The sequence below is a fragment of the Sceloporus occidentalis genome, unplaced genomic scaffold (assembly GCF_023333645.1).
Source record: "Sceloporus occidentalis isolate IW3139 unplaced genomic scaffold, rSceOcc1.0.p SCAF_17, whole genome shotgun sequence".
Classification (NCBI taxonomy): domain Eukaryota; kingdom Metazoa; phylum Chordata; class Lepidosauria; order Squamata; family Phrynosomatidae; genus Sceloporus; species Sceloporus occidentalis.
Genome location: NW_028316997.1, coordinates 8220180 through 8508537, shown reverse-complemented (window position 1 = coordinate 8508537; position 288358 = coordinate 8220180). Strand labels below are relative to the sequence as shown.

The 288358-nt window shown below is 38.4% G+C and overlaps 2 protein-coding genes and 2 pseudogenes across 2 annotated transcripts; 2 read left to right on the top strand and 2 right to left on the bottom strand.

Moving 5' to 3' along the window:
- The first annotated feature begins 82346 nt into the window (after positions 1-82346).
- On the top strand, positions 82347-125519 carry LOC149302807 (uncharacterized; annotated as a pseudogene).
- Positions 125520-129855: 4336 nt separating this feature from the next.
- Positions 129856-132125, bottom strand: LOC149302806 (U6 snRNA-associated Sm-like protein LSm8). Its single transcript, XM_089482177.1, has 4 exons — positions 132095-132125; positions 131521-131561; positions 130848-130975; positions 129856-129946 (listed from the first exon to the last, which is right to left on the bottom strand). The coding sequence occupies exons 1-4, from the start codon at positions 132123-132125 to the stop codon at positions 129856-129858; spliced, it is 291 nt and encodes a 96-aa protein (XP_089338303.1).
- A 2273-nt stretch (positions 132126-134398) lies between these two features.
- On the top strand, positions 134399-224567 carry LOC149302805 (cortactin-binding protein 2-like; annotated as a pseudogene).
- Positions 224568-234018: 9451 nt separating this feature from the next.
- Positions 234019-282985, bottom strand: LOC149302804 (cystic fibrosis transmembrane conductance regulator). Its single transcript, XM_089481991.1, has 27 exons — positions 282948-282985; positions 281290-281400; positions 279732-279843; positions 277952-278167; positions 277770-277859; positions 275863-276026; positions 274550-274675; positions 267989-268235; positions 267423-267515; positions 267112-267294; positions 265518-265709; positions 253137-253231; positions 252748-252834; positions 249339-250071; positions 248898-249026; positions 248773-248810; positions 248433-248683; positions 247859-247938; positions 246971-247121; positions 246187-246414; positions 244773-244873; positions 244140-244382; positions 243173-243328; positions 237088-237177; positions 235920-236092; positions 235403-235508; positions 234019-234225 (listed from the first exon to the last, which is right to left on the bottom strand). The coding sequence occupies exons 1-27, from the start codon at positions 282983-282985 to the stop codon at positions 234019-234021; spliced, it is 4440 nt and encodes a 1479-aa protein (XP_089338117.1).
- Between the last annotated feature and the right edge of the window lie 5373 nt (positions 282986-288358).

The following is a 288358-nucleotide window of genomic DNA, read 5'->3' as shown; positions in this document are numbered from 1 at the left end:
GGATGGGTTCCAAAAGAGATGCCACGGACATTTCATTTTTTTTTTACAGAAGAAATTGTCACCTGCACACAATCTGCATTTAATCCAATGACACCAAACACAATGTGTGCCTAAACTATAAATTAAAATATTAGTGTTGATGGTGTCTGAAAGCAGTTTTAATTGCACTGATCTATGAAAGACAACATTTACTATATAATGACAATTTGTCTGCCACTGTCAAGCTTTTGAAAGAAGACCATATATTACAGAGCTGTACTGGTAAGAAATAACAGTTCTAAAACATATCATTTAAAATTGTGAATTTAAAATTAGGGAAATTCTATATCCAAAGACTATTGATTTTGTATGATTTTGTATGACTTTAATACTAATTTGTAAGTTTGAATGTACTGCTATAAAACACTTGTGAATACTTTATCAAATAGTTTTTTTAACATTGTAGTTTTTCTAACTTTAAAGTATTTCAACTTAAAACATGTATAGACTTGTTTGCTTTAAAATGAAATGAAGCATTTTCAAACCACTACTTGGCATGCTATCACATCTGTTTCTTCCTACTGAAGTGCTGAACAGAGTAACACTTTTTTCTACAGTTTAGAAGACCACCACTGTCTTTGCCACAAAAACATTTTGAATAATTTAGTGGAAAATGTTGTTAGGTTTCATAATACTAAGTCTAACTACACCTATCAGAGGGGCTGTAGACACCTCCTCTTGGAGATTTGAACCTCTTCTAGCACAGGTCCCTATTATTTAATTCCCTACAGTAATCACGCAACTTACAGTGCAGATCCCCAGGATGTGAGTAGTTACCCCAGTCAGGAATGGAAGTGGATAGGTAATAGAGATCTGAGGTGGTAGAGGCATTAATGTCTGGTGTGTTTATGCTAACAGATGGGGTGGGAAATGGTGTTGCTCTTGGCAAGGCCCAAGACAGCAATGTTTCCAAATATATCACTGATATATAGCACAATTTTAAAGCATGTCTATAATAAATGTTTTTGTATTTATTTCTTAATTTCTTTATTACAGTTGTAATTTTTGCACCGCCCATTGGAGATAGACATATCCACACAGACCCGACTCTAGATCGCATCAGCATGACCAAGAGAAACAAAGAATATATAATGTTTCCTGTTGTAAAGATATTAAACCCTATTCGGACCTTGGTCTTGTCTTTATATTAAGGATATACATGTATAAATTCTGCTAGGAGGCTGTTACATTTTTCTTCCACCATCTGAGAAAAAATACAATAGGCTACATCTTATAGATTTTTTTTACATTAAACTATTTAATTCTAAGGGAAAATTAAATAAGTTAATTTGGATAATACAGAGAACATGCCTTCTTTATGAAGGTAACAGCTTCTGAGTTTAGTTTACGTGTGCTACAGAACATCCAGTGCAAGGCTTGTATCCAGAAATGGGGGAGAGGATGTCACCGGAAGCGCCGCCATATTGTCCCGAGTTCAAGTAAGGGCAAAATAACAGCATTTAGGGTGACGTCCTCTCTCCCTATTGGAAGACCGGGGAAAGGACGTCACCGGGCGCCAAGCCATATTGCCCCCAGTTGAAGTGAGGGCGAAAGTTCCCGCCGAGTTATGTCTGCAGGGATGCATAGGAAGATAGCAGATTAAAGAGAGGACAGAAGAAATGAAGAAAAAGATGCCAAAGTGGCAGTGGTCAGAAGAGAAGGTAGGGAAACATTTAGAGAGCGTGAAAGAGTGAACAAGAATGAGAGAGTGGCTGAATGTGGGCACCAGACAACGAACATTATTCCTGAATTAAAAATGCCCCCAAAATGTTGGCCGAACTGAATGGGCAGGGAACAAAATTTGTTTCCAAAAACAAATATACCAAAAACGAACCGAAACAATTTGTCTGAATCAATTTTGGCCCATTTGTACATGTCTACTTTTTATAGTCATATTAGACTTTTAACAGAATTAAAACCTTCATACCACCAAATAAAAAAAAAACAAAAAACATTTTATCTTACATAATTAGAAAACAATTGATATTTTACAAACTTATGATCCCCTCACAGCTGAATGTAGGGGTTGGAGCCATTTAGGTCTCATCTTGCATTGAATCTGTAGATGTTTACACAAACAAAAAGCCATTTTCACTGGTTTGGTGCCAAAAGACTGTACATGAAACTGAAACTACTTTATTTTATTTGTTCAAAACATTTAATAAAGGAAGGTTTTGTAATTCATTATAAAGTTTAAAACTACTTAGTATTTGTATCATTACTATTTGGTCATTTCTAGTTATTGTGTCCTAATCAGTTTGGAAGTAATACCTCCTCTCCTCTTAGAGTGAGAACAGAGAAAATTCCATAACGATAAAAATAAATTGGAACACTTGCCACAAATGTGCATGGGATCTGAACCACCCGCAGTGTTCCCTGAGCCAGCACTGGAGGTAGTTATATCACATGCTGGGGCTTATCCTGCACATAAAATAGCTACGGGTTGAGGAAAGGGGAAAATGCATATTGGGGGATTTTGCAGAATGACTCCCCTGAATCACGGAATCCCAAGAACAGACTGAAAAACTACAGTGGCAAAAAATAACACCAATAAAATGTTGGTCTTTCCCTACAATATGTAACCAGAATATGGTCCACCTACTTTCTCATATCAAAACGACTAATGTAAGAAATCATTTTTATACTTTTATTTTGTTCTGCACATTTTAGGCCTGAATGCAACTTGAGTGCTAGGAACATATGGTATCAATTAAGTGACGTAGTTTAGAGGGTCTTCTGTGGAATGCCGGTGTATCATATGACTGTTCCAATAGGATTCCTTTACGTATACCCTAACCAAATGTAAAGGGGTATAAATTGGCATGACTACAAAGACAAAGTCTCTTTCCACGCTCTTTCCACGCTCTCACCTTCATCTCACCAAGATATTTAGCCTACAGTACCTTTTATCAACATTTGTTCCAGCATCGGTATTGTATGAATTGATAATTTGTTATCGAATAAACCTGATTAATAAGACATAGAAGCTGTGGTCTTGATTGCTGTTTGATCACTGGAGAAGCTTAGATATTCAAGACAAAGAATATTCTAACAAATTTTGTGACTTAAGTAGGTTCAGCAAAAGTCTCGGACAGAGTGGTCAAAACTGTTCTGTTCCTGGACACCGCGGTCTATGGAAATCAAATAATTCCTATAAGACACTTACTGAAATGTCCAGCACAAAGCTGGTTACTGATTACCCTAATTCTGATGCAGTCATTTCTATAATGCTTTTTTTTAAATCATACATTAGCCTATGATATTATAATATTCATTCATCTTTACTTTTCTGCAAAATCTTGTTTAATTTCCAATATTTTATCCTGTTTGCACATTTGCATGCATATTACATACATGAGTATATACATATATATATATATATATCTAATGTGTTAATATACAGTATATATATATATATATATATATATATATTATGTGGTATTAGGGCTGCAACTAACGATTATTTTCATAATCGATTAGTTGGCCGATTATTTTTTCGATTAATCGATTAATCGGATAAAAAAAAAAATTCATTTATTTTAAATTATTTAATAAAGTAACATAGGATGTTAAAAACAAACGGCAGAATAAATTTTTTTTCTTGTTTTTATTTCCCCAACCTGCCCCCCAGTTATGCATATTTGAGCCCAGGCTTGCCACACTGCCCTCCCCGACATGCCACACTGCCCTCCCCGACATGCCACACTGCCCTCCCCACATATGCCTTATATACCCTATATGCCTTATACCCCCAGATATGTCACTCCGTCCTCCCCAGGTATGCCGTATACCCCCGTGATATGCCATAGTGCCCTCATAGGATTTGCAGACTCGTTCACAGACACAATACTTTTATAAATAAATACAGGATTAATCTTCACTTCCCCTCAGTTTGCCCCCCTTTACCTCTAACTGCACCTTAAGTTAACTTTATTAAATTAATTAAATTAACCCTCAGTCCTCAGCCCCTAAATTAACCCTAAACACCCCATTAACTATAACTGCCCCTAAATTAACCCTAAACACCCCATTAACTATAACTGCCCCTAAATTAACCCTAAACACCCCATTAACTATAACTGCCCCTATGTTAACCCTAAACACCCCATTAACAATAACTGCCCCTAAGTTAACCCTAAACACCCCATTAACTATAACTGCCCCTAAGTTAACCCTAAATACCCCATTAACTATACCTGCCCCTAAGTTAACCCTAAACACCCCATTAACTATAACTGCCCCTAAGTTAACCCTAAACACCCCATTAACTATAACTGCCCCTAAGTTAACCCTAAACACCCCATTAACTATAACTGCCCCTAAATTAACCCCCACCTCCCCTAACTTTCAGCAGCCCAAATATTAATTTTATACTCACAGTTAGATGAGTGTCACAGCCATGGCGATGCTAAAGAAACGGGCGGAGCCATTCGGCCGTTTGGCTCCGCCCCTTTCTTCCTCCCTGTCCGTCCCTGCAGTCACTGCCGATTTGCCCGCCCCTTTCTTTCTCCAGCAGGGAGGGACTGGAAAAAGGAAGTGGGCGGGCCAACCGGCAGTGACTGCAGGGAGGAACTGTAAGTAGCAACTACTGCTGTGACTCCTGTGAGTCACACTAACGGATTATAACACGAGGGGTATTTTTCAGAGCATTTGCTCTGAAAAAACCCTCATTTTATAATCGATAAAAATCGATTCAACTAATCGATAATGAAATTTGTTGCCAATGAATTTCATTATCGATTATCATCGATTTTATCGATTAGTTGTTGCAGCCCTAAAGTGTATGGGAAAGTGGTGGATGGGATATATATCTCACCTGGTTTCCTCAGCCAGGCACGGTAGCAAACCCAGGAGCCCTCAGGTGAGGCTTCCTATGCTCATTACTGGGGAGGAAGCCTTAAAAGAGAGGGCTGTTGGGTTTGCAGAGTGGAGGAGGGACTGAGGCAGGGAGCAGCTACAGCCAGCGCTGCAACCCACCAGGTATGAAGCTTTACCCATGCAAAACCTGTTACTTTGCTTTGTGCCAGACCTTAGGCTTGTAGAGAGGTATCCGGATGTTTAGTTAGAGCCGGACAGGCTTAGAGTTTGTTTTATTTTCAAGGTGCTCTGTGCCTAAAGCATCTAAATAAACACGCTTGACTTTTGAAACCTGTGTGAATACTGTTATTGCCGCCCCATGTGTGAGCTGTCCCCTACAATATATATATATATATATAGTATATATATATATATATATATATATATATATATTGTCCTGCAAAATCTTGTTTAATTTCCAATATTTTATCCTGTTTGCACATTTACATGCATATTACACACATGAGTATATATATATATATATATATATATATAATGTGTTAATATACAGTGTATATATATATATATATATATATATATATATATAAACTTTACACCTCATTCATGTTTGTATCAAAATATTAGGATATATCGTAAAAACAAAGTATGATGAAAAAGTGATATTGCAGTGCTTCTCTTATGCAGTTCTGTAAAAGCATAATTCAAGCATAACATATTTTCCTAATTTGAAACACAATTTCTAACAACTCTTTAATAAACTAATGAATTTAAAATGTGGTGATGAAATTCTGTTGTTCTCAAGTGCACTGTTAACTCAGAAATAAATGGCACCATTGAGAATGTGTGGAAAATTCATTAATGCCACTCATTTCCTTATAATGAAAAGCTCTGCAGCTAATACAGTATAATACAGTGATAAGAAATAGGGAACACTGAAATATTGTTACTCTAGAGACACATACGGCTATTTGTAGAATTACATGTAAAACTAGCTTTTGGCAGTGGCCCAAAGTCTTTAAAAGGAAGAGGGGTCAGCACATTTGTAACTGACTACTGAAAATGTTCAACAGCAGTTTTGGTATATTTCACACTATATTTGCAATCAAACATGATATTAAAACAGTCATGTTTTTAAGGCTATTCAGTCATTCCTAAGAAAATAAAAGTATTATTTAAAATACTATACATAATTCTGCAGATCTGATCTTTCCCGAATATAATTAAAATGTATGGACAAAACGGCTGCATTTTTATCCCATATACATAGCCTACTGAAGCACACATCCTAATAAAAAGAGTATAGTACGTAACAATTTGGGATTTTTTTTTTTTTTACTTATGGTCATGTTTGGATAGCACTAGAATTAAGCCTAACCCCTCTGTCTTCTAGGATCATAAGGCCCTGCTTGTGGGTCATTGGGTAATCCAGAGCACTAGGCCATGGTCATATGAGGGAACTTCCCAAAAAAGTGGATGTTCCAGAAATAAGAGGGAATGACCAGGCCTCTATAACAGGTATGGGGATGTTTTGCATTTGGCCACTCAAGTTCCACCCACTCCTCACTCCGTTATAGTATATCAGGCATAGCCCCAGCCCCATGTTTTGCTAGCTCCACCTCTATAACAAAGACACATCCCTTCTCTGCTTCTATAATGAAGAGGAGGGAGAGCTCTGGGGGTTTATACCCTGACTGTGATGCGATACACTGCTGATTATATAAATGGTTGTAATATAACATTAAATCTCAGAAGCTGGATCTGCCAAGACTTATTAACCTGATATAGAACCCATCTGAGCACTGGCTTTTATGTTCTGTCATTTTGGATTTATTTCTGGACTCTGTGGTCCTTTGATCTTCTGGTTCTTTTGGTTGTGGTGATGAGTTTATTGCAGCCTGGCCTTTGTTTCCAGCTATTTCAGCTTGAAGTTAGTTACCTTGAAGAAGGCACTAAAAGCAGTATCTTCGTTATGGCTGTTGCCATGCTTTTTTATAATCTAATAAAATGTTGGCAGACATATTTGGAAAAAATGAATCATAATACCATTAAATGTAAGAGGTGAAGAATGCAGAAAGAGCAGAATGCCCTTTGCTCCAGGTCAACTTATGTAGAACATCTTGCACAAATGTGGGGAAAAATGGATAGCTTTGCTTCTTTTCTAAAGAGTATTCCACTTGAGAATAGAATCTAAAGAATCATTCTATAGAATCATATATATTTTTAGTCAAAACAACATGATCACATATATTTCTGACCTTTCTAATGAGTTATTTGCATCTGAAGCAGGGCATTTGAACATATACAGTTTATGAAGGGATTTGTTTAAAATAATGTGCAGAAATCTAAGATCTACAGTATATTTAAATTTTCAGTCCCATGAGTGGAGCAGGGGGTCAGCTTGCACCACTGTTATACTATGGTATGATAGACAGAGTAGACAGAAACAGGACAGGTTAGACAGGAGGAGACAGGGCTCAAGTTAATATTGATCACTGACAGCCAGGGTGCCAGTATGCACCAGACAAGTCAAAGAGAAACAACTTTTACCACCACCGCCAAACTATAATTACATCCAGGTAAGAGTAGCAAAAAAGCTATGTGTATCTTAAGTTAGAACAACACCCTCATCATTATGATTCATTCATCGCTTTCACTGTCATCTTTATTTGCACCATCAGCCACTACCATATACCAAACCACAGTTTGGAGTTTCTAAAGTATGTTCTTATTTTTTACAGTTTGAAAATATCACAAAACCCAGATATCCCTCAGCTTCTATCTTTTTCTCCTTCTCCTCTATAAGTTTACTGTGATTCGAAAATAAATTTGTATGAGAGTGTATATGCCTTTGTGAACAGCATTGTCTTTCAAATATGTGACAGATAAATTATACCTTTTGGGTAGTGAATGACAACAGCGATCCTATTTGATTGCTTTTCATAACCTGCTTTTTACTATAGAACTGGAAGGTTGCTGATTCCAAAGTGCCCCTTCGCAACATCTGCCATAGTTACCAGTTCCCTGACACAGTGGAACTATTGGGCTTTGGGATAGCCCCCCCACACACAAACACACACACAAACACACACACACACCTGCCAGGATTAAACAGCAAATACAAATATGGTGTATTTAAATAAAAAAATCAATAAAATATTTGTATTAACATTTTTCAGTCTTAAACTTAAAAATATAAAATATTTTCATGAGATGTGCAAGAGATTTGCAAACCTAACATCAAAAATAGTTAAATTGGAATTACATCTTAATTGGAGGTTTTCCCAAATCAGTCATTGGCCTCAGTTTTAAAATTCTTCCACACTTCTCTTGAAATGTCTTCCCAATCTGTTACTATTTCCCCCACATGTTTTTATTAACTCCCTCCTTGATGTCTCTCAATAGTTTTTTTTATTAATCATCTTCCTTACTTCTAATAGACTTTAGATTTAGATAATTTCTTTTTTTCTATATTTTCTTTATCACTTAATTTTTCTCTTTTTTAATCAATCCCTCCCTTATGTCTCCCCCTATTATTTTTTTATGAAATGACTCCTCTTCTCTCTTGTCCTGGCTTAACCCACACACTATTACATCTCCCCCATGTTACTGTCAATTTATTTGCCCCTGTCATATACCCAGATCTCAACCCCCTGCCGTATGCATCACCCACAACCCTCTATCATATAGAATGACATATCCCAGATCCCTATCATATGATTTCCCTCAGTCCTCTGTCCTAACAGCAAAATGCCTGCCTTTTGCCCACAAAATGATTGTGGGATTGTGGTCACCTGCTCGAAATCCATGCTGAATGGCAAAGAGTTTTGTATTTTCCGTTTATAAAAAGTATGGGTTTTGGAAGATAATTAATTGCAAATTTCTAAAAAATGTGTGTTCAAGCTGTTTTTTTTAATATAATAAAATTGTGCATGATATACACTAACTGGAAATCCAACTAAGAGTTGTCTTCTTGCAATCTAATTACATTTGTTAAACATTTTCTTATCTCAACTAAAGATTTTAGCTCAAATCCTGCAGACAGAAAACTATTGAAAAGGGTAAAAAGAAACATTATGCTATCTAGTGGCTACTCTCCTAAACCATTTATTGCCCCTTGAAAAGATGACAAACTACAGACTCAAATTAAAAAAGAAAAAATGCTAATGTATTTTATGTATGTAAACACTTATACAGATTTACACAAACAAAATCGCATACAAACATACACAAAAACCCATCTGTTGGACATTAAGCTTTTACACACCATTTACAATTATTTCCAATATGTGTTAGCATGAATAATTGTTAATAGGAATTCTAGTGTGGGGGTTTTCTATAAAATCTAAGGCATTATAATTCTGCTAATAGAAAATATCTTCTTTTAACATAGTAAATTGGTATTACAGCACGCTAGAGTTTCATGGTGTTTATAGTCTTCAAAAGGCCATCACTATTTTTGGAATAATCTTTGAATTACTTATCCACATAAGCACTTTGGAGAAATAATTTGTTTCAGAGGATATTATTTAGCAAGTAATTTAAGACATTTTTCCCTGTAAATCAATGTTTTAGACCCTGCTTTATATGTGAATTATTAACCTAATACCAATAATTAATTTTGTAATACAACCCAAAATATGCAGCTCCTATTCCAAATTAAAAGATATTTAGATGTCTTACAGACATCTAATCAAAGCATATGTGTAACTGAGTCCAGTATATCTTCATATTAATTTGGTCTGTGCTTGAAGCATCTGATACAGCTAACAATCATTATTCACCAATAACTTTATCATTCTTGATATATATATATATATATATATATATATATATATATATATATATACATACATTACAGTCTGCCTCAATATCCAAATTGGCACTGTATATTCTCAAATTAAAGTATTTTTTTTTTTTCAGTGTTGAGGAAATGCCTACTCTTGACACTCAAAAGGTTAATAAAGTGATAAGACAGTGGCTTTTTACAGAATGCCGTAGAAATTGTTATTTATTATAGAATCTTGCAGCTTTCACAATTATATTTCATTACTATTTTCAATAACTGTATCATCTGAGGCCACTGTATACCTGCCAATAGGGCAAGGTGCTTTACACATATAATCAAAATCAATTACAGTCTGGCTACTTTTAAGGACCATTGAAGCAGAGAATTAACCTCCAACTAATTTCCAAAGTCATTTGCCAGATGGCAGCTGAGCACATTCTCTTACATAGCATACAAGTTATTGAGCATTTAAAAATACAAGGAGACTCCTGCAAGGCAGGACTGTAGCTTGTTAACAGAGCTGTGCTTTATACCAAGCTTTAGTCATACATATACACTAATTAATATTGTACTTACAAGCCTAAACCAGATTGTGAACTGTTTAATGTTCCAAGGACTTTGTTTGGAAGGAACTGGAAAGAGATTGGTCGCCATTATAACTTATTTCAGTAATACTCTTTTTTATCAGGGTATTGTAAAGTACGCATATGAACAATATAATGACCAGTTTGGTATTGTGTAACTAACAACACTCATCTGTTATGCAGACAGATGTAATGCAATAGAATCTGTTGAAGAAATACAGATCATATTCAATATCACCCTTAATTTAATTCTATTCCATGCCATTATAAAGTGGGATGGCACTGATCTTGATAGATATTGAGTATTAAAAAGAAGGTTTTTCTTCATTAAATTGAGAAACTGCCCAATATTTTGCTTATAGAAACATGTAGCAGAGTTGTTATGTTGGGATCTAGAGCAGAATTTTCCCCATTAAAGTATATTTTGTCTTTCTGCTCAGATTTGTACAATTTAAAGCTATAAATACAGGATAAAAGCATATTAACCCCTTGATGACAATTGACATGCCAGGCCCTGATGAAAAGTTTACATACCTTTGAATGTCTTGGCCTTGTTACAAAAACACAAGGTGACACACAGAGGTTAAAATGGCAATTAAAGGTTAATTTCCCACACCTGTGACTTTTAAAATTGTAATTAGTGTCTGTGTATAAATAGTCAATGAGTTTGTTAGCTCTCACGTAGATGCACTGAGCAGGCTTGATACTGAGTCACAGGGAGCAGAAAAGAACTGTCAAAAGACTTGCATAACAAACTAATGGAACTTTATAAAGATAGAAAATGATATAAAAAGATATCCAAAGCCTTGAAAATGCTAGTCAGTACTGTTGAATCACTTATTAAGAAGTAGAAAATGTGTGGATTTCTTGATATCAAGCCAAGTACGGTAGACCAAGAAAGATTTCAGCCACAACTGCCAGAAGAATTGTTCAGGATACAAAGAAAAACCCACAGGTAACCTTAGGTTGCTCTGGAAAAAGACGTTCTGGTTGTTTCAAGGAGCACAATACAACGATACTTAAACAAAAATGAGGTGCATGGACGAGTTGCCATAAAGATGCCGCCTTTACTGCGCCAATGCCACAAAAAAGCCCGGTTACAATATGCCCAACACCTTGACACAACTCACAGCTTCTGGCACACTGTAATTTGGAGTAACAAGACCAAAATAGAGCTTTACGGTCACAACCATAAGCGCTATGTTTGGACAGGGGTCAACAAGGCCTATTGTGACAAGAATACCACCCCCACTGTGAAGCATGGTGGTGGCTCACTGATGTTTTGGAGGGGTGTAAGCTCTAAAGGTACAGTGAATCTTGTAAAAATTGATGACAAGATGAATGCAGCATGTTATCATAAAATACTGGCAGACAATTTGCATTCTTCCATACGAAAGCTTCGTATGGGACGCTCTTGGACTTTCTGGCAAGACAATGACCGTAAGCACAAGGCCAACTTGACCCTCCAGTGGTTACGTCAGAAAAAGGTGAAGGTCCTGGAGTGACCATCACAGCTTCCTGACCTTAATATCATCGAGCCACTCTGGGGAGATCTCAAACATGCAGTTCATGCAAGACGACCAAAGACTTTGGATGACCTGGAGGGATTTTGACATGACGAATGGGGAGTTATACCACCTGCAAGAATTTGGGGCCTCATAGACAACTATTACAAAAGACTGCACGCTGTCATTACTGCTAAAGTGGGCAATACATAGTATTAATAACTAAGGAAATGCAGTCTTTTGAACAGGGGTAATTTCATTTTTTTTTTATTTGTTGCCATGTTTTGTTTTAAGATTGTGCCATTCTTTTATAACCTACAGTCAAATATGAATCCTATAAGAAAAAAAAAATGCATTTTGCCTGCTCACTCATGTTTTCTTAAAAAATGGTACATATATTACCAATTCTCCAAGAGTATGCAAACTTTTGAGCACAACTGTACCTCTTGTTGTGTATCGGGATGTCCATAACTTGTGTCTTTTTGCAGAACATGGACAATACAACTTTATCATTGGATAAATGGACACCTGTATTTTTCCTGATGCTCTGTGTATCTGTTGTCCTGAAATAAAAATACACCACATTTGTAGAAAGAAAATGTAATACTATTGATCTGCCAATCTGCTAGCTAATGTTTATATCGCTATAAATATATGCGTATATTATAATTCTGGAGGGGCCCCTTGTAACAGCGTGCCCTACAGTCCCGTCTGAAGGCCCTTGAGCCGCCCCTTCTCACAACCAAAGCATATAACCATTCATGCATGGCCAGTCTTAATATCAGGTGACCCAGGCAGCTACTTGGAGAACCTAAATAAGGGACACCATTGGGCCAATGAGATCCCAGCCCCATGCTCACACCAATCCTGCTCCCGAGTGCCCTGATAACCTAGGCCCCCAGTACAGGTTGCATTCTCCAAATGAAAGCCAAGCAGAAGTGCGGTAGCTCTTAGGGAGAATGCAAGCTATGCTAAAGATTAAGGACATGAAAGAGGTGAGAAGGACAAGAAATTTGATAAAGAGAAGGAAAGCTGTAAAAGTGAGACACCAAGAGAAGAGAACTGTGAGAGGGGGTGATCAATAGAGGGGAAGGTGAGAAAGGGAGATCAAGAGAGGGAAAGCTCCTAATGAGCTAGACAGATGTGATGGAGAGCCATAAAAGAGGGAAAGCTGAGATGGGGCCATAAGAGCGAGAGCTGTGATGGACAGAAAGCAATGGAGAGCCATAAGAGGGAGAGTAAGCTGTGAGAGGGAGAGTGAGTGTATGTCTGTGTATTCTATGTATGTGTGTTACTGTATGGCTTTAACAGTGTGTGTTATAGTATGGCATTAGTGTGTTGGTGTTAGAGTGTATGGCGAGTGTGTTTCAACATATGGTTGTAAAGCGTGTGTTAGTGAAGTGTATGATGTAAGCATGAGTAACTGTCTTCAGCGTGTGTGGGGATGTTAGTGTGTGGTTTTGCATGAGTGTGTCAGTGTTTGGCGTTAGAGTGTCAGGTGCGAGCTTCAAGTCAGAGGTGCCTGGCACAAAGGAAGAGGGAGACCAAGTGTTTATGTGTAAATGTATGATGTTAAAGTGAGTGTGGGGTAGTTGGGTATAATGTTAGAGTGAGCATGGGGTTGTTAGGTTTGGCATTAGAGTGAGCGTGTATAGAGTCTGTGGGTTCATGGTAGTGTTTGAGTGTTAGAGTACATGCATGTTAGTGTATGGTGTTAGAGTGAGTGTTAGAGCAACTAAGGAAAACAACCCGTGTCGGGCTGCACACTTTATGTCCATCTGAACAAGACATTTCAGAGATAGGGACCCTGGGAAACACGTACAGACAGCCCGTGATACAAGCTGAGTGCTCTAATACAAGGAGAGAAGTCACAAGCACGCAAGATTTTTTTTTTTTGTTTGTCAAATTTAAATCTTTAAGATCATCCAACTAATTTTAATGTAAGACACAGACAACATGAGTAAACACAGCTTTTAAATTATTATTTCATTTATGGAAGGTAAACAGTTAATCAAAACCTATATCACTCATTTAAAAAAGTAATTACTCCCTAAACATAATAACTAGTTGTGCCACACTTGGCCGAACAACTGCAATCAAATGTTTACAGTAACTGGGAATGTGTCTTACATCACTGTGGAGGAATTTTGGCTCACTCTTCTTCTCAGTATTATTTTAATTTATTCACATTGGATGCCTCAGCATCTCATTCGGATTCAAGTCAGGACTTTGACTAGGCCACTCCAAAACCTTAATTTTGTTTCTTTTGAGGCATTCAGAGGGAGACTTGCTTGTGTTCTAATAATTGTCCTGCTGCATAACCCAACTGTGCTTTAGGTCATGAACTGATTGCCGGACATTCTCCTTCAGGATTTTGTAGTAGAGAGCAGAATTAATGGCTCCATTAATTATGTCAAGTCGCCCAGGTACTGAAGCAGCAATGCAGTCCCAGATCATCACACTACCAATACGGGGTTTGACTATTGGTATGATGTTCTTATTGTGGAATGGTGTGTTAGCTTTACACTAGATTCAATGTGACCCATGTCGTCCAAAGAGTTCCACTTTTGACTCATCAGTCCAAGTAATATTATTCCAATGGTCTTGGGAGTCATCAAGATGTTTATTGGACAATGTGAGAGGAGCATCATTTGAGGTCTGATTAGAAGATGACCTCAATTTTTTGCTCTGAAAAAACCTTGTCTTATAATCGAGCAAATACGGTATATGGTTTGATGGCAGTTAATTGCATTGGATAGCTTCAAAGATGTTCTAAATAGCACATGACATAAAATATGGTGAAACATTGAGGAAAAAATAGTTTTTCTGACTTTTACTTGAAAAATATTTTACTCATCTATGAAAGCTAATGTAAAACTGCTAAATAGATTCTACTATTTGTCCTGAGTTTAGAAATACCCTTTTTTATGGTTTTTGCAAGTTATTGTAAGGGCTCGGGTAAGCAGGTCAGGTAGGAGCCTGTTGCAGGGGATATCAGAGGCTCAGTTTGTACCCCACGATGAATCATTACCATAAGGAAGGTACAGACAAGCGAAATGGAACACAACAGGCTGGAGCTTAATATGAGATGGTCTGTATTGTAGAAGCTGGCGAGACAGGTAAGTACAGGCTCATAACAGGGAACAACAGCACGGTAGCCTCCTTGTCGGGTCCAAATTAGGATGCTGTTGCTGGATTGATGGGACCCGCTCTCTGGAACATGGCTGGAAGCCCTCAGGCAGGGCACACTGCAGGGAGCCCTCAGGCAGCAGGCAGGACAGACGTAGTCAGGAAGGCCGGGTCAGAACTAAGGTGACCACATCTTATTTCTGCCATTCAGGGAGAGACTATGAAGCACATGAGATCACCCACACAGGTGTATATATATATATATATATATATATATGCTGAAAAAAGACATGTGTCCATCAAGTTCAGCCTTTCCTATATCTTAATTTCTTACTGTATATATATATATATATATATATATATATCTCATGTCCTGATGAAAGTCTGTAAATTAAGAGACTGAAACGTTGGCTTGGAATATGGAGTTCCGTGAAATTATTTAAAAACAAGTCCCATGAGTGCCTGCAACCTCTTTGGAATTTATATGCATTACTGCTGCAGTTACCAGGCACCGGGCAATTAAGGTTGGTGTGCAATTGTATACTTTGGACTATTAGACCCTGCTGTCTATATATATATAAATATTAGACCTGCCGCCAATACATTTTATATTGAAAAAAATGGACCCTACGCAAGCATTTCCTTGGGCCCATCTCCACGCTCCGTAGCATACAATCACTCCCTCCACTCCTGCACCAAAAAATAGGTATAGATCAAATAAACAACACATAAAACCGCACTTGCATGTATAGATCAACTGAATAAGACATACAAACCTTATATTTGCAGGTATACATATATAATGTATTGTCAGATATTTTATGATAGAAAACATGTATTCCATATATTCTGTACTTTACATGAACACAAAATGGAGTCAGAGCCATTTTATTTTACTTAATCATGTAGTGATGATTTCTTTTTGTCCTTGTTCCCTCTATAATAGAGAACAAAGGAGTATTCATGTATAATGATGTTTCAGCGTATATATGATACAATTAATGTTATCTTCCATGAGAAAGTTAAGGAGTAGACGCTGCATATCTTTAGAAATGTAACTTGGAATGGGGGATACATGGTAAGACTACCAAGGCCTGAGTTACTATCTAGGAGGTAACACCTGGCGATTAGGGTAACCAAGGATAAATTCCAAACACATATTTAATGGTTTTAAGTTAATTCTTAGACCAGAGCGTCTCTCACAGGTAAATTAAGAAATTACAACGGTGTAAATATGAGTAGAAATCCTAATTTTAATGGGTAAAACCCACCGTTATGATTGGAGAATTCCAATCAAGAGGTGGAGGCTATGATAATAAGCTCTGTTTTTAAGCTTATGTCTTGGATAATTAGAAAAAAACAAAAACGGACCTTAAAAAAAAGATCGCACCCTGAAACAGACAGACCCGGACGGACTTATTCACCAAATTTACCCCAGAGAATTGGAATCTTAAGATTCTGGCACCATATTTCACTCTTGGAGTTACTTTGAGTTCTAACCTATATAACTGGTAGAAAGTTATTTTCTTTTCCACTTAATTTCTTGCCAATGAACCTGGATTAACTTCTACAAGTACCAGTTGGACAACAGCAACAAGTGGTGGTAATTATAATTGTTTTATTATTCTGAATAGAGATGAATTTTGTCTTCTTCGTATAGAATTCCCTGTTTCTGGGAAGTACTATATTGCATTATTGTATATGGCGGCTTGTGAGACTGCAGCTTATAACCCGTGATAATAACAATAATGAAAAGGTATTTTTACCTATAGATGAAGTTTGACATCATTTGCATCTATTAGGAATTTCACTAATACTCGTAGACATTATTAAATTAGTTTTTAATTTGTTATATTAGTTGAACTAATATTAGAGAGATAGTGATATCTTTATTACTGCCCTGATTATTATCAATTTTTGGTTGCTGAGTGGACTGGAAATTAAATGTGTGTTAGACTCATAAAGTACTAATTCATATTGATAACTATCGATAATATATTGTATTTGAATTGATTTAATTTTGACATGTTTTAAGAACGTTGTGTTTTATATTATGCACTGTGTGACTCATACATAGATTTTATAAATTGTATTCACAATAAATAAATATTTTTGATTGACTATCGTGGCGATATCTATCTAATTTGAATTATAATTTTCGGTGATCTGAAAGAATTTAGGATCGGAGATAAAATATAGGGTATCTCCTTAAATTCATATTGTGGATGTGGTACTACAATATTTGATAGCGTCGTTATTTTGCGTATGTGATAAAATATTGGTTTTGCCTATTTTGTCTCATTAATATCCCTAACAGTATGAAAACATAGCATTGCCGGTATAGATCAACAGAACACACAAGCCTTGCATTGCACGTATAGATCAACTGGAAATCACATGTAAACTCAGCACTGAGGGTATAGATCAAATAAACACATGGAAACAGCATTGCATGTATTGATCAACTGAATAAGACATACAAACCCTGTATTTGCAGGTATACATACATAATGTATGGAAACAGCATAGCAGATATGGATCAACAGAATAACACAAAACCCAGCTTTGCAGGTATAGATTAATTGGAATTCACCTAAAAACTGAGCATTAAAAGTATAGACAAAAACCCCTAAATTACAGGTATAGATCACAGATTGTACACCCCAAAACCAGCCCTGGCATCCATACTGCCCACAAAGAACCTGACCAGCACCCAGATAACACACATAGGACTTGCCATTTTTGTGCACAAACAGCCCGCCCTATGTCATCTTTGTTCCATAAACACCCTGCCTGTGCCATCTTGGTCCCCAAGGCTCAAACACCCTGCTTGTGCCATCTCTGCCTTTCCACAAATCAATTATACATCTATGATACACAAAAACACTTTTACAGTCACTTACTTATTCACACTTTCATTCACATAATTCATTCACACAGTCATTTACACATATTCACTAATGCATTCTCACACATTCATTAATTCTCTAGCTCATTCAGATAATTCATCCACACATTATTTCATTCTCTCACTCATTCACACAATTCATCTACCCCCTCTCCCTCCTTTCTCACTATCTACCCCCTCTCCCTCCTTTCTCACTATCTACCCCCTCTCTCCTCTTTCTCACTATCTACCCCCTCTCCCCTCTTTCTCACTATCTACCCCCTCTCCCTCCTGTCAACCCTCTCTCCTCCCCTTCTCATAATCTACCCCCCCTTTCTAGTTCACCTTCCAGGAGTCCTGCGGTGGGAGCGTGAGGCCTCTGTCTCCCTGCTCTGCCGCGGCACACGCTGCTTCACTGCTGAGCATTCAGCATGACATGCTAGCACTCTGACCAAGCTAGAGGCCTCACGGGGGAGACTGAGGGGCGCCGAGCGGTTGCTGAATACTTCATGAGCGACCGCTCGGCGCCTCTCTCTCTCCTCCACTTAAAAAAAAAGGCGGCGTTTTAATGCCAGGACAATTCAATCCAGGACATGTGGTCACCCTAGTCAGAACCAGAAGGACAAAATCAATGAAAAATCAGAATCCAGGAGGAGAGCCAGAACAAGCCGCGTCAACACAGGCAGCGGAAGAGCCAAATCAGGAACCAAGGAACGAAGTCAGAAGCGGAGTGGAGAGAGTTAATCCAAATCAGAAGGCTGCTAGCAGAACAGGGCCAGACAGATACACCGCAATGCAAAGGGATTAATGAAGGAGTAAGCAGGTATTTAAGGGGGAGGGGTTACACCCAGGTGAGCAGATGCAGCTGGTCAGGTCATTAGCATACACGGTATGCTACAATGGCTACAATGGATATGACACCTATACATAAATACAGAGTCCGGGCTAACAGGGTGGAATCCTGACAGTTATAGGGCAATAAGTACAAGTAGCGTTCTTCAAAACTATTTTTTCCAAATCTAGTCATTCTGCCCCCATGTGCCATTTGGGACATCTTTGAAGCCGGCCAATGCAATTTACCATATATTTCTGAAAACTAAGCACCCCAAGGTATTTCTAATTCTACTAACACCCTTTGCCAAACCTTTTGGTAGTCATTTTTTTTGTTTTTATTCACAAATTGTACTTTAGTAATAAATTTATAGATCCTGCTATACTTCACTGTCAAACAACACACCAGTATGTGTTTACCAAGATCTCCCGAGTACAGTGATATCAACCATGTATGGGTTTGTCAGGTTGTTTGGTCAGTCTGTGCCTATGCCCTATTTGGGACATCTTTGAACCCGGCCACTCCAATTTACTCCATCAAACCATTCATTTTTTTAAAGTAGACACCCCTTGAAATGCTAGTATTTTAACTCTTTTCATGTCATGATTTTTGGGAAGATACAGCGCTAATTTTAGCACTTGCTTTTATTTTTTATATTTTGGTTGGAACCGGATGGTTGCCCTGATGGTGACATCACTGCATAATTATTTTTAAATGTTACCACATTTTTATAAAACATTTTTATTTATTTTTATTCTCTTACATTTTTTTTATTTTTTTTTATATTTTACTAATCACATTGTGATTAGAAAGCTGAGCACCATTGATTTGCATGGTTGAATGGAGTACCTGTTCTCAGGAGGGTCTGGAGACGTCTGGACGCCGCCATCTTGCGAGGGGCATAATCTCTTGGTGGTGGGTGCACCCACCATTGTTCGACTCCTAAACTCTTTTTAAAATGGGCATCTGATGCCATTCTGTGTATGGCGGACATTGACGCCCAAGGGAGGGGACACAAGGGGCCCCTGATGCCAATCTCAGTGTTGCTGAATGCTTCAACATCAAGGCATTACAGCAACACCATTTAAATGAAGAAAGCGATCATATGCCATGTTTAATGCCATGACGTGCCAGGCACGTAATTCGTCATTAAGTGACTGCTTTCCCATGACATGCCTGGCACGTCACTGGTTGTTAAGGGGTTAAACATCACCAAATTTATCATTTTAAAATCTTGGTATTCATTAAAGATACTTTGATTTTAATACAGTCTCAATACACTACATCATTACCAAATCAGCACCTATCCCTGCATATTTACATCTTATTATTGAACTTTCAAAATTACCTTGTTCTTATTGAAGGCACGTTGGTTTATGTTAGCCTTAGAATTGCATTGGTTTAGGCATGAAAAAATTGAATGAAGAGTTGTGATGATGCATTTAAATGCATATTAGCTGTTATAAATTGTTTTGTAGATTTGTGCCCTGGGAGTGGAATTCATTATCAGTATGTTTTTAGCTTGCAATCATCATTTCAGCAAATGACTTGTTTAAAATGGGTCACAGAATCAAGTCCATAGACTCTCATCGTCTCTACAGTATAAAAAAAAAAATCTACCTTAAAATGTTAACATAATGATTTTTGAGCCTTTATTGTTTCTTTTTATCATAAAAGTTTGTAGTACAGCGGTACTAGCATTTTTAATGTCCACTAATAACAAAAAATGTTCTTTTTTTAACTTTGAAAGCCTATTGTGTTTAATTTATTTCACACAGTTAGAGAGCCACATTAAACAAATCTGCTACTATTAATCAAGTTTTATGTTCATTGTAATAGAAAAAGATAATTTTCATTTGACTTTGTAGATTGTGTCACTCAGTTAATAATATGTCTACATAAAATTTATAGATAGAAACATATACAACATTTAACTATATGTAATGGCACATATCAGCCAATATTTCAATTTGTACAATTTTAAACATGCTATAAAACTATTGTATGATATTTTATCTTTTTATATTGTTCTTTCTTCAAATCCACTGATTCTATTATCACCCTACAAATGATTATTTTTTTTATACAACATAGCATCATATTTATGAGATTTTTAAAGTGATTGAAACTGAAATATTTTAGGCTACAGCAGATTTCTGGGCCCAACAAGTTCTTTGAGACCCACCAACTGAAACACCCCTTCACGAAGCCTCAACACTTTGCTGGAAGTCACAATATTAACATTTAGCCACTATTGATAGTGCCATGTCAATAACTGGCAGAAATTATATTTACTTTTCAAGTATTATCTTTTATCGGAAAACCTATAATAATAAATTTGGACCTGGAAGTTTGGCTTTCTTAAAACTTGTCTTGGGGAAGCCCCTTTCTACTAATCATTGCCCCTTTGTTATATGCTCTCATCAGACACAGTCCAGATCATCCCCGTGCACATGCCTTGGAAATCTATGTTATGAGCGGATGGTATGCCGCTGACCATTTTCCATCACTACCATCTCTGGTTAAGCTTGGCCTGGGATGATGTATGAAGGATATGTTATATAGCCTGGAGGAGAAGGTGGAAATAGGAGAGAGTGAATGACAATCATTCCATAACACTGAACAAAGTACAAGGGGAAGTGTACTTCAAAGGACAGGTAATGAGAGGACAACAGTGGCGTCTCCAGCTTTCATATTTAGGGGGGGCACATGGAGGGACAGGGACCAAAGTAGGGGGGGCAATTATAAAACGCTACATATACGATATATATATATATATATATATATATATATATACATACACTATACATATATACACATACACATACATACATATATACATATACATACATATACATACATACATACATATATATATACACATACACATACATATATATATACACATACACATACATATACATACACATACATATATATACACATACATATATATACACATACATATATATATATTAGACATCCAATTTTAACTACATAATATGTACTTATCTCTTTTGAAGGAAAGACCTTGATCGAAATATGATTTCAAAATAACAGCTGAACTGGCAGTTATTTTTCATTCTTTAATTGGCATCTGCTTCATAAGGGTTTTTTTGCCTTCCTCTGGATCAACACAGTAGGGACACAATATGTATATAGGTTGAACTTGATGGACTTTGGTCTTTTTTCAACCTTATGAACTATGTTACTATGTTTCTATGTTAATATTAGACCCTGCTGCCAATATATATATAAATATTAGATAAATATTGGACCTACCCAAGCATTTCCTTGGGCCCCGTTCCACACTCCCTAGCATGCAATCACTCCCTCCGCTACAACACTAAGAAAAAAAAAATATTTGCCACACTGACTGCAGATCAGGGGAAGACTGTAAGAGTCAGTAGTATTCCCTCCTTCTGACTGCACCGTGACATTGAGAGGTCCCTTTGTCCCCTCATTCACTAAACCATACCTCTACTCCCTGTAGTTCGGGTATAGATCAAATAAACAACACATAGAAACAGCACGTGCAGCTTATTAAGACATAAAAACCCTGTATTTGCAGGTATACATAAATAATGTATGAAAACATAGCATTGCAGGTATAGATCAACAGAACACACAAACCCAGCATTGCAGGTATAGATAAACTGGAAATCACATGTAAACTCAGCACTGAACGTATAGATCAAATAAACAACACATGGCAACAGCACTCCAGGTATTGATCAACTGAATACCACATACAAATCCTGTATTTGCAGGTAAACATAAATAATGTATGGAAACATAGCATAGCAGATAAAGATTAACAGAATAACACAAAAAACAGCTTTGCAGGTATAGATCAATTGGAATTCACATGGACGCCCCAGGGAGGTGACACAAGGGGCACCTGATGCCAATCTCAGTGTTACTGAATGCTTCGACATTCAGCGACATTCAGTAATTTAGATAAAACCCCCTAAATTACAGGCATAGATCACAGGTTGCACACCCCAAAGCCAGCCCTGGCATCCACACCGCCCACATAGAACCTGACCAGCACCAAAATTACACACACATAGGACGTGCTTCCCTTCTCTTTCCCTTATGCCCTATGTACCCCTTCTCACTCCCTTCTGCCCTATCTACCCATTCTTACTCCCTTCTGCCCTGTCTACCCCTTCTCCCTATCTACCCTTTCTCCCCTAGCTACCCCTTCTCCCTTCCTTCTGCCCTATCTACTCCTTCTCACTCCCTTCTGCCCTATCTACCCCTTCTCACTCCCTTCTGCCCTATCTACTCCCTTCTCCCTATCTACTCCCTTCTGTCCTATCTACCCCTTCTCCCTCCCTTCTCCCTCCTCTCATCATATCTACCCTCACTCCCTTCTGTCCTATCTATCCTTTCTTACTCCCTTCTGCCTTATCTACCCCTTCTCCCTCCCTTCTCCCTCCTCTCATCATATCTACCCTCACTCCCTTCTGTCCTATCTATCCTTTCTTACTCCCTTCTGCCTTATCTACCCCTTCTCACTCCCTTCTGCCCTATCTACCCCTTCCCACTCCCTTCTGCCCTATCTATCCCTTCTCACTCCCTTCTCCCTATCTACTCCCTTCTCACTATCTACTCCATTCTGCCTATCTACCCCTTCCTCACTATCTACTCTCTATCCCCCCTGTGTCCCTATCTACCCCTTCATCACTATCTACCCTCTCCCACCCCCATCTCCCTATCTACCCCCATCTCCCTTTCTATCTACTCCCCTGTTTGAAGTTCACTTACCTTGTAGAAGTCCTGCGGTGGGATCGTGAGGCCTCTGCCTCCCTGCTCTGCTGCGGTGTGCGCTGCTTCACTGCTGAGCACCGGAGTATGACATCACATTCCGGTGCTCAGCATGAAATGCCGGCACTGCGACCGAGAAAGAGGCGAGTGAGAGGTGCTGAGCGGTTGCTGAAAAGGTATTCCTGAGCAACCGCTCAGTGCCTCTCTCTCCACTCCGGCTGCGCAAAAAAAAAAATGGCGTTTCAATTGGGGGGGGCACACAGGGGGGCACAGCATAATGTAGGAGGGCCTCCCTGCCGACGCCACTGGAGGGCAATAAGCTACAAACTAGTCTGCGAGAAGCTTAGATGTATTGGCAGGGCCAGCAAGCTATACCCAAATAATAGTACATCCTGTGGTACTTAAGGGGTTAGAGCCCTAAGAACCTGGCCCCTCACAAGTACCATGTATAAAATTGTAAAAACATTTTAAAAATTATGTCAACACCTTTGAGAGGGCAGGTTTAGGCCCAAATCTGTCTCTTCAGGAGAAAAATTAAAACATGGGTTGAAATTGAAATTTCATGTGCATACTTTTGGCACTCTATAGGTTCAGAGGCACAGATCTGCACTGCTCTTTTTCTTTTTTAATATAAAGTTGAGCAGGCAGCATTGGCTCAAACTGGACTTGAGTTCAACTGTGGAATCCTTGTAAGTTTGTTGCATATGAGTCAGAGCTTAGCTGGCTAAGACATTTCTTTCCCTTATGTGGTTTAGCTCTTGTGCTTGTCTATATGAGGAACACAGTCTTTTAGTTTACCAGTGTACACTGGGTATGGCAATGTTGAAGCAACTTGATCAAGACTATTTTTTCATCATTTTAGACTATTTCAGTCAAAACAACTTTGCTAAAATTGTTTTCAACAAAACAGTTTATTGTATGGTAATACTACTGGATACACACTTCGAAACAGAATAAATTATGAGTTACTTTGCAAGCACAAGCTAGCATAGTATAGTGGTTGCTCTATGTTGCTCTAATAAATTTTTTGTGCTGTCAAGGTTCATTGGCATTATATTAATTCTTGTTTGATTTGTATGTGTTTTATGCGTTTTACATATTCATGTATATAATGTAAGTAGGATAGAGAGAACATCAAAAAAGATAACTACACAAGAACAACAGAACAATAAGGCATGGAGGAAAGTGCATATGTTTACATTTATTGCATCATGTATATATAATATATTTACATTTTATATTAAAGGTAAAGGTACTTAAAGGGCTTTTAAAAAAAAATAGCCATTAATTTTGTATAAAAAATATCATTGTTTCTAGACTTCACGTTGTTGCTGTAAAAAATATCCATTGAAGGCTATGAAGATGACAAGTTTCTCGACTAGACATACTTTATGAAAGTCATTTAACCCCTTAACGACCTTTGCCGGTTCAGGACCGTCATGGAAAAACGGTCGCTTAACGACCATTGACGGTCCTGAACCGTCAAAAAATTAAATAAGCTTAGAAAGTGATCAACGATCACTTTCTTCGCTTAAACGGCGTTACTGTAATGCCTCGATGTCAAGGCATTCATCAAGGCTGAGATCGGCATCGGGGGCCATGTCTGGCCCCTCCCCGGGGCGTCAACAGTCGTCATACATTGTATGGCGGCGGACGCCCGTTTTAAAAGCGTTTAGGAGGCGATCAACGATCAACTTAAATGGTGTCGCTGGAATGCCTCGATCAGGAGGCATCCAGCGACACCAAACACTTACCTCTGGATGGGCTGTGACCGCAGCTGCCGGTGATCTTCGCCATCAGCAAGATGGCGGTGGCCCGGGAAAAAAACAATAAAGATGAAAGAGTTCGCTAGATGGTCTCCAGACCCTCTAGAGAACTCTGGCTCCACTTGCAGGTTTAATACAGGTACTGCGCTCAACCATGCAAGTCAATGGAGCCCCGCTTTCTAATCACAATGTGATTAGTAAAATATTCAAAAAATAATAAAAAAAAAAAAAATGTGCTAACATTTAAAAATAATTATGCAGTGATGTCACTAGATGAACCATCCAGTACCAGCAAAATGTGTAAAAAAAATATAAAAAAAAGTATTAAAAAAATAAAATAAAAAATAAAGTTTATTATTTTGAGCAAGTGCTAAAATTTCTCAAAAATCTCAACAAAGAGTTAAAATAAACCCCAAGGGGTGTCTAATATAAAAAAAAATGGCTGATGGGGTAAATTGGAGTGGCAGAGCTCAAAGATAGGGCATAGGTACAGACTGACCAAAATGGAGAAAAAAAGCGCACTTCCCAAATGTGGCATTTAAAATCTCAAACAACACGACAAACCCATGCATGTCGGGTATCACTGCACTCAGGAGATGTTCCTGAACACACATTGGGGTGTTGTTTGACAGTGACATATACTAGACCCTGTATATCTATAACTAAAGTACAATTTGTGTGAAAAAAATAAATAAAACAAATTACTATTACAAAGTTTGACAAAGTGTAGTTGGTTGTATAATTGGTGCATGGAAAGGGTTAAAATAACAGCAATTTTAATACCCTGGGGTGTCTAGTTTTCAAAAATATATGGTTTGACGGGGTTAAATTGAGTTAACCAGATTCAAAGATATTCCAAAGAGGAGATGGAGGCAGAATGACCAGATGCTAAAGTCTGTGTTGCCTCAAAACACAGCCCTTTACCAGCCAAACAATCTAACAAACCCATGCATGTGGGGTATCGCTGTACTCAGGAGATGTTCCTGAACACATATTGGGGGGTTGTTTGACAGTGACATATACCAGGACCTGTATATCTATACCTAAAGTACAATTTGTGTGAAAAAAAAATAAAAAAATGACTATTACAAAGTTTGACAAAGTGTAGTTGTATAATTGGTGCATGGAAAGGGTTAAAATAACAGCATTTGGAATACCCTGGGGTGTCTAGTTTTCAAAAATGTTAAATTGAGTTAACCGGCTTCAAAGATATTCCAAAGAGGAGATGGAGGCAGAATGACCAAATGACCACCTGAATTACACATGCCCCAAAAGTAGCCTTTTACCAACCAAACAATCTGACAAACCCATGCATGTGGGGTATCGCTGTACTGAGGAGATGTTCCTGAACACACATTGGGGTGTTGTTTGACAGTGATATATACCAGAACCTGTATATCTATAACTAAAGTACAATTTGTGTGAAAAAAAAATAAAAAAAATTACTATTACAAAGTTTGACAAAGTGTAGTTGTATAACTGTTGCATGGAAAGGGTTAAAATAACAGCATTTGAAATACCCTGGGGTGTCTAGTTTTTAAAAATATATGGTTTGAATGGGTTAAATTGAGTTAACCGGCTTCAAAGATGTTCCAAAGAGGAGATGGAGGCAGACTGACCAGATTTTTTAAAAAAAGGTTTGGAAATCATAAAACGCTGCTTGTACTTATTGCCCTATAACTTACAAAAAACAGCAAAAAAACATTGGGTGTTTCTAAACTCAGGACAAGTAGTAGAATTTATTTAGCTAGTTTTTTTACTTGCTTTTTTAGGTGAGTAAAATATTTTTCAAATATGAGTCATAAAATGTGTTTTTTTTCAATTTTTCACCATGTTTTTTTATAGTAAATAAGATGATACGATTTCTTGTCCTGAAAAAAACAATATATAACTTATGTGGGTACACTAAATGGGTGAGGAGAAAATTACAGCTGAACACAACCACCACAAAAGTATTAAAACAGCCTCGGTCCCACAGGGTACTAAAAGAAAAAACGAGCCCGGTCCTTAAGGGGTTAATATGGCTATTTTTTTTTTCTTTCAAATGTTGCTATATGGTGAAAAGTTATAATCATAAACATTTTGTATTGTCAGTGTTTTTTTGTCAGAATGCATCAATGCTGTCAGTGTCTACAAAGTCTGGTAAGAAAGTGTGTAAAATGAGGCTACCCAGATGGAAGGATAAAGATATGCATTTTTTGTTAAATAGATGCATTACATAGCTTTTACTTTCTCTTGCAATGCAATAGTGTACTAAGTAGTTATGGTGTTGTAATACTCTCTCAGTCCCCCAAATTGTAAGTAAGTATTTGTGTGTATGATGTGAGAGGGACTGAATGCCTATGCTATTAATATCAGATTAAGATTCTGATAAAATTCAGGGAGCTGAGCCTATATATAACATTGCAGGCTGAGACTTGCCATCTGGTCCAAATATTTACTGATAATGCCATATGGTCTACTGCAGTGTCTGACCACTAGCTGGATATGTGTATAAACACTTAACAGGCAACCATCATTTGGCAGCCACTGGCTTTAATGTGCCATGGTTGCTTACATTTCACCAGTCCAGCCCTGTTACATTATCAGGGTGGATTATTTTTACCTTTCAGGAAAATAGTATTCTTTTTATGAGCTCAGGTTTTGCAGCTGAGCTATTAGTGCAGCAATATAGATGGCTTATATGCCTAAATATGACAGCCTTGAAAAAAACTTGATGCTGAGCTCCAGCTAGAAGTCCTTAACTGAAACGTGAAACGCGGATGTCTAGTTCCCACCTTTATCTCTAAAACTATCACTCTATGATGAAAAAAAAGCACAGTGTGTGAGTTTTTGTCAAATGTAGGCAAGTGCCGTTTTAACACAAACTAGATAATGTATCTAGTTTTGTGATATGTTTTTATTAACATTCCGTAAAAAATATTTCAGCACCTTTTTGCTCATTTTAGTATGAAAAAATTGCTCACTCCATACACTGTTCCATTCAATCCTATTCTGCTAGCTGTGTGTGACATAACAATAGGATTTGGTGGGTATGGCGAAGGAATCATATCCTAAATGATTAGGGATTCAAGAGTTCTGCCTTTGGAGTTGTTGAAGACACCATACTAATAAATCGGACTAATTTTAATTGTGTGTGAAGGATAAACTAATGTGAAACAGGTATATAATCACTTAATATTAAAGCGGGCTACTTTCTTTGATTTTGCAAGTATATCTCTAGATTTGTTCTGTTGGGGTTAACATAGTACTATTTTCCATGTTGTCAGACATATCTGTAACACTTAATTCTTCAGAAACATTATTTAAGGAATGGATGATCTGATGTAAAGAATATATTGTCAAGCACTGTAGCAATGCTATTAAATATCACCCACCAATTCTAAGACAGAAAATGGCTAAATTCATGCAATTCTTTAGTACAAATAGGTTTAAACATATTGTAAAATAATTCTCAAGCAAAACCCATATACTTACCACATTATGATAATAACATTTCAACAGAGCACATTTGGTGGGGGAAATACTTATTGGAGATGTGCAGGCTGGAGAATAAATAATAATAAGTAGGTTAATAACATATATAAATGGTTGATTTGGTAATTTTCTTAAAGTGGATGAAAAGCAGTTACATAGGCTTGGACAGTCCACCCCCCATGTGAGATTACTATGTCTTGTTCTTTTTGCCTAATCAGAATGACCATTACACTTCATTAGTAAATGCTCAACCAATTCTAACAAGCAGGGTTTTATTGACTTCAGTATAGGTATTCTGTAAGAATGTGATAGGAACTCAATGCTTACTAAGCAGATGCACGTTCTTGTGAAGCTTAACTCTGCACTTCATCATCACAGATTTAATGGTGAGCTTGGCAGGGTCGTGCAAAAGAGGAAATTTGCTGAGTGTACAAAATTGCAGCCAATGACTTATTGACTTATTGGATTTTTAACCTATGTTGTATTACTAACTTCTGTTTGTCCAACTGGCTATTCATGTAGCCCAATTTAAGATTGAAGGTTTCAGTGCAAATGTTCTAAAAAATAAAATAAAAAACCCTCGTTTTATATTCAAGGTCATTTTATAATCTAACCTCAAATAGAGGTCAGACTATAAGACTGAAATCCAGATCCCCTGCAGTGCTACAGGAGACTTGTATCCTCCTCTCTGGCAGCTGGTAGATATCTGTGCAATGTGCACAGTCAACCTCTGCTTCTGCCCGCCACGTCCACTGGGCCTCGGCGGAAATGCCGGGTAGCAGCTAAGGTTGTCAGCACATATCCCGTAGACGTTCACTGGCTGCCCCACTAGACACCAGAGAGTCTGAAGCAATAAACAACTAAAACACACTGTGTGCGAGCACAGTCAAATGCCTATTTTTGTCACATATATTTTGTTGTGTGGACCAAAAAGTAGAAGTTTTGCCTTAAAATAAATTGGGAAAAAATGTCTGCTGAAGTCCCTATAAGTGGTATATTTAAATAAAATACATACACTACAGTCGTACACTACATCTTCTCAAATCCACCCCACACTAGTAAATCTTCTGCACTAAAATAAGTTATTATTACTTTGTTAATAAACTTGCAGTATTGCATATGAGCATTAATCTCAGCCTCTGCTAATCTAACGATCACTGTCACTGACTGAAAGTAAGGAAAAACTCCCTCATCAATTAATCAATCAACCATGGTGCCCCTGAACACCTCCAACTCTGGAGTAGTAAGACACAAGCATGTAGACTTTCATGGGAAAAACTGAGACTGAATGTTGTTTGTATGCATCTTTTGTGCCATAAAACTATTCATCCACGTGATGTTTTTAGCCCATATCCATTATTTAACTGTAACTTCAATTTAATTTGATAAACAGACAAAATAACAAAACTGGTGTCAGTGTCCAAATATTTCCAGACCTAACTGTATATGATGACCATCCAGACTATGGAGGTACATTGAGACCACCAGCTATGATAATTCTCTCTTCTGCCCTTACAAATGTCAATATGGTGAAATTAATGTGTCACAGAAATATATGGCCAATGTGGCTACCTTATTTACCAAAGATGTATATGTACATAAAAATACACAAGGGAAATGAAACTTGGAAACCACATTTATTTTGAGATGTAATAGAAAATTTAATGTTCAAAAGAAATCTATGGTTGGGAACATGAAATTCAATCAGGGAGTGATAGAACAATCAGGGATAAAGAACACAATGTGAGACCAAAAAGGAAAGTACACAATAAATAACAAAACAATGTAAACATAGGCAATCAGGATCAATATAACAATAATACAATTGTAAAATTATATTTAAAAAAGTGATACAATGTAAAATTGCAAACGGCACAAATAAAGAGCACTTCATAGTTACCCTACAGACAGCATGAGTAAATTACATTATAAACCTTTTACTCACACAATGGAGTTCATAGTCTATGACCTTGTTGAAAAGTGTGACAAATGTTTCTAAGCACATTTTGTCATGTTTTGCAGGTTTTATGTATGTCAATTGTATGTCTGAAAGACCTAAGAGAGCCTGTATGTGCTTCAAATACAAATACAAAAAGGAAGCACTCACCTGAACTAGCATTAATTATAAGGGGGTGCTGCTGAAGACCAAAGCTATACACAATCTCTAAATCAGCGCACTCGCATCAAATAGGTTATAAACTCTCATGACTGTAGTCCTTGTTACAGCTACTTAAAAACAACTTTTGAGTGCGCTGATTTAGAGATTGTGTATAGCTTTGGTCTTCAGCAGCACCCCCTTATAATTAATGCTAGTTCAGGTGAGTGCTTCCTTTTTGTATTTGTTTATATATAGATATAGATATATATATATATATATATATATATATATATATATATATATATATATATAGATATAACAGAAGATAAATCTAAATCAAATCAATATTTGGTGTGTCCACCCTTTGCATTTAAAACAGCACCAAGTCTTCTGGGTACATTTGTACAAAGTCAGGGGTTTTCATAGTGGCAAGCACTATTAGGTAGTTTATGGGTTTGTGTGTCATTCTTGCGCATAATTAATTGTTTGTAATTATACCGGATCAACGAGATCTCTCACAGGCAGTAATTATAACGTAGGTAGGGGCTTCCAGATGTTCTGTGCAAGCCTTTTTGAAGAAACAAAGAAAAGGACAATGCTGAGGACATTAGATTCAGTGGTTGGTCAATGACCATTGTAGCCTCGACTTCTGGGCTAGGCTTGACCCCCCCCATTAACCCCAATAATGACACCACACACAATTGAATGTGGATAAGAAGTCATAATAAACATAGTTGTGTTAAGAAGAACAATGACTCAAAACAAAAACATGTAAATATATACATACAATAAAAACACAAAGCTTGCCAAGTAATCTAGGAACCAGAGGCAAATACCACTTAGGGAAGGGCCTGGATGCCCCCACCCAAACCTGAGTTTCACAGCACTGACAGCCAAGAACCTCCCACCAGTTGTTGCCATCAATTCTCTTACCACCACATTAACCCAGTGGATACCTGGCAAGCTGCCGCTCGCACAGACTGTGACAAATACCACGAACCCAAAGCTAGAATACAGACATAAGGGGATGGAGGGTGGTAGCCACAACCAGGTAAGCTAACCACAAAATGGTTCTCAAGCCTGGGGAAAACAGCCACTTAAATGATCTACCCCCAACTCCACTAAGGTGACCACATGTCCTGGATTGCCCGCAATCGGACTTCAAAGGGGGTAGTGAGAAGGGAGGGAGAGGGGGTAGAGAGTGAGAAGGAAGGGAGAGGGGTAGAGAGTGAGAAAGGGGGGAGAGGGGGTAGAATGAATTAATATGTGGATGAATTGTGTGAATGGGTGAAGGAATAAATGATTGTGTGAATGAAAGTGAATTACAAGTGATTCGTAGAAAGGCAAAGATGGCACAAGCAGGGTGTTTGAGTCTTGGGGACCAAGATGGCACAGGCAGGGTGTTTATGGGACAAAGATGGCACAGGGTGGGCTGTTTGGGGACAAGGTTGACTCATGCTGGGCTGTTTGGGGACAAAGATGGCCTATGTGTGTAATTTGTGCTAGTCAGGTTCTATGTGGCAGCGTGGATGCCAGGGCTGGTTTTGCAACCTGTGATCTATGCCTGTAATTTAGGGGTTTTGATCTATACTTTTAATGCTGAGTTTTTATGTACCAGCAAGTTGATTTTGTGTGTTATTCTGTTGATACATATCTGCTATACTATGTTTTTAATACATTATTTATGTATACCTGCAAATAGAGGGTTTGTATGTCTTATTCAGTTGATCAATGCCTACAGTGCTGTTTCCATGTGTTTATTTGATCTATACCCTCAGTACTGAGTTTACATGTGATTTCCAGCCGATCTATACCTGCAATGTTGGGTTTGTGCATTTTGTTGATCTATACCTGCAATGCTATGTTTACATACATTATTATTGTATACCTGCAAATACAGGATTTGTATGTCTGATTCTGTTTAGTTGATCTATACCTTCAGTGTGAATTTCAATTGATCTATACATGCAAAGTTGGGTTTGTGTGTTAATGTGTTGATCTATGCTGCTATGCTATGTTTCCTTACATTATTTATGTATACCTGCAAATATCGGGTTTGTATATGATCTATACATGCAAGTGCTGCCTTATGTGTTGTTTATTTGATGTATACCTGAACTACTTCCTGTCTTCCCCTAATCTTCAGTCAGTGTGGCAAATATTGTTCTTTGGTTCGGGAGCGGAGGGAGTGATTGCATGCTAGGGAGCATGGAGTGGGGCCCCAGGGAAATGCTTGGGTAGAGCCCAATTTTTTCAATATAATATGTATTGGCAGCAGGGGCTAATATGTATATATATATATTGCCAGCAGGGGCTAATAATATATATTGGCAGCAGGGGCTAATATTAAAGAAACTTCCAGTTCAGCTATTATTTTGAAATCATATTTCAATCCTGGTCTTTACTTCAAAGAGCTAAGTAGTAGTTAAAAATGCATGTCTAACGCATATATATATATATATATATATATATATATACACACACACACACACACACACACACCTGTGTGTTTAATCTCATGCACTTCATAGTGTGTCTCTGAATGGCAGAAATAAAATGTCCACTATAGCCCATTCTGCCCCCCCCACCGGCATCAGGAAATTTAGTGCAGCAGATAAAAGGCACAACATGCACAATCAACATTACACTAAATATTGATTTGCTTTAGATTTTTCTCCTGTGCATTCTTTGCATTTTGTTAGATAATTAAAATAAACTATTAACATTTCTATTTTTGGAAGCATTCTTTCATTTTATGCCTAAAACATTACACAGTATTTGCTATAATGTTTATACCTCTAACAAGCAGAGTTCTTTAACAAAATGGAGGACAGGTGCATTGCAATTTGTGTGTCCACCATTTTGTAGCAGTGCCCTGCTTACTGTAAGGTCAGAGGACAGAGGTATGGCTGTTTCACAAAAAAAGGCAATGTTATGAGAACAAACACCTTGCAAATATCTGGTCTATATTATACCACTGCATTGTGGATGTGTGTCTCTCCCAGGGCTGCTCAATTTCTGTTCTCAAGGGCCAGAAACAGGCCAGGAATTAATATAACTTTAATTAAAATTCCTGTGCTTAAGTTGGGATATCTCAAAATGGTGTTCAGTTTGCAGCCCTTGAGTACTGGAGTTGTATCAGCGTAAGAGTGCAGGAGGCAGTTGTGTTTATCTAGCAAGAAGGGTTAAAGGTCATTAATCAACACTGACCTTAAAGAGCTGGTTAATATTCCCAGTCCATTCCAGGCTGTTAGTGTGATCTAAAATACAGTATATCCGTTTATTTATCTACTATGCAGATTGCTTGACTTTAAAGACCTTTTTTATGTTAGTTTTCGTCGTTATCCATATCCTGACACTCACAGAAATGTACGTACCATTGAATGATTTACATTTGTTTTTTAAATTTTAATGAAAATTGGAGATTAGTAAAGTTAACAAGAAATGAGCTACATTAATTATAAACCTAAGCAAAATAAGAAAAATGATGGAAATTAAGTAATATCTCAAGCAAGTGTTTAGAACACATTTTTAAATAGATTTGTAAACTGGAACCAATGATCTGACATCTGTTTGAAAAATGTGAAAACAAGAATTGTTGTTGTTCTCTTGGGAAATGAGAGAACCTGCTTCAACACAGAAAACATTCTTAAATGTACTAAAGATTATACAATCCAGAAAGGACTTGGCTTTTAGTAAAATTGTAATGGTGTCTAATAAATGTTATCCTGTACTTTAAAATCTTCTAAATAAATTGCAAGTATAAATATTAATAAATATTTCTGAACATAACGCAACCCCTTAAGGACCAGGGCTCATTTTCATGTTTTTGTTATGTCTATTTTCAGCTGTAATTACAGGTATATAGCTTATACACAGCTAATATAAATGGGGAAATTCCAAAAATATATTCATTCACTTGCCCTGATTTGGAAACCCCCTGTATTTCTATATGATGTTATGATATGGTTTTCTCATTAGTTTTTAGTTTTTTTTCAACCCCTACCTAATCCTAACCCTATATAACAAACCTCCCACTGACATCCACCACACTAACTACACAATAGAAAGCAAATATAAAGAATGAACCCTAAAAGGTCAAGTAAGTGCTAGGCATCTGCTGTAGACCGATTACATTATGGGTTCTGTATGACCATCTTTTCATTAGATGTATTGGTCATAAAGGGGTTAAAGAGCATATATCCTTAGCATAAATGTACTTAATAATAAATTATCCTTACCGCAAACATGAACATAATAATAAAATGGTAATAGTATGACTCAGCATCAATGGATAAAAATTATGTTGAATAAACAAAAAGCAATGTAATTAAGTGTGAAACTCACAGATGCCTTTTAATAGTGTTTTTTAACAGTCACACTTAAATTTATTTTTTTTTCTTCATTTTAATACAACAAATTGTTCCAATGAAAAGCATTACGCTGTGTGTCATAATCCTTCCTCTTTAGCTACTGTATTTCCTATGGCCCAGTTGGGGCATTGTTGATCCCAACTGTAACGACGAAATGCACTGGGAGCCCATTTGAAGACACTCGTTTTGGAGCCTGCCATTCAGGTACATAATTTTCACAACACAACTGCAATTCCAGACCAGTTCCCTTGTAGGTTACTTTGTGCTTTAGGTTTAGTACTTTAAGATGATATTACAGATATCTTCTTTGAAATATAATGCTATTTCTATCTGTCAAAATTAATAGATAGGCATATGCTTCCTAGATAGATGAAAATTAATGTATCTTATTTTTTTTAATAAAATAATGATCATGTACAGAAAATTAAAATATATTTGTCAGGCATTTGTAGCACAAAGGATAATTTTGAAGTGACAACCTAGAAATTCTTTGTACAAGCAAAAGCCGATCTGTTATTGTATCTCAATTATAATATTTCATAGAAGGTAAATCCTGTTGGGAACTGGATAACAGATTATTTGCCCTTTTAGATGTTGCAAGTTAATGGACTGAAACTATTAATCGTGCGGTGATCCCACCAGGAGTGTTCTATTCGTTAATATGGATGTGCTTATATAAGTGAGACGTGTATTTTGGGGTTTGTACACTTTTATATTGTATTGTTAGATTAACCCTTTGAATACAGGAAGTACGAGTCAAATTTCTACCATGCAAGACCTAGCCAATTTTCTATGTAAAAAGCTTACAGTTTATTTAGGGAAACCTATATTTTTCAGGACAAGTTATTTGCACCTAGGTTAAGGCAAAATCATTCATCGCATACGATGCCAAAATAGAAAAAAATACAAAAAAATCTATATGACACCTTTAATTTCCCCTTATAAACAAAATACTAAATGTAAAACATTTTTTTAAAAGCCCCCCTAGTAAATCCATCCAAAATATGTGGCTGACATCAATAAGAATTGCAGAACGTTACGCATAACAAAAGGGTTAAGTCCCATAATTGTGCTAAATAAGCAAATTTAGGTAGATAATGCACATTTAATGGACATTGCTGCTTCCTCTTGCTTGGACTCACAAAGTTTTCATGGAATAAAGAAGCAGAGGCTCAGCAGTTCAATGGTGAGGTGAGTTTATTTCACACAGGCAACGTTTCGACACACAGGTCTTTCTAAGCCATGAAATCACAGGTGCACACACTCAAGGATAATTAAGAGGACAGACACACCCACCCATCAGTGAAAAAATTAAAGTGACCGTGCAAAATGACCAGTCAATGTGTATATATAAATAATAAAGAACAACAATATATATATTATCATCACATTAAAAACTCTTTATATACATAATAGTGAAAAAAATGCATAACAGCTGTGAAAAATATATCAACTTGGACAAATACTGTCTCATATATATATATATATACAAGTTTAAAAAACAACACTATACTTCAAATACAGACCCAATGTAATCTGAAAATATCACTGTAAATAAAATTGTAACACAATAATAGACAATATTGGAAATGGGTCTGACAGCGCAGCTGCTCCTGTAAAATATTTCATAATTTCAAAAAGCCACAGGGAGGAATAGAATTAAATAGACCTACAGGAACAGCTGTGTCCAGAGATGACCATCAGCCGAGCTGAAATGAACACTATCTAAAAAAGATAAAAGATCATGCTTCAATTAATATGTATATAATGTATGAGAATGTCACTGTATAAAGAAATATCTTTTTTAGAACAATTTATGTATATATGTATCTAATAATAGAACATGGTTATCACCCAGAAATGGCAGTAGGTTTAATTCCCTATTGAGTCCATTTGGAAATAATGTATTCAAGTCATCAATCCACCATGCTTCACGTTGCTTAAGAATATTTTCCCGATCACCCCTTTGTTTAGGTCTAAACACCTGTTCAATAACCCGAAATTTAAGATCCATCAATTTATGTCTCAACTCATCAAAGTGTGATGGAACCAGCAACTCCAATGTTCTCAATTTAATGGTGGATTTGGGCTTAGAAAATCTACTTTTGATCTTCTGTGTGGTTTCTCACACATGTAAGAGGTTACAAGGACAGGTAAGTGTATAAACCACATAGGATGACTCACATGTATAGTAGGATTTAACATTATACCAATTTTCTTTCTGTGGGTGTTTAAAAATGTCCCCCTTCAGTATGTTGGGACAGGCCACACAACCTAAGCATGTGAAATTGAACCCAAACATCACAATGTTTTTAGGCATCTATTTGTAATGCCAGAAACTCAGCATCACCAGCCTGCATATTGCATACATGGCCACTTTGATAGATCTTTCCAAGCCACCCTGTTTCTTTGGTAGCCAGCTGTGGTGTGGCCCTTGTTTGGTTATATTTGGGTCTGTCCCGAATAATTTTTAGTCTGACAAAATCTTTGTGTATGCCTTAAATTTGTAAACATTCTTTTCATACCTATAGAATGTAGAGCATGTTTATTAGAAACTCCATTAAGTTTACTCCATCAGATAGCCTGAACTGGGATTATTCTTTGAACATCTTAGACCTTAGCAAACAACCCACCACTTCTATGGTCTTTTTGCCTGCCTCCACCAGCATCCTTATGTCTCATGGGATATGAGTAAACCAAATCTTTCTGGATTTTGAGGTTTTGTCAGCAACATTATTTTTCTGGAGTTAGGGAAGGCTGCTCAGTAAAAACACAACAAACTGAGGACACTGGGGTAACATTTCTTCAAGGTTTTGTCACCCAGTTGCCCCTGCCGACGCCTGCCGACTCGTCTCTCCGGCGTCCCTGGTTGCCGGGGAGATGGGAACTCATAGGGGCGGGAACTCCACCGGCAGGCAGACGACGGGGGTGGGCCGTCCACCATACACCCCATCTCCCCGGCAACCAGGGACGCCGGAGAGACGAGTCGGCAGGAGAGCCGGCCCCCACGCTCAGCATCCCATCTCCCCGGCAACCCAAAATGCTGGGGAGACGGCTCAAGCGAGGGGCCGACCCCGGCACTCGGTACTACGTCTCCACGGCGATCAAAGATGCCGTGGAGACATGTGAGATAGGGGACCATTCCCCACAACCAACGTATAGTCTCTCTGGCGATCACAGATACCAGGGAGACAAACCAGGAGGAAGACCGGCCCCCACACTCAGCATACCGCCTCCCTGGCGTCTGTGGTTGCCAGGGAGACGGACACGGTTGCTCTTGGTCTTCACAGATGCTCAGGTTTCCAGAACGAACCCTGGACACCTGCAGGGACTAATTACAGCAGTCAGAAGGTGGAGTTCCACCATTTAAAAACCCTGAACAACTGAGCTATCATTGCTCAGTTGTTCTGTGCTATTGCTGGAGTTAACCGCGCCTCAAAGTGTTTTCCTGTTACTTGACCCTTGGCCTGATTCTACCGTTTCTGATCCTGTGCTGCCTGGTATACTGACCCTCGGACCTGTCTGACCACGATTTCTGCCTGACCCCTTCATTACTGTGTTTCTGCCAGATACGTTTGAGAGCTGCATCTGGGTTCCTACCTGTGTTCTTATTTTCTATTTAGAATGCTACCTGACATATTTATTACTTATAACTCTTGGACAGATTTTCGGGTGACAAAAGGCTAGAAAAGGTATAATGCAATTAAAAATATCCTTACTAAAAATGTGAATTCCTGGCACATCGTGACACTAACACATGAAATGAAGTGCTTGGTACTGACATCACAAAATAATGTTTGATGCCTTTCATCACACTTTATTTTTCCAAGTCTACACTTTCAAAGAACTGAAATCAATATTTGACAGGAACCTCAAGGAAAGAAAAAACAATTTCTACAACAGAACAAAATATGGAATGTTTAAATAGCACCTATACAACTGCATGCACTTCCAATTTAAAATTGCAATCTTGTTGACGTAAGGGATTAGAAATAAAATCACATTTTTATGAGTGTTGCTTCTAAGAATGTATACAAAATATTATTGTTTAGTCCAAAAGAAGGCTAACAACATTTTGTTCAATTGCTTACATTAGCATCATTTATAGCTTGTGTGTAGAATTGTGTAAGGATACAGAATCATTTTTAGTATAAAGAGAATAAACAGCTATAGCTTCATGATAATAAAAAAAATAAGGTCCAAGAAAGGACCTTATGAGTGATTCATATAATAAAAAAATTGTGATTCAAGCTACACACAAATTACACTATTATGGTATACATTAATGCTTAATATGAATTACTTCCTATACCGCAAAATATAGTACACATTATTATAACCTTCATATATAAAATTCACGTGATTCTAGAAATTAATGTTATATAAAGAGCAGCAGTTGATTGCATGATCAAAATATCCTACAAACTCACATGATTCTAGAAATTAATGTCATCAAGCGATATGCCTATAATCCTTACCTCACCCTATGCTCAAAACATAAATGTGAAACAAAAAACAAATCTCATCATGTTATTAGTTTTTACACTTTACTTTAGATACATAAGAACCCACAGTTTCCCCCAGGTTGTCCAATAGTGGCTGGTGCGAGTTCTATCTTCCAAAGGGTAGGGATCTATTTGGACAACATTCTTCTGAGATACGTACCACTACAAAAATCCTACACAAAGGATTCCACACACTTTCTACAGATATTATAAAGCATTGAGCCCAATATACCTAAAAATGTGCAATTATTATACACTTCTATATCCTATAAGACGCGTATTGAAGGGTTAGTTGGACCCTAGATGGAGATCATGCACTATATGACAGAATAACAGAAAAGGAATACCTTATACTTTTTTGACTTTTGTGCTTAAACTCACTATTTCATGACTAATTCTATTTATAAATCAAGGGTACGACTATGGGTTCTAACGTGGCTCCCACCTACGCTAATACCTACATGAATAGATTAGAAGCAGAGTTAACACATCTGCTATCACTCTTTAAACATTGTAGACATATTGGTTAAAAGAACAACAATGGGACTCAAAACTGAGCTATATGTAAAACCAACAGACAGAAACAATCATTTTTCAATTTGGTTTACACCCATTGCATGCCCAGACCAGTGTACCCTATATTCCCAATACATGAGAGTGAAGAGGATTGTCTCTGACTCTCAGTGTCAGATGTAGGCCCTCAAAAAACCAAGGATAGATTTCTGTCTACTCCTAAAATGGGAAGTTTTCATGTCTAAGCTGTGCACATTAAAAAAATGTCATAAAGGGAGACACAATCCTACACCCCTATATGGAGAGGAAATGCAAGATTACATGTTACTATACATCCAACTCTGATTTTATGATCTATCTGTTGAAGATATTTTTCCCTTTTTTGGGATCCCAAACCAATAAAAATAATTATATATTGTTTATATTTTGTCTGGACATCCTTCTGAAAATATAAGAGACAATTTGGATATTCCTATTCGTTGTTCCTTACTAGGACTTCTGTAAAAACCATGCCATTGACAGTATTTGTTTATTTGTACCCATGTATTGAATATATTGGTTGCATGAAGTGTTATTTTGACCTCCCATGCTCTAACCAATTGCAGTAGAGTATATTTAAATGATACACCCGGTCTTGTTGATTGGACAAATGGAGGACAACAATCTGAAGAACGGAGTCTACTTAACTGCCTGTCTCTCTGACTCTTGGAAAGCATTGTGGTAATCCCCACACAATGCAACCCACAGACTTTCCCTACATGCTTTCGATGAAGACACTGCCCAAGGTGAGATCGTTGCAACACACGTACTGTATACATAACACTAAACACTGATGCAGACATTACTTACCTGGAATAATCTCAATAATTCCCCCTGGAAGTGGCACATGCGGGACCAGTGACTTTGTTTTCAACAATATAAGCATATCTGTTACACTCAAGAGTGCAACAAATGTGATTTGGCCATACAAGAAACTTTATGAATTATGAAATTGATTCTGGAACTTAATCATGAATTTACCTATGGTAATTGGTGGATAAAGGGATGTCCACATGCACATTTCACAACATTGTTGTCAATAATGACGTGATTAGTTTTGTTTTTCCTTTATATTTATGTTTTGAGCGAAGGGTCAGCTAAGGATTATAGGGATCAATTGATGCTCTCTAGATGTCATTAATTTCTAGAATCATGTGAATGTGTAGGATATTTTGATCATGCAATCAATTGTTGCTCTTAATACGACATTCATTTCTATAATGATGTGAATTTAATCGGACTACTATATTATGCAGTATAGGGAGTCATTTATATTAACTATATATAATGAATTAGAATTTGTTATTTATGTAATATAGGTGGTTTAACTACTTAATACATTAATGCTTCACAGATCAGACACATAATGTTATCCATCTTTATTATAAAACATGTAGCTCACAAAAATGTTGCATTTTATGATTGCCTTTTAGCACCTATCTATATTTCGCTATGTAGACCAACACATTTCTTCTGAGTCCCAATTACATTATTATACCCACCCCTTGTCTCTTTGAACATCATGGGCCTTTAGAACCAGTGAACCTACAGGATTTAAGACATTCTCCTTATAAAATGACAGTGATTACCATGAAATATACATAGAGCTGCAATGTTACTGAAATGCATATACCACTTATAACTAAAGATTATGAGATCTCTTGCTGGCTGAGGAAACCTACGCGTAAATCAATGCTTTTTTTTAGAGCCTACAAGCTTTAAAAGAAGCAATGCTTACAACACCATCATCCATATTTTAATAGAGATATACTTCAAAACACAAATGACTAAACCTCAATTAAAATGTCTGAAATATTGAGCATGTAAGTAGGCTTAAATGATCATGTGGACAGAACTGCATCTAATGTACATTGAACAAGTAATGAAACCTGAAGCAGATAATTGGTCTGTAATTTGCAGTCTCCTTTTCTTATGTTCAGAGCCGGCCTTAGGTGTTCTGGCGCCCTGTGCGGACTACTCCTCTGGCGCCCCCCCATCCCAAAAAAAGAAAGGAATAAAAACTTGTAACAAAACTTGTAACAAAACCCCAATCACTATATACTATGCCAAACATTGATGTGGTCTAGGCCTACCACTTAATTGTCTGGCTTAGTAGTAGGGATGCACCGAAACGAATTCTGGACTGAAACCGAAAGTGCAGCATTTACCTGGCCAAAACCGAATATGACCCCCCCAACACCATAAAAAATCTAACACTTTTATTTAAAGTAAGTAACACACCAAAATAGGAGAAAACAATTAAATAATATTATATATAAAGTCCAAAAATAGTTACCGGCACTCCAGGGACTTTCCAAATAACCACACAAACAACTTCGGTTTTCAAGTCTATATATATCATATATATATATATATATGATTAACAGCAATCACATTCCTATCATGCCCAGGCATACCCAGATTCCAGGATTTACTCGCAGACTTGGCACGATAGGAGTATGATGCCCTATCTACCCCTTCTCACTCCCTTCTCCCTATCTACCCTCTTTCCCCTGTCTCACTCCCTTCTCCCTATATACGCCCTCCTAACTATCTACCCTTTCCCTCTTTGAGGTTCACTTACCTTTCAGGAGTCCTGCGGTGGGGGTGCAAGGCCTCTGCCTCCCAGCTCTGCCACTGTATGGAACAGTATAGAATGATGGGAGTTATGATGTACTTTTAGAGCATAATTAGATCATATACACCAATCCACACGTATACACCAATCCACACGTATACACCAATCCACACGTATATACCAATCCACACACATACCAATCCACTCTCACTGAATGCTTTCCTACCTTTCCTCTTTTCTCCTTACAGCTCCTTTTCCTGCTCTTCGTTCTTCTTCTTCTTCAGTTCTTCTGTCTTCTTCCGGGTCAGAGGGCACGGACAACGGTGGGCGCGGCTTCAGTGTTGTGCGCCGGGATCTGACAGCAAATCCCGGCGCACAGCAGCTGTTGCCGCGCGGATCACAAGGGAGCGGTATCGGAGGTCTTTAACAGACCTCCGGCTCCCTTGAGTGATGTTAAGCCGGGTTCAAGGAAGATCCTTGAACCGGCTTAAAGTCACTCAAGGGAGCCGGAGGTCTGTTAAAGACCTCCGATATCGCTCCCTTGCGAGCCTGCTCCTCCAGCGGCGGACATTACTGTCCGTCTCTGGAGGGGTGCCGCTCGCCCCCCTGATGAGCGGCACCGGGTGCCGCTCGCCCCCCCCCGCCGCTAGGTACGCTGCTGGCGGCAGCGGCGCCCCCTGGAGTGTGGCGCCCCGTGTGCGGTCGCACAGGTCGCACACCCCAAAGGCCGGCCCTGCTTATGTTGCTGTATTTACTAAAACTATAATCTTTATAAAGACTATTTGTAAACTAAGTATTTATTTATTGCTTTAAATGGCACCATCATATTCCACACAGCTGAATACCAAAGGAACTATGCCTGAAAAATATTGTTTAGCTAATGTGTGTGTATATATATATATATATATATATAATTATAATCGGACTTTATTCTGCATCTGGATTCATACGAATTGACAATTTACAAAATTTGGGTAAATTCAGCAATTTATACGAGGCCCAGAAAAGGAGGTCAGACCCCCCACACACACAAATTGGATGAAAACAACGTAAAAAGCTCTACATTTGCAGCCGAAATTTTATGTACGTATTCACAAACTCATTCTCATTCACTCTCTCATGCTCTCTAAATGTTTCCCTAGCTTCTCTGCCTTCCACTTCCTCTGATAGTGACATAAATGGGGAATTATTTTTACATGTTAACATTTTTTTATTTTATTTTTGTTTACTACATTAGTAATCTTGGCTTTATTGACTGCATGATTGAATGCAGTACCTGTATTCTCTCAAGTGTTATCTGTTCTAGACAGACCCTCTGTTGACTGGTTATTCCAGTCTATATCAGTATTGCTGTCCACAGATCAATGTAACATTGAAAAAAACAATATATAACATGTGTGGGTTTACAGCTAAACATGAACACTGCAGAAATGTTAAAGCCGCCACGAAGGGGTAAATATTTAGAAAACTGTTTATTTGGAAAAAAACACTAAAATTAAAGCCATTGCATAATCTAGATTACATTTGTTTTGTTTTTTTTGCAATGTCAGCTCTACCTCTTGGGCAAACTAGTGGACTACCTAGGGTGCTGAGCTGATAGAGCACCACCATTGTTTGTCTTGGGCTCCAGAAATCCCAAAGCTACCCTGTCACTCGGCACTTGAAAATGTGTCTCATGTTTAGAAACACATTATGCCTATCCCTATTAAATTATTAGAATGTATTAGACTTTGCAATATATGTATATATACTATAAACTATATCAGCCCATGCTGGTAAATATGTCTTTTGCAGCTCACACTAAGATAACCCTAACTATAAGTGTGCCCAATGTATCTTGCTTCCAATGGTTAATAAGGAAAGGTGAGCTGTCCAAGTTCTATGTAGGGGCCAATCTTCCCCTTCTGGGCTATATGATCCCTTCCTTCAAGTCTAAATGGATAGCCTCTTTTAGTTTCTACAATGCTTTTAATGAACAGGCCATCTTCATTTTAGCATATTCCTCCCCTGTAGGAGAAATTAAAAATAAAACATGGCCATTGATTTTTATGCTGCCTATAATGGATACTATTATTAAGGTTATTTTCTCTTTCATTGCTACAGCTATGAAGGTAACTAGACAGTCTAAATATTTTTTAATATTATAAATATGGATACACTAATTTAATTGCCAGCTAAACTACAGGATTAGCTACAATATACTTTACGTGCAGGACTTGATTAAATGATAATTTGCATATGCAGAATTTATAATATATGTTTCAGTATCGTCTTTAAAAAATAATAGATGCAAATACTTTGCAAAAATAATTTTGCCAATTTAATTCAGTTGACATTGTAATCGTGTTATTCTTATATTCATACGTTTTACAGAGAATTTTTGTTATTTTGTTGCTCTCAGCATTTGCATTGCATCCTCTTCATGTTTGTTTTAATGAGAACATGATTAGCTTATAGATCTAAAAACCAGTAAATTATGTTTCCAATTTTATTGAATAAAAAAGAATTATGTATTATTAAATAAACATTTTTTGTTTTTCTGTGTGAAGTTGTATTTTGCTACTTGACTATTTCATGCCTAAAATATAATTGCTAAACTTAAAACACATTTTATCCGATTACGTTAACCCTTTGAATGCCACCCTAAACAGTGCAGAGGCTCTGAAAAATGCCCCATGGGCACCAACCCTATATAATGAGCATGACTAAGCAATCTTATTTTTACATGCAAGCCAACAACTTTTATTCACACAAATTCAGACCCAATTTTAGATATTATCATTATTATTATTATTATAATTATCACTCCCTGAGTGACTGGGAGTGACAAATTAGGGGGATTTGAAAAACCACCATCAGGAAATGCCCTATGTATATCAAGTCAGATGTGTCAAAACTTGGGTAATTAATGTTTACTAAGCATGATATACAATATATTTCCTGTGATAATTTACCTGTAGAACACTGAATTTTACAGCTGACAAGTTACCAGTATTCGAGTTGTTTTGTCAATGAAGCTGTGGTTTAATGTTCCTACCCCATATTCTGGGGTTGTGCCAGCTACTGTTACAGGTACAAGCAGTTAGATAGCATGCAAGTACCAGTAAAGGCAGCTGATGTACAAGTCTAGTGTATTCTTATGGGCCTGTGCGAGGGTACTGGTCAATGTGACACAGATTCTTCCATCTCTTAATTTATTATTATTGTGTTACACTAGGGTACAAAATAGGCATAAAACTTTAAAATTGGGCTACAGTAACTCTCCTTACCTACTGCCAGTCTGTGTCTGTACTTCTTCATTCTGTGGTTTAATAGTACCTTGCAAATAAATAGAATACAACATAACTATACAGTCATCATCATGACTGTGATTGGAATCTTACTTATATCGGTAAAATGAGTGCAGCATTTGTTTCTAGTTCTGTGAATCCTATTTAACATTCTTTAACCATCTAGACGGTGCTTGCATGTAGCATGAAAAAAATCCAACACATTATTTAATTAATCATGCCTTGTCCCAGAATGAGGAGTCTGAGTGAAGGAGGTCTCAGCCAATCAGGAGAGACTTCTCAACTCTTCTGATTGCCTGAGAGTTCAGAAGAGTTCAGGGTGTTTGTGTGTGTGACTGTGTTTGTCAGTTTGTCACAGTGTTTGTGTGACTGTGTTTGTCAGTTTGTGTGACTGTGTTTGTCAGTTTGTGACTGTGTTAGTGTGACTGTGTTTGTCACTGTTTGTCAGTATGTCACATACTGACAAACAGTGACAAACACAGTCACACAAACAAACACAGTGACAAATAGAGGAGTTAATTCTGTGAATCTACTCATGCCTGGTATTAGAGAGGTTAACATTCTATATCTACTCATGTCTGTAATGAGTGTATGCATATTATTAAATCTGAAATCAAAATTTTTTCCAAGGCTTCTTAATAATTAATATATAATAGTATATGTGAATCAGGGTGTATGTGATATATATAACTAACATATAAGGTGTATTTTATGTGTATGTGACCGTGTGCATATGTGAATCAGTGTATAAATATATATATATATATATATATATATATATATATATATATATATATATACACCTGTGTGTGTGATCTCATCTGCTTCATAGTGTGTCCCTGAATGGCAGAAAAAATGTGGTCACCCTATGTGCAGGCTTACATACCACCCTTCAAATCCATAAGGATCTCATTGTTGTCTTATTATTAATCTCTTGGGACATTTTCTATAACATTTTGTGGATATGTGTTCTCTTGTTATATTTCCAAAACAAATTGATAACTTATGCAAAAATAAATGTAAAAAAAAGAATTAAACATTTTTGATGGTGATTTTTTATATATTTACAATTAATATAGTAAATAATAAATAGTAAAGAAATATAGTCAAAGATTTCAACTGCAAAATGGTCTGTAGAGATTTATCTTTCCCTTGAGAAGTTAATATACTGTATAGATGTCGGAAAACCGCAGAGATGAATATGTCTAATAAATTACTCAAAAGACAAATGGATGATTCTCTGAGGAATGGAGTAGGAACTATTCAAAGGGTTTCAAGGTAAAATACATTTCTAGAGAACCATGAATGGATTTTTATGTATGAAAATGATTCTGGTGCAAAATAGCCAAAGCAATCAAGCTGCTGACTTCAAAATGGAATGAATAGTTGTCCGTTTTACATATTTAGAAGTTTTCATGAGTTAAAAGTCTTGGAGGGAAGATTTTTTCTTAAAACAAAGCAATGCATCAGACACATTTATTTAGAACATCTAGCAAGAAGATGTGGAAAGATAGCAATATCTTACAACTGAAATTTTTGCTAGGCTTTCACTAAAAAGGAGCAAGTTGGTCAGACTTGCACAATCCATCTGAAAATCACAACACAATCACAACTCTTCACACAGAACATTATATAGCTATATGCTACCATGGGCAGATATACCAAATAGTGCTGTCCTTGAGTTTTTAGATCAATGTAAATTATTGGCTAAGAGTGATCTCAGAAGTGTTAGAACTGTTAGAAAGCTTAGAACCAAAAATGTCTTTAGTGGGTCTTAAGTGGGCCATCCAGCCCAGTTGTACCAGCAGGTGGTATAGTGCAGTGAAAATCCGGGCAGTCACCAGCAACATAAGGCAGTGGTGGTGTAGAGGTATGTGCTGATGACTGCACAGACCTGTATTATGCCTTTTAGACCTACAGTTTCTAGGGTATTGAGGGGCCCAAAAGACAGCTGCTTGATTCTACAACTCACTATGCATTCCAGATTTTCTTTTTTCCTGACCCAGCCTGTTTCACATATAGTGACTATTTCAGTTTTTTCCTACTGGACCTTGCTTGTTAGTTCAGCCTTCTGCTAGCACTACATCCTGCAAGTAAGGTCATATCTGCTTCTCCAGGTCTGCCACTGTATTAAACAGTTCAACATACTGCTAAGTAAACATCACTGTAAGGCTAGTCTTAGTGCCAGACGACTCCTGGCCCTAGATTTGATATGCAGCAAACATAAAACTATCATTTATTTACCTTGGATATAGTTTAATAAGAGCCATTTCACACTGAAGTACCACTGTCTGGGTTTCATAATGCATATGTTATTGTACACTCTATGGACAAAAGTATTGGGACAAACTCTTAATTATTGAATTCAGGTGTTTCGGTTAGATCCATTGCCAGAGGTCTATAAAATAAAGCACCTAGCCATGCAGACTCCATTTGCAAACATTTGTGAAAAAAATAAGTCTGTTCATGAAATTTCATCGCTGCTAGATATCCCACAGTCAACTTTAGAAGACAAAGGAAGGGATTCTTTACAGTAAGGACAATAAAGGGGAGGTGGTGTAATCAAATACACTAGATGCCTTCAAAAGGGGTCTGGATATTTTTTTAGAAAGGCATGACATAAAGGGCTATAAATAGAATAACATTAATATTTTAGAGCTTCTTGATCCAAGGAGAAATCCGGTTGCCTCTTGGAGTCAAGAAGGAATTTTTTTCCCCTGATGGTAGAATTCGAAGTAGCTTAATTAGGGTTTTTTTGCCTTCTTTTGGATCAAGAATAGGAAGGTTAGGTAGAAGGGTTGAACTTGATGGACTTAGGTCTTTTTTCAACCTTATGAACTATGTATGTAACTGTAAGTGATATTATTGGAAAGTGGAAGACCACAAAGTCTGAGGCGCACGGTGCATAAAAGTCATCAACGATTTGCTGATTCTATAGCTGAAGAGTTCCAAACCTCCACTGGCATTAATATCAGCACAAACAACTTAAAAAATACAAATTCATAAAATGAATTTAAGCTTTAATACAGAACACTGTTTTGATACTGGCAGAGCTTAGAAGGCACTCTCAGAAAAATACACACCACCTTCCCCACACCACTGGAAGCAGGAGAATGATCTCCAAAGCACTTGTTATATATCAAAATGGCAGGGAAATGTTCTGGGAAATACGTTCTACGTGAGCTTGATAGTGTGTGAAATCAAAGGATGTTAACTTGAGGAAAGTCAAATAAGTCTGCTTGGCTGGCCAATTTACAAGTTAATGCTTATTAAAGTTATTATAGGAAAATATATGCATTGGGATTTCTTTTTATCTGTTATGTTTTCTTTTATTTATATGTATTTCTATATATAAGCTGTAATATATATATATATTTTTTTTTTTATATATATCTTATGACAATACAATAACGCAAACAGCAACATCAAAAAGGAAAAGAAAACAAAAAGAGAGAAGAAAAAAAAAAAAAAGGAGGCTTATGGAAAAGGAGAAAGAGAGTATATTCTCTAAATTTCTCTAGCTTCGTGACTTCCAACATTTCAGAGTTCCAGGGAGGGGGGAATCTAGTGCCATACAAAAACTTAGTTCTAGTTCAGGGAAGCTCATCTTGTTGTAGCATCATCAAACAATTCTCCCATACTTACTATCTTTCTAATATAATTAAAAAAAAAAAAATTAAAAAAAAAAAGCTGTAATATATTTAAATGATTAGTCTAAGGAAGAAAAAAAATTTGCTTAAGCAGGAAAATTTAATTTTAAGCAGGGACCTCCTCACCTTTTATTTCCACATTATTATGTTACAAGTTATGCTTGTTTACCCGTTGTACAGCACTGTGGAAAAATAATGGTGCTATACAAATCAATTCATTCTTGATAATGAAGAAATTAATTATTATGGGTTTTTAGGACTTTCTGAAACCATTGTACTTGTTTTATTGTACCAGCAAGAGAGCCAATGCAAAAATGTCATGCAAGTACATGAACTTTCTGTGGTCAAAATGTGCAGGTGTTAATGAGTAATTAAATAATTGATGTATTTAATGTACGGTAACAAATAGCCTATCTCAGAATCAGCAATTTCTCATGTTCTTTTAAACATAATGAATTAATCATTTATAATGAGATGTTCACCTTCCAATTTAATCAGTGGCCTTTTAGATTAACTGACATAATAGTCGAATTACTTCACTATAAGTCCCATATTCTAACAAGACCTATGCACATCATGGCCATCAGCAAGTGTTCAGTTTAGTGAGTAATTAGTGTTTACATTACATGCTTAACCAATGTGTGTATTCATCAGGGGGGAAGATGGGAAATATACTGGTTACATAATTTTATTATTCTATCTCTATCATCCTGTCATATCATCTGGAAATACATTTATTTTGTCTGTAAAAATAATCTAAAATATGTGAGCAGTGAGCTGAAATATTGCAATTTACTCACCACACGTTATAGTTTAAGGGCTCAAATCTGGTAGAGACAGACTAGTTATGCGTAATACATGACTTATGCAGAGACAGGACATTCATGAAATAAGTATGAAGGAAGTGTGACAGAAGGTCCTTCATAATGTATAGTGAAAATAGCATAAACTCCACACCTAATATATCAGGACCTTTTCATGTTCATAGTGGACAGTAATATCCTGCTAACCCTGGGTTGGATATGATACAAACATTTTTTCTTACTGGGTAGATAAGGTAAAGAACACACATTTTATTTAGATACTTTTAGCAATCATCACATTTCTACTCTACCAACAAATGTGACAATGGCAATTGCTGGCAAGCAATTTATTCTCTGGGATGCCACAAAAAGAAAGATAATCAGCAAGTCCATGTTTTACAGTATTTAATGGCAAGGTAAGCTGTAGTGTGGCACTATAGTTATATCTGAGAAGTCTATGGAGGTAAGGAGTTTTGGTTTGCAATAATTTATAACAATATAACATCTGTTGAATTTTGCACCAGTAACTGCGGCTCATCTTATTAAATAAAAGTCAGCATTCTTTGATGCAAAAATACCCCCACACACTCTCAAAAAACACACACCACCATCCCCACACCAATAGAAGCAGGAGGATGATCTCCAATGCACCGTTTTCAGCTCTCTGCACTATATCGACACTGTGCTACAACAATTTGTGAGCTATGAGCGCTGCCAGAAGCGATGAAAAAGATCTGCTTGAGGGTTACCATTTTAAAGAGCCTGTGGTCTTCCTATGACCCATACGGAAAAGACAGAGTGGGGAGAAGTAATGTGCTACCTTCAGTTGCATGTCCATATACAGTGCTCTGAAGAGTGGTTACAAGTGCCATTGCAAGAGATTTTGCCTCTCTCAAGATGATGGTGCCCAATAAAAAATAAACATGTTTCCAAGACCCTCCAGACCCTCCTGAGAACTCTGGGCAACCACAAGCACTATCAGTGACTGATGTTTCTGCCACTTACAAGATGGGGGCATCAACTGAAAAGCTAGACCCTACTGAGAACCCTGCAGGTTAAATACAGGTACTGCATTCAACACCATGCAAGTCAATGGAGCCCAGCTGGCTAATAAATAGTCAAAATAGAATTGGCCGGATTTTGGAAGTGACGTATACCAGGAGCTGTACATTTATAACTGAAGTATAAGTACCTCTCAGCAGCCTTTCCTTATTAAGCCTGGTGTGGTGACGCACATTGATTTATTCTAGTGCCCTCATCAGAAATCTTGGGGCCCATTACATGTGTAACGCCTGGGTCCCCATGCCCTACTGTACGTACTAACACGCAAACCAACTTTTACACCAACTCACTATACCACCGTACACTTACATACACACATTCTTTCCTGTTCCTCCTCTCCCCCTGCCAGGAGCCACTAGCCATAGACTCACACCTGACACTCCAGCACCATATGCTGACACATAAACTCACAATAACATCATCGGCTAACACACATACAGTCATGCAAACACCATACACTACAGATAGGAAATTACATTTTTGCCAGGATGCATAATTCCGCATTCCTGCAATAGTATACGCATCCTATGCTCAAAACATCCATTGGTCCCAGCACATATGAAAGATTTGTTAATCTACTATTCATAAGAATTATGATAGATAGATAGATAGATAGATAGATAGATAGATAGATAGATAGTGTTAATTATTCAAGTACATTTTATTTCTCTTGAATGTGGAATGTACTGTGTGCAATACACACAACTATATCATATCATGTTGATACTTTTCTCCTAAAATGTTCCACATAGATTTCTTATGTCACACATTTATACATCCATTTTTTAAATTTATCTCAGAAGCGTTAACATGTCTTCAATATTATTTCCATATATCAAATTTGGAAGGAGAGCAGAAGCTGACAGTATGCTAGTTTTTAAATTACTCTTGCAGAAAACAGTCGCTGGATATGACAAAAAAAGACTGTCTAATTAGTCTACATTTTTTAAAGAATGATTGCCTGTCATCCAGTTATATGGTTTTTCTGAGAGATACATTTCCCGAAGCTGCAAGCTCAACTTCAGGTATGCTCATGTGGATCCTTAATAATATATATTTTCTGAACAGCTCTTTAGCTCCCCATTGTTTTACTCTTAAATGTATTTTCATAGGCACTTTTGGATTTCGAGTACAGAGTAGGGCATTAAATTACACAACTGAAAAGGGTTTTTTTAGTTTCTGTACCAACTGAGTAAGAACAATTTTAGGGTTCATGTATTAAATGCAAAACCCGATGGCTCTTTTTATGGATTCTGCCAGTTAAATACAATTTCAAAGCTTTTGCTTTTCATTCTTGTTGAAACAAACATAGAGCATAACAGATGTATTAATATGATTTTACGAGCTGATGCTATGAACAATATAAACAGTACTACTGTAAACAAAGCAGAGATGATACTTATATTTAGAGATACATTTCTAATTTTGCATATACCAATAATGTATTCATTTTTTCCACACACAGGGATTACAACTGAATACAACATTCACTCTGTTGTCATGGAGCTGAAGGTAGCATTTGAAATCATAAAGTGTGATTCAATAAACATTAGTATCTGTGGAAACACTCAGAGGAGATATTTTCAAGCATTTCACTATATGTACTACTGCCTAATGATTTTAATGGTAATTAGCCACTGGGGAAGAAGTTTGAACAAAATTTGGGAAAAACAACTCCATAATAATTTATATCTGCTTACTTAACTTTCTGTTATGACTGGTTACGTTAACCAATGAAGTACACATATAATAAAATGGAATTATTATGAAGACGTATGATACAATCAAAAGCAGGAATATACAGAAAAACCTTGGTTAATGTGTTGACAGGAAACAAAACTTTGGGAGATAAAAGTAAGTACAAAAATAAATCTTAAGACTCAGCAGATCATTAAGCATAATCATTCTGATTGGCTGTTCAGAAGTTTTGACCCACTCTTTGCTGATTGGCTCTTAGTCTCTGTGATTTTACTGGGCCTGCTGAAGACTCTTGATGGGTACTCTATAACATATTTTTATTTTGTATCCAAAGAGTCAATTACATCCATCTACTTTTATTTCAGCATTTATGAAAAACTAATTTGTTTAACAATATATAGAGTACCGTATTTGCTCGATTATAGGATGACCCCCAAAAATCAAAATATTAATTTAGGAAAAAAACAAAAAGCCTGAATATAAGACTACTCTATAGGAAAAACGTTTTACTAGTAAATATTAATTAATGTAAACTATTTTTTCATATTTAATAAAAGCTATGATAGAGAAAAATATATATTTTTTATTTCCTTTTATTTGCCAACCTGCCCCCCCCAGTTATGCACATCTGCCCCCAGGCTTGCCACTCTGCCCCCAGAAATGCCTTATACCCCCCTATTTGCAACTCTGCCCCTTGATGTGCCTTTTAACCCTCTATATGCCACTCTGCCTCCAGAAATGACTTCTTCCCTCCTATATGCCGCTGTGCCCCATGATATGCCTTTTAACCCCCTATATGCCCCTCTGCCCCATGATATGCCTTATACCCCTAACAGCCCTCTCTTTTAAGGCTTCCTCCCCAGTAATAAGCATAGGAAGCCTCACCTGAGGACCCCTGGAAGTAAGGAAAACCCGTAGTGGACTAGGGGTGTGGACTGGAGCTCTCCCACTTCCAACCTGAAGTCCAAGAAATCCAGCCCATGTAATTTTCAACACAAGAGCCCTAGCAGACTACGCCCTGCTAAAGCAGCATGTATCCTCCTGGATTTCTGCTACCGTGCCTGGCTGAGAAAACCAGGTGAGATATACACCCCATCCACCACTTTCCCATACACTTTACCACAAATATATATATACTGTATATACAGAATCCTTCAGTTATATCCTGAATACTTACAGTACTTTAAGACAATGGTTTTCATCCCATGCCATATCTCACCTTGTTTTCCATCAAAGCACCTTCAGTCTGCACAGCTTGTGCTTTTGCTCTTACATAAATTCTATTAAATTGGAATTTAGATTGTAACTAGAGAGAAAAAGTGATTTATTAGCTAAAATATTCAACTCTTCAAGGCATGATTAACAGTAAACTAATTATGCATACAGTATCTTGGAAATAATGATCAGCCTCGCCAGTGATATACTATATATCTACCATGTAGTAAAGTTACTTGTAGATTATTGTGGAAGCTGTATTATATCATGTGTCAGGGGTGATTAAACAGCCAGTCACATACCAAGTACAATCACTGAGACTGAGAGCCAGACAGCAAACAGCATGTCATAGATCCCGAACATCTAGTCAGAAGCATGTTGTTTATTGATTCGCTAAAGTTAGATGTTTATTCTCTCTAACTATCTGATGGGTTATTTTGAACAATACTGTATTTTCTTTTACAATCCTAATAGCTGATCTGACTTTACAGTATGTTGTTCAATAGGCAGTGTGTTAAGTGACAAAATGGTGTGATAAGAAACTCTTATACCTTATCTTATATCTTGCTATTGCCAGATTTTTTACTTTGGATGAGAATCTATTCTTCACTTTATTTGTACCTAGCAAATCCTGTACCTATGTATAGATTTTATGCGTGCCCTGGAAAAATGGCTGATGTGTTCACTTTGTACCAATCCCATGTCCATGCAATATAGATCATTGAAAGATTACTAAAGCAGCTAAATACTAAAATCTGGTGCAGATGTTTACTCTAAAGTTACCTATACACTTCAAAAATATATTAAGCTTGGCTGCTGACCAAGGGCAGTGCTCCCAGCCATTCATTTCATGGCCTCTTCATACTGCTGAACGGCGGTATATGACATCATACCCTGTGCTCTGCCTCTTAAGGACACACAGTGCCAGCTAAAGCATGTTATGGAGGATACATCTGTTAGTTCTTGAAATTATCTAAGGGTTATGAGATTTTATTTTAATTGGTACTAGTTTTAGATATGTTTGATTAAAATGTATTTCTTTACCTATGGAGAATTATGATCATACCTGGGAACTCTCCCCAGCTTCTCCAGTTCTCCAGGTCAACACCCGAATCCTCCAAGTCAAGGGAGCGAGGTCCTCCCCGCCCCTTTCACCTTAAAATGGGGCTGTTTCCCGTAATGTCAGACATCGGCGGGAACACCCACTGACATCGGTGGAAATGCCCTGACGTCAGCAGGACTGCCCAATGTTGGCAGGACCACCTACTGAAGTCAGTGTGCAGTCCTGGCCGTGTGCCGCAAGGGTACTCTCTGGGTAGCCAGACCCCACAGGCTCACAGGTATGATTATGATCTATTACATAACATATCACTTACATAACATATAACAGTCTTTAATCTCTCCATGTTCTTCTTATCACGGCACCTTGTACCTGTTTGGCACACTATTTAAACCTCTTCTACCCTGAATTCATAGCTGTGTCCTGTTATATGGCATCTGACTTCTCTCTACAAATGTGCTCTATTGGATTGAGATCGGGTGACTGTGGAGGCCATTGGAGTACAGTGAGCTTATGTTCAAGAAACCAGTTTGAGATGATGTGAGCTTTGTGACACGGTGCATTATCCTGCTGGAAGTGTGGTCTTATGCTGCTGTAGCCCATCTGCTTCAAGGTTCAATGTGTTGTGCGTTCAGGGACCGTATTCTGCATACCTTATTTGAGTTACTGTTGTTACTGTCATTTCTAACCAGTCTGTCCATTCCCCTCTGACCTCTGACATCAACAAGGCATTTTCATCCACACAACTGCCGCTCACTGGATATTTTTTCTTTTTCGGAACATTCTCTGCAAACCCTAGACATGGTTGGAAAATCCCAGTAGATCAGCAGTTTCCGAAATACTCAGACCAACCCATCTGGCACCAACAACCATGCCATGTTCAGAGTCACTTAAATCCACTTTCTTCCCCGTTCTGATACTTGGTTTGAACTTGAGCAAGTTGTCTATACCCCATCTACATGCCTAAATGCATTGAGTTGCTGCCATGTGATTGGCTGATTAGCTATTTGCGTTAACAAGCAATTGAACAGGTGTACCTAATAAAGTGGACAGTGAGTGTATATATATCCAAATCTCCTGAACTCAGGCTGTGCAACCAATAAATTAATCTCCTTCTCTCCAAGTACTAAACTGGACCATGTCCAATTATACTATGTCCACTTTGCCAGAAGTGGTCTCGTACAGGCATGTTTTTATTTTATTTACCTTATTTCTATGTAAACTTATTTGCCGCCTTAGGGTCTGGCTGGGTGGAGCATCAAAGACCCGAGGACCACCATATTAATAGTGAATTTTGCGACCCCCATGACAGACACCTTTAATTCAGGCCTAAATCGTGATAAAGAATTTGTGTCACACTATACACAACATCTCCCACATAGACCCATAGTTTGTGTCAGTGTACAACACCGGAAGAGACTTCTGGGGCCAAATGATACATTCATACCAACATACTAACAGCACATTTGCATGTGATAAGTACAATTTTTCATATCTAAAGAAAATACTTTTCATGTATGAGAAATGTTTTCTTCAAATGTAAAATATGCCTGAAGAAGAGATCTGGATAGTTTTAAAAGCTTGCAATCCATTATACATAATTTAGCCAATAAATGTATCACCTTACCCAAATTTGCTTTGCCTCTTTCTATGACTAACACAGTATAACCATACTTGGGAAGTTTGGGGCTCCAGCTACCCAGAGCCTACACTTGCGGGACGTGGCCAGGACTACCCATGGATATCGCAGGACACACCCCCAGTTAAGGGGAAAATGGGCGTCGAGTGGGGTATGTCAAGACCCCGCTCCCGCAACACAGAGAATTTTGGTGTCGTCCTAGAGAAGCAGCCCTTCCCCTGGAGTCTCTGGGTGAAACATGGAGAATTCCCAGGTGAGAGTATAACTTTATACCTAATAATGATAAGTGAGGTATTGTTCCAGTTAGATATAAACCTGGCCATTTCATAAGAAATTACATACAGAGTGGAAACCATGTGGGGTGGGGGGGGCGGTTGACAGGAGCATCACCTTATGCTAGTGCTTCCAAACACAGGACTTAGTGTGTACAACTAAGAAGAAGAGACCTCTAGGTTATTGCAAGCATGTGTGATGTTATATTTTATAGTTCTGTGGATGTGTGTCTCTACTCCTCCCAGGATGTACAATTTGGGCTATTTCTTTTTCTTTACCATTAAAAAACACGTATTTGGATTCTAATTACAAACAGACTTGATCTACAAATACCTTGAATCTGAAATGCATTAGAAGTCTGTAAGGGCATGTAAATCACTGGCCCGCACTGAGCTTGCTTATCCAGGATGAGGTCATTAAAAACATGAAGGGTTGAATATTACGATTATGCATAGGACACATACATCACTAATGTTAACAATATTCTGTAAATATTTATATACACCTCTCTTTGTGGGAAATGTTCAGTTGTATTAATAGATATGAAATAATAATGCTGATGTTATAATATACAGTGTGTTTCCCTTGACAGAAAGGCATCTGTCAGGGGTCACAAAGCCAGAATTATTGTGCTTTAGCACACTATGTAAGCTGATCATCCTTGTGACCTTTCATTGCCTCGGAGCAAGCACCAACACAACTTAATAGGTAAGGGATAAATATTAATGCTTTGGGCAATTAAGTTTTTTCTTACCTGGTTGAACAGTGTATTGCTTAAAGAAATGCCCTTTATATCTAAGGTCATTCTATTTTTTGGCATAACTGTCCTGCAAGCCCCCACCACTGTAGTATGATGTAATGTATTAACCCTTAACACTAAAACTGCATATTTTGGTTTATATTTCCATTCAAAAAAGCATAATAGATGGCGTATATATATATATATATATATATATATATATATATATATGGACAAAAGTATTGGGACACCTGATCATTCCACCAACAGGGACTTTGATGACATTGCATTCTAGATACATAGACAATAATATGTAGTTGGTCCCCCTTTGCAGCTTCCACTCTACTCTCCACAATATTTTGGAGTGTTTCTGTGGAAATGTATGCTCAGTAATTCAGTAGAGCATTTCTGGCCGAGTCAAGTTCTTCTACACAAAACTCATCCAACCATGTCTTTATGGACCTTGTTTTGTGCACCGGGGGACAGTCATGCTGGAATAGAAAAGGGTCTTCCCCAAACTGTTCCCCCAAAGTTGAAAGCATAGCATTGTCCATACTGTATTGGTATGTCCCCTTCAGAAATCCAAGACAATATTTGTTTGAAAATTAAAATTCATAACAGGAACAATGAACTTTATAAAAGAGTAGGATTCAACCTTTTATTAATAAGTCTAGTGGTTTTAATTGCTAATATAGGTATAACAGAGCATTAGAAGAGTAGCCTTTCTTAAAAATGTTACTAGCTTGACTAAGAAAAACTTCTTGTTCTAAGTAACTCCATCTTAGTCTTGGTAATTATCTTTTGGGTTTATTTGTAAATTATGGGGTAAAGTAGAAGTTCTTTGCCCTAATATAACTATTTTAGCCTGTTTAAAATATGTACAATTAGTACAGGGCCCTGATCATAAGCATATTAATAGTAGTCCAGAGTCATACTCAGCAGGACAGACAGCACACCATGTCACACCACCGACAATGAAGAATAATGTAACGTTAAAATAAATTTTTGGCTGTGTGCCTATGCTGTTTTCATCATGTATTGCATCAAATGGGTTGACCACAGTGGTAAAGGCAATCATCAAATTAGGATTGTATTTGTATTATACTGTCTTATAGATGTCATCATCTGTGCTTGGAGATATTTATCTCACAGTAGTTCATATATTTCTATAGCCTATTAAAACATTAGATACAATGTGATAAGTACAATGTTTCATATCTAAAGAAAATACTTTTTGGTAAGGCCAGATTTAATATTAATAACGGCTACTTGTTGAATAAAATAAATATTGGATACTCTTAGTAATGATTGTATTAGGTATGAAAAGTAAAAGTTCACAGGGGCGATTCTCAGAAGCGCTGAGATAAGCTTGTGTGCCTCTGCGTTCTGAATTCACTACCAGTCTCACAGTTTTCAAAACAAAATGAAAGGGCAGGTGGTGTTAACCTGCAAAATACAACTGAGAATAAAAATATAAAGCAGCAGTGATATTATTGCCTAAAAAACAAGTACTAGAAAGTTGCAAGAAAATGTTTTATTTGTTTAGAAGAAAAGGGCAAGAAAAAAAAACACCTACAGTTTATTTATAGCAAAGTTACATTTGTATGATAAACAATAAACAGCAACCACACAACTATAGTGGATTAAATGAAGTACAATAAACATACAGCTGGCTAGTTCTTATTTTCCACTTCAGTGTTTACCGAGAGATGGAGAAAGCAGATATTGTGTTATCTGTTATTGTGTAAAGAGGCAATCCCACTGAGAAATACAGTGATTTTACTCTCCACAAGACAGGCAGTGGAACACACACATCCTTCTAAATTCTTAATGTTCCGCTGAAGGATTGAAGTTACTCTACTGAACATTTTATAGTTAATTTAACCATTTAAGTGGTTACCAGTATGTACGCACTGCATACCCACCACCAGCCTGCTCCTACCCTAGCTCATGCAAGAGTTGCAGTAGGTCTGAGGCCTTCCTTGTGCATGTGTAGGAATTCATTTCAATTCAAGTGGAGAGGGTCACTTTAATGAAGCTACTAGAGTAGGGTTAGACATATTGTTGTAGTGTAGTATGCATTAAATAATTGTACTATGTTATCTTAGCTTGAGCTATCAACAAGCTTTGCTCAATGCTGTTTTACATTTACTTACTTTTTTGGCACTCGTGGCACATAACTATGTAAGCAGAACTTGTTTAGAAAGGCACTGACCTATTATCTAAGCCCAGAGGGACACCATTATTTACATAATATTATGGCTAGGGGCTCATGTATATGGCTTCAAACTTCCTAAATAATTCCTTCTTTGTCAAGTTGTTTGAAGCATTAACTGTTTTTTCTATGTGATCCACCAATACAAACATGGCCCAATACATGACCCACTGGACAGGTTTAAAGAAGCACACTTTCTCTTGATGTTGTTATGTCTAGAAAGCTTTACTCCCTTCATCTTATTGATAAACTGCGTAGGGACTGCAATCATCTATGCAGAAAGCATACAACTATATAAAAAAAAGACTTTCTTGATTTCTCTTTATGAACATGTTAAAACTTGTATGGGCACAACAATGCAGATGACATCTTTAACAATATTACCTTTCTTAGGTGACCTCAAAAGATGTCATACAGAAATACAAAAAAAAAATGTTACAGTAATTATTCCAATTCTTCACCCAGAACAATGATACATATATATCTCTCGTACACTCACTGGCCACTTTATTAGTACACCTGTTCAATTGCTTCTTAATACAAATAGCTAATCAGCCAATCACATGGTAGCAACTCAATGCATTTAGGCATGTAGACGTGGTCAAAACAACTTGGCAAGTATAAACCAAGCATCAGAATGGGGAAGTAAGGGGATTTAAGTGACCTTGAACCTGGCATGGTTGTTCGCCGTGAGGAGTTAAAGGTCTGTACGAGCGACTCTATTGGTCGCTGCCAGGGGGCTCTTCTGACATTAACCAATGAAGAGCAGCTGCCCTTCATTGGTTGATGGCAGAGGAGGTCCCTGCCAGCAAGAAATAGAGTTTCTCATAGGGACCATCAAAATCCTGGCGTCAAACCTGCTGCGTACCGCTACCACGTTAACCCCATATTAACCCCTTCTAAAAACACAGCAAAAAACGAAGGGAAAAAAAAAAGAACATGAACAATGTACAGGAACATTCGCCTGAACCAAACACAGGAACGGGCGAATATTCGTAGAATACGAAGAATTTTTTCTCCACGAAGATGAACACAAAGAGTTGGCCAGCCCCCAAGTCTAATACACAGTATTAAGAGCTAAGGGAATGCAGACTTCTGAACAGGGGTAATTTCATTTTTTTCTTTGTTGCTATGTTTTGTTTTATAATTTTGAATTTCTGTTACATCCTACAGGTGAAGATGAAACCCAGAAGAAATGTGTCTTGTCTGCTCACTTGTATTTTCTTTAAAAATGGTACATATGTTACCAATTCTCCAAGGGTATGCTAATGAGAAATTTCTGTTGTTCCATTAATAAACCAAATATGCTCCTATTACAGCATTTTACAACAGAACTTTATAAGATGTTTGACGTGGTAAGTAACCCATAAGAATATACTAGATCCTATGGTTTTTTTTGTATTTTCCATTGTCTATTATCATCTATCTCTAAATTGGAACATAATGAGGTGAGTGTATGACCATCAACAAGTAGACAGTTTTCATTAACAGATATAAAAAGTAATTGAGTGGCAACTTTCCATAAACCTCAAATGAAAAATAGAAAAATGTCGGGTAACATATCTGAGGTATATTCGCCTTTTACCTCCCAAATACAGTGGGGCAAAAAAGTATTTAGTCAGCCTCCAATTGTATAAGTTCTCCCACTTAAAAAGATGAGAGAGGCCTGTAATTTTCACCATAGGTACACTTCAACTATGAGAGACAGAATGGGGGGAAAGAATACAGGAAATCACATTGTCTGATTTTTAAAGAATGTATTTGCAAATTATGGTGGAAAATAAGTATTTGGTCAATAACAGAAGTTCATATCAATACTTTGTTATATACCCTTTGTTGGCAATGACAGAGGTCAAACGTTTTCTGTAAGTCTTCACAAGGTTTTCACACACTGTTGCTGGTATTTTGGACCATTCCTCCATGCAGATCTCCTCTAGAGCAGTGATATTTTGGGGCTGTCGCTGGGCAACACAGACTTTCAACTCCCTCCAAAGGTTTTCTATGGGGTTGAGATCTGGAGACTGGCTAGGCCACTCCAGGACCTTGAAATGCTTCTTAAGAAGCCACAACTTCGTTGCCCGGGCGGTGTGTTTGGGATCATTGTCATGCTGAAAGACCCAGCCACGTTTCATCTTCAATGCCCTTGCTGATGGAAGGAGGTTTTCACTCAAAATCTTACGATACACCGTTCTTGTGATCATTTTGACACCACGGGGTGAGATCTTGTGTGGAGCCCCAGATCGAAGGAGATTATTAGTGGTCCTGTATGCCTTCCATTTTCAAATAATTGCTCCCACAGTTGATTTCTTCACACCAAGCTGCTTGCCTATTGCAGATTCAGTCTTCCCAGCCTGGTGCAGGTCTACAATTTTGTTTCTGGTGTCCTTCAACAGCTCTTTGGTCTTGGCCATAGTGGGGTTTGGAGTGTGACTGTTTGAGGTTGTGGACAGGTGTCTTTTATACTGATAACAAGTTCAAACAGGTGACAGAGGAGACTCTTAAAGAGGATGTTACAGGTCTGTGAGAGCCAGATATCTTGCTTGTTTGTAGGTGACCAAATACTTATTTTACCGAGGAATTTACCAATGAATTAATTAGAAATCCTATAATGTGATTTCCTGTATTCTTTCCCCCCATTCTGTCTCTCATAGTTTAAGTGTACCTATGGTGAACATTACAGGCCTCTCTCATCTTTTTAAGTGGGAGAACTTGCACAATTGGTGGCTGACTAAATACTTTTTTGCCCCACTGTAACCATACAAACCCAGGCATGGGGGTATCATTGTACTCAGGAGATGGTACCGAACACATATTGACATGTTGTTTTACAGTGACATATACAAGGAGTGGTAAATTTATACCTGAAGTACAATGTATGTGGAGGGGGGCACAAAAGAAATACAAATTTTGACAAAGGCTGGTGGTAACAGTGCATGAAAAGGGTTAAAATACCAGCATTTAAAAATATCATGGGGTGTCTAGTTTTCAAACATATATAGTTCTATGGGGTAAATTGGAATTGACCAGCTTCAAAAGCGTCCCAAATAAGACATGGGGGCACGATGACAACACGTCAAAATTCCACTTTGAAAAATGCACACTTCCTAAATGCAGCCTTTTAGCCCACAAACAACTCAACAAACCCATGCATGGGTGGTATCACTGTTGCTAAATGCATACTGTGGTGTTGTTTGGCTGTGGCATATACCAAGAGATGTAAATTCATACCTGAAGTACAATGTGTATGGAAAAAAACCCCACAAACAAATACTACTAAAAACTTTGATAAAGGCTTGTGGTATAATGTGTGCATGAAAAGGGTTAAAATGCCAGCACTTGAAATACCCTGGGTGTCTAGTTTTCAAAAATATATAATTTGGTTAAAACAAAAATGCATATAAATTACTACCACGGCTAGTAGGAGAAATAGTGCCTGGAAATAGTTAAAAGACCAGTATTTGAAATACTCTGGGGTATTTTCAAACTAATATGGTTTGATGGGGAAAATTGTATTGGCCGCCTTTAAAGATGTCCCAAATAGGACATGTGGCAGAATAACCAGATTTGGGGAAAACAGCTACTTGTGCTTATTGCCTTATAACTTGCAAAATAAAAGCAAAAAAACATTGGGTATTTCTAAACTCAAGACAAATAATAGAATCTATTTAGCAGGGTTTTTTCATTAGCTTTTGTAGATAAGTCAATTATCTTTCAAGTAAAAGTCAGAAAAAGTTAGTTTTTCTCAATTTTTTACCATATTTTATACGTTTTTTTATAGTAAATTATATGATACAATCAAAATAATGGCACTTAAATAAAGCCCTTTCTGTCCTGAAAAAAGAATATATAACTTGTGTGGGCACAGTGAATGAGAAAGGAGAACATTACAGCTAAACACAAGCACCGCAGAAATTGTCACGAAGGGTACAAAAAATAAAATCAATAATTGTCATGAGTGGGTTAAAGGCCACTTGAAGGTTTCAATTTTACATCATGCATTTTTGACCACTAGGGGAGGAAGTTCAACTAGCCCTTACTATTCTGTCAGTCGTCAGAATCTTTCCTTGCATAACAGCTTTGAAAGAGCACAGCAGTTTTCCTACTTTGAAATAATGTTGAGCAAAACCTGCTGCCTCCACCTTTAGTGTCAGGAGGGAGAGGGAGACCACCTTTCTATACAATTTAAAGCTGCTATAATAATTAAAGCTATAATCACTATAACATGTCATATTTCCTCCATTAATTTAGGCACCTCCCATTCCAGAATCTTACATTTTTGCTATTCAAGAAGCATATATGGGCTCTTCATCCCAAATGATATTAGTTATTTATATAGCGTGAGCAGATTCCATACCACTACTTATCCTCACGTAACTAGACCCATCCAGACTTCTGAGACTTGGAGTTGGGTTTCTGAAAAAAGGCTTTTTTTTAGTCACTGCACATAAAATAACCCAAGGTTTCTTCAACATAACATTTTAGGCAGAAGGAGATAACAGAAAGTCAATGCAATTCAGTTAATCACAAATTAAAGCAGACCAGGGTACGGGGAAAGTCATTTCCAACATCTCTTTTGTCATAAACAACTTGTCCTCTGATTATATGCTACTAAAAAGCCTAACAAAACCCCTGATCAGCTTAAGCAACACTCAACTGCTATGATGGCTTTAACCAGGGATCACTGCTGGAATCTTAAACATAAGTTCTCAATGCATATACAACTGACAGGTTCCATTCTGTTACACGGTACATGCATTGGTACGCCATACAATCTTTTTGCCTACCCTATTAAGTAGAATTGACCACATTTGCCATGCTTTCCAGAACATACACTCACCGGCCACTTCATTAGGTACACCTAATTTGCTTGTTAACACAAATAGCTACTCAGCCAAACACATGGCAGCAACGTGGCTAAGACAACTTGCTGAAGTTCAAACCAGGCATCAGAATGGGGAAGAAAGGGGATTTAAGTCACTTTGAAAGTGGCATGGTTTTTGGTGCCAGACGGGCTAGTCCGAGTATTTCAGAAACTGCTGATCTACAGGGATTTGCACACACAACCATCTCTAGGGTTTATAGAGAATGGTCCGAAAAAGAGAAAATATCCAGTGAGCGGCAGTTGTGTGGACGAAAATGCCTTGTTAATGTCAGAGGTCAGAGAATGGGGAGACTGGTTTGAGATGACACAAAGGCAACAGTTACTCAAATAACCATTCGTTACAACAAAGGTATGCAGAATACCGTCTCTGAAGCACAACAGTCGAACCTTGAAGCAGATGGGCTACAGCAGCAGCAGCAGACCACACCGGGTACCACTCCTGTCAGCTAAGAACAGGAAACTGAGGCTACAATTCGGACAGGCTCACCAAAATTGGACAATAGCAGACTGTAAGAACGTTGCCTGGTCTGATGAGTCTCGATTCCAGCTGTGACATTCAGATGGCAGCGTCAGACTTTGGCATAAACAACATGAAAGCATGGATCTATCCTGCCTTGTATCAACGGTTCATGCTGGTAGTGGTGGTTTAATGGTGTGGCGGGCATTTTCTTGGCACACTTTGGTCCCCTTAGTACCAATTGAGCATTGTTTAAACGAGACAGCCTACCTGAGTATTGTTGCTGACCATGTCCATTCCTTTATGACCATAGTGTACCCATCTTATGGTGGCTACTTCCAGCAGGATAATGCACCATGTCACAAATCTCACATCATCTCAAACTGGTTTCTTGAACATGACAATGAGTTCACTGTACTCCAATGGTCTCCACAGTCACCAGATCTTAATCCAATAGAGTACTTTTGGGATGTATTGAAAAGGGAGATTCGCATCATGGATGTGCAGCCGACAAATGATGCCGTCATGTCCATAAGTATGCCATGAAGAATGAAGGCAGTTCTGAAGGCAAAAGGGGGTCCAACCCGTTACTAGCAACGTGTACCTAAAAAAGTGGCCATTGAGTGTATATAATTTTCAAACATTACTGACCAGCACAAGGTGCAATATGTGGAATGTTTAAGGTCACGGAAGACAATTTCTCAATCATGCATCCTATACACAGCTAGGTGCAGTGGTCAGCAATATGTGAAAATTCCTTGTCTTGAAAAATATGTTATCAAGCTACTGCTTAGATTAAAGAAAGGGTTTCAAATCCCAGACTGCAAGGGCTAAAATCAAGATAGATTTTCTTGATATCCTAGCAAGAGCACTAACCACCTAATCAAAATTGTGATTAAATCAACAGTAATGGATTAAATCAATTGTGTTAAAAGAAATTATTTACTAAAATCTATTTATGGCCTTCAAGGGCTAGAATTTGACACGCTTTACTAGGGAAACAGGACTGTGATGACCATATGCATATTTTTTTTGAGAATATCCACCTCTCTTTTTCTATAAGGCAATGCTAAGCATACCCTGTCATTGTTTAAAATCCTCAATATAAACATTATAGTCCAAATAAAGATACACGAACCAGTGTCCCCATACCTATTAAATTGTGCATTGTAACACACAGACTCATGCATTTCCCCTTTCCATTCATTTCATCCAATTTTTATCACAATTGTCAGCAAACCACATAGCAAACCAACAAGTTTTATGAAAACAAGACTTATAGACAGGGGTTGCCTGTGAATTATTCTTACCTGCTCTTGTTCAATGCACATATGTAATATATACATACATTATTGTCATACAGTGCAAAACAATCAATTATCTGGTATTTGCATGTGTAGTAGAGTTTTGCCTTTCACATGTATAGTGACACTGCAATGAGAATTAGTTCCTTAAAAATTGTCATGGAGATAACTGAAATTTCTAGGAACTGAAGAGACATTAAACCTGTAAAAGAATAACTCCACTCAATGAAGTCAATGTGCAAACCGGGTTTGTCAAAGATGATTAGTGAGCTCTTCTTTTAAGAAAACAGTAAACCTGAACTTCTTTCTTGCTACCTCCTATCATCAATTTCAATGCCAACGCAGAATACCAAATCGAGTTCTGAAATCTGCAATTAGTACAGAAAAAGTTCTATAGATGTCTACACATGCAGTTATGTGGATTGTGTCTTCAAGCAATATGATTTGATGGGTATGGTGAATACTTATAATAATTATTGATATATGCCTTGTGTAAAGTTATTATTGTGCATTAAAACAATGTAATAGATTTGGAAATCATTTGCAAAGGATTGCCTCGTTTTGTAAAAATGGAATACATTTTCTAATAATCAAATTGATGAAAAATTGAGCCAGTTTTGTCACACGTTGATGTGTCTGGAAGATGGACGTATAATATTTGAAATAATAATAATAGTGGCGTATGGATGACACTAGATATTATTAATTAATGTATTGCATGAAGTTATAGGGTAGAATATATGCGCATTGGGCATCTTTGCCTTGATTGGAATTTTATATTGGTACAATGTGCACAGGAGACTTGAGGTTACTTGGGATCATCCAATGTTTCAGTACCATTGAAAGTGTGAATCAAACAATAAATGGAACAACAGAGCCACCAATAGGCCATTATTGAAAATTGCACCTAAACTATTTTAAATCCCTGCTGAGTGATCGTATATACAGTTTAAATCATAGAGTAATATTTGATGATTTACATATAGTCTTCAGTCATTTATATTATAGGTAAAATCCTGCCATTTTCTTTTTGCTTCAGTCCTTTATACACTATAATACACAAAACAAAGAAAGTGCTGCACAAAATTTACAAAAGACACCACAATGTGTGTGAAAATTAAACAATACTTAAATTCATCTAAGTGGACTCTTCAATAGGTTCCTCTGTTGGAAAGCCCATAGAGCCCCTTTGGGGGAATGGAATGGAGTTTCTTCTTTGTAATAGGAAAATACTTTAAGGCTCCCGTGGAGAGGACCGGAATAGTTCCGTTCTGTAGCAGTGACAGCTTGGTTCTCACAAGATTCCTTTGTGTCCACTTCCTCAATGGATGTATTCAGCACAACGCGTTTCACCAATCGGCCTCCTCAGGAGCCCATGTAGTTTAAGTCTGTTTCATCCCAATATTTTAATACTGTTTGGTTTTCCATTGTTAGGGGATGTTGGTTTTGTGTTTATTTGTACCCCCTTGGTACATACACCAGTGTTATTAATGGTTACACTACTGTTAAGATTACATTTAATGATTACATTTATTCGGGTTTGTAATTCTGTGGGTGTCCTTTCTTGGACTCATTTTAACTATTTTTTTTTATTAAACTGAATTAAATTATTTTATTTAATACTAGTTAAAGGGTGTAGTAAGATTGGCCCATGTGGCCATATTGTAAGTACACAGATATTAAATGATGCTGAATTCAGAATTGCCAATTCTGTGAAACTCGTGTGAAACTCATACACCCTTGCTTAATTATATCACCGGGTTTTGAAATACTGAATTTTTACCAGTTCCTGAATACATGCCTAAACCTAGTTTTTTTCAGAATGAGAATATAATGTATAGAACACCCTATATCTCATCTTTTGCAAATACAATTGCAAACCTAGGCTTAGGCGAGTACATCAGAGGGAGAGAGATGCCACCTAGTAAAATGGTAAAGTGACCCTATTAGGAGATCAAGATACCCTGTTCACCATGGCTATGAATGAGTCAATTGGGGGATATAGAATTTAATAGCAGATGTGAAGTCTGCCCACATTTCGTGATGTAAAGACTCAAATCTTAATCAGGCACTGGTCTCATCTTAAATACAGGATAGCTCCAATGCATGTTTAAATGTCCTCACTGTTTTAGCCTCTACTGCCCCTGGTGGAAGGATTTTCCAGTTATATACCAACATCAAATGGTCAAACTTTTATATCCTACATCTCGAGTATACTAATGATATTCAGTCACACTTTAAGTGGCGGCTTGAGTGAGGAACACATGCCAAGCAGGACAGTGAGGTGGGTGCTGGGGTGCTGTCCTGGGATAGCCTCTCATTAAAATAAATGACTGCTCATATAATCTGTTAAAGGGACAATCAAGTAATCAAATGTACTTTAATGCATATGATAGCTGAGGTCACTTTAAATGTATACGAATGCATGGGTGGATTCTGCAGAATACCTCCCATATGAATTTACCCCTTTTCCCACCAGATTATTTACATGCAAGATATGTTTTTGGCAGAACACACCTCCCTGCACATGATATATTATGGCAAACTCATGCACAAAAAGTCCTACCATTAATTTCAATTGGAGCATTTTCCTACCATCGGTTAATCGGAGTAGTGGAACATTGGGACACAACAGGGGTGGGGACCTGCAGATACCATTTCTCCTTAAAGTAGCTATTTTATTTTTCCAAATTTGAACAATGCATGTGAAAGTACCTATAAACTTTGATTAGGGTAACCACCAGGTAACCCCTCTTCTTCTAAAGTGTGGGGGGGGAGTATCCTATTTGAGTTTGATTGCTCTACTTGATATAGTAACATTTAGTGGATACTTTTCTGGGCTCACTGCCAACATAGTTTATGACCCCTTTATTTTGCTATATTGTTACTCTATCCTTGCCTCCAGGCATCATTGTTTTGGCTCCTTTTGTTACATTACTTTCAAGGTTTTAACCTTCTTCAATAATGGTCTCTGGGCTTCTTTTTAGCTGCTATAGCCTATTTGATTTTGTGACTGATTTTATGGCTACAATAATTAGGTAGATACAGATGTTTTTTAATATTCTCTTTAACTGAATTGATATCTAAAAAGGATACTACTTAAACATTTATGGTGGCTTTCTGTTCTCATTACTAATTTTATTGTGTTCATATTTCTTGACTATCCCTTTATTTTGTGTAAGTCGTTCAATTGCTTTAAGTAATTTTAAATGTTGCTTTAGCTTTGTAAATAGGGACACATGGAATATTACATTTAAAAAAAAATGTATTGTTCACACCAACCAAGGTGAGACATACAAACATAGAATTTGACTGCAGATAAAATCAGCCTTGGTCTTTTCTTAGATTCAGGATAGCTTTATGTCTATCTCATGCATGTTTAAATTCCCTTAAGGCTAGGTTTCCACTTGGTTTTTTTTTGCTAAAAACGCCCATAAAAACGGCAATAGCGCCACCTGGCGTTTTTTTAGTGAAAAAACGCTGCAGCCAGATGTTATCTGTTCTTCAATAGGAAATTGCAGAATGCCATTTATCCTAATCCCTTTTAGCTGGGTGAAACTGCTAACTTGTAAAGGCTGGAAAAACTGCCTAAGGTCAAAAAAGCAATTTCCACAGAAAGGCTAAAACGCCAGAAAAAACTCCAGAAAAAAACGCCAAAACGCAGGAAAATGCAGTGGCAGTTTTCTTGGCGTTTTTCATCAAGAAAAAAAACGCAGGACAAAAACCCAAGTGGAAACCTAGCCTTCCACTTGGTTTTTTTTAGCTAAAAACGCCCATAAAAACGCCAATAGCGCCACCTGGCGTTTTTTTTTGTGAAAAAACGCAGCAGCCAGATGTTAGCTGTTCTTCAATAGGAAATCGCAGAATGCCATATCCACTTGGCGTTTTTTTGTTTGGCGTTTTTTCAGTCCTCTTTGGCGTTTTTCTGCTTTTTTGGGCTCTGTGGCAGTTTTTCAAAATCGCAGCATGTTGACACTCTGGCGTTTTTTGCAAGGAAATCTTGGCGTTTTTCTCCAATAGAAGTCTATGGGAGATAAAAAAAGCCATGAAAAAGCCATGTGGGTTTATTGCCTTGGCGTTTTTTATGGCGTTTTTTCCACAGTTACAATGCAGAGGATGGACCCAGTATCTGTGTGTCCTACGAGAAATAGGCTGGAAACAAACAGTTTCACACAAAACAAAGTTCAGATTGAATTCTACACCATTTGGAACAAACATGCCATTACAAACAAACATACGCGACGCATCAACTGGATCCTGCGTGCCAAAAGCAACAGCAAACAATTTGCACCATCATTTGGGGCCAATCTTACTAGAGGAGCAGACATTCGGAATAAAGCAGGCCTTACAAACCACAGAAAAGTGACAAAAGGGTCCGCCGGGGCGTTTAAGTAGAACTCTACCAAGTAAATGACATCAGGGGGCAGATACTTGCCATTTATCCTAATCCCTTTCAGCTGGGTGAGGCTAGGTTTCCACTTGGGTTTTTGTCCTGCGTTTTTTTTCTTGATGAAAAACGCCAAGAAAACTGCCACTGCATTTTCCTGCGTTTTGGCGTTTTTTTCTGGAGTTTTTTCTGGCGTTTTAGCCTTTCTGTGGAAATTGCTTTTTTTGACCTTAGGCAGTTTTTCCAGCCTTTACAAGTTAGAAGTTTCACCCAGCTAAAAAAGGGATTAGGATAAATGGCAAGTATCTGCCCCCTGATGTCATTTACTTGGTAGAGTTCTACTTAAACGCCCCGGCGGACCCTTTTGTCACTTTTCTGTGGTTTGTAAGGCATGCTTTATTCCGAATGTCTGCTCCTCTAGGAAGATTGGCCCCAAATGATGGTGCAAATTGTTTGCTGTTGCTTTTGGCACGCAGAATCCAGTTGATGCGTCGCGTATGTTTGTTTGTAATGGCATGTTTGTTCCAAATGGTGTAGAATTCAATATGAACTTTGTTTTGTGTGAAACTGTTTCTTTCCAGCCTATTTCTCGTAGGACACACAGATACTGGGTCCATCCTCTGCATTGTAACTGTGGAAAAAACGCCATAAAAAACGCCAAGGCAATAAACCCACATGGCTTTTTCATGGCGTTTTTTCTCTCCCATAGACTTCTATTGGAGAAAAACGCCAAGATTTCCTTGCAAAAAACGCCAGAGTGTCAACATGCTGCGATTTTGAAAAACTGCCACAGAGCCCAAAAAAGCAGAAAAACGCCAAAGAGGACTGAAAAAACGCCGAACAGAAAAACGCCAAGTGGATATGGCATTCTGCGATTTCCTATTGAAGAACAGCTAACATCTGGCTGCAACGTTTTTTCACTAAAAAAACGCCAGGTGGCGCTATTGGCGTTTTTATGGGCGTTTTTAGCAAAAAAAAACCAAGTGGAAACCTAGCCTGAAACTTCTAACATGTAAAGGCTGGAAAAACTGCCTAAGGTCAAAAAAAAGCAATTTCCACAGAAAGGCTAAAACGCCAGTAAAAACTCCAGAAAAAAAACGCCAAAACGCAGGAAAATGCATTGGCAGTTTTCTTGGCGTTTTTCATCAAGAAAAAAATCGCAGGACAAAAACCCAAGTGGAAACCTAGCCTTACAATGCAGAGGATGGACCCAGTATCTGTGTGTCCTACGAGAAATAGGCTGGAAACAAACAGTTTCACACAAAACAAAGTTCATATTGAATTCTACACCATTTGGAACAAACATCCCATTACAAACAAACCAACGGGATCCTGCCTGCCGAAAGCAACAGCAAACAATTTGCACCATCATTTGGGGCCAATCTTCCTAGAGGAGCAGACATTCGGAATAAAGCATGCCTTACAAACCACAGAAAAGAGACAAAAGGGTCCGCCGGGGCGTTTAAGTAGAACTCTACCAAGTAAATGACATCAGGGGGCAGATACTTGCCATTTATCCTAATCCCTTTTTTAGCTAGGTGAAACTTCTAACATGTAAAGGCTGGAAAAACTGCCTAAGGTCAAAAAAAGCAATTTCCACAGAAAGGCTAAAACGCCAGAAAAAAACGCCAAAACGCAGGAAAATGCAGTGGCAGTTTTCTTGGCGTTTTTCATCAAGAAAAAAAACGCAGGACAAAAACCCAAGTGGAAACCTAGCCTAAGGCTAGGTTTCCACTTGTTTTTTTTTTGCTAAAAACGCCCATAAAAACGCCAATAGCGCCACCTGGCGTTTTTTTTAGTGAAAAAACGCTGCAGCCAGATGTTAGCTGTTCTTCAATAGGAAATCACAGAATGCCATATCCACTTGGCGTTTTTCTGTTTGGCGTTTTTTCAGTCCTCTGTGGCGTTTTTCTGCTTTTTTGGGCTCTGTGGCAGTTTTTCAAAATCGCAGCATGTTGACACTCTGGCGTTTTTTGCAAGGAAATCTTGGCGTTTTTCTCCAATAGAAGTCAATGGGAGAGAAAAAACGCCATGAAAAAGCCATGTGGGTTTTTTGCCTTGGCGTTTTTTATGGCGTTTTTTTCCACAGTTACAATGCAGAGGATGGACCCAGTATCTGTGTGTCCTATGAGAAATAGGCTGGAAACAAACAGTTTCACACAAAACAAAGTTCATATTGAATTTTACACCATTTGGAACAAACATGCCATTACAAACAAACCAACTGGATCCTGCCTGCCAAAAGCAACAGCAAACCATTTGCACCATCATTTGGGGCCAATCTTCCTAGAGGAGCAGACATTCGGAATAAAGCATGCCTTACAAACCACAGAAAAGAGACAAAAGGGTCCGCCGGGGCGTTTAAGTAGAACTCTACCAAGTAAATGACATCAGGGGGCAGATACTTGCCATTTATCCTAATCCCTTTTTTAGCTAGGTGAAACTTCTAACATGTAAAGGCTGGAAAAACTGCCTAAGGTCAAAAAAAGCAATTTCCACAGAAAGGCTAAAACGCCAGAAAAAAACGCCAAAACGCAGGAAAATGCAGTGGCAGTTTTCTTGGCGTTTTTCATCAAGAAAAAAAACGCAGGACAAAAACCCAAGTGGAAACCTAGCCTAAGGCTAGGTTTCCACTTGTTTTTTTTTTGCTAAAAACGCCCATAAAAACGCCAATAGCGCCACCTGGCGTTTTTTTTAGTGAAAAAACGCTGCAGCCAGATGTTAGCTGTTCTTCAATAGGAAATCACAGAATGCCATATCCACTTGGCGTTTTTCTGTTTGGCGTTTTTTCAGTCCTCTGTGGCGTTTTTCTGCTTTTTTGGGCTCTGTGGCAGTTTTTCAAAATCGCAGCATGTTGACACTCTGGCGTTTTTTGCAAGGAAATCTTGGCGTTTTCCTCCAATAGAAGTCAATGGGAGAGAAAAAACGCCATGAAAAAGCCATGTGGGTTTTTTGCCTTGGCGTTTTTTATGGCGTTTTTTTCCACAGTTACAATGCAGAGGATGGACCCAGTATCTGTGTGTCCTATGAGAAATAGGCTGGAAACAAACAGTTTCACACAAAACAAAGTTCATATTGAATTTTACACCATTTGGAACAAACATGCCATTACAAACAAACCAACTGGATCCTGCCTGCCAAAAGCAACAGCAAACCATTTGCACCATCATTTGGGGCCAATCTTCCTAGAGGAGCAGACATTCGGAATAAAGCATGCCTTACAAACCACAGAAAAGAGACAAAAGGGTCCGCCGGGGGGCGTTTAAGTAGAACTCTACCAAGTAAATGGCATCAGGAGGGGGCAGGTACTTGCCATTTATCCTAATCCCTTTTAGCTGGGTGAAACTTCTAACTTGTAAAGGCTGGAAAAACTGCCTAAGGTCAAAAAAAGCAATTTCCACAGAAAACTGAAATTTTCTAAAACGGCTAAAACGCCAGAAAAAACTCCAGAAAAAACGCCAAAATGCAGGTAAATGCAGTGGCAGTTTTCTTGGCGTTTTTCCTGGCGTTTTTCATCAAGAAAAAAACGCAGGACAAAAACCCAAGTGGAAACCTAGCCTAACACTTCTGCTAAGAAGCTCTTCCACTCACCTGCAACCTTTTCAGTAAAGTAAATTTTCCTTAGTTTGCATCTCAACATACGTAGCTCTAGTTTAAATTGTTTTTTTTTCTTCTAATATTTCTCCTCCTTTGTGATAAACTTCCCTCCTGTACTTTGTTAATTCCCTTTAAGTATTTAAATGTCATGACTCCTCTCTCTCTTCTCTCCCCCCAGCTATATACTCTATATAAGTATGTGGACATCCCTCCTATATATTGAGTTCATTCAGCCACACCTATTGCTAACAAATGTATAAAATCAAGCACATAGGCGGCCATCTCCATAGGTAAATATTGGCAGTAGACTGAAGAGCTCTGTGACTTCTGTGGTACTGTAATCGGAGGTCACCTTTGTCAAAAATCAGTCCATAAAAATGTCTGCCATTCTATTATTGTGAAGTGTAAGTGTCCAAGAGTAGCAACAGCTCACCCATGAAGTGGTAGACCAGGCACACTCACACAATGGTGTGACGAGTCCTGAAGGACATAGCATGTAAAAATCGCCTGTCCTGTGTAGTGTCACTCAGTACAGAGTTCCAAACTACCTCTAGAAGCAACATCAGCACAAGCGATGCACATCTGGAGCTTCATGAAATGAGTTTCCATGGTCAAACAGCTGTATACAAGTCAATGATCTATGAATGACACCAAGCGTCGCCTGGAGTGGTGTAAATACACCGCCACTGGACTCTGGAGCAGTGGAAATGTGATCACTGTCTGGAAGTCTGATCAACAAATCTGGATTTGGTGAAGCTAGGAAAATGCTATGTACTGGAATGCATAGTACCTGCTGTAAAGTTTGGTGGAGGAGGAATAATGGTGTAGGGCTGTTTTTCAAAGTTTGAGCTAGACACTGTTGTTCTATTGAAGGGTAATGTTAATGCTACAGCATACAGAGACATTTTAGACAATTATTCTTCACATTATTATTCGCATTATTCTGCGGAAGGACATTGCCTGAAGTGCCCCTGGGCGCAAAGCAATGTCCATAAAGACATGCAGGGGTGGACTGACACCATTATTATTATTTATTGTTTTATATAGCGCCATCAAATTCTGTAGCGCTGTACAATGGGTGGACAGGACAAAACAAGTAGTATGTAACATACAAATTTGACTTACAGAGACAACAGGTGAGGAGGGCCCTGCTCAAAAGAGCTTACATCATGGGCCCCAGGCAACAAAAAGTCATGGACCTCCCTGTGGCCATGCCCCTACCTTAGCCATGCCCTATTATGATCACACATCTTAATTATAACTTTTAAATAGCTTAAAAAAATAATTTGCAGTTTGCACAAAAAAATAAATTAAATATACCGTATTGGCTCGATTATAGGCCGCACCCGATTATAGGCCGCACCCTAAAAGTTAGGTGCTTTTTTAAAGAAAAAATTTTATTCTTAGAAAAAACAACAACAGTGTAAGGCTAGGTTTCCACTTGGGTTTTTGTCCTGCGTTTTTTTTCTTGATGAAAAACGCCAAGAAAACTGCCACTGCATTTTCCTGCGTTTTGGCGTTTTTTTCTGGAGTTTTTTCTGGCGTTTTAGCCTTTCTGTGGAAATTGCTTTTTTTGACCTTAGGCAGTTTTTCCAGCCTTTACAAGTTAGAAGTTTCACCCAGCTAAAAGGGATTAGGATAAATGGCAAGTATCTGCCCTCTCCTGATGTCATTTACTTGGTAGACCCTTTTGTCACTTTTCTGTGGTTTGTAAGGCATGCTTTATTCCGAATGTCTGCTCCTCTGGGAAGATTGGCCCCAAATGATGGTGCAAATTGTTTGCTGTTGCTTTTGGCACGCAGGATCCGGTCGCGTATGTTTGTTTGTAATGGCATGTTTGTTCCAAATGGTGTAAAATTCAATATGAACCAGTCCAGGACTTTGTTTTGTGTGAAACTGTTTGTTTTCAGCCTATTTCTCGTAGGACACACAGATACTGGGTCCATCCTCTGCATTGTAACTGTGGAAAAAACGCCATAAAAAACGCCAAGGCAATAAACCCACATGGCTTTTTCATGGCGTTTTTTCTCTCCCATAGACTTCTATTGGAGAAAAAAAGCCAAGATTTCTTGCAAAAAACGCCAGAGTGTGAACATGCTGCAGTTTTGAAAAACTGCCACAGAGCCCAAAAAAAGCAGAAAAACGCCAAAGAGGACTGAAAAAACGCCAAACAGAAAAACGCCAAGTGGAAATGGCATTTTGCGATTTCCTATTGAATTACAGCTAACATCTGGCTGCAGCCGTTTTTCACAAAAAAAACGCCAGGTGGCGCTATTGGCGTTTTTATAGGCGTTTTTAGCAAAAAAAAACCAAATGGAAACCTAGCCTAATAGATATGCTGCCACTCTGCTCCCCCAAGATATGCTGCCACTCTGTGCCCCCCCCCCCCCGAGATATGCTGCTACTCTGCCCCCCCTAGACTTACCAATGCAGACTCCCAGGTGTCTTGCAGGGCTGGCGGGGGACATCTACGCAATACGCGTATACAACTTCCGGTGCCGGCACTTCCACCGTGGGGCAAGGGAGATTGTCAAAGTGCATCATGCAGACTTCACCGGCTGCGGCGATGCAAGCGTCAACAACCTCCGCTGCCGGCTCGTCTGCACGATGTGCTTTAACAATCTCCCTTGCAGGGACTCCCCCCGTGGAAAATGCTGGCAGGGGAGGCTGCCTCAGCGTATCGGAGAGTATGGTGCAGGTCCCCTGTGGGGGATCTGTATCCTACCCCTGCTGCATGTCCCGGGCCGTGCGAAAAATTTAAAAGTGAATATATATATATATATATACTATCACTGTAAACAAGAACTAAACCTCAGAAGTACAAAGGCTCGCTGTAAGCATATTAAGTTTTTGACAAAAAGTAGGTCTTCTCAAATACAAATGTTTTACCAAATATGAATTCACCAACTATTAAAAACCTGAACGTGTACCCTAAAACAGGAGAAGAGCAGTAGATTTGGGCCGGCTAATCTTTCGGACTGCAACAACTACCTACTTGCGCACACTGCATAAGAGGGCGCACACAAGCGCATTGAAGTTCCAGCTTCCCTGAGCACCGGAGACTTGGGGACGCCCATTAATCCACTCCATCGGGACCATTTAAATAAAAGTAAGCCGTGGGAGCGATGTTGAATTGAAAAAAAAATCAGCTCTGCACAGGGGCGTGTATTTGACACCCTGGCAGATCCTGTATGTCACACACCCTGCACACTTTTAAAATAAAAAATGTATTTAATTCATATCCCTTTGGCCCATCATCGCCTGGCTTTTTCTGCGGTAACCAGCGTACTCCATGATACAAAAAAGCTATAGGTGCCCTTTAACCCCTTCGTGACTTTTTGTACCCTTCGTGACAATGGCCGTTTTAACATTTCTGCGCTGCTCGTGTTTAGTTGTAATTTTCTTCTTTCCCGTTTACTGAACCCACACACATTAGATATTGTTTTTTTCAGGACAAGAAGGGCTTTCTTTAGATGACATTGTTTTGATTGTATCATATTATTTACTATTAAAAAAGTATAAAATATGGTGAAAAATTTAGAAAAAAATATTACTGTTTCTAACTTTTAGTTGAAAAATCTTTTACTCATCTATAAAAGGTAATGAAAAAAACCTGCTAAATAGATTCTACTATTTGTCCTGAGTTTAGAAATACCCAATGTTTTTATGTTTTTTTTTGCTTTTTTCTACACATTATGGGGCAAAAAGTACAGGTAGCGTTTTGCTATTTCAAAGCCATTTTTTCCAAATCTGGTAATTCTTCGTCCCCCATGTGCCATTTCGGTATCTTTGAAGCCGGCCAATGCAATTTACCCCATCAAGTCATATATTTTTGAAAACTAGACAGCCCAGGGTATTCCAAGTGCTAGTATTTTAACCCTTTCCAAGCACTAATTCTACCATCAGCCTTTGTCAAACTTTATGTTAGTCATTTTTTTTTGCATTTGTTTTTTCACACACTTTAATTTAGGTATGAATAAACAGGTTCTGGTATATGTCACTATCATAAAACACCCCAATATGTGGTTAGCAACATCTCCTGAGTACAGCGATACCTCACATGAATGATTTTGCCTGGGTGTTTGGGGGCAAAAAGGGCCACATTTGGGGCATGCGCATTTTCAAATGTTGAACTTTGGCATTTGGGGATCCACTGCCCATGCCCTATTTGGCACATCTTTGAGCCGGGCCATTTCCGTATGCCCAATAAAGCCATATATTTTTGAAAACTAGACACCCCAGGTATTTCAAATGCTAGTATTTTAACTCTTTCCATGCACCATATCTACCACCAGTCGTTGTCAAACTTTGTGGTAGTCATTTTTTTGCATTTGTTTTGTCACACACATTTTACTTCAGGTATGAATTAAAAAGTTCTCGTATATGTCACTATCACAAAACACCCCAATATGTGTTCAGCAACATCTCCTGAGCGCGGTGATACCCCACATGAACGATATTGCCTGGCCTGTTTGGGGGCAAAAGGGCCACATTTGGGGCATGCGCATTTTCAATGTGGAACTTTGGCATTTGGGGATCCACTGGCCATGCCCTATTTGGTACATCTTTGAGCCGGGACATTTCAGTGTGCCCAATAAAGCCATATATTTTGAAAACTAGACACCCCAGGTATTTTAAATGCTGGTATTTTAACTCTTTGCATGCACACACTTTACCACCAGCATTTTTTCAAAAGTTTGCAGTAGTATTTTTGTGTGTGTATTTTTCCCACACACACGTACTTTATGTATGAATTTACAGCTCCTGGTATATGCCGCTGTCACACGACACCCCAATATGTGTTCAGCAACATCTCCTGAGTACAGTGATACCCCACATGCATGGGTTTGTCATTTTTGGGGGGAACTAAAAGGCCACATTTGGAAATTAGATGTGTGGCCATCCTTCCCCCCATGTTATTTGGGACATTATTGAATCCGGCCAATTCAATTTACCCCATCTAATATACATTTTTTAAAAGTAGACACCCCATGGGCATTTAATATGCCAGTATTTTAACTCTTTCCATGCGAGAATTGTTTTAAGCTAATGTGCTAATTTTAGGACTTGCTCACAAAAATATATTTTTTATATATATTTTCATTTTTTTTGCCTTTTTTAAAACATTTTTAAGATTTTTTTCAACTTGAAGGTTCCCCTGATAGTGACATCAGAGGGAAATGATTTTTACATTTTACTGTTTTTTTACTATTTTTTTTCTAATGGTTATTAATTTTATTTTATTTTTAATTTATTTTTTTCTAATCACACTGTGATTAGAAAGCTGAGCTCCATTGAGTTGCATGTTGAATGCAGTACCTGTATTCAACCTGCAAGTGGAGCCAGAGTTCTCTAGAGGGTCAGGAGACCGTCTAGCGAACTTTTTCGTCTTTATTATTTTTTTTCCCGGACCGCCGCCATCTTGCTGATGCCGAAGATCACCGGCAGCTGCGGCTGTGACCGCTCTCCGGCGCGGTCACAGTCCATCAAGAGGTAAGTGTTTGGTGTCGCTGATGCCTCCTGATCGAGGCATTCCAGCGACACCATTTAAGTTTAGGAGGTGATCGTTGATCGCCTCCTAAACGCTTTTAAAACTGTGCGTCCGCCGCCATACATTGTATGGCGGATGTTGACGCCCCGGGGAGGGGCCAGACATGGCCCCTGATTCCGATCATGAGTCTGTTGCCTCGAATGCTCGAGGCATCTTACAGCCACGGATCGATTTTTTTACCCGCTTTCTAACAAATGACAGGTCCTGGCACGTCATTTGTAGTTAACGACATGTTTTTCCGTGACGTGCCCGGACCGGCAATTGTCATCAAGGGTTAAAGTGATGTGCCTGGGGCTTTCCCCTTTTCTTTTTTCTTGCCCACAGCCATACTCCAGTAAGGTTTCATGTTTTGGAACTGCCTGTATTATTTTGCCTATTGTTATACTAGGCTATAGAGTCAATATGGATGGTTGTATGTTCTCAGTATGTCCATAGAGATATTGTATACTCCACAAAATATGGATACTCTGTTCTGCTATCTTTTATCGGGATGTTACTGTGTTTTTTTTCATTAATGGGGACCACCTCCTTTCTGTGATGATTGTTTTATTGTTGTACTCATGTCTACTGGTACATTGTGCGCTTTTTTTATATATATACATTTATAATACAAAATTAATACATTTTAGGTGGAAGAAAAATGTATTTAATAAACTAAATAAGTTTAAATAAATAACATTTACTGAACAGATAATACTGCTTTCTATAATAGCAACCCCCCAAAAAAATACAGGTCCAAAGTGACCATTCAGTCTATTCTGCAAAGGTAAGTGGATTCATCAAATTGATCAATTCATCAAAGCTATTTTCATGTTCACAATATACTGAGCTGGACATTCACGGTGGTACAGCATAACTCCAATCACTATATACTGAGCCAGACATTGACAGTGGTGCTGCATAACTCCATCATCACTATATACAGAGCCTGCATTGATGACGGTACAGCACTACTTCCATCACTGTATTCTGAGACAAACATCGAATGCGGTACAGCATAACTCCATCGCTATATACCGAGACAGACATTTACCGCAGTTCAGCATAACTTCCATCACTTTAAACTGAGACAGATTTATTTTTAATCTCTCATTTGTCTGTTTTGCTACCAAAACAACGATTACAAAAAAATCTGTAATATGGTAACTATATGGTAGACCATGGTTGATTGGCTGATGATATAATAGTCCATATTTCTTTATTTCCGGAGTTTATATAGAAAACATGCTAAATGTTAACAGTCTCTTATTTGCCTAGAAATAATTGACAGTGTTAGCAATCATACAAGAGGTTAAACCCCACTGCATTCATGCCTACTTAAAAGCATATTTAAACAGCTAGTACATTTTGTAGCAGTGCTGGCTTTAACCGGCGTACTTTATAATTTTAAAAGTTACGGGGAGGGTTGTCCAACGTCCTGACGTAAGTCATGTGTTTTTATATTGCAGGTAATCCGGCTGTTTAAGTGGAGGCCAGCCTTACGGCAAATTTATGGGCTGGACTCCACCAAAATGGCGACTCACACGGAGAGTGTTTCGGTTCAAATCTCTCGCGTTTAGAACCAGGTTGTAACTACGCTACCCTCTGTTGTCATACTGAGACGCGGTACGTGATTGGCCTATGTGGTTTAAGACGTTATGAGCGTCAAAAAGGGCATAGTAACGGGTAGCCAGATTTTTAGGTTGCTGGCGATTGCTGTTTACCTTGGTGATGATGAAGTGGAAGTGCTGTGTTTGGAGAGGCGGGGAGTAGGGGGCGAATGCCTGTATGGTGAATCCGTCTCCGTCTTATTGTTAGTGATGTTATAATTCTACCTCACAAGATGAAGAAGTTATTCAGTTTCGGCAAGAAAAAGAAAAGGGGTATGTCCCCGAGCCCCTCGGAAACGGGCAGTGTGCTCTCCGGCTACGACGTGGAAGTGAAAGAGCTGGGCAAATTACACCGAGCTGCCTCCTCCGGAGATGTGGATAAAATCAGACAGCTGATCAGGAAACATGACATCAACGAGCCGGACAAAGACAGCAGGTAAGGAGGGCTGCAGGTTGCGCGGGCATCTTGCCCTCCCTGGCATTTGGTAAGCTGCAAGGGTCCAAGGAAGCCCAATACTTTGCTACTATGATAGCCATGCCCCCCCCCACCCCCTGTGGGTTTAGCATTCTGTTCATTCATTCATTCATTCATTCATTGGATCATTAAAGTAAGACCTGCCTTAAACAGTTAACATCATCACGTTTATTTATATAGCGCCAGCAGATTCCGTAGCGCTGTTACAATCCGAGTCGGTAGGATAAATGTAAAATCGCAAACAATAACAAACAGGTACAAAAGGAGAAGAGGGCCCTGGTCTTGGGAGCTTACAATCTAGTCGGCTAAGGACTATTAACTGAAAAATCCACACTGCCATCACCCTCGGGCATCTTCTGCTGCCTGCCCTTGCTTGTGGCATCATATGGCTGACGCCATGGCATAACTCTTCACGTCATCCACCCATCCATGCCATTATTGGCTTTAATTCACAAAATTATTCCACAATATTTTACAGTTTTCTAAGGAGTGTGTTGGATTCTGGATATAAATAAGCGCCGGCTTTACGACACCCGCACAGCTCTTACGGGTGATCTCTCTCTTTCCATCCACCCAGAATTAGGGCAATAGATTGTGGCAGATCTGTAAAGCTTATTCAGTTGTAAGAAGATTACCTTGTGGTTCCTTCATCATTTAATGTCTTTCTTTCCTCCTCTGTCATGCAGTTTGAGAACCTAGCCTGCAGGTCATGTCCAAGTTGATTATGTCGCCAAAGAAAAGTAATTTTTTGTGTACTTGTTGCCATAGAGACCACAGCTTTTGTACAAAACAGAGGTGGTCATTTCTTTCCTAAACCGTACTTTGTCTTATTTGTTCCAGTAAACATTTTTTCTTTCTATTTTGTTTTAAGTTTAGGTATATGTTTTATGACGGGTTTTCTTCTGTACCTTTTCTGTACCCAGGATGGGCTGTAAGACATTCATTACCTTTTAAAGTTTTGGAAGTGCTATATTATCTTGTGTGTTAATTTGTAGGAGAACACTTTTAATAAATAATATACCATATTCTATATAGAGTCTAAAGAAATCTGTGCTTACATGTGGTTTATTATTGTTTATCTATTCTGTAGAATGTATTGTACATAAGTTAACACATTTCAAGGGTTCCAGTCTTTAATGCAGAGTTCTTTAATCATGTAAACATTTGTTATTATGTATATATATATATATATAATTTCCTTCAGAGGAAATAATAAAATGGCAGATCAGGTAAGGTTGAGTTACTTAATATGTCAAACTAACTAACTAAACTGCAGAGAAAATCAATTGATTTTAACTGCTTTAAACCATCTGAACCATTGGCATCAGGTTGACTTTTAAGTAACTGAAGTGCCAGCTGCCTATTCCAAGTCCGTAAATGTAGCAGCTGATTGCGTTTTGCACATTGTAACACACGGTTTATCTTTAGTGTGCCATATTGGAAAATAAAAAACATCACACACACCTGCTAGACAACCAATTCTTATATACGCAGCGCCTTTATGTTTCATTATGCGATAAGCGCAGCTCAGTTTGGAATAATCCGATTAAAAGCTGTACCAAATGATTTCTTTCTAACTGCGGCATCTCATCCAACATGGATCTGTCACAAAATAAACTTTGTAAGGAAGAATACGGCATGAGAAATGGCCATATGTTATTTTTACCAAACCAAATGTCTTTAAAACGCTGTATGTCTTTATGTTTGCGCTCACTGATCATTTATATGACACATTTTAAATTGTTTATAATCTGTTGTAGCTGGTGCAGAATTTAGGAAATAGTAGGGTGGTGAAATTATTTCCCTTTGTGACCAAAAACACCTACCTGAGGGTATTTTGTTAACTTTGTGTTTTACAATATTTGCGATTTTAGCCTTTTTTTAATCTATCACCTTATAAAAGGAAAAAAAAATACTATTTTTGAGCACAAATCCTGTGATTATGGCTCTAATCCTGCCCATAGAATACAGACAAGAATACATAGACTCACTGGCCACTTTATTAGGTACACGTTGCTACACGTTGCAGATTGGTACACGTTGCAGATTGGCCCCCCTTTTTCTCCTTCAGAACTGCCGTCATTCTTCATGACATACTTTCTACAAGGTGCTGGAAACATTCCTAAGAGATTTTGGTCTATATAGACATGATGGCATCTTGCAGTTGCTGCAGATTTGTCGGCTGCACATCCATGATGTGAATCTCCTGTTCCACCACATCCCAAAGGTGCTCTGTTGTATTGAGATCTAGTGACTGTGGGGGCCATTGGAGCATAATGAACTCATTGTCATGTTCAAGAAACCAGTTTGAGATGATGTTAGTTTTGTTACATGGTGCATTATCCTGCTGGAAGTAGCCATCAGAAGATGGGTACACTGTGGTTATAAAGGGATGGACATGGTCAGCAACAATACTCGTGTTTAAACGATACTTAATTGCTACTAAGGAACCAAAAGTGTGCCAAGAAAATGTCCCCCACACCATTACACCACCGCCAGCCTGAACCGTTGATACAAGGCAGGATGGATCCATGCTTTCATGTTGTTTATGCCAAAGTCTGACCCTGCCATCTGAATGTCGCAGCTGCAATCGAGACTCATCAGACTGGTAAAAACTTAACGTGTGAAATTTGTTCAAAATGCTTTGTTATAGCCATTTAAAGTGTTCAGTTCAAATGAGCTTTGTTAGATTTCTGGGATTTATGCAAATATATGATTTAAGGGCCTCGCCAAACAAGAATGCATATGAAAGTCTTTAATATGCATTATTTAATGAATAATTACTTTAGGTAGAAGTTGCAGCTCTAGATCCCCATTTGCTTCTGGGTCCGACAATTGAAGCAGCCAATCAGTGGCGGGAAAAAACTCCTATTGAAATTAATGCATATCCTTTCGGTGATGCACACGGTGGGGTCTCCTTAGACCTCCCCACTACATTCGCTGAGCCAGCACTGGAGCAGACTAGTGATAAGTATATCAAGTGCCAGGAGATAGTCGTTAAAAGGAAAGCTGAACCTAATTAAATACACGTGTTTTGCTTATTTTAATCTGTAAGCATACTTAGATGGGTTTATTTAGCACAGAAAACTAACAACTTTAAATTAAGACGCTTTCTAGAGATTTGTAGATTTTTGACATTTTATTGTCTGAGCTTAATGCCAGGAATTTTTTTCAATCTTTACGGGTGAAAACCTTCATTTGAAATTGTCTCATGTTCTTACCCCAATATCAATTTCTTTAATTGATATTAAATTGTAAGACTCACCTTTATTGGGTCTCATACATTTCCCTTTTTGTACAGATTTACAGAAAAGCCACTCTCTGTACTTTACTGAAAATGTTTTCCGATTGTTTGAAGGAATACATTTTATTTATAAGTTGAACCATCCAATATCCTGCATAATTCTTTGGCATTGTATGAATGCTAACAATTACATCACACCCCTGGTTTAATTACATCACGCCTCTGGTTTAATTACATCATGCCTCTGGTTTAACATCTGCCTGGTGAGCTCTTTAAACTACTCAAACACTAATAGGGATTTTTCTCTGATACAGTGCTACCTACTTGTCCCAATGACTAAATTCTACTGTCATGTCGGTGTTGCCATCTTCATGATGTTCTTCCCCCTGTAGAGGTTCAAATTATAACTGTAGCGTGTGTCATTCCTACACTACAAAGTGGAAGGGGGAAGCCACCACCGCCACCATCTTCTTGGTATACGCTCGCCAAGATCACCCTCCAGGCATCTTTCTGTGTACGTGGTCCTGACTAATTGCATTTACCAACAAGTGCTTTCTTTAAATGCAGTTTTGCATATAAGTAACTTTTTTTTTTTTTAGACACAAACCTGTTTCACTCGTATCCATTTTTGATTGCTGGATAACATGAGAAGGAATTGCTGCCTGCATTTGTTATTCACTTGATACTCTCCAGCAGCGACACGCTTAAGAATATGTGGCTACCTTATAAATAAATTACGTGCGTCCTGGCTGAACACACAGGGTCGCTTATCCACCTAATTCGCCGATGTTTATAATGTAATCTTCGTTCAAAATCATGCAAGAAGATAAGAATGCAGATTGATCCCTCAGGTAGGTATTTGTGTTGTGACCTGATTTTAGTCATGACTACGACGATCACCATATTCTAAGTGGAAGAGTCTGAGGAGAACATTCTTCCTGTGCGTCTTTCTTAAGCCTCCCTTTCTTCTGCAATGCCGATGTATTTCTCGCCTCTGTAAGAATCCTTGTTTCAGGTACTGTTGGAGTGCGGTGTCTCGCTTTCATGGTGTGCAAGCCTGTAAACGACTTGATTGTTATTCAAGCTCTTCGCTTTGGGTTGGGACTCCGGTTACCATAGGCATAGAATTCCATTCTTAAATGACAGCTTGTAATTAAGTTTGTGCATTATTTTGAATGAAAGCAAAGGTGGTGGAATACATTCTAACATTTTCTGGTTATATTGAGTGCGTATGCTGTTGACCATTAATTGGGTATTCACATGTATAAAATCCTAGGAGCCAGGACATATACAACTCCTTTAGCAGGTCGGTGTGATTGTTTTGCAGAGAACGTTACCCAAAATCTCACGTGACTTGCCTGCGGATAAAGGAAGTTTATAGGAGCGAAATAAAGCAAAATCAAATTTCTGCGCACAGCATTGTTTAAATCTTTTTAATGGAAGGTCTGCACAAAAATGGCTATTTCCAAATGACTCCTAAATAAAGACCGTATGATAAAGTCTCACAAATAACTTTTTGTTGTGTTACGTTTAGGATCATTATTTCACAACCAGTTATTTTTTTTTTCTTTTTACCTAGTTTACAAAGCAAATGTTTTTTTCCCCAAATAATGGTCATGCTATTGAAGTAAAACCGAATCTGTATATATTTAATACTTCCTCGGCAGTTTGTGATCCCACGACGGCAGCAGATTGTTTTTGTTGGCAAGGAGATCTTGCTGGGTTGTTGTGGAAGCCATGTGGTGAGCGTATAGCATGCTACCACCTTACCCTACATAGGGACTCTGATCACAAATCTAGTCGCTACTTTATATCGGAGAACTATCGCAAGTGATGACCTTTTATCTGAGGTCTTCTATGCGTATGTTTTAAAATGTGTTTTTACTTGAAGTCTGTTATTATAAAGTGATGAAATGTATAGCATAAAAATCAACCTATTTGTTCTAAATCTGTTCTCTTTGAACAAACTGGGTATTTTAAGTAACGTCCTGCACCGGTTACAAAGGTTTACTAGATTGTAAGCTCCCAAGAGCAGGGCCCTCTTCTCCTTTTGTACCAGTTTGTTATTGTATGCGAGTTTCTATTATTCCACCGATTGTAACAGCGCTACGGAATCTGCTGGTGGTAAATAAGTAAACATAATGTCATTTATTTACCTGTTTATGGCGATGGAGCCATATATAGTGAATTTCTTAAGTTCACATTCAGTTAACGATATGTGTACAGATAATTGCTGATAGTTTACAATTGTGGATGTGTAATGAATATTATGCTCTTCTTCAACCTGTTTACATTATGAGTTGTGATCTACTGGCATATTTCTGTCTAAATATTACACCTTGTTTTTTTGCTTGGCGAACACATGACCTTCTAGAAAGTATACATTGCTGGTGAGATGTTTTTATTGATGTGAAGTTGGACACCTTTTTCTTTCTGCGTCCTATTAGTTGTTGATTTTGCTATTAGTCGAGCCTCCTAACATGGTTTCCTCTTTTCCAGAACACCTTTGCACCTTGCTTGTGCTCTTGGCCATCCTGATGCAGTTGCCACATTAATAGAAAACAAACCAAAACTAAACATATGTGACAATGACCACAGATCTCCTCTAATGAAGGTATAGTCGTAGCCTGTTTTAGCTTTTTAATATTCAACGCAATTTGACATTTTATTGGGGGCGGGGGTTAAAACATACCAAGTACCGTAAACCTCAATCTAAACCTCAATTCGTTCTACCCTGCCAAACGACATCATGCGATCCCTGTTCCTTTTATTTTACAAAAAGAGTCTCGGCTTAGGTTATCACTTCTCCACCAGCCCTGACCACACTGCCGTGCGTTTATATATATATATATATATATATATATATATATATATATATATATATATATATTTATTTTTTATTATTTTTTTTGATTGTCTGTTTAATTACTAGGCCATCCAGTGTCAGCAGGAACGCTGCGCCACCATCTTACTGGAACATGGAGCAGATCCTAATGTTGCAGACATCAATGGCAATGCTGCCCTTCACTTTGCTGCACTTATTCCCTCTATGCCCCTAGCAGTGCAGCTGCTCGATCATGGAGCTGACATCAATGCTTCGAACAAGGTAAAGGCGCATTGTAGTATTCCAGCAGCACTAAGAGTACTAACTTTTCTCTTTTTTTTTTTTTTTTTTTTTTTTTTTTAATTAATCTGACTCTGATGATATGAAGAAGCAACTTCATACGCCTGTGTCGTCTTTTCATGTATTAACTCATTCCCTCAAGATTGTAAGCTTGCGAGCAGGGCTCTCTCCATCTAATGTATCGGTTTGCCTTAGTCTGTCAATTCTCGTCTTGTCATACCCCTTGAATATATGTATTGTATTAGGCGCTGCATAAACTGTTGGCACTAGATAAATAAATAAAATTAATACCTAAATCAAGCATACTTGCATTCTTTATGCTATTATGTCATATATAACAGGCAGTATCAGGAAAGTTATTAGTCTAGTGATTTTGATAAAGTTGTTCAGCTAGAGAATAACTAGAAGGAATTTTTAATCTACATGAAGGATGTTTGTCGCATTATCTTTGCAATCCACTCTCGGAGATCTAAGGTTGTAAAACTTTGGGACTATCCCAAGATGATGATGATGAAGGTTTATTGTGTGGGGGGGTCTTATTCTAGTTTTACTTTTTAATAAATAATACCATAAGCAGTGATTGCATAAAAACTAGGCACTTATTGGCAAGTTCTTTCAAGTTTTTGTTGACAGTTTAAGAGTTATCGAGATTTCAGGGAACTCCCATCAAATTTTTTTATTACTATAGATTTTTGTTTTAAAACATTTCTTGCTTTTACATACATTTTTGCATGGACACTGGCTTTTACTATTAATACTGTTCTTGTTGTAGGAAGGGTGCACACCTCTTATGCTTGCAGTGACAGAGAATCATGAAGAGATTGTGGAATTTCTCCTTAATCAAGGAGCTGACGTAAATACCGTAAACAAAAGTCACAGGTAATTTGTTGTTAAAGCATCTATATATATATATATATAATATATATATTTGTGCGAGGACTAAAAAAGATCGCCATATTGTTAAAATACGGAAGAGGTTTAGCTTACGGCCACTCCTTGAAAATTAGTATCCTGTCAGCCCTAAACTTAAATGCTGAAGGAAAATGCACTGGGGTATTTTAATGCTCAATCCTAATGCCCCTGCATTGCTAAAGACATTGCTAAACTTTGAAATAAGTTGCCCTTTCTAATGTTTTACAGAACGTCTCTTTTGATTGCTGCTAGCAAAGGATATATCAATTTAGTGAAAGTGCTGTTACAAAACAATGCTGACCCCTTTCTGAAAGATGAAAAAGGATGGACTCCTGATGATCACGCTGTGGTGAATGGACATCATGCGTAAGTTTTGCATGTTTCTTGGATGTGCATTTTCTTTTAGGCAGCGGTTTAAGGTGCCACCTGTCCTATCTGAAGCAGATCCTTGAGGCTGTGGTCTTCGATACAACTGGTTGGAAATGTGATCGTTTATCTTGCATAATAAAGCATCTTGTACATTTCACATAAGCAGCACATGTGTATATCATTGTAAAAGCGGTCTTAACTGCTTGTTCTCTTGATTAGTGTGATATTCCTCATATAAAGCTATTGTCCCATTTGAAAAGTTAGAAATCCCCTCTGGTGGCATCTGACAGATTTGTTCCACACCATATAGAGTGTATACGGCTTTAACTGATATCAGTTTCTTTAGCAATTGGAGTATATCACACTGCGTTATTATTACTCACACACAGTATAAAGAAACAATGAGAATAATTTACTTATTGGGATTTTTGCCAGCAACCTTGATGCAGATACCATCTGCATCCATGAACCCTCAGCCAAAGCTGCATTGTATTCCTGATTCAGTCCATGTAGGAAGAGGTAACACACTACATGTGTCATGTGCGAGTTGTTTTAGCTGCACGTGCACACCTAGCACAAGAGATTGCCTACCTCCTCGCAGTCCCTCTGACAAAGTATCCTCATGGCTCCTTGTGCTGTAGTGTTCGCTTCAAGGTGCAGGAAGATGGCAGCTCTGACATACAAAATGCATTTTCCAAAACTCGTGTGTGTGTTAAAGACAAGCAGTTTTGTTATTGTCCTATTCCATAGTGATCCTAAATATTGTGTCTTTTTTTGAAAATGTCTGATGCATATTTCATCACTACAAATGTGCCTTTTGTTGAGTAGAAGGAAAGGACAATGGGGTTGGAAATAAAATGCATAAGCTCTTTAGGAAAATGAAGATTATTAGAAACGCGATGTCATCTTAATTCTGAGTCAGCAGCCAAAATGAAATCACCATTCTAAGAGGAGCAGATTGATTATATGTAGATGTAATAAAACACCAGATCTTACTTCCATAAGGACAGCAGCATTTTCACTTTGTTCAGTTTCTATGGCAAAAATCTATTAGTACCTGCTTTTATGTTACATGGCGGCCGAGTGCCCCTGGTAAAAAGTATGAATGAGGCAATGTTTTATATTGCTAAAGAATTATTTCCTGGAAGGGTTTGGGCATTCAACAGTGCAAGGAATGATCTTCCTAGTGCTGCATTTAGTTACAAAGCTGTTCAATTCAACAAAGTAGAGGGAACAGGTCCTTTTTAATGAGAAAAAAAATAAGACATTTGCCAATATACTGTAGCAGAAATACAGGTCAATATAATAGTCAAGTTCGTGGTCCAAGTGACCTATGACTTACCTCTTCCGCAGTTTAACGGTACTCGAGACATATGTAACATAGTCTATAACGGTAACATGAAATAGTAAAAAGCCATACATTAAATGCAATTCACATCCAAGTGGTGTTTGTTTTTTTTGTTTTGTTTTTTTAAAGAAAATTCCAAATTAAATATTTTTTTGCAGTTGCTCACATCTAATCATTGAACACTGTGCAAGAAAGCCAAGTGTGACTCCACATGTCGGTCCTAGTAAGTTCAGCGCTACAAACAGCGTGGTGGGCATCGCTGCTAAAAGCATGGAAGGTATGCATTTTCATGTTCAGAACTGTATTCCTGGTTAAACTATGCCAAATGCAAAAGATGTGTTCAATATATTTTAACCCCTTAAGGACCAGGCTGTCTTTTACCTTTTGTACCATTGGGACCGAGGCTGTTTTAACACTTTTGCGGTGTTCGTGTTTAGATGTAATTTTCTCTTCACTCATTTAGTGAACCCACACAAATTATATGTTGTTTTTTTCAGGACAAGAAGGGCTTTCTTCAGATACCATTGTTTTAATCATATTATCTAATTTCCCATAAAAAAATAAAATAAAATATGATGAAAAAATGTAAAAAAAAAATAAAAACATTTTCTGACTTTTACCCCAAAAATCTTTTACTCATCCAAAAAAACTAATGAAAAAACCTACTAAATATATTCTACTATTTGTCCTGAGTTTAGAAATACCCAATGTTTTTATGTTTTTTTGCTTTTTTTCTACACGTTATGGAGCATTAAGTACAAGTAGCGTTTTGCTATTTCAAAACCATTTTTTCCAAATCTGGTAATTCTTCCCCCCATGTGCCATTTCGGGTATCTTTGAAGCCGGCCAACGCAATTTACCCCATCAAATCATATATTTTTGAAAACTAGACACCCCAAGGTATTTCAAATGCTAGAATTCTAACTCTTTCCATACACTAATTCTACCACCAGTCTTTGTCAAACTTTGTGGTAGTAATTTATTTTGTGTTTTTTATCGCTAAAATTGCTCTTCAGGTATGGATTTACAGCTCCTGGTATACATCACTTTCAAACAACACCCCAATATGTGTTCAGCAACATCTCCCGAGTACAGTCATACCCCCATGCATGGGTTTGTCGGGTTGTTTGGGAGGTAAAACACCACATTTAGGAAGTGCACATTTTTTAACTTGGAACTTTTACATCTGGTCATTCTGCCCCCATGTCCTAATAGGACCATCTTTGAAGCCGGCTAATTCAATTTACCCCATCAAACCATATATTTTTGAAAACTAGACACCCCAAGGTATTTCAAATGCTAGTATTTTAACCCTTTCCATGCATGAGATTCTACCACTAGCCTTTGCCACACTTTGTGTTATTATTTTTTTGGTATTTTTTTTGTTACACACGTTGTACTTTGGGTATACATTTATAGCTCCAGGTATACGTCACTATCAAACAACACCCTAATATGTGTTCAACAACATCTCTCGAGTACAGTGATACCACCCATGCATGGGTTTGACTGCTGTTTGGGGTTAAAAGGCCACATTTGGGAAGTGCGCTTTTTTTTTTCCCCCTATTTTGGTCAGTCTGTGCCTATGCCCCATCTTTGAGCCTGGCCACTACAATTTACCTCATAAAACCATATATTTTTGAAAACTAGACACCCCAAGGTACTTAAAATGGTAGTATTTAACCCTTTCCATGCATCAGATTGTCACGATCCCGGCCAGCGTGCATCGCAAGGGTGCTCGCAGCGTCGCGGTCCCATTCGGAGCGCGTCGCCTGAGTACCCGTTGCTACGGGATCTCATACGGAGCGTGTCGCCCGAGTACACGCGGCGTCATGGTCCCGTCCGGGACACGTCGCCCGGGTGCTCGTGGCGTCCCGCTCCGGTGAGGAGTGCTTCTTCCAAGTACCCACGAGTAGCGGGTACTCGGTACTTACCCCTCCAGGACCAATGCCGCAACGGTGTGTCTTCATACGCGGCGGTTCACATGAAAGAACCGCCGCGCAGTGATAGACACCCACGGCATCCTACACCACGCCCCCCTTCAGATTCTAGTCTCCAATGGAGGAGACGAAACGTCCATTGGACGGCATCACTGATGGGGGCGGGACTTAGAAGGGCGGCTGGTTTAAAAGCTGAGCACTGATACCTGTTCAGTGCTCAGTTGTTCTTACAACTAAGCTGTATGCTAACCTGTTGCCAAAACCCTCTCTGCCTGATACCCGGTGCCGACTTCTGCTTGCCTTGTGACCTTGTTGACCTCTCTGCTCCTGACCCGGATTGCCTGACCCTTCTCTGCCTGATACCCGGTGCCGACCTCTGCTTGCCTTGTGACCTTGTTGACCTCTCTGTTCCTGACCCGGATTGCCTGATACCCGGTGCCGACCTCTGCTTGCCTTGAGACCTTGTTGACCTCTCTGCTCCTGACCCGGATTGCCTGACCCTTCTCTGCCTGATACCCGGTGCCGACCTCTGCTTGCCTTGTGACCTTGTTGACCTCTCTGCTCCTGACCCGGATTGCCTGACCCTTCTCTGCCTGATACCCGGTACCGACCTGTGCTTGCCTAGTCACCGCGCTCTCCTGCATCCTGGTTTCCTCACCTGTACCAACGTAATACAGATTCTACCACCAGCCTTTGCCACACTTTGTGGTAGTATTTTTATTTTTATATTTTTTTTCACACAAATTGTACTTTGGGTATAAATTTATAGCTCCAGGTATACGTCACTATTTTTTTTCCATGTCAGGATTTTTGGGAAGATACAGCGCTAATTTTAGCACTTGCTCATAATAATAAACTTTATATTTTTTTTTTATTATTTTACTCTTTTTGGACTTTTTGGACTTTTTTTTTTTACATTTTGCTGGAACTGGATAGTTCCTCTAAAGCATAATAATTTTAAAATGTTACCATGTTTTTTTTAAGCTTTTTCTTTTTTTCCTTTTTTTATTTTTTTAATATTTTACTAATCACATAGTGATAAGAAAGCTGGGCTCCATTGACTTGTATGGTTGAATGCAGTACCAGAGTTCTCTAGAGGGTCTGGAGACCGTCTAGCGAACTTTTTCAACTTTATTATTTTTTTTCCCGGGCCGCCGCCATCTTGCGGATGGCGAAGACTGCGTGCTGCTGCGGCTGTGACCGCTCTCCGGAGCGGTCACAGCCCGCCCTGGGGTAAGTATTTGGTGTCGCTGGATGCCTCCTGATCGAGGCATTCCAGCGACACCATTGAAGTTTAGGAGGTGATCGTTGATCGCCTCCTAAACGCTTTTAAAACAGGCGTCATACAATGTATGGCGGATGTTGACGCCCCGGGGAGGGACCAGACATGGCCCATCATGCCGATCTCGGTGTTGCTGAATGCCTTGACATCGAGGCATTACAGCAACACCGTTTAAGCTTAGAAAGTGATCGTTGATCACTTTCTAAGCTTGTTTAAGTCTCATGACGTGTCAGGCACGTCATAGGTCGTTAAGTGACCGTTTTGCATGAGGTGCCTGACCCGGCAATGGACGTTAAGGGGTTAATGTACGTGATATGACCACATGAGAATGTCCTAAAATTATACTATTTTGTTTAATGAAAACAAGAAACTGCTACAAGTAGATGAGAGCTGCTACAATCAGAATGTGAGAGCTACGCTTTTTATTATATAATGGCACAGAGTTAGAAAGTGACATGTTTTGTTTTTTTTTTATTGTACACACTGGGTAAATAATGGCGAGATACAGGTCGTATATACATTATAAAAGGAAATTTGCAAACATCGTACTATACAATGTGCCTTTATAACCAATTGTGAGTCTTTATGATTAAAGCATAAAGCCATTAATTGCAGTTAGTCCATCCATTGGCCTTTGTACTGCAGGGCATTTACATCATTATAAGTGGTTCAAGCAAGTAATCCCTATCATGAAAAGAAATCCATTTGTTCTATGGTGCTGAATTATTTATAAATCTGGGATTCTTAACATCGTTGTCTGCAAGAGTTAAATTGTTCTATGTTTTGAGTCCATAGTAATTGCATTACATTTCATATACAGAGCTCTAGCAAACTCCATAGCGAGAATACAAATTTGCCAATAGCATTAAAACTGACAATATACAAAATTGACAATAACATGGAGACGCTGGAATAAATGGAGAAGCGTGCCATGCTCGGGCAAGTCTACAGGTTACAATTGAAAAATTGTAATATAATAAATTGAATTTGGCGTACTGCCCAGAATAATCTGGCACCAACGTATCTCTATCCCATAAATGTAACCATCTGTACTAGCAGTGACTTGTAGGATGAGAGGTGAATGTGCTAGCAATTGTTGGCATATCAAGAAGTTTCTTACGTTTAGCCAGTTTTGAACGGGAGTTTGAAAAGCAGTACAAATACTGTATTTGCTCGATTAGAAGACGACCCTGATTATAAAATATTAAACATTTGAATATTATGTATAGGGCTGAAACAACTAATCGATAAAATCGATAATAAAAATCGTTGTCAACGATTTTCATTATCGATTAATTGAATCGATTTTTATCGATTATAAAAAGAGGTTTTTTTCAGAGCAAATTCTCTGAAAAACTCCTTTCCTTTATATAATCCGACCTCAAACAGAGATCGGATTATAACACTAGAATCCAGATCCCCCGCAACGCTGCAGGGGACCTGGATTCCCCTCACTGTCGGCCGGTCTCTCACTTCCGTCTCTCTCCCCCCCCATACACCCCTCTGACTCCTCCCCCCTCCCATACATCACTCTGCCTCTCTCCCGGCTCCGTTACTGACAAGCACTTTCACTGCAGCTTCATAGAAGCCTCAGCGTAAGTGAAGGGCAGTAACGGAGTCTGTCTGTGCGCATCGCGCTGACCCCCACCGGCTGACAGAGAATATACAGAGAATCATCCTCTCTGTCAGCCGGTGGGGGTCTGCATCGCACAGACAGCCTCCGTTACTGCCCTTCACTTACGCTGAGGCTTCTGTGAAGCTGCAGTGAAAGCGCCTGTCAGCAACGGACCCGGGTAGAGAGGCAGACCGGTGTATGGGAGGGGGGGGAGGAGTCAGAGGGGTTTATGGGAGCCACCCTCCCATACACCACTCTGGCTCCTCCCCCTCCCATACGCCACTCTGCCTCTCTACCCGGCTCCCTGGTGTCTTGTGAACCTCCGTTGCTGACAGGAGGCAGAGTGGAGTATGGGAGGGGGGAGGAGGCAGAGTGGAGTATGGGAGGTGGGAGGAGGCAAAGTGGTGTATGGGAGGGGGAGGAGGCAAAGTGGTGTATGGGAGGGGGAGGAGGCAAAGTGATGTATGGGAGGGGGAGGAGGCAAAGTGATGTATGGGAGGGGGAGTAGGCAAAGTGATGTCTGGGAGGGGGAGGAGCCAGAGTGATGTCTGGGAGGGGGAGGAGCCAGAGTGGTGTCTGGGAGGGGGAGGAGCTAGAGTGGTGCCTGGGAGGGGGAGGAGCCAGAGTGGTGTATGGGTGAGTTATAGTGGTGTATGGGGGGTATTATGAATTTCAGGGCATATAGGGGGTATAAGGCATATCGATATTAGGCATATCAGGGGGGCATAAAACATATCTGGGGGTAAAAGGTATATCAGGGGGCTCAGTTGCATATCACTGGCATATAAGGAGTATAAGACATATCAGGGGCACAGTGGCATATCAGGGGGCACAGTGGAATCTGGCATATAAGAGGTATAAGGCATATATGGGGGCAGAGTGGCAAGCTGGGGGCCAGATGTGCATAACCGGGGGCAGTTTGGAAAATAAAATAAAATTTAAACAAGGCTTTTTTCTCAGTTTTTATTAAATATGAAAAATAGTTAACATATGAATTAATATTTACTAATTACTTTGTAAATCGGAAAAATAATCGGCCAACTAATCGATTTATTAAAATAATCGTTAGTTGCAGCCCTAATTATGTAGAATGTAAGACTACCCTGTAGGAAAAATGTAAATTATTTTCATATTTCCTTTTATTTGCCAACCTGCCCCCCCGACTTACCGATGCATTCGGTCATGCCAGAGAGGAGGATCCAGGTCCCCTGCAGCTAATGAGGTCTGATTAAAGGACGACCTCGAATATAAGACGAAGGGTATTTTTCTGAGCATTTGCTCTGGTAAAAACCTTGACTTATAATCGAGCAAATACGGTAGTTCATGTCAGACACATTTTGATAGTAACAATTTAAGTTAATATAACACAGTTAAGATAGAGAAAGACATACAGACAGGAACTGCTCAGTATGCTGTCAGCTTAATTCACTGTTCTATTGCCTTGCTTTGATTGGCACAAATTGTATATCGTATAACAATTTCACATTTCGGGTTGGGTCTTCAAAATGGAGGTATGCATACGCAGATCGCATATCACAAATTACTTTACTTTACCGCATGATCATTGCTCGGTAATAGTTGGTTAAAAAGGGGGCTTTTTTTAAACTTGTGTGGTACTTTTAATACATTAAAGTTGATAATTGGTTGCGGTGTCTGCAGTGTATCCTACCGAAAGAGATATGGACTTCCTGCCCTCCGGTTTGTAAACCATGTCTGTAGTTTTGTCTTCTGTTGCAGACATTTGAATACAAGCAAAACCAAAAATGCAGCCAGCATTAGGAAACAGTGGTTTTGTCCCCTCTTTTTTCCCCCCTTGTTTTCTGTGTGAACATGCTCAAGTTATATCATCATGACTCGGCTTGTGTTTGTACGCACTGTGAACCGGATTTCAACAGTTTCCCTCTTTCCATGTAATTTATTTTAATTAGTTGTTTGGTTTTTTTTGCTTTGTTACCAAATATTTGTATTCATATATATAAAAAAAAGCACAATCTATTTTAATAACATTTCGTTTTATATGTTTTCAGTTACCAAGGACATTTCAGAAGCAGGTGACATTTCCGAAAGCAGGTGAAGTGTCTTAATTTTCTTAACATTTGTAATATAAAAGTTCCTTGTTGTATGCCCTGCTGCGTATATACCACTTAAAGAACAAAAATGTGAAGCAATGTAGTACTTTTTGATCCAGTAAACTTAATGTAATACAATAAATGTTCTATATATTATAGAATAATCTTCATTTTTGTTTTTTCAAACACTTTAAGATTTTAAATGTAAATGCATGGTAAGTTCTTCTTCTTCATATTAGCCTGACCAAGTTCTTTTCTTTCCAGTGCCTCCCAAAAGTCAGGTGGTGTAAATTCTTGGCCTTCATCTGATGACGAGTTAGATTTTTTCCCAAAGGTAACCCATGCATTGTCTGTAAAAGAATGCTTGTTATTTCTGCCAATTTACATTACAATCAAACAATACAAACATCTAGATATTTACCTATTCACATTTAACTTTATATCATGTGTATTCACAGTTTTTGAATTGTGCACTTGAACACAACATAACCATAACTTTTTTTTATTTTCTAGAAGAATTTGAGGCCAAATTTGAAAGAAATGCTTGACAAGAAGATAAATGGTTAGCGGCTTTCTGTTTCTAATGTCAATATTGCTGTGTTGTCTTGCAAATATTTTGTGTACAGATTAATAATTCTGTGGCTCTGTTTGTTTTGATGTAGCTGTCCAGAAACCTAGTGTTACTGCTGCGCAACCCATAAGCTTCTCTCCACCATATAAATCTCATAGTAACGAAGATTCCTTCCATGGTAGTGACAATGAAGATCCACCGCAACCTAATCCTTTTCCCCAAACCTTTTCCTTCAACCAACGTGTGCCTTGTACACCTAGCTCCTATCCAAAGCCTTTCCACCTGGCTTCTTCCCACCTGAGTCTTAATAAGGTAATTTTTTTTATTCATGAATGTACATGGTGTTAATAATAACTGCTTTTGTTTTTGTTTTTCAAACATTTTTACTGGGAAGAGACATGCAGCACGTCTAAGAAAGGAAATTTCAAAACACTTTCATATTCTGGTAGACAAAATCAAAAAGCCTGTAAAGAGGCTTGTGCTGGTCCTGTTTGTCAAAAGGGCAGCAATGATGTGGAAGACTGCAGTCAGGAGGGTGATGAACATGATGACACTGGTGCAAGTGAAGAGGGAGAAGAGGTATCTGAAAACTGTGAAAGCACTGTAATAGAAAATGCACCTGACAATGGTGAAGATGGCTCTGAAGAGTGTGAAGATGTAATAGAAGATGGATCTGAAGAGTGTGAAGATGTAGTAGAAGATGGATCTGAAGTGAGTGAAGATGTAATAGAAGATGGATCTGAAGAGTGTGAAGATGTAGTAGAAGATGGATCTGAAGTGAGTGAAGATGGAATAGAAGATGGATCTGAAGTGAGTGAAGATGGAATAGAAGATGGATCTGAAGAGAGTGAAGATGGAATAGACGATGGGTCTGAAGAGAGTGAAGGTGGAATAGATGATGGGTCTGAACATAATAGAGGTGATGATAAAGATGGACGTGAAGAAGTAATAGAATATGGAATATCTGGAAACGATGAGCAGTGTTTAAATGAATGTGTACTCGAAAGGACTGTTGAAAATCAAGAAGACACAAATCAAGATATTCTGGTCTGTGCATCTAGTGCTTCTGAAAATAAGGAAGGTGCTGGTGACAATGAAGCTGTATCATTTCCTGATGGGATTTCCAGTGATGCACCAGATACCCAAGTCATTTCAAATAGTGATGTTCCCGTGTCACTAATAATTGGCTTTTATGAACATTCAGATGCAAATGCAGATTCTCTTATTCAAAGGGAAACAAGCTCATTAACATCCAATTTAAAATCTCAAGAACCAACAGAATACCACAGAGAAATGACTCCTCGAATAGTTGATGGACATAATCAGATAAACGATATCCTTATATGTGGTGGTTCACAGGAGGTTTACAAACTGCAAGGCAAAGCAAGCAATCTAAACATCTGTATGAAAGAAGAAAAGACACTCCATAATAACAGTGGAGTAAATGAGCATGGGCATTTAGATCCGACTTTGGAACTTGAAGATGTAAGACGTTTGCCAAGTCCAAATACTTTTTCTATGTGCCAAATCCAGAACAATAACAAAATAACAGAATAGATATTTACAACTAGTTAAGCCTAATAATGTCACATAGTGGTATAGTTGTATAGCTATTGGTGGTTTATTAGAGGAGTAAACTCCATTCTTAAGATGACACATTAATTTCCATACAGAAATAACACATTTTCATTGTAGTCTTCATAATCTCACATGTGCTTCATCATGTGGGTTGCTAATAGAGCAGGTTAGTAAAAGCTAATAAGAAAGGACTATGTCCTTTTTCTACTCCTAGTTGTTTTAAGACTGCTGCTCTGCGCAGTGCTCTGCGTGTTATCCATTTTGCAGGCTCTCACAGCAGTGGTATGGACAGGTCCAGAAAGCGTCCAGTCCTCATAGCTGCTAGTAAAGATGGCATTGAAACAGGGAAGAAATATAGTATTTCTAAATAACATTCTGCTCAGTTTACTGAATGTCATCTGAGAAGCACACAGTTGGCTTCAATGATCCCTGAAAAATAGCAGGTTTTATATATTTTTTGTGCGCATTGCTGTTATTGCTAATACTTTTTGTGGTCTCGTTTTTTTTTCTCCTTCCTTTAGGCGGATCAATCAGCTAATAAAATTGGTGGAAACATTGGTAGTGATTTGGAGGATAGTGATGAAGAAAGCTGTGCTAAAGGAGACATTTGTGACCCTGTTTTCGAAAGCAAGTTACAAGACCATGGAACGCCTGGTGGTTTGTAGCTTTTTATTTATTTATTTTTTAATTAGTTAATGGATTGGGGGTTGGTAGCTGATGTTATTTCCAGAATTATGGACACTACACATCACTTCATTAGTTGCATGTCACTAGATTTAATATTACATTTTGTTTATAGGGCACCAGTAGCTTCCATACTGCCATAGTGATGGGGACATACAAAACTAACAATAACCTTGACAAAACATAAGACATAATGATAAAAAAGACAGCCCTGATTTTGTCTGTTTACAATCTATTAGGAGGCTGAGGGGGAATGACACAAAAGGTGAGAGACTGTTTGGGAAAGGATAATTTGATTGTATCAAAGATCACATGCAGAAGTAGGTGGCTTGGAAGGAACACATGGCATACTTCAGGTTTTGTGTTCTAAAGAGGACAAATTGTATGCAACCCTGAAAAGTTGGATTTCCACTGACTATCTAAAGCTATAATATATACGAGAGAATAAAAAAACAGGACACATCCTGAAGACACAAGTAGGCAGTAGTGAGAACTTTGCAGAGAGATGCAATTTGTGCGTAATATGAGAATGCTATATAGAACTGTATTTGGAGATAAGAGCTGAGATGAGTGCAATATATGGGAGGATTAGAAGTTTACATTTTAATTTATAGGGTTTTTGAGCCAGTGAACAGAGCTGGTAAGGTAAAGAGGAATAGTGATGGGATATAACTGGTCTGGTAGACTTGTACAGAATCGGTTTGAGTGATAAACACCATAAAGTGGCAATCCCCTGCTGTTCATTATTATTTTTCTTTTTATTTATATTTAAGTTTTTTTTATATTTGCAGTGTGTTTCAATATTCCCATACATACTTTGGGTCATGAACCTAAAAAGGATCTTATGTAAAGATTGTACAGGACAGATGTTTCATGTCATGGCACAACCTTATATATGTGTCAGCAGCCAGTTGAATTGTATTTTCTTATTACAATGCCATGTTTCAGTTTTATTTTTTTGGTTATTTTGTTAGATATATATTACAGCCCCTCGTTCCTAAGACCATCAAGGAACTGTAAGATGCCACAGCAGGATGTGGGCTGCCTTTTTGGCCAAAGTGGTATGGACATGTCTTTTATAAAGCCAATGCCATAACTGCACTGACCAGCATGACTACAATAACAATATTTCTGCTATACTAATTCTTTGCACTTATTTCCTTCTAAAGTGGATGATCAGCACTACAGACTAAATGGTGGCTTTGGTAGAATAAACCCTTTTTAAAAAGCAAACTATTGCGTCATAATCCTAACATCAGATTTTTTTTTTTATCCCTTCCTTCTACAGATCTTTCAAGAAAAACTGCTCCTGTGGAAATATACAAGGTATGATGCATGATCATTATTGTTCTTATAAACTGCAACATAAAAGCATTGAATGAATAAAGTGCATCTGTAACAATAAACGCATCTTTTTCTAAACTGCAGCCAATTGCCTTGACAAGTAAAGATGTCTCCACTTCCCGTTCCATTAAACAGAATGAAAGCAATCTCAAGTCAGGTACTGTAATACATGTTTCTCGTACAATTAAGAGATTATCGATCCCAGCGTGCAAATGATTAAATCTCATGCTTCCAATTGAAATTGTCCTTCTTTTCTTTTAGATATGATGGCAGACTTGGGACTAGATGATGCTGACGGTATTGAAGGTAGTGTGTCTTTTGTTAGGCTATAATATAATTACCTGGATATCAGGGACAGAATATAGGCTAATTTGATTGTATGTAACATGACACATCTCATATGCATTTGCTTGATGGAATACAGAGTGACAGGACAAATTCAAACACCAATAGTCGCCAACATTCCCAACAAAACGACTTTAGTCCCTATTATCAGGCTGGAGCATTAGCTATTTTTGGAGGGTAGAATGGACTGTTGTGCTACACTTTCACCCACATTGTAGTTGGATCGTCACAGATTTTCTTGCTCGTTTGAGAGTATCAAAGGAAGCTTAATGTTCATAAGGTGAAATAAGCAATATATGAATTATCTATAGGTAAAATACTAACAGCATGCATTGATTTCTGTTAGATTTATCTGACTGGGATTCGACCAGTGATTCTCTTGATCAAAGCAATGTGGATCCGAGTCCTAGAAAGCCGCTGCCTAAACCCATACTTGCCGCACTGGAAAAGCCTGCAGCCCCAAACCAAGTCGCTGCGTGTCCAGAGCCAGCGAAGAAAGAGACGTTGAGTATGCAGTCTACAGCGCGGGGCAAAGAACTGGATGCCCCCAACAAACATTTACAGGAATTTAAGGACACGAGTGGTAAATGTTACTATGTTTTATTTTCTTTCTGCTTCATCACCTTGATGTGCTTTACACACCTTTATTAATTATGGCAGCTGCCTTATTTATTACATTGCAGTCTCTGTGAATAGATTCCTCTCCACTTGTCCCTTTTTAGAGTTTTTTGAGATAAAAAGAAATTTAAAATATCCCGAGTTTTTTTTTTTACCTATCTTGTTTTAAATAAGTACTTTTTGCCTATCAATATTATTATATTAAGAAGGGGTTTATATTAACAATTATAACCCTGTCTTGTATATTAGTAATATTTGTTGTTTTTTTCTCCCCTTTGGTGGAAAATTATTATTTATGCTAACTTGTTTCCATCATTGTATAAAGAGTACAGTTTATGCTTATTTTTTGGCCTTTGAGAATGTCTAATGGTTTCATAATTTACTCTAGTTATGTAAAATCATTTAACATAAATTGTCTATAAGTAAAGTACTAACAGCATGAATTATTTTCTGTTAGATTTATCTGACTGGGATTCGACCAGTGATTCTGTTGATCAAAGAAATGTGGATCTGAGTCCTAGAAAGCCGCTGCCTAAACCCATACTTGCCGCACTGGAAAAGCCTGCCGCCCCAAACCAAGTCGCTGCGTGTCCAGAGCCAGCGAAGAAAGAGACGTTGAGTATGCAGCCTACGGCGCGGGGCAAAGAACTGGATGCCCCCAACAAACATTTACAGGAATTTAAGGACACGAGTGGTAATTGTGACTATGTTTTATTTTCTTTATTGACTATATGTGAGCTGCCTTATTTATTACATTGCAGTCTCTGTGAATACAGAAACCAAATTCCTCTCCACTTGTCCCTTTTTAGAGCTTTTTGAGATTAAAAAGAAAATATCCCAATGTTGTATCATGTTTTAAAAAAGTACTTTTTATCCATCAATATTATTATATTAAGACAAGGGTTTTACAGTAACATACTGTAGATGTTTTGAAAATAGGTCATCCAGAATATTAACTTTTATTTATTTTAATCTTTTAATTTGGGAAATGAAGCATTCCAGCATGCAAATGGTCACCACTCCCTATTTTTACAACCCTTTACAAATGGTGCATCTGCATCCAATTAAAATGTGTTCTTTCCTTTTAGATGTGATGGCAGACTTGGGGCTAGATGACCCTGCTGGCATTGAAGGTAGTGTGTTGTGTATGTTATACTGTAACACTAGCATTATCTGGGCAGAAATAAGTGCGTAAAGTTTGGGGAAACAACCATGAAACTTCTCCTATCCCCCTTTATAATCCACATTTAATATTTAATATTTTGATTTTATAGCTTGTCAGGATTCTTTTCCATTTAGTGGTAGTACCAAATGTATTCAGAATGTTAATAGTAGAGGTTGTAGCCATATTAGTCCAGTGGTGTCCATATCAAATAACAGATGAAATAAGTATCTTGTGATAATACCTTTTTTTATTGGAGTAACAGAATTTTGGAATGACAAGCTTTCGAGGATCTCTTCTCCCTTTCTCAAGTCTTGAGATATATTTCATTATTTTTTTAAACTGCTTCTACCTTATGTTGTTTACCATAGTGCATGGTACTGTTGCATAAATTCTGAATAAGTAAAATATTAACTGCATGCATTGTCATTTTGATTTGTTAGATTTATCTGACTGGGATTCATCTAGCTTTTCCCTTGAACAAAGCAATCTGATTCCAAAGACTAGAAAGCTGCCATCTGAACCCTTAACTGCCCCACCAAAAAAGCCTGCCATTCCCACCTCAGTCACTGCGTATCCAGAGCCAAAAGAAGAAGAGCCAGAGAGTACGCAGCCTGCCATTCCGGACAAAGTACTGGAATCCACCAATAAACACTTGCAGCCAGCAAAGAACAGTGGTGGTGAATATTATATATTATATATATATATATATATATATATATATATATATATATATATATATATATATATATATATATATATATATAAATATAACTACATATTTTCTGTCTGCTCTCTTTGTACCATTAGAGCATAAGGGTTCAAGACAGCTTAGTGCAAGTCTCTTCTTCAGGCATGTTATAAAGTCAGTGCTATTAGCCTCAAATAGATGCACACAAATACATGCTTTGGGCATTGAACCAGATAAAATAACATTGAGGTGGATTGAGGAAAGCCACAATGCTTTGGAACATATACTTTAAATCTGTAGACTCTTCAAATCTTAGTATTTCCTTATGTGTGTTTGTAGATTTTCATTTTAGGAAATTTGATGACTATCCTGCAATGTAATGTTAGTCTGGCCATTTTTGGTTGAGAACTGGCTCTTGTCATTGAGAGATGAGAATACTAGCCAAAAAAATAGATTTGGGCAGATGATGAATCCCGACATGCATATGATCCCCTACCCTGATTTTATGACCTACTGGTGCAGAACAACTACTAAATTGTATTTTTCTTTTTGCTTTTAGATGTGATAGCAGACTTGCTGCTAGATGATGCTGGTGGTATGGAAGGTAATGTTTCTCCTGTTTCTCACCCCTTATCCACCTAGAATGTAAATTCCTGCGGGAACAGGGCTTTCCATTCCTCTTGTATCTGTATGCCAATTGCTTGTCATTTTGTACTTGTCGTTATCTGTAAAAATGTTACCTTGTACTGCGCTGCGGAATCTGTCGGCGCTTTATAAATAAAAAATATTAATAATGTATGTATTATGCTATAATGCTTGCTTTAACCAAGCGGCAGCAGTAGTGTGCGCATTGAGTGGGACAAAAAATCTCATGTGATACAGCCAGATACATTTTTCTACTAGCCCAGATTGTATCTAATCAACGCAAGCGTCCAGCAGGCTGATGTATTTCTGGATGATATGATACAAATGTAATTTTCAATGACCGGCACATAGGCTAGTATATGTGTATGTTTACTGAGTATAAAATATTAACAATACTGATTATTTCTTAGATTTGTCTGATTGGGATTCGACTAGTGATTCTCTTGATCAAAGCAATCTTAATCCAAAGCCTGGCAAACTGCTTCCTGAATCAATACCTGCCACACTAGAAAAGCCTGCCATTGCCTCTCCAGATCCAGTGGAAAAAGAGTCCGACATGCAGGGCAAAGGTCTGGAGTCCACCAACAAGAATTTGCAGCAAGTGAAGAACATGGGTGGTAAATTATATTATGTTTACTGTTTTTATTGCAAAGTTACATCTCACTCTTACTGCTCGGTTCTGGGCAACTGGGAATAGCTGTTGTGCGGGGCTGAGTGATGTCTGCCATGTATCCACGTGGGGTTCTCTTATGGGTTAAAGGTTTGTGCCTTTTTGCCTACTGTTTATGCCTGTGTATTAGAACTTTATTGAACTTTACATTAATTCTTCTAGTGCGAAACCTGAATTTGTCGTTGTTTCTGTTGGGGGTGTTTTGTGGGTCTTTGGCACCTGTTCCTTGGGAGGATCCGTGGGTGTGCATTTAAGTGGAGGATTGTTAGGGTACAGCACATTGAAAAATACTATTTACTTTGTCTTGTGGGTTCCTGTATAATAACCAGAAATGCATTACAGTGTTTAGTGAATGAGGGGAGGTCACAATGGTTGTGCAGCTCTGTAGTGGGTGGATACTAGAACATGCATTGTAGGTCTTTTCCTGTTTCGTGGGGTTGATCCTCCCCTGTGTGCTGTACCTTTTTGTCTGTTGTGAGTGTGTTTAAAGATACATAAAAGGAGAGGGAGCCATGGCAGCAGCACTGTATGTGATGGATCCAAATATTGAAAAGCCCAGACCTCCTGATTATTGTGTTTAGGGGTTTCAGCCATAACAATTGCTATACAGGTATATAAAATCAGGCACGTAGACAGCCATCTCCATAGACAAACATTGACAGTAGAATGAATCATATTAAAAAGCTCAGTGACTTTAAAAGTGGGATTGTCGATGGATGCCATCTTTCCCATAAGTCAGTTTGTGACGTTTCTGCCCTGCTACGTGTACCCAGTCCTCTGTAGGTGCTGTTTATTGTGAAATGGAAGCGCCTGGGAGTAACAGCTGCTTGGCCACAAAGCAATAGACCGCGCACACTCACATAGCAGAACTGCCGAATGCATAGTGCCTACTATTAAGTTCCGTGGCCGAGGAATAATGTTCTGGGGGTTGTTTTTCAGGGTTTGAGCTTATTGGTTCCAGTGAAGGATAATGTTAATGCTACAGTACACAAAGCCATTTTAGAAAATTTGTATGCTTCAAACTTTGTAATGTCAGTTTGGGGGAGGACATTTCCTGATGCAGCATGACAATGCCACTTTGTACAAAGCCAGATGCATAACGACATGGTTTCCCGGGTTTAGTGTGGAGGAACGTGAGTGGCCTGCACAGAGCCCTGATCTTAACCCCATTGAACACCTTTGGGACAGATTAGAATCACGTACTGTTACATTACTTTTTGCACTCTACAACTGTTTTCAGTGTTAATTTGTTTCTTCATAGACTCCTCAAATTTAACGGCCACAGCAGAACACAAGCCAGTAGTGGTAAGTCTTCAGATCTTTTATCCAGCTATTCTATTTGCTTTTAAAAAATGTAATCAGTTCATATGTTTTTGTCTAAATATTAATCAAAGTGAATTTTTTCTAATAGGTGAAGATTTTTAAAATCCTTTTGAATAAAATGGTGCTAGGTAGATATTTTGAGTTTAGCCAATGTGATTTTTAGGGTAAGTGTCATGGTTGAATTTGCAGGCTCCAGAAGTACATGTGAAGGATGTGAGGATTTCCTTCATAACCATTTTTTTTCCTCTTGCTGTGACTATTCACAATATGTAATCTATTAACATAGTTTAACCATTTAAACTGGAAATCTCCATCAAGTATTGTTGTGTGGATGAATCAAAAGCGTTCTCAAGCTAGTTGGAAAACGTTACAAAAGCACAGACAGTCAGAGGTTTACATGTAATGTAACAAAGCTTTCACGCAAAATGGAAGAGCCTCCCATCAGACGTTTTAGAGGTTAATGAAGTGAGGGAAATATATTCAGGATAGCCATATGTCTCTTCCAGGCAAAAGAAAAGAGCAAGGAGGAGTTAAGTTCTGAGTTCTTGCAGCAGAAATAATTATCCAAGTTGGTTCTGCTGTCAAGTTTTTTTTCTACTAATCAGAAACGCTAGTATGCATTGTCCAATTTGAGCTTAATATCAACCTATTAATAAATAAATTGTAACATATCAATTTTCTGATTTGTTTTGTCTACATATGTAATGGAGGTTGATGACATGCTAAAGGCATCAAACTTGACAATGGGCCCAGAATTTAGGAGCGATGTAAATTATCAATTGGTTTCACAACAGCCATCTGAATGCAAGGCAATACAAAGTTCTGGCAACAACCAGGAATCATCATCATCAGACTCTGAAGAGCCCTGGGAGGAAAGATATGAAAAAATGTGGGTTGACAATGAGAAAAGGGAGGTCAAAATACACTTCAAGGACGTTACAGCGGAACTTAAAGAGAAATTTGGGGAAAGTAAGGAAAACAAGAAAAAGTCATTGGTTTCCAAAACCAGTAAAAATACCATGCATTCACCAAAAGAGGACAATCCCCATAGCGTTCGTTTCACTGAAAACCACACCGGACATGAAAACGAGATGAAAGTCTTGGCATTTAAAGAAGAGCAAACACTGCTTGACCTGAAGAAGCCAGACAGTGAAACTGCTGGTCAAGAGAGGGGCAATGAGTCTATTAATTGTGACAATGACCTTAACACGGAAGTGAATGTTAATACTCATGGTAATAAAGGCGCTGATAAAACTGCAAACCCTACACAGTCAAACGATTGTGGTGAAATTCAACTCCAACAAACTCAATTTGACAATTCAGGTTTGTCCCAACTTTCCTATGGTGAGGTTACCAAGAAGCTTTTGGATCAACAACTGGAGAAAGATATGCAAAGATTTAAGAATGAGGTAGGAATGCTACAAACAGTATTCCTAAATTTGGCACAAGGCAGAGAACAGCTTCAGAACAAGGTAGACACTTGCCTTCTGTAGACCCAATCTCTTTGAGGAATTTTATCGGGGTGTCTGCCTCTTGGACAATTGTGTGTTTTCAGCTCTGTTTTCAGTCCATCTGCCATTAAAACTAACTGTGGATTGCCATTGGGACACTTTTTTGTTTTGCCGTGGTGTGTGTTTCAGCTGTCTCATCTTACATCAGCTCCTTCTCAATACTATTGCTCTCTCAATTCTTCTGATTGTTCATGGGCTTCCATAACTCAATGTTTGATGCATTTGTACACATCATGGAAAGTAATTGCTTTTTTCATTGATTCAATATGTTTTTATGTTGTAGCTTTGTACCTTGTGTCGGGTTTTTTTATATGTGTGTTACTACCCAATTGTAAGCAACTATAACCGTATTCATCTTTTGCATTTCCCCATTCTAGTCTCATACAGAAGTGGAGAAAGGGGACAGCTTATCAAAAGAGGCGGATGTATCCCATGGAAGCGCCAAGAAATTTGCTCAAAGAACTACTGTTTCTGATGTACAAGAAGAACAAAAACAAATACCGAGGCATAGACCATCTACAGGGTAAGGAAGTAATGCGTTATTTTTTTAGTAGAAAAACTTAATCTTGCACTTGGTATAGACAATGAAGAGTAAGTGTTAGGGTGTGGTAAGAAACTTTAGGATAATAGAACAATAGTCTTTCCTGCCTTGTAACTATATGTGTAATAATTACATAATTTTTACATAATGTGTAGGAAGAAGTAGTGTATCCTGCAAGCAACAGACATTGAGTTGCCTTTTGCATACAAAGTATGTACAGCAGCTGACCATTTTAATAAAATGTATATTTCTTTTTGTTTAAGGAAAAATACAAGTATGACAGAAGGAACTAAAAATGTAATATTTAACACCAAGTTGCATTCTGGCCGCAATAGTCATGATATTCCTTGTGAGAATGGGAAGCTACCTGAAATGTATGATGACAGTACATTCAGTGATGCCTCGCAGGAGGATGAAGGAGGGTAAGACAAAAATAAAATTTATTTTGCAATGGAAATCTTCCCCTGCACATTTAGTATATGGTGTTTGTTTATAGCATGAAGTAGAAGGGAGGGAGGTTGGTGCGCAGGCTATGCATACTCCTAACAAAGACACACAAAACAAATACACCCCCTAACATGTATGTAGAATGATGGAAGGCATTGCCTTATTCATGTTTTGGTCTTCAGAAAGGTGTTGCATAGAATTTAGGGAGGTCTTCAAGCTAATAGATCTTTTTTTTATGTAATAATTAGTAGTGATAATACGATTAAGACCTTCTCTACTTAGAACGTTGTTGCTTTCCTGTTGAGCCCTCTTTCTTCCACTCTCACTTTCCACGTTTCCCTTGTTTCCATTGATATAGACATACGTAATTTGTCTTGTTTACTTATTTTAGGGAGGCTGGAATTCACACTAATTGGAGAGACAAGGTAATTTTCATGTTTTTGTGTGTGATGTATTTTGTCTCGGTTTTTCTTAAATCACTTTACTTTACTATCCTTACTCGCCTATTAACCATTCAAGTTGCTGTCAAATTTCTGAGCAAAAATCACACTGTTGGAAGATCATGCTAAAGTCAAGCTAATGATTTGAAGCAAAAATTATACCAAAGTGCAGTCTATAGAAGTTGTAGATAATAGAATGTTATGTAGATAATGTATAAATTGGGGAAAGGTACAAAATAATATCCAAATATTTGGTTACCCCATTGAGCTTAATTGGATCAGTAATGAGCAACTAGAAGCTGAATCATATTAAACAGGCACTTGCAGGAAAAGGCTATCCCTCAAGACTTGGCATTCAAACAAGTAGACTTGATAAAATAGCTGCAAGTAGGCCGAAACTGATTAGCAAGGTGTTCAGTGGCTGGGTGCTTATGACATTGGTTTGTATAAGAATTTGCACTTTACTCAAAAACTACCTTGTGGCAGCACATCTGGAGTCTGTGCCTGACCTCACAAATGCTCTACTGGCGCTGGGCGGGTGTTTGTTTTCTTTTACATTTAGCCCTACTGTGGGCAAGCAGCAGGGTTAGGCTCTAGATCCCCCGCAGCGCTGCATCTGGATCCTACTCTCTGGCAGCCGGTGGACATCTGCGCGATGCGCATAGACAAACTCCACTGCCAGCACTTCCGCCGGGGCTTCTATGGTGGAGCACCAGCTCGACATAACCTTCCAGTGATCCACCATAGAAGCCCCGCCGGAAGTGTCGACAGTGGAGGTTGTCTAAGTGCATAGCGCAGAGGAGCATAAGTAGTTTGTGGCACATATTTTGTGTTTCAGACATGGTGCATATAGTCCCTCAACCTTATTAACATATGGTTTTGTTCTAGATGTGGAATCCTGATGAATCTGATGACTTAAGTCATTCATCTGACACTGGAACTGATGAGAATGAATTACTCTGCTCAACGTTCAGAAACGCAGCTTTGTTAATAGACCAACTCAATGCTGCAGGTCTAGGTATTTAATACTTTATTTTAGTTTATTATGCATTGTGTATTAGTACGTATGGTCCTTTTAATTAAATAATACATTAAATACCCATCTTTTATTTAATGATATCATGTATTTGTTATCTTTTATGCAGATTCAGTGAACCTGTTAAAAATACAGAACTTAATCCAAGAATATGAAAGATCTGTCCAAAAAGAGAAAGGTAGACATGTATTTCTGGCAAAAAAAGTAAAGAACCTGGAAAATGAAAGGAAGGACCTGCAGCAGATTAAGGATACAAAAAGAGAACTAGAGTCAATGCTGGAGCACCAGAAACTGGATTTTGAGAGTGATCTCAGCAGCTTAAGGTTAAATATTTCCCTTCGTTTTCACTTCCACTTCACTGCTTAGTCTGTCTGATTTGCCTTCCTGATTTGGGGTGTTAATTTTGGGAGTTTATGTGTACATCATGTAAAAAAAAAATGTGATTGTGATTGTTAAAACCCATGTCTTTGCTCTTTATTTTTTTTTAGATTTTCTCTGAAGCAAGAGGAGGAGAAAAGGAAGAATGCAGAGATGCTCCATGAGAAAGTTGGAGATCAACTAAGAAAAAAGGAGGATCAATGCTGCAAAGAAATGCAGGAGAAACAACAGCTGGAACTGACCTTACGAAACCTGGAGCTTGAATTGCGAAGCCTGCGGAACAATATGAAACAGGTTGACCCTGTTAGCTGATTTTGTACCATGCTCTTATATTCTTGATTGAAATTTAGTGATGTGGTGGTACAGACTTGGAAAAACAGTTAAGGCGGCTAATGTCATAGTCTACAATATGTCTATAGCAGAATGTATCTCATAGACTAAAACATATTTGTTGCAGGATATCAACCTTCCAAAAAATCCCATACCTTTCACATATCAATAAATTATGGTCAGGCATTTTCATAGTTGCTTTTGTTTTTCAGGTTGAAGAGGAACGCAATGAAGCTCAAAGGCTGCTGACTCAAGAACGTAATGCTAGAGTTATTGACGAAGAAACCCTGTATAATTTGAGGAGGAAAAACGAAGAGCAAGAGGCAAAGATACTTCAGGCAAAAACTGCTGAGGTAATTTTACTTAAGATGTTTTGCAATAACAGAGCTTTCCATTAAAAATACACGGCAAAATAAACAAAATGCTATTATGCATCATTATTGCCTTTTGTATACAAAATAATGAATGTTATGTTACGATGCAGAAAATAGTCTTGACTAATTTGATGCTTAAACCGGGTGCACCAGCTTTGAAGTGTGGTGTGTCTCTTTGTGTCACGGTGACTTCAGAAAGTTAGTAGCCACTTGACAGCAAAGCTATATCCGGAACCATTTTAATGTCACTGCTGAATCTGAGATAAAACAAAAAATAATAATATTTACTGTGTCCGTTACTTTTAAGTATCAGATACCAAAGTCCTGTCACAATTTGCCTTTATGCAGATCACCTCTAAGTAGAACCCCCCCAAGGCATCATCTTGCCAAGGCATCATTTGGCTCTCCGAGTATACTTGTCTCATGATATTTAGTCAGCCTAGATAGACTAGATGGGCAGAATGATTTTTACATTTCCATGTCATAGTCACTGAGTGTTGGCCATGTCGGTCATATACAAATTCTGCGTCTCTTCTTAAACTACAGCTCCTTTTTGATGTGTCTGTTAATGCTTGCAACTGTTAAATGTCTGCAATATCTCCTCTATGTGCTTGGTGTGTCCTTCTGAGCTGTGGACACGTTACCTCACAACCTTGGGTATGGCAAGCAACCTCCATTTCTGACAATCCAATTACAAAATACGCTTTTATTTCATCAGGGCTCCTATGTCTATTAACAGGTACTTGCTCAACCCTCTGATGCAGGGGAAAAAGATTTAATACAAAAGAATCTTAAACTACAAGAGGAAATTGTTTTAGTTAAGGAAGAGCTATTAAAACTCCAGTCTAATACTAACGAAGAAGAAAGCCAATATATTGAGGAAAATGAGATGTTAAAGGAAAAAATTGATGACCTTAGAAGAGATTTAAAAAATAACGAAGAAACCTTAACGCAAAGTGTTTACCAATATAACAGACAGCTCAACGTGTTAAAGACAGAGGCCTCTATGTTGTGCACTAAGTTAGAACATGAAAAGCAATCCAAAGAAAGACTAGAAAATGAAGTGGAGTCAATCCGTTCCCGTCTGACCACTGCATTACAGGAGCTGGAAAGACTCCAGTTGTTAAAAACAGATATCGAACGCACCTTACAAAGAGAGCGTGATGAGTGGATGCGTTCCAAAGACAAATTAAATCATGACCTCTCCAACTTACGTGAAACTAACAACAACACCTCTCAACAGCTTAGCAGAACTGAAGCTAAGTGTAACGGCCTAGAGAACGAACTACACAGAGTAGGATTATCTCTCCAAGAGAAATGTCTTCTTCTAGAAAGTACACAAAGAGAGTTGGTGCAAGCTCAGGACAGGACAGAGAAACTTGAACGTACGCTCCAACTCGAGAGAGAGCAAACCAACAAAAACATAATAAAACAAGAGTCCGTGCAGGAGAGGCTGGCACAACTCCAGAGTGAGAACATACAGCTTCGTCAACAGCTGGAAGATGTCCAAAACAAAGGCATCACCAAAGATAAGACCGTGAGCGAAATCCAGGACAGATTTACTGATATATTCAATAAGGTTCGGGCTGACAACGAAAGACAAGTCCACCTAGTAGAAGAAAGAAACAAGGATCTAATCAACAAATCAAATGAGCTTCGAGAACAAATCTATAAGCTTGAAACTGAAAAGGTTGAAAGAGAGGTAAAAACAGGTTTTTTTTTTGTTTGTCTTTATTATTCTAATTTAAGTAGATCATTTAAGAGGCAATAAACAAATGTTTTAATCTATTTTTAAATAGAAGAATGATATAACTTTTTTTTTTTGGTCATCAAGTCTGATCTACTTGGATAAAATGAGGTTTTCAGTTAAAAATGTACTTATTTGTTTTATTAACATGATTCAAAATGAATTTCCCCTAGAGTTCACTGAGAAATCTGCAGAATGAATTAGCTGATGCTCTGAAGAAGTTAGCTATGTCTGAAGCTTCCCTAGAAGTCATAACTCGATACCGTAATGACCTTGAAGACAAAAAACAGCACCTTCAAAAAGAATTAGAAAACTGCAAAATGAAGGTAATATTTCTCATTAGCTGCAAATAATAAACAATAAATATGTCCAATATTTCCATTAATACAAATGTTAATCTAACTACAAATTTTTTTTAAAAAATCAGTGTTCCATGTGAAATATACATCCTTAATGAAAAGTGTTTATCAATTTGAACTCTGAGTAGATACACATTTATATATTGTTTTGCTCTATTGTTTGCTACTAGTTATCAGAAGAAGGATTTAGTCATGTTAATAGCGTGAACTTTATTAACCGATTTTCACATTGGAGTTAGAATATCCTGTATTTTGGTCAAAGGTTTTGATATGTGTTTATTTGTTGTCTAATTCTGGGAAGTGAGTTTACATGTTTTTATTTTATTTTTGTCTGTTTTTTGTTTTAGCTTTCTTTAAAACATTGTTTTTGTAGACCGGATTGTAATGTTTTCCTCCCAAATGAATTTATATTATATGCACTATATATGCATGTATTGGTTGAGTTAGAAATTGTTAAATTTGCTATTTTTTGTAGCTCCAGGATATGGAGGAGCAATTCCTTCAATCGGAAAGACATAACCACCATTTAAAAAACCTGTTAGATGACAAAGAAAGAGAAATTTGTGCTGCAGTCCAGAAAAGTCAGGAATTCTCTCTTGTAGCTGCTGAAGCTGACAAATCTGTCAAACAGTTGGAGCAACATGTGCAGAGGTAAGTACTACCGAGCTTGAGCTACAGTAAATATGCACTAAACGAGCATGGTGCTTGATATGTATATCTGCCACACACAGTGAATGTTGCCACTTGTCAAGGCTAGGTTGTCTGCTTGGGCCATTGGGTCAAACTCCTTTTTTTCCAGTTGGTCAAACATCAGTGTTGCTGCAGAGTGTCTTAAAGACAAGTCTCATAGATGTCTGTAGCATAAAAAATGTTAGTAATTGCTAAGGGCTTTTAAAATGTAAAGCTTGACTCTTAAGTCTTTTGAGAACAGAAGTCCAAGGATTTGGGACGTTTGCTAAACACTCTTTTTTGAAATGTTGGAGGCAGCCACAGATTTTGCCAGGGTGGCATGAGGGCTTGATGGTCTGAGCCTCCACAAAGAGATAGGTGAGAACTCTGGTTGGAGTTGGAGTATCCCAACCGTAGTTTAACCCACAGGGCACCTGGCTACCATAGCACAAAAAAAGATCTTATCCAGAGTTGCTGAGCTTGCAGTGTTTAGGCCCTGGTGGTTTTTTAGAGCTCCCCTTTGATCTGGAAAAAAGTTCCAAATTAAAATAACCCATTATGTCCAGGCACAAACAAATGTAATGTGAAAAATGAGTGAAGGGATGCCTGTCTAAGCATAAAGTCTCTGCAAAGTCTTCATTTCCTTGAGTCCTTAACTGACAAATAAAAGCCAGTCGGAAGCTCTGCCCCATGTGTTGCTTTCTGCAAGAGGAAACCCATGAGTAGTCCAAGCTGGAAGAACCACTGGCCGTGTAGATATCTGTAACTTGTAGGCTGGCAGCTGCCAATTCTTCTGTTATAGAACCATCATGTAAGGCCTGGGATGACTCTGGAGTACAGGAGCGGTAGAGGAAGAAAATGTATTATTACTGTGTGATAATAATTGGTCACTAGATGGGGCCCATGCTCCACCAAGAAAATCAGAAACTAGACAAAAATAAAACTCCTAGAAATTAAAACCGCAAATATTCGAATGCTAGTTGCATGGGGGAACTGGTGGAGGACCCATGACATGTGAAGGCCAAATTGGAGGACTGGTCCTAACTTTAACTAAAAAAAATGAAAGAAAAAATGGGTAACTCTGGGGGAACAGGTAGCAGTTGTATCCATTTTTACTGTGTTTTATTTGTGCTGCTACATTAAAGTATCATTTATCCTTTTAAGGCTTGAAATTGAAAATGCTAAATTTGAGACAGCAGCAAAACAACAAACAAGTCAAACTGAAATCCTTCAGAAAGAGCTAAAGGAATCTCTTTCGGTAAGTTTTGTTTATTCTAGGTCTTAAATTTTCATTCATTTCTAGAACTAAAATTTCTGCAAATGCAATGTCGTACTTGAATATTCGTATTGCTAAATCTTTGGCAAACCTGTCGTGTGCTGGGCTCGTTAACTGGACATATGGCTTTGTATATCTGTTTATTGATTTCTTCATAATTGTAACTATCGGCATATATGTATTTGAAGCACAGTGTTTTGGTACTTTCCTTGTGTTTTTTTACAGAGTTGGAATCGTATGGAAGAACTACTAACTCATGTGCAATCCTCCAAAATTGACCTGGAAGAGAAACTGAGCCAACAGGTAATTGCAGGACTAGTTGAGAATAAAAAGGCTGTTCTGATGCAACGATATTATGTTGGTTACTATAGAGATAAGACTGCATTTGGACTAGAATTACTAGCATATATATATATTAAATAAATACATTAATTGTACATGACTGCATGCTGTGTCAACAGTTGCACTTTTTTGAATAAAAGCTATATATGTGTTTCTTCCTGTCATTCTGTTAAACTATATGTGCCAGAAGGGTGCATTTTGGAGCTGACTGGATAATTTGTAAAAAAAGATGTTTTTTATATTTATAGGTGCACATGAAACCTGCCCATGATAGTCATAATCTTTGGGAGGAAGAGTTGAAGTCCATATCTCGATTAAGCATCCGCCTGGCTGGTGTTGAGAGAGAAAAATCGGAGCTGGCTGATCAGGTAAAGTCACATTTAGCTTTAATTTGTTGTTTTAGTGGTTGTCCACTACTACCACTGGGTCTTCTTGTATTCTTCATACAGTTATGAATAACTACTTGTTTTTGAATGGTCCAAGACCTGTCCTGCATTCCATACAATGCTCTTCCAGGACTGTCTCTAAACATAAATGGGGCCTGGGGAAAGCTACCCTGTGCACCTGACTGCAAGTCTGCTCATCTATCGGCTAACACCAACGCTGTGGTCCAAGTGCCACCTGCTGCTGGGCACCAGGTTATAGCATTTCAATGTTCTTCAACAGCAGGGGCTTAAGGTGGGGGGATGTTTAGAGGTCTGTGCCAGCAGCAGCACAGACCTTTTCTGGACTATGGCCACTGTCGAGGGCTGTGGGCCCTAAAGTAAGCCTAGGCACCAGGCAGCTTGCCTATTTGTCTGTCTGTTAAATATAGTCCTAATATCATATTGCAGGGCTTGACAAATTTGTTGTGAATCTAGGCGCCAGCTAAAAAAGTTAGGAGCCAGGATTTTTTTAAAACCAACAGTTGGTCAGGAGTGATCTGATCATCATCAGCCCACTTACTAAACTCACAGCGTTTGACCTGGAAGCACCCTGGACTTTCAGGTCAGTGCTGTTTTTTTTTTTTTTTATTATTTTCCTGATTTTTTTTTTTTTTTAACTCTTTCAATGCTGATGTTCCATTGGAGCACAGCATTGACAGATATTTAGTCCCCACAAGCTTGTGGGGACAAATGTTAACCCCTGCAATGCCACGAATGTGTCATACACAATTGTGGCATTGAAGGGGTTAACGCTGCACTGTCGCTCTCATGGAGCGATCAGGCAGCAGGGGGGTGTTGGGGCTGGTCTCCACACTCATGTGGAGACCAAAGAACCCTCTCCCCTGTCCCTGAAGCTGCCTCTGGCAGCTGGGACGCAATTGCTGGTCTATAGACCAGCCATTGCAGGGGGGAGTCTCTGATGACTGCTGTAGGCTTCCATGCCTACAGGAATCATCAAAGGGCTTGTGGGGGCTCATTTTTGCTGTTGCTGGTCTGCTTCCAGGCAGACCACCAGCAGCAGAGCCCCTTACAAAATGGGAATTAACCCCTAAATGCCACGATTGTGGCATTGAAGGGGTTAACGCTGCATTGTCGCTCTCATGGAGTGATCAGGCAGCTGGGGGATATTGTGTCAGGTCCCCACACTTGTGTGGACACCCAATCAACACTCAACCACCTTCCCTGAAGCTGCCTGTGGCAGCTGAAAACGCAATTGCTGGTTTTCCTGCAACCGTGTTTTCAGCCTACAGGATCACTCCGTGGGAGTGATCTCAGGCTCGGGGGCGGGCTCGGAGTGGGCAGACACTCAGCAGCGCCCCGCGTGGCAATTTTTTGTGGCTGTAACAGGCTGACAAACACCTAGGCGCCAGGACAAAATTCTCTGTCGCCATGGCGACCTGGCGCCTGGGATTTGTCGAGCCCTGTCATATTGTATATCATTAAATGAAGTTAATGCAGTGCAGGCTGCCCTTTGCATCCTATGTCTGAGGTTCATGAGGGTGGTGGGGGGCATGGAGACAAACTGACACTAGTGTCCCTATATATCCCACCAGAGGAAGGTCCAAAATGCTGTGAGACTGAATATGATTCTTGCCTTCTAGACTGCCCTTATATCTCTTTAGTTTCCTATAGCTGTGATTTCTCAAGAGGGTATGTTAAATCATTTTAAACAACTGTCCAAAAAGGCATGTTATTGCTGTATATAAAAGGAAACATAATGGTGGTATTGCCAGTGTGGTGCTTTGCTTGCACAAAAGCCTAGCCACCACCATAAACTTACTTCTCTTGGCTGTTAAACACAATGAATGTCCCTTATAAACTTGTAAATAATCTACGACTTCAAATGCAAACAGCAGGTTCTTCAGGGACTGCTAACCCATTAGAACTGAATAAATATAATGTTAAGTATTATGAATAATGATATATCACTGATGAGCCATGTAAAACCAAATGTGTAAGAATGACTTTTCTTGCAAAGTGGGAATCATTTGTCACTGCAGAGTGAAATATTAAGCACAAGGAAATAGTTTGTATGGGAGAATTAAACTGGGTTGGATAGGTGTGTGGTTCATATGTTTATCTGAAAAGAATGATGGTGTGATGATATTTGGGAGCAATCTACATGAGCCAATGGTTTAGCATATGTGACCATTTAAAAAAAAAATGATCTGTCCGTTCTTTCCAGGTTGAATGTGAGAGAAAGAAGGTGAAGAAACTGGTAGAATTGAAGAAGTCTTTTGAGACGCGCTTTGATCAGGAAGTTAAGAGAAACAATGAATTGCAAGGAGAAATGGCTAGGTAAAGCTGCTGAAATTTTTATTTTATCTGTACAGAGGGAATTCTGTGATTCTCAGACTTCTGTGAAATGGTGTAGAAAATAACACAACACAATATTAAATATATATATATATATATATATATAGGCTGAAGACACTCTTGAAAGCAACTAAAAAGAAGCTCAAAGGACTTGAAGCTGAAAAACAGGCCAAATATGAAGAAGGAGCCAGACATCCTAACCTTGATGCTGCAGACTCTGAAGTCAGGAGATTAAAACATAAGGTCTGACTTTTTTTTTAATCTAATTTTAATAGGTGATTTGGCAATTGGTGGACTCTGTACAGCCCTCCATAATGTCGATGGGCAGGTTGTGGAGATCAGTGGTGTCTCTTTTAGGGTAAATCAATATTTATTGAGATTTTCGAAGGAATCAGGGGTACAGAAAGGAAAAATCAGGGAAGGGAAAGGAAAACAAGGGAACACAGGCAGCAATACATTATGCCAAAGGTTACAGCAGGTAGCATACATGCGCATAATAACCCATGACGCCCACAAGTGTGGGAAATACATTTGAGGCATCCCAAAGAAGCATAGACATGAGGGCGCGGTCCAGACGAGCGGCAGATAATAGCAGTACAGTAAGGGAGAAATCCCAAACCCATACACAGACCTCACAGCCCAGGAGCAGACCACTGGGAGGGGTACGGCATATAATGCACAAAAAGCAGGACATACGAAGGCAAAAGTGGGGCATAACATGGAGGTGCGTGGTTCCCAGAAGGAGAGGGGGAAGGGAACACAGGCAGCAATACAACATGCCAGAGGTTACAGTAGGTAGCATACATGCGCATAATAACCCATGACGCCCACAAGTGTGGGAAATACAGATACACGTGGGTGCGACCCCCACGAGCAGCAGAGAATAGCAGTACAGTAAGGGAGGAATGCCAAACCCATACATAGACCTCACAGCTCAGGAGCAGACCACTCGAAATGGTACGGCATACAATGCACAAAAAGTAGGACATACGGTTGCAAAAACGGGGCATAACATGGAGGTGCGTGGTTAGTGGTGTCTCTTTTAACTGGCCCATTGAGTAGTGGTGCTACACAGGGTCATGTGGTACAGGGACTGTCATTCCTGTCCCAAGCCCATAAGCTCCTTTTGTATTGAGGTGGAGTCCATGATTTCCTTGAGATAAAAGACAGATCAGTGCAAAATAATTGCTACTTACAGTGTGTGGATACATGCATGTAGCTTCTGGAGACCCCTCCTCTCTGAAATAGTCCACGTTGTGTGAATAAAACAAATACGTTCCAGAATTGTGTACATGAAATGTAGTGGTACTGTTGAGTAGTCAACGCGTTCCAGAGCACTGGCAATGTGCTGTAATGTATATATTATGGAGGGGAGCCCCTGCTACAGTGCTGCTCGGGGTCCCCACTTAATCTTGATCCGCTTTTGAACCTATGTCTTTACAAATTAAGCCACTAATACACAAGCTATGCTCCTATAACATACAGTGAAATGAGGGTTTGTTGGAATGTTTTTGGGGCTACTGGCATCTTTTGCCCTTTGCCAATAATAGTATGTAATTCTATCCTGACTATAATCTAAGACTGTTTCATAATGGGAAATAATGACGATTTCTAAGCATTCCTTTGTGTTAACTTGTGTGTCACCTTTTAACCAAAAAATGTCTACGTAAATAACAGTGATGTCTAAACCAGAAATGTAATGATATGATGATGATATTCCGTCCCAACACTGATTGATGGGTCACCATAAACGGGTTTAAGCTCTCATAGTGAAGACCAGAGGCCAGCCTTCTGGGGATTGCTTTTAATATTTATATATTCAACACCATACAGGTTGAAGAATTGGGACGAGAAACTGCAAAATCTGCTCAGCTGGAACATACAAACCGCGATCTGCAGGAACAGCTGTCTTCAATGAAAATTTTGCAGAAGAAGTATGACCAATTGGAGAAGGGGAAGAGATATCTGGAAGAAAATATAGCTGATCTGAAGAGACTTGTAGAGTCAAACAAGATGGATCACGGCCTCTTGGAAAAGTACAAGAAGGAAATTCAAGAGCGAGGAAGGCAAGAACTACAACAGAAACTAGATGAAGTCAACCTATTCCTTCAGGTACTGCCATTTACCAAACACATGAAAACTTTGTAATTGTGAGATAGTGGCTTATAAATATTTTATCACCTTTTAGGGAATTTGAAATGATGCCATTTGCTATTTGTTGTGTACTGTTATACAAATCGGACATGTGCTCCTTGTGGATGTGTGTACAACGGCATACATATGATACATTTGGTAACGGTGGTCAGGTCTTTTCATAAACATGGAGTTTTTCTTATTTGTACCATTATATCATATGTTGGATTATACATATACAAAGAAAACAGTAGCTGTACTTAGAAAAGTAATGTATAATTTATGGGGTGCACTAAAAAAAATCTCGGTTGAATAAGCATGTGGTAAAAATATGAGTCCTTGAATATGCAAACTCACCGTTTTGAGTCCAGTCATTTTTCTTAACCCTACTAAACGAATGACCAGTGGTTAGTTGTACTGGTTTTGCCGCATTACTTTCCCAAATAAATCTGCAATTGTAAACATTAACAATACTTAACATTATCAAATGATCATACTTTCTTAATGTTTCAATAATGTTTTGGATACATACATTTAGCTTCTGGAGACCTCTCTGCCTCTCTGGAAGTAGAATATAGGGCGAAGGCTTCAGAGAGAACATTTCTTTCTAGGTCTCCCATATTGCCAGAGTCCTCCTGTCCCAGGGAAGCGTAATATAATATAGAATTTCTCTTTTTCAGGCACAAGCTGCTTCCCAAGAATCCCTAGAACAAATGCAGGCTGCAAAGGATGCATCCATAAGAAGTCAACTTGAAAATAGAATTCACGATTTGGAATCTGAACTCCATAAGATCAAAATGAGCCTGCAGGAAAGTACATCTCAGAAAGATTCTTTTCTGTCGGAAGTGAATAGATTCAAAGATTTGTATGCCGAAGAAATGAAAATGAGAAAATCTCTGGCGACAAAATTAGAGAGGTGTGTATAGGAAAATTGATTACTGTCCATATGAAGTGCCTTTTCCATGTCTTATACTTGTTATGCTATTATATATATATACATTCTAGACTGTAAACTCATATGAGTAGGGCCTTCTTTTTCTTTTGTACCAGTATGTGTTAGCGTGTGTTTACTTTAAATTATTTTCTTTTTACTGCACATTAACTATAGTAGTAACTTACAATGCAATATCCAATTTATTTTTTTCTTCTCAGAGCAAATGAAAAACTGGAAGAAGCCAAAGCCAAACTGCTTAATGAACGCGAAAAAAGCAAATCATTCATCACAAGCAGTATTGTTAATGGGAGCTTAGCTGCAACCCCAGTTATAGACACAAGCCAGCTTGGTCTTCGCTACGGGAACTTATCAGTAAATGAAACTTTTAGTCTTGGAGGGAGCATTCTGAATCCAGTGGGAAATGGCTTACCCACAAACCGTGTCGACACATACCTGTCAAAGGTTAGTAAGCTCATCACGTAGTCGAGATCCTCTTGGGATATAAAACAAGGCAAATATTGGCTACCATTGCCAATCCACTCTTGTGTGTTCTAATAGCTCCCAGGACCAACGTATTTTTATTGTACTTTTTTTTTTTTTGCTTTAGTCAATATCATTTTAAACACAAATCTTGAAATTGAGCGGTTTCAATAGTGATAGACAAAACAAAAGAAAGGATGAGTGTAAAGATCTGCTATCCCTGCATGCTTTCATAATTCTCCTTAAGTAGCCTTTTCGGCTGCACTAATGCACCACTGAGACATGGTTACTATCAAGGTGCATTTCTAAGAAGCTGATGCTTTTAAAGTATATAACACACAAATACTAATGAGTCCATTAACATCATAGGAATGGTTTACTGGAATATGACCTCTTTAGACAATTATGTCATCTTTGCCTATAGTCCGCGCAGGACAAGTGGGCAATCTCCTGGGTTACCTCTAGTGGTAGAATAATAGCTAAAAGAAACGGTCATGCTTCCTCTGGATATAACCCCCCCGGCAAAGTAGCACCACAGCCTAGCCAATGGGCCTCTGTTTTGTTAGTGACCTCTCATTCAACCAGTATCTGAAATCTAAAATTGTAGAACGCACCCTGAGACATCCTTCTCACCCTCTTATTTTCGGACATGGCAGGGCCTTCTACAAATACAACGTGTCTAGTCCCTTGGCTAAGCAGAATTAGTCCATGAGGTACACACCATGGAAGGAGTACCAGTTGGGGGCTACTATTCAGTGAGCAGTGGCTCGGGCTCAGTATTATTTCACATGGGTTCAAGCTATTCTTTGTCAGAATTGTTTTCTTTCCTTAGTCTCTTCCTGTCTCGCCTATTATACTTTTATGGGACTATATAGCTGATGTCTTGCATTCTAGAGTAATCGTTCAGGTTTCTCCTTTTGCACATAAAAACTACTAGAACCAGCAACAAAATCAATATGGAATGTATGCTGCACTCAGATAATAAAGGGAATATATTCAATCCAAAAAAGAAAATTTTGTAAAAAACATAAATAACTTTTAAAAAGAAAATGTAATTGCAAGGGGTTCTGATTAATTTGGTGCATTATGTCTTTCAGATGCAGCATGAGTTGGAAAAAAGTATAGCTAAAGAGCTGCAGGAAGGTATGTTGACATTATTTAAAGGAAACATTAATTTGTAAGAATATCTGAAGACGGGGACTAAGAATTTTTTATATTTAATGTTCTAACCCCTGCCATCTACTTTGTAGCAGGCAGCATTGTGCAATACGGCAATGCTTCCAAAGCTGTAGTTTCTCCAATAAATCATCTTGCAGATGATTATGGTGTTCATGTTTTTTTATTTTTTTTGTTGTTTGTTTAAATCTTACACGGAATTAAAGGCTTGAATTGAATTTGTCTCTAAAAGCGACTTGTAAGTGGCAAATTCTAAGATAAATTGAAATTCTAAGATAGGTAAATTTCTAAGACAATAATGTGTGGGGTTTTTTTTTCTTTTTGTTTTTTTTAGCTAACACAGAATTTGACACAATATGTACCAGAATATCTCCTGTGGGTTCTACCGTTGGCTCTGTAAGAATCCTTAATCCAGATCAAGACTCAAAGTCTAGAGTCTACCAGCAATATCTCGAGGTCCTTCAGGAGAACCGCAAGATATAAGCACCACTGAGATTATATGGACTCGAAACTGTTTACACTAAATAGTTATGTGTTACAAAAATGTTAATTTTAACCTGTGTTTGTATTTTTTTGTAAATAATGTTATCTGCACATTGCACTTGTTGCAGTAAAATTACGTCCAGCCATTCCAGATATATATTAGAATTCCAAAACATATCCATAGACATTTGTGATACTTCTTAGTGGGACATCATTCATGGTGTAAGATGCAGAAGCACATGAACCTTCAAGATCTCAGAGGTCCTTTCTTCAGATGTTATGTCCACTAACCTCTTTGGACTGTAATCTTTGTGAACATATAGGCAATATCCATCTTTGTGGTACTATTTGTCAGTAAATTGAAAAGCAAAGTATTCAGGGTACACATCAATTTTTACTTTGTTCTTCTGTATGTGTTGTCCTTGTTTTTAATACGAGAGATTGCATTCGTATCATGTGTATTTTATATCCCTTTATCTGATTTTGGATCATGGAATACATTTCTCTTTCCTTTTTACAAATATCCAAAACCACTCAGTTTCCAACAGCTTTATAATGCTTACTAAAAAATAATTCATGAGACCTCTTACTTTTTATAATATCCACATTCTATGTTGTATTTCATAATGTGTTATATGTATTTTTTTTTATTTTTTATTTTTTTTACATTTTAAAGCCAATTTTAATTGGGCTAGTCTCCATCTGATTTACATTCCATGACAGTATTTATTCAGCGAACACTTCATTGTGCCAAGAAGGTTCTTGAATGTATTTTTATAAAAGCAGAAGAGTTTATCGGTACAATTCATTGTTGATTCAGGAAAGTTGTGTACAAATTGGTATTGTCATTCAAAATGTATGTGACTATTTTATAATGAAATGAAATACATGCTTATATTTATATCTGGGTTAATACCCATACCAGCTGTAGACCTCCGGTGTTTTGAGAGTTCTCCGGAGTGCTGCTGAAATTCACCTTCACACTACAAAGCAATAAAAAATTAACCCCAATAATTGGTTGTCTTATCCTTCTCAGTCCCACAACCATGATCAGTTTTTATTGGTTTGCACACTGCTTTTCTAGTTTCTTTTGCTTTTGCCGTTATTGAATTTAAGGCATGACAATGGGATGCCTGTTTTGATATTTAATGGATAATTATAATGCACAAAAAATACAACAAATACCAACTTGTGTCATTACATAGATATAATTTCTTGATGCACATGACAACATTTGCAGGAAATTGACTCTTACCGTCTTCATCTTGGAAATGAGACATGGGGGTAAATCCCAGGTAATGGGTGTGACATTCCTTTAAACATATTGTCCTCACATTTAGTCATTAAACTATGTAAAATTTTGTGAACGATGTGAGGCTGGATGGGACCTCAACTGTACCATAATCTTTTCAACAGCCTTCACCGTGAATAAAACTCAAGTTCAACATCTTTATTTGTAACCATACTCTTACTCTTGTCTCAGCCCTGCTCTGGCAGCTAATCAACACATATGAGAAAAATGAAACAACCCATATTTACCATATTAATGAACATAAGGAAAAGCAGCAATTAAGAAACAAAAAGGTGGAAATCCATTAGGTCTAATCATGAAATGTAAGATACATGGTAATATTACCTTCCTTTATGTCCTGAATACAATATAGGTTACCTACCACAAGATCTCTATTTAATATTCCAAGAGTTGAGATAAAAACAAATGTCGTCCAGGGACAGGGGAGATCTTATATACCTTTAGTACTAGTGTACAGAAGTACCACTTAATTTGAGTACCACATTATTTGGATATTTTGTTCGTATTCTACAAAATCATCTGCCATTGTTCTTTCGTTCACACCAGGTCTCCCTTAACCCCCCCCCCCAAACCTCAATTTCTCCTCTGAAGGGGAATGCATAACTATTTTACAGTTTGTTATATGTTCAGCTCTCTGTCCCACTGATGATAGTTGTTCTAAAACTGTGGTTGCAAAGACATGGTTTAAAGTTCAAACTTTCATACGTAGCTAGCTGGTTTAGAACTTAGTCTAATGAGGTGGGGATCAGAACATTTAGCTCGGTTTGTATTAAGATCTAATAGTTGGCATTCCCCACAGCGTCAGCTATTCTGTAGACTATTTTGTTCTCTCACATCTCCCAAGTGAGAGACAGCAATATGTAGTGGGTGGCAGTATGATGTTTTAAGATTATAGCTTATAACGGCTAATCAACCTTTCCCATATCTGTAGAGTATGTGTGATAAGTGGGTGTGAATACCACTTCTGAATCTGAACATACTAGATAGTGGCATTATTGGCATGTGACAAACCATAATCATGCGATATATGAGACCCTCACAACCCTCCTTCTGATTTGTGGAGAAAGGTTATTTTTATATGAACCTGTTATAAATAATTAACAGACACCAAATAAATTGCTTCATTCTAAGTGTAAATGTTATGTCATGTTCACGGTTGTCAAAAACATTTCCAGGATGTAATCCACTTACCATGTAAGGTCAGTAGTAGTGCTGGCCCTCTGATAAGGTCTGCATTTTGCTTCCAGCCTAGGCCCAAGCATGTGGCAGTTGTGGAGAATAAGATCCAGGTCATGCACAAGTTAACCTAGGTACTAGGTACCTTTTAAGGCCAAAGGTGTAGGAGGACTGGAGAAATGACCCCATACATAATGAAAAGAAAATGCTCCACATTGGTACTTTATTTAGGGCCCCAGTGGGTGTCCCCAGTATGGGATAGCTACCCCATCAGACATTGAAGTGAAAATTGTTGGCAGGGAGACTGAAAGGCATCCTTCAGCAGTGATAGTGGGCAGCTGTCCTCTCCTGGGCTTACCAGGGGGCTTCTAGGTGCTATGTTATTACATCTTTATTACAGGGGGGCCAGTCACCAATCCACCTAGCAGGAGTAACTTGGTAGCTCAGATTCAACAAATTGGGTGGACAGACATCAGTATAGAGCCTAGTTTCTGGGTCGTTTCAATGGAGCTATGGCAAGAGGTCTCGCTTGTGGGCCTGGCCCTTTGGACCTTTTTTCACAATCACAAAAAAAATGTTTACTAACCCCTTAAAGTAACAGTTCTTTTTTCTTCCCTCTCCCTTCCCATGTGTTCTCCAGGTAAGCGACGCACACTCACCTGGTCATCCACATGATGTAACAGAAAATGTGATTCATCAGACAAGGCAACCATCTTCCAGTGCTCTGGGGTCCAGCTCATATGCTCACATGCCCAGTGTAGGTGTTTTCGGCAGTGGACAGGGGTCAGCATGGGCACCCTGACTGGTCTGCTGCTATGCAGCCCCCTACCCAACAAACTGTGATGCACTGTGTATTCTGGCACCTTTCTATCAGAGCGAGAATTAACTTTTTCTGCAATTTAAGCTACAGTAGCTCATCTGTTGGATTTGACAACATGGGAGCATTGGCCAGCCTTGACCCTGGCACTGGTTCACTGCTTTTCCTTCCTTGGATCACTTTTGATAGGTACTGACGACTGCAGACAGGGTATACCCCACAAGAGCTGCAGTTTAGGAGAAGTTCTGACCCAGTCATCTAGCCATCACAATTTGGCCCTTGTCAAAGTCGCTCAGATCCTTACGCTTGCCCATTTTTCCTGCTTCTAACACATCAACTTTGAGGACAAATTGTTTACTTACCGCCTGATAAATCCCACCCACTGGTCATAATGTTATGGCTGATCTGTGTGTATATATATATATATATATATATATATATATATATAATCGCAGGACCCTCTTTACCTAGTGTATTGGTTTGTCTTAGTCAATCCTAGTTATGTTGCTCACAATTTGTTCAACAAAATAAGCTCTGAAAACAACTCAATTTATATTCCGCAACATCCACAGTACAGTAATAACCCGATTATTCTAAGGGTCTTAAAGGGTTTAAAAGCGCCCTTGCACACATTTTGTAATACTTCTCAGCTATATTTCTACTGTGACACATAGAAGATGTTTGTTACTTGACTTTTTTTTTTTTACACATTTAATTTTTTTTCTTATATTTCTTGCTTTTTTTTTTACAAAACATTTGTTTTTGCACTTGGTTTTTATACACTTTAGCTTTGATTTTTGTCTATACTGCAATTGGCAACTAGTTATTTTTATAAGGGAGAAATACTCCAGCAGTAAACATGGAGAGAGAGAAGAAGCAGGCTTAAAACAAAATGTAGAAACACTTTAATTTACACAGCCACAATAAAACACATAGGTTGATAAGGATGTTCTAATCCATCATTAGTTTGTAAAAAAGTTCCATTAACTAGTCATATACAGCCCGAGATTCACACTTCTTCACAATGTTTCTTAATTTACAACGGAGTTCAACGGTTCTGCCCGAATGTTCCCCAAATCCAATGCAGAGTCTGTCTCTTCATCAATTTCGCCAATAACTGCCCTGTACATCAAGAAAAAAATGATATTGCAGTTATTACATTGAACTCAACCACTGCATCTAGATTGACTGTACACATCAGAGGACGACAAATTCGGATTGGGTTCCAGCTTCTTTTCCTCCCCAATGTTTTTCCTAGCACATGAGGATTGTTGAGCCTTGCTTTACGCTAACATATATTTACACACTAACACCATACAGTAATAGGAACATGATAACACACAGAGTGAATATAGGCACCGTGCAACTAAGTTCGTTCCCTAACAAAAAACAAATGAAGATTTTTGTTAACAGGCATTACAAAACCCCACTGGGAGCCTCACCACACCTGCTACACCATGGCCCACAGGAAAGCATAGAGTGCTGGATTCATGATGGCAGCCTTACAAAACCCCGGATGCCAGAAAGTGGTGCCCAGGGTTTTTCAAGGCCTGCTGTACATAGCTTTATAACTACACTAGTAAGCAACTATGAGATGTTGAAATTGGGCACACAGTACTAATGTTTCACATATTTTAATGCAGGTAGGCTAATAAATTAAAATACTGTTTTGAAAAAGGAAAAGACTGCATATTAAGCTACATAAAATGATAGATTAGAGTGACAGATCGATCAATAATCGTTTTTTGTAACTATTTATTAAATAATAATAGGATTGTTAACATGTCGGTACTGTGCGAAAATCTGCATTAACTAATGTGTACGATAGATGGAAGACTATTTGACATTTAAAAGTAGTTCGGGAGATGTGTAACATTTCCAATTGTGTATCCCATTGAGAGAGAGAAAAAAGTTGGGCAATATAAATAAAAGCATTGCACAGACTAACACTACGCTGCTCCATAACACATAATGGACTATGTTGTTCACGCTGAATGCATCGAGCTACGCACTCAATACTCACACATTGTCTCCTCTTACAATGTACAGCCCCAGCACCACTTGTTCAACCCCTTGGGAAGAACTGAATACTCTTTCATGACTTTCATCCAAAATCAAATTTATAGTCTGGTCAAAACCCTTGAGTGTTCCCTAAGAAAAAGAAAACAAGTTGTAACAAAAAATGTACATTGTCTCACATGAACCACTAAGTCACAGCTGCGGGTAATATGCTATTCCAGCTATTGTACTGGCATGCTGTCCACAGGGAGGTTTCATCCACGCAACAATATCAATTGAACATCAAAATTAACATTTCTTGTTTTTAAGATATATGGAGTACTTTGTGATGCGGTTTCTACATCTCCCAATTTCCCTGGATTTGGTTATCTTTTATTCCACAGCCAGTAAGTCCTCCATCGGATTGTAAGAAGAGATGTCAATTAATGTCTTAACTTCTAATTGCCGTTTGAGATATTCAGTTAAAACAAAGAAAACAAGTCCCAGGTGTTATTTTGAAAAAATATGTTGTATGAAAACTACACAGCTGGTATGCCTGACCTGCAATAAGCCAGCAAGTGTGTGACACAGTAGGGTTTACCAAATGAAAAAGTATGACAGGAGTCTATTCACTGAATCAAGACGCAAACTCACAAGATGAGGTATTCCACACAAGACAAACACACATGATCACTTACCACAATCATTCTTCCGTCCGCCGTAATCACTGCAACCGTTCCTGATATATCTGTCAAGGAAGTTCTCTTATCTACACGCAAACTACATCATCAGCTTACCAGGATCTATGCCTTCAGGGAAAGATTATAAAGGTAACACCATGATGGCGGTAATATATCCTGTACAGCTGCTTACAATATAGAATGTGCAATTTGAATGAATGAATGAATTAATGGATGGATGAATGAATGAATGGTTTATCATTGTCATCTAAGTGAACAACTTACTGTCAAACATCCTCTTGCCCAAAAGCAGTCCTACTCATAGTTACAATGAGAAGATGTACAGTACGAACACCAACAATTAAATGTACAACCTGAATGGTGAATAGATGGAGTGCGATACAAGCACAAATATGTTTGAACGCATGTTCTCTCATAAATCGCTGTAATTTATTTTGTAAAGTAATAAAAGTATGTATCCTAGCAGGAAGTTAAGTTGTTGCACCGGTATTCCTTCCTACCCGCCTCCCATCATCCCCCCATTAAACAGCTGCCCCCGTGTTAAGCAGACAGAGCCTACAGTACAGGATACGGTTGATGTAATTCTCCAAGGCAGAAGTCATGTTGTTGTCACTTCACACGTAACGCCACCGGCTAAAACAGGAAAGCGATATAAAGTCAAAGAAAACGACCCACGAGAAAAAACCTGGCGACTGCCTCTTACGTCATCAATTCTCGACCAAAACCCAAGGTCCGCCCCCTTACAGGTTGCTAGGATCAGAATGTGTCTCTCGCAAAGTACGGTGCTACGGGGCAGCCATGATTGTAGAGGCATGTAAACTGAAACCAATGTCTTTGTCTCTAACAAAATGGCCCCGGATGTTAACACTAATAGCGATTGCTTTTGTGTTTAGAACTCGGTGACCGCTCTACATATAGTGTGCCCGCTGTGGCGCTACTCATTAACATGCCCTGATATGGGGAGGGGGCTTTCCCGAGACTGTTTCACTTATTCATAGTCATTTATGTAAGCAATGCCATTTAGAAAAAAAATACAGAATTATTAACCCGTTAAGTACGTGGGTATTTTGCATTAGTTTACACTTGAGGACACAAGGGGCATCAGTGTTTTGCTATGTTTTGGTTCAGCTGTGATTTTCCCCTCTGTCATTTAGTTTGTCCATGTACTGAAGCTCTTTCTTCTGGAACCTTTCTGATTTATGTACTCTTAACACTGAATATGAACAAAAAGCTGACAGAAATCCAAACAATATTCGCAATACACAAAAACTCTGCATTCAGCAACCTTTTTTGTGATGTGAATGGCGTACCTCCACCTTTGGTGGTCGGCAAGGTGTACAGCCGCAGACGCTGGTGCCCGCCACCACAATATGTAGTGTTGTTTACCCTGCCTGCCGCAGGAGGACTAGGGCTGGTTGGCATCTCCCTCCCTCTAACCAGCCCAAAATGAAGGGAGCGCAAGGTTTGTTCCAGTGTTCCTCATGATGTCTGCCAGCGATTGATGCTGAGCGTCAGGATATGATGTCGTCTCTCGGGGCTCAGCACACCACGATGATGCGCTGAAACAGAGGTCTGTAGGAAAGGACCTATGAAATGAGAGCTCGTGACGTGAAAGGGGATTACCACTGTCGCTTACTATTCAAGTAAAATTATAAATATCATTCCTTCCATCTCTAGAAGCGACCTCCAAGCTCCCGAATGCTTATTGTAAATTTACAAACTAAAGACTCAAACAGCTTTCCTCTATATTGAGCCCTTGTTAAGTGACTCTAGAAGGTTATCCTGAGATGGACTCAAGTATTCTGGGAGTAGAATACCCAACTGCAACTACAGCTTTTCTCCATAAAATGCTTGCCTAATGCCAGATAATGTTATTTAGCTTGGTTATATGTTACAATTACTGCTTTGTAGAACTGGGAAAGATAGGATTTAAGAAAAAATGATAGATTCAATTTAAAGGGGACGTTGGAGAAAAGTGAGTTCCTGACATTTGCAAATAATGTTCTTTATGCCTATTATCTCATGCATGTCTTATTACAACTTGTGCTACGTTCATTAAGTGGAACAAGTAGCATTATGACATGAAAATTAAATGCACAAGGCTTTTATCTTCACTGGGGAAAAAACTGCACAGTTTACCAATTCACAGTTGTTTTTTTTCTTGATCGAATAAGTGACTTTCACAGACTGTTTCATCATTTCTAACTTGAAGAATGTACTAATTTCAGAACTATTTTTGAATGTAGGCCTTACTTTCCCCGAGGACATTTTCCAGCTATTATTTTATTTCCATATCTTAGCCATTCATTTAGCAGTCACAATTCCCAGTTATTTTAATCTTTAGCTGTGGGGTTGTTTTTGCACCCAGCTTAGAAGGATTTTAAACACAGAATGACTCCTAAAGTATAATAATTTGATGCAGAAAGACAATATATTGTAGTGAGATAATCTGCAATATTTCTTTATACAGGGCTGTATTATTTTGTGTGTCTTTTCAACATAATTTTAAAATGTAGCACATTTTATGATGTTTATATAAACATTATTGTGGCTTTTAGAGATGTAGAACACCTACACAGTCTCCACCTTGGGGGAACATCCCCATGGTCAGAGTTCCTGCCAACATATACAGTATGTTGCAAAAGTTTTAGGCACATGTGGAAAAATGCTGTAACGTAAGAATGCTTTCAAAAAGAGACATGTTGCTGTTTATTTTTATCATTTAACAAAATGCAAAGTATGTTAATAGAAGAAAAATCTAAATCAAATCAATATTTAGTATAACCACAGATGCACAAAGGAAGACCTCACCGCAGACTGCCAGTCTCAGAGGCCAAGGATGAGAAGGTGAGGGGAAAAATATGTTTGTATAAATATGAAGGTGGTTGTGCAACGAGAAGGGTTTGAAGATGATGGGGAAATAATGCTGACTGGGTATGAAGATGATGAGAAGTTATATTATGAGGTCATGGAGATGGAGGGGGATGATGTAAGGGTATGGTAATTTTGGCAGTTGGGGGAGAATGATTGTGGTAAAATAATGATAATGATCAGGGCTACATTTACACACACAACCACTTTAACACCAAACATACATACACACACACACACTTTTACAGCTTACACATCCATACATACACCAAGCCACTCTAACACCATACACATACACTTATATATACACACTGTCTTACACATAAATATAACCACAAATTGAAGGACATTGGGGGAACTAAATATGACACTTCATAGGTTGCATTTATATTTGTATTATATTAAGACATGACAATATTGTTTTATTAGCCATAAGAGAGGCTGTGTCAAAATTATCTTGAAACAATTTCAGATTAACATATGCACAAGCATTCAGTGTGCACATAGTTTTGTAACATTAATTTGGTTCTTACTGGGTGTGCAGCTCAATATTAGTTTCTTATTACCATAGAAACCAGTACAAGAATCAACTCAATTGGAGCACTGCGTTGATTGCTATTGTGATAAGTCCAAATTTTGTACTAGAATAATTTAGCTAACATAGCTTCTCTAGATACTAACATCTTTAAAGACAAATTTTACAATACACTATTTGATATTTTTTTGACTTTTAATATACTTGCATTGCCAAAATAATTTCTTGACAAATCCAGCAATTAGGATGAAAGCATGTTGCAAGGAACATTTTATCTCATGTCATGTAAAATTCAGAAAGTATCCTACTCTTCTGAACTGTCAAAGAGAGAAAAGGTATTGTTTATTTTTTTATGAAACTCCCAAAATTAAAGCAACTCAGATTGGTTACTTACCAAATTGCTGCATATACTATGAGGTTATAAATAATAAAAATAATTACCATAACGGAAAATAATATCTGTAATTTAACTGAAATCTCTGGACTTGCTTAAATATTGTGTGGGCATTGTGTGTATTGAAACATGAAAGAAAACAAAATTGCAGTATTTCACAAAATATAAATTCAGAAATGCATGCATAAATATCAACAGGAAGCCCCCAATAAGAATTATAGACTGGATAACAACACTAACTGTAAATTTTTTTTTTAAATCTGTAAAAAAAAAAAACCTTTAATTTACAAATATGTATTGAAAATGTGTTATATAAATGTTAAAGTTGGAAAAATCATTCCTACTTTCATGTAAGTTATTGGTCACCACATCCAGCAGAGGTTTAAACCAGGTGAGAAAATAGCTACTCAGAGAAGTGCTTTGGAGAGCTGTGTAGTGCTGCACTTCGACAAAAATATTGCTTGAGATCTGTTTAATTGCAAATTCATTGTTTTTCCCATTTTTACCGCCCAATTGCACACAAGACCACTGCTGCAAACTATCTTTTTATTTGCAGGGGAAGGTTGGTATGGGAGCCAAGGGGCAATTGCTGGGCTTTCTTGATTCCAAAATGGTGGCCTACTACTAGAAGTTTTAATCTTTTCTGTACTTAGAAAAGTCATTAGATCCAATTTGGTTTTGGACAGGTCTGATCGTTGTGCTCTGTGTTTTGAACTGTTGACTTGCAGCTTCAGTGGAAAGTAGCGTGGCTACCCCTGTTTACATCTGTTTTCAAATAGAATGTTTTTATAACAGTAAAATATTAGTTACAATTTAAATATTGTAACAGACCCATTTTACATGTTTTGCCCACCAAACAGACTTTTTCATACCCATTTGCTGTTACTTTGCTAATAAAACACACTTGTATATTTTCAGTGATCTTTAAGCTGTTTTATATGACAAACGTCCATCCCTAGTGTGGCTCAGGTGAACAATACAAGACACAAAACCACGGTTCCAGCCTTAGCTTCAGTTGTACTAATTCAGCATATTTTAGTCAGAAAGCATAGTTAATAAAAATTGTAATTGCCTGCACCATTTGCTTAAAAATTGATATTTACGAATAGCTTAAATTGTACTAAAAAAATTTATTCTAAACCTAGGTAAATTACAAGCTGTTTATAATTAATACTATAGAAAAGTACATGAAATTGACCTGGCCTATCAGGAGGGAAATTGTGTCTGGACCCCTACACTGCAAGACAAAAGACATTTAACAACATGAAATCCCACATCCTCTGGCTATATTTTAGTATGTGTTCAAGTTCAAAGTGTCAGCATTGCAATGACAGGGTTCTTAGAATTGTATGCTTAAAATTTGACATTGGAGAAACAAAGCTAAGACTCCATGTCAGACCCTGAGAGTTAATAATATTCGGTTATTTCAAAATGCATAATGCAACACAAGCTAAAGGATCAAGTAATGATTGAAATCTTACAGCACGTACAAAATGTGCTCAGTAAATGTTCTAAATGGCCTATGTCTGCCTTCAAGTTTTTAGTTTTCTGTGTTTGCATTGACCTTTCATTTTAGTCTCTATTAGGGTTAATTTCTGCAACTATTAACTAATGAGTTGTTTCTAGGTTCTTCATATTTTATTTTAATACATTTTATGACCAATTAAGTTCATCATATATAATAATGCATTTCCCATTCTCCCAAGCCAGCCGTTCAGTTTTTAATATTGGCCTCACGAGATTGCTCAGCAAGCAAGCTTTTTTTCCGCTGCTACACTTGACTATTAAACCTTTCACCAGCATCATTACCGTTATATACATTATTTTGTCCCAGCTCTTTAATGAACCTCACTGTCAAATATATAAAAATTGTGTGTTACTAGGTTTCTGTTAGAAAGAGCCTCCCGTAGATACAGTTGCTATAGCAACAAGTTCTTCAGCATCCTTGCACTCCAATATATTTCAATTAGAGCTGTTTTTTAAATTCTTTGAACGCTTTTAATACCAGTTCATTGTAAGTGAATTCCCTGTGCATGATCACGACTTCTCTTTTCACAGAATGTTAACTAATTATGCATATTTTTCCCTTTTTTGCCCTTTAATGTTTATTCTTTGTTCATAGAGCCCCTCCCAAGATTCCCCCACAATGGTCATTTCTTTGAATAATAATATTTTGTTGTTTTCTTAACAGCAGAAGTAAAACTGAGCTAAAAACTAATCATGATATAAATCTGGTGGGTGCAAGATGTGCTTAAAAAAACATTAATCTGTTCGATTTCATTATTAAAAATGTTACATAACAGCACCTTGGGCAATATGAAAATAGTTAATTTGATATCTTGAAATCTATGTCATTCTTTTAACACTTAACGAAATGCAGTCTTATTGAAGTATCTATAATCTTACTTTATATAAGCATTAAATAAGGATGTTTTAACAAACATACCAGAAGAAGACAGCGTTGCCTTCTAGGAAATTCGGTGTTACAGCCATAGCTTTAAACAAATTAATCAAAAATGTATCCCAACCCAATGCACGCAAACCAAACCATTAATAAGACGCCTGTGTGGCTTGAAGGGCGTTGGTTAGGACCACACAATATGTCAACTAACAAGCATATACATATAATTGTTTATATTCTGGTTAAAATCTTTTTGTATTTTTCATGTAAATATATATATATATATATATATATATATATATATATATAATGCACATACTGTAAAAACAAGATTAGATTTTTTCATGTATAGTTTTCTTATATTACATTCGATAGGTAGGTAAAAGAAACTGGATATCATCAATAATTGCTTTTTCATATGTACAGTCGTGTGAAGAAGAAAGTACACACTCTTTGAATTCTATTGTTTTACATATCAGGACATAATAAGAATCATCTCTTTCTTAGCATGTCTAGAAATTAGGTAAATACAACCTCAGATGAACAACAATACATGACATATTACACTGTGTCATGATTTATTCACAAAAATAAAGCCAAAATGGAGAAGCCATTTGTAAAAAACCAAGTAGACCCGTACTGCTTCCATTGAAATGAAGATGCTAAGTAGCAGACAGGTGCTGCTAATCAAATGCTTTTGATTAATTGATCATCAGTGTGAGCACCTCAAAAAAGCCAATGTTCTACAGTGAGAAAGATTATTCAAAAGTGGAAAACATTCAAGACAGTTGCCAATCTTCCCAGTTGTGGACATCCCAGCATATTCACCCCATGGTAAGGTTGTGAAATGCTCAGAGAATTTGCAATAAACCCGTCTCAGACTCTAAAGGCCTCAGCATGTTAAATGTTAAAGTCCATGACAGTACAATTAAAAAAAGACTGAACAATGTCCTTTGGACAGACAGGACCGTGCAATGTCAGTCAGCAGTTGCTAAGGCCAGTAAGGTATTGTCATGTATAAAAAGGGGCATCAATTCACGGGATAAAAATATAATTTTGCCCCTTTATAAATCAATGGTAAGACCACACCTTGAATATGCTGTGCAATTTTGGGCACCTATTCTAAAGAAGGATATTATAGCACTAGAAAAAGTGCAGAGGAGGGCTACAAAATTAATAAAAGGAATGGAATACTTTTGATATGAAGAAAAAAGTGGAGATTTTCCTGTTAGTTTTACATTACATTCAGTTGGGACCTAATGGATAGGTGTCAGTCTTTCAGAGTATTATTTTACTGTTGTCAAGATATATATTGGATGCAAGCAATGAATAGAAAATATATAAAAGTGTTCTTTGGGCACGTTGTTCTTATACCCAACTGTGTTGTGCTTTGTATGAAGAGAAATGGTCTTTTGATTGCTTAATATTTGTCTCTGTTATCACAGCACGAGCATGCTGTTTTGACTTTTTATGACTTTGAATCGTGCTTTGAGCAAAAATTGCTTTGCATACCCATTAATATGTTTCTGTGCACTCTGGAAACTTACACTTGGGAAAGAACAATTTCGGAAGAACAACTTAATTATACAATTCTGTTGCAAAGTACATGGAAAAGCTAGTTGTTTTAGACATAAAAAGGACAAAATCTGGCTCTGCATATGAAACTTTATTTGAACTGTGGTGTGGCAAAGCTTAGTCTTGGGGTAGAAAGCCGTGTTTTGATCAAATTAGACAGGGAGGTGAGACTTAAATTTCAGTCTTCATCGTCAGCCATTTAAATACCAATGCATTGGAACATCCATTATGGCAAAGTATTTCATGCTAAATGATTGGCTTCAGCCCTGATCTGTGTGAGATTTCCAGAGTATTTAATATGACCCCATGCACAATGCAAAAAGTGATTGGCAACCAAATGTGCTGTAAATCACAGAGAATGATGCTTCAGCATCTTCACTGGCAAGTAGTTTTGTTTCGAGTGGGGCATGTAAAGAATGCATGCTAAAGTATGTAATAAGTTAAGCATTCATTTTTGTTGAGGGTGGTTGGGAATATGAGTTTATAGTAGTTACTAGGTTGCTTAACACATGGACTTGCTACCTGCACCAGACTGGCCATTATGGGATGCCATTCTAGGCTTGCTTGCTGCCTCAGAGTAATTCACCACTTACAATATGAAAATATATCACTAGCTCTAATTGCATCTAAAATAATCTGGGTGAAATAAAAACAACAAAAAAGGATCACTAAGCGAACTAACAAGTTTTAGTATGAGTAGCTACAACTAACATCCAGTAGAGTAACATTTCACACATCCAGTAGAGCTGGATCATGACTTGGCTCCAGATTATAGCTGTTGAGTACTTAAGAGCAGGATCTTAATGGCTCACATAGAACATGGCAATGCCATGTACACTACTAATCAAAAATTTGATATAACTTAGAAATGTCCTTGTGTTTGAAAGAAAAGCAAACTTTGCCTATAAAAATAACATTAAATGGAAAAGAAATACAGCATAGACATTGGTGATGTTGTAAATTACTGCTGATTTTTAATAGAATATCTATAGGCATGTGTTTGCTAATCCAAGTAAAAGTCTTAAAGGCTAATTGATCATTAGAAAAACCCTTTTGCAATTATGTTATGATTTGCATTTTCTGGAATTTGTCCTTTGATCTGAACTTCTGTACTGTTCACTGGTCCCCTCTGTGAATGACTTTGGCTAGCCTGACTGTAATTTCATCTGATTCCTTGCCATCTGCCACATCCTGTCACAGTCCTGTGCCTGTGGATGGTGCACAAAAAGGAAGACCACGGCTACAACAGTCATCTGCAACCAGGCATTCCTGTACCGGGCTGCCCCATTCAGGGTCCTGAGCATGAACCTGGCCCTGCACAGAGATTCCCTCTTGAACTGGTATCCACAGTTGTGACAGAAAGCATTCAGTAACAAACAATTAACAATGCCTTCTGTTATCTGTCAACATTTTTTAGCAATATATGCATTAACACATAATAAAGGCCTAATGGCAAAAAAGATAGTATTCCTTTTCCAGTGTTTATGTCTAAGATGAAATTGCATTTCATCAAATGTTAAGTTTTTTTATAATTAAGACCAAAGTTTTTTTTATTTAACAGGCCTATAAACAAGCTGTTGCTACAAGATTTTGGACACATGGACCCTGATTAGAGATATCTTTAACCCTTTAAGGACAATGGGCGGTCCCTAAACCCATTGAAAACAATGCATTTTGAGCCCGTACATGTACGGGCTTTGTCATTAAGGGGTTAACCAACATCGGGAAGTTGGATACATCACTTTGTAAAATGCTACCTGATAGACCCCAAGTTACTTTAAGAAGAACTAGACATATAGGGGACATGCTTGTTCTACTTCTGGTGTAGTGCATTAATGCCAATGCCTTAAACAATATTAATAACGGAGCACATACATTTAGTGACAAATAAACCAGAGAGGCACACAAACCATTGACCTTGAGAAAAACCGGAGGTTATTATCTGGTTCCCCTTATGAAACGGTTTGTTAGTCAAATGCACATCTGGTAGTTTTTTCTACAAAGAGTTAAAATTGTAACCTTCCTCTATGTGTCGGTGTTGCTCGGGGCTCAATTCTTGGACCTCTACTATTCTCCAACTATACCTCTCCACTTGGAGAACTTGACTTCCAATACCACATATTCCCAGATGACACCCTAATCTGTACTTCCTCTACCGACCTTTCACCATCTCTTCTAACCCGCCTCACTGACTGTCTTTCTGGAATTGCTTAATGGAAGGCGTTGTATTACCTGAAGTTGAACATCTCAAAGACTGAGCTTATTGTTATCCCACAATTCTCTCCGTCCACAACTCTGACATCTCTATCACTGTTGACAATGCCACCATCCAACCAACTGACCAAGTTCGCTGCCTTGGTGTCACAGATGACTATGCCGTCTCCTTTATCCCTCACATTCAGTCCCTTCCTCATTCTAACAGACTTTGTCCCTTGTACCTAACTTTCAGAAGCTCCCTGAAAATCCTTTTTTTCGAGAAGCGAAGGAGTCCTCTCATACTGTAAGCTTGCAAGAGCAGGACCATCATTATTTGTGATTTTAACTTAATTTTACTGACTCTGTTGTACATGCGTTATATAAATAATTGTAATGTAATTTAATCTATGTCATTGAAACAGCCACAGGCAGTACTAAATAAATAAGACTGAAATTCCAGATAAACCATGGGATATGCTTGATGATTGCCAATGCTTTGCATAAAGCTGCATTATGGATAGATTTTTGTTGGAACAGTGCCATTAATATCATCCTGAGATAGTACTAATATTTTGCTGTATTCATATACCTGCCAATGGTTGGCTACCTTATTTACACATCTATCATTCTCTTGTTTTATTTTGCTCATCTGGAAGTAAAGAAAAGAAAGATTCACTAACTAATGGATCATTTTGGCCTTAGCAAAAATTCTTATAGACTGTGAAGTATGTAGACTAAAAAGACACAATTAAAGCCAGCTTGATTTGTTTTTAAATAACTCGGCTTCTTATTTGTATCATGAGCTTTAAACAAATGTTGCACAAATTGCTGTTCCAAATAATCAACAAAACACACAAAGGAAACAAATTACAAGTATGAGTAAATGAGACAAGTGTAGGAATAACTAATGGAAATTTCAAAGTATATTTGTTCACTCTATTAACCATCATAATGCTTTTTTTTTTGCTGTGCCTGACCATATCAAGAGGGAAATGAAAATATTAAAAAAATGGGAAAGTCTCTGGAGAAATCGTGCATATTAGTTGGTTCAAGTACCACAACATTAAAATCAGCTGCAGAAATAGTAGGATGTTATTAGCAGTAGTACAAAAGGTCTCAAAGGTAAGGTATATGCTTTGACCAAGGGAACAGAAGCCGGAATGAAGGTAAAATTTCCCAATGAATGATACAGAAGCATGCAACAAGGTAGACATTCTTGCTGGAATAAGCCATAATGATTTAAGTAAATTAGAGAAATAGTCAAGCATGAGGCCCCTGCAGTTCAGTGTTGATAAATTGAAAATAATGAACTTGGGACATTATATAGTCACTTTGTGACACAGGAGAAGAAATGAGGCTTCATGTAAAACACACAAAAAAGCTTTTAACCTTAACAATTATCAGTAAAATAGTTTACTCCACAGCAACAAAAGAAAATTCAGTAATGTATACCACTATTAACTTGTCAGTAACAAGTTTTGGGGCCAGGCAAAATCCAGTATGTTTGGTTGCCCTCAATGAATGTGATTATTACCCATATGATTTTGCCAGTTTCCTACTATACAGGCAATTAAGATGGCTGCCTGTAGGAGCACAATTCACAGTGCCATTAATGCACTGGAAACCCTAGGTCCTTCCCTATGATTTTTACTATGGTACTATCTCTTCTATATGTTTTCTTCTATGCCGTTTCATAATCTCATTTATATGCCAGTTTGAAAATCTGAACTCATTTTAACCCGTAATAAGCATTAAACAACCAAATGCTTTGTTCTTACTGTATTAGGTTTGATTCCAAGTGAAAGTTTTCTCTGGTTTGCAGTTCAGTATATTTGTCATGCATTCTTTGTCCCAACCATTAAACTGGGATTCCACACATGTTTATTCTGTTCAGGTCTTGCTTTTATTTAAAGAGTTTATCATCTGAGTACTGGATGTCTGTCCTTAATGCAATAATTCCTCTACTTGGAAATGCCTCATCCCAAGTGGACTCATCGTAAGCAGACACTGGAGGGAAACTGCAGGGAATTGCCACAAAATCCCCTTGCGCAAGATATAAGGTAACCCACCTGATCTTTCATCCCACTCACCCTAATCCTCACTCTGTCCCCTACTTGTTTTTACCCTTCTTTTTGCCTTCCCTACAAATTTTGTCTCCCTTTCCTCTTAACAACCCCTCCATAGTCCACATATTTCCTTCTTTTCTGTCACCACTTCCATGTAGGTTGAAAGTAACAAAGTAATATTTAATAAAACTAAGTAAGAAACTGTTTTTTACATTTAAAAAATGAAAAGAGGAAATTAGGGAGAGAGAGAGATGGGGTTATAATAGGCTAGAAGCAAGTTTTCACAACATCACAGAAAGATCTTTATAGACACATAAGAAAGAATGTCATTGCTTTCAGTTTAATTTATGATCCAAAAATCTCCACCACCTGAATTGATCTTCTTTATTCTGAGTTTCTTTGAAGCATACCCTGGGGCCAGTCTCATCACCCACATGTAAGCAGTGAGCTTTGTTAGATGTTCCAGTAATACTTGGGACTCAATGTGAGTCACGATACAGTTTGGAAACAGAAAGAGACTGGTCAAATTAGGTTAGCTTTCAAAGCAATATTAAAAAAAAAAGAATTTTTAACCTGATGCAGTCCCACTGATTCACCTCCTTGGTAAGCAATATAGCCATGAAAAATTAGTTATGACTCTCCAAACTTGGATTATATTGACGTAGTGGAGAGCTAGCCAATATAGGTCATATAGTGTAACGGAATCCCCAATATTTATGACCTACATATGGGGTTTTTCAATGGTATCGTGGAAATTCTCATACCCTCATGATATTCACATGGGCATTTTCCATACAGCCTACAGACATCTAAATATCATGAAGGGTTTTAAGTAATCTACCGGAAGCTGAATATTATCATCCAAGAAATACCACTTTAACATAATTTACATTGGTGATATTAAGTATATATTAATAATCACATAGCTCACCAACACTTTACAAACAACCAAACTATGGAAGCAGAGTCTAGAGCAGTGGTTCTTAACCTTCCTAATGCCGCAACCTTTTAATACAGTTTCTCATGTTGTGGTGACCCCCAACCATAAAATTATGTAATTATATATTGTGAGATATGTGTTTTCCGATGGTCTTAGGCAACCCCTGTGAAAGGGTCGTTCGACCCCAAAGGGTTCACAACCCACAGGTTGAGAACGGCTGGTCTAGAGCGTAGCTAGGTTCAAGTAATACCATATTGGCTCAATTATATTTTAAAGAAAAATGTATTTTTAAAGAAAAAATATGCATGGTAAACAGGGCCGGCCCGACAATGGAGCCGAGTGGGGCAACCGCTCCAGGCGGCACTTTTGAAGGGGCGGTACTTCGCCGCCCCAAGCCCTTTTTTTTTTTTTTTTAAGCGAAAGAGAGAGAAAGGGCGCCAAGTGGTTTTCGCTGTCAGTACCCGCTCGGCGCCCCTCTCTCTCTCCTCTGCGGCGAGTCTCCCTGTTCGGTCTCGGTGCTGGCTTGTAATGCTGAGTGCCGGAAGATTTCCGGCGCTCAGCATTAAAAGCCGGCACCGAGACCGAACAGGGAGACTCGCCGCAGGACTGCTGAAAGGTAAGTACAAGGGGGTGGGGGGCGTCAGGGACGGAGGGAGAGGAAGGGTAGATAAGGCGGGGGGCATTTTAAAATTCGCCCCAGGCGGCATTTTGCCTTGAGCCGGCCCTGATGGTAAAACAGTATTTTACCTGATGAACAGGAATACATGTATTTTAACATTTTTGGTATTTATTATGCAGTTAGTCAGCATATGTTAGATACAAACAGAAGCTTTGAAAACCAATAGCCATCTTATGGGGTCCCCTCCTTTATTCATAATGAACCTTACTTATAGATATGCCACTCTGCCCCCCTGATATGCCAGTCTGCCTCATTGATATGCCACTCTGCCCCCCCTTATATGCCACTCTGCCCCCCCCTTATATGCCACTCTGCCCCCCCCCTTATATGCCACAATGCAGGGTTAGGATCCAGGTCCTAACCCTGATGGCGCTCTGTCATAGAAGTCCCTGTGGAAGCGCTGGCAGCAGCAGAAGTTGTCCGCATCGCGCAGACGTCCACTGGCTGCCAGAGCAGAGGATCCAGGTTCCCTGCAGTACTGGGGGGGGGGGATACCATTTGAGTTGTCAGGTTATACTATTAATGAATAGTTTGAAGCTTCAAAATGTAATTACAGACGCATAGCTAATTAAAATTGTATTCCTATTATAAAAAAGGCAGCATACAAATTTAGATTGATGTGATGAGCTTTTATGTGTTTGAGCAGTGATGTGAGTCAAATAGTAATTTGTTACTCTAGTAGATTTAAGACAGGGCCAAGTGTTTTCGTTCACTTGGAAAATCATAATCAAATTTAGGTTTGTTTGCTAATCACACTAAACCATTACATTGCCTCAGTAATCATCACATATTTGCCTTTTTACTTAAATTTACACTTAATGATGTATCTGCAATTTAAAATGTCATTTGCTTTCATTGAGAATAAAAGATAAACAATATATTCGTAATAAAAAAAAATAATTTAAGTGAATTATAATCACACTAGATTTTTTTTTTCAATGGAGTTCAATAGAGTTTCAATAGAGATTGGTAAACTGGTGGATGGTATGGCACAAACCAGGGCAGAGCGACGCACAGGCTTGGCTCTTTGGGCCACAAGCTGAGCCTGACTCACTTGCAAAATAAAGAAGCATATGATACCCGATAGTTAGTTGGAAGAAGATTGAGTAACCCTGATGTAGTCCATAGAAGGAGGAAAATGTAAAATTTAGCTGGCAACTATTCTGTTCTGTTGGGCAGTCCTATTAATCAACTGTCCCAATTATTTTTTTTTATAGTTTACTTTTTTGTTGTTTTTTTTCACAAAAAGTGGACACAAGCAAAATGTTATGTAGACTGGGTGTGGTGTCTTGTCACCTTTATTTAGGGAAAAATAGTTTTTCCCTGCAAACATTGAATAATCCAAAAGAATAGTACCTATAGTCTCTGAGCAAGTGCACCACGAAGAAGCTATCCTCTAGTTCCATAAGGCCACACTGTTAGCTAAAATATAAGGTGTGAAACCTCTGTGACATGAAACCTGTTGATCTTCCTATTTCACCGGTGCCTTCTTGCGATTTAGGCATACTCCATAATAAAGTACCGTATTTGCTCGATTATAAGATGACCCTGATTATAAGACGACCCCCCAAATCTGAATATTAATTTAGGAAAAAAGAAAAAGCCTGAATATAAGATGACCCTATAGGAAAACAGTTTAACCAGTAAATGTTAATTCATATAAACAATTTTTTTAATAAAAGCTATGATTGAGAAAAATATTTTGGTTTTATTTCCTTCTATTTTCCAACCTCCCCCCCAGTTATGCACATCTGCTCCAGAAATGCCTTATACCCCCTATATGCCACTGTTCCCCATGATATGCATTTTAACCCTCTAAATGCCTCTGTGCCCCATGATATGCCTTTTAACCCTCTAAATGCCTCTGTGCCCCATGATATGCCTTTTAACTCTATATGCCACTGTGCCCCATGATATGCCTTTTGACCCCCTATGTGCCACTCTGCCTCCAGAAATGCCTTATACCCCTATATGCCACTCTGGCATTTAGAGGGTTAAAGGGCATATTATGGGGTAGAGTGGCATATAGGGAGGTTTAAGGCATTTCAGGAGGCAGAGTGGTGTATAGAGGGTTAAAAAGGCATTTCTGGAGGCAGAGCGGCATTAAGGGGGTTAAAAGGCATTTCACAGAGCACTCTGCCTACAGAAATGCCTTATGCCCCCCATTTAACACTCCCCCCTCCCAAACTTACCGGAGCTTCTGAGTCCCCTGTCATGTAGCCGGGGCAACTTACGCTGCAGCCAGAAGCTGTCAGAGAGAATTCACCGCACCGGTGCGGGGAACTCTGATCTCTGACAGCCGGGGAAGGTCTGCGCGATGGACGTAGACAACCCCCGCTGCTAGCCACACCTCCTTCCGGCTGCAGCGGAAGTTGTGTACGCGAATCACGTAGAGATCTACACGCTGCCCAGTGCTTAGTCCGGGCAGCGTGTAGAGCTCTACGCGAATCGCGTAAACCTCTACACGCTACCCCGGCTACACACCGCGGTAAGTGGGGCGGGGGGGGGAGGAGGATCCAGGTCCCCTGCAGCTCTGCGGGGGATCTGGATCTTAGTCGTCTCATAGTCAGACATATTTGAGGTCTGATTATAAGACGACACCGATTATAAGACGAGGGGTATTTTTCAGAGCATTTGCTCTGAAAAAACCTCGTCTTATAATCGAGCAAATACGGTAATAGAAAACAGAAAGTTGCTAACCTTTCCTGCTGCTCTCTTTTTTATGTGCAAGAGAGTAACTGTATCTTTTTAATTTAACCAGATATTTGGGCAAGAATCTGGAGGGGGAAATAGCATTGAGCTGTCACATTAGTGCATTTGGGGGAATTGCATGTACACGTCCGTTGTAAGGGGAACATATTTGAGGACTGCAAATACATATACAGTATCAGCTTTGTCACATATTGGCACTCTTAGTAAGATTTTGACACTGCACATGTGGCTGATACACATAGGCCTCCACAGGTTTTTTTCCAGGGAGGGGGATATCCACCCCACTTTTCCCCTCTCCTACATTTTTAATATGTTTCTGGAGTGTGAGGGTAACATTGACTTCATTTTAGTTAGTGTAATTTTAGTAGGTAACCCACTTTCCAAGTGTATTGAATTTTACTTGTTATACAAGTGATTGAAAGAACATCCTTGCTGTGCAACCCAGTTCACTGTAAAGCAATATATATACCAATATTAAAACACAATGTAAAGCAGACACAATGAGGTCAGACCAGCTTCCTATCCTGAAGGAACATGGAACCATTGATTGAGCCTTGCTGAGTACCAAATATAATTCTGTGTTCTCATTTATTTGAGATAAATATAATATAAAATGCAGATGACAAAAAATTAAAGTTCTATATTTTCCGATCACTAAGAATTATAGAAGCTTGTTTAGTTCTATGAAATAATTGCTCTGTCCTAATGCAATGTCACTGTACAGCATCTGCCTCCGGCTTATGTATCTGTTGGGAGATGGGTTAACTGAGTGACATTAACCTGCAATTCATGCATCGCTGACTTATCCTTCTGCTTTCAAATTTGCTTTGGCTATGCTATTTTGAAGCCTGCAAATCACGCAAGGCTCTGTCTAATTCAGTTTCTTATACAGACACAATGGCATGTCAGAAAACAAATTGGAAGCATTGGTTATCTGTATAATAACCCAAGAACAACACTGCAGTCAAAATGATCTGACTTTCTACTAATGCAGAGTTTGGTTTAGTCACTGATGCTGACATACAGTGTTTCTGCTCCAGCATGACAATGGGAACTAGACTGCACAAAATAACAGGAGATATTACTATATATTAATCTGTACATATTATATGTTCCAGGAGTCCCTCTGTGGATCCAAATCCCTTCGTCCATTTCCTCCTCTGATTTCACTCTCTTCTAAGGGCTCAGAATGTTTTCTGGGTATGAGTGTAGTACAATGTTTTATAACCCAAAAAGTCATAATGTCCTAACTATTTAACATAAATAAATAGAAAGGCTCAGTTAAGCCCTTCATCTAGCCACAGCCTCTAAAAAGACATAAATATGGTTTATTTCTGATATCTATAAACTATTACATTTTGTTGTTCAGTTGGTCTCAAATTAATTTTACTTAATGGTCTCCATAGAAGGATTTTAATTGCATGAGATTGCCATTGGGTTAATAGTTTGAATAGGGTTTTTGAATGGTATTAACTGGGTATGATTTGAACTATTGCTTTGTTTTTTATACTTATTGGTCATTATTATTCTAGCAGCAACTTAGGAATCTGAATGTGTAAGCTGTTTATGCTTTTTAGGTTGTGTGCTCCCTTTTCTGTATATTTTTTTTGGATATGTTTAAGCGCCTCAGTACACACAAAACACATGAGGCAATAGGCATGCCCGAAACATCAAAGTCACTTTGTTGATATGTACTAATTGGGGGGGGGGTATGTCTGGTTAACAAAGTAAGTGTTGTTACTAAGCGTGAGCTCCAGTTATGAGGTGGAGATGCTCAGAGGTCAGATGAAGTAGTGTTGAAGAGACAGACAGAACCAGACAGACCATTTTTTAAAGTCTTTTTTTCTGTTGAGGCAAAACATCACTTACTGTTCATACATGTGATTTGCTGCTGCTACTCCTTTTGATTGACTAGAATTGGAGTTCTGATCACATGCAAGAGGCAAAATGCTAACTGCTTTCAGTAGAGGCAGCTAGTGGAGGAGCTGAATGAGAGAAACTCCAATAATAAAAGAATACCTGCACTGATTCACATGTAGTAAAATACACTGTAGTCCATACAGCAAAAACAGCCTTTCATATAGCGCTTTTCTCCCAGTGGGACTCAAAGCCCTTTACAGGAGTAAGCATACTGTATGTATTAACTTAATATAGTTACATAATTGGACATTCATGTGAAATAATAAAAGTGAATTAGCTGAATTCTTGGGAGAGAAAAAAAAGAGTTTTAAGCCTTTTTTTTAAAAAAAATGGGGCTTCCCTGACTGAATGTTCCAGAGATGTTCCTCAGATGAAAAAAGTAAGATTTTGTTACAACAGAAATCTGATTTTTAAGTGACAAACCGCTGTCAAGCAACACTCCAAGGTTTTGCATTTCGCTTGATCTGGATAGCTCTGAATCACCAAGTTTCATACTGGGTGGGTTGGCATTTAACAAAGTTATCCTCTTTCCTCTGATCAGCAGGTCTTCTGTCTTATCAGGGTTTACCTTTAACCAGTTAGTTTCCATCCATTGTAGAAGATTTGCTAAGCATATGTTGATTAGAGCTATTGGATCCTTAGTTTGTGATGTAAAGGAAAGATAAAGTTGCGTATTATCCGCATGATATCTTTTTTTTTTTTTTTTTTAAACAATTTATTTTATATTGCACATATAAAGTACAAAATACAAATGGGAATGGGAAGGACAAACCAAATCACAGCTTACAAAGACAACAAGTATGCATTAGTAGCATAGGAGTCTTGAGATGTACATACTGAGAATAAGGACGACAGATTTGACGCAGATTTGATGTAAGAGGAGCCAATATGAAAGGTCAGAGGACCAGTAGCCCCTATGACAGCAAACGAGCATAGGTTAGAATCGTATCACGCCACCGGAGACTCTCACGCAACCACCGCCCGAACACAAGGAAACCCTGGAATCGGGGAGGACCCCCTTAGCGTTTGAAGGCAGAACCAACTAGTGGAGCGAAATGTATTGTGGAGGGACATTTTAATGGAGTCGTCCATAACCACAATAAAGGAAGACCATTTTTGGAAGAAAGACTTAGTCTTGACTTCTCTATGCATAGCAGCTTCCAGCCAGTCCAATCGGAAAATGCAATGGAGGCGGCCTACAGCCATGTCAAGAAGTGGTGGGGAAGGTTGTATCCATTGGGCCAGTATGGCTTTCTTACTAACAGCCGACATAGTAATCAAAATGGTCTTTTCCCTAGCAGAAAAAGGCCTAGCGTCAGAAGGCGGCAAGATACCAAAAAGAGCCCATTCCGCTGTCAGGTGGAAAGTAATTTTTAAAACTGTAACTATATATCGATGAATGTCATTCCAGAAAGTGACAATGTGAGGGCAGGTCCAAAGGTTATGGTAAAGATCAACATCAGGCACCGCACATTTAAAACAGTTAGAGCTATCACCTAACCGGGCCAATACATAAAGCTTCGGGGTCATATATGCTTGGTGGAGAATTTTCAGAAACATTTCACTGTAGGAACGCGAGACTAGGAGCCTAGAATTTAGCGCCGTAGCATCAACCAGGGTATTGAGGTCTATGTCAGGAAGGTCTTGTTTCCAAGCGGGTAGGCCCTGCCTAATGGATCCCCATGTAATAATAGGACGGATTTGCCCATAGAGAAGGGACATAGAGAGTGATCTGGATGAGGTACATAGAGTTATACTGTCAAGCAGGTTGTTGTGATCCTTGGGCGATAGTGTAGCTAAGATACTGACAACAAAGCTGCGAAGCTGTAAGTAATGTAACGGGTGAACAGAAACTGAGGAGAACTTCTCACAAAACTGTTGCCAGGTAAGTACCCTAGAGGTAGCGGGGGAAATGAAATCAGTAACAAGACAACCCCCTACACATTCCAGTTTTCTAAAAATAGGAGCGGATTTGCCCAGTTGAAATCTAGGGTTACGGACCAAGGACTCATAGAGAGTATGAGAAGACCGTAAGCCCAAACGTTTTTGCACCCGGGAAGTGTGATACAACAGCGGATTGAGTTGTAAGTCACGTGGCCACAAGTGTATCAGCAGGTGTAGGAGAGAAGGCAATCGAATATCAGGGGAAAGTTAGGACTCCAATCCAGTAGAAGCAAAACGGCTTCTATCCAGAACCCAGTCAACTGCACATCTATAATTAGCTGTTAAGTTATAATCAGGGAGGTGCGGGATATTCAAGCCTCCATTGGAGGTGGGCTGCTGCAGTTTAACCAGCGCGATCCGAGACCGCTTACCGCCCCAAAGAAAACGTTGGAGGGAACGATGATGAGCGTGGATATCAGTTCGTCTTAACGAAATTGGAAGCATATGAATAGGGTAAAGGAGCTTAGGGAACGCAGCCATCTTATATGGCATCGTCCCGTGAAGGAGAGGGGGAACTTAGCCCAAGTTTTTAATAATCCATCAATTTGTTGAAAAATAGGAAGGACATTCAATTTGTACAATTGGGAAAGGGAGGATGGGATCCAAAGACCCAAATATTTGAGAGCCGGGGAGGCAGTCCAGCGGAAAGGGAAACGATCGCCCCAACCGTTCCTGGCCTGAGGGAATATAGGGAGTGCTTCCGTTTTAGTCGCATTAATTAAGAATCCTGAAGCCCTATGGAACAAAGCAAAAAGGTCCATAAGAGGGGGGACAGACCGGTTGGGGTCAGAAAGAAATAACAGTAGGTCATCGGAGCAGCGGTTCAATGGCTAAGTTAAATAAAAACGGGGAGAGGGGACAGCCTTGACGGGTGCCGCGTCCTAACGGAAAGCGAGGCGAATTAAGCCCGTTAATAAGAAGTTGGGTAAGGGGAGAACTGTAAAGAGACTGAAATAAATGAGTAAAGTGTATACCGAAATGATGGAATTTGAAAAAAGACGTTAAATAATGGCAGGAAATGCGATCAAACGCCTTGTCAGCATCACAACTAAGAACAATGGCAGACTTGGTTTTCAACAACTTCGTGGAGACAATGGCCTGCATGATATCTTAAGCCATGACCACTGATTATGTTCCCAGTGGCACCATGTATATGGCAAAAAGAGTGGAAGATAGAATAGATTCCTGTTGCACTCCACACGTTAGTAGTGTGCGAGCCAAAGAGCATATTCCAGATCATACTCTGCAATCTGTTTGGAATGATTTAAACCACATTAGAACTGTACCTCCTAGACCACATAGATCTTGCAAACATGCACCTGAAAACTCTAAAACAATTAGTATTGAGTAATCACCATTGTCTCTTGCCATCAGGAGATAACTTGGAACACAAAGTAGGGCTGTTTCAGTGCTGTGATGTTTTCTGAGGCTTGATTGGAGAGTATCTTGAGAGATTTTTGTAGTGGCTGGGCCAGTTGCATCTATGCATGCTGAAAGAAGATGTGTGGATGCAGGATCTAAGTTACAGGTAGTTGCCTACAGGCTTTGTGTGATTTACATGATTTAATGCCTAAGATGTTAAAGTTTCTCCACAGGGCAGGGGACAAACCCCTGGAACTCTGTAAGGTCCTTGGCGTTCCTCTTGCAATAGAGGTCCAGATGGAAGCTATCTTATCAGAGAAGAAGACTGCACAACCAGAAAAGGGATATTACAGCCAAATCCCAAAGAGTTTGTTAGTATGGTCGGGGATGAGCATTCTTTCTTAAACGCAACTGTAAATAATGGTTGAGTATGCCTAAAGTGGAATTCTGCAGTGGGCTTAACTTGAATTCTGAATTCTGTTTTTTAGCAGCATACAGGGCCAGACTGGAAAGTAAAACCAGTCCTGGAAATAATTGAATACTAGTCCCATATCTCATGTTGCAATTTCTGGGCACACTGCATATGCCGGGTTCTGGCCCCAATATTTTCTGTTAAGAACAGGGACAAACCATGCATTTTAAAAGTATATTTGAAAAACAAATTAGTCTTAAATAAAATAACACACATAGCTCCTAATATCACTGTGCCACATAATATCATGTAATGGGCAGGGACCAACTGAGAGAGTATAGTTTGTATAATGAGTAAAAACAACAAGTATGAAATTAACCGTTCAAATTTACTTAAATGTATTACAGAAAACAGAGAAATTACTCTCACAGTAGGTGTTAAGCAGTGCAAAAAAACTTGTAGCTCTATATAAAAAAAAAATGAAAATGTAATGCTGAGTGATCATGTGTATGTATATATGCGTAAGTTTACATTGTTAGAGTGGCTGTGTCTATGTAAGTCTATGGTTTTAGATTGTTTGTGCATGCATGTTTAGGCATATGATGTTAGAGGGGCTGTGTGTGTATTTATGCATAAGTGTTTGATGTGAGAGTGGTGCGTGTATGTATGTGTAAGCGTATGGTGTTAGAGTGGCTGTGTGTGTGTGTGTGTATGTATGTGTAATTGTATGTGTATGCTGTAAGAGTGTGTATATGCATGTACATGTGTAAAATGTTAGTGGGTATGTGTATATGTATGTATGTGTATGGTGTTAGAATGGCTGCATGTATGTATGTGATAGTGTAGAGCTACCCCCAACATTTTTTCCAGTACCCAACCACAATTATTATCCCCTAACCACCATAGTCATATTCTTCCCCTTTCCACTCCTTAACATTATCACCCCTTATTGCACTACAATCATCCCCTCCATCATCTTGTTCCCTAACATATTATCCCTATACTTATCTTTTTCCTGATGATTTGAATACCTTTCCCTTAGCATGCACCCCTTTATTACAAGGTCGACTTTATAAGCAACATGTCCCACAGTGCCATTTTTGTCCCCAAACAGTTGCGAGTGCCATATTTACCAACACAGCAGCTTGCCTGTCCCATATTTGCCCCAAACAGCTCGCCTGTGCCATATTTGACCCCAAATAGCTTGCCTGTGCCATGTCTTGATATCCCGGTTGGCCAGCCCGGCCCTGGCAGCATGGGTAATGTGTCTTTATACAGACACCATTGTCCATTTTAGGTAAAAGTCCATCTAAAAGTAAATTCTGGCCTATGGAAAGCCAATATTTCATCTTAAAGTTAGCCAGATCTAGAATTTGTTTTGTGCCTTTTGTTAGTGAGCAAATCCCTACCTTTTAAAAAAAAAAAATATATATATATTATTTCCTTCCTGATTCCCTTTCCTGCCTTAGATCCCCCTCCTTTCTTTGTTGGAAAACACCTACAATATAATTCATATTTCCACTTCGACCATCCCTGTAACTTACCTCAGGCTTTCCTGTAACCCATCTTGTGACAAGCTCTAACCAATCCTCCTGTTCGTTTTACAGTGCAAATTTTGCACCCAGCAACCACTTACCCATTATTATAACTTACCCATTATTACAGGTGGCTACCATTGACAATGTTGCCTTTCTGATTGCATTACCTCAACCACTGCTTCACCCAGCCCACCATGTTCTACTTCATTGATTTTTCCTTTCCCATTCACATCCCACCTGTTGTCTCAGGTATCCATATTATTCCTTTAGAATGTAGGACCCTCATTAACCCACTATTCTTGCTAGGAATTTTATATGAAAGTGCTAGACTGTAAGCTGACATACAGGGTCTTCAATTCCAGTATATATATAGGAGGCTGTTTTTGTGCACAACAGTCATAACAAAAGTTAATAACAACAATAATACCTTAGGTGTCTACCCAGGGCCCAGGCTATAGACCATAAACATTAAGCAGCCCTGGGCTAAAGTAGCCACTGTATTGCACTCAGTAGGGACATTCCTTTGGTTTCCATGGAGATTACTCCACATTTAGAGCTGCGGCACAGAATTGTTCTTTTTAAGTATGACCCAATAGGTTCCAATCATCAATGTGTTAATTCTAAAAGAAACAATTTGCACAGACACTAATTATCACATGTCCAGAGCAGCTCTGAAAGGTGGCATTTATTGTTAAACTGTAGGTGTTAATGGCTTACATTTATAAACTAAGACATGAGTAATCCTGCCCTCTACACCCACAGAATCATTCACTTTACTGTACAGAAGCTCATTTTCATTTACATTTGCAAACAGAAAATCAGTTTCTAAAAGAAATGGCTTGCCGACAGTGTGGGCTAATACTGCATTGGTCATGGTATAACTGCATCAAAGACTGTATTCTTACAGACACATACCAAACATTTTAGCACATTACACATTTTAATAATATATCTAACTGTGTCAATAAAGCTTAAGAAACATAACTTAAACTCTATATCTCTGTTTTGAATTATCATACAAAATATATTTCTTTAAACTTTGTGCTTGACTAGTAAATACCATAGCATTGAAATTGTTTGTGAAAAACATGGCACTAATTAATACATAATGGAATAATCATTAGGACTTTAGGTGTTGCTTAGCAACTGATTTAACCAATGACACCAAAAAAAGCCTTATTAAAGAAACATATTTCTACAGAGCAAAGCAAATTATGGATCCAGGGTATCCAACACATTTAATTAAAATGCTATAATCTTCTATATCCCTAGTTTGATCGATTATAGATGTGCAGACATTAAGGTTTTGACTATTGCAAAAACTGCTAGTTCTGGAAAACAAATCAACAATGAATGCTTCTTGTAATAATGCATGCCCTTTGTTCTGCAATGCTCTATAAGACTCTAGAAACATACAATGCAACATACAACAGCAACTAAAATAAATCAGATACAGTGTCAATCTAACATTCCCTATTAGTTACATCTTAGAAGAGGTACAGCTGACCTCCAGACCACCACCTATAGAATGGAGACATAGCAATGCTGCTTAATTTGAGAGACAATAGGCTTAGCTAATTTTGCTATGACTTTCTTCTAAAGTCAGCTTGAACTGGACTTGCCATAAAATAGAAAAACTGTAGTGAGACCCCACCAAGTACGCTTGGTACACAGAAACAGAGAGATTGTAGCAATTACATTATTACCTCCTATCTCGTTTGCAGAACTTCCAGGTTTCCAGGGTCTCTAGACATAAGCATATGAGTATACCACCTTCTATAGCTATTGTCTATACTATTGTCTGTTGACCCCACACTTGATCAAGCAACAGTATTCTTCAAATGGATCTTCATATACCAATAAGCTCTGGCAAAGTTTACTAGGCTATTGCTTTAAAGGTCCTACCTATGATTTTTGCCTGTGATCAATCAAATGCTATTCATAATGACACACCTTGGGTTCTATACCCCATATTCAGAGCCTCTTCTAGCAATTCTTAGTTTAAATAATAAAACGTTGTCTGAAGGAATGGGAGTTAAGAAGGGTCTTAAAAGACTTAAAAGATAATTGCAAACCAAGGGCATAATGTTGGTGAGGAAAAATAAAACAGACAATTGGGCTGGTGATGAACTTAGCTTTGTGGAGGGCCGTTGATAAGGAGTTTATATGAGTATATGAGTATATATACAATGATAGGGTAATTAAAGAAATACAGCCTTGGGTGACTGCATAAGGGTACAGGTGGATAAGTAGGATTGGGTATTTTTAAAGCTGTGTTTTTGAAAATATAAGACTGAGAAAATGTGGATGGTAGTTTTAAGTAGATGACATTTGTGATGATATAAAGAGCATTGCAGGGTTCCAGTATAGACTGGGCCCCAATCGATGTACCTCCGTGTGTCTCACATCTAACAAGCAGAGTAAGATACATGAGTCTCTGTAGCACAGATCTGCCATCACTGGTCCCTAGAAGGCTGTTGCCACTGTTATTGGGAGAAAAAAGAAAAGAGAATGTGTTTCAATAAAAAGGGAGACCTACCTGCTACCGCATACACCACTCTTTAGGTGCATGAGCCGCTGAAACATTAATATAAACTGTCTCCAACCAAAGATTTAAATGTAAGGAAAATAAAAATACAAGGCATAAAGTGTACACTCATTCCAGGCAGAAATCGTTCAGACTTCTTTAATCATGCTGAGATCATAGATAACACATTTTACGGAAGACGACTTTGAGAATATGCCAAAGAAGGAAGTAAAATCCAACAAAAACTACCATGTATTGTACACTCAGCATGATTCCATGAAATTACTGAACTTAATTTACACCATCTGGGCTGTTTTGGGATATCAGAAGAAATATCTTATGTAAATGTTATTTTTATTTGACTAAAAGACAACTTACCATTCAGAGAAAGCAATGTGTATGTGACGGACTTAATAGTTAAATAGCCAAGGATACATGCATCCAGGGAAAGTGTAAATGTGTGTACCAATGTTAAAATAATCAAAACCCTTAAGAGCAGGAATATACACATAAAGAGACAATCAGCGAACAAGAGAGCCAACAGAAGATCTCAGAGATAATGATCCCCGATATTTGGGACAGATGAGATGAAAGTCTGGTATATTACAGCTGGAATAATTCCACCTTTCTGGCCGTGGCCGAAACAGGATGCCCCTCTTTAATGATTTGGCTGTGAGTTTAAGAACAGTCCAAGTTCTGAGGCACTGGCGTAACTACAGGGAGAGAAGAACGTATCGGGGTCACATTACGTCATGTGTCCACGCAGTTAAACTGAGGCTGCTTGCACAGGGCGATGGCGGCCAGACTGAAAGCTGCAGGAGCGGTGAGAGATAATGGGGGGCAGACGGGCGGGATGTGGGATGAATGTATATGTGTTTGTATATATGTATGTATGTGAGCATGGATGTGTAATTGTGTGTGTGCGTGAGTATGGATATGTAATTGTGTGTGTGTGAGCAGGGATGTTTAATTATGTGTGTGTGTTTGAGGTTCGTCTTACCAGGAGGAATCCGGAATGCAGGAATGGAACACACTTGCTCAGAACAGAACACGCACAAGGGGCCTGGTGAGGGTAACAGGGCGCTTGGCAGTGTAGCTGTAAGCACGGGTGGTCAGAACGAAGCCGTTTAGTATACCAGGGTCGGGATGCCGGAGATACACAGGAGCCGTTGAGATAGCCGGGGTCAGGAAGCCAGAGGTACACGAAGTCGGAATGGATAGCCAGGGTCAGGATGCCAGAAGTACACGGAGTCGTTGGGAGAGCCGGGGTCAGGATGCCAGAGATACACAGAGTCGGAGAATAGCCAGAGTCAGGATGCCAGAAATACACGAGAACCGTTAAGCAGACCAGGGTCGGATACCGGATAAACGAGACAAAGCAGCTTGGAATACTGGAGGGGCTCACGAGATACAGGAAGCACCAGTATAACTGAGCACTGAGGACACGGTAAGAGAGGTTTAAATAGCCCGGGGGGGCGTTCCCCGACGTCCGGGACGTGATCGCGTCGGAATCCAGTCGGCGGTCAGCCTCATAAATATTCATGAAGCGACTGCGCGCGTGAACGGCTGCTTCATGTGCCAACGAGGGGTGCCGGCGTTTCTGCCGGGAGGAAGAAGAGGACGACCGGGAGCTGTTTACAGTGTGTGTGTGTGTGAGCAGGAATATGTAATTGTGTGTGTGAGCATGGGTATGTAATTGTGTGTGTGTAAGCATGGATGTGTAAGTGGGGTGAGATGGAGTGTATTTAGAAATGAACGTGTACGTGTGTGTTAGTGAGTATGAGTAAGTTTGTATAACTTATGTAAGTGTGATTACATATGTGTGTCAGAGTATATGTTGGAAGGAAGGCAAATGGCAAAGAAGGCACATACAAATAGTTTGGGGCAATGATGACACAGACCAGCTGTTGAAGTTGGGGGCCCCAGGAATTTTCACACCAGGGCTCTGTGGTTTCTAGTCACACCCCTGTTCTGAGGGATGGTAAGGCTGAGATATCTGAAACTGGAGCAGGTGAACGGAAAAGGGAGCACCTGTCTTCTTGGTCTGGCAGATGTGACATGTCTACAAATAATTATAGAAAGGGACCTAATTAGGATACTATGGACCTAATTAAGCCTCCTAACTTACTTTTCGTGGATATGAAATACCCTAAGTGACAATAATATATGATGAGGTGGACTAAAAATTGACGTAGTGGAACTACCAACTAGTACAGAGTGGTTATGACAGGTGAGATAAATATAGATAAAAATGAACATAAAACTGGGCGCAGTACAGCATGATATATATAAGCAGTGAGATAAGACAATGGTAACATTATACCATCTGTGCGAGACAAGATTAAAAAAGGTACGTTTAACTGCAATCTGAGAGAGATTGTATTAATGTCTTACAGGAGCAATGTTCAAACACCTAAAAGGAATACTGTATATAACATAATACCACATAACATGAAACCAGTTCTAAACAGCACATGTGTCAACATCCTTGCAGTAAAGAAAAATAATAATCAGTTAACATCTGTCCAACCCAACTTCCAGCTGATCAATTCATTATTGCCCTTCCAGCTGTTTTGAGAAAAGAAGGACTCTCAGGACATAAATATCAGATGTGTATACCAGGCCTAGATTTGAATTGAACAATGTGCACAGCAGGTAAATACAATGGGTTTGCTGAGACATGTATGCATAACGGGTTTGCACTGAAATCAACGCACACAGCTGGAATGGATGGAAATGCTACTGAGATCTACTGCTACAGTGAAAAGCACAAAGCATGCAAAGCAAAAACACACAAATCTGTTTCCTTAGCAGGCTTATCGATTATTATATGTGGAACAGTGTGGACAGTTACAGTACAAATTGTCTTCAATCTGGATCACCAATGCAGAAGCAGTCCAACATGTTGTATCAAGGAGCTAAGTAGAAGAATGGCAAAGTGGAATACATCATTCCTGCCAACGCTTGGCATTGCGCAGTGTGATCTTTTGGTCGTGTGCAGCTGCTAAGCCATGGAATGGAAACCCATATTGTGTAGATCCCAATGTTGCTTTCAGAGGCAGGTTGGAACTCTCTAGTAAGTGGTGCTGCAGAAGAGAGATGATTTTTACTCAAGGAGAATTTCAGCACCCGGCAGCCCTTTGAGTGTGTGCTTCATGGCTGAGCTGTTGTTACTCCAAGATACTTCCACTTTACAATAATAGAACTTACAGTTGACTGGAGCAGAGCAGACATTTCATAAAGAGACTTGTGGCAAAGGTGGCATCCTCTTTAAATGTGGCATCTTCTTTAAAGTCAATGAGCTCTTCACTACAACCTTTTCTACTGCCAGTGTTTGTATATGGAGTGCTGGAATGAATACACCTGTTAGCAATGGATGTGACTGTAACACCTAATAATTAGAAGTGGTGGCCACATACATTTGGCCATGTAGTGTATATTACACTTGTGCATTTGTATTCGTACAAATTGCAAATACCGTATTTGCTCGATTATAAGACAACCCTGATTATAAGACGACCCCCCAAAATCTGAATATTAATTTAGGAAAAAAGAAAAAGCCTGAATATAAGACGACCCTATAGGAAAAAAGTTTTACCAGTAAATATTAATTCATGTAAACTATTTTTTGATATTTAATAAAAGCTATGATTGAGAAAAATATATTTTTTTTGTTTTTATTTCCTTTTATTTGCCAACCTGCCCCCCAGTTATGCACATCTGCCCCCAGGCTGTCCACTCTGCCTCCCTGATATGCCTTATACCCCCCTTTATGCCCTCTGCCTCCATAAATGCCTTTTAACCCCCTATATGCCACTCTGCCTCTAGAAATGCCTTACACCCCTATATGACTCCCTTGTGTCTGGTGGGGGGCAGCAGGTGTTCCGCCGGAACTTCTATGAGCACCGGAAGGTCATGTGATGCCGATGCTGCAATATAGAAGCTACGGTGGAAGTGCAAGCAGTAGTGAGGGTTGTCTGCGTTCATCGAGCAGACGTTCGCCGGCTGACAGAGAATTCCCCGCAGCGCTCTTACATCTCGGTTCTTTCATTTTAAATCCATTGTGGTGACGTACAGACCCAAAATTTCAGGTCATGTTAAAGAGACAAAAAATGCAAAACCATATAACATAATGTACCATGTAAAATAAAAAGAGAACAAACAGATAAGTGTCTCTTTAGGTCATTGTATTAAGAATCAGTTGTGTTGTGTGCCAGGTTTGGTATTATACAGCCTACATATTTGTCATGCTCACTCCAAGGCTTCTAATTATCTAGTATCAGCAGATTGTATTATAAGTACCTTATTGCTTCCATATACAGTATTTAAAATTAGAAAAGTGTACTGTATACATAGTAAACTCATAATAAACCTTACTTTTCCTGACTTCATTCCAGGCTACTCTAATATTATCCATGGCATTCATTACGTTGTATGTCAAAATAATAAAGACCAAGTGGCACACCAAAATGCAAAGAATATGTTTCAATAATAAAGCAAAAAAGGTGCAATAAACTCCTACCTGTGCCCAACAGGTTAAACTACAGACATATCGAATGGAAGGGACAGGGGTGTAACTAGAAACCACGGGGCCCTGGTGTGAAAATTCCTCCGGGGGCCCCCCAACTTCAACAGCTAGTATGTGCCATCATTTGCCCCAAACAACTTGTCTGTGCCTTTTTTGACCCTTGCCCCTCCCTTCCAACATACAACATATCCATACCTGGGAACTCTCCGGGTTTGACCCAGAGACGATTCTCTGGGTCAAGACCCGAATACTCCAGGTCGCGGGAGCAGGGTCTTGACACAGAGAACCGAAGAAGCTCCCCGCCCATTTTCCCTTTAAATTGGGGTGTTTCCCGCTGAAGTTACTCCCACTGATGTTATCGGACCGCCCACCGACGCCTGAAGGCTCCGGGTACCCGGAGTGAAGAAGTTCCCAGGTATGAACATATGTAAACACACTTACACAAATTACATACACTTACTCATACTCACTAACACACACTCCATCTCATCCCACTTACACATACATTCTCACATACACACAAGCACACACCCATGCTCACACACACAATTGCACATGCATGCTCGGTCACACACAAGTACACATGCATGCTCACCATACATACATACAAACACATATATATATACACATCCCACCTCCTGCCCACCCCTGCTTACCTCTAACGGCCCCTGCAGCTTTCTCTACGGCTGCTCATACACTGTGCATAGTCTTAAATTTCAATATTTCTTATTGATCTATTAGTTATAATAGCAAAGTGGTATTGGTAGGAATGTAAGCCACTTTTACATGAATGCAGGTTTGATGTGTGTTTAGAGTGGCCTGGAGCATTATCTTTAGGTGCAATTGTGCTCCTTACAATGGCTCTTCACAGAAAAGAAAAAAAGAGTAAAAAAAATGGAAAAAATATCAGTCCTCAACCAAAGCTTATTTAATTTCCAAATGACTGGTAGACTTGATTTTAAAATCCCGTTAATTGTTCACAGTGTTTGTGAATGGAACATAAGCAGAGACGTTAACTTTAAGTCACCTTTAGCATTGATATCTGTAAATGTTTCTGAGGTATCTCCTTTTTCTTCTTGAATATGTGTGAAGATGCTTCTTGCCTCTTCCCATTATCTGTTGTCTTAAGGGTATGTTCCACTTCATTGATCATCCAACCTAATACCAAGCCTTCTTTCCATCTTTTTAAGGAAATGGCTTGAATTAGTTACCTTTGTTGCTGACAATTTTGAGGTTATAGTTGCAGAAGCTCTTATATTGTCTGAATGCTTTATAATTGTTCTTATAGTGGAATTGCCAAATAAATGTTAGCAATGAACCAATAACGATCTCTCTCAGGAACTGCAAAGCATGCGCACCTAATTGAGTTTGTAAATAACAAAATCAATCAGGATAAAGTCAAGCACATAGACAAACATTGGCAGTCAAATGGGTCGTACTGAGGGGCTCAATGACTTTCAACGTGGCACTGTCTTAGGATGCCACCTTAGTCACAAGTTTGTGGAGCAGTGGAAACATGTTATCTGAAGTGATGAATTACATTTTAATATTAGTAAGTCTGATGGACAAATTTAGGTTTGGTGGATGCCAGGAGAACTCTACCTACTGAAATGCATAATGCCTACTGTATAGTTTGGGGAGGAGGGAATGGTCTGGGGCTGTTTTTCAGGCACTGGGCTATGCCCCCTAGTTCCAGTGAATGGTAATGTTAATGCCATGATATACAAAGATATTTTAGATGATTGTATGCTTTAAATTTTGTGGTACCAGTTTGAGGAAGGCCCTTTCCTGTTAAAGCATGACTGTGTTCAAATCAAGGTCCAATGGCCTCTGGCCATGAGTGTGGAAGAACCCTATAGATGGCCCTGACCTTAAAACCATTGTACACTTTCAGATGAATTGGAACATTAATTGCGAGCCAGGCCTTCTCGTCCAACACCAATGCATAACCTGACAAATTCTCTTTTGGTGGGATAGGCACAAATTTCCGCAGACAAGCTCCAAACTCTTATGGAAAGCCTTTCCAGAAGAGTGGAGGCTATTATATCGGCAAAGGGGCTGTCAGGTCCATATTAATGCCTATGGTTTTGGAATGGGATGTCCAAAAACCTCATGTAGGTGTGATGGTCAGGTGTCTATATACTTTTGGTCATGTAGTGTATATACTTAGTAAAGTGGAAAGAAGACTTAAGCCTATTGAGCTCAACCTTTCCAAGATAACCTTAATTGCACTTACTCATATGACAGCAAAAAACAATAAACGCATGCTAACTTTGCTCAGAATGAGAAACATAAGCCTTCACGACTACATGGCCAGTAGGAATAACCATTGGATCTATAACCCTTCTACTAACAATAGCAGAGTTTTTATGTTTTTCCATACAAATTAAGTGACATCATTTTTGTCTTAATGAATCTCAGCCAATGAAATGCTTTTTCTAAATAAACACAGTATTTGGGAAAAAGCTTAAGCTTAACACAAAATTGCCATGTGATATGGAAGCAAGCACTGACAGGTTGTTGCCACAGAAATTGAAAAGGCTTGTTGATAGTTTCTGTGTTGTCTTTATTTGATGACATCTTCAGTGTTAAGAATAAACTGATAAATCTGCTAAGGCTTATTTGCATAACATACTAGACAGCGCGATTAATGTTTTGTCTAAGTGGGACAACACCTTTAAGCTCAAGCTGAAATACCGAATTCAAGATTTTAACCAATAATGCTTAGCTAAAATATCATATGATCACTGGAGCTGGTAGATGAGTTACAACCCTCCAAACAGAGTTATTAAATGTAAAGGGACAATGGAACCCCCTCTAATAAAGAATGCATGAATGTATATTAAAATTCCCTGTGAGTACTTTCATTTGTATTTTTCCATAACGGAAAAAAGAGCCCTGCTGCTGTAGATGTCTTACGCCTCCATTTATCCAATGATTATTGCCACTGTTTGGCAGGCTCCCATTAAAAGCATAGATCAGACTCCCTGCAGCGTTCTCTGAGTCAGCGCTGGAGCTGACTGGAGGTAAGTATTGCATATGCAGGGAAACGTGTTCGACCGACCATACCTCCTGATGGCTCCTTGGGGCAAGGGATAAATAGACAATCCCCGCAGGCATTTGCAAAAGGGCCACCACAAAAATGAAAGGGTCCACGACTCCACGCAGCTCTCAAATGCATTAAAGTGCATATGATGACTAGAGTGTCCCTTTAACAATTTAGTTACCTCCACCGAAATATACAATGTGTCATATAGGTTTTTATGGAAAAAGCTGAGCAGTCAACGTACCGTACAATTTAAAACAGAACGTTCCCTTTGCTTGTGCTCTATTCGTGTTTTCTAATGCATCTTTACAATCAATTTAAGGCTCTGGCTGACTCCTGCCAAAATTGTGATCTCTACTTGCAGGGTCCCTTTCTGCCTGCTCATGATAGTGGGGTCCTGACCAAATGCCTACTGTGTCCATTAGAAACAATATGACTGTGCTTCCTTCAGGGATGGGCTGATAATTCCGTCCACCCTAGAAAAATAATCCGGCATCCTATTTACCCCACTCAATGAATATGTTTCAGAACTGTTGTTATTTCTTATTAAACACAGTAGCAGTTGGCAGGATATCAATTATTATTATTATTTATGAAATCAAACAGCACTGCACAATATAATGGAGTTGGCAAGATAGTAAAACATTGCATGAAATAAAAGGTAATAAGGGCCCTGCTCCCAGGAGTTTAAAGGAGATAAAATATGCAAATTATCACATTCATTGTATCCCTTGGGGGATACGCGTTTCCAGTATTGACATTTGATAATTATGTTTCAATTTGCAGATTTAATTTCGTATTCACCCTGGAAAACTGTGTGGTTGGCTCTTTGAGATACATATGATAGAAGAAATGCACTTGCCGATAATTTTAAGGGATTCTTGGCAACTGAACCCAATAACCACCTCACTGGTGCCTCACTGAAACACGGTACATTAGATAGATGTCTATTGGGTTTGGAACTTCCTAGGACCTGGATGAGGTCATACAACCAAGCATATATCATCCCAAACATTGTTTTTAATGAAATTTGCTATTGATTTAAAAATGTTGCATAATTAAAACTATCCTATATATCGCAAGCTTTTGAGCAGATCCCTCTTTACCTAATGTATCGGTTTGTCTTAGTCTGTCAATTCTAGTCTTGTCATACCCCTTGAATATATGTATTGTAGGAAACGCTGCATACATTGTTGTTGCTATATAAATAATAATAATAATAATAAAAACAATAATACCAGTAACCTCCCTCTAGACTGTAAGCTCTTTTGAGCAGGGTCCTCCTCACCTGTTGTCTCTGTTAGTCAATTTGTAATGTAACATACTACTTGTTATGTCCTGTATACCCATTGTACAGCGCTTCGGAATTTGATGGCACTATATAAAACAATAAATAATAATAATAATAAAATGATGTGTTTGTCCTTATAATTCCACATCTGTTGTCGGTCTTTTTGCTTAGGTCTATACATAGGACATTCTATACATAGTAAAGTTGCTTAGGTGTTACTGCCCTGTGGCAAAGTGCCCCCAAGCATTTAGTGCACTAAGTCTTAACAGCCCCATACCTGAATCTTTATACTGCAACCAATACCCACTGTTCCCCTCAAATATTTTATTATTTTCTGTCCCTTTATTTCTGATGCATATGAGTCACTGGGCAACATATTTGCCAGATATTGCTAGGGGGATTTTCCAGGACAGACTCACATTGATTTAATTAATACAAGAGTCATGAAGTGTGATTTAATTGAATGTGTGGAAAGGGTTGTGTGGGATTTTGATTCGATTAGCAGCGCTGTGCAGAGTCAATGATATTACAGTGAATATAGGATGTGATGAGAGGCAGATGGGGTCTGGGGGCTTTGTCCCGGCTTGGGGATCACTGGGGTCCAGGTAAAGGGAGAGTTAATTTATTGGCAGGTAGGAGGAGGAGTGTCCTGTGCTCGGGTGGGCAGGCAGTGGGGTAATTGTATTCTGCTTCTGGGGGCTGTCCTCTCCTACTCCTCAGTCTGCAACAGCACGAAGATGGCGAAGGTTGGAGAGAGCGGAGAGCAGCCCTTCTCCTCTGGCCAGGAGGACGCTGATCATGTAAGGATCCTTGTGGCGATCATGTTGGGATCTGTGATAACCTGTGTCATGATCTACACTGTCCTGGTAGGGGGGCTGAAGCAGCAGTGATCTGGGCTCGCTGGCTGTCACTGACACTGGAGCAGGTTAGGCTAGGGTTGCGGGATCTATTAGAGCTTATTTATTACATTTACTCCAGGGCTGTAAATCTTGTCGCTGGCTATGTGACAGAATGCAGGGGCTGACAACAGAACTTTGTGTGGTTAACTCTGTCAGTGCCAGGGACTGTATAACGCGTCCCTGCTGTCAAAGAATAGGAATGCTAGATTATATCTGCTCACTGTTAGGTGTATATTAATGAATACCGGGGGTCTGGTGGGGAATGATGTCAGCCAGAGCCAGATGTGAGATCACAGCCCTGGGATCCGGGGTGACTGCGGGACTTTAATATGTAGGGACACTTAGCAGTGTGATCTATCGCTGCTCTGTCGTGACACTTGCAAGGAAATGAATGGCATCGTATGCTCTCCCGTTTCATTATCTGTTGCTATTTAACCCGACATTTCATAAACAGAGACAGCGTATATTCTTTGCAAAGCCACCGAGACGCATAGGGGTGTTGTAAAGGGTTAATCGCCCTTGCTGGGTAAATATGCGGTGGCTGAGGGGTTTTCTTGGGATTGCTGAGCTCTTCCTTCAGCCGCCAGCCATTGTGTCTGCGATTCTTCTGTTTTCTTTTCATGTACTGTAATTTACAGAAGGGATTAGCCCCCTTCATTCCTTCAGACCGTCATCCCAAAAATAAGCAGCGATAAGTCAAGCTGCATTGGCCGCCTCCGGCGTTTCAGTCACTGCAGCTTTGTAGAAAGAGCGCCATTTGAATAGCGTATATTACAAGTACGTTGTGATATAAATAGTGGAGCTCTGCCAAAAACGGACACGAAATGTGGATCCTTATGTGATTTGCGCGTGACCGTGGCAAAACAGGGACTTGTGCGCATGCCCGAGTTCAATTTGGGCCTGTATGCGCGCGCTCGAGGCAGCTCCCTTCAGGGGCTATTGGGAGCGCGCAAGACCATATAGGAGAGCATTAACGCTTGAGGTTGATTTTAAAATGCAAGGGAGTAATGCTTTGCTTTACGGTTACCAGCAGGATTATTAAGGATGCAGTGGACATTCAGACATTAAATCAATCATTGCTGCGCTGTTAACCGTTTCAGCACCACACTGTTAACCCTTACATGTGCGTTTAGCTGTTTCTCACTGTTCACTGCATAGGAAAACACTCTAGATAGATTTACTGTTTGTACGGACTCCAAAGTCTTTGAAAGATAAATTGTCCTTGTTCTGAAATCTGAATGCGTTTGGCAAGAGAATCAATTTCCAGTATGAGTTCTAAAGCTGTAATTATAAGTCACATAATAGCTTAATGACCAACAAATCCGTGCAGAAGGCGCTGCTTATAATCAGACCCGTATGCTATATTGTGTTTTGATGTAGCCAGTGTTAAAATAATTCAAACAAGCTCCCAAATGCTGATTAAATCACATTGTACTGGCTTCATTCTAGGGATTGATAGTATATTTGGACTGGATCTGTAAAACCAATAAGAACTTTACATTTTTTATATAAAAGAACAGTGATTATTAAATTTTTTGTTGTTGACGCAAGGGCTTGTTTAACATATATGCAATATAAAAATGTTTACTTTAAAGGAAAAACAATCTAATATATTTCATTTGGTTATAGAAATTCCCAGTGGCCCGGACCTCTTTGTGGGTGTTCTGTTTCTTCTGTAAGGTTTAAAAACCAGTACATTAGAGGACTGCTGCAGTTGTTTAGTAAGATTAGTAATGTAGTAGTAATAATAACCTTAAAATGATGTTCAGCATAACTAATTCATATAAACTTGGTAAAAGGTTATTGAAACAGGATAGCATTGTATGCCTTTGATGATCTGCCAGCATGTAGAACTAACACAACTGCTTCATAATAAAAGCCATACATTAACCGTTCCCATAGGTAACTCATTAACTGGGCGTTAAATATAAACGGTGAAAAGTGGTCTTCTCACTATAGAAATCAAGGGAATCTCCCTACTACACCATTCAGATGGTTGCTATGGTAATAAGACCATTTATTAAACACTGCACCAGATTCAATTTTGATAAAAACATCTAGTATATATGAAAGACATTGATATCAACGTTGCAACTGGAAATTCATAAGGTCCTTTCCATTAAGCAACATGCCCTTCCCTTTCAAAAACCTGATTATCATTACCCAGGTTCTGAATGTGCAGTCTGACATGAATGTGTGCTAGCGCAGGGGGCTTCATTATTCTTGCTTAGGACCATGGAAGATGCTGTCCAGTTTCATCTGTTTATGGGTTGATTATCTGGGGATATAGGTTAGGCACAATCAGGACCAAAATACAGTTAAAGGCACAGTATGGCCATCATATATATTGTAATGCATATTATAGCTGAATATCACTTAATAACCTACATTATATTATATGTTATACACTATATGGACAAAAGTATTGGGACACCTGATCATTACACCAACAGTTTAATGACATTGCATTCTAAATACATAGACATTAATATGTAGTGGGTCACCCCTTTGCAGCTATAACAGTTTTGTGTGGAGTGTTTCTGTGGGAATTTCTGCCCATTCATCCAGTAGAGCGTTTGTGAGGTCAGGCACTCATGTTGGACCAGGAGGCAATCTCCGTTCCAGTTCATCCCAAGGGTGCCTGTGATATTTATGATCTAGTATGCTTGGTTTTGAAGCCAATTCTTATAAGATGTATAGCTTGCAATATTGGTGGGTGAAATGTATTAGTTAACGTGGACGCTGCATCCATGGATACACTTTTTTGCTCCATGACCTTTGTGCGCATACCTTGTGACATACCAATGACATGTGAAGCTACTGAACCCTTCTGTCCACAGTAATGGGCGCATGAAAATGACAAATCTTAGAGAATAGCATGTACATAAAACATTAAATCTAATGCCAGTAAGAAAGGGAGTACCTGGAAGCAGCTGGTTCCCCACTTGGAGAGCACAGCTATTTTTCTATTTTTCATTCACAGTTTTTCAGGGATTGCTTGAATGCCGTATGGTACACAAGCAGACGCTGACATGATGCCGGAGAAACTAAGCGTCTTAAAAGTATATGTACTATTTTTTTATACGACATTTGGATGAAAGAATAAAACGGAATCTACTAAGGTGCAATTAATATTGTGTCTTAATGTATAAGGCTTTCTCATTGTAGTATCATGTGATTTCCTCACGCTTTCTGGTTTCCCTTAACTTATCATTAAGCACTTTACCAGTTTTTCCAACTGTAGATGATTGACTTGATAGCTGGCAGCCTTGTGAATACTTTATGCTATCGATCTGTATACGCTCCACAGATTCTGTTAGACATATGAGGCACAGAGGTGGTGCTTGGAAAATAAACAATCAGTCAATAGAAAAATTAATGATATGCAAAGCAGCAGGCTGACGCTATATAAGTCATGCAGGTTTAACATCAACAACAATCAGCAACTTAATACCAGGGGAAGAATAATCATGCGGTTCCAGACAACAGGAAATTTAGTACCTCCTTACCCATTAGCGTACTTTTTTACTATGTATATTTTTTTTTTATATTTTAATCTGTAAACAATATTGCATAGCATTATTTAGTGTATAGAACTATAAAATAATATAAGTGTTTTTTTATTTTATTTACATGCTTGGAGCAGAGATGTTTAACCGCTAGCATCTCAGCAGTTATCACAGCTCCCAGCATACGCGGTCTAGCGGAACCCATAGTCCAACCTGAATGCCATAGGTTGCCTGTCTCAAGGAGTTCCTCCTGTCTCATGTCGTCAGGCTATCTTAAGTATTGAAAATGTTTCAGGTCTTCCATGGGTGTCCTACATATTTAAGTGAAAAAATTGAATGCATTTGTTTTACAGATGATCACCCACAATGAACCTATTTTGGCCTACAATTCACTTTAAGCCAGCCATGTTCTGAAATTGTCTTGCCTACCACACCTGAAGTGGCCATGTTTTCTACTTTGTGTAAAATTGTATTCTGCTTTCCCAATCTGCTACAAAGTTACGCAGCTCTGTTATTCCAGGTCACACTTGATCATCATGCCTACCTGCCTTACATCTAGTAGCAAACATGACAAGTTGCTTAATTCATATAATCTGGTTTCCTCTGAGGAGTGCACTTGGGTACGCCTGACCTTGGTGAAAGCAAACACCCACTTTTTGGTCTGTGGCTTTCCCCAGCTTCCGTTTTCTTAGTGATGATCTTTTGAATTATCCATATGAAAGCAACTGGCCAGTACTGGGGTTTTGAGTTTCAGCTGAGGTCAGACCTGTGGTGACCTGTTTAATGAGAGTCCCTTTTCAATGGAAAATGAGAAGGTTAATTGACATTTAATGATATACTCCCTTTCAGCTTAGTGAAAGCAAATTATTGTATGATGTATTGGATAAAATCGCAATTCTTTGTGCCTTGAATTGGGTACAAGAGCTGACATATGATCTCACTATGGGCTTCCTCTGTTGCGGGCTTTATCAATTTGTAGGATATGTTGCCTAGCAACACATCGGGATTGTAAAGTGACTTCTGTGATTGAATATCGCTGCAGTGCTAGCTTACTGTGCTTTTGAGACATCCACAACCACTTTCTTGTGAGAACAAGGGCTCCATTTACAATATATATTTTGGAGTCAGAATACTGTTCCCTTTAAAGCTTAACATGCGCCTGCCTTCACATAAAACATTTAATTTAAGTTAGAAATAGCTCAGGGAATAATGTATGGATCAAATATTAGAAGAAGCAATGCTGGGCTGTTGACGAAGCAGGCTACCAATTGATTTTCCCTAGCTTGTTGTGACAGAGGTTCTTAACAGCAGTTTCGTGTGTACAGTATAAGCACAGGTTGTCCTTTACAACGTGTATGTCTTTAAACCGTGTTTCTATGTAACCTTGTATTTAAAAGGAATTTTAGGTTCACCCAGTGTTTGTTATGAATACGTTTTGTTGTGGTTATTTCTGCTTTGCAAAAGCATTCTTGGGAAATGACAAAACGAAAAAACCACAAACCCAATCACAATTCTTCGCTACGGTTTGAATGGAAGTTTAGTATATGCAAATGTATACAAAAACCATGTCCGTGGATTAAATCTGGAAATGACAGTTTTACTGAATGCGCTACAATCTATATTCAGTACCATAAACACATGTGATGTTGCTGCCTGAAACCTTTTTTATTTTTTTAAATTCCATTCACTTCATTCAGCTGTATCGTAATATAGGTACACCTTATGCATAAATATGTTGTATCATCTACTGCTGTAAATTGAAAATAAAACCTCAGTCCAGGAAAATCACCATGTACTATAGACCTTCCTTAAGCAAACATAGGATTAAAAAGATTTATTGGTAATTATTAGTGCAGATACATGATACTTATGGTGTGTCTCTGTGCCAGTTGAGGCAGAAAATATAAAACACAATGTGGCCAAGCAATATTATTAACCCTTTTGGATGTGAAGCACATACACATTTAGTACTAACGTGTTTATAGCAGAGAGCCTGTAGCATAATTTACAACACAGTCCCCTAGATTGTAAACTCATGAGTGGGGCCAACAAAAGCCCACCATTCCTGCCAGGAACTTTGTATAAAAGTTCCATAAAGCAAGAACTGCAAGCTCACAGACAGGGTGTCTGTATGGGTTAATGTATATTTGTTATGTGGTAACTGCCCTGTTTAATTTGTGCAGCGGCATGTAATTTGTTGGCACTTAATAAATACAATGTAATTATAATATTAATCATATTGATTCATTATTAATATTAATTAGAATAATTGTAAAGCCATGGTTCTTGTGCCATCCTGTATTTTTTTTAAATGTGTGCAATCTCCCTGAAAGGTCCTAGTATTGTAAATGTGTCATGTTTCTACAGAAAAAAAAATGTAATACAAATAAATGTATTAATGTTAACCGAGAATCAGGAAATCTTACAGCTGACCCTTTGAAGTCACTGTTTTTATCATAAGCAAACTCATTTATCAAGTACCTTTTGTTTGTGAATCCGTGCATTTATTGTAGAGATATTTAGTTTAAACTTTCACCTTTCTGGAATCTGTGATCTGGAATGCTCATTAGTAAGGGTTCATAGGGTTCAAGTTCTTATCACACTTGATCTGAAAGTCTGGCCATTTTATGTTTGCTAAGTTACCCTATTTTTCCACACCTCCCATGGTGTGTCATAGTGGCATGTGCCCCTGTTTTTAACTTTCAGGCCTGCTTTGCTACTGCCAACCACTTTTAACACTGGCATAACTTTTGTTTGACAAAAAAAGTGACACCTAGATTGGAGAATAAGGCCTTCCTCTATATTTAGTTTGAGCACCCTATTTAAGGTTAATTGAGTGAGGCATATAAAGCTGACCCTCTTCCATATCACAAATATTCACTTGGTCTGGAAGTCCATCCATTTTTTTCTTTAAAAATATGTTTTTAAAATCTCCTCTGGAGACTAGACATGGGATTTAGAAACATAGCGGTTCCTATATTAAATATATTTTTTCTTGAGTCTAAAATAATATTTGTTTAATTCACCTCTGTAAGTTATTTATTCAGATTTAAAAAAATTTTCTTAAACTGAATTAGTTATTTTTTTTTCCAATTCAGTCACCACAATAGATTCAATGTTAGCTCAGTCATCTGATGATGTAACACCTATAACAGTTTGCAGTCTTCTAAAATGACAGCTATGACTTTGGCTTTGTTCTTATCCTCTCCTGGCTATACCACTTAAATGAGAGATTTTTTTTTTCTTTGTCCGTAAAAAAAAAAAGCAATGAGACTCGTTGATTGTTTCTTAACATCCTTCTTTTACAACCGTATGCCATTCTATAATTTTCCAGTTTTTGCAAAAGTGTGGATCCATGCCTGTTTAGTTAAATTGGAAGGAAATTCAATTGGCTGCCCTTTCAAAGTGTTTATGCCTCTTTTAAAATCCTGAACTGAATTCCCCTTTGTCATCAAAAACCCATTTGTTGAATCTCAAATGGTAATGCGATTTTCTCATGTATTATTAGTTTTTAGTATAGCGCCAACAATTTATGTAGCGCTTCTTACAGTACATACATTCAAAAGGTATGACAAAACTAGAGTAAGACAAAGTGCTACATTAGGTAAAGAAGACCCTGCTGTCAAGCCACAATCTAAAGGCTAAAAATGATTCAACAAACAGGTTACCTAGTATTTTTGAAGACTGGAAAGTTCAGTTCATACATGTATGATTACTGATAATTGTCTAATCTGAAATACCCTGGGAAAAAAGCACTTCACACGGTACTTTAATGGGCTTGCCAATCCACATAGAGTTTCATGTTGTCCATTTATTTACCCTCCAATAGGACATGTATTTACTAGTCAACAGAGTTTAGTTATTAAACAAAGGAAGAATTCAGCGCACACCCAGTGATTTTGTCGCACTATATGGCCAAATATTGCTTACCCCGCCACTATGTCAAAGTACCCCAAGTTTGTTCTATCTAATTTTTCACATATTGCTTACTGAATCAATGGGATTGCATTGCTTTTTATCCCAAGTGAGACTCTCAAACAATTCAGAGCCTTCTCTGGACACCATAATGAGGTTGGTAGGGTGCTAAACCCCATGGAGTGTACAGAGAATTCAGATTTCTGGGTTTCTGCTAGAATAACAAACCACGTTTGTTTATTAGTCTGTGAAGTGTGCTCTGTGTGCTGCATTTTCTATCACTTTTTATTTCTTAATAAAAATATTAATAATGTAAATAGTGGTTGTAGTTTCACAAAAAAACCCTGTCTCTACCACCGAGTAATCCCTACCAATTACAAGTAAAGCACTAGCATATACCGTATTGGCTCGGATATAGGCCGCACCCTAAAAGTTTGGTGCTTTTTTAAAGAAAAAGTTTTTCTTTAAAAAAGCACCAAAAAAAACATGCTGCCCCTCTGTCTCCCCACCCCGAGATATGCTACCACTGTCCTCCCCCCCGAGATATGCTACCACTGTCCTCCTCCCCCCTCGAGATATGCTGCCACTGTCCTCCTGCCCCCTCGAGATATGCTGCCACTGTCCCCCCCCCCGAGATATGCTGCCACTCTGCCCCCCCCGACTTACCAGAGGAGACTCCCGGGTGTCTTGCGGGGCCGGCGGGGGACATCTACGCAATACGCGTACACAACTTCCGGTGCCGGCACTCGGTTGCGGTGATGCGGGTAAACAACCTCCGCAGCCGGTGACCATCCGCACGATGCGCTTAGACAACCTCCCGTGCCGGCACCCCCCCCCCCCCCCCGTGGGGAAAGTGCTGGCAGGGGAGGCTGCCTAAGCGTATCGGGGAGTAGGATGCAGGACCCCTGCACCGCTGCGGGGGATCTGTATCCTAACCCTGCCCGGCGCCCGGGACTGCATGTCCCGGGCGTCGGGCGCTAGACCCCGAATATAGGCCGCACCCCCACTTTAAAGACTTAAAGTGGTGGAAAAAAGTGCGGCCTATATTCGAGCCAATACGGTACATTTTCTGCCAATATGTTTGTAAGGACAAGATAAACATAACAAACCAGCATAGGTGATGTGTTTTTACACTGATTGTGTAAAACATATTTGAATTACCTGCTTCCCCATAGCTCAGAACAATGCATTTTTTTTTATTCTTGTCAGGTATTGAAAGGAAGCAAAGGAAGTAACAGCTCTACAGGACTTCTATTCATGTATTTGTATTGTCCCTCAAGAATGGGGATCAGCTCCTTGCCTCTTGTCCAAGAACAATACCCATGAAACTTAATGATCAGCACTGTGGGGGAGTTTTGTTAGTTTTTAGTACTTATTTATTAGTACAATATGTGGTGTTGTACAGTAAGAAGACAAAGCGCACCAGAAAATAGCATGGTTAGTAAAGACTGGATCGATAGTAGACGAGCCCCTGATTGAACCGAGTAGGACCTTCCTCAGTTAAGCCTAATCAGCATCCTTTTGCCCAACTGGAGAACCAAGGGCTGTGTTATACTACTAAGAAACATACTTGTGTTTGCAGCTGATAGGTAAAGTGAGGATTGTAGATCCCAGGGTAATAGAAGCCAATATGGGTATGAACACGTTGGATGTTAAAGCTCTAAATATGACATAGCCAAGGATGCTGTCCTGTTTTTGCAGGATTTTAGAAACCGCTGGAAAACCATTCCTGTGGATACAATGCTGTAGCAAGACTTAAACGGGTAAAGCAGGTCAGCATGTGCAACAAAGCTGTAAGATTTCAAGGATGTGCATCTTATTTCCCTTCCACATAAAAAAACTTCAATCTTAGGTTGAAACAAACAAGGGACTTATATTGATCACAGCATGAAATAAAATATTCTACAATGAGCATAGCTTGCAATCAACTCTCTCTACCAGCAGATACAGTGAAATGTATAGCACTTTAAAGTAAAGACAAAATAAGGTCTTGCAGAAAACACATGTATAAATAACATTCTGCTGCTACACTGGAAATAGACCCTTAACTTAAGCGTTTTAAAAGACACGTTTGTGTAACAAATAGGCTTTTTAAAAATCCTTAGTTTTAAATGCACATAAGGCATGGATATTATACTTTCTGCCAACATGGATTTTTGCATTTTAATTACAGGGATGGGGTCAGGGGAGCCAAGTGATGCATGAGATGTAAATCCGCTGCTGTGTTTAAACTGTGCTGAGATTAAAATTTGTCCTGGGCAGTTTCACCATTTCCCCAAGTCAGACATTTGCACTATGATATCACTGTCCTATGGCCAATTCATACTGTTATAATTGGCATTCGTTGTATACATTGTTCTACATGCAGTTTCCTAACAACCTACAAAAAGTCCCTTAAGAAATATTTGTTCTCAGTGCTGCCGGTCCAAGGCAAATGGGGCTTCTAGTTATTTTGCTGACCATATACAATATGAAAATTGTAAACCTATGGAACTGGGGATACACATTATAGTTTTTTTGGTTTTTTTTAAAAGAAAATATTGTTTTGGCTATACTTCAGGAGTAATATACAGTACCTTTTTTAAAATGCATGTGTTGCTCCTTTACCTTTCAGTTCCTTTGTACTAAAGCCAGGAAAGGAAGCTTGATTTATGAATTGCAGCTTTCCATAGTACAGCGAGGGTGAACTTTTTCCCCTTTTTTTAATTCTCATATTTTGTGGTGAAGAAATATGATACAGTAAGAAAATGGAAACAAAGTAAATTTGTTAACAAATCTTTTTGCAGATCTGAAATATTTCCAAAGATTTCTGAGAAAGGTCACTTTTGGTCCGTCATCCGCACTCGTTTAAACAAAAACATTTGTATTTGTAATATATCGTGACATTTGGTGAGTGGCAGAGAACATTATTGTCCGCTGATGCTAAAATATTGGTCACATTGCAGTGAAACACATGTATTTACATGTAGCACAGCGTAATTTTTGTATGTGAAGTTTCATTAACTGAATTGATCTTTTGAATAATAAATATTCAATGTTTTGCCATGGATATAACTTGGCAATCAATGGAGGTTCTCGGTTACTGATTAACTGCTTCTATTGTGATCCCACAGCTATTTGGAACAAACCCACGGCTGGCTAATATCACTAGCAAATGAAACACTAAGCAGTTTGCATAGATGGTCATAGCTAGTCTTGGGAATGCAGCCAATATTTAAGTTTAGAGGGTATGTAAAGTATGAAGAATGTACTGTTATGTATCATCGTGAGGATTATAGTGAGACAACTAAGTCAATATTTAAACGTCAGCCAATTAACAAAAAAAACACATACATATATATAATGTGTGTTTTGTGTATATATATATGTATATATATATATGTATATATATATATATATATATATATATATATATATATATATATATATATATATATATATATATATAGGAAAAGGGCACTAAATAATAATGATGATGACGTTTTGCTATGCCGGTGAGCACAGTTGGATCGATAACTGGGAAGTGGAAACACTACCTATTAACTTGACTTACAAAATAGAATTTTTGTTAATGTACCATTTGTAATCCAGTAAAATGAAATGCCTAGTAAAGGGTTGGATTACTTTTGCAAGGTGCTGTGTGTGTGTGTTTTGTGTATATAATATGTATTATATATACACACTTTGTATAGTTACAGAACTATTCAGATTATATACGAGTATGTATGTATACCAAAGCTAAAGGCAAATCTTGTGACTACTCACTGGTATATTTCATAGAAGATCATGCCATAAACACAATAAATTAGCAAACACTGGTTCTGTAAACGTCTTATTGCACAAACCCCCAAAAACATGTATAGGAATTAGTAATGATGCCATAATGTGTTTACAAATTGTATTTAACATACAGATTTAGAACATCTACTCAGCTGATGTTATTTTCTTACTTTATAGAAAAAAGACTTTAATGTGGAAAATTTGAGCAAGCCAGAACTACGATTCCTTTTAAGTATACTGGAAGGAGAATTGGAAGCAAGGGACCTTGTGATAGAAGCCTTGAGGGTAAGTTCTTCTGTTTTCATTGTGTGGCGATCATTGAGTGGAAATTGTTGGTTTGGTTTCTGTTCGCAGCAAATCTGAATACTCTATGTATTTGTTTTGTGGCAATGTCATCCAAAAGCAGTCACATCCAGAATGTGTTTCCAAATGATATGCAAAATACAATGGTCACATATTTATTCTGTAAGTGCATATGATGGCTGGAGACTGTCCCTTTAACATTTTTTTGTTAAATTGATACATTTTCTATATTATGGTGGTGGTCTAAACTATATTTATGGTAATGAAAGGAATTTTTTTTGACATGACAATCATTTTGAAATTGTAAGCTGTCCCTTCCTCAGGGTGAGGCTAACAAGAAAATTTTCTAGGCAAATCTTTGATACTTGTTACTCCATATCAATGATTTTATATAATTTGACTGAACTTTGCATAACAAACTCCTTTTTTTTTATTAACCAATTTCATAAAGAAACGAGTAAAGAAAAGGAATAGAGGATGTTATTTGAGATGATGTGGAACTTTCAAATAGACTTTTAACTCATCCTTCCAAATACAGATAATTAGATCTTTGTTCGTATTTAACTACTTTTTGCTAAGATTCATGATTTTGTGCAAAACTAATAAATATTGCATGCTCTGAAAAGAAAATGGTGGGCTTGGATTACAGTTACTAATGCAAGGAATTCATTAATCATTGATCAGTGTTAGGAGAACATATCTTTTTTGTCATCCCACTGAAGATCTTTTCCTGGTAACCATTAACCACAATGACGGTGACTCTTTTCTATACTACGTTTCAGTTAAACTACTGTAGCTAAACGCCTTTATAAATAGGTCAAGTATTTATGAAGCAGACTACAGTTACAGCTTGATGAAAAGATTTGACTAAAATGTGCACAAAATGGCAGAAAATAGTGATTTCCACTGCTTGGATTCCCCCCCCCCCGCGCAAAAACGTTGCTTGCGTAATCCCATCAACACTAATCTTTGCTCCCCTGTTATCAGGAGTTGCCTCGGAAGCAGATGAACATGTGAGGTTTCCATGGTAACTTCCATGGGAGCAGTTTTCAACTTTTTGCCCTGTACTGTCTACAGTATCTAAATACAATGTGTCTGTCAGTACTAAGAATGGCATATAAGTACCAGCTCCACTGAAAAAGGACAACAATTAATAGCTGCTAGTTGCAAATTTGTGCCATTACATATCTCCATCAACATATCAGACTGAATTCAACCGTAAGGGCAGTTCTGGCTCAAAATGTCAGACATATGTAATGTGTATGACAGAATCTGCCACCACCGCATGTATGTTTCAGCATTCACAGGCCTTGTCAGTTAAGTGCAGTTGGTATCTCTCTTAGGCACAGTGAGATCCGTGTGAGGCAAAGGGATCCGCATCGGGACAGTCATGCTACTCCAAGGTTGAGAGTAAGCCCCACAGACTTGTCATGTTAGGTCATAACTGTAGAAATGAGATCTTATGCTCTTTCACGTCTATGCATGTTTCACTTGTTTTCTGTTTTAAGAATACCGCATCCCATGTTAGAAAGGATAAGACGGTCATCATCTATTCCTTGCTGTGGTCTTTTATATGTCATTTATTGTATAGATTAAACATTAATGAAAATGTCAGCAGACTCGGAACCTCCAGTAAACCATGTACATGGTTATTTTCTAACAAAACAATAAAATCTGATGAAACTTTTTAATGTATCAATTTTAAATTACCTCATATTTGAGGTTAGAGGAGTCAGCTCCAAGTGAGTTTGTGTATTAGAAACCTGCAGGTCATCTTACTATATGTTGGTTTTCTATCAGTAAAAAGGAAGAATGTATGCACTAACTAGAAGGTGGCAAACTGCAACTTCTGCAGAAGGTAACAGTCTGTTCCAATTTCACCAGATTTATTCACATGATAGCATCTCTTTAAGGTAATAACTTTGCTTCTTCATGCATGCTAATTTTCAGGCAGTTCCTGACTTGTGTCGGTGTTGATGTGCCTCAGGCCTGCTTCTGGGGTTCTGTTCTTCTGCTTAGTATGTGACCTACATTTTAGGTCTCTCTGGATTTACTTCTCCTGGATTAGCAAACTAATTTGGCATTATCAAGGTTCCTTCAGTAAGAACTACTTGTCAAGAAGTAGATGGAAAAAGAAGATGTTAATACATAAGAAATATGCATCTCAAACTTCTCAAAAAAGAGAATATTATATGGAAAAGTTGATGCTTATTTCAAACACAATATTTGCCTCTGTTGCAGACCCCTGTGTTGCACCATAGATTTTATTTGGTAAAAACCAACAAATGGAATGTTATAACATTTTTTTACAGAAAAGCGCAATATTTTCAGACTGTGTACCACTACACAAGTCCACTACACATATACAATTAGAATAGCAAGGCAGAGTTAGGATAGGAATCAAGGACTAATCCTCCCAGTAAAAAGCTAGCATTGAAGGGAGTAGAATAGTCCTACGCTATAGCAAATTGGACGTTTGTTGTAAGTGCTACATATACGGATACCTCAACATACACAATGTGCTAACCGGGATGATTAGGTTAGTTGCATGCTGCTATATGTTTAACCCTTGACCTCAGAAATCAGTGGGGTTTATTTATTTCAGCTGGATTTGGAGCAACATAATATATAGTTTAATCAATGTTGTGACTTTCCAGAAATCTTACTGACTCCACCATACATCAGTGCAAGAGAAGCTCACCGAGGTTAGAATTTATAATGATTTGTGAGGTTGGTAGGTTTAAAAATCAACAGTCCTGCATACTTCTGCTTTAGTGAAAAGAACCATTTAACTTAAGATTTTTCAAAAGAAATGTTAACATTGCATAATCTGTTTTTATATGGGAATTTATGTGAGCGTTATGGTATGGGGTTGGAAATTGCAAAGCATGTACAGTAGAATTTAACATTCCGTAGTTGTGGCACATGCCTAGCCATAAACCTGAACCTACTGCTTTATTGGAAACCTTTTTAGGCCTTGGAGGTATACAGAAAATACTAAATGTTAATGTTAGTACTGTTAATTCTTCACTTGAGAATGATGCCCTTGGGAGATGGATCAGTTTCTTTTGTTAAGGAAATAAAGCACTTGTGTCCAAGAGTACCGTATTTGCTCGATTATAAGACGACCCTGATTATAAGACGACCCCCCAAAATCTGAATATTAACTTAGGAAAAAAGAAAAAGCCTGAATATAAGACGACCCTAAAGGAAAAAAGTTTTACCAGTAAATGTTAATTCATGTAAACTATTTTTTTTAATAAAAGCTATGATTGAGAAAAATATTTTTTTTGTTTTTATTTCTTGTATTTTCCAGCCTGTCCCCCAGTTACGCACATCTGCCCCCAGGCTTGCCACACCAATATGGCACTGTGGCCCATGATATGCCTTTTAACCCTCTATATGCCACTGTGCCCCATGGTATGCCTTTTGACCCCCTATATGCCACTCTGCCTCCAGAAATGCCTTATACCCCTATATCCCATTCTGGCATTTAGGGGGTTAAAATGCATATTATGGGGCAGAGTGGCATATAGGGAGGTATAAGGCATTTCAGGAGGCAGAGTGGCATTAAGGGAGTTAAAAGGCATTGTATAGAGCACTCTGCCTCCAGAAATGCCTTATACCCCTATATGCCACTCTGGCATTTAGGGGGTTAAAAGGCATATTATGGGGCAGAGTGGCATATAGGGAGGTATAAGGCATTTCAGGAGGCAGAGTGCTCTATTAAATGCCCCCTTAACGCCACTCCAGAAATGCCCTATGCCCCCATTTAACTAACACACACACACACACTCTCTCCCCCCCCTCCCCTCCCCTCCCCTCTCCTCTCTCCTCTCTCCCCTCTCAGCCCTCTCTTACCGGTGCTTCCAGCCGGGGCAGCAGGTTGACGTCGCCTTCTGCTGCAGCCGGAAGGAGGTGGAGTTGGCAGCGGGGTTTGTATGCGTCCGTCGCGTATACTTTCCCCGGCTGTCAGAGATCAGAGATCTCTGACAGTCGGGGAAGGTCTACGCGACGGACGCAGACAACCCCCGCTGCTAGCCACACCTCCTTCCGGCTGCAGCGGACGTTGTCTACGCGGATCGCGTAGACGTCAACCCGCTGCCCCGGCAATACAGCAGGAAGCACCGGTAAGTGTGTATGTTGGGGGGGGGGTGAGACAGGAGGATCCAGGTCCCCTGCAGCGGTGCGGGGGATCTGGATCTTAGTCTCCTAATCAGACTCTATTTGAGGTCTGATTAGAAGACGACCCCGATTAGAAGACGAGGGGTATTTTTCAGAGCATTTGCTCTGAAAAAAACCTCGTCTTATAATCAAGCAAGTACGGTAATCCTGGAAACTTAATCTAGTATTAGTGACTTCCTTATCCTCCGTCCTCCAAACAACTCCAGACATGCCAAGAACACATTTTTCTTACTGTTTTCAGGATTGCGCTAATGTCACTAGCTGTCCTGATAAAGCACTTTATTAAAGTAGGATTCTGTCATTTTATATATCTAAAAAGATACACATGGGATGCTTTATCCCAATACAAATGAGTGATAGCTATTCTAGAAATTTACATCCTGGGATAGCAACAAATGAATTACCGTATTTCCCCATGTATAAGACGCATACATTTAAGAAAAATTTTGGGTCTAAAAACAGTGGTGGTAGATTAAAAAAAAATACTGGAAAGGGGACCTGCTGCTTACCTCTGTGTTGCTCAGCAGCGTCTCTTGATCCGTCGAGGCGGCACAAGAACCCAGTGGAGTCACATGAATGTACATCACATCACATTACTCTGCTCCGTTCCTGTCCGAGCAACGCAGAGGGAAACAGCGGCCCCCATGGAAGTCTGCGAGCGGCACCAGAAGATCTGCAGTTCATCTAAGGGTGGGGGAGTAAATGAATGAACATATGTGTGTGTGTGATAGCATGGATGCGTGTGTAGGGGGCACAGGGAGGCTGAAAGTGATGTGCATGTACTGGCTGCCTGAGCATGATAGGTGTGTGATTGCTAACAATTGCTAGCAGCTAACATCAATCACACTCATATCATACCCAGGCAGCCAGTTCAATAACTTAATGTAATATATTTTTTTCAAATTTCGGGCCCCAAAATGAAGAATTGTGTACGTACAATTGCATGGAACATATGGGGAACATTTGATAGGTTACTTTGATTATTCAGTGTTTTTCACTTGTGGCACATTTTAAAGCAGGACTGCCATCTATACAACTTTTTTTTTTTAATCTGTTTTTATTGTGGATTGTGGACAAAAGAAGGCAGATAGAGAAATGATCATCCATTACATCTATACAACTTTTACCAACAGTGAATTTCTTTACTGAACTACCCATAGCTTGGGATTTTTTATTTCCAATCAGTTTGATTGCATTGACAACGAAAGCAGGAAAAAATAACCATGATTTCAGGTAAAATAAGTTCGGATCACTGCTTCATTATGAAGTGGATTTCTAATGTAATATTGCTATTGTCACAGTTATTATTATTTGTTATTCATCTAACACCAGGAGATTACCTAGTGCTGTTACAATTAAGAGTACATGCATATTAACAATAACACGAAGAAACAGAGACAAGACATACTGCTATTAAAGGAGAAAAGGGCCTTGTTCTTATTTGCATGCATCATAGCAGGTTTTAAAACCATAATGAAATATTTTTTTTTACATTTTTGATTACAAAACTGCTAAACATGTAGAAAATATTCAAAGCATTGGGAGTCGCTTTTAATTTAAAAATAAAAATAAAATAAGTATTTTTTCTTTCCTGCACGCCATACAGAAATGTCCATCAATATTTGGGTTAATTGTGTTTAAAGAGTCACTGTTATCCCATATATCATACACTAATGAAAAATAACCCAGCAGTGTTTTCATATAAAAGGGGTGCAACATTTACAAGCGGCCGCATCACCGTGGCAACCAACGGAATATTCAAATCTGTATCAGCAGGAACAGTTGCTATGGTGATAACACTTTAAGTGGTCAACTTGTGTGTAGAAACCCCTTTTATGCAAATGATTTTCACTAATATTTCATTGGACAAATATATGTCGATCCTATGAGCCAGACAGATTCAGAACCCACCGTTATTTTTCCGTATTTCAAAGCTACTCTGCTATATTTTAACAATACCAAAATGAATCCAACAATATATATTAAAAATGTGTCTGTGTATTTAATCCAAATCTAATGTTGCATATTCCTTAATGAACTTGCCACTTTAAGATTATGTGGTATTATGTGATTGTGTGGAGTAAATTTGCTAGCAAATGTATAAATCAAAAATCCGGTTGGAGCATGTCTGCTTTCATCAGTGCCATTTATAGCTCCCACATGACATGTAGCCGACATCAAACGCTGACCCTTTATGACCCTTGTTGTTCATAGATTCTGGATGACTTTATTTAGATCCCAATGCTATTTTACGTATTCCTGAAATTTTTGTACTTGAAATGTAGCAGGAGACGTGATCGCTTAACAAATTCCCTTTTGAGTCCAGACTATGCTGAAGCCTGCCAGTGCTTAGATGAGAGGGTGCAAATTTTACAAGCACAGAAGGACTTCAAATCTGTTCAGCAGGTGGTGGGGCTGCAAGTCTGCGATTTGTTAACTTGAAAGATAAGTAGCAATAGCAGAAGCATGACGAGCATTGAGGCTGGGAGATGATTTACTGTAATAATACCGCACAATGGCTATAATTGTGTAAAACACCTGATTATAGGCAGCGCTGTGTTTTGCAAGAACATCAGAGAGAACTCAATTACTGCTTTATTTTTTTATTTAGCCCAGTAAACTATAAACACATTGTTATGTGTGTTCTACGCATAAAGAAGCCCACTGATTTATCTCCGTCGAATGTTACCTGAAATGAACCCTGCTCTTTGCAGATCTTGCATGACAACAGTAACTCATGTTAACCACTAATCCAATGGCCTGAGGGATAACTTGACATTATCCTGCATGCTTTTAAATGGAGAATAGTTCTATTAAAGTAATTATTTAAATATGTGGATATACTGTATTTTGTCTCTGCAGCTAGAAATATACATATACAAGCGTGCATGATCAATGTTTCTCTCCCTTATACCCTCCTGGTGTCTCAGCTGGAAAGGTGGTGAAGCTCGTATTAACATATGTACTGACATCCCAGTGTAAACAAGTAGGGATTTTCATAAAGGGTATCGTATCTACTTGCACTGTTATTCGTCATCACTGTACCCTGCTTGTTGGTTTAGGGAGCGCAAGTGGGTTTACTTAATAAAGTGGTTGTTAGCAGGAGAGATGAGCTTCTCTCACAAGATCTGGGCTGGCCCTGTTTAATGTCCCTCTTGCAGTAAAACTTTGCCAGGGTTGACCTTTTGTGATCCATAATGACGTTAATGAGATGGAACCACTGTTTATGTGAGCAAACCACAAGGTTTGTGATGCCAGTTATGATCCATGCATACTGATGGGGCACAGTCATAGTGGAAGGAATGATGTCCTTCAACAGAGAACTTTGAAGAAACTAAATCCAAAACATGGTTTTTTGCATGACATTAAAACTCTCCCTATGCAACCTTTAAATATCAGTGAACTGTTAGCAGTTGCTTTACTGAGCTAAAGTTAAATATCCCATATAAGAGTAAAACTTATTCCAAGCCACAAGGTTTTCATATATGACACATTTTGTGATGCCACAGAAACACTGTAAAAACACCTACCTCATAAGCAACCTTTATAGCAGCATAAGTGTGAAATTTTGTTATCCTAGCTAATTCTGACTCTATCTTAAACGGAACCAGTTGCATAAAGCGTGTTTCCAAAAGATGTATAGAGGACATAGAGTTAGCATTTGCTGAACTAAATCAATGCATAGTTTATGCTGGCTAAAAAAGATCCAAATGGTTCAACCTAGTCTCCCCTTTTTGAATAATGTGTTACTCATTAATTCTTTAGAATAGTTTTATTGGAATCGGTTTTTTTTGTATTTTTATTTTTTTACTGTTTTTGAAAGCCAGTGTCAGGACTAACATAGGTCTAGTGTCAAGGATGGTGGTGTTCTGAGCGCTCCACAATATTAAACACCATAAATATATACATATACATTCAATAATTATTAATATATAATTATTCATTATATAAAAAGCAGAGAGGTAGCAAAGCGATAGACATTTCTAGAGGGTACAGATATTATCGTACAAAACTTGGAACAAAAGAGCTACACAAGTCTTCCAATCTAGGTTCCCCAGAGTGATACTGGAAGTTCATATGTGAAGCATGTGAGGATGAAAATACTTTAGGTGATTTAGGGCATTTTATCAGTCTAAGTTTTGGCTTTCACTGCCCCACTTTGATGGTTCTGGTTGAGCTAGGCTCAAGCCTACACATGCTCTCCCAGTTTAAAGAGTTAAGGCTTGACTCTATGTAAAAAAGTGATGGTTTGGTTACTAATGTTTGTTAGTTATTAAGCTTGTTACCACTTTACAATGCCTCACATGGTCAAGTCTTAATCTATCTCTGAAGTAAAGCCTAGAGAAATAAAATCATCTGTACCTTCGCTAAAGTAGAGAGATCAAGAAACCCTGAAAGCTTTATTGGCTCTGAAGAGCTGAGATAACTAGAGTTTACCTGCTGCGAGCAAAAGGTAAACTGAACAAACAAATCCGCAGGGGAATATGGTTAAACAGGAATATGGCAGAGGTGTTTGATTTGATGCCGCTTGAGATTAGCCAGGCTATATGAACGAGCCCAATGCAAGTTGAGCGGGACTTTCCCTCCCTTATAATAATATAAACGCACAAAAGGACCAATAAACTAAAGTGAAAAAAGAATTTGAGCCTTACTTTGTACTATGCTAGTTCACTCAGGTATGCAGACATGATAGTAGAACACAGGCAGCCTGGATCAAGTAAGAAGCAACTTGAAGTTCAAGATCTTGTAAGTAGTTGCAGGCTACTTCAGTGTCATACAAATACAGTGAACATGGTACTAAGACCTACATCCTCTATCACCAAACATACCACATTTGTGAATGAATACCAGGATTCTGTTGAAGTGCTCATGTACCCCTATTGTATTTCCTGCTGTCACATAGGGGGATATGACTTCAGAGAGTAAAGCAAGGTTATAATTAAATAATAATATGACCAGGACACCTAACATTAAAAAAAAGGTATTCATCACATTTGTTATTATCTTTATTTAAATCTCTGCTCAAGTTATTCAAGTCTATATTTTTCAACTTTGGCAGTATATCTGTGGATTTTACCCATTGTACATCACTATGGAATGTATAATTTCTTCTCATGACAAAAGCTGGCTGAGTGTTGGAGAATAATGCACAGCATCTTGATTACCATTAATATAATGAAGTGATGTTGTGTATTCCATTGTTTTACCCTATACTGAAAGAGCTGAATGCAACAGTCTTGACATAGGTCATTTGTAATCAGCTGGCATTTGCATCAACTTGGGCTTTTAAACGCAGTTAATCTTACTGCTTATTAGAATTACAATTAGCATAGAGCCCAGTCTGCCACTGCAGCCTTACAGGTTGTCGCTGTTAATCCAGTGACATTTAGTGTTGGATTTCATTTTAGTGAGAGGTAAGCAAGTTATTAATAAATACAGGAGCTCATGCTCACTTCGTTAAACAGAGTACTGTAAACCTAATTATGTGGTCAGAAATGTTCTACATAGTTTTATTTGCCAGTTTAACATCACAGACTTAGAAAAAGGGGTATTTTGCTTGCTTAAGGGAACAACTCCTCTTTTTGGGTCACTGTAAAAGTAAGCAGGCAATGTAATAAAGTGTTGCAGAGAAGCAAGCAGGGTGCTGGGTTGTATAGCTAGAGGCATTTGTAGCAGAAAGAGGTAGGTGGTTTAGCCATTTTACAGATCAGACCTTATCTAGGGTAGTATATACAGTTGTGGAGACCCACAACTGACCCCAAAGATCGTATACTGAAGAGAGTTCAGAAAAGGGTTACAAAATGGTATACTGATTGTAATATAAAAATATCAGGATAGACTAAGGGATCTCAACATGTATAGCTTGGAGAAGAGAGAATAGGGTAAGGATGAGATAGAAGCATTTACTTACCATTTTATTTTAATGGAGGAAAAATGTTAGAATAAGAGGTCATGATCTAAGCGCCGACACTGAATTTTTAGATGTCATAAAGTTTAACTTAGTGGAACAGCCTGCCAGCAGAAGTATTTGAGGGCATTTAAAGTTGTATGTGGTAGGCCTATTCATGTTCTCAATCTACAACACCAAGGACTGAAAAAAGAAAGTAGTTTTAGGTTTACTTTGAAACAGAAACGCTGGTCTAAATTTAAAAGTTGCTTCTGTATATACCTTGTCTGAGAACAAAAAAAATAGTTGTATAAGCAAGGTTACCTACTATTTGTAAATATATCCTGAAGACTTAAGTTACCATGTCAGGCTTCTGTCTGTCTGTGTATTCTATTTTAACTGTTTTAAGAGGTCTTTCTGGTAACAGTGACAGAGATGACCTTCTGTTTTACGGAGGACCTCATCTCACACGGTGACAGAGGCTGACGCATTAACATTTATATTGTATACACATGACAGTAAAAGGTTTTTTAGGGTTTTAGTGACCAAGTCTGCCTCTCTTGCTAACAACCTCTGTACTCCCTAGGCCCCTGCTGCGTCGTGTTGTCTTATGTTTATCTAGAAGAATACAGACACTCTGTACAAAGCCAAATATGGATGGCTGCAGGAAGCGTTTAGTAGCTGAACCGATATGTGTTTCATCAGAGTCATTGCGTGCCATGTCCTTAGAAGCTGGCTAAGGAGAGATTATTTTAAGGAGGGTGTTTATGGTTTCTAATGGCAGACACACCTTGCTGTGTTGGTTAGTAGTGCTATGACCGGTTGGCTCTTGTTTTAGAATTTTTCTTTTTGTGCTCCGCAATACTAGAACAGCAGGTTGTGGAATCACAGAAACGCGACAAACCAACAAACAAGCTGTCCTTCTGCTCACAGCCTGAAATATATGCTGCGCTATATTAACCCATGCTCTGCAATGTGACTTGGACAACTTTGGCACCTTCCTGTTTACGATAATGTATCCATGCTGGTGAATGCTATACACTGGATTTTTTTCCTCTTTAGTATTGTTCTGTCCCCCAAAAAGTTACTTGCCACTTTAAAAACAACTTGATATTTGGTACGGCTTAACTCTGGCCCAGAATTCTTCAGTCTAATTCATGTGACTGATATAGATATGATGTCATTTAATGCAGTATGTATGTATGTATGTATGTATGTATGTATATATATATATAAAGCACTAACTAAAGCAAGCAGACTTTCTTCGAAAGGAAAACTAAAACATGATTTAACTTCTTTATAAATCCAATATATATGATTGAGCAGAGGCGTGAACAGTGTGGGAGTTCATGCACATTGAATGGTACACCTGTGAGTTCCTGTGCCGACGTCTATATGTTGAAAATAGAATTGTTTTTCAAATCATTTTATTGTAATTCCTGAGGTGAAGCCTAACTGTTGTGTAAAAGTGTTGACAGATGTCCTGTTCTCGTGCTGTAAAAATCTTTACACTATGATCGCTCTCCTAAATTAAAAGACGTGTGTAGAAGTCTCCAGAGGTTCTCCACAGGACTAGTTCATCTGTATCGAGTTCTGTGGGACATAAGATTTAAAACACAGAATAACATGCTATTGTGAGTTTTGGAAATCAGGATAAAGATGTAGTCAACTTCTTCAATAAATACTTCTGTTCAGTTTTTACAGAGGAAGATGAAGGGATGTAGGTTCGAAAAGAAGAAATTGTGCGACGTAAAACATATATCCTCAAAGAGGAAGAAGCTGTACTTCCACTCTCCAAAGTAAATGAAGATAAATCAACAGGAACCTAAGGGATACACCTAAATTTATTATTTTTTAACAATATTTTTATGAGTTCTTCAGAAACAAGAGAATTAAATACAATCATAGTGGGCAAGATACAATACCAAAATCGCCAAATTCTTTGCAAAGATAGCCAGCAATGGCTAACAAGAACAAGATATTCATCCCCACAAAATTAGAATAAATGATAATGCTGAGAAAAGGAAAAACAGGAACCCCAATACTCAAAGTTATTTAAAGAAGTATTCTTCTAAAACCATTAACAGAATTACTGTTTGTTTCTATTGACGGAAGTAGTTCCACAATATAAATATTGGATGTTGGCAATGGTAGCACCACTACACAAAAAGGGTAGCAGGGAAGACACGGCTAACCACAGACTACTATGTCTTACACCTGCAGTTGGGAAATTAATGGAAACCATGTTAAAGGAAACTATTGAGTATCTGAATTTGCAAGATCAGAAACGGCAAATGTTTAATGCAGGGAGAACTTGTCATGCTAACCTAACGGTGGTGTACTAGTGGGGTACCTTAGCAATCGGTACTGGGACCATACTTTTTTAACCATGGTCACAATTTATCGGTTCTCTCCAGAACTTAAAAAATGATTAAACATGTTAAGGAAATATGTGGGTTTTTTGTTTTTTTTAAATATATATATATATTTTGGAAAATGAAAATAATGCTACAACTGGAACATCTAGAACATCTGTCATTAAATCTGCCATTAGCTTTTGTTCCATAATGAAGAAAAATATCTTTCTTTGTCAAAACGTGTTTTGCTTCTCTGTAGAGGAAGACTGCAAGGTGGCATTTCCTGTTAGTGTTGGACACAGTGACTGCAATTGCCTGTATATTTTTCATTACAGATTGTTACTGTTTTATTCTGTTTTTCCAAAACTGAAACAACTTTGGGGCACAGTATTTTATTTGGAATAAATACCAGATCCATGGAATGTGTCGATAAGCATGCTATTCCTGGTCTTCCTGGTCTATTTTGACTGAAAATATGGTTGTATTCTCCAATCTTATTTTGTAAAAACACATGAAGTATATTTTTACAGTGTTTATGTTACTGAAATCCAGGTTGGGGGAAACTGATACTGGAGAAATCATGTATGTGCTGAAAAACGCCACTTTTCAGCCATAATGACAAGCAGGCTCAAAAATAATGAATGTGCACAGGTACAAAATATAGTGGAATGTCTCTGTTATGCTAAGTTTAGTATTGTATTGAAAATTGACAATATGACACATAATCATTGGGAAATTAAACAGGGCCAGACTGGGGAAGACACGGCCTACATACAACATTCGGTGACCACTGGCCTTGGCCACACACTGCAGTACCTGATCTGCTGCTGGTATGAGCATAGTGTGATGGCGGTGGCCGGTGGCCTACTGGGCGTTGTGCCAGATGGCCAGTCCAGACCTTCAATTAAACCATTAAACAATGAAATTAAGGTTACCTGCATTTTTTTTCTAATGTGTATTTCTGGATTTTTTTTGTCTTTCAGGCACGAAAAAAGGATGTTTTTGTTCAAGAAAGATATGGAAGGTTTAATCTTGGTGACCCCTTCCTGGCGCTTCAGAGAGACTTTGAAGCAGGAACCTTTGACAAGGAGAAGAAACCCATATGCAACAATCCTCTTACCATCTTGGAAGCTGTCATGGCTCACTGCAGAAAAATGCAAGAGAGGATGACTGCTCAACTGGCTGCTGCCGAAAGAAGGCAAAGAAAGGTACATGCTTGTCTTTAATGTAAAGACTGTCAATCTGTAGGACAGTTGGTAATTAAATGCTATAAAACATAGTAGTGTTCAGGCAGCAATATGAACTTAAATTATTTATTTGTTTTTCCCAAACGATTCCCTTTATTTTATAGTGAAATAGTGGAAGTTAAAATTAAGTTGTCTTTCTTATATATTTCTAGAAGATTTTTCTAGCTATCATTTTCAAATACTAGCTGGAACTGGAGCACCTGGCATCTCTGCTTGTGCATCTACCACGCAGTAGTGGGACCATCAGTGTCACAATGATTTTATCTCAGCAATTAAATGATTAACTGCAGAAGGCATTTTAACTAACATTGAGCATTATTGTACCAAAAGGTGGAAAATGTTTATTTTTATTTCATTTTTACAGTTTAATCTGTATAGCTCTGTAAGCTGTAAGAGTCTCTTGCTTTCGAGGCTGGCTCGTTGCCTAACACCTGATTGAGAGATACATACGTTAATATACCTAGCATCTGTTTGAAAATCTGTACAGATTTAGCATGCAAGTAATTTTAGCTTAATATTTTTATGAATTAGAAAGCGCTTTCTAAGATCTGTAGCATGCTGGCAAAAACACAACACATGTGGTACTTACGTATGTTCGTCTCCATCTCCAGATATGAAAATCCCTTTCTGTAGAGAAGATTTACGGGTTACAATAACTGATTATGCTAAATTGCTAATTAACTGTCAGTGCTGACTCAACACACCATATAAATGCCATCTTTCACCTGATGTTCTAACCTTATCCAAGTTAAGCTCCCTAATTTTCAGGCCAATTCTGATGAATTGAGTTGTGATTTTATGTGTTGGGTAAAATTCAAGACGTGAGATTTAAAAATCTGACTAATTGAAGTCTGTGAGTCAGAAGTATACTTGTGCATTAAACTTTCTTAGCTTACGTTGAGGTCTCATCTATCTATGAAGTTGGGGCTTTCTTCCACATGAGACCTCATTTGTTTTTTAGAATTCTGTGTTGCTCTTTGTGGATAGAGGAAAAAACATTAAACCATACGGTGGAAAAACATAATTGTACATTGTGAATACCAATTTTAAATTTGGTAATTGACTCAAGCTATATACCTAGAAATTAACTTGGTTTAGGTGGCCTGTGTTCATTAATAGTGACATTTATTTAGAAAATAAATTATGTTTTTTGGATTTAGTGTATTCAAAAGCATTGGAAAATTAAAGAAACATTTTGCAGCCATACTAACGTACTGTGTGAGTACATTGAAATGCATTCTTAAAAAACTAAAAAAAAAATTAGCATTTATAACTCGAGTTTATAAACTCGAGCATTTATAACTCGAGTGTGCAAGGACCCCTTTTCCACGTTTGTTTTACGGTTTGTTGAATTCTCCTTCATGTAGACGAACTTGTGTTTTTGCTGTAATATTTCCATTTAAGGTGGCTTTAAAATCTTTAAACTACTTTGCCGTGATCTCTGGAAAGCTTTGTCCTAAAATTTAAAATTGCAATACTGGATGTGGCCCTACAATGAGTTTGCAGTAAATTAGACTATTGTTAATAAATTGCATCACCTTCTTTCGATTAAAGCAGAGGTTTCAATGTGGTTTAAAAAACTGGCCACAGGGTAATTAAACAAAGTTCAAGTGTTTCCTGATGCAGTGTAATAGTTGTTTATTACAGTACAGTGACCACCTCCTTCTTCTGTGAGTCAAGTGGATGCTACCTTGGCATTGTCCTTGCAAAATACGAGCACTTTGCCATAAACATATCCAGGAGATGACCTGGAGGCTTTGAGTGTCAGAGCTGATTGCTTAGCCTTTCAGATGATCCTTTGATCTCTTTGAAGTAAGAAGAGGCATATTTGCCTGTAACCAGTCCTCACCTTAGTTTGCCAATGTCCTACCCATTTACCCTCATACCTAGTGCTAGGGTGACCTCTAAGCCATACCTGGGATGTTCTCAGGCAAGATCATGTTTATTAAAGTAACACTTTTGAGTGAAGTAAGGGGGTAAGGTGAGGCACTACCAAATTAATAAATGTAGAGTGATTTTTATTTTTATAAGTCCAGTAATATATAATTATATTTACCTTTTGCACATTTAAATGTGTGTAGCAGGTATTAGTTTTATTTTGCAAAACATGTTAATTTCTTTTACTTCATCTGAATATCAATCTATAGTCTCTATATCCTCTTCCCAATGTAGCGCTGTCAAGATAAAACGAATAGTGAAAATATGATAACCTAAAAAAAATATAGATGTCACAAATTAAAGAAATCTTACATCTGTCTTGATCTAAAAATCAAGTTGTTCTTATGATATGCTGTAGGTTAGTTTAAATAGTGTTCATGATTCGTGCCCATTTAATGTTTGATTGCAATGTGTGTTTATGTAAATGAAATGTATTTTTTTAATCCAGCTGGAAGCAGAGAAAACTCAGCTACAGAATTTAGAACAAGAACACAAGAAGCTATTGGCCCGTCTTGAAGAAGAACGTGCTAAAAATAAACACGTGGTTCTTATTCTGGTTAAGGAATGCAAACTTTTGTCTGGTAAAATTGCAGAAGAAGCCCAGAATCTTGAGGAGGCATTGTCAAAACTAGAAGCAGAAAAGAAAAAGGGTGCTGAGCTACAAGAAGCACTTGCTACTGAAAAACAGCGCCGGTCCCAAATGGAAGCACAGATGGAGGCTCAAATTGAAAAACAACTCTCCGAGTTTGATGCAGAAAGAGAGCATCTCCGTGCCAAGCTATGTCAAGAAGAAGTACACACCAAAGAATTGCAAGATGAAATCGACCGAATGAAGAGAATAATCGAGCAATTAAAGTTGTCAAAAGACACAGAGAGTAAAGCAAACCTTCCATTTCTTAACAAAAATAAAGATAAACACCCTGTTCCTGTAGGTATTGGATACCGATCTGTTTCTTGCCAAACAAACACTGTACTCCTAGACAGTGACTCTGAAAGTACAAAAAAATCTCCCTTAACTATACCAACCAAACCTTCAATAATTAACCATGTCATAGCAGGAAACACGAAAATAAGTGTATGCGCCAATTCAGCATTTGTAAAACCAGGTTCAGATAGGCAAAGTGCTCACAATGAAACAGTAACAGGTCTTCCCACAACTCATATAGTGTCCTCTAGCAGGACAGAAGAGAATGGATCATCATCAGATCTGACAGGCAGTGCCACTCTCTATCCAAATAGTCCATTATGTACCTCCCCGGCATCACCAAACTATTTGTCTCAGTCTATGCAGAGCTTACACTCACAATGTCCTAACACCCCCATTAATTCTGGTCTGAGTCCCCGCATTCAGGCGGCAAAGTTCAAATTTCAGGCTAATGCCAACGAACATGACCAAAATGGAAATACAACATCTCAAACGAGAGAACTCTGTCCCACCAGCCGTGATAACGTGGTGACCAAACAAATGGCAAGAAATACTGTGACCCAAGTTCTTTCAAGGTTTACAAGTCCTCAGGGTGGTGCTCAACTGAGGCCTGGATACTCACATCCTATGGAAACTGGCACCTATCCTCCTGTAGCGGGACGTTTAGGTCATCCATCACATGCTTTAAAATCGGGTTCAAGAGTTGATAGAGGCAACCCTCCACCGATCCCTCCAAAAAAGCCTGGACTTTCACAAACTCCTTCTGTACCACACCCTCAGCTAAAAGCACCACCAGGTGTAGGGGGGAAAGGTGATAACAAACCAGTAACTTCTGCTCCTTCCAGTTCTACTCATGGAATCAGGGTATTGCACGAGGAAACTGTATCTAAATCTTCCTCACCTCAACTGCCACCAAAACCATCTATAGATGTACCTGCAGCATCTGCAGGCTGTGTCATACCAGCCATAGGCACATCACAGGTGGGTGCTTGGCCTCCCCAGTCCCCTGGATGGAACGAGCCTGCATGTTCAGAAAGTTCCCTTGTCATTCCCACAACCATTGCCTGTACCTCCTCCATAATCCCTGTTAGTGCATCATCCTGTAGACCATGTGATTCAGACAGCCTCCTGGTAACGGCATCAGGTAATGGGATATATCATGTATACACTGTATTTTTTTCTATTTTTCTATTTCTAATGCATCCCTTTCTCAGAACTTTATGCCTACGTTTCAGTCTTTAAAAGAAAAGGCCTCTTCATCGCACATGGTGTTTTTCTTGCATTTTCCTTTCTCACATGGGGTATGATAATCTGTTTTTGTCTAATACCACGTGCATTTTCAGTTATCAGAACTGCGCATGTGCGCAAAACCTAGCTTGTAAGCAGCACCGGGAGTAGACCAATAAAACACTAGACGTATAGTAGGAAAGGGACAATTGATTTATTTTATCAGTCAATTTTAAAACGTGAACTATTATTTCCCAATAAGAGTGTGCAATTATTGGCATACAATTTAACATGTTTTCATTTACATATTAGAAACTTTATTAAAAAGTCTTTTATTTGCCCAATGAGTGAGTATAGTATAGGAAGGAAGTGCAGATATTCAGTTTTCAATTCTGTTCTTTCTCTACACCTGCAAAAAGTATAAAGGTTTACATAAGTCTCTGGTAGGGCTTTGTTTTCTAGAGCTTGTGTCTGTATATAGGGCCATACATTTGCTGCTCTTGTCTTCCTGCCCAGTTTTAAGGAGACATCCATAGTTTAAACTCAAATAGTTGATGCGAAATGTTGTTTGGTGGGAGTGAAGGGGGCTTATTGGTGTTCTCCGTTCAGTTGCCCACTATTTTCCAGTAGCAGAGAAAACAAAACCTTTGGCTGGTGTGCTTTAAATGACCAGACCAACTTGTGGTCCCAGCCCTGTCCTGTTGCAAGTATTTGTAAAGTGTATATGGGCTTCTAAGTGATGTCTTAACGTGTATAATGTAAGCTGTAGAAAACCTTCGTGTGCATTTGGACTAAAGTTGCCTTTTTTTCTTGTTTCTAGATTTGCCATTTTCCATCAGACAGTCTTGGCTTACTGTGCTCTGCATTTGTACATGCAGTTTTGAAAAAAGCAGAACATTCTGCCAATTAGGAGGCCCAGCTTCACATAAAAATCTCAAGAGTTTGCCTTGATATAAGTTAGGTCAGTAACTGCAACCACTTTCTTAATGTAATGCTGCCAAAAAATGGTTTTTATACGAGACTCTACGGAGCCTCCTGTCTCCAATTCTCAACGTTTCTGCTTTTATTCTTTGTTTGCATAGACTTATGGTTTATGTCGCACTACTTAAGCGTTCAACAGTGAAGAGTAATTGAACTATTCTGGACTAGAATGTTTCAAGTTAGACTAGGCACACCACACTGATGAACCATGGGCAACCTATTAGTTTTATTTATTTTTTATGGTTTGCAGACAAATTCTAAAGCAGAATTTAATTTCCTCAAAACTATTGTAATACTCCAACACAGAAAAGATACATCACACAATTATTTTGAATATAGTTTGCTTTCAAATTACTCATTTTTTTTTATTTGACGCATGGTGCTTTTGAGTTCTTGGTCAATTCTAAGCTCATAGATTTTCATACCCCATGACACCTTTTGTATTAAACTGCAATTATTTTCTTCAGGTCTTGAAAACGCTATTTTCATTTCACTCTAAAGTAATTTATCCTCTTGATTTGGCTGGGAAGAGGGGTAAAAAAAAAATGAATTATCGATCTTGGCTCTCAAATTAACCATCTCTACATTCTGAAGCTGGTGCCAGAAGCTGTTTTTTCCCCCACACCCTTCTTTACTGCATGGTCGCCAAGCATTTGCAACCGCTTTCCTTATTAATCACCTTTCTTTTGCTTCTTAAATAAGTTGCAGCATTCGTACTGGGTTAAGATTGTCTATGTCTATGTAATCACCCTCCTTTCTGTTTTGCAAACTCTGTTCTGTCTATGTATTCAATTAATGTTTTTTTGTGTATTTTCTGTTTATATTGAATAACTGTAAATAGGCTATATGCAATATTGTGATTGACACAATAATCTATATATAACATTGGTTAAGTGTTAATTTATTATCAATTGGTTAAATCACAGTAAACGTAAAAATTATATCGGTTAAATAACAGTAAAAAAAACAATTGTGATTTTTTTCTTGCAGTCTTTTAGCAGTACCAGAGTATACAAACTATTTGGCAACTGGTTCAGCAAATTTCACAAGATTAACAAGATCACTAGCAAAGCTGTTGCTTAATAATTTAATCAATAATACAACCAATAATTCCTCATTTCAACCCTGGGCTTGGCAGATCTCAGGAGCCAGGTAGCTCTTTTTAGATTTTTAGATCTGGCTCCTAACCTTGTACCATTTTATATAGATCTCTATGAGTGGACTTCTTTCATATCAGGTTGACTCTCAGATTTGTCTGTGTGGCTCTTAAAATATACACACATTTATCCAGACCTGCAAAACAAATTATTAAAACACAAACCCCATAGTTTTCACACATTGCTAGGACACATTTCTAATATGTTTTGCTACTCAGAGATTGGAAAGTAAGTGTAGCTGTAAGTTAAAATGATGGACCTGTTAATATTGGTGTTTAGAGCAACCATTTACCATATTAAAACACCCATAGGTATCACAAACAGATGTAAGACTCACACAACATTCTTTTGTATGCAAACCCCCTTTTGTTTCTTAATACTAAATATATTTATTCCCCCTGTCATCTATTGCTTTAACACACAGGCTGGTCTCCCTCCCTAACCCCTTTGCTAACAAGTGGTGGTCCTGTTCCCCTGGGAGACAGGTCCACCCTTCTTCACCAAGCTGCTGCCCAGGGAAACGTCACTTTATTATCAATGCTGCTTAACGAAGGACTGGATATCCACAACTTAAATAAAGATGGTCATTTTGCCTTGTATTCTGCTGCTGCGAATGGACATTCAGGTGAGATTATTTTTATATTGACTTTGGTGATGATTTAGCTTTCTGTTGCATTGTTGGGCAAAATACTGTTCTGTACATTAAGGTGTATGTTGCCATCAGGAGGTTCAGAATTCATTTTTTCAAATCTACTTAATCAGATCATATTGTTTTTTTTGTTCATTATATAACTTGTAAGAAAACCAATTGTTGGATTTAAAAAAAAATCTTAACCGATGGTAGATGACCCAGTGATGGCTTAACCCCAAAGTTTGATCGAACCAGAATGGAGAAGTACAAACCTTTTATGGTTTGTCCTGTTTTGGTTCACATGACTTGGCAAGACTGGTTTGGCTCTAGCTCCTCATTGAATTACAGCCTTTTAGTCCACATATTAAAGTTTGCTTCACTCCAGTGCACTTCTGCTGCCAGATGGGGCTAGTCCTGCATAATGTTAAGCTAAATAATAATTAAACATTATTTTTGGAGAGGGATAGGAAAAGCTTGGTAGGATTTGCCCTTAGTAACTCATAGTTAACTGATTGAGTTGAAATGTTCAACACTATTTCACTAAACTCGGTGGATTATGAATTAAACTGGTATTTGTAACACCATGTATTATATATACCTCCCAAGATTTCCAGGGACTGGCCCAACAAGCAGCCCAACCGTCCTGCTTTAGAGGGGTAGTGAGGATCATTGGCTGGTCGGGGAAATCCTCTGATCTCCCCTGACTGCCCATTAAGCGTTAAAAAATTTTGAGGTCTGTGCTGTAATCACAGCTCCTATGTAACCTTCTTATGGTGTATTGAAACACTTGTTATGATGTCATATCCTGTCTTTTGGTTATAATACCTTGCCCACCTATAGCCACTTCCCTAAATCATGGTGTCTTGGTTTGGGGGTGTGTATATATGTGTGAGATTTTTTTTTTGATAGAATCCAGATTATTTATGATAACCTTTCATTTATATGATCATTCTACTCATCCTGTTCCGAGGTTGTCTTACATGTTGTATGCTTTTAAAAAGAAAAGATAATTGCTTTAATAAATAACTACTATTTTGTACTATGACTTCTTCCTGATGCACCTTGGATAAGCCTTCATTTTGTGGCTCCATTTTTGTTTTTATTGGTGCTTTGGCCTTATTGGCATTTTACTGAAAACTGATGCATTTTGAAGACCTATTTTTGCACAGATTTATGTGTCTGTATTATTGGTAGCAAAAGCTAGTTTTCAGAGCTAGGTTAATTCTGCTTCTTGCGCCAATTTTGGTCAAGTTTATAGAAAATAAATTATCTTTAAAGGTTTTGAATGCCAATATCATACCATATTTGACATGAGTCCTTAGCGGTCACTGAATGTTCATATATACCAGTACTATAATTTGTCTGCATTTTATATCTGCAGTGTGCTTGTATATATTTCCTTCATGTTTTATTTGGCTGCGCATAAATTCCATCTGAGAAGCCACCAAACACCTTGCACCAATGATTAAACAGGAGTGCAAGGTGTTTCCATACATATATATATATATCTGCCAAGCTGTGTGAGTATGTATGTATCTATGTGTATATGTATGCATGTATACATCTGAGTATATCCTTGTGTATGGAAGGTGAAAATAGCACTGCACTACACCAGGGGTAGGCACTAACAACCAGTGCTGGCACTTTGAGGTCTGCAATGTGGTTTCATGCAGAAAATCATGCCTCAAAATGTTCTCCGACACTGGTCTAAAGCAACACAGCTGTACATTGTGAATGGTGAGGTGGCAAGTACCTCATTTAATGTCCACTATACATTTTCTATAAACTTCAAAGTAAAGGAGCATTTTGCTCATCTTAACTAGCTGGCGTATTGTTTAACATACTCTATGTTTTTATACTATTTTCAATTGTTCTTGTTTATTTGTTCACTTGTAGACTGTGTAAAGTTGCTGCTGATGTCTGGAGCGCAAGTCAATGCTACTGTTTCAAATGGCTTAACTGCCTTATGTACAGCAGCTGCTCAGGGACATTCCAAGTAAGTGACGCCTTTTTAAGATAGTATTTTCTTTATGTTAGTAAGGTCTGGAGTAGTCGATAAAACTTCTAATATATTTGTGTAAGGTATCCTATTGGGTTTGTCTTGTTAAAGATAGAAAATCAATTTCCCAGGTTCTATATTTTATAATTTTTGGTTGCTAATGCCTTCTAACCCTATCCAATGCTCCAAGTGCTTCTCCTATATGAAACTGGGTACATAAATGAGACCAGTGATGCCACATCATACATACTGGAACAGGAAAATGCTATATGTGTCGGTATGCCATCTTTGGCAAATGGTACTCCGCAGCATGTATCTTTTAGAAAACATTATATATTAGGAACCCACCTATGTAAATACTAATGGCTTGCGAGGTGGCAGTTTATCTTAAAACTTTTTTTCTAAATCCCATTTTTGTACCCTTTAGTGGATCAATGGGCAAAGTGTATAATGGTCAAATATATCACAAACTTCTTTTCACTATTTTCTCTAAAACCATTGCACCATTATTCATCTATTTGGTGTTACAATCATTGAAATAATGATAATTTGGTAATGCTCTCATAGCCTTACATCTGAATTCTTTGTTACAGGGATAATTCTTTTTTGTCAGAGGTTTATGTAAGGAAATGTGTTTTTTTTATGTTTATTACCGTATTTGCTCGATTATAAGACAAGGTTTTTTTCAAATGCTCTGAAAAATACCCCTCGTCTTATAATCGCGGTCGTCTTATAATCAGACCTCAAATAGGTCTGACTATGAGATGACTAAGATCCAGATCCCCCACAGCTGCAGGGCACCTGGATCCTCCTGTCTCCCCCCCCCCGCCCCACTTACCGGTGCTTCTGAGTCCCCGGTGTGCAGCCGGGGCAGTGTTTAGATGTCTACCCGATTCGCGTAGACAACTTACGCTGCAGCCGGAAGGAGGCGTGGCTAGCAGCGGGGGTTGTCTGCGTCCATCGCGCAGACCTTCCCCGGCTGCAGCGTAAGTTGTCTACGCGAATCGCGTAGACATCTAAACACTGCCCTGGCTGCATGACAGGGGAGTCAGAAGCACCGGTAAGTTTGGAGGAGGGAGGGGGAGGGAGCGTTAAATTTGGGGCATAAGGCATTTCTGGAGGCAGAGTGTTCTATGAAATGCCTTTTAACCCCCTTAATGCCACTCTGCCTCCAGAAATGCCTTTTTAACGCTCCATACACCACTCTGCCTCCTGAAATGCCTTAAACCTCCCTATATGCCACTCTGGGCCCATAATATGCATTTTAACCCCCTTAATGCCAGAGTGGCATATAGGGGTATAAGGCATTTCTGGAGGCAGAGTGGCACGTAGGGGGGTCAAAAGGTATATCATGGGGCACAGTGGCATATAGGGTTAAAAGGCATATCATGGGGCACAGTGGCATATAGGGGGTATAAGGCATTTCTGGGGTAGATGTGCATAACTGGGGGGGCAGGTTGGAAAATAGAAGGAAATAAAACCAAAATATTTTTCTCAATCATAGCTTTTATTAAAAAAAATAGTTTACATGAATTAACATTTACTGGTAAAACTTTTTTCATATAGGGTCATCTTATTTTTCTTTTTTTCTTAAATTAATATTCAGATTTGGGGGGTCGTCTTATAATCAGGGTCGTCTTATAATCGAGCAAATACGGTAATTCTTCTTGCAAACTTTGTAGTGTAATAGCTGAATGTCAATGTCGTCAGTGTTATTGCTGAATGAGATAAAATGTAATACATTTCCATAGATGTGCAGAGGTCTTAATTGCATTCAATGCAGACATCAACCATGATGATGGAGGACAGACCCCTTTGTATCTGGCTTGTATAAATGGACATTCAGATATTGTTAAACTGTTGCTTGAAGCTGGAGCTGACCAAAGCATTACATCAAATGTAAGTCAAAGTGTCCAAATGCAATTCATGGATAACCACCAGATACATATATTTACAATTTAGATTTATATTAGGAAGGCATTGCTTTTTACTTCAAGTAATGGTTAACCCACTATTTGAATAAAGAATAAGACAACTTGAGGTTTTGGAAAGGTGCTTCCATTTACATTCTAGAACTACAGGTGTCTCCTAACACCCTAAGAATCTCATGAATTTTTCAGAGGGTCTGTAGACTAGAGTCAGGGCACAAAGTGACAAGTTAAAACAGTTACAGCTCTAATATTCAAGAAACCATATGGTTTTATTATATCCTTCAGATCTTCCCCTTGTCTTATATATGATTAATAGAATGCTGGCCATACCATGTTGGGGTATCTGTGTATGCTTTTTTTGGATTATAATGGAAGGGGAGAAGTAGCAAAGATTTGTAAAGAATTAACAGTGCGGGAGTGTCATATAACGTAGAGAGCCTAACTTGGTTTGAGGAATTTGGAACCTTATCTGAGGAGTCACTGTCCTGTGAATATCCACAGAGGTGGTACTATGCCTAGTAGAGAGCGCAAACATGAGCGAGGTGTAGGGCCAAAGGAAGCTGGAAACTGCGCTGACAACAGTTGGTATGGATCAGAAATACGCTGAGGTGACTAGGACAGACATCAAGTAAAGGCCAGAAAATGATTAACTAGACCATAATGCAGGGTCAGAAAAAAAGCCAAGGTCAGCAATAGGTAATCTGTCCTTGGAGCGGGGTCAGGAGACAAGCCATGGTCAGCAATGGGTAAATCAGTCCAAGCGAGGTACCATAGCACAGGCCCATAGATGTAGTCAGACAACAATATCCTGGGTTAGAACTGAAGCCAGAGTGGGAGCAGGGGAAACCGAAACTGGTGTAGCATTCAGGATACATGGGCAGCTGCTGAGTTGTAGCAGATAACTTAGACTGAGACAACTGAGCATTTATAGATATGTGTGTGCGTTACCTCTGGCATTGGTTTTTGCCTGCAATGTAATTTTTAATCTATAGCCACATTCTTTGTACGTCTCGTGTTTGCAATGTTTATTTATTTATTTATTTATTTTACGAGGACATCTATCCTGTCCTGTCTTGTCACCTAGAACCAGTTAGCATAAGTGATGTTCACCTGAAAACCTTGTCAAGTCTTCACCCTGAAGTCATTACAAGCAATTTACTTTTGCTGAACTCATCATGCAGCTGTCAGTTCTGACAGTGTCTTGAAGGGCAGTTGTGAGAAGCAAATCTTTTTAAATCGCACTCTAAAAGCCTAACAATACCTGTATAACAATACAAGGCTTGGAAGACTCTTATGCAGTCTGAAAGTATTTCCCTTTGTGGAGATGTGAGTTTCTTCAGTATACTTTTTGTTTCTAGGATGGCTGGACACCAATTCATGCAGCTGTGGATTGTGGAAATGTGGACTGTCTCAAACTGCTTATGTATTATGGTGTTACCACTGATGGAAGCCACCTAAATGCAGTACCTAATGGCGACACTTCTGATTTAAAGAACAAAGAGTACAGTTCTTGCAAAACAATCAAACCTGCCATTTCATCTGCCCTGCTCAACTATGCAGATAGAGAAGGATGGACACCTGCTCATATTGCTGCATCTAAAGGCTTAAAGGTATGTTTTCTAGTGAATTCTGCAAAATGGTGTCTTACTTCACCGTTTGATAAAGGTGTTTGCACCTTTGATTTGGTGTTCCACATTTGAATTAACCATGAAAATAAAAAGCATTAAGTTAATCCTGCAGAACATGCCCCCCCCCAGCTGGGCTCCTCCCCGTCACTCTAGCAGCTGATCATGGACACAGTTTGAATGCTGCAGACACAAGGTAGTTTATTTCAGACAGCTAGGGTTAGTTAATACTCCAGCTATTGACTAAATTTCCATGTCTGGTATGTTACGCATCATGGCCAGTGAGTATTCAACAACTGGATTGTCAAAGCTTTTATATCATTATGGATTGGCACTGCAGCAGCTGTGAGATGAGTATCTCATGATCCTTCGCTATCCATTTGGTTCTCTGAACATAATGAGAAATGTAGTAACAGCACTAGAAGTCCCAAATGTTAGACACAACACCAGCAAAATGAGTCTACAAAAGTCTACAGAACAAACACTAACTTTTGTTGACTGCTTCTTCAATAATATTCTGCTAGCCAAATTAGCAACAAAGACAGGCAATAGGGATGAAGTAAGGGGGTATCATGGAGGGATGGGGGAAAATGTGGGGAGAGTATTTTGCCCTCTTCCTTGGAAAATATCCTTTGGAAGCCCATGCTTGTATTTAAATGAGAGATGTGATTCTAGTACAGATCTCAGAACAATTACACTTTTATAAAATTAAAGGGATATTCCAGCCATCGTATGCATTTTAATACCAAATACATTTCCGTGGTGGAAATTCATATGGAAAATCTGCAGCATCCTTCCTATATGCATGTGCCCCTACCCAGCCATTCTCTATGCAGGAAGACTGCCCCTTTAACAATTGCACCTAAAGTTGCCAGGATAATAGATTATTTGTCCCAGCCATACGAATCAGGACGGTAAGGTTTTGTACATCTTTTATAGTATTGCCGCATATATTACAGTAATAAAAGTTTCCTGTTCCCTAGTTGTGCCAATTGTTTCTATTGTTCTCTGCTTACTTTATCCTGCAGTTTCCTCTCGGTGGGAACATTAAAATCACACTCCTCAGTCACATCAGTGAATAACACCAGAGATCAATGAACAACACTTTTTTATGCATGGGGATAACACTTCATTTAAAACGACTTTCACTCTGTGTTCTGTTAACATGCTCTTTAATTCATGAGACAGAAAATGATGGAAAAAACCCCCGAATGTTTCCAGTTACTAATGCGGTCCTCTCCATCAAACAATTAAGTAAATACTTGGCACTGTTGGCAATTTGATTTCAGACTGCATTAAACTCATTCTAAAATCCATTCTGTTTTCTTTTTTTCTCCTTTTTTTATCTTGTTTTTTTTTTTTTTAAGTAATACATACTGGGTTGTGATTTGCATGTTTAATAAAAACATGTTGTACATACGCTCAGAAGCCGAACATCCATGGGCACCAGGGTGCAGTTATCATATAACACACAAAAAAATAGACACTGACAGTTTGTTGTCATGGACAATTCAGTATTGTTTGTATAATTTAAACCTTGAGATGAAAGAAAAAATTGACCGATCAATAAATGTTTAGTTGCTTTATAGGCTAGAGAGCGCAATTAATGTTTCATCCAGGTGGAACAGCACCTTGGATGCACACTTTGGTTGGGGATATTGGAAATCTGGTAATTTAAAATGCAGCAGCTGATGAAGAGCCTGCTGGGGCCTTAAGGTGTTTGTCAATGCGCTGTACATGCATGAATAATATACTAATTCTGTTGCTACAGCTGGATCTTGAAGCATTTCAGCCATGGGCAGAATACTAATGGAACTGATCAGTGGGTTCCATTCTATTGCTCTGAATTCTGCGTGCTTTACTACATTCTCTGTGATTTTGTATGTTTCCGATTTAAAGAAATGTATGTTTTAATAGTATTTTTAAAGTCGTGTATTAAGAGCCATAAAAGTGTGTTAACATTTCTGAAATAGCATTGAATTGTTTCTCAAATGCACTTTATTTCTTCCAGAACTGCTTGGAAATTCTATGCAGCCATTTTGGCCTTGACCCAGAAAAACAAGATAACTGCAACCGTACTGTTCACGATGTGGCCACAGATGACTGTAAACAGCTCCTGGAGAACTTCAGTGAGTTTATTTATATATGATCACTTGTAACACTGCTACCCAATACCAATGTTTGACGTCTAAGAGATAAAGGAATCAAATATTTAGGGGAAGAAATCTTTCCTTGAAATCTTGTTGCTTGCAGAACAAGATTACTATGTTGTTATGCTCTATATGCGATGAAGATTCTCCTGGTTTCTAGAAGACAAAGCTCTTGGGACTTGCGTTGCCCGGGTTGGGGCAGCCTCTCGTATAGATCTCATTGATACTTACTTGGCATATGAGCCAAAGGTTGGCTGTGTTCGAACTAGGCCAAATCCAGTATCAGTGTTTGATATATTTAGTTTCCTATCACAATTCTTTTATTTTACATTTATTTTTGACCAGAACTAAATTCACGGTTTCATTGTGGTTATGTTCGGGGGGATTTTTTTTTTTACAGAGCACATTAACATAGCTTTCTGTGTTACAGACTCCTTCAGGATTCCAGTTAGGATTTTGCTGAATGAGAACATACAGGTCTGCTACAGTACAGATGAGTCAGAAAGTGAGGAAATCTGTTCCGTACGCATTCATAAACACACGTCGTGGGATGATTTTTCGCTGCTTGTGAATCGGGCCGTTTCTAACCATTTCATGTCCGTGCTTTCCGATTCATGGGATAGTCGAGAAGACCTGACGTCTAACAACACTAGTGAATCCTGCATTGGCCTGTCAATCAGTGACCTGTCATTCAAACTGGGTATGATAGCTTTCCAATGTACATTTGTAGATTCCAATGAAATAGTTGTTAAGCACTAGCTCATGATATATACAACGAAGCACAGTAATGGAGACCAGATCTCCAGAAGTATATTTACATACCGGAGAGAGTTCAAAGGAGGGCTATTAAAATGGTAAGTGGTTTGCAGGGTACAAGTTATCAGGAATGACTAAGGGATCTAAATATGTATAGCCTGGAGGTGTCAGTACTTATCCCCGAAGCTGCAAGCACCCAACTCACAAGTACGCCAGGTCCAAGCCTTACTCGTGGTAAGCAATCACATGATCAGTGGATCTTGCATGTGAGAGGAGGGCGTGCACGTGACTGGCGCCTCCATTTTTTTCTACTTTATTACCGGTTTGGCCTGAAATTAACCCAAAATTGCCTGACATAATGCTAAATCTTCATTCCACTCACTGCACTTGGTTGGTGTAGACATCTTAGTGTTATTTCCTGCATCTGTGATTTAAGGTGTTCGACCTGGATCTCCTTTTGACTCTGCTCTATAACATAACTTGTTATTGCTAAATAATAATTGGTGTTATGACGCTTGTGCTTTTCCTCGTCCATTCAGAAATGGGTAAATGTACTCCACTTCCTAATTCTGATTTCTCTCAGTATATTAAATCTGTAACAGTGCAAAAACTTTTGCTATTTGGGACATATTTATGGAGTATATTGTTCCATAAAGGTTAGAACATTCTGAAAGCTATCACGTTTCATATAACCATTGTAACAGCTATTTCTTGTTATTATTATTAGGACATCTAGAATACAGTAGCTTAGTGTCACTAGGTGATACCCTTATTTCACAGGAGAATTCTTGCAAATCTTCCCTTTTTGTCAATTTTGAAATGGCTCGAGTGATGATAGCATCTCTTCCTTCCTAGGAAATACATCTTGGGCAATTGGTCAGATTTTTCTCCAGTCTCCATGGGAATTCCTTAAGATGAGCAAAGTGGACCATATATCTGTTTTAGTACCGGGTAGGTAAAAGTATAATGATGACTTATTGACTTTGCCTTTGCAGAGCTAAGCAGTTTTACAATTTTAGCTTTGCTATTCAGTTTGGCAATTTCAAATGAAATGTCTTTTTAGCAACCATTGTAGTAAATGTGATTTTTGCTGTCCTTTTGCCATTGCAGATTTTTCTTCTGTTTCTCCTCTTTATTATATACATTTCTTTAGAATATATGGGTATAAGATAAGGACAACTGTATCACCCTTTCTAACATTAGCAACATACATTTCCCTGAGAGGGCTTAGAGTCTTTTTTGTTCTTTAGTAAAATGGAACGATTACTAATATCTGCATTTAACATCTAGCTGTTAACGTGGCTTGATCTACACATTGACACTGGGAATTCACAGGTGCTTTTTTATGTATGTGAGCAGCTGATCACACTGAAGCTACTAAGTGCCTCAGAGGGATTCTCATGTCTGTGCTGGTACTTGCTCTACGTTGAGAGGAACCCTTATTCTGATTTTTCTGCTGAGTTGACTTTCTCATGAGAAATCATGAATAGATAGTAGATAATGAATAGATTATGACAGGGCTCGACAAATCCTGGAAGGTGTGCCTGGTACGTTGGCGGATTGGGGGTCAACTATAATATTAGTATGTGTCTTTGTCGGGGTATGTGTGTGTGTTTCTGTGTCTGGGTATGTTAGCGTGTGAACATTCCCTTAATTTATATAGGGCCAGCAGATGCTGTAGCGCTGTTACAACATAGTATGGAATCACACATAACAAACTGGTACAAAAGGAGAAGAAGGCCCTGTTCTTGAGAATTTACAATCTAGTCGAACATGTATTTTTGTCTAGGTGTATTAGTGAGTGTCTAGGTGTGTATGTATGAGTGAAAAATCAGAACTGCATGCCAAAAGCTAAATATATTAGTAAAGCTGAAGCTTAAAAAGGTGTCCTCCTAGCATCATGGATAAGTAATGGTGTATAAGCCTAGCACTCCTAAATCCACCAAATAAATACCAAAAAACTCTTATAAAACTATATATTTACTGGGTGCTGTGAGATTCTACCCTTGAGAAAGGCATATAGTGTTAGTGCAAGTGACTCTCCCAAGGTCAGGCTCTACATCTGCCCGTGGCCTGGTAATGGTGTATAAGCCGGCCTTGCCCCCCTGCTAGGCTATACTGGGACACAGAGGCAAGTGCTGAGGGCACCCAGGCGCCTGGATTATGCGACAGTCATGAATGAAGTTGTCTCATTCTGTATTATGTGTGTGAATCCGCTATCACTTTTTAGCTTTGTCGTTTTGTTTTTTTTAAACTTCTTTATTGCATGGAGAAAACAAAGCATACAGCAGATACAAATAGACACGGTGACAAACTAGATGCGTACAAGTACAAGTAATGCACAATTCCAATAAAACATACAATGTAGGTAATAACACCTCCTTAATCACAGAACACCGGACCACAACCCAGATACTCCCTGACCCACAACGAGGTCAGAACCCCGGAATGGGGCGAATACCTTTTAGGACCTGGAGACGATACCACTCTGTGGTGTTGAACGTTTGAAACAGTGACAATCTGGTAGTACTATCTAATGTTGCGATAAATGGGGACCAGCGATTGAAGAGATACTTGACCTTGCTCTCCTTATGGAGGACAGCTTCAAGCCAGTCCATCTGAAACAAGAAATGCAGACGCGACAGGACCATAGGAAGCAGTGGAGGCCGTGGAGCAATCCATTGAGATAGTATTGCCCGCTTTGCCACTGCGGAAAGAATGAGCAGGAGAAATTTAGCCCTCGCTACAGGTGGGGGAATGTGGTCAGGGAATATACCAAAAATAGCCCATTCAACAGATATCACAAAACGAATGCCCAGAGTGTCATTGATGTATGATTGTAGAGCTTTCCAAAATGGGACAATAGAGCTACAAGACCACAAGCCATGCAGGAGGTCTGCCTCGGGTAATTGACATTTTAAGCATCGGGAGTGATCCGCTAAGCCCATCAAAAACCGAAGTTTAGGGGTGACATACGCTCTATGCACAATCTTGAGGAACATTTCACTATAGTCCCTAGAAACCAGGACTTTAGAGTTAAACATAAACGCTTGAAGAATCCGGTTCGACGTTAAATTTGGAAAATCAGCCCTCCAGGAGGGAAGACCTGCACCGTGGGACTCCCAGTCGATGGCAGGCCTGATCAGATTATAGATTGTGGACATCTTGAGCATTATAACGGGGGACAATATCGTTACCTGGTCTAAAGGATTGTTAGAATTAGCCCCAGAGAGATAAGGAAGCAATGTGTTAATATAATTACGGAGTTGAACGTAGTGAATGGGGTGAACGTTAACAGTAGGGAATTTAGATTGGAGCCGCAAAAAGGACAACAATTTACCCTCACGTGGGTCCAGAAAATCGCCAACGGTACGACCCCCTTCCCGGGCCAGGGGTTGAAAGACAACATCCTCCCTCCCATGCTGGAATTGCGGGTTACGGATCAATGGCAGAAATTTAGAGTAATGAACCTCCAAGCCCAGGCGCCGCCTAACACGCCCCCAAGCCTTTAAAGTGTGATACAGCAATGGGTTGGAGACGGCCTCCAGGGGAAGGTCAGCTTTAGATAGATGCAGGAGAGAGGCCAAAGAAATGGCTGGAGATAGATGTTGCTCCAGGGTCACATTGGTGAATTTAGACCCACCACGCAACCAATCAGCCGCAAAACGATAGATGCCAAATTGTAGTCCAATAGATTGGGTAAATTCACCCCTCCATTGCGAGCAGGCTGTTGGAGTTTAATCAGTGAAATTCTAGCTTTTTTATTGCACCACAGGAATTTACGCAGAAGTGCATTATGATGTTGGATATCTTTTTTCCTTAAGGTAATAGGCAGCACTTGGATCGGATATAAGAGCTTGGGGAAAAAGGCCATTTTGTACAGGTGGCATCGTCCCAAGAAGGAGAGGTTAAATTTGGACCAGGTTTTGAAAGAATCCTTCATTTGACGCAACAGAGGAGAAAAGTTTAGCTTATAAAGGTGCGCCAAATTTGTTGGGATAATGAGACCCAAATACTTCAAAAAGGGATGTTTGGTCCAATTAAAGGGGAACGTCCCTCCCCAACCACGTTTAGCCTGAGGAAAAATGGGAAGCGCCTCGGTTTTGAGTTTATTGATTAGAAATCCCGAGGCTTTATGAAAACAATCAAATAGATTAAGAAGGAATGGCATTGCCGCTTTGGGGTTAGAAAGATATAATAAAAGATCGTCAGCAAAGGCAGCGATTTTAAGCTCAACATCACCTATCCGGATTCCCTCAAGCTCAGCGGAACGTTCTATTACTCGGATGAGGGGCTCAAGTGCCAGGTTAAAAAGAAGAGGGGACAGAGGACAGCCCTGACGAGTACCCCTGCCTAGAGAGAACCAGCGGGAATTCACATTATTCACTGTAACTTGAGCCATAGGCAAATGATACAATGCTCGAAACATCTGTATAAAGGGTAAACCAAAATGATGGAATTTAAAGAAACTAACAAGATAAGGCCAGGAAATTCTGTCAAAAGCCTTATCAGCGTCACAACTAATGACGATAGAGGCTTTGCTATGTGTAAATTTAGCAGTAAAGATCGCCGAAATAAGGCCTCTAATATTTCGCGTAGAGTGGCGACCCTTAACAAAACACGTTTGAGAGGGGGAGGTAAGTTTCATTAAAACAGGTTGTAGTCGAGAAGCCATAATTTTGGCGTATATTTTAAGATCCTGGTTCAGCAAGGAGATGGGGCGATAAGAGGATAACAGGGCAGGGTCCCTGTTAGGTTTCGGGAGGACTATAATGCGGGAAGCCGTAAATTCCTTCTGGGGTATCTTTCCTTGTAGAAATCCATTAAAAACATCAGTAAGATGCGTCGGTAAATAAGTAGAAAGTAATTTATAATATTCGGCTCCCAGGCCATCTGGTCCTGGGGATTTACCGTTAGGAAGGGATTTTATGGCAGCAGCAGCAATTTCGGAAGGGGCTAAACGGTTTGACCAAGCGGTCTCGGTCGTCGGGCGTTAATTTAGGGATACCAGCCTGCCGAAACATCTGAAGCATCATATCAGGATCATTGGATTCTGAGGAATAAAAATCCTCAAAGTAATCGGCAAAGAGCTGTGTGATTTTATCGGGTTCAGTCACAACCGATCGAGAACCATCTCGAAGCTGAGTTACACTATGATATTTAGATTTAGAGTGGCGGATAAGGTTGCCCAAAAGCTTACCAGGCCTATTGCCCCAGCGAAAAAAGGCGTTACGAGTGTAATTATGAGAAAGCTGCGCTTTCTCAGTAACCCAGGCATCATAAAGAGATTTAATTTCTTTATACGTTTTCAGGGTATCAGGACTAGGATGAGTTTTATGAGCAACATACGCCGTAGAGAGATCTTCCGTAAGTCGGACAAGTTTAGCTTCGGCCTCTCTCCTGAGTCCCACAACATATGCAATAATGTGGCCCCTTAGAACTGGTTTGGAAGCACCCCAGAATAAATCCGGGTCGTCCAGATGAACATGGTTATCATCAGCGTAGTCATTCCATTTGGCAATCAGGAATTGCTTAAACGCTTCCGAAGAATAAAGGTAGCTAGGAAACCTCCAATTAAGGGACATCTGATATGGGGAAGTTAGAGAGACCTCTATCCAGATGGGAGCATGGTCAGAGATCACTATTTGGCCTATGTGGGCAGCCTTTAACCTATGTAGGAATAATTCAGGCAGGAACAGGTAGTCCAGCCTGGAAAACGAATTATGGGGATGAGAGTAGAACGTATATTGCTTATCCGTTGGATTAAGAAACCTCCAAGCATCCCGCAGACGGAGGTGATCCAGCATGGGTAGGGAGGAGAGTCCCAGAGGGCGGGAGGAAGTGCCAGAGACGTCTAAGGAAACATTAGCCACCAAGTTAAAATCACCCCCTAAAATTACGTTAGGGGCCGACATTTCCAGCAACAGCGAATAAACTTTGGCCAAAAAAATGGACTGGGCAGAATTTGGAAGCTTTGTCGTTTTAAACGGTGGCAGTACTATGAAGTGGTACAGTCTGTATCCCAGAAACAAACTTTGTTGCTTTCTAAATTCAACAATTGCCCGTTCTAGCAAAAATGTGGTTGGAATATCCCTGTCCCTGTGGCACATCTGCAACAAGATCCTTTATTTCAGTATTTGCTCATTAGCCATAAGATACCCTCTATCCCCAAAAGTTAAATTTATGGGGGCTGACAGGTTACTCGGGCGACTAGTCTACCAAACTTTGCTTTTGAACTGACATGTTGTACAGTTTGCTTTTTTTTCTTCCTTTTCTTCCTCGCCCTGGTCAATTCCCAGTGTTACAGAGACCACCTGTCTGTTGAGATGGTTATCAAACTGTTCTATTAACTTCCCGGCAACGGTATCAAGATCCCTGGCTGGGTATCTCCTGCTGGATGAACTAAGATTACATTTGATTTGCCACGCTTTTAACTTTATTAAAAATACTTAGATGAATGGTTTTGAGTGTTTTAACGGATATATATGTAAGGCAACTATTAATCCATTTCCTGTTCCTTGGCATATGGAACATATATAATGCGTTTCTGTGTATAAGAATGGAAGATTTCCTATAAGGTCTAGGATTTCTTAGAATAAGTAATTTAATACTGTGTGCTCATTAAATATGTAGCTCTATTCAGGGTAATGGCGTCATTCGCTCTCTGTTGGATAAAAGCTCTCAATAATTAATGGCCATTTATAAAATGTTATTAATATGTGAAAATTCATTGCGCTTTTCTGCTGTGTGTTCTGACCCAACCTATAGTCTGTTTGTAAGACGTATTGTGCTTGTTCTGTTAGATATGCTATACATGTAACACATTGCATTATTACTCTTTAGGTCCAAAGGATGGTTCTCTTAATGGTGTGGCTTATGCATCCATGATCCCGATTCAGACACTACAAAACTTCCTCCGTCTGGTATGCTTTGACTACATAGAGTACTATATATATATATATATATAGCAGGGGTTGTATCTATAATTGTATTTATATGTATACTGTTCTCTATAGGTGTATATACACAGGTGAACTATATATACTATAATGTGAATATCCTTTTTAATGACTGATTTCTGTGAAAATGATACACAACGTGTTATAATTCGAAGTAAAGTCCCAATGAAGAAGTGATTTATATTCTAATTTACAAAATCACCAACAGCTTATAAAAAGCAAGTTAATGCTATAATCTCCTGTATTTAGAGGTACAAAATGAAACTTATTTCATGCAAATTATGTAATAGAAACACAATCCCTTGGTGAAATATAATAATTTAACTAACCCACTCCCAGCACCACATCACCTAAATAGTCAAATAAATAAAATAAGGATTTTTGAAAATGTCAGATGCCAATAATGTCTCGTGTTTTGATTTTGGAGACCCAGGTGTCAAACTAACATATTATCTAATCGGATCCTATTTTGAAATATAAAACGTTAATATTTGCAATATTTAGATATTTCTGAATAGTTTTCCATGTTTAAAATATTGTCTGTTTACTTTTAATTGATACATATAGTAAAAATAGAGTTCTTGGAAACATGATTCAAAAACTACAACATAAACTAACAGAGTTTCATTTTAAAGGTACAATGGATAAGAAAGAAATATTTAGGTTATTTTTAAAGGCAACTGAGTTATTTTCGGTTCTGGGATGAACTGTACTTTAAATTAATCCTTCAAGTTAGTACAAATGAGCTGTTCTCCGCTTCCTTTGTAATTAGCCATTGTACCCATCCATTGATGTCAGAATGTGGGGCGGAATACCAGCTGTGCTCTTATTCATGACAAAATACATTTGTGGCTAAACTTAAATAATTTAAAAAAAAACAGCTCATGTAGCCTTTTTAAGACAAAATTAGCCTAATTAAATGCATAGCAAGCTTTTGTTTTCAATACCATGTTATTAAAACATTTAAAGGAATGTAAAAATAGGATCGCTCAAGACCATTATATAGACATTAATGGTATTTTATGCAAAACCCAAGGAGGTGGGATTTAAACTTAGATTTAGGTTCAAGTTTGCTCCATCTCAGATTGCCAAGTTTCTAAAGAGATATAATTTTGTGCGATAACACATGAAGAAGCAGAGGCCTTGGGTTGTGGCAGCTGAGAAGTTTGGGAACTCAGTAGCACATAGTTGCAGTGAAGATGAAAAGGCCAGTCCAGAAAAGGGAGAGGGAGTGATGCAAGCGCCTTATGATAAAGAGATAAGCTCCGCATCCTTTCACACTTTACATTATGTTTCTTACATAACCTTTGGGGCCGCCCTAGGGCAGCGTTCCCAGTCCCTTCTACCTGGTCGGAGTCTCTGATGCAATAAAAGGCACTATGAAACTTTAAGAAATAGAACTCCGGGATAGGACATCATATCTCAGCCTGCTTTATCTGGAGCCAGCAAAGCCTCCATAGCGTAAATAGGCTAGTTGGAGAGAGCAAAGGTCTCCCTTGTAACCAGCCCAATGCCCCCACCCTGGACCTGCAGCCCTAGGCCAGGATACGTCACTGGTCTCGTACGCTCTATAACAAGGGAACATGTTGTCTCCAAGTATTGATTTATTGACTTTATAAGACATTCCAGGAGAATGCCAAGTGATTTGTTTTTCTGAACACATGGATTTCAGCCTCATTCGGATTGGTGAAGTCCATGGATTTTACGTGTCCTTCAAACGTAGTGTTAATAATAATTTCTGCAGATAGAGGTGTATTTATCTCTGCCACTGCCCATGGCTTGTCAAAGGATAGTGCCTTCTGCACCTACCTCCACATCCGTCTTTTAGGGATTTGAGACATCAGATATCTATTTTAATCAATTTGTGGCATACTAGGGAGCTGGATCACTCAACAAGGCTATCTGCTCCCCAGTTTTGTGGCTAATACCCCCGCTTTACAAATATACCACTGTCTGTGAATATGATTTCTATATTTCATCTCACAGCTTGAGCTAAGCATGATGCGTTGCTAACAAGGCACCTGCAGTAAAAACTAAATAACTAAAGACAGTAAGTATCTTAGGGTAGTAGGGAAGGGTACAAGCTTTAAGCTTTCACCACTGTTACAATATACAATACACTGAGAAGTTTGCACAAGTAGTTTTATAATAACATTGGCACAATCTCAATATCTCTAGTGGAATTGTATGCTATTGCTCTTTAGGATATGCTGCCACCTGCTGTTCAAATATAACTACTAAATATTGCTCTAATATAGTCAACTTTGAGATACCTTCATTTGGCAACCAAATTGCATTTGAGTGGAAGCTTTTAAAATCTCATAGGCCTCTTATTCACTAATATTATTACAGTATGCAATTCAGTATCATCTATATCAAATTTGGTAGAAATATTATTTTCTTTCCGCAGCTAAAAATGTACAACTTTATACTTTTACACTAATGCATGTTATTTGAGCCAGTGGTTCTCAAACCCATCCTCAATGGCTAACAAAGATTTAAGAAGAATACTAAACTCATGGTTGGTTATTCTTTGAACACTACTTGTTTAAATATTGGCGGACAATGGCTGACTTTATGTATTTTTGAGAAGCCACATTATCTTTGGAAGAAGGAAATAGTTACTGTAGGAAGTGTCTCTGACCATAATATTGGTGGAATAACATTCTTGAGTGGTCATTCCATATAATGACACCCTTATAAAACACGATCATTTACAAGGCTTTGTTTAATTGTTTCATTTAACTTTCTAATTCATTGTTTTTGCTTACATAGGTTGAACAGTATCACAATGTGATCTTCCAAGGCCCAGAGGGAAGCTTCCAAGAGTATATAGTGGAGCAGCTGGCCCAATTCATGAAGGTAATGTAAAATGCTAGGAGTGCATAATCTCTAAGCCAAGGGTGGACCAAAGTTCCACTGATTTATTTTTTAATCTTTTTTTATAACAGCAAAAGGAAGATATCACTGGCTTTAAGTGTGACATTGTCAAGGTAGAAGTGGATGCAGACTTATCCAGGGAGCAGCTTGTAGATGTATTCATCAATTCAGGTAAAGAGCTTTATTTCAAAGGTAAACAGACCAACTGGGATTCTTTGTAGTCTTTGCATAATCCAAAATGGATGCCTGCATAAAAAGAAAGAACAGTAATGATGTGCAAATCGCACAATTTTCAGATGGTACAGTACACATGTCGTATATATTCAAACCTGAAGTAAATTATTATTAGGTTAGCACAGTTAGGGAATTTAAACTTGCAGGTGGTAGGCACAAGGCTGTCCTTAACATAAGACAAAACCTTATTCGGATTGTTCTTGGTTTTAAGGTTTTTTAAGCAGAACAAATATTGCAAATTAGATGGGGAAAATGCTTTTTTGTCTGCTGATAAATTCAAATTCTGCATTACAAGAAAAATTAGCCAGTATTTTGTTTTGATCTGTACTGATAGGTACATCCACATCTTTCCATCTGAAAAGGGTACTTTTGGAGTAGTGGAATATTGTGTGGCACTACATATTGCTCTGTTATGATACACTGTTCTTTTTGGTTAATTTCTTATTATCATGATTGAAATATTTTCATTTAAAAACATCAGTATTTACACATGGGCGTTCCTTCTAAATGTTCTAATGTTGCAGAATAAGAAGGTCATACAGTGCTGTGAAAATATATTTGCCTCTTCCTGATTTCTTCTATATTTCTATTTTGCCATATTTGTCTCACTTAAATGTTTCAGATCATCAAACTACTTTTAATATTAGACAAAGATAACAGTAAACACAAAATGCAGTTTTTAAATGCTGATTTCATGTAAATAAGAAAAAGCTCTCCAACTCTACCTCCAGCGAACCACGGTTAGATTAATTATCTACAATTGAAGAAAACTTGGAACAGTGGTGAACCTTTCCAGGAGTTTTCGGCCTACCAACATTCTCCAAGAGCGACAACTCATCCGGGAGGTCACCAGACTAGCATGTAAAGAACTGCAGGCCTCACTTGCCTCAAGGTATCAGTGTTTATGATTCCACAGTAAGACTGTGGAAAAATAGCAAGGTCCATGGGAGAACATCGACAAACACAGCGATTGTAGTGTGATTGTCTGGGACTGCTTCAGGACCTGAACGACTTGTCATAATTGATAGAACCATGAATTCTGCTCTCTACCAGAAAATCTTGAAGTAGAATGTACGGCCATTAGTTTGTGACCTAAAGCTTAAGGTTACGAGGGGAGACAATGATCTGAAGCACACAAGCAAATCTATATCTGAATGGCTCATAAGAAACAAAATGAAGCTTTTGGAAGGGCCTAGTCAAAGTCCTGACTGGAATTTGATTGAGATACTGTGGTAAGACCTTCATGCTGAAAACCTTCCGGTGTGGCTGAATTAAAACAATTCTGCTAAGAACAGTTTGGCCAAAATTCCTCCACAGCAATGTAAAAGACTCATTGCCAGTTATCGCAAACGTTTTGATTGCAATTGTAGCCGCCAACTGGCACAATCCGTTATTAGATTTAGGGGGACAATTACTTTTTCACATGGGTGATATAGGTTTTGATTAGGTTTCAATAAATGCAATAATCATTTAAAACCGGCATTTTGTGTTTACTCCCGCTGTCTCCCGTTGCTTTGTCTTATATTAAAAATAGTTGGATGATCTGAAACAGTTAAATGCGACAAATAAGCAAAAATAGAATAAATCAGGACGCAAGCAAATACAATTCCACAGCACTATATAATGATACACATACTTAATTTCCACTACAGCTTGCTTGATTCCAGTTTCTGAGCTGCCGCCAGCAAAAAAGAAAACCATTATCATTCTGCGGAACCTAGAAAGGACCTGTATTTCAGAATTACTTGGGGACTTAATGGCACCTTTGGAGAATCGTGGTTGTGAAAATCCATACTCTGTTCAAAGAGGTAGGTAAACACACAATTGTAAAAATAAAGAGCAGCTGTAACATTAGGCTTTTTTGAGTCTATATAATATATATATATAATATAGTATAATATAGAATTTTCTGTCTTTTTTCTGATAGCAAATGGCTTGTCTGATAGCTATTATTTCCATGAAGATTGCTTTTTAATGGGGTCTGTTGCTAGATCCAGACTGCAAGGATCGGAGTTACTTGTTCAGCAGCATTTCCGCTGGGTTCAACTAAGGTGGGACGCAGAGCCCATGCAAAGTGTGCTCCAGAAGTTCTTGAAAAGGAAAGCTCTATTTAAGGTAAGAACAAGACTATCAACTCATTTTAATATTCAATTAAAAATAAACTGCAAGCCTCTGTTAGTATATCATTAACAATACTGTTATATAAAAAAGCTGGGAGGTACATTGGCGTGCATCAGCAAATTAGTCTACATTTAAAGTTTTAGAGCAAGAGTAGGTTAACATCTTTTGAAGTATAATGAAATCTTGGCTTAATCCTCTTCAGTAATGATCATTTCATTAGAGATGCAGTATTCGTTTACAAGGATAATGGAAACAGAAGGAAAATATTGATTTAGCATAAAATGTCATAGTAACAGTGCAGTCAAAAATCTAGAACGATTGATTGTATTTTCAGTATGGCTTTTGAAGATCACAGCTTTTTTTTTCATCAAGGGAAATGTATTTTAACACATTTAATGCTCTTGCCTTGGAAATAGAATGTCATAAATATCTTATGTATTCAGACACGGGAATATCATGTGTAAAAGATTGTGAAACTTTTTTTTTAAATGATTAAAAAGTAATAAGTAAAAAACTAGTTATATGTTTGACATTTTTGGATCGTGCAATATTACCAAAATCACTTTTCTAAACACTTTAAAGCTCACAACTCATTTGATATTGGTATTTTAATAAAGTTTCTAAACATAATGAATTGTTAAATACAGCATGTTTGAATATGTTCTTCATTTGATCTATACTCCTCCTCTATTAGTTCCGAGGTAAAATGCCACCCCCAGGTGATCCTGTTTGTAAAGGCATTGACTGGATATGTGCTGTGTGGTACCAGTTAAACTCCTGCTTGTCCAGACTTGGTACCCCAGATGCTCTGCTTGGACCACAACAATTCCTGTCTTGTTCGATAGTCCCGGGAAATGCACACATAATAGTGAAGTAAGTGCAAACCTTTAGCGTTGTCTGTCTTTGTTAGTAGCACATGCTGCTGTATTTACTCCTCTCTCATAAACAGATTCAGATGATTTCACTATTGGCTATATTGAGCAGCAGCAGGGATCACCGTGGAAGATATAGGCCAGTGTGTCTGAACGGAGTAATAGAGAAGGACATTCAGCATTGTTTTTAAAATAAGATTATTCATAAACCATCAAATATTGTTTCTGAATTTTACTTCAGTGTAAAAAGGTGGATAATGTGCTGCTGGATTGTTGGTTAGTGCCTTGGCAGTTATGTGATAAGAATGTATAGCCTCAATGCATAGTGTAGATACCCCTTAGGCTCTGTTATGAATGAGCCTATACAAGTTCTAAATGATTTAATCAAAAGGGAACAGTACAAAAGAGTGTTGAAGATTGAATTCAAGGTTCAAAAGTGAAAAGTAAGAGCCACTCGGGCCACATACTTTTTCACAAAGTATAGAAGATGACTTTGGGAAATGACAGGGACCTCCTCAAAGAATCAGAACTCGGGACATCTACATGGAAATTAGAACGTATTCATTTATTTTAGGAGTCCAGAAGGAATGCATTCATAATATAATACAAGGTATTGTGTTTACTACATATTTATTGTGATTTCACTTGTCTTTCGTTTTTAGATGGCTGTCAAAATTGTGGAATGCAGTCATTGTTCCCAGAGTCCAAGAAGCAATACTCTCCATAGCAACAGTCAAGAGACCTTCTAGTCATATCACAACCACTAAAGCTCCAAGCCAAGGTCAACAGGCAGTTGTGAAAGCTGCTCTCAGCATCCTGCTCAATAAAGCCGTTCTACATGGATGTCATCTCTCCGGAAATGGTAACAGAAGTCTTTGTAAATGTAAAACATATACCATGAAACAGTATTTTGATACTTTAATCATACTTGGACCATAGTCATCATCATAGATTGACCCATCTGGTCCCATTTAGTTTTTATGTTGCTGCTTTGTTTAAAATGAATTGTTTATCATTTTAATTTTGTAAAATGTATGAGTTTGACCAATTTATGTTGTTCTTTTCTTAAGCGTTAAAAGATATTTTGAGGCACATGATATAGAAAACATGTTAGTGTGTTTTATTTATTGTCATTACAGATTTAGAGCAATACATAGCAGATTTCAAAGGAGGGCACTTCCCGATGTCAATGAGTTCCACCTACAAGCCTGGAGGGAAGAAAAACTTAGAGAATGGATCCTGGAGAAAAGTCAACACAAGTCCTCGTAAAAAATCAAGCCATTTGGCGGCATCATCATCATCATCCTGGTGTAAGCCAGAAAGGAAGCAAGCAGGTGACGTTTACATGCTAATTAATATCCTGTTCATTTAGACAAATAATATCAGCACTGTTTTATTGGGACTTTGTGATTCACATATTGTTTTGCCTTCAGAAACATGTTATATATAGGGATCAAGTAGGACAACAAAGCCAAGTAGACTCTAAAAAGCTCAGTGATTTCACATTTTATTCCCATGTATATTTATTTGTGCCAATTGCAAACCAATCATTTAAACACACTTCTACAATATTCTGCACAGGTGGTGCATTGGACAATACGAACAAACAAGGAAGCATGGTATCTGAAACAAAAAAGTAAGTTAAAATATGATTTGTTTAAAAAGTACTATGTTGTACAAAGCCCAACAGAGCAAACGTCAGCTGCCTCAGTTGTGCTTTCTGTACGTGAAGGCCAGTGACAAGGATCTTTAATGTACAAAGTGGGGCACATTTATTTTTTAGGCCTTTTGAAAGTAACCATCCTAGAAACCTGAAAAGTGAACAAAGGTTATCCAATGGTTCAGATGATGAGGTGGACCTTGTGAAGGAGTTGCGTACCATGTGTTCCAGCAAGTCAGAACCAGACATTAGCAGGGTATGTATGAGCGTGTGTGTAAATACATGTATTTGTTTATATAAAATGATACGCATGGTATAAAGTAGACTTGGGTGCCTGCCAACTCTTTGTGTTCGTCTTCTTGGGGGAAAAAATCTTTGTAATCCACGAATATTCACCTGTTCCTGTCTTCGGTTCGCACAAATATTTCTGTACGTTCTTTGTGTTCGTTTTTTTCTTAGTTTTTTGCCGTTTTCTGTAGAAGGGGTTAATATGGGGTTAACGCGGTACGCACTACGCAGCAGCTTTGTCGCCAGGATTTTAAATGTCTCTACGAGCAACTCAACTCAAGTTCCGCCGTCAGGAGTTAAAGGGCCGTGCGAGTGAGACTATTGGCCGCCTGCAGGGGCCTCCCAATTGGTTGATGCCAGAGGAGGCCCCTGTCACCCCGCTCCAAGAGTTAAAGGTCCAATAGAGTTGATTGCACGGCCCTGACGGCGAACCTACGGATTTCCGCTCCTGTTAACCCCTGCAATGCTGCGTAGATAAGGTAGGCTAGACGCGGTAGGGATCAGGGGGATTAGTAAACAAACACGAAGATTCTTTGTTGTGTGTCTCCGTCTTCGTATAGTTTTTGCCGCCGCCATGCTCGTATGTACGGTATTTGGGCTGAACAGCGAAAACGCACCCTTCGTGTTCGTTTTCATGCTCGTCCGAATACGAATGTAGTATAAAGTATAGGCCATAGAACCATCCTGTATCTTATTGCCACACTGTATGACAGTTCATATGTTAAGCATTCATTTTCTTATGGTCTTGCTTCTCTTTCAGATTTCTGACTTGGATAATTGTTTAGTAATATTTAAAAGTCACACTAATGACCAGCATTCAGCACAAATGAACAAAGCAGATTTTAAAAAGCCACATAAAGTAAGTTATATCTATATAAATTCTTTTCTTTTTAAAATGGGACAACTTCTTAGAGTTTTTGAACATTTTATCTCAGTCATGTGTGGTTTTTTTTGGGTATATTAGTATTTGTCCTCCATTACTTTTAGTTGGGCGGTTTAGGTACTGTACATCGATCCAGATCATTCTCTGTTTGTCATTCATAGCATCTAGCGTTATACCTGCCTTTACGTTTGTATGTCACAGCATTGGATGAATGTGAAAGTGTTCTAAAATAGGTAAAACAAAATAATTTAGTAAATTCTTATTAAATAGCTTTTCTAATACAAATAAGCAATACAGTATTGTATTGCTATTCAAACATTCGGTAGTCATTCATAAGATAAAAAAAACCAAAACGTAGTAAGCAAGGACACTTTACATTTTTTGGGGAAACTAACCAGAATTAGTTAAATATCGCCCACTATCTCTCTTATTCTTTTGATACTATGACAATAGGATAAGCTTACCTAACCATGCTGTTTTTCACAGGATGAGGTCAGTCCTCCCAGCAGCAACGATACATCAGAATCCAGCAGCCAGAAACCAAAACCCGATCATGGTGTTTCAAAAGCCAAGTCCTTACTCCCTGTACCAAGGAAAGCCAATCCCTGTGGTACATCCAGCAGGAAAAGCAGCAGCAATACAAGGCAAACCGCCAATAACAATGACTCTAAAGATGACATTTGGAGCTCACACAAACACGGATCTAAACAAACCTAACAAATGTGGAGTTTGTATCTTAGCTAGAGCGGAGCAACCTGTGGACCTTCGTTTGCTGTGTGATTATTGCTACCATCACGGGTGGCCTTGAATAATGAAGTCCAACAGCAAGAGGTCCATAGGTTGCCCACTCTTGCTTTAGCCTTTCAATGCAGGTGACCCCAAAGCACATGATTTGCTAGCAATGCATTGTGGGTTGTTTTAGCAGCTAAGGAATTAATTTTCATGTATAGAAAATCTATGTAAATAACAAATTAAGGTGTCTCCCTGTATTATAGTATGTATATGGGGGCATAAATAGTTTATATGTAAATATGTTTATAACATATTGATGTAAGTTGTTATATGAAATATTTCTTTGGAAGATGTATGATTTTACCCAGAAAAATGATTACTAGTATTATTTATAATCGAAAGCTTCTCATGGCAAATGTTTGAAAAACAAAGTCGTGGACAATTCTGACAAGCGATGTGTAGGAATATTTAATTCACGTTTGGTATTGTATGGTCTAAACCTTGTACAGTATTGATTCACAAAAAATTAACATGATCTAGTATTAAAGTATTTTTTTGGTATTTAAAGTTTTGCAATCTCAAATATGCTTCACAGCAATAAAAATCAAACCCATGAAAGATACAATTAGTGCACCTTTTTATAAAAGCCATATAGAATCTGTAGACTGTTCCTCTGGGTAGCCAGAAGAGAAGTTTGCTTCCCATATAGTACATATCCTGCCCTTTTGTTGCTTTGTGTATTTATGTTTGCTGCTTTTTTATTTCTGTAGCAAAATGTTTCCTAATGCAATAAACACAATTACGCACAAACGGCTGTGTGATAATTGTATGAGTTGTTATACCTGTTAAAATAAATTGATTAATATGTAATGTCGGCTTAAGTTGCTGACCAGTTTATAAAGAAAAACATATATATATACGATGTGTTTTACTTAAATTTTGTTGAAACTAAACTAGCACTGGTCTGTCCTGGATGTATTTATTATTATTATTACATTATTGATATATTAAAATGTGGAGGTAAATTACTGCTACATGTATTATTTCGTCTATGTCTTCCCTGACAATGCATGTAAGATAGGCTCTGTGCCCCTCTCACTATTTTGCTTCCCTATCTTGGGGAGTTAACTGCAAGATCGTTAGAGATTCCAGCTGATGTCTCTCCATCAATCGGAGCTGTAGGATTTATATGACTGTTATGGGCCGCAAAATGGAACAAAAGGTGAGAGTGAGGCCACTCTGCATTTTTCCCACTCCCCACCATGGATGCCTCTTCCATGCCTTCCCTCTTAGGTCCTGATGTCTCCTTTGAGTTGGCCATGCTGGAAGGGAGCCGATTCCCTCATCTCGGCGTACAGTAGAATGCGTATGCAGGTGATGTAGCAGTCACACGATGATGTCACAAGAATTGTCTCGAGTACCAATTTGTCAATCTATGTGCTTTTGTTAAAAAAAAAAAAACACGGTTATAGTAGGATTTGCTTGTATAAGTCTATGTTCATTGCTTTTGCAGTTGGATTTGATTAGTTGCGGGGGGGGGGCAACTGACTTGGTTCACCACTAGAGGGCAGCTTCTTCGGAGATAATACATCAAACACATAACTTTGCAATTATGTTTCTCTTATAGAATACCATTAAATGAAGAAATGTCAATAATTAAAGTAAAACATCAGTAATCCACTTGGGGGCTGTTTTGTGGTGAATTCTAGTTGTTTCGCGGAGTTGAATGGGTTAAGCAGGGAGAAATGGTGCCACTTCTATTGTTTATTATTATTTATCGTGCAACTTTTAGTTTGAGTATAAATATATTACTTTGTATGCACCTTTTTTATTCCAGATTTAAAGGGAAAAGTTATGGACAGCATTGAAGATGAAGACTGAATGTTTAATGAGGTGATGTTAAATATTTTGTATCATGTATTACTATTTTTTATGGCTATTTATCTTATATTTAACTTGTATTTTTTTATTCCAGTGGTTAAAAACAAACTGGCATTCCTGCTGAGATTCTAAATGCTTGTCTGTCCGGCTATGAACTGCTCTGGTTCTCTGCCTTGGAGTTAGATGGAAGACAAGAATCATTGTGAATGAAAGGACACTGGGTTTTAACGGCTTTTTTTTTTTTTTAAACGGAGACAGAGGTCTCCATCACCAGGACAATGGTTGTCATGGAAACCCCCTTGTTGAGTACTGCGGATCTGAAACGAAGACTTTCAATAGTTTTAACATGCTTATGGATTTTGAACTGAATCTCTGATTTGATTTCTATTGTGTATCCTTGATATAAATGTCCCTAGTATATTTGCAGAGATCATAGTGTTGAATGAAATTTTTAAAGAGATGAAGTGGGTATTCATAGATATGTCAAGTGTATTTCCGGGGTGTATAAGTTTATGAATGGTAGCTTATCATTTGTATTTGTAGTGATGATGGTATTAAATTGAGTACTTAAAGTCATGAGCTGAGCATTCATAGGTGTCCAAAGAATGTGTTTCAAATGTATTTATGAATGGTGGTTTTAAAGTGCCCATGCAACTATTAAAGTGATACAATCTATATTATGCTATTATATTAAATCTCTAAAGTATATATACACTATCAGATTTGATTTATTAAATTTAATTTAGCAGAATCTCCTATGCTGTTTCTTTTCAGAAATCAAGGGTTCTCTTTAAACTAGTTAGGTCACTCAATTAAATATGGACAGTGAATTTCAACATTCACTTGTTAAATCTGATATTTTTAATTTGGTAACAAAATACTTAAAATGTTGAAAGACTTCATGCAATTTGAATTTAACATCACTTATAGCTTTGTTGCATAGTCACTGGTAAATTGTGTAATTTGGCTTGGCATGTACACCTTCATACCAAAATATTTCCTTTCAGTTTGAGGGTGTGACGTCTATAGTTCGATTGATAGTCATAGGATACTGAGATTTGTTTGTTCCTGGTCAGGTTACTTAAGTATATATTCGGAATCTTACGAAAGGTTTTCAACAAAGAGCATTGTTTAAGAGTAACGATGTGTTCGTGCCTAGAGCCTGATTTAATATTAAAGATTTAAAGGGGAAGTAACTGTTTTTTTGTGCGTGGGGGGGATTTTTATGTGGTTTTAACTTAATCTTTAGATAAGCCATTTTTTTCTGGGGAAAATCAAAAAAGGCCTAAATTGTATTAGTCTGTACAAATAGGAGTATGGTATACTGGATAAAAACCATCTCACTAAATATATTGGATGGTCAACCCCACTGAAAACCACTGTATGAAATGATAATGCTCGTGCTGGATGTATCTATTTTGAAAGTTACGACTGCTCAATAAGAACTTTTAACATACGTTGCATGTTTTGTGGTATTGTTGCCTTTGGAAAAGGCTGAAATTTAATAGAACTATACAGCCAGAAATAGTATAGTAGGTTAAAAAAAGACTTCAGTCCATCAAGTTCAACTTTTCACACATACCAACTTCTAAAGTTCTAAGCACACACACATACTTTGTGTATTTAGGTTCTGCAAATACATGTTTTTATTTTAATTCCATACATAAGTTTAAGAATAAAAATAATGCTCAATGCTAAATGAGTGGATTAAAAATTCACCACTGATTTCTCTTAAACTGGTATGTGATCTCCTGTTTATCTGTAGATTAAAAATAATTTTTACATAGTGGGACATAATAACAATCCCGTTCCTTAGCAGGTCTAAAAAAATGTTAACCCCTTCAATCCCAGGGGTTTTTGGTACCTCAAAGCCCAGAGCAATTTTGCCATTTTTGGGGTATGTCGGTTTAGCGATGATTCTCTTTTCCTGTGAATAGTGTACCCATGTAAACTATATATTGTTTTTTCAAGGAGAGATAGAGCTTTCGTTTGATACCATAGTTGGATGATTAGCTGAAAATTTAGAATGAGAAATTTAGTAAAAACTAGCGAAGATTAGAAAAATAAACTAATTTTTTTTTACATTTTCCCTCTGAATCCTCACAAAATTAGGTAAAGTGATGGAAAATCCCCTCCAAGTTTATCAATTCAGCTGTCCTAATTTCAGAAATACCTAATTTATATAGATTTTCCAGACTTTCCCAGCACCAGGGAGCATACTATTAGGTGTACAATTTTGTATAATTTTTATGCCTATGGCTTAACGGGTTTGGGGGTTGTGAACGGGGGCAGGAGGGTTATACTGGCTAGATGTTATGCTAGGGCAATGGGATGTAAGGTTTGTTTAAGAATTTTTTTTATTATCTTTTTTTATATATTTTTTTTTTTTTTAATTTTTTTTACATTTTTTTTATTTTTTATATATTTTTTTTAAACAGTAATGGTTAGAGGTCCTCCTAGGGACCTCCTGAACATACCAGTGATGTCACAGTGACATCACAGCTCATATTATAATTTTTTTTAGTATTATTTATATTATTTTAATGATTTTGTTAATATTATTTTTAAATGGACTAACGTTTTTTTTTTTTCTGCTTTTCTGTTACAGGCCGGGAGGGGGAGTGAGAGAGATGGTTTCTCACTCCCCTCCCCGCGATCCCCCTGCACCGATCACACTGTGATCTCTATGCAGGTCCTCACAGACCTGCATAGAGATCGCAGCGTCTCTGTGCCTCATCGGAGGGCAGGATATCCCCGCAGGGGATATCCTGTCCTCCGATGACCTTCCGGGTTACGTCAGCAGTGACGCAACCCGGAAGGGAATGCCCAATCGCGCGTTTGCAACTGCGCGATCGGGCAGTTTACCGGTAACAGCTTACCGGCTTTCATGCCGGAAGCTGTTGCGGGAGATCGGACAGCAGAAAGCCGGCAAAGCCGGCTTCTGCTGTCAGTGGGGAGTCCAGGCTGTCAAACGACAGCCTGGTCTCCCGTGCAGCGGCAGGGATGTGTCCCTGACGCTGCACGAAGGGCTGGACGTACCGGGACGTCCATAGGGGTTTCTTTGTGGGCGTTTTTTGGACGTCCCGGTACGTCTATAGGGGATTGAAGGGGTTAAATACAACCTCAGATGTACAACAACACATGACATAGTACACAGTGTCATGATTTATTCTTCTTGGTCAACTTCCCCCTGGTGTCAGCTCCATTAACCAGGCCTCCCGGAGCATTTCTGCAAAAGGGTGGAGCCTCTACGCACACTCTCTCCGCCGATTGGAGGAACGGGGAGGCCGTGCCCTTTGCGTAAGTACTCCAAGAGGCCTGTGGAAAAAGAGAAGTGCTTTTGCACCTCTCTTTCTCCATGAATCCATCTGCATTATTCTAGTCCAGTCAGACTACTTCCACAAAAGAGCGGAACAACAAGAACAGCCTATCCCTCGGTTCCTTCAAACAGGAGAGGGTGCGCACTGAGGGTCTGCTCTTTGGTGGAAGTGGTTAACAGAGCTGATACCAGAATTAAGCAAATGAGGAAAGAAGACAGAAGAGGATGAGCTGCAGTAAAGGAGATGGGGACCCAGTAGTGGAGAAGGTAGTGAGACATTGTCAGAGTCAGTGTGATAGTGAGTGAGATTGGGGAAAAGGATGTGCTCGGAAGCACCACAATGGAAGGTTACAGCCTCTCCCCCGATCCTGCAATCGTGTGAGAGGATGTGCCCAGAAGTTTCGCTATTTTGCAGAAGTGAGCCAGAGGTCATGTCTTTGTCCCGTTCTCCACAGAGAAGCAGACAAATAACTTTTTTCAGGCAACAGAAGACAGAAGATGATGCAGGATGAGAAGCAGAGCTACGGGGCACAGAGACACGGAAGCGGAGAAGACGACATTCTGAGAGTGAATCAGAGTATGAGAGAGCAAGTAACCAAGAAATACCATTACATTACATAAGTTATGGTGAATTACTTATGTAATGGCATTTCTTGGTTACCCCAAGCCTCAAGTATTAAGCCAGTATCACAACCTCATGCTGACGAGTCTAATGAAGGACGAAACAGCTGTCCATGAGTAGTGATCTGGCTATTGCACCTCTTAACCGAGTTTTGTCTAAAGGCTGTCTTGTACAGCAGGCAATTACTCTCAAGGGATAAAGTGGATATAGAGACAAAAGGTGATCATTGTTAACCTTATTTGCATGTGCCTACCCAGAATCCCTTGTGGCTGTGGCAGCACCATGAGATTTCTGAGGGAACTGGTGTCTGTAGATGAGTGTTTAATAATGCTTCTACATACCCCTAATTTTTAGTGGAAGGGTTTTCCATCACCTTTACCCACCATGCTTATGTAATGGCAAGTCTATTTTTGAAAGCATTCTTACTTTACAGCATTTTTTCACACCTGTCTAAATCTTTTGCACTGCACTCTCTCCCAGGTATTTACCCCAACATAGTTTTTTCGTTTTCGCTAACTACATATTGATGTAGAAGTTACACAAGGTTCGCTTATTTAGGACAGCCTAAACGTAACTGCGGGGTACTTACCTTCCATCTGCCCGAACCGCCGTTCTTCTGAAACCCCTCGACGCCTGTAGCCGCTGGCAGGTTTCCTGAACACAGACTGCATGGACTCTGGCTCTGTGTACACGCGCGCCACCGTGTGGCCTCTTATAGGCACTACCCTTGTGAGTTCCAAGCCTCCGTTTCATGCAGGGCAGGAAATGCGATTAGTATGTCTATTTAAACCTGGCTGTTGCACTAGCTCATGGCCTGTGATAATCTGTCACGGCTAGAGGACCAGCAGGGCAGGAACTTGGTACCATCCACCGGTACAGGAGCAGAGCAGTATACTGGTTGCAGCAGGCCAAAGAGTAGTCGTTACACGGAGCCGAAGTCAGGAGTAGGCGAGGACAGGATAATCAAAAACAAGCCGGGTCAAACACAGGAGATAGACAGGGACGTCAAAAACAAGCCACGGTCAGAAGCCAAAATCACAAGGTATTTAATAAGCACAGCCAACATGCACAAGGCACTACAGTGAACCAGACAACGAATAAACATTACTAGACAAGATATACATGATACAGGGCACAACAAAGGACTTGTTAGCGAGGAGCCGGAATCCTCGGACGCTTCTCCTTTAAGCAAGGATAGGCCATATTGACTAGGACAAAGGGAGAGGAGAGAGGAACCAGAATCCTCAGATGATACAAGGAAGAAGGGCAAAGGTACATAAGAGACAAACAAACATGAATACAGGAACTAGCCTAGAACTATATGATAACAATTGGAGATTCCGTCACATCATATGGCCATAGTATGCTTAGCCCACCACTACGCCAAAGTACTCCAATGACGGTGGGTCCTAACGCTAATCCCTGCTGACAGTGGTACGAAACAAACCAAACATGTAATCAAAACACATAGCACTGAGACATACCTTAGAATGAAGACTGAGACAAACAGAACACACAGGTGGCGCACACCTTATAAAGGAAACAGAGCTGAAGCAAAGAGCTGAAGCAGAAGCAAGGAATGGAAGATCAGAACAGAGCAAAAGGAAATCCAGGAATGGATCGAAGCAAAACAGGGAAACTGAAGCAAGACAGATATGCAGCTCTGCAGCCTGGGCAGAACGTGACATTAAAACCTGAGGATGCTCCCAAAATGACTGCATAAGTACAAGTGAAACAAGAAATATTGCAGTCATTCTGATAAACCTACTAAGCTCCTGTAGGAAGAAACTACAAAAACTATACTGAGGGAACCCAAAGTCCACTTGTGGGCCCCTAGTCCACTAACAACTTTTCATTAATGTGCTTTTTATAAAATAACATTTTTAATAATCTGCAATAATATTTGTTTTATTAAAACCCAGTTTGTAAAGTGATATAAGTAAAGGACTGTCTTCTAAATACACAATGAAACAAAGCCACAGCAATAAACACAACACCTTGTATCCATATTCAAGAAAATACGAAAATAAGTTGATGCATAAAATTGAATTTATTAACTTGTGTCACCTTTGACATGACAATAAATACCCAGAAATCTACAAGGATAGTTCTGGAAGGCAGTGTTGCAACCAAACAACCAGCACAAAATTGCATCACAAGTGCATTTTATTGGGAGACTGGCAGTGATTGCTGTACTAACAAACATTCATAATAAAATCAAATACATTTTTTGATTATTGTGCAAAAAAATTAAGGCACTGAAAATAATTCACACTATCCAATGAAATATATATTTGAGATGAAAACAATTTCAATTTAAATAATTAAAATAATCTAGGAACAATCATAAAAAAGGTTGTACAGAATAAATTGAGCTTTATATATATATATATATATATATATATATATATATATATATATATATATATATAAATAATTTGTTGTTCATGTAAAGTTAATAATCATACTTAAAAACAAGTTTTTTTATTAAGAAATGTTAAATAAATACTATATGCTAGATAAAATATTCACAAAGTTATAAAATTGTGTATAAAAAAGGTTTGTGACAAAATATATAGCTACATCTAGTGTACCATTGCTATAATTATTTCTAGATTTTATTTGGATTTCAAGTTGCAACCCAGGTTCCTGCAACAAAATTGTAACTATAATACCTTTGTAACGTGTAAAGGTTTGATAGCAGTGAACAATCCTTGAAGAGTTCACATTCTCTTGTGTTATACGTTTTAATTAGATATAAACTACTCATTGCTCTAGAAGGATTTCTAGAGGTCGTTGCTTGCTGATATATATTTTAAATATATATATATATAGAAGCACGCAACTTGAAAAGGCTTTACTTCACAGTAAGGCAAATCCACTATAGACTCTGATGTTTGTTTTCTACAAAAATAAAAGAGAAAATATAAAAATACCCGTTCAGTTACATCAGATTATGTGGGATCCACAATACAGTTTAAGGCCCCACAGAACTTTAGTCTGTCCTTTATATATTTTCTATAATTATGTTATTACTTGTTTATAACCATTTTAAATAATAAATACTAATCTATTTTATTCCAGTAATCAGGAAATGTGCATTTATCTTTTCATGGCTACAGTAGGCTAAGGGGGTTTAAAATTTTTTTTACAAAAAATTGAATATGCACAGTATTTAAGTTACATGTTTAGTGAGAAAAGAGATCTCAACATTTCTGAAATGTGGTAGTTGTTAGGGTATCTAATGCCTTAAATTTGATGTAACAAACCAAAAATAAAATCCCTGCTAAATAATAGAAATATGTTATAAGAAACATTGTCAGTTTACAAAAAGAAATCAGAGCTTCAGTCTGTTATGACATCATTACTTGGACATCATTATGCCAACATTTGCTTTTTCTCCACACATATTACATATTTTGTATTGAAAGAAAAGTAACATTGTCAGAGCAATAAAAAGAGAGTGTGACTGAGTGTCTCCAGTTATGTCTGCCTAGTCGTGTGATAATGAATAATTATCTAGTAAACTGATGGGCAGCATTGGAATTTCAATATTATATAGTAATAAACATATTTTAGTGTTTGTTGTTTTTTTTTTTTAACACTTTCATATGTTTAGGAGTAACATTGACACTTGTAGCAACTGCCATGGATACATATAAAAGTATCCGTATGATTCCACTTTACTTTTGTATTTGTGTGTGCTTAGAGTCTCGTTTCCTGAGCCTCCTCTTCGGTTTCCTCCTGTAAGGCAGTGATTTTGGGTCTGGATTTTCTTTTGCTGGAGTTTCTCCGATGTAGAGGGAATAGTTTCAAGCGATCAGAATGACTAATGGCCTGTTTAAAGTAGCTCTTCTCGTTCATTAGCTTCTGAATAGAATCATACTGTCGCACCGTGTTCTCTTCAATTACCTACATAGCAAACAAGAATTTGTTTAATGTTAAAGTATAAATTCCATCTATTTCTGTGGTGATATATAGTTCCAGTTTTTACACATTGTAGCACAGTACAATGGTATCCACTGGTGTTCTAAAATTAAATGTGATGAAATATAAAGAGAAGTTCTTAAATCTGCACTTATATATATATATATATATATATATATATATATATATATATTCACTGGATTATGACATTGCTCCAGTTTTCTTTATTGTATGACTAAAACAATTGTGTATGGCATTTGCTTTCAAGGGGAAGCCATCTTCCTTTTCTAACAAATGAATGCTGAGGTAGCAATCTCAAGGTAAAACCAGAATAGTTACCACAGTTTCTAAATGACATTTAAAAAATAGTCAAATTATAAAAAATCTACACAGTAAATTCGATTCCAGGTTAGTAGCAAGGTGATCATAAAACTGTCTTTCTTTCTTAATTTTATTTTGATGGGGGTTATTATTTGTTATGCATTTATTATACGTCTTCTATTCCTGTTCTTAGTCCTTTAATACGTTATTGGTTTGTGTAAAGAGATGAGGCACCGGAAGATCCTTCTCATAAATAAGATATTTTGAATAAAAATCACCTATCAAAAAGCCAGAAAGGTGAGAAGACCATATCTTACAGACAGCATTAAGATCAAATGAGGAACAATTGCATCCCTAACAAACTCCAATGACTTCACAGATGGTCAGCTGGATACAGCCTGTCCTCTCTATTCTCTATCGATGACATACTGCTCTTACATATAGAGTGAAAAGAGAAGGCTGACGTCAACTATAGCCAGACAATCATCTTTTACCTTCTTTCACCCCGCTGTATTAGTCATATTTACTTTGCTAAGAAAATGATTCATCATTTTAGATAATGTTTGATTTCCTGTCACATTTACCAATTGTTAATTAGGATTTCCTTAATGTTATACATGTTATTGTTTCCATTATCTTAAAAAAACTTTTCATGCCTTTCATATGATTAGACAGATGAATGTTTAAATAAAAAAAAAAGTACAACACACACACACACACATAAAGTTACAGATTTGCAGGACAATAAAACATAATGTTTCTGGACAATGAGAACTCTGTTTATAGAGCAATGAGCACTAAAGATGCCAAAGATTTTAACATCATAGTGACCTGATCTTACCAAAAAGAACTGGCATTCCAACATGGCCTCCAGTCTGTGCTCTGATAGTATTACGGTGCAGTTTGCAAAAGAATGTTTTAGCGTTTTCCTAATGATCTGAAACGTTCTGTAAAGAAAACATGTATTAATATATATTATTTTTCTGATGTTTTTTTTTTTGGATAGAGATTCATACTATTTGTTATGTCCTGTCTACCCATTGTACAGCGCAATGGAATTTCATGGCGCTATATTAAACAATAAACAATAATAAATAAAATAAATTATCAAATACTTAATCACATAAAATCTGTATGAATAATCTCCTGAATTTATGTCAATCTACTGTAAAACCATAGAAAAATTGGGAACTTGATATCTTAAGCTCCTGTCCCAAACCTAAATCCCCTGTGTTTCTGTAGCCTTTTACCTGCCGTAATTGCTAGACACAGAATGTCTCTGTTGTAAAAGGAATTGAGTATCTGTACAGTTGTAAGGGAGTATGACATGAAAGCTTTAATTAAAACTGTGCACTTACATGGGATCTAAATGAGCACTAGGTTCATCAAGAAGAAGGATTTTGGCTTTACTGAGGACAGATCTAGCCAAGCACACAAGTTGTTTGTGTCCATGGCTTAGAACACAGCCACCATCCAGAAGAATGAAATCCAGTTGGCCCGGGAACTGCTCAATGATCGACTTTAAACCAACCTAGGTCAACATAAAGTACATTAAGAGTGATAAGCAATGCATACCTCCAATAGTATAATCAGCACAGATAATGATTTTCAACATGGGATATTAAATGTAACTATGCTATTTTTCAAGCATTTCAGCATCACTGAAAAAAAGTTTTTGAGGCTGTGGCAATACGATGTATTCATTTAGACATATTTTAATCCTGCAAGTACCGTATGTATCTTAGGAAAGCCTTGTTAGTCCGGTAGCGTAGAGTACTGCAATATACATTCTTTTTATTGGACTAACATTCCATTTGAAGGGCAAGTTTTCAAGATGATCAACCTCCCTTTATGAATATTGCTTTTGACTTGACAGAGGTTGATATTCTAGAAAAGCTCATCCTTAAAATGGAATGCTAGACCAATTAAAAAGTATTTTATATCGCAGAACTCATTCTTTACATCATTCTTGTAAGTAAAATATATACAGTTATTGTGTTTAGCCAAATAGTTTCCATAATAAATGTATCATAAATGTAAAGCTATGGTAACTTTAGTAAATGGGAGATACTGAGTAACATTGCGCCTGAGATGTTTTCCCTTACTCCGGTACAAATCTTATCGTTACAGGTGGTAAATCTCTAACAAAGCATGTTGGTTCATTTGAAAGTTGGAGCTATTAAAAGTGGCATCTTTTGAATGGCAACAAGAATTTTGCAAGATTAATATTAATCCCAATCTGGCATTTAAAGGACAACCTACACCAAGGAGCTAGAAGGGTTTCTTTCTAAATCTGCCAATGTACCATGACGTTATACGTCCATGAAAATATTCAACTGTCATATTTATGAACTTGTTATCCGGTCTAAAGAAACCTGGTGGCAAAAAATCAGCAAACCCTTTGTTATTTGTTAATTAATTTACAATACAGGCCATTGTCACTACGGATCATTTTGTAATCCACGATGGAAATTTTGTAACACACAAAGTCGCTTGTCGTTCATCAGGTCATTCAGATGTAGTTACCTCCTCAGCAACCCTCCAGATTTCTTCATCGTTCCATTTTCCATAAGGGTCGAGATTTTTACGGAAAGTTCCAGAAAATATGAACACTTTCTATTTGGGGGGAGAAAAAAAAACAATGTTGAGGAAGAAGGTCTATACAGAACTCTACTCAGACATCTCTCTAACCATTTAAGATGGTGAATATGTCTGGGTACAATTATAGGTTATACCTCTTCAGAAAGCACAGCTGAATGCTTGCCAACACTTATTACAGTAATCTGAAATGATTTCCTACTTTATTTGAATGAAGGTGATTGTTAAAGACTTAGTAATAAATTATATTGTTTCACAATTTCATTATGTGCCTTGCATAATGCTTTAGGTGAATAGGGGTTCTTCATGTTAATATGTCGTGTTTCTGGACTCGAGTGATTTCTAAAATGTGTAATTTTAACACTAAAAGAAACTACTTAAAGGTTATTACTAGGTTGATCACGTCCACTTATATTTCATGTATTACATAATTTGGGTTGATAGTTCACTTTTGAATGGAAGAGCAGGGAATGTTGCGGCTGCCATTTGAATCGTAAAATTAAACATAGATGTTTTCTGAAATTATTTTGTAGGATGCAGTTTGAAAATATAAGCTAATATAAATAACTCAATACATTCTTTGCACAGAATAAAGGTGAGACATGTACAGGGTCATTAAACTGTATTAAATTATAGACAAAAGCACCGACGCGAAGGCCACAGCACTTATCGATCACTGTGAAAATTTATTTTAAGGTTAACATAATGTAATAAAATCAGCAGCCCTGGAATTGATGTAAGGGCATGGAATGACCATTAAATACATGCGTATAGTTGGTTATTAGTTACACAGCAGGAATCTGTCGAATAGCCTACTAATAAGACATTAAAACAATTCTGAATCAACACACGTTAGGAAAGACAGGTCATAGGGTTCAGGTTAAGGAGGCTAGGTGGGTGAGCTTAGAATAGGACATTATTGAGCATGAAGAAATGGCTGCCCACTATAGTTTAATACAGTATTTCAGGCAAGTGAGAGCTGAGCTGTGCTCTGTGGATAACAGCCTTAAAGTTAGCAACAGGTCTACCTGAGTACATGGAAATTCATTAAGATGCAGAGTCATAGCTAGAGGGTCCTGGTGGGACTTCTGATCTACCCCTACCAATGATCCCCCTACAGCAGGATTCCTCCATGTACCCCTTGGTTAGTCTGCTAACACCCATAATAATCTCAAATCTAAAAACAAAAATAAGAAAAAAATAACATTGCAAAAAAAGGCACTCAACATGCTGTATACCTCACAGATATATATATATATATGTATATATGTTATTTTACAATTGTGTCATTGTATGCTGACGCTTCCAAGTCTCATCCAATAAACTATTTGCATTAAAGATTGGCTTGTAAACGCTGAAAAATTGTGTTTCTTATGTACTTTTCATTTATTTTTACTTCCAGGAAGGATAAATAACCTTGTATACAAAAAAATAAATCTGCAAGTTAATTGGGATTTGTTTCCGAGCAACAATTCTGCGAAATTAATAGTGAGAGTCATTCAGCAATTTAATAATAATATGGGTAATTATTTTATGTTGGCAAGAAATTAAAGGTTAGATCTATGTAAAATCGGCCTTTTAATACGTGAGTCCACACGATGCCAGTAAGAACTAGCTCTTAAATAAATAACAAAGGTTGGCGTAGAAACTGCCAGCCATAATCCCTCAATTGGCACCTTTTTTCTGTATTCCACCTCGAGGCTGAGGACAAACATCCCCAAATGTTACAAGTAACTGTTATTGAAAGCATGTTTCTTGGTAAAGCAAAAATACATTGAGTCATACTCGCTTTCTAATATTCGCCTAACATCACTGTATAGATTTCAAGACGAATGCACGGACCCTGTTACCGAACGCATTCCGTCTAAATAAATACAAGGTCCCTCTAATATTCCACACTGTTTAAAATACGTTGATTTTAACTCAGCGGCACCAGACTTTTACAAGGCTCTGGCCTATTCCGACTGGGCCAAGTGCTGCAGTAGTCACATAACAGGGAGCATACTGAGCAATAAGACGTCCAGCGGTGCCAATGTTTAATGGGCCAGCTAACATGGAGATCACCGATGACACGGTCCTTCAAAGTTTCCCTCTGGCTCCACACATACTTAAAACAGAGCATTGAGATATGATGTCATATGCCAACGTCACACAGTAAGGACAGCAGAGCGGAGTGAGTGGCTGGTGGCGCTGTTCTGGGTTAGGCCTAGGACAGCACTAAAGATAACACAGATCACCTTTATGCCGATAAGGAAATGCGCAATGTCCAGTTATTGGATCATAGCATAAAAGTTAAGTGTTTAGTAATTATGGAACAAGTCTCCTCATATGACGTACGAGGGGTAGAGACGTATGTAATACAGAGATATATACAAAAATATAATTCTACATAACTGTAATAAAGTATCTTTCACGCTGAAAAGCCGCATAAGCAAATAGCCTGACTTTTTCATGTATTACTAGGTGTGAAATGGCTGTGGTTGGTGTCCTTGTCTGAAGCCTGTCATACAGGGTAACAATGACGCAGGCCAGCGCTGTGTTCATAAGTAAGCAATGCGGCAATAATTTAGTCAATTTGTATTTGTATAAAAAATTAGAGCATTCCATACAAAAGGGCCCTTCCTATTTACAGTACAAACTAAACATAACAGGACAAAGGCAGATTGTGGGTTATGCATAAAAAGTTATACTGCCTGGTGCAGAGTGTTCTCATTATAATAGCAAGCGATGGAACGTTCCTGCTGATCGGACCTGTTGCTATGGTGAAAATACTACTTTGGATCAACACAACCTCCACCGTGTCCTAATCCCGCCAAAGGTGCTATACCGCTAAGCAAAGGAAATACAGCTTAGCAGATCTGGCATTTTATGTTTTCTGTTGAAGATTGAACTGCATAGAACATTTTTTCAGTGTTTATGGCAATAACCTATTACTCTCTGCTTTTGTGTCACGGCAATTAAGTGTCCCTGGCAAAAATATGAGTGAAGTAGCATTTGATATGATTACATAATTATTTCTGGGAAAGGGTTGGGCATTCAGCAGTGCTAGTGATGATGCTTCTAATGCTGCATTTAGTTACCGAACACTTCATAGGGGGCATGTTAAAAAGACAGGGCCAGGGTCAGTGCCTTCTAAATGCATAGACACATTGGGCAGTCACCCTAGGGGGCCCATGTTCTTGGAGCCCAGTGGTGAATCATTGCTGCCAGACTGGACTGGCCTACTGGGATACCGGGAAATTTCCTGGTAGGCTGCCTCACCTGGAGCAAGTCTCGAGGCCAGATATCCGACTATATGTGCAGCCGCAAACGTAAAAGAGATCTTCTGATCTCCCTAACTAGACCATGAATCCATGAATGACTGTCCCACTGAAAATGGTTAGGAGGTTTCAGAAAGGTGTTACATTCAGCAGAGTTGGTGGAACAACACTGTGACATTTTTTGCGTGACGTTCTTGAATAGTGTCTTCACTTAAAAAAACACTGACAAAACTGTGATCTTTCTAAATACGTTAAATAAACTATAATGAAGTAGCATGTCGTGTGACAAGATGTCAAAACTGAACAAACCAGTCTGGGAGAGAAGACTTCCCGTTATTGCAGCCAAGTAAATCCAGCTCTGATAAGGGTAAATTAAATATGAGCGCCTAATGTGGTGTTCTTTCAGCAATATTTGCTGAAGTAATAAGTTAGTATGTAGCTGTAGCTTAAAGTCTGCTTAACTAATATAAACTCATGAATATTGGTTTCCTTTCATTCAATACACAATACCTGTACATCAGCGGTTTGCTAATAAATAGGCTCACTGTATACTTTATAATGTCCTGAACAGCCAAAGATTGCTCAGGACCACGGCCGGCCTGTATGTAATCTAAGTGCTGGGGCAAATCTTATGTGTGCAATCTGGGTGCTGGGACAAGTTCTGTGGATGCCATCTGGGTGCTGGGGCAAGTCCTTTGGATGCAATATGGGTGCTGGGGCTGGGGTGTGTAATTTAGGTTCTGGGGCAGGTCCTATGTGTATGCGTCTGGGGCAAGGGCTGCCAAGGTGTCCACCACCCTGGCAACTATCTCCAGAGGTGGACTGACTCCCCACCATTGGAGGAGGGATAGTTAGGGAGATCATGGATCTCCCTCTAAGTGGCCCAAAATTAAGGGAGTGCAAGGACTGTAGACTTCTGTTTCACAGCTCCCTCGCAAAGCGTGACGGTCATTGTTGCTGAGTGCTGAGGCAAGTCCTGTAGATGCAATCTGCATGCTTGGGCAAGTCCCATGTGTGCAATCTGGGTGCCAGGGCTGGCCTTTGGGGTGTGCGACCTGAGATGTCGGCAATTTAGGGTTCCCATGCATTATTGTATTTACACCTGCAATGCTTTGTTTCCATGTGTTGTTTATTTGATTTACACCTGAATGAACTACATTTGTGGGTGGCACACTAAAGAAGGGGCAAAGGGACATTGGGGGTAATAACAGGGGCAGAGGACGGCTGAACACCTATGGCCACAGGCATGCCTTGAAAATGACCTGATGCACTTAAAAAGATGAATATCAGTACACTATATTTTGAAGGTGGTTCTCTATTATGCCTAAAGAAGACTTAAAACAGGAGATGAATGAATGCACCAATACCAAGCATTCAACAACACGGACACAATGTCATATACAGCACTTAACATATTTATTGAACCAACTTTCATTTAAAGTAAATTTTAAATTATAAACATTTAAATTCTGGATTCTGAGTGGGTGTATTCCATATTATTATAAGTGGCTGTCGGTTCAGCTTTTAACTGCTTACTGGGTTTGTAAAAATAAGACAAGTTTATTTACATGAAAACCTTCCCACTTCCTCAAGAAAAATAAATATTTACTTTACAAAATTTCCGTTCACACTTCAGAACATGTTATTGCTGTCACCCTGCCTACTGTATCTTCATGGCAGAATAAAATATATAAATCATGATAAATGTAGCTAATTTATGGAATTTTATTGACCCGGAGAACCAGAGAAGTGGTGCGTCACCCTGCAATCTCCGAGTCAAACCCGGAGAGTTCCCAGGTATGCTCATCACTCCTGCATCGCTCCTGTCCATTTCATCCCCTGATGTGCTTTTTTTCTAAAGATTTTTTCAGGGTATGAGTGTATCAGAGTTTTATAAAGCCCTTAAAGTTACAAGTTTATGTGGATACTGAAAACATGTTAACATTGTGTAGATATATTATTCTTCTAAATGCCTTATGTGTTATGTGTACAGTTTTCAATAGGTCCCAATTAGATAGTTGGTAAAACCTGACCCTTTCCACACTCCCTCAAATAAAAGTGTCCATTTGGGGCCGATAGAAATGTTGCCAGGTAGTTACATATGCATTTGATATGTTATTACCGCACCAGGTTTACTTGACCAATTAAACAAATTGTCAACATCAGTGTCTCATAAATCTGTGATACTCTTAGCAGTGATTTGTTTCAAGAATAAAGGATTCTTTTTGGAGCAAACTGTATAATAAAGGCATCTGGTATGAAATAGTTAAATACTAGATTCTGGTTTTAAAGTACATCTAAAGAGCAAAGACCATGCTTTGATGTTGTAAAACAATGGATACCTTTCCTTTATTTATTTTTTTTCCCAGTGTGTGTGCATGCGTCATTATGCTAAGGTCGACTCCCGGCAAATTTGATAATAAAACACACTTCTGGAATTATAAAAACACATATGCTTATAGTATAAGAATGATTAGGTTACTCCCAATGACATGGCAATTCCTGGCTTTATAAATCGATTCTACTTTCCTCAGTAGCAAAAGAAATCACAATAATTAACAACATATTACATTACATGCATCAGGCATGAGTTCAGCTTGGGGTTCTAGATGTCCACCAATGGATGAGATGCAATGCACGATGGTTAATATTTAGAGCAGTTACCTTATTCAGACCTCTGGAAGAGTAATAAGGGATATTGGAACAGTGATAATAAGTTCAAACAAAAGATCTCTAGCATCTGCAGCTCTTACCTGTGGTACAACCCCGAAAGCTTTTCGCCATTTTTGGAGAGGAGTTGTGTGCCAAGATACTCCATCAATCTGAATATCCCCTTGTGTAGACAGCAATCTCAAAAACGCCGAGAGCAAGGTGCTTTTTCCGGAGCCAGTTCTTCCTAAAAGGCCCACCTAGAATTCAAAAAATTCAAACTATGAATGCCAGGCATACATTTTAAGGAGCACTATACCTATAAGAGTCTACAGATTAAAGGAAAAGGCAAATGTGCTCAACTTAAAATAAAAATGGGAGATCCAATAGATTCTGGGACTCTAGTTTCTGAATCTAGTTTTTACTAGACAACATTTATTATCTATAATATTATATCTGCTGTATTGAGGTAAAGGGTGGTCACACCAAATATTGATTTGATTTAGATTTTTCTTCTGTTCTCTCACTTTGTTAAATTATAAAAATAACTATTAACATGTCTATTTTTTAAAGCATTCTTACTTTACAGCATTTTTCACACTTGCCTAAAACTTTTGCACATGTGTTTCCCAACAATAGTACATTCACATTAAAGGGAACTTATTATTTAGAATATATGCTCAGCTCTCCTGAGGGAGGATCGCAGTTGATAGAAGGATTACTAGCAGTTAGTTACTCCTAGCATCAGTTTCCATACATAACAGCCAACCCTTTTTCTAATAACACATGAAAAGAAGGGTGACAGGGTTCCGCTCAGATACAAGTATTGCCATGTGGCACCAGAAGAAAATATTATGTACACACATGGTTGTCCCTTCTTTTCATCCCATTCTTACAAATGTTGCCATGGTATATACATAATTGGGGTTCTAATACATATATTTCTTATTTTAACCTGCCAAAAAAGGTACATAGGTTTCTTTAGTCTGTATGAATATATATTTATATATATTCAGAACTCATTTTACGAATACAGTTTTTTTACCATGTGTATTAAGATCTGCACCTTACCCTTTGGCCAGGGCTGATATTAAAAGAGATATTCTCCAGCACAGCATGGCCTCCATCCACATATTTTGCAGAAAGGTCTTTGACTGTCATTTGACCTCCAAACGGCCACTCTTGTTCTTTCTTTGCATACTCATTCTCAATTATTAGAACCTCAGACAGTTTGTCTTCTTTAATTTTGTTTTCGTGTTTCAGATCTTCTCTTGGGATGTCAATAAATCGGAAAATTCTACTAACTGAACGCATCTAAAAAAAATAACCCAGGAAAATGTGTTCATTGGAAGATATGATAATAAGTTATCCCATCATTTCATGTATTATTATAATTGCTGAATTGTTTTATATTATAATACAATGTTTTATAACATTGTTGAATTTTCTCATGTCTTCAGTGATGGAGCTAAAATATACATGTATGCCAGGATGTGTGATACATCATTAACTTTGGTGAGTAACGGGACAGTGTAATGTCCCTGACAGCATCAGCAAAAATAATAATAATAATATATTCCAGCCTATCAGTGGCAGAAGGGCTTTCTGTGCGTGCGCATAGGGGGTCACATTAGATTCCAGGTAACGTTCACAGAGCTGGAAATGGAGCTGACTGGTGGTTAAGCAAACAATTTTTCAACTTACCAAACTGTCCACATCAATACTTGAGTTTACTGCCCACTGCAAAGTATTCATAATATTCATAGCTAAAGTTAAGACTATTCCAACCTTTTCTCGTCCAGCACCTGAAAGCACAACAGAGAATTATGTTAAACATAAGAAGCACACCAGATGTGTTTTGATGCTTTATTGATACTTTATTGTCTAATGTTCCATCAGTTAACTCCACTCCCATCTACCTACTAAGAGCAGGGTACATATCATAAGAATTTGTAGAATTTGAACACTGATGTTTTGCATGTGATTGGTTGCTTCAGTGAATTCAATGGGGGTACCACAGCGCCCATTCTAATGCCTCACGATTTCTTCTATAATGAATCCTTCTATTGGCATGCAGTAACATGCATTGTAGCCATGCAGAATGGACTCCCAACATGCATTTAAAAATACAATTTTACAGACTAAATCATCCTTTTATTTACAGTATACACCTTTCTGTATTTTTGTTTTTATTAATACTAACATGCATGAAAACCTGTAAATACTGATGTTGTCAGACATTTTGAAACCAAATGTAAGCACCTCCACCTGATACTGTATTGTGTGTTTACTTGTACATATAACCACAAGCATACCTGATAATTTTCCAGTGTAGGCTACACATATATCTCTCTCTTTGGGTGGAGTAGCTTTACAAACAGGCAGGCTAACCATGTGTGGAGGTTAAGGTAACCAGTACACAGGGCATGACTAGCCCTACACAGCCTTGAAATAGCTGGGAGTAGGAGGGGAGTTGGCATGGCCAAACACCACTCCCTTGCACTTAGAAAGATCAAGGAAACCCAGCAGGGCCGGCCCTACAATGGAGCCGACTGGGGCAATTGCCCCAGGCGGCACTTCAGAAGGGGCGGCACTTTGTGGTTTTCGCTTACCCGCTCGGCGCCCCTCTCTCTCTCCTCTGCGGCGAGTTTCCCTGTTCGGTCTCTGTGCCGGCTTGTAATGCAGAGCGCCGGAAGTGACGTGAATTTCCGGCGCTCAGCATTACAAGCCGGCACCGTGGCAGCACAGGGAGACTCGCCGCAGGACTGTTTAAGGGTAAGTACCGGTGGGGGGGGGGTAGATAATGCCGCCCCCCCCCCCCGGCGTCGGCGGGGGGCGGCATTTTAAACTTCGCCCCAGGCGGCGTTAAGTCTTCGGCCGGCCCTGGTCCCCAGGTCAAACCCAAAGAATTCACTGGTATGACTACAAGGGCAGCTAGAGCAACAAAAACATTGGTCACCATCTACATAATGGCTTGGTCCTGTTTAGGAGCCTTATCGTTAGGTCACTTAGATTACTGGTTGCCAGCATTCCCCTTCAACAATAATAATAGGAACTTTGCTATACTATCCTGGCTTATCTATCTGAATGCAAGGGTATATAATGGTTTTTTTTGTACCTGATGTTGCAATGGAGATGAATGTAACAGCACAGAAGAAGATAACAAAAATCATTTCAATTGTCATCTGGAACCAGCGCAGCGTGGACAAGTAGAGGAACCAGTTGGCTGTATGTAAATTTAACCCTTTGTGGAAGAGGGTTTCAAAATACGGCTGCCTTCCAAAAGCTCTTAAGGTCCATAAACCCTTTAAACTTGTTATCAGGTGAGTAAAAATTGGGCTGCGAGCTGTAGAAAAAAAAGAATATGACAAATTCCTGTAAAGGGCTAAAAAAACTTTAATCATTGGGAGCATTAACTAATCACAATATAGCATATATATATCAATATATATATATATATATATATATATATATATTGATATATATATATTGATATATATATGCTATATATATATCAATATATCATTCCTAGTGATCGGGAATGGAGATTGCAGGCCAGGCCTTCTCGTCCAACATCAGACCTCACAAATTCTCTACTGGATTAATGGGCAAACATTCCCACAGATACACTCCACAATCTTGTGAAAACCTTCCCAGAAGAGTGGAAGCTGTTGTAGCTGCAGAGAGGGGACCAACTACATATTCATTTCTGTGTATTTAGAATGCAATGTCATAAAAGTCCCTGTTGGCGTAATGGTCAATAGCTTTGTCAGTATAGCGTGTGTGTGTATATATATACAAGCTGACTTCCTGAAGTATTTGAAATTCTTTTCTTACAGAGGTATGCAGGCAACGTATTTAAGATGAAATAAAGGGAAACCACAAGTTTAATTTGTCTTTACCTTCAGATTCCAGTTGTTTTAGTTGCTGTGATGTATGGAGGAAATAGGATCTCAGTAAAACAAAAGCAGCGATGACAGGAATGGTGGCCAGGAAGATGTATGGCTCCAGAATCGATACCACAGTGATTGCCCCAATCACAATAAGGACCAACTGTGGGGGGACAGAAAAAACTAAACCATGACTGCAAAATGTGCAATTCCACTTAGACGATACATTAATTTATTTCTCCACTATGTTAAGCACATAAATCCTAACAGCCCTACGAGTTTAATCACATAAAAAAAAAAAAAAAAAATTAAGAAGCAACAAGCTATCATGGCTTGCTTTTGTGTCAAGTAAGAGTTCCCAAAAATATAAAACATTTCTTTGGGAAGGCTTTAGCCACCCGACAGTACTAATGAAACAGTATAGATAGATAAGTCAGCATGGATTTAACCTGAGCATGAACCTGATACTTGGCTTGTTAAGAGTACATGAATGAGCAGTGGAGCTGAGTAAGCTCTTTAGTTTTGTTTGGTCATATTCATTTGAAGCTGGTTTGGTCTTGGCTTGAGCAGTGCCAAGGGCCAGCTCATCCATCTTAGTGAAGCACAATTCCCAACTATTTAACTTTCAAGGTACCCAACAACAAACCTTGGAGGTTAAACTTAATTAAGGAGCACTTGCCTGGTGTCTCAGAAAAGTAGGATAGCAGAGGATCAACACTGGGCAGGAGGGATCCCGAAAAAAGACCACCATTTCTCATATGGGACATACTGTATATAATTACTTTGGTATCTTACCCTTGTATGACAAATCGAAAATCATAGAAGAATGAGTTGACAAACAAGTAAAGAGTTGCGGATAACATACCTCTGCCATGGTTCAACAACAAAAAAACAACTTACCTGTATGAAGTCAAATATTGTAAGGGGAAGCAGGTCATCTAAAATTGTTATGTCTTTTGAGAATCTGTTGAGTATCCGCCCTATAATGGATCAACAAACAAAAGAAGATACTTAGAGAGCATTAATATATGCTTTGGGAAAAAAGTAGTGATTCTTTAAAGTGTGCTTTAGATATTGATAGGGAATTAATTGCAGTGGGATATTTAAGAACCTCATGCTTATCCAATGGCCATTTAGGTGTTGCTCGAAATTATTGGATTGGTGATATCCCTCCCTGCCCTCTAACTCTGCAACTGGTCTAAATGTTGGTATTAACCAAAAAGCAAACACAAAAAAAACAATCACTTTTATAAATCCACAACACAATTTTACAGACAAATATTCCATCTATGTTAACTAACAAAATATTGTTTTTTAAAGGAGGAAATAAAGTTCTGCAGTTACCTTAGTCCAGTGACTAGGTGTAGACTTGCAGTGTGATAGCAAAAGAGAAAGAGAACCAAGGAGTCACAAGCTTGATTGGCACTTTGGAATCTTAAAACATTATTATTCCTAGTCTGATGAAGTAACTCACCTGTCCTCATTGTATTGAAGGTGGACATAGGAGCATGTAATATAGCATGCAGCATCTTCCTGTGGAGCACCTTGGAGACAGTAATAAGGCTGTGCACTAAAGGCAAGCCTCGGAAAATGCCCAGTGCTAGCAGGGAGTCCGCCACCCCAACGTATACGTAGAAAATGTAGTAAGCACTAGTAGTGGTAATAATTACAGGGTCCTTGCCAGTTGAATTCCCATTGCTTGTCCTATTGTCTTCAGGAGCATTTCTAAGCACAGTGGAAGAAAGAGTGTCATTAACTAATAAGAAGTGCTGAATTGTTATGACAGCAGTATGTATAGTTAATAATGTACTTACTCACTAATAAGCCATAGCCCAACCAGGGAAGCAGCCACCTGCAAAGCAATAGCAAAATGTCATGATATCATTTTTATTAGTGTTAGCCTATAGTGAACAAAAACATACACACCGTATTTACTTACCTCAACTAAAAAAATCACTAAACAGAAGATGAGAATGCAAATTAAATTCTTGTGTGCTGCAATGTATCTGAGATACGTGCTCCATGTGGTGGTTGGCGTACTACTCTCTGTATCATCTAAGAAACACTCCTGCAGAGGACACATTCAAGTATAATCAGGTAATTGTTATCACTACTTTACAATTGTACAAACAGGTTTTAGAACTATATTAAATATTTGCATGTGTTCATTTGTTGATCTAGGTCATACACGTATACATCTACTAGATACTTCAGGCTATTCATGTTTTCTCTTTAATTGTTGGTGTTATTTATTGATGTATATAGCACCATCATATTCTGCAGCGCTGTGCAATTCAATTTATTATTCTACATAGGGATTTTACATTAATTTATCCTTGAAAAATAATGAAATATACACAAAACAGCTAGAATGTTTTACCTTTAAATCTTCTTCATTAATTTCTTCACTGATTTCAATAACACTATCTTGGGAAGAGCGTCTGCTGTAAATGTCTATATCTGTTGACAGCTTGGACTGGGGAGCCATCGACATTTTCCGAATGGATGCACCGCCTCTTGCGTAAACATTTGGACCTTGGGATATAGATGTTCCAGTCATTAGGTTCAACACAGACTGTCTTCTTCGCCCTTGAAAATTGGGCCCTGTGTTAAGAATGTTGCTCCTGGGTAAAATTGCTTCTCCTTGTTCTGAGTCAGGCACCAAGGACAATTTTCTTTCTCCTGGTTCTGTAGTTGATTCTTCTTCAATTCCGCTCATTTGTTGCTGAGCTTTTTGCATGATAGAAAATTTCCTGCTTGATTTCCGAGCGTTAATAATTGAGTTTTTTCGTTTTTCCATAAGTTCTGCAGTTTGCTTAAATGACTTGTTTTTAACATCATTTTTAACAGCTGTTGGGTCACTGTCAATAGAGAACCTTCTAAGAGTTTCTGTCAATATTGAGTTTCTTCTTTCTGCACTGAAGTGGTCAAAAGCATCAAATCCCATCAACTGTGAGCTGAAGTCTGGTCGTTGTTCTTGAAGTTCAGCAAATGTCCCATAAAAGTAACAACTTCCTTCATGTAATAGTAGGATTTTGTCAGCTTTCTTAAGCTGCTCTAATTTGGAAGTGACCAGAATTCTAGTTTTGTTGGCCATTAGCTTGCAAACACAGCTGGAATAAAAGAAGAAACAGAAAAAAAAATAATAAACTCATAAATTATTAACGGGACCACCTAATTTGTGATATATTAAATAACTTTGTGCTCATAATGTCTCATATGTTACCCTAATACTTCATTCCTTTTATTTTTAATTGGTTTAAATAACTAAAATATCTTATTAATATTTTTTTAAAATTGGTTTCTACAGTGATATGGTATTCCAAAGCATTGTACAATGGGCGATATGTACATGAAAATGCATGATTATTTTCTAAAGTGTAGCACTCCCGACCCACAAAACATATTTTTATAAATAGAAAGTTCATATATTCGTTAAATACATGTTACTCTAGTTCAGATGCTACCTTTGTCTTAAAACATTCCATAAAAAGAAGGCAGTTTCTTAGTATTGCACCTTAATTACAAATATGAAGTGAATATTTGCTTTCCATACACATAGGAATTTGGCCAAAGATTAGATAAGAAACTAAACTCCCTTCAAGTTCTTATTAGCTGTAGTACAATATATTTTAGACATTTTAGTTTATTCAATGTGATTTTTGTACCAAAGACCAGAAACATTAATTAGCTATTTTGGATTATGCAAAACAAGCTACAAATATAATTTGTCTAGTTTTAACCCTCCAAAACTATTGGTAAAATGGCTTAAAACGGACATGTTCACAAATGCATAACATCTCTAATGCTGGGGTGGACTAAAGCCCATATGCCTATGGCCAAGCCTGGCAAGCCATTGCCCACTGGCACTCATCATGTTCCTTTATTGCTTCTCATGCAGGCTGGCAAAGTGTAAGAGTGTACATGTGGCTGCATGTATCCAGCAGGCGACTACACACATATGATTTATAGGCCGCTCGTCTTAAAGTACCAAGTCCAGTTTTAATTACCAGTCTGTTCCTGTATAAAAGCCTGAACTTCTGCACCCTGGAGAAGAAGTATGAATGCTTTATAAAATGTGGGATTAACTCTGTGTGGAGAAATGAGATCAAAGAAGGTAAATTTAATGTTACGAGCTCTTAAATTAGATTTGTTCGTTTACATACTATTAATAATAGTGGGCTTATGTCAGCACTTATTTAGATCAATCCTTTAATCTGATTATGTTTTAAAACCATGAAAGCAGAAATTACATTTTTTTGTATACTGCTTTAATAGTATTACGTAAAACACTCAAAACACTCCCCACAACTATAATTAACCTTAAACTGCTAGGTCACAAGAGTGGACCAAAAGTCTTGTTCACTGGTGTAACTACAGGGGTCTCAAGAAGTCCCTTCTTCCTGTCTCCCCGTGACGGTTCAAAATTGTTTAGAAAGGGCCCTTCTGATCTGGACCGCTCCACTCCAGGTCCAAAGAATCCTTTCTAAACTATTTTGAACCAGCACAGGGAGACAGGAGCATATTGGGGGTCACAGGACGTAATGAGACCCCGCAGTGAATCCGAGGCTGCTTTTACAGTGTGAGCAGCTGGTGAGGAAGCTGCAGGAGCGTGAGAAGTTAAGGGGGGGGGCGGGCAGGATGTATGTATTTGTGTTTGTATACATGTATGTATGTATGTTTGAATATGAGCATAGATGTGTACATAGATGTGTGTGTGTGACCATGGAAGTGTGTACTTGTGTGTGTGCGAGCATGGAAGTGTGTATGTGTGCGAGCATGGAAGTGTACTTGTGTGTGTGTGAGCAGGAGTGCGTACGTGAGCATGGAAGTGTGTACGTGTGTGTGAGCATGCATGTGTACTTGTGTGTGTGTGTGAGCACACATGTGTAATTGTATGTGTGAGCATGGATGTGCACTTATGTATGAGTGTGAGCAGGGATGTGTAATTGTGTGTGTGGGCATGTATGTGTAGGTGTTTGTGAGCATGTGTAAGTGGGGTAAAATAGAGTGTGTGTGTTAGTGAATATGAGTAAGTGTGTGTAATTTGTGTAAGTGTGTTTACATTTGTTGTATGTTGAAAGGGGGAGCAAAGGTTGAAGAAGGCACAGGCAAGTTGTTTGCGGCCAATGATGGCACAGACTTGCTTTTGAAACCACAAGGCAATTTTCACACCAGGGCCCCGTGGTTTCTAGATACGCCCCTGGTCTTGTTCATGTTATTGTCAATTTTAATGTTAATGATAATTTTGTATTCTGTCTCATTGTAATAGTACTACAGAACCTGATGTTGCTCTGTAAATAAAATGTAAGAAAGACAACAACTTTAATCCCACAAGGCTCTGACCAGTAGACCTAAAGCTTACAATGATGCGGTCTGCAGTCCAATAACAGCGGTAGATGCAGAAGTCTCTGGGTTTTTTTTCTGCTCAGTAATATGTGGTTTGGTAGCTAGCTGAGGATGATAGGTGTAATAGATTGTCAACAAAGTTTGGGAACACCTGCTGTGTCATGTTGTAGTTAACAAACCACATTTTATAACTGTTATTAAAGGACACTTCAGCCATCATCTGCACTTAAATGCATACAAGAGCTGAGTGTCCACTTTAATTAACATTTTATCCTCCCAAAAATATCCTCCACATGCATGTGCAGAAAGCAATACCAATGGTTTCAAAAGAGAGCGCTTCAAGCTAAATATGAAAATATGTATTTGTTGGCGGGGCTGCGTGGGGCACTGAAGACAACCTTCCGAATCTGGATAATAATGTACAAATGTGAATACTGTACCTTTCAAATATTTCCTTTTCTGTAAACAAGTCAAGGTAACTGAATGGAGAGTCCAGTAGATAGAGGTCAGCATCTTTATATACTGCTCTAAACAGAAGCAAAAAAAAAAAGAATGTTACTTAAGAGAGTCTTAAAACAAGCAAAATTCCAACGCGACCTCATATGGAACAGTTAAAAACCGTCGCCTAACTAACTTTGTTCATTAAAACGACTCATTTTTCTTTGGCAGTTAGTGTAATTGTTTGGGAGAAATTTTTTACGGTAAAGTGTAATATATAGGAAATTCCCTATCATTACATAGCTGTCAAATAGTTATAGCTAAATATATATAGACATCATTATAACCCCTTTGTTCATGATCTATAATAAGTAAGTGGTAAGGGTTTTACCTTGCTAGAGATATCCTGGCCCTCTGTCCTCCACTCAGTGTGATGCCTCCTTCTCCAAGCACTGTATTATCCTTTTCGGAAAATTTTGCGATGTCCTGCGGAAATATTGATGGTGTGGACATAAGCTTTCTGCAGACAAAGTATAGCTGTAAAGTATATTTAGTATTCCTCTGGATTCACCATATCACATTCTGAAATGTGTTATGGACGCCTTCTGCATAATGCTATCCTAATGGGAAATTACGCTGGCACATGCACCGCTATGAGTTGGGTTTGCAAAAGATGCTATTGGACTGGTTGGTGGTGAGGAAATTACAGTCCAGATCCTTCTTGCATGATCCCTAACTCTGAGCTGGTGCTCACAAAACAAGCAAAGATGGACAAAGAGAAGGAGGCACTGTACATAATATTTTATAGCTCTACACCACTGGGGTCAGCTCTCATCTGTTCTCACCAGCTACCTTTTAGGACCTCTACAGACTTACATCCCAGGTGTTGTCAATGTATGGAAAACTGTACTTTAATATTTAGAAATTGTTTAGCATTCCCTTGAAATTCCAATCAAATGTGATTGCCACTTGCTCACCAATATTTACTGCTTGGTACCCAGTCACTCTTGTACACAGGTTTTTACATGCCTCTGATAAAATGTGTTGACCATGCCAAAGTACTGATCTGCCCCGCTTTGTTAATCTGTATATACTTTGAAACAATACCCGCTGCATTATGGTCCTGTGTAATTGGGCTTTACTCAAACATTGGATAAGGGTAACAAGCTTCTAACCAACATAAATTACACGTATTACATAACATTACACTTCTGTATTGCCCCAGTCCCATCCACTTTGCAAAAGAGTAATACCCAACTTATTGGAAAGTGGCATTGAGCATGGAGAGTGCCCAGAACTTGAGAACTTGACCCTGTAAGTCCCTAGGCTGTATGTATACTCGGGACAGTTGATAACTTTTACTACAATATAATAGAGGAATAATTAGACTCAGACAGACTCAGGGGTGCGCAAGGGCACTTGGTGGCGGTAGGTGGAGCACCTCTTAAATCTCTTTGTTAAGTCACCTTGTACTTTGTCAGATAGAGCTTGACAAATGTGCCCTCGGATCCCCTTGTGTACCTTAGAATTTTAGGCAACTGCATTTCTTAGATTATTTTCATTGTGCTTCATGGGAAATATTAATTTATATAAGAGGTAACCACCTCCAGACCAATATCAAAGGAAAGAGAACAGTGATTCATCAGAATTACTAGGATAATTATTAGGTGTTAGTTAATCATTTCCTAATTTTACATGCAAAACCTGGCACAGGAAACTTGGAAAGATACTATTAAGAATTAATATTAATTTTCCTCATTAACTTTATCATGAAATATTTTATAATAGCAATAATGCAATATGTGATAGAAAAGGCACATTAGGAACCCTTGGCTATTTTTCTGCTCATGCAATCATATTATTTGCAACATTTTTGTGAACCAGAAAACTTTTCTTTAAAATGTAAAGTGGTTTTTCTGTATTACTTGAATGAAATAAAGAGACTATATTAATATTTCCCATTAATAGAAGCAAAAGGGACATCTCATTAGAGGAGGTGGACTTTACTGCATGGTGATGTTTGGAGGAAATTACTACGGTTATCTTAACCCAAATCTACAAAGCACCCTGACTCTTTATGAGACAGCCTTGTCGTAAAGAATAAAGAATGTCCTTATCACCCAGACAGTGACTATCTAATAAATGAAAGTCTGTGGGTGAAAGAGTTTAATTCATAAAAGCAGGGCTTCTTTAGCACTGCCATAAGCAGCTAAATGTAATGCTTGGACAGGGAATGTCTTCCAGGATAGCATGACTGCTCACAATGGTAGCCTCCAGGTCTGCAGATGAAAGAAGTTTACTTATTTTACAAAATTAAATCACTTTTTCTTCAAATATAGTATAGAACAAATACAAATATATGCTAATATATACCCCTTTAACATATAGGCATATAAAAATGGATCAGATTGCACAAGACCGGTCACACTCATGAACATAGATAGTAATGGCAGAAAAGAAACATTTGGTCGATCTTTTCTGTCCTTCGTGTTTCTGTGGATGGTTAGAATCTCCGGTTCCATCAATTTATTGTTGGTGGTGCCTATTCTCCACTTAATTCACAAACTTTAGTAAGATAAGTTGTGCCTGGGAGATTTCTGTGGGAAGTACAAAGCAAAATTTTTCTCATGTTTTGTGTATCCCTACTGTCAGTGAAATTAGGGAAGGGCTGATACCTTTTGGTCATAACTAACTAAGGCAATAGGTAACACAGACTTCCACACAGACACACTCGCCCCGTCCGCAGCCGTTCTTTAGGGCAGCTTCCACATAGTGTGAGCTGCTGCCCTACCATCTAGAGGTCACAGACCCCCACAAACGGGCTGGCTCTGTTTGGACAATTAGGACCAGCCAGGGGGCAATTGACCACCCCTGAGCAAAATCCCTTTATACTAAGGTGGGAAAACATGCCGGAAACATAAAAGGAGAAAATTATGTGCAAAGGCAACATTTTTCCAAATATTGCCATGCATGTACTATTCAAACTTGCATTGTTAAGCACAATGTATCCATTCCAATGTCGAATGGAGATGTCAGGCAAGCTCACTGCTATAGCAAAGTACATCCTATGCACAATAAAATGCAAAACTCAACCTCTGACGCCATTTTACTTCATTCATCACAATGGCATGTGAAGGTTAAGGCATACCTTGGCTTCTGTTTTCTAACCAAGCTGCCAAAAGTGGTACATTTAATGGTGCAAAATACCATATTCTTTTGACTATTGTTCTGCTGAAATGAAATGTCAGCCTGACCTTTACCCACCGTGGGATAACAGATGATTGGCTTGTTTTCCTGTCGGATAAGAAGGCACCTGGTGGCATTGGATATAATTTATTATCCTCGCATAGCTGAACACCCATATGACCACTATTCCAAAGAATAAAATCAGACACATTAACACTTACCCACAATGATTAATGTTACCACATGATATGAATGCTGTAAAAATGTTTACTGATAAGTAACTGCGAAATACATTGAGTTATGTGAGAACAGCCAGAAATCGCCATGATCCTGAATTTATTTCAAGGTTTTTTTACTATTTACAAATCAGGGACAAACGTCTGTTTTCTACTTTTTCAATAATCCGTGCTAGCAAATGTCATCATTAATTATGCAACTTGCGTCAAAGCAAATAGTGAAATGGCCAACACAACAATGGGGTTTATTCACTAAAGCAATAGTTTGCAGGAGAGTTGCAGTTTTAACTTCCTCGCTTCACAAATCTTAATGAAGGACCAATACTGCCAGGTTTCTCCAGCAAAAAAATGCTGAGATGGCCCTGTATAATGCATAATTCAATGGGTGCAGAGCAGTAGTCTGCAAAGGTGCCCGTACATGGACACCAGTGTCCCCCACAAAGAATTCTGTTGTCAACCAATGGGACCACCAGAAAATTGAAGAATGGCACATTGTGGTCACCTGCCATAAAGTGATGTCATTTCTGGCGCGCAGCGAGAGAGAGAGAGCTGACTGCTAGGCTATGAGTAAGACAGTGGAGGCGTTAAGTACTGATGGTGGGTTTTTCTGGGGAGCAGGTGGGGTTAGTTAAAGGAAATTGTTAATATTCAATGAAAACATAACTTTTAATAATTTTACCTAAGAGTGTTCTGATTTCTGCAGGTAGAACAATGCAAAATGCCTAAGCGGCAAGGAAGAGGTTAAAACTACAGATCTATCTATACTTGGCAAAAACCCTATAGAACATCAAATTAAGAGATAGATCAGATAGAACTTCTTCTTTGGTGCTTTTGAGTTGCAAGGATATATGTCTTGATGGGATTTACTTCCAAATTAATTGGAGGTTGTAACTATTTACTCTTTTTCTCTGCCTTATTTTCATGCAAGATCACTAATAGGAGAGAAAAAAATTAGAAAAGAGGAGAGAGCAGAGTTTGTACAAGACAGAAAAGCTGCTTAAATTGCCAATTTTCAAGCATGATGGGGGATGGGGCAATTGCCCCCACTTAGAAAGATAGCAGCATTATTCTTCCATTTATTCCAAAGAAGAGGCAGGGTTAAGAGGGGCCACGTAGCAATGATAGCAATGCACAGGAAACCAAACTCAGGCTGTCATAGGAATATTATTGGAGTCTAATATTTAGAGCATTATAAAATTACACACTTTTTATTTATAAAAGCATATAGCCCCCAGGGGGTTAGCATAAGTAGTGCAAGTGTTGGTAGGAATGTGCAACTGGTAAAGGAGCGTGTGAAACAGCAGCACATTATAGCAGGGCCGGCCTTAGGGGTGTGCGACCTGTGCGACCGCACAGGGCGCCATGGTTGCAGGGGCGCCTGACCGGGACTTAGATTAAAGCATCGGTTTTTTTTTTAAAACTTTATTTAACATCATTCATGTTAAATAAAGTTTAAAAAAAAAACGATGCTTTAATCTAAGTTCCGGTCAGGGGCGCCGAGCGGTTGCTCGTGAAGTTCTCGGCAAACACTCGGCGCCCCTTACTCTCCGTGACTCCGTCGCGGTGCCGGCGTTTCATGTTGAGCGCCGGACTATTCCGGCTCTCAACATGAAATGCCGGCACCGCGGCAGAGCGAGAAGACGGATGCCTCCCGCTCTCACCGCAGGACTCCAGCAACAAGGTAAGTGGGGGGGGTGTATTTTGAAGGGGCAGAGGGGGGGTGTAGTTTGAAGGGACAGGGGGGGGGTGTAGTTTGAAGGGGCAGAGGGGGGGTAGTTTGAAGGGGCAGAGGGGGGGGTAGTTTGAAGGGGCAGAGGGGGGGTAGTTTGAAGGGGCAGAGGGGGGGGTAGTTTGAAGGGGCAGAGGGGAGGGGTAGTTTGAGGGGCGGTAGTTTGAAGGGGCAGGGAGGGGGGGCGCCAGAGGAGTAGTCCGCACAGGGCGCCACAACGCCTAAGGCCGGCTCTGCATTATAGTCACTTAAATAAGTATTTAGGGGTCACGTCCAGGATAGGTAAGAAACAGGGACAAAAGTCGTAATCAACACAGGAAAACTTTCTGGACCTCGGGGCTCTCTATCTGAAGATAAAAGAGAGACAGCTGAGGTCCTCAAGGCTAATGTGACTATATGTCGGCCCAATAAAGACAGAAGACTTTGACTCCTAACAATGAAATAAAATAATACTCAGAAGACCTGCCAGGTTTTTAAAGAAAATATGCTGCAGCTATCAAAAAAATACGCTGCCGTGGCTTTGAAGTGAGTGTATGGTGTACACAGAGCCAAAGGATTTCCATAAACCAATTATCTGCAATCTGATAAAAAGTAATACACATTTGGCTTGGTACATATATTCTGATATCATTCACAACAAAGGTTTTTTTTTTCTCAACACCTTTTGTGAATCAAATATGGGCCTGGTTGGGGTGTTAACTAAAGCAAGTGTTTAGTTGCAAGTAGTATGACAATATATTTTAATTTGTAAATAAACACAAAGTGGGATAGTTCATTTCTTTTGTTTAGATTGTAAATGAATGTCACTTCCAGGAAATCACTATAATATAAAAGTCACAATATTATATTCATACCTGGGAACTCTCCGGGTTTGCGGGTGAAGCACCGCTTCTCCGGGTCAAGACCCGAATCCTCCTGGTCGCGGGAGCTTAACACGCCTCACTCCCTGCCCATTTTCCCTTTAAATGGGGGTGTTTCCCGCTGCCGTCAGTGGGAACGCGCCAGACGTCACCGGGACCTCCCACTGACGTCAGTGGGCAGTCCTGGCTGTGTCCCGCAGGCGAGTAACAGCATACACCTCCTAAGTGTTATTCTTTAGCAGGGACAGTCCCTCTTTAAGTCCCAAAATCTCTTTGTTCCTCTTTCCTTCCCTGATTGCCCACTTCCCTATGAGCTCAGAATGTTCACTCGGGGTATCAACAACCAAAGATGTGTCCGTAAATTACATTTTGTAAATAAAATACATTCTTCTCCTAAAAACCTTACTAAATTACATAGATGCCGGTGTCATCTAAAACACAACCTTACATCGGTCAATAGAATGCTCTAATTATAAAATATTGTTCTTCCTTCCTTAATTCAATTTCAGAAAAGTCTCCATAATTTGTCGCTACGAGTACCCAGCAACATTACAAGCCCTTTTGATGCTTGTTGATGAGTTGAAGTGGGAAGGGACTGTGTGTAGGAGGACACATATCAATGACTGATAGGTAGAAGTAGCCCAAAAAATGTGGATGGTCTCTTTGATGGAAAAGGCTGTGAATGATGGGTCCAATAACCTATGGGAGTTTTTCCTTACTTTTTCATTCTGGCCTATCAGCATTTACAAGGGGAAGGGTTGCTCACATGCAATACTGCAAGTTAATTAATAGAGTAATAATTTGTTTATTTTAGTGCAGAAAAAGTACTGTTGTAGCGTATTACAGGGACTGCAGCAGACCTTTTTTCTCCTGTTCCGGAGTGGAGTTTAGTTAATTAACACAGCTGCCCATTTATACTGCTAGCCAAACCTGTAATTTCAGAACAAGTTAATGTTTTATCATTTTTCTATCATCATCTATTATTCTTCATTGATAAATAAATATTGATGACAAAATAATATGTATAATATATAATATTGGGTAAATTCAGTTCTGTTCCACAGGGCTGCATGTGTCAATCATCTGCCAGTGTCTGCCTGCCCAGCAGCTGAACAGCCGGGAAACGAAATTCGTTGCCCAAAAAGAATGCTGCAAAATCTAAAAAGAGATTTTGCTCGCCGTGCATTGTTTGTCCATTGATTCAACTGTTTCACGAAAGGCCCTGACAATACCTTTTGAGATGGAATTGTTTCTCTGAGGTTATTGATTAATGATGTGCTTGTTGATGGTTGTGCTTTTTATGGGTGTCCAAGTGAGTTCTGTGGACGCATAAGTTGCTCTACCTCTCACCATGAGTTTTTTGGAGATATGGTTGCTGCTGGCCAATGCCATCATTTGATTTACACAGTAAATGTAAGCACTATAAAACAAGGTTATACATAAAATGGCTTATTTAAATAGTGGTTTGAGTGTAAGCACTTAGAAGTTTGCTCACAGAACAATTGGTTACCTCCTTGACCTTTGGATTATAGAACATTTAAAGTGGCATGGCATTTTAGGATTGGACTTCTGGTCATGTAACAACCAAAGCTGGACTTTCAACTTAACTAGTCAATATCATTAATCCTCAATCTTTTTACATTTCATATTTCTTAGGACAAGATAGAACCACTTTCCCTAAGAAGATTTGAAATGAGTATCGTGCCAACCAGGTGCTACATGAATCACAAATCAAATATCAAAACATTTCTATGATAAAATTTCAGTGGGATCTGGACTCCACATAGAATCTATTGGCAAATGTGCTTTATTTCCATTACACAGATATGGAAAATGGATATAGCTGTATTGGAGAACATGGAGTCTTTAGTATTTTTTTGCATGGGCCATTTAAAAAAGTAAATACAATTTCTATCTATTCTATAGTACCAAAGCACCTGCAAGCATAGAAAAAGCTTAACACTGTGACAGCGTAGGTAAATACTGAGAAGGGCTAGAACCTGGATTATACAATTCTGTTTTCTGTTTTTGGCTATGTTCACCAATCATCTAATTAGAAAGCAAAAGCCATTGTAACCTTCATAAAGCCCATATTTATTACAAAAAAAGGCTATTTGGGAAATGTACTAAGTTGTGAGAAGGCGTTTCATTAATCAGCTTAATAGGAGTTTCCATAGGAGTTTGCACTTTAGTGAATCATCTCTGTTAGACATTCACAGATCTACAACATTCTGGATAGCATTAGTTTATAAAGGTGATCTTGCTCTAGATCTCGAGCAGTAGAAACTGCAAAGTCAGCAACGAGGACACGTCGACTCTAGAAATAAACGTTCTCATAGAAGTGTGTAAAAGGGACAGCTTTATTTAGCTACATTGCAGAAATCACTGCTATGCTTTTACGCAGACCTGATTATGCACGATTTGGGGAAAACTTTGTGTTATGTACATTAAGACTTCACGTCCTTGACACTATTTTATCTGATCATGATATGGTTATTCCACTTGAAGAATGTACTTTTAATGCCAGGTTTCCTCCCAAGTACATTTTGAACTTTTCAGAAATAATAACGCCCAACACAAATGTGTACCTCTCATACTAATAATCTGTTCACTGTCAGCAGTAAGAAGATATTAAGGAGAAGGAGGTCTGGGGTTTATGATGTTCAAAACAGTATTAACCCTTAGATTACTGGACATTTAAAGAGAAAGCAGCCATCCATTCGTCATCACCTCAAGGTATCTCAAAGTGACATCCACCTGATCTGGCAAATGTAAATAAATATGGAAATTGAAGAGGAACTTCTGACCGTAGTAAAAGCTATAAATCTATGATTTATTACACAGAATAAAGGAACGGATAACTAATTGATAGCAATTAGCTTTATGTAACTATCTCTTGTGTTATCATGTGTTATAGGTATGGGTCCATACTATGTTCTCAGGTGATATATTTAAAAAGACCATATATCAGTCATAGCGACACACAAAGTCCACAAGAGATGTCTGTCTGGGATGCTAATGTGATGCTGGGAATTCTTATCTTTATTCTTCATTGTTTATTGCCTTACGCAAAGCTCAGCTGAAGCAAAAGCAAATATATTTACGTACCAATGACTACCGGCATTCTACTGGTCCTGAAAAAAATATCAGAAGCTAAGAAAATGCAATAAATAAATAAAACCTAAATGTCAGTCCAATATAAGTCCAGCTCTTTATTTTTCATGGCTGTGACACTAAAAGAGAGTGGCGTCGCTACAGGGGGGCCCTCTGCTGAAGTCTGCGAGCGGCATCGAGGAGCTGCAGTGCAGGTAAGGGGGTGGGGAGGGTGTTTGAATGAGTATGCGTGATTGAGGGAATTAATCTGTGAATGATTGAGTATATGAATGAATGAGTGTGTGTGTGTGATAGCATGGATGTGTAAGTGCTGGAACCTAGGCATGATGGGACTGTGATTACACTCCTATCATGCCAAGTCAGCCAGTACATGCTGAAACCTGGCTAGCTGCCCCCCTTGTGTATTGATGCTGCCAGCAGTATGGGGTCTGCACATCACTTACAGCCACCCTGTACCAGCATGTACTGGCTGACTTGGCATGATAGGAGTGTGATTGCTAACAGTCCCATCATGCCTAGGTTCCAGCATTTACTGGTTGGATGTGTAAGTGCTGGAACCTAGGCATGATGGGACTTTGATTGCTGTTAGCAATCACACTCCTATCATGCCAAGTCAGTCAGTACATGTTGAAACCTAGCTAGCTGTCCCCCTTGTGTATTGATGCTGCCAGCAGTATGGGGTCTACACATCACTTACAGCCACCCTGTACCAGCATGTACTGGCTGACCTGGCATGATAACAGCAATCACAGCAAGCACAGTCCCATCGTGCCTAGGTACCAGCATTTACTGGTTGCCTGGGTATGATAGGAGTGTGATTGCTGTGTGGGCAGTGTGGACGCCAGGGCTGGCTTTGGGGTGTGCAACCTGTGATCTATGCCTGTAATTTAGGGGGTTTTAAATATACCTTTTAATGACGTACCTGCAAAGCTGGGTTTTTGTGTTATTCTGTAGATCCATAGCTATATATTTCCATACATTATTTATGTATACCTGCAAATACAGTGTTTGTATGTCTTATTCAGTTGATTAATACCTGCAATGCTGTTTCCATGTATTTATTTGATCTATACCTGCAATGCTACGTTTCATATACTATTGTATACCTGCAAATACAGGATTTGTATGCCTGATTCTGTTTATTTGATATATACCTTCAGTGCTGAGATCACAAGTGAATTTCAGTTGATCTATACATGCAAAGCTTGGTTTGTGTGTTGATCTATACCTGCTATCGGCAACTGGGGCTAATATTAATATATATGGGCAGCAGGGGCATCAATACACAAGGGCCAAAAATACTAAGGGGGTATAAACGACAATGCAGTGTGAAAAATCCATCCTGATGTAGATGTCTGTGACGTAGATTGTGTCCTGCTGTTTGTGTGTTTTTGGTTATCAGTGTAGCAGAGCCTGTCCTCGGGTGTTGGTGTGGCAGAGCCTGTCCTGGTGTGTGTTTGGGTGTTGGTGTGGCAGAGCCTGTCCTGGTGTGTGTGTTCGGTTGTCAGTGTGGTAGAGCCTGTCCTAGGGTGTGTGTTTGGGTGTCAGTGTGTCAGAGCCTGTCCTGGTGTGTGTTTGGATGTGGGTGTGGCAGAGCCTGTCCTGATGTGTGTGGGTGTCTGTGTGGCAGAGCCTGTCTTGGTGTGTGTGTGTGTTTGGTTGTCGGTGTGGCAGAGCCTGTCCAGGTGTGTGTGTCTGGGTGTCGGTGTGACAGAGCCCGTGTTGGTGTGTGTGTTTGGTCATCTGTTTCCTGGCACTTAACTTACAGTAGGAATTTAATTTATCCAGAAATAAAATGCCCTCCTGAAGTTGTTGTGACTTCAGGGGACAAAACGTTCAAGGCCCTGAAATCATTCAGTGGAAAAGTTATTTATTGTGTTATAATATTTATTTCAAGGATTAGTAGCACTCAATTGTGGCTTCAGGCTTCCCATGTTGAATGATCAAGTATTATTTTAGCCCAATAACAAAAGTATAATTCCATAGCACATTACTTTTGGAAATTATGAATGCCCCCCCAGTTTGACTGTGGTATCTTGTGTGCCCCCCCTATATATTGTTTCTTGAGTCGCCACTGCTAAAAGAGTACAGTAATATGAACTATTCTTTAGTGGGACTGTCAGGGACAGAGAGTTGTCCCCTCAATTTCTGTGATAGTATTAGATTAGTCTTGAATTCTCACGCTCTCTGTCTCTCTGCTTATGTAATAAATGTTTGTGGAAAAAAATGTATTATGAATCTAATCCAATTATTTAATTACTGGCACTTCCGTTGATGCATAATGCAATTCAGTCCACTAAAAACATTTCTGAGAAGTCCTACTGAGTTCTCAGACATCACAGTTTTAAATATCAAAAAAACTCATATACATATACCTCATTTTGTTAGTTTTATGTGTGGCTGTGATAAGTGAATTGAGCATCTTAGTGTTTCATGCAAGTGTCACTTTTCTTAAGGATTGGAATCCTCTTGTTGTCTGCAAAGTATTTTTAATGATAGCTTAACTGATTTTAATGCAAACAACCACTAGAGAGGACAACACTGCGACCAAAGGTGGATATTTTTCGGGAAGCAGTAAAAATTTAGATAAAAGCTATAATCCCAGGCCTGGATTTACACTTGGTGTGCCTATACTGAACACTACACACTAGGGTGACCACATGTCCCGGATTACCTGGGACAGTCCCGCAATGAGACTTTAAATCCCGGGTCCCGGGCAGCCTCAATCCAGGACAATGCCTTGTCCCAGAATGAGGAGTCTGAGTGAAGGAGGTCTCAGCCAATCAGGAGAGACTTCTCAACTCTCCTGATTGCCTGAGAGTTCAGAAGCCTCTCCTGATAGGCTGAGTTCCTCCTTCACACCAACTCAGGGTAAGCTGCAGCCAGCACAAGATATGTTTGACTCTGTGTGTGTGACTGTGTTTGTCAGTTTTTCACAGTGTTTGTTTCTGTGACTGTGTTTTTGTTTGTGTGAATGTGTTTTGTCACTGTGTTTGTGTGGCTGTGTAATGTCTGGTAATAGAGGAGTTAATTCTCTGAATCTACTCATGGCTGGTATTAGAGGGGTTAACATTCTATATCTACTCATGTCTGTAATGAGTGTATGGTTTCCAAGGCTTCTTAATAATTAATATATAATAGTATATGTGAATCAGGGTGTATGTGAGATATATATATATATTATATAAAATGTATTTTATGTGTATGTGACGGTGTGCATCAGTGTAAATATATATATATATATATATATGTATATATATATACACCTGTTTATCTGTAATCTCATCTGCTTCATAGTGTGTCCCTGAATGACAGAAAAAAAAACGTTGTCACCCTACTACACACAACAAGAAGGGGACCACTCTAGTCATCAGCAGATGCATTGCATGTTGAGTATTTATAGGGCACATATAATTTCAGGGAGTAAAAAGAAGTGGAGACGCATGTCCCAAAAATCAAAACATACACTCTGGTCTTAAAAGGTTAAATAATTATATCAGAAATCAGATAATCTTTCCAACTCCCTTTCTTCACAACTTTCACTCATGTGTCAATTGGTTGTCACTCCAAATACTACATCCCTGCCAGAAAATCCCCTAAGGCAGTTTTATGCAACAGAACAGTGAAGCTGAGATAAAAGTACACACCTCTTCCAGCTGACAGGCTTTAATGACACTCAGGTATCTGTACTGGTCATAGGAAACACCAAACACTATATTTTCTTTGATTGTCCCAGGCATGATCCACGAGACTTGAGGAGAGAATGATATTCTGCCACTGTGCTTAATTTTTCCTGCCGACGGCTCCAGTTCTCCCATGATCATCATCAGAAGTGATGTCTGTAATGATAAAATGATATTGACAAACTTAAAGGTTCATGAATTGCATGTACTATAATTCATTCAAATTATCCATGACTTCAGTATTTTCCTGAACTCTATAAAAGCTATGCATATAGAATTGTCTTATTCTTTCCTATAAGAAAAGTATTATGCAGTGAACAGTTGTTATTTTGGCTATTACTCTATGAACACAGATGTAAGTCTCAACCAGTAAACCTATTTAAAACTGATCCCGATCTGAAACCCTTTTTTTCAAGGTGTTGTTCCTCTTTGACAAAACATGTATTGCGCTCTATACTATGATAAGCAAGTATTTCTTTCTATGGCAATAACCTATCAGTGCCATGTTTTGTGTCACATGACCATATGGTGCTCCAAACAAAATTAGGATAATGTAACAATTTCTAGGAGAGGTTTGGTTAATTAATAGTGCTGGAAATTATGTTTCTAATACTTAATGTAGTTACAAATTGAGCAGCGTTGATGGAACAGCACCTTTATTTGTGTAGCGCAATAACGACGTACAAAGGTTGTATACATTGTGGAGTGATCCCAGACATGCCTCTTGAAGCATTAGACACATGACCTTGTAAATGACATGTACTTCTATAACTGCATGAGAAATTCTCTGTTCAGCATTTGTCTTTTCGACTATGCATTTTAGTGCTTCAGTCACCTTGTAATATTCTATTCCTTAGTAATATATTATATAATCAGATAGAAAAACCAAGCACAACTCCTAGACAAGAGACTACAATTCATACCTACTGTAATTGCCTAGTTAATTAGTAGCCTGCTGATGTCATCAAAGCTGAGAACTTTAAAATATGTCTAATGTGTGAAGCAATCCTATATGTCTTATCAGTTTCCAGTTAGGGTCAGTGGTACACAACAGGAGGACATGTGAGGAACATCAATCTTTTAGTAGATCAGCTGAAGTAATCCATCTACGTCACTCACTGCTAAAAGAACACTTTGCACCCAGCTACAAAATAATTGAGACACCCGTGTGGAATTTCATTTCCTTTCATGCAAAAAAGGGGAGAGGACTTGCGAGGTTATTCTGAAACGTTATTCTCTAATGGCTTCATGTCGTATGGAGAAGTAACATTTCATCATAATATATGAAATTTGAGGAGGTATGAGAAATGCTCATATTCCTACTGCAATGCAAAAAAAAAGTTTGATTTGTGTAATAAAATAAGGGGTGTGCTACTGTAATGGAAACCTAGGGTTCCACTAGTAACCGGCAAAAATACATTCAGCTTTATTCTTATTCTTGATTTTTTTTTGTTGCCACTACTAAGTAACCTAGAAGAAATAATAGAAGTTAATACTATGCGGTTTTGATTGAATTTGATTGAAAATTTATTTTCGTTCATCCAGTTCATAACTTTACCTTCCCAGCTCCAGTAGACCCAGCAATTGCCAAAAGTTCCCCTTTTTCTATCCTAAAATTGATGTCTGAAAGTACAGGAGTGATATGCAGAGAAAAATTGCTGAAGAATAGATTTGGATCTTCGTTAGGAGCGCTGTCTCCATTTGCTTCAAGTTTTGCCTTTTCAAAGAACCCGCCAATTCCCTGTAAAAAAAATTAAAATTAATAAAAAAATAAAATTAATATAAAAATAAAATCACTGCTGCTCTACTCCTTTGTGCATAAATAAACAAATAAAGGTTCTAAATAAAGGTTATTGCTACCACACTTGCCTCATCCCAAGAAGCTGACACATTTTCCATTGCAACTTCTGTGGTTGTCAGATTGTATTCCAGTGATTTATACTCTTCTTTTTGTAAGAAATCCTGTTGAATAAACAACATGACATTAGCCAAATAAGTAAATGTAATTTAATTTCCTCTGTCATTCACTGTTCGATGGTGGACATCAAAGCCAGGCTAATGTACAGAGGATGTATAAAAAGTATAACAAGAATTATGAATTATATGTACTAAAATATATTGCACATTAATAAGTACCAGTCCTAATATTTTCTCATGGAGTAAAGACTTAGATTCAGCCCCATCCATTCACTTATGTGGAGGTCTGTGCCTGCACTGCTTCTGTTTCTAAATACCAATCATGGGATATGTTGTCCCATGTGGGTAGGTCATGGAGTGCTGCCTTAGGTCAGACCTAGGGGTAACGCACCACATAAGCATACTCACTTTCACTTTCTTGTAAACAATACAATGTCAATTGTATTGCTCAAATATCTTCAACCAACTCATGATAAATAACTATTGCTACTGGCAGCAGTAATAGCGTAAGGACATACCTGTATTTTATTGATCACTCCGAGCGAGTCATACCATGTCTGCACTGCCCATGGGAACTGTCTTGTTACTGACATCCGAAGCACAATGGAGAAAGAAATGGTAGTAAAGATTTTTCGAATAGAAATTCCATTTGTTAGCAAATGTGGTAAAATAGAGAGGAACACCACAAAGAAGCCCGAGAAGAAGAAGGCTGAGCTGTTGAAGTATCTCACATAAGCGGCTTTTCGGGTCAGCTTTAGTTCTGTCCTGTATCAAAATAAACAGGGATATTCTGAATTCTAGAACCAAATACAAATATTACAAAGCTGACAAAGCTTACAAAGTGATAATTACTTCCTATTTTTCTGGATTTCAGGATCATTCCTCTATATTGAGAAATTTGTAGATGGTTATTTCTGTCCTTTGATCTATATCTTGCAACCACGTATCAGTGGTAGCAGCCCTTCCCCAAACAGGCCTAGGATCAGGCTTTTTACTGACGATCTCCTACTAAATACTTATATTCTCTGAAATGAATAACTAACATGTCCTTTTATGATTACAAATACTTGGAAAGCCCCCAGTGTGCAATATAGTAAAAGGTCTATTCAAACTTGATGGTTCTGATGAAAAGACCTAACATTATGGCGGGTATTTATCTAGCATTTGTCTCATGCTTCGGCTCCATGTCCTTATAATCGCAGAATACCAGCTGCCAGTACATAGTGTTACTTTGCACAAACAACCCTTTTTTTTTTTTTTTTTCTTACTCTCTAATTTCATAATGTGAAATGCAGGCGGGACAGTATCTTCAAGACAACTACAACACAGAAATATAAATATTAACATTTCACACGTCAGCAATTAAAATGATTTTGGTTTCTCAAGCAAATTTGCTTTGGGGCTTTTCATCAGAGGTAAATAAGCAATAGCTATTATGCGATTTTACTAAAAGACAGTACTAGCACAAATAAATATGTCGTTTGAGAATGTATAAAAAATGATAATCACTTCCATATCATTTTATATTACTTTAAGTGAATTATGATTTGTACTTATTTGTCTTTTGGGCTGATCACAAATATACAGACAGATCAGTTGAATGGATTGTTCCCAAATGGCTTAAGCAGATCTGTCACTTTTTTCCAAAATCTTACAGTTTATAGTTCTAAACACTAAATAAATCTACACAATGGAGTTAAGAGAATAAAATAGGCAATGTGTGCATATTGAAATCCCACTTTAGGCATATACAGTACGACAAGAAAAGATACTGTTTTCAGAATTTGCATTAATAAAATTAATAAATTAAATTATCTCTCCACTATTATTAAGTTACTCATTGTGGTTTCAGATGCCTTACAGAAGGACAGACTATGCCACAGTCTGTAACTGATCTCAGCCTCTATGAGGTTGATTTTTATATGGGAAATCCAAACAAATTGGAGCCCTCAAGCACAGCATTTTTTGCAAATCTAAAAATTCCTAAATTTATTATAAATAAACTAGAAACTGGATATCTCTAAAACAATTAACCTATTTGTTATACCACAGAATACCGTATTTGCTCGATTATAAGACGACCCTGATTATAAGACGACCCCCCAAAATCTGAATATTAACTTAGGAAAAAAAGAAAAAGCCTGAATATAAGACGACCCTAAAGGAAAAAAGTTTTACCAGTAAATGTTAATTCATGTAAACTATTTTTTTTAATAAAAGCTATGATTGAGAAAAATATTTTTTTTTGTTTTTATTTCTTGTATTTTCCAACCTGTCCCCCAGTTACGCACATCTGCCCCCAGGCTTGCCACTCCAATATGGCACTGTGGCCCATGATATGCCTTTTAACCCTCTATATGCCACTGTGCCCCATGGTATGCCTTTTGACCCCCTATGTGCCACTCTGCCTCCAGAAATGCCTTATACCCCTATATGCCACTCTGCCTCCAGAAATGCCTTATACCCCTATATCCCATTCTGGCATTTAGGGGGTTAAAATGCATATTATGGGGCAGAGTGGCATATAGGTGTATAAGGCATTTCAGGAGGCAGAGTGCTCTATTAAATGCCCCCTTAACGCCACTCCAGAAATGCCCTATGCCCCCATTTAACACACACACACACACACACACACACACACACACACACACACCCTATACCCCCATTTAACTAACACACACACACACACACACACACTCTCCCCTCCCCTCCCCTCTCAGCCCTCTCTTACCGGTGCTTCCAGCCGGGGCAGCGGGTTGACGTCGCCTTCTGCTGCAGCCGGAAGGAGGTGGAGTTGGCAGCGGGGGTTTGTATCCGTCCGTCGCGTATACTTTCCCCGGCTGTCAGAGATCAGAGTTCCCCGCACCGGTGCGGGGAACTCTGATCTCTGACAGTCGGGGAAGGTTTGCGCGACGGACGCAGACAACCCCCGCTGCTAGCCACACCTCCTTCCGGCTGCAGCGGACGTTGTCTACGCGGATCGCGTAGACGTCAACCCGCTGCCCCGGCAATACAGCAGGAAGCACCGGTAAGTGTGTGTATGATGGGGGGGGGGGGGTGTGTGACAGGAGGATCCAGGTCCCCTGCAGCGGTGCGGGGGATCTGGATCTTAGTCTCCTAATCAGACTCTATTTGAGGTCTGATTAGAAGACGACCCCGATTAGAAGACGAGGGGTATTTTTCAGAGCATTTGCTCTGAAAAAAACCTCGTCTTATAATCGAGCAAATACGGTATATAGGTAGTTTAATGAATTTAGCTGTGATGGCTACCAAGGTCTTAATACAGATAGTGGCATGCTATCTGTGAATCATTTACATTACATTTCATCTCTCGCACTGACACTCCTCTGATTGCACTCAGACAAATATGAGGATAAACTGGATCAACACTATGTCGCAATTTATGTTCCTACCACTTAAAAAAAATAACTTGTAAGCCCAGATATGTTTACTTTCCACAGGTTTTTACATACAGTAAAACTGTATGTAACATCACAACAAATAGTAACTTTAAGTGACTCAAGGAATATATAAAACAAATATTTCAATTGGAACTCTCACTCGTTTTTTTTTCACTACTAGTAACATTTAAAATACATTTTTAAAAATATTGGTTTACTTTCCTAATTTCATATTAGATTTTTTTTTTTTTTAAATGTTATTGTCGTTAATTTTTTTTTTTTTAAGTAATATGATTGCAATTGTAAGTATAATATTTGAATTCCAATGTATTGAGCATTGTGTTCTTGAAACAAAGTTTCATTTAAAATATAGTTATCTGTGTAGCGGGTATTCCCAGCTCTGTTGTGCTGATAATATGTTATTGTAGAGAATTGAATAGTCCGTATCGGTGCACAGTAGGATTGGCAGTACAGGGAGCAGTTACAAAGGCTGGAGATCTTAGAACAGGCCAGTAACCTGCATCTTAATTCCCAGGTACATTTAATGTGTTAAGGTAGTTAGACCTTGCCTGGGTATTATGTTAAACAGACCAGCAGTTAGCATTAACAGGTCTGCTTGGTGCACGGGCATTCGAGTGGCACTGGCACAAGTAGCTAAGTGCAGGAATCACGCGGACTGGGTGTCCAGTAAGTGACAAGCAGAGTAACCACCGTGCAGGGGATGTTATGCCTGAGCTACACCTTTGTTAGTACTGAGAGACTAGTTTGATAAGATGGTTCATATGTGTTATTTTCAAAGTGTTCAATAACTCCATGCCTCTTTGTCCATGTCTTTATTTTAACATAATATATTGACATTGCGCCCGTCGTAAGCAACCTTATATGTAGTATAGGCTCTAATTGTCACGTTCTGCCCAGGCTGCGGAGCTGCATATCTCGCTCTCGCTTCAGTTTCCCTGTTTTGCTTCGATCCATTCCTGGATTTCCTTTTGCTCTGTTCTGATCTTCCATTCCTTGCTTCTGCTTCAGCTCTTTGCTTCAGCTCTGTTTCCTTTATAAGGTGTGCCCCACCTGTGTGTTCTGTTTGTCTCAGTCTTCAGTCTAAGGTATGTCTCAGTGCTATGTGTTTTGATTACATGTTTGGTTTGTTTCATACCGCTGTCAGCAGGGATTAGCGTTAGGACCCACCGTCATTGGAGTACTTTGGCGTAGTGGTGGGCTAAGCATACTATGGCCATATGATGTGACGGAATCTCCAATTGTTATCATATAGTTCTAGGCTAGTTCCTGTATTCATGTTTGTTTGTCTCTTATGTACCTTTGCCCTTCTTCCTTGTATCATCTGAGGATTCTGGTTCCTCTCTCCTCTCCCTTTGTCCTAGTCAATATGGCCTATCCTTGCTTAAAGGAGAAGCGTCCGAGGATTCCGGCTCCTCACTCCTTCCCCTGTGTTCCTTGCCTTGTCCCCTGTTCTTTGTTGTGCCCTGTATCATGTATATCTTGTCTAGTAATGTTTATTCCTTGTCTGGTTCACTGTAGTGCCCTGTAACATGTATATCTTGTCTGGTTATGTTTCGTGCCTGGTCTCCCTGTCCCTTGCTTGTTATGTTTCTGCTATATCCTTTGCTTAGCTTCCATACTCCCAGCCTGCAGCATCCTGCACGTGATTCCAGTGATACGTTTCATGCCTGCTCCAGGGTGCCTGCAGGATATCACTTAGTTTCATTCTGGACTTCATCCGCTGCTATATCAGGGCGCTGGTGTTTGGCTGCACAACCCTAGGTGCTCAACACCTGGGTGAGTGTGGTCACCCTGCCACCAGGCCCTGTCTAACTCGACTACTGCACTGTGACTCCTGCACACAATCTTTGGGCGCGCTGGGTCCTTTCAGTCATCTGTTTGAACTCAGTCCGTGACACTAATGCTGCTGATCAAGTTGGAGAATGGAGACAACCTATGACTACCTATATTTTAATGATTTGGATCCCCACCTGGGAACTCTCTGGGTTTCACGTGAAATTTCAGGATTCTCCAGGTCAACACCCTACTCCTTAAATAGGGGTTGTGCCCCACAAGTCAGCCCACCCACGCCAGAGGGTAGTCCTGATCGTGTCCCAAAAGGAAAATTCTGCACATTTGGAAGAAACATCTCCCAGCTATACCATGAGAAGCTGCAGTATCAACCAGTACGCCACCAGAACATATAATGCCAGCTATTTATGTTATTGATGCATATAAAAGGTCTATGCCTGTCCAGATCTTGTAAAATCTTCTTGTGTTATATCTGGGGCAGAATTCCGGTTTTAAATCTGTTTATGTTTACTGTTGGATACGTTACAAAAGCTATATAAAACAACTGTCCTCTATAACAGTTAAGAGAGTTAATATTTTAGTAAATCAAACTATATTGTGAGGCCTATGGGAATAGGTCTGTCTCCAGAGTTCATCTTGTTATAAGCATGCATATTTCATGACAGACAATGTATATCTACAAGTCTTATAAATTCCGTGAAAGAATTACAAATGGCATGTCATCATACTAATTGTTTATGGACACCCACACACATTTAATTTTTTACTTCATAAATTAAATACTTGGTTTTTGTCTCCTTATTCTGTGATTAACACTTTAAAGGACAGTGAGTGAGGAATATATTTGTAATTCTTCCCAAGGAGTTACATACCGTATTTGCTCGAGGTTTTTTCAGAGCAAATTTTCCTAAATTAATATTCAGATTTTGGGGGGTCGTTTTGTGCGTTTTTTCCTCTCCTGTGTTGTCTCAGAGGCCCCAAGTGTCCCAGAAATGTGGTTGTTTCTCCCATCTTCTTGATGCATGCAAGAATATTCCTGATACATGCCCCCTCTCAATGTTTCCCTACCTTCTCCGACGACCATTTTTGTGTCCCAGTCTCCTTTTCCGCAGCTCCTTCTTCTCTTGCCTCTTTTTGATCATCTGCATCCGCTTTGTTGACCAGGCCTTATGGAGTGCTTCCTCAAAAGGGTGGAGTTTCCAAGCACACCCTCTCAGTACCCTCAAGTACGCGGAAGTACTCCTTGAGTCCAGAATATTGCACACGCGAATGCAGCACACCCCACTGGGACAGCCTCTCCCCCGTTCCTCCAATTGGTGGAAAGGGTGTGCATGAAAGTTCAGCCCTTTTGCAGAAGCGCTCCGGGAGGCCAGGTTAACAGAGTGGATAGCAGGGAGAAGTGGCCCAAGAAAAAAGTAAGAGGAAAGAAGACAGAAGAACAAGGAGAGGCAAGACAAGAAGCGGATCTGCGGAAAAGGAGATGGGACATGGAAATGGTTGGCGGAGACATTAACAGAGAGCTCGTGTGAGAGAGAGTGTGAATGTGAGAAAACTTGACAGAGTGAAAAAAACTAAGAAATAAAAACAAAACTTATAAGTTCTCGGTTTCATTATTGCTTGTATTGTTGGGGTCCATCTTCTTTTTTGGCCGAACTAACAAATTTTGTAATAGTGATATAAACTTTAATTATTGTTCATTAGACACAAGATGTTTATATTTAAACCAATTACTTCAGTTGGTTGACCTATGCTTTTCTTTTGAGCCCACATCTCCCAGTGATATGAAGTTGATGAACACTTGGTCATACAAAGCTCAGCAACTTTCATTACTGTAAAACAACTTCTTTTAGTTTGAAAATGACTTACTCCCGTATGGTTTCAATGATTTTCTCCATGGCATCCTCCCAGCAATAAGCCTTTACTGAGTGGATGTTGTCAATAATTTCAGATGTGATCACAAGCCTCTCGTTGATCTTCCCTGCCCTCTTGTCTCTGTAAAACATAAACGGGCACTGAGTCAAGAGGAAGTTCATATAAGCCTGTGCACAAATACAGTCTACCTTTTCTGAATAATATTGGCTGGTTGCAGCTAGGTCATATAGTTTCTTCTATATAACATACTATATGCAATATTTTTCTCTTTTTTTCTTTTTCACACACTGACCTTTTATTGAATGAGCATCTTATTAGTACATCTCTCTTCAACTAGAGATAAGTTGTTACTCACAAGAAAATGAAATATATATAAGGACATAACGGCATTAAAATGTTATGCAATGTTTATGTCTGGGTCCTTTCAGTGGTTCTATAATGGGCCCCTATTCTATGCAGCCCCCTCTTTGCTACCCTAAATATGTTCTGATCTCTTCTCTTAATGGCGCAACTGGCTTGGTTTCCCCCAGGCCGTATGATGTTAGCCCTCTCTTGGTCCCTGGTAGCATATTTCCTGCACTGTTGAAATGTTGCAGATTACATTGCATGAAGTAAAAGGCGCTGACATAGATTATTGTGATTAAAACACACATCCGTTGTATTGTGTTTCCTTATAAACATAATTCTAATTATGTTAATATGGAGCTATTGATTTTCAGAACTGTATTAGAAAGGGTTAGTAATATCTTGGTGTTGTTCAAACAAAAGGTGCCACGGTGTAATCACCACCCTAGTTGTGCAACACGTGATAGAACAAAAAGTAAAGGGAGGTTGGAAAGCCAGGATTGCAGGATCACGCACAATAAACAATAAATTCAATATGAATGTAATAAATTATGAGCAACAATGGGTATGAATGAGATCTATAAAGCTATACTTCCTTTTGAAGATTATGTTATATGAAACGATGAAAAGCAATTTCCAGCCTGACAAATTTATATTGTTATGCTTACGAATGTCCAGAACGCTGTGTGATTTTATTGCACCAGCATTCATACAGCAAGACGTAGAATGACGTTAGATTTGAAATAACTGCTTCGGCAATAATGAAGGTACCTCTGTGAAAATCAGTCTGCTAACAGGTATCATAAATTTCATTTGGACATATTGCGTTCTTCTGTGCCACCAAAACCACAATTTACATTTTTGTGTTAATGCGTGAGGGATAATAGTCAATTTCACATAATAAAAGTATAACAATAATTTTGGTTTCCCATTAAACTGGAAGGAATTAGCCATCGTTTTACCGATAATTCATCATCCTGCGTCCTAGCCATGCTTGAAATAGGGCAATTATAACAAGAAATCCAAGACCAGAGAATGCTGAAGCTTGCAGCAGATCCCAAAGCAGACCCATCAACAGCAGAACTTGCAGTGGAGCAATCCAGACAAAGTGGGCCAGAGCCAGACCCTACAAAAGCAGGAAAAGCACACGGGTTAGGAGCCACTGCCTCAGGTTACTAGTAATGAAATATATTTCCCTTTAAAGTCTCACTACTTGTAATCATGTCAACTGCAAACACTCAGTTTAGTGAGAAAACCCTCAAACGTTTTCATATTATCATGCTAGATCATGTCCATGGCAGTTAAGGATCCGCAAGAACTAGAGGGCTTCTGTTCAGGAGGGCAGAGATATGTACTTGTGCTACACAGCTTGGAAGTTAACTTACGTTTGATATCTTATAAAGTTTTATTAGCGATGTGATTGACTTCAAAATCACATGCCCAATGAAAAACAAAGTGGTTAATGTAAGTGTTTCATTGCTCCAAAAACTTTTACTTGGCATTTCACAACCCAAGGTACATTACAATCCTTTTGTAAACTATCAAAATTGTACTGGGAAGTGCATTCATATACTCTATGTGAGATCATTGCTTAAGGAAGCATAGAAAGAGATAAAGATGGCATGTATCACACATAATATAACGTGTTATCCATGGCACACCCATGAAAAAGCCTTATTGCATGCCAACAGTGAGCAGTCATAAACAAAGGCAGGAGGATCGTAGAAGAAGGCCGTTTTCGGTGGCATGGTTAATGTATCCAAAACAGAAACATCACATGATGAACACTCGAACACACTATTCCCACAATTCTGAACTGTAACGCACATTCTGAATACTTCATAAATCAAACGAAGTAAGCTAGAGTAATGAATGTACTACCTATGAAAAGGTTTTTAACTCCAAATTAGCCAAGACTGAAAGTATATTTTCTCAGTCTCTCTCATACAGTGTGTATTTTTCATGAAGACGTAAGACGTTAAGTGAAACTCTTAAAGAACAACAACATACAACACAAAGTGTATTGTTATACATTATTTGTCGATATTTTCATTACATTATTTCAAAGTCAAGCTTATTTTTTTTAATCAGCATGACATTAGTAATAAAGATCTATATGCCTCAGTAAACTTCAATAATAATTAATAAATAATTGATGGAGTTGTTGTTTGCCTTGAAGCCAGTATGCACACAGACTATACAACAATATAAGTATAACATATTGCAAAGTATTTCGAATGGGTGTCTAGTTATATGTGCATTCCAAGACCATCCTTTCTAGCACCACGGACAGCACCCTATTGTGAAACACAATGGCCTCTCCTTCCAGTACATAAATTAAGTATGGCAGATGTGAGTCTTATTTGCCATAATGTTGACTTTGGATTCTAGCATGAATTTGACTTAACCCACATTTCCAAAAACGTCAATAAAACGGAATTGGTTGCCCTGTAAAAATGTTAAGCATTTAATTTACTGTTATGGAGAACAGGAAGTTAATATCAGGGATGAAAGTTACTTACTTACTCCACATATATTCTATGGGCTCTTATCTTGAAATCGATAGATAGGCTGCACTAATTATCTCTAACTTATCTCTGGTTCGTAAATCTGACACTCTGTAAATTCTACATCCAATTATTAATAAAAGGTATAAACATTTTGTTCTTTGATTTTGTATTAACAGAGCTGCTTTATGATCTGATGATTGTAATTGTGAAGGCTACGCCAATGATAAAGAGATAATTAATTTGTATCTCGATATAAAAATTGTCAAAAATTTGGTCTCCCACTTAGTTTTTTCAGTTCATGTTACATATATGACCCTAATGTAGCAGGCAGCCAATAGAGATATTTACTGATTTCTTACCTCGTCAAATTTATTAAGGTTATTGGAGAGGAGGCTTACAAGCTGCCCTGTGCTTATTTTATCCAGTACTTTGCTTGAAAGTTTTAGGGTCTGTGGAAATAAAATTAAACATGTATTATACATTATATGTATGTACTTAATAGACAAACCACAAATCCATTGTAAGTACAGCAAATAGTTACCTTTTTGTAAATTAAACTAAACATTGCTATTCTCATTTGCATTCCTATGTGGTGGAGACCAAAAATAGCAGGATGTAGAAGCAGCATTCTCGCTACAAAAAGTAGACAAAGGCCAATTGCTAAATAATAAGCAATCGACCGCTCAAAAGAATTGTCTTGGTCATATGATGCTATGATTCTTCCGAGAAGAAGTGGTTGAACTGCTTTTGTGACTTCCTGAAAGAAAAAAAGTAATGTAATGTTAAGAACACATAACTGCTAAATCACATTAATAAATGCTGCAGGGCATAACATGTATAAAGCAAGCTACTAAACATCTCTCACTTATTAGTTACTTTGGTTTTAGCCTTCATAGAGTCCAAACTTCTCACGTACTGAGCTAAATCTGACTTTGCATTTATTGAATGCAAATTATATATATTGTGTTGGCCCCCCTTTTGCCTCCAAAACATCCCTGATCCTTCAAGGTATGGACTCCACTAGACCTCTGAAGGTGTGCTGTGGTATCTGGCACCAGGACTTTAGCAGCAGATCCTTTAAGTCCTGTAAGTTGCGAGGTGAGTCCTGCATGGATGCATCCTGGTGTCATGTGTTCTCCTGGTAAGTGACACACACGCACCCGGCCATCCACGTGAAAAGAAAACTTGATTCATCAGACCTGCCCACCTTCTTCCATTGCTCCATGGTCCAGTTCTTATGCTCATGTGCCCATTGTAGGCTCTTTCAGCAGTGGACAGGGGTCAGCATGGGCACTTTGACTGGGCTGCGGCTTTCACCACACAGACCAGCCTTCGCCCCCCACGTGCATTAATGTGTCTTGGCCGCCCATGATCCTGTCACCAGTACATCACTTTTCCTTTCTTGGATCACTTTTGATAGGTACTGACCACTGCAGACCGGGAACACGCCACAAGAGCTGCAGTTTGGGAGAAGCTCTGACCCAGTCGTCTAGCCATCACAATTTGGCCCTTGTCAAAGCTCAGATTCTTATGCTTGCCCATTTTTGCTGCTTCTAAGACATCACCTTTGAGGATGAAATGTTTACTTGCTGCCTAATATATCCCACTCACTTCACCTGTCAGTGGCCATAATGGTATGGCTGATCAGTGTACATGCAAACACAAATAAAAAAGACACCAAAAGTACCTTGTAAAAATATATCAAAATATGTTTTTTTTATTTGGAAATGTATATAAAAAAGTAGGGAAAGTATATATTTATTGTACTCATTTCTATTGTAATTCATCTGCAGCCATAGATTAAACCCTGGTTAAACTAACAATGTAGAAGTGTACCAGACCCCACTAAACCATGTAAAGTCACAGAATCCCACTTCTTACAGTCATCATGTACAACCAAGACATTAATAGCTATGTGTACAGGAATGTTTTCTTTTCCTAGGGACCATTCCAGAAGCTCTCAGAACAAGGCTTGCAGGTTAAGTTGAAGCATTGGGATTTACCAATTTATTGATAAATTGTGAGTGATCATGTATAATAACATTATAATGAGTGAGATTTCATGAAAGACCATCTCACCCACTTAACTGGAGTTGGCATTTACATCATTCTATATATTGCCTTTTCTAATTTTGCATCATCTGCAGATGCACACGTGTTTATCATGTATAACATACATAATCACACTTCAATATATAATTAATTTACAAAATAATAACAATTACAATAATAATGACTGTGTCTATCTAGTGTGAATTAAACTTTTAAGTTTACATTAACGGAAACAAAATATTATTAGAAAAAATAGAATGACTTCTTACCCCAAGATATAATAAAATACCATAAAAAATAAACTTCCATAAAAAACATCTTTTCAGTGCATTGATTAATTTAGGATTCTTCTGTGATGTTGCCAATTCCCGGTCCCATTCTCTAGAAGAAAATAAAATATTAAAAAAATGTAAAACGTTATGAGCAAAGGTTACACAAGTATTCCCAAGGCAACTTTAACACCCGTGGTAAATATGCTAATTAAACACATCATTTAGATACCAATGAGCCTCATTCTTTATCACCTTGATAACGCGAGTTCAGCGTCAGTTATTTATGTGTTTGGTAGATTTAAAAACCTAGCTATATATCTCACGGCAGGGAGTTAATTTAGCTAAAGGTCACATTGTATGTTTTTGTTTTGTTCTTATAAAAAACTGCCAGGGTTCTTAAGACCAATGCACAAATAATAGGCAAATAAAGCTTTTTGGAGTCCATCCAGTCTCCAGCAAGAAGAAAACAAAGGAGAACTATTCTAACTTGTAACAATGCACACAAAGATGACTTGTTGACAATGGCATCTTATCTATGGACGGAGAAACAAATTGTATCAGAACTTTCAAACATTCTTCTTGTAGGTTGTTTATACATAAAATATATGTGTGTGTACTTCTAGGCAATTTGAAAGCACAATTGGATTTATTACAACTCAGCCTGAGATGCTAATTGATGCAAGTTTTCAGAATACAGTGAGATATTTGCTGTTGTAATCCTAAATGCTGGGGAGGCAGGCAGGTAAATGTGACCTAAATGTAACACAACATATTATATATTGCAGAACATCTTAATACTCGCAGGAAAATGCTCCCACGGAAATCAATAGAAGCATATTCCATGCTTGGGCACGGGGGTCCCAGCAGACCCCTGCCACATGTGCCAGGAGATGCGTTCCTGGAACTGATCAAGTATGTCACGTGCAAGGAGATGGGTAGGACCAAACACGTGTCCTGCACGGAAAATAGCTGCGGTGCAGGCAAAAGAGGAATGCATATGGGGGGGATTCAGCATTTGCAAGGGGACATCATACAAATTTAAAGGGACCATGCAGCAATCTTATGCATGAAAGTGCATACAGTGACTTAAGTGTCTCTTAAGGATTCTTGATGATGTCTCCAAACACGCCATTTATGAAAGCATGGGAAAAAACGCCTACATTCACCAAACAACCATCAATGGTATGATTAAAGGAATTCTTTACATACAAACATACATCTTATCCTGAAAAATACAATGCATATATAGGATGGAAAGTTCCGCTAATGTTTTATAAATAGGCATCATTCTAAGTTGACATACAAATCACAGGCAGATTAATTAGTAATACCTATTAGGTAACAGCAGATGAAAATAACAGATGAAATGCTCAGATGATGGTCTGAATAAACAGTAGTACTCAGCCGCCTGTATTAAACAAAGGCTCTCAAAATACAGTTAGGAATAACTAATATAAGGCAATTGGATTTTAACATCCCTTTACAGTTCTTTACAAGTATACCCATATTGGCATTATAGATAATATAATAATAATAATAATAATAGTCACATTACCTTTCCAACCTTTCAGAAAGATTATCTGCAGAATCTTCGCTGGGAATTTGGTAAATATCTGATAATTCTAGCCGCTGCCTGTACCCTTTCCTTAAAATTGGCTTTGTCCAGCTGAAAGTAAACAAAAATATAACTCAAAGTGTATTGGTAAACATGAACATACCTGTCAGTGTTTAGATCAAATGAGTTTAGATGAATCAGTAAAATTAGAGAAAGGGTCTTTTGCTCAGCCAAATGGGATCAATACGGTACAGTGATAAAGCAGGGAACCTAGGATTTATGTAAAAGCTGTTTTTTCAATAATAATAATTTTCAACTAAGCTGCATTAATTGTCAGTGTGCTATCCCTCATTGGGCTATTCCTTTTTTTTTTTACACCAATTACAAAACGTGTTTCAAAAACATAAAAGGCCACAAAATGAGCAGCAATCAAGAAAGAGGATGCCAAGCGTGTGCTGGTTAATGTTGTAAGCACAATATGCATGATAAGATTGCAGGTTGCCTTTGATCGTTATTATCAAACATAGATATTTGAAGCTACCGTGCAGCAAAAAAAGAAATAAACCTGTTTCGTAATATAATCTTGTTAACATTTAATTGATTAACATATTAATCGCTTTTATTTGAATTGTGCTGCCATAAAATATTGTTGCTTTTTAAATCATCTCTTTTAAATCTTTACTGGGTTATGCTTTATTTAAGAGTAAACCGTAAAACATAAGAGCACCGCTTTATTGGAGAAAACACGGCCGGTGGTAAAATGCCTCCAGCTGATCAAATATCTATGAACGAGGAGCATGTAAATCCGGGATGTCAGCCGCAAATAACTCAATGGTTGGATGTGACAAAAAATAACTAAACAAAAATACCTTGTAAAATGTATTATTAAGGGGAGATTTATTATTTCCCGATGTCCCCCTTTTAAAATGTTTAGTATAGACATCTGCTTTAAGGTTACCCACAATTTATATGATTTCCTAGGCCAACTTGTGTGATACTTCAGCTTTTTCATTGGTCGTACACATATGAATATCAAGAGAGTTATATTCTGCGCAAGTGCACAGTTGTTGAAAGCACACTTTACACAATCCAAGTGCAGTCTCCTCTAGTGACTGTGCTCTCCAACATGCCAGATCCTGGAGGGGGCTGGGGGCATTCAAAGTATTATATAGACACAGAAACACTTGTTTCTGTACGTTACTGTACTTCTAAAACGACACGAGAGCCATCATATGCGCACTAACTCACCACTCACTTTGAGCTGCAGCTTCTCCTAAAAGTAAGTTAGTGCTTATTAAACTTCTAACAACATTGGAAGGGCTGCATGGGACAATTGAGTACCCCATTAATGTGATTTTAATTTACTGAAGATTTAAATTAAGGATCCAATCCACCACGGGCTGGCCAATAGATTATTGCACCCAATCATAAATAGTATATTTAAACAGCAATTTTTAAAAAATCCCCAAATTAAATATTCCATAACGGTTTAATAAATAACTTTGCACCTCTTTCCCAGTTCATTAGAACAAAATCTACCTATCTACCTATCAATTTATCTATATCTAATCGGACTGGCCAGATAGGTTCACTAAACGAATGTGATGGTGTGATATCAAACAAAATGAGGAAAGGAGAAAGAGATGAAAGAGACCTACATGCTCACATGTAAGCTGATTATACTGCATTCCGGCATTCCGGTAAAAAAAAGCAATTTCCCTTTAATATATTTCTCTCTAAAGATGACCTTACATATGGTTATCAAAGTAACATTTTGTAAACATCTCCGATGACTCAATACATTTAGAAAGACAACTTGCACTAATAAAACCTTCCGGGGAACCGTAGTGTTTTCAAATAGCAACACGCTCTGCAGTCCTGTTTGTAGTACATACAAGTAAACGTCTGTCTAATTGTCCTTATTGTTTACACAAAAGCTCTGGGGAGAAAAGATCTGATAGCTGAACAAATAAAGCAATGATTTTCTTCCTTTTACAACTCATCAGCGATGGGTATTCGTTTATGAGTGTTTAAAATTGCTTAGACTATTTCATTTAAACATACAAAGTAATGATTCTTTCAAGTAAAAAAATACAAGAGGCTCTTAAAACTAGTGCTTTAAAGATCCGACGTAAAGGAATGATTGTATGCGAGTACAATTCATCTGCGACATAACGTTTCACTATTGGACGCAATATTTGCTTAGCATGATCAGGTGATGTGTATAGGAAATGCTAAACAAACCTATTAAAATGAACTCATAAGGGTGATTTAAAACAAAAAAAGCAATGCAAACATTAAGCAATATTATAAGTAGAATAGAATTTTGTAATAACAGCAACAACTTTTTATTTACAATAGATGTGTGAACTTCCTGAAATACATGTATAAAGTAGAACATTTGTTTCATAAATAATTAGCTTTTTAGCGAGTACCATCAACTTAACTCTTAAAAGAACACCCAGACTTATTTTAATGTTGAATGTACATTGAAGTCCATGTACATTCCAGTGCATTTTACTGCATCCAAATCAGTGCAGGTATTTACTTCAGTTAATAAATTAGGCATCTGTACCATTTAACTCCTCCCCAGCAGTCTCTGCTGAAAGCAGGGAGCATACATCAGTATGCCCTTGCACTATTCTAGTGGAGGAGGCCAATCAGACGTACGCGATCTGAACGCTGATATTCTCCTAGCACACATGAGATTGTCTCTTGGATCAATACACCTATATCAATCTTTCTTAATTCTCACATTAAAACTTCCATTCTTAACCAAGCTAGATGATTTTTTTCCATGAAGGTTGTGCATTTTGCTTGCAGACACAATTGTCTGCTCCTGACTCATACTGTACCGACTCTTAAATGTCAGTACAAATTATGTGATGTGCTTAATCAAATATGGGTGAGTCCTAAAGAAGCAGGCCACACCTCTTGCATGATGATGCATTTTGCTCCAGCTGTAAAAATATTAAAGGGGAATTGGTGATGTCACGACTTTTAATATAACAAGGTTCATTGTTCTTTCAGCGCACTTCATTTGTACTCTCTGTTTTTAAGCTAGTGTTAAGTTGATTTGATGTCAAAACTAGCATTAATTAATCAATTTCCTGGCCTGAAGTTGTCTTCTGGTTTCCTAACACTTACAGAGGCTATCGAAATCAATCAACAACTTAAAGTGGAACTCTTGACAATGTTTTTATTACTAGTATCAGATTATAATAAATTTTTCAAAATAATAAAAAATAATGCATATTAGCGCTTTGTATGTATTCTAGTTTGGTTATCTGCTATATAAACATACTGCATGTGATAAACAATACAATACCACACTGACTAATGAAAGTCTACAGAGAAATGGACTTCATTAGTACTGCCATAAAGAATAAACTCAGTGTGCTGTTTGAACAGGGAAGGTCATGCAAAATCTTACGTGGCTTACAAAAATGGCAGCCGCTTGAGCCAAAGATAGAGAAAGTTTATTGGTGCAAAATGAGATACAATCAATTTTTGTCAATAGTATAGTAGGTTGAAAAAAAGTCTTCAGTCCATCAAGATCATCCTTTCACACATACCTAGTACTAAAGTTATAAAGTTGATCCAAAAGAAGGAAAAAAACCCTACTTGGGGCATTTACCAATTATGCCACAACAGGGGAAAAAAACCTTCTTGATTCCATAGCCGCAATCAGATTACTCCCTGGATCAAAAGCTATCGTATATTACTGAAGCATATTGTATGCTCACAGGGAAATAATTTTCCATGGGTCTTACTCTTTAACAGGGGAGAGAAAACTTAATAAGGAGGAATAATCATGCAGATACTTGGTGCAGGAAATTAAGGTAGCTGATGTTATGATTTACATATAAACTGGGATTTATCCCAATAAGGATGTTTTCCAGGTGGCCTATGTGATATTCTCCTTAAGAATGCATGCCAGCTTTGATTCATGAAAATTCTAAAGCGCAATTTCTGCATAATTATAGAGCCAGAATTACTGCCTCATTTTATTTGATGTGTTGTATGTTTTATTTATAGAAAACACATCATAAGTTTAATTGTGGCAATGCACGTAGAACTTCTTAACAGACATACAAGAACTCTTCAAATACACTTTTCTTTTTCAAATCATCTGCGGTCTGGCATTAAGTATGTCTTCTCATGCATCAATTAACTTTTTAATGCTCCTATAAATAGGAGTGTTCAATCTCTTTATTGAGACTGGATATGCATTGCACAGTTGAGAAATTCCAGCTTTAGCAATGAAATGCCCCAGACAAAAAAAAGGCTTGTTTATTTAGTTTACGGCAACATAGTTTACTCTTCGGACTGATGAAGTGTATTATGCCTTTGAAGGCAAAACTGGAGCCAGCGATGTAAATGGGGATTATAATTTTAAAGCTGGGGTTTTCTTAAAACAATACAGAATGTGCTATGAGAAGACTGAGCTCTGTGAATGTGTGAACTGTAAGTGTCTCATCCAGTTAGCAAAAGACTATACAATTTTTCAATGCTTTTCAATGGCTGGGGAAATCTCCTGATCTCCCCTGATCAGCAAGATTTTTTTCAATGATAAACAGCATTACTGCATACAGTACCGTCTCGTATGCTCAAAGAAAAATATTTTTTCCTTTAATAAATTAATAATCAATCCTCTTTCCCTGCCCAATTACCACACTTTATGGGAATGCTAATGAAGTCAGTTTCATCGCAGATTTTCTTTAGCCAGAGTGTCCGTCTGTGTGAAAAACAATGAGCTATTGTAAACTACATACAGTATGATAAGGAGTCAGGGTGCTTGTCTAATATTGCATTAAGATAACATAGCTAGAACATATACAAATGGTTAATATGCATCTGCCTGAAAATATTATATCATGTGAAAATGAAAACTGTTAAAAAGTAAATTCTGATACTAGGAATAAAAAAACCAAAATGGTGGGAGTTCCTGTTTAGAATCTGGTATGTTAACTACCGGTAGTTTGAGAGGATTACAGCCAAATTGTATACACTTGTATAGGAAACCACAGACATTTAAGGTGATAGTTTCACTTTGGGGTTAAGGACAGCTCTTATAAACCTTGTTGTTGTTGTATGTCTGCATGACAACACTCCTCCATCATATCCCTGAATAAGCTTATTTCAGAAACTGGGCTGATTACCAAAAAGGCAGATCAACCTGTTCATTGGGAACTAGTCATGTAGTGTGGGAACTAGAAATAGTATATAGACTAGAAAATGAATCCTAGTCCCCGGTTCTATTCCTGCAATCACTATGTGAATACCCTGTTTTCTGCATTGCTATTGGAAGATGTCACTTACTCAATCTCACAATGCAGGCATACCCAGCATTAACTCAATGGCGTCCTGAGTATGCAAGTAAAACAAATGTACTTAAAGTGAAGCACTACTTCTTTTCCGCTGGTCAATACATGTACTGCACTGCAATCATCAGATCATTTCCACCACAAAACACTCAAACGGCGCTCAAAAGAAGAGCTGACTTGTTGGCGTCATGCTGTTATGTGTCTGCTCTCGAAAGCAAGAATAGGTAAGTAGGTGAATGATTATGCTATGTCCTTACTCGTGAGTGTCCTTAAAATGAATGCCCTTAAAGGGGGTATGCCTGTATGGTATCCTGAATGTATATTACGTTTCATCTCAAGGAGAAGGTTTGACTAGATTTGGTAACATAAAGAAAAGAAATTAATTCCATCTCAAATCAGGTACATCATTTAGGTCTGGCTTGTTTTGGCCCAACGGAAAAGGCTACATTATTAACACCGCAGTATTATCCATTATTTTCATGCACATAAAAATAAGCCATTCAGAAATTTAAGCTTGGGGACATGTGCATGAATGAGATTAGATTCCCATGATGGTACCAGTTGGACAGCACTGTTCTTGAGCTTAGTTGTACTGTACTGTACTCTGATGACTGTAAAAGTGAAATACAGGCTATGCCGGTGAAAGATTGAGTAGATGGGTACAATCATAACTGGTTTGCACGATCTACTATGTCAGACAGGCACACATACCTCCAAGAATTTGCACCGTACGTGTGGCCTTAGTACACTCCCACTACCTTGTCTTGGGGATACTATGTTTCATAACAATGCTATACTGTGTTTAGTAATTTAATTTCAGAGCTTATATACAAACTCATTTATTTGTTCTATTTCCTTTTTACAATATGTAAAACATTTCAAATTAATAATTAAAAAATACATATTTTGGGAAAATCAAAGATACAGATGATTCTACAAAACCTAGTACTTAATGTCTGAAAAATTAATTGGGTGTAATAATTGCCATTAGATGCTACCAGAGGTCAGTGGCATCACTTGGGGACCTGGGACTGAAGCCCTGAATCTCAACTCCATAGCCCCAAAGGGAGACTCTGGGTCTAAAGTATAGCTCAGAGTCTCTGAAGCTGCCATCCTTTTTTTTTCTTCCTTATATGAGAGGAACTTTTCGTCTTCCAGAACATTGTGCCTGAATTGAAGAGGCTACATATTAGCAAGGTAGGCACCCGACTAGAGAGCAGATCTATTGGGGAGCATTTTCCCGGAAGGAGTCTTCCTACCTACCTGACTGCCACTGCCTCCCTGTTTCCTTTCCCACAGCTCATATTATTCTCTTGCCTGTTATTTCTTCTATCTTCGCCCGCTTCTCTCCGTGTCTTCTTTCTTTATCTGTTTCTCTGTGAACCAGGCCTCCTGGTTCACTTCTGCATAAGGAATCAATCCTTTTATCGGGCAAGAGGGTGTGACCGGATGCGCCGCCCTTTTGCTGAAGTGCACCGTTAGACCTGGTTCACGGAGAAGTAGGTGAAGAACGAAAACACGAGAGGATGCGGAGCTCAGAGAAAGAAGACGCGATTGGTGGAGAAGGTAGGGAGACATTGAGAGAGTGAGAGCGTGTAAGAGAGACTGAGTAAGAGTGAGTGTGAGAAAGCATGAGTAAAAGTGAACGAGTGTGAGAAATATCTTTGTGTTTTTGTACTGTAATGGAATGATAATAAAATAATACAAAAATAAAGTTAACACGTACTGCCAATACAGGCATT

Coding starts and splice junctions, on each gene's coding strand:
- LOC149302806 (XM_089482177.1), bottom strand. CDS start 132,125: ATGACTTCTGCCTTGGAGAATTACATCAACC. Junction 131,562..132,094: donor CTTGGAGAATTACATCAACC/GTATCCTGTACT, acceptor CAGATATATCAG/GAACGGTTGCAGTGATTACG. Junction 129,947..130,847: donor ATTGTAAGAGGAGACAATGT/GTGAGTATTGAG, acceptor CTTGATGTACAG/GGCAGTTATTGGCGAAATTG.
- LOC149302804 (XM_089481991.1), bottom strand. CDS start 282,985: ATGCCGGAATGCAGTATAATCAGCTTACATGTGAGCAT. Junction 276,027..277,769: donor ACCTTAATAAATTTGACGAG/GTAAGAAATCAG, acceptor CTGCTTTTGTAG/GGTCTGGCTCTGGCCCACTT. Junction 250,072..252,747: donor GAAAAGGAAATATTTGAAAG/GTACAGTATTCA, acceptor CTTTTATTCCAG/CTGTGTTTGCAAGCTAATGG.